The sequence below is a fragment of the Erinaceus europaeus genome, chromosome 13 (genome assembly GCF_950295315.1).
Source record: "Erinaceus europaeus chromosome 13, mEriEur2.1, whole genome shotgun sequence".
Taxonomy (NCBI): Eukaryota; Metazoa; Chordata; class Mammalia; order Eulipotyphla; family Erinaceidae; genus Erinaceus; species Erinaceus europaeus.
The window spans coordinates 36,798,372-37,086,729 of NC_080174.1; the positions used below are offsets into that span (position 1 = coordinate 36,798,372).

Sequence of the window (288,358 nt, forward strand, 5' to 3'; positions counted from 1 at the left end):
GGTTGCTTTAGGATTCCTTTGTTGTTCTTCTTCTAGGTCTTTAAGATGTGCAATCAGGCTGTTTATTTGTGCCTTTTCTTGTTTCCTAATGTGTGCTTGTATAGCTATGAACTTCTCTCTTAGGACTGCTTTAGCTGTGTCCCAAATATTTTGATAGCTTGTGTCTTCATTTTCATTGAACTCTCGAAACATTTTGATTTCTTCCTTGATTTCCTCTTTGACCCAGAAGTTGTTAAGAAGTGTACTGTTGAGCTTCCACATTTTGGGACTGTTACTAATCTTTTGTTGATTGTTAAGTGTCAGTTTAATTCCACTGTGGTCTGAGAAGATGCTTGGGATGATTTCAATGCTCTTGAATTGGCTGATGCTGTCTTTGTGGCCTAACATATGGTCTATCCTTGAGAATGATCCATGTGGATTTGAGTAAAATGTGTATTCCAGTTTCTTGGGATGAATGACTCTGAAAATGTCCAATAGTTCTAGTTTATCTATCTCTTCATTTAGCTCCCTTATGTCTTTACTGATTTTCTTCCTGGATGATCTGTCAAGTTGAGATAGTGGGGTATTGAAGTCCCCTACTATGATTGTGTTACTGTTAATATATTGCTGTAGCTCTTTCAGTAGAAGTTTGATGTATTTAGATGGCTTCTCATTGGGTGCATAGATATTAATAATTGTTAAGTCCTCTTGATTGACTGATCCTCTGAGCATTAAGTAGTGTCCATTCCTATCTTTTTTAATCTTATCTATTTTAAAGTCTATCATGTCAGATATGAGAATAGCTATTCCTGCCCTTTTTTGTGGGCCATTGGCTTGAATGATAGTTTTCCATCCTTTCACTTTAAGTCTGTGTTTGTCTTGTTGCGTTAGGTGTGTTTTCTGATCCATCTTCCTACTCTATGTCTTTTAATAGGTGAATTCAGGCCATTGACATTTATTGATATCAAAGATTGAAGATATTTTAACGCCATTCTTGTAGAGTTTTAGAGTGTTTTGATATATGTCCTATTTGTGGTGGTCTGGTTGTTTATAGGAGACCTTTCAGAACTTCTTTCAGGGCAGGCTTGGTGATGGTTGCTTCCTTCAACTGTTGCTTGTCTGAGAAGGTTTTGATGCCTCCATCTAGTCTGAATGACAATCTAGCAGGATATAGTATTCTTGGCTGAAGGCCTTTCTCATTGAGCACTCGATAGATATCTTGCCATTCTCTTCTGGCCTGTAGTGTTTGTATGGAGAAGTCTGCTGCTAATCTTATGGGTTTTCCTTTGTAGGTGACTCTTTGTTTTTCTCTTGCAGCCTTCAGCATCCTTTCTTTATCCTTATTCCTTTCCAATCTAAGTATGACATGTCTTGGTGTCTTTAGGTCTGGGTTAATTCTGTTTGGGACCCTCTGGGCTTCTTGAATCTTTATGTCTTTGGTGTTGTCTAGACTAGAGAAATTTTCAGCTATTATGGCCTGGAGAACGCTTTCTTCCTCCCCTTCTCTTTCTTCCTCTGGTAAGCCAATAATGCGTATATTGTTTCTTTTGAAGTCATCCCATAGGACTCTGTTGTTGTTTTCAGTATCTCTTAATCTCTTTTTGAGATCTCTTACTTCTTTTTTAGTTGTCTCTAATTCATCCTCAATCTTGCTAATTCTGTCTTCAGCCTCATAGATTCTATTCTCTCTGCCCTCTACTGCTTTCTGGAGTTCATCTATTTTGTTGCCCTGCTCTGATACTGTTTTAGCTTGTTCAGCTAGTTGCCTTCTTAGCTCAGTGATTTCAGCTTTCAGCTCTCTAATAACCATGAGATAATTAGAATTTTCTTCCATATTCTCATTTGTTGTTCCTGCATTTCTGATTACAATTTTTTCAAATTCTTTACTCACTCCTGTTATTATTTCCTTAGCTAATGTTTGGATGTTGAACTTGTTGTTTTGTGCTTCACCCTCTGGAGGACTTTTAGCTGGACTCTTGTCCTGGTTCGAGTCTCCAATATTTTTTCTTGTTGTTTTAACCATTTTTATAAGTTAACAGTTTTTTCAATCCCTGAGTTGGAGTTCAGTGGTGTAAAAGCCTTTTTTTTTTTTTTTCCCCTGTAGGCTATGGGAGCCTGAGGGCTTTTAAACTATCAATAAGCTTCTTAGCTTAATCACTGACTCCTGACCAAGAGATAAAGCAGGGTGTGGTAGAAATAATCCAGTGGTTATGCAAAGAGACTTTCACAGCCCCTCAGCTATGCCACTGAGGTATAGGTCTTCTCCTGAGTTTCCCGGCTAGATCTCTGTACCCTGGTGTCCCTCCCTCTTGCTGCTCCAGATTCTGAGGGTAGTAGCAATGGAGACTCAGAGTTGCACTTGGTGAGTCTCTGGGGAGTCCTTTCCTCCCCTCAGCTCTCCCCTTGTTGGTGGAGCAGACTGGAGGTGGTGTCTCCACTGACAAACTGTCGAACTGTTAGCAGTCACTTAATCTCTCCCCAGGCCCCTCTCTCCTCTCTGTCACCAGCCATGCGTGTTTGTACTCACGGGTGATTTACTGGGTTCCCGTGGTCATTCTAGTCCTGTCCTGCTTCGGTCCGGGTGGTCTCCTTTGGTATTCCTAGTTGATCTGGGAGAGGAGAGGAGAGGAGAGAAAGCGATCTGCTGCTCGTAGCTCCGCCTCCGGAAGTCGAATCCGAGAGGGTGCCTTTTCTAAATAAGTCAGTCATGGGGAAAAAAAGATTATCTAAGGCCCCAGGCCCAATGGAAAATATGGGCTGGGCCCCAGTTCCATTTTTGTCATAAAATTTGCTTTATGAAGTTGACAGTTACTTTCTTTTTAAAAATATTTATTTATTATTGGATAGAGACAGAGAGAAATTGAGGGGTAGGGGTAGATAGAGAGGGACACAGAAAGATACCTGCAGGTGGGGATCAGGGCTTGAACCTGGGTCCTTGTGCACTATAATGTGTATGCTTAGCCAGGTGCACCACCACCTGGCCCCCTTTGACAGTTACTTTCTCAGAGACTGGTCTACCAGGCCTATAATATAGAATTTGGGGAAAATCACTCAGACTTCTCACCTACTCTCATTTGTCAATTCTCTTTTCTACCCAAGCCTAATTATTTTGGCCATGGGGGATACAGAAGGAGATTCTGTATGAAGGTATGTTTCCACTCATCTACTTATCCAACCCTAAACATCAGTAAAATAGAGATATTAATTGAAGACCCATCTAACCAGGGAGGCAATGGTGAGACTGCTGAAGTGACAATAAAGAAGATGATGAGTAGAGGGGTGGTCAGTGGTGCACAGGGTTAAATGTACATAGTGGAAGTGTAAGGATTCTGTTTGAGACCTCGGCTCCCTTCCTGCAGGGGGTGAAGCAGGTCTGTAGGTGTCTGTCTTTCTCTCCCCCTGTCTTCCCCTCCGCTCTCAATTTCTCTCTCTCTGTCCTATCCAACAACATGAGCAGCAGCAGCAGTAATAGCAACAACAATGGAAGAAAGATGGCTCCCAGGAACAGTGGATTTGTGGTACAGGCAATGAGCACCAATGATAACCATGGAGGCAAAAAAAAAAAAAAAAAAAAGATGACGGGATCCATGAATTGCAGAGAAGCCTACTTCCTCAAAGTGTGGTCCATGACCACTATCAGCATCACCTTGTTACAGTGTTAGAAATGTAGATGCTAGGTTGGCAAAATAGCTCACTTGGATTTTGAGCTGCTTTGCCACATGCACAACCCAGCTTTGAACTCAGCTCCTACTGCATTGAAGAAAGCTTTGGTGCTGTGGTCTCTTACACTCTCCCTCTGCCTTTCTGTCTCTACATAGGAAAAAAAAAAGTTAATAAAAAGTCAACCTGGTCAACAACAAACAACATCAACAACAGTAATCACCACAACAATGCTACAACAACAAAGGGGGGGCAACAAAAGGGGGAAAAAGTCAACCTGGCTGTGGGTATGAACTGACCTGCCAACATCCATGTTCAGTGGAGGAACAATTACAGAAGCCAGACCTTCCACCTTCTGCACTCCATAAATAATTTTGGTTCATACTCTCAGAGGGATAAAGAATAGGGAAGTTTTCATTGGAGGGGGTGGGACATGGAACTCTGGTGGTGGGAACTGTATGCAATTATACACCTGCTATCTTAGAATATTGTCAATCATTATTAAAGCACTAATAAAAGATTTTTAAAAAGTCAGCCTGAAGTGACAAAGCTCTGGTGATGTATATAAAAAAAAGGAAAAGTAATGCAGACTTTCAAGTTCCACCCTGACACACCTGTGCAGATTATCTTTCAACTCTCAGTTATTCCTACACATACTTAATATGAATTGGAAAATGGGACTCCATGGATGGTGGAGAGGGGTTTTGGTTTGTTTCTTACACATAAAACAAGAAATAAAAATGTTCCGGGGGGGTTTTGGGTGGTGGCGCAGTGGGTTAAGCACACATGGCGCTAAGTGCACGGACCCGCGGAAGGATCCTGGTTCCAGCCTCTGGCTCCCCACCTGCCAGGGGGTGGGTCCGCTTCACAGGTGCTGAAGCAAGTCTGCAGATGTCTGTCTTCCCCTCTTCTCTTGATTTCACTCTGTCCTATCCAACAACGACAGCAACAACAAGGGCAACAAAAGGGAAAAAAATAGCCTCCAGGAGCAGTGGATTCATAGTACAGGCACCAATCCCCAGTGGTAATCCTGGAGGCAAAAAAAAAAAAAAAAAGAAAAAAAAATTAGTCCAGGAAGGTGACTCAGCAGTAGAGCATATACTTCACATGTAGAAGGTTTTGGTTTTGATCTTTCATGCCACATAAAAGTAAGAGGGACTCAGTGGTGGTGCATCTGGTTGAGTGCACATGTCACCATGTTCAAGGACCTGGATATAAGCCTGTAATCCCTACCTGCAGAAGGGAAGCTTCATCCCCTCTTAATTTCTCTCTGTTGCATCAAATAAATAAATAAATGTAAGTATGTGAATATAATGAGTTGGAGACAAGCTGGCGTGGGTAGTGACCTTAGCTACATGGTAGGGTCATCCTGGACTCTCCAGAACTCATGATGCTCACCTTGCACCCCTGAGGATTTCTAGGTTGAAACCTAGGTACAGTGGCTTAACAAATGTGCTTGGGGGGCTGGAAGAGAACTCATTTGGTCAAGTGCAACCTTAGAATGTTTGAGTTTGGTTCCTGTGTGTGTGTGTGTGTGTGTGTGTGTGTCTGAATCTCTCTCAAAAAAAAAAAAAAAAGAATGTTTGAGTCCTGGCACCACATGGGAACAACATGAATGGTGTTAGAGTTGCATGGATGGTGGAGCAGAACTATGTGTCACTTTTCTATGTTACTTCCTCTCTCTAAGGTGAAAAATGAAAAGAAAAATTTACCAGAGGTGGTTTCAAGTAATTGTGAGACCCAAGTCCCACATAAAACGAAAATAAAACAAAACAACTACCCAGAATAATGATCTCTGGGATTGGGACTCACACCAGTAGTTTCTTTCTTTTTTTAAAAAATTTATTTATTTATTGGGGAATTAATGTTTTACATTCAACAGTAAATACAATAGTTTGTACATGCATAACATTCCCCAGTTTCCCATTTAACAATACAACACCCACTATGTCATTTATCATCCTTCATGGACCTGTATTCTCCTCACCCACCCACCCCAGAGTCTTTTACTTGGGTGCAATATGCCAATTCCATTTCAGGTTCGACTTGTGTTTTCTTTTCTGGTCTTGTTTTTCAACTTCTGCCTGAGAGTGAGATCATCCCATATTCATCCTTCTGTTTCTGACTTATTTCACTCAACATGATTTTTTCAAGGTCCGTCCAAGATCGGCTGAAAATGGTGAAGTCACCATTTTTTACAGCTGAGTAGTATTCCATTGTGTATCTAGACCACAACTTGCTCAGCCACTCATCTGTTGTTGGACAACTGGGTTGCTTCCAGGTTTTGGCTATTACAAATTGTGCTGCCAAGAACATATGTGTACACAGATCTTTTTGGATGGATGTGTTGAGTTCCTTAGGATAGATCCCCAGGAGAGGAATTGCAGGGTCATAGGGTAGGTCCATTTCTAACCTTCTGAGAGTTCTCCAGACTGTTCTCCACAGAGGTTGGACCAATTGACATTCCCACCAGCAGTGCAGGAGGGTTCCTTTGACCCCACATCCTCTCTAGCATTTGCTGCTGTTACCTTTTCTGATGTGTGACATTCTCACAGGAGTGAAGTGATATCTCATTGTTGTCTTGATTTGCATTTCTCTGACAATCAGAGACTTGGAGCATTTTTTCATGTGTTTCTCGGCCTTTTGGATCTCTTCTGTGGTGAATATTCTTTCCAAGTCCTCCCCCCATTTTTGGAAGGGGTTATTTGTTGTCTTGTTGTTGAGTTTGGCAAGCTCTTTATATATGTTGGTTATTAAACTCTTGTCTGATGTATGGCATGTAAAGATCTTCTCCCATTCTGTGAGGGGTCTCTTGGTTTGGGTAGTGGTTTCTTTTGCTGTGAAGAAGCTTTTTAATTTGATGTAGTCCCATAGGTTTATACTTGCCTTAGTCTTCCTTGTAATTGGATTCATTTTATTGAAAATGTCTTTAAAATTTATGCGGAAAAAAGTTCTGCCAATATTTTCCTCTAAGTATCTGATAGTTTCTGGTCTAACATCCAAGTCCTTGATCCACTTGGAATTTACTTTTGTATTTGGTGAAATACAGTGATTCAGTTTCATTCTTCTGCATGTTTCAACCCATTGTTTCCAACACTATTTGTTGAAGAGACTCTGCTTTCCCCATGTAATAGTCTGGGCCCCTTTGTCGAAGATTAGATGTCCATACGTGTGGGGCCTCATTTCTGGGCTCTCAATTCTATTCTATTCCACTGGTCAGTGTGTCTGTTCATGTTCCAGTACCAAGCAGTTTTGATGACAATGGCCCTATAATACAGTTTGAGATCTGGGAGTGTGATGCCTCCGGTTCTGTTCTTTTTTCTCAAGATTGTTTTGGCAATTCTAGGTCTTTTCTGGTTCCAGATAAACATTTGTAGCATTTTTTCTATTCTCCTAAAAAATGTGCTTGGGATCTTGATGGGGATAGCATTAAATTTGTAGATGGCTCTGGGTAATATATTCATTTTGATGATGTTAATTCTTCCAATCCATGAACATGGAATATCTTTCCACTTCTTTGTGTCTTTTTCAATTTCTTTGAGTAGTGACTCATAATTTTCAGTATACAAGTCTTTCACTTCTTTGGTTAGGTTTACTCCTAGATATTTTATTGTTTTAGTTGCTGTAGAAAAAGGAACTGATTTCTGGATTTCAATTTCTTCTAACTTAGTGTTTGCATAGAGGAATGCCACTGACTTTTGAATGTTAATTTTATAGCCTGACACATTACTGTATTGCCTGATGATTTACAAAAGCTTCTTGCTGGATTCCTTAGGCTTTTCCATGTATACTATCATGTCATCTGCAAATAAGGAGAGTTTGACTTCTTCTCTTCCAATCTGTATGCCTTTAATTCCTTGCTCCTGCCTGATTGCTATGGCAAGAACTTCCAACACTATGTTGAATAGTAATGGTGATAGTGGGCAGCTCTGTCTAGTACCTGATCTGAGGGGAAATGCTTCCAGTTTTTCACCATTGAGTATGATGTTGGCTCTAGGTTTGCTATATATAGACTCCACTATCTTTTCCATCTATTCTCATTTTTTATAGTGTTTTGATCATAAAGGGATGTTGTATTTTGTCAAAGGCTTTCTCTGCATCTATTGATATGACCATGTGGTTTTTGGTCTTGCTTTTGTTGATGTGGTGGATCACATTGATTGATTTACGTATATTAAACCAACCTGCATGCCTGGAATAAATCCCACTTGGTCATGATGAACAATCTTTTTGATATACTGCTGTATCCGGTTGGCTAGAATTTTGTTCAATATTTTCGCATCTATGTTCATCAGAGATATTGGTCTGTAGTTTTCTTTTTTGGTTGTGTCCCTGTCTGCTTTTGGTATCAGGGTGATGTTGGCTTCATAGAAGCTGGCAGGGAGTATTCTAGTGTCTTCAATCTTCTGGAAGACTTTTAAAAGTAGAGGTATTAGTTCTTCTTTGAAGGTTTTGTAGAATTCATTTGTAAAACCATCTGGTCCAGGACTTTTATTTTTGGGAAGATTTTTGATAACTGTTTCAATTTCATTAGCTGTGATGGGCCTGTTCATGTTATCCACTTCCTCTTTACTTAGTTTTGGAAATTGGTAGGTATCTAGGAAATCATTTATTTCTTCCCAGTTCTCTAGCTTGGTGGCATATAGTTGTTCATAGAAGCCTCGCATGATATGTTGAATTTCTGCAGTGTCTGTTGTGATATCTCCTCTTTCATTTACTATCTGATTTATTTGGGTCTTCTCCCTTTTTTGTTTTGTGAGTCTGGCTAAAGGTTTGTCGATTTTGTTTACTCTTTCGAAGAACCAACATTTACTTTCATTGATCTTTTGTATGGTTTTCCTATTCTCAGTGTTATTTATTTCTGCCCTAACTTTAGTGATTTCTGTCCTTCTGGTTGCTTTAGGATTCCTTTGTTGTTCTTCTTCTAGGTCTTTAAGATGTGCAATCAGGCTGTTTATTTGTGCTTTTTCTTGTTTCCTAATGTGTGCTTGTATAGCTATGAACTTCCCTCTTAGTACTGCTTTAGCTGTGTCCCAAATATTTTGATAGCTTGTGTCTTCATTTTCATTGAACTCTCGAAACATTTTAATTTCTTCCTTGATTTCCTCTTTGACCCAGAAGTTGTTAAGAAGTGTACTGTTGAGCTTCCACATTTTGGGACTGTTACTAATCTTTTGTTGATTGTTAAGTGTCAGTTTAATTCCACTGTGGTCTGAGAAGATGCTTGGGATGATTTCAATGCTCTTGAATTGGCTGATGCTGTCTTTGTGGCCTAACATATGGTCTATCCTTGAGAATGATCCATGTGGATTTGAGTAAAATGTGTATTCTAGTTTCTTGGGATGAATGACTCTGAAAATGTCCAATAGTTCTAGTTTATCTATCTCTTCATTTAGCTCCCTTATGTCTTTATTGATTTTCTGCCTGGATGATCTGTCAATTTGAGAGAGTGGGGTGTTGAAGTCCCCTACTATGATTGTGTTACTGTTAATATATTGCTGTAGCTCTTTCAGTAGAAGTTTGATGTATTTAGATGGCTTCTCATTGGGTGCATAGATGTTAATAATTGTTAAGTCCTCTTGATTGACTGATCCTCTGAGCATTAAGTAGTGTCCATTCCTATCTTTTTTAATCTTATCTATTTTAAAGTCTATCCTGTCAGATATGAGAATAGCTGCTCCTGCCCTTTTTTTTTGGGCCATTGGCTTGTATGATAGTTTTCCATCCTTTCACTTTAAGTCTGTGTTTGTCTTGTTGAGTTAGGTGGGTTTCCTGTAGACAGCATATTGTTGGGTTGTGTTTTCTGATCCATCTTCCTACTCTGTGTCTTTTAATAGGTGAATTCAGGCCACTGACTTTTATTGACATCAAAGATTGAAGATATTTTAACGCCATTTTTGTATAATTTTAGAGTGTTTTGATATATGTCCTATTTGTGGTGGTCTGGTTGTTTATAGGAGACCTTTCAGAACTTCTTTCAGGGCAGGCTTGGTGATGGTTGATTCTTTCAACTGTTGCTTGTCTGAGAAGGTTTTGATGCCTCCATCTAGTCTGAATGACAGTCTAGCAGGATATAGTATTCTTGGCTGAAAGCCTTTCTCATTGAGCACTCGATAGGTATCTTGCCATTCTCTTCTTGCCTGTAGTGTTTGTATGGAGAAGTCTGCTGCTAATCTTATGGGTTTTCCTTTGTAGATGACTCTTTGTTTTTCTCTTGCAGCCTTCAGCATCCTTTCTTTATCCTTATTCCTTTCCATTCTAAGTATGATATGTCTTGGTATCTTTAAATCTGGGTTAATTCTGTTTGGGACCCTCTGGGCTTCTTGAATTTTTATGTCTTTGATGTTGTCTAGACTAGAGAAGTTTTCAGCTACTATGGCCTGGAAAATGCTTTCTTCCTCTCCGTCTCTTTCTTCCTCTGGTATGCCAATACTGCATATATTGTTTCTTTTGGAGTCATCCCATAGGACTCTGTTGTTGTTTTCAGCATCTCTTAATCTCTTTTTGAGATCTCTTACTTCTTTTTTAGTTGTCTCTAATTCATCCTCAGTCTTGCTAATTCTGTCTTCAGCCTCATTGATTCTATTCTCTCTGCCCTTTACTCTTTCTGGAGTTCATCTATTTTGTTTCCCTGCTCTGATACTGTTTTAGCTTGTTCAGCTAGTTGCATTCTTAGCTCAGCTATTTCAGCTTTCAGCTCTCTAATAACCATGAGATAATTAGTATTTTCTTCCATATTCTTATTTGTTGTTCCTCCATTTCTGATTGCTATTTTTTCAAATTCTTTACTCACTCCTGTTATTATTTCCTTAGCTAATGTTTGGATGTTGAACTCGTTATTTTGTGCTTCACCCTCTGGAGGACTTTTAGCTGGACTCTTGTCCTGGTTGGATTCTCCAATATTTTTTCTTGTTGTTTTAACCATTTTATATATTATGTTATGAGTTCCCTTTATCAGTACTTTTCAAATTATTGATCACTATTGCCTGGATTGACTTGTGTCTAAGTAAGTTAATTAAAGGGTTCACAGTGATGGAAGTTAACAGTTATTTCAATGCCTGAGTTGGAGCTCAGTGGTTTAAAAGCCTCTTTCTTTTTTTTTTTCTTCCCTGTAGGCTATGGGAGCCTGAGGGCTTTTAAACTATCAATAGGCTTCTTAGCTTAATCACTGACTCCTGACCAAGAGATAAAGCAGGTTGTGGCAGAGATAATCCAGTGGTTATGCAAAGAGACTTTCACAGCCCCTCAGCTATGCCACCGAGGTATAGGTCTTCTGAGTTTCCTGGTTAGATCTCTGTCTCCTGGTGTCCCCTCCTGTCACTGCTCCAGATTCGGTGATTTACTGGGTTCCTGTAGTCATTCTAGTTCTGTCTCTTTTTGGTCCCGGGTGGTCTCCTTTGGTATTCCTAGTTGATCTGGGAGAGGAGAGGAGAGGAGAGGAAGTGATCTGCTGCTCGTAGCTCCGCCTCCGGAAGTCCTCCACACCAGTAGTTTCTAAAAGCTCTCCAGGAAATTCCAATGCGCACCCATACCTAATGCCTAGAAGACACATTTTCCCCCCTGCCAGAGCTTTGCTGGGGCTTCATGCCTGTGCAGTTCCTCTGATCCAAGATAATTCTCCTCCTTGTCCTCCTTTTTTCTAGATAGGTAGTGAGAGATAAAAAGGAAGAGAGAGAGAAAGTATAAACACCACAGTACAGATCCACTGTTCACAGAACCTACTCCTGGTGTTGTGCATGATGCTTCTCTGTGGTGCTGAGTATGTTAACTCAGGTCCTGGGCATGGCGAAGTGTGTGCCCTACTGAGTGAGTTATCTCCTGACCCTTATTTTCTTTTTTGTACCACTAAAATCAATGGACTTTCTAGAATACTCATTGGAGGTCTTAGGAGCTGAATAGAAATTGTGGGGAGAGGGAAATAGTGGCATTAAAATCAAGTCATACGGGCAACCACATGGGACTGCAATAAGACAGGACTGGAACTACTTTGGGAATCCACCAAATCACCAGAGCATCCAGAGACCACAACTCTGCCCAGACCTCCAGCTCTACCCAATTAAGAAACTTCTCTAAAGAACAAGGAAGATCAAAGGTCACCTGAGACCGCAAAAAACGAGACTGGGATACTTTGGGAACACACCAAGTCGCAGGTGAGTGAAAACACGTGTGGCTTGTGGACAGAGAGGAGCCTAAGGAGAGATTCCTGGGGATAAAGCCCATATCTACTCCCAAGTGGTTGGTAACAGTCTGGCAGTTTGACAGTTGAGCCACCGTTAGTCTGTTATTCCAACAAAGAGACTGCTGAAGCAAGGAGAGGACTCCCCTAAGACTCACCAAATGCAACCATGAGTCTCCATTTGCTACTGCCCTCAGAGGCTGGAGCAGCAGGGGGGAGGCCCTGTGCTGACATTAGGAGGCAGAAAACTGACCAGGAAACTCAGGATAAGATCTACACCCCAGTGGTCTAGTGGTGGGGCTGTGTAGTGGGAGCCTTTCCACATTGTTCTCCTGATGAGAACATGGTGGATGATTGCCTCAGAACCTACAGACTACAAATGGGACTTGCTTAGAAATTCACAGGGCCCAGCAGTACTGCCTGGCTTGGCAGAGAAACTGAACTGAGCCTGGAACTTTGTATACTTGGCGTATGGGAGTTTCATTGCATAACCACTGTGCCATCTCTCCCCCACTCTGTTTTATCTCTTGGTCAGGAGTGAGTGAATAAGCTAAAAAACCTACTTATAGGTAAAAAGCCCTCAAGCTACCATATCCTACAGGGAAGAAAAAGAACAAAAGAGGCTTTAACAGCCATTGTTCTTCAACCCAGGGATTGAGATAACATTGAAACAACTGTATATTTCCACAACTGTGAACTCTTTAAGTACCTTAATTAGACACAACTCAATCCAGGCAAAAGTGATCAGTGGACTGAAAAGTACTGAGAGAAGAACCTCATGACATACTATAATAATGGTTAAACCAAGGAGAAATACTGGACAAATGAACCAGGACAGAATTCCAGCTCAAAGCCCCCCAAAGGTAGAAACAGAAGAATGAGATCAACATCCAAATGCTAGCTAAGGAATTAGTCACAGGAGTGAGGAAAGAGTTTGACAGAATTGTCATTATCAATACAGAAACACCAAAAGAGACTCTGAAAGAAAGCACTATGTCAAGTTAATTAGAGAGCTGAAAGCTGAAATAGCTGAGCTAAGAACACAACTAGCTGAAAAAATACAGTATCAGAAAAGGGTAACAAAATAGCTGAGCTATAGAAAACAGAGGGGAAAAAGAACAGAATAAATGAGGCAGAAAACAGAATTAGCAAGATTGAGGATGAATTAGAGAAAACTAAGAAAGAAAAGATCTCAAAAAGAGATTAAGAGATACTGAAAACAACAACAGAGACCTATGGTATGACTTCAAAAGAAATAATATACACATTATTGGCTTATCAGAGGAAGAAAGAGAGGGAGGGGAAGAAAGCATAATAGCTAAGAACTTCTCTAGTCTAGACAACATAAAAGACATAAAGGTTCAAGAAGCCCAGGTGGTCCCAAACAGAATTAACCCAGACTAAAAGACACCAAGACACATCATATTTAGAATAGAAAAGAATAAGGATGAAGAAAGGACCCTGAAGGCTGCAAGAGAAAACAAAGATTCACCTACAGAGGAAAACCCATATGATTAGCAGCAGACTTCTCCACACAAACACTACAGGCCAGAAAAGAATGGCAAGACATCTATTGAGTGCTCAATGAGAAAGTCTTTCAACCAAGACTACTGTACCTTGCTAGACTGTCATTCAGACTAGATGGAGGCATCAAAACCTTCTCAGACAAGCAACAGTTGAAAGAATCAACTATCACCAACTCTGCCCTGAAAGAAGTTCTGAAAGGTCTCCTATAAACAGTCAGCACCTTGAATATGCCATATATCAGAACACTGTAAAAATATACAATAATGGGCATTAAAATATCTTCAATCTATACTGTCAATGCCATGAATTCACCTATTAAAAGGTACAGAGTAGGAAGATGGATCAGAAAACACAACCCAACCATATGTTGTCTACAGGAATCCCACCTAACTCAACAAGACAAACACAAATTCAAAGTGAAAGGTTGGAAACCTACCATACAAGCCAAAGGACCACAAAAAAGGACAGGAACAGCTATGCTCATAACTGACATGATAGACCTTAAAATAAATAAAATTTAAAAATATAGGGATGGACATTACTTAGTGCTCAGAGGATTATTCAAGAGGTCTTAATGATTATCAACATCTATGTACCCAAGGAGAGGCCATCTAATTACATCAAATAACTGCTGAAAGAGTTACAGGAATATATTAACAGCAATACAGAAGTAGAAGGGGACTTAAACACCCCACTCTCTCAACTTGACAGATCATCCAGGCAGAAAATCAATAAAGAAACAAAGGAGCTAAATAAAGAGATAGATAAACTATAACTAACTATTGGACATTTTCAGAGTAAAAATGGTGATTTCACCATTTTCAGCCCATCTTGGATGGAGCTTGAAGAAGTCATGTCAAGTCAAATAAGTCAGAAACAGAAGGATGAATACGGGATGATTTCATTCACAGGCAGTTGAAAAACAAGATCAGAAGAGAAAACACTAAGCAAAACTTGGACTGGAGTTGGTGTATTGCACCAAGTTAAAAGACTCTGGAGTGGGTGGGTGGGTAGGGGAGAGTACAGGCCCTGGAAAAGGATGATAGAGGATTTAGTGGGAGGTTTTATTGCTATGTGGAAAACTGAGAAATGCTATGCACAAACTATCATATTTACTGTTGACTGTAAAACATTAATCCCCTAAGAAAGAAAGAAAAAAAAAAAGACTCTGAGTTGGGTAGCAGGGGGTGGGTTCAGGTCCTGGAATAGGATAACAGAGGACTCAGTGGGGGTTGTATTGTTGTGTGGAAAAATAAGAAATGTTATGCATGCATAAACCATTGTATTTACTGTCGACTGTAAAACATTAATCCCCCAATAAAGAAATTTAAAAAAATCAAGTCATACAATATTTCTAGTCCACTTCTATGTTAGATAACAAGCTAAAGCAAAGATTACTAGACATAAGCTCCTAGAAACATTCCTAAAATAGACTTCTTAGCTTCTTCCCACCCTAAGGTCCCTACTCCTACATTATGGTTCCTGTTTATTAAACATTTTTTCCTGCTTTCCATCTTACTGAATTTCAGCCACCATGTTGCAGGAATCATCCTGACTTTCCTGGGCAGATGGTCTCATCAATGCTTCCTGGAACCTCACCTTTCCAGAGCTCTACCCCACTAGGGAAAGATAAAAATAGTCTTGGGGGTATGGGTCAACCTGCCAATGCCCATGTCCAGTGGAGAAGCAAGCAGCTACAGAACTCAGAACTCCTACTGTCTGCACCCCAAAAAGAATTCTGGTCCATACTCCCAGAGGGGTAAACAGTAGGGAAGTTTCCAATGGAGAGGATGGGACATAGAACACTAGTGGTGGGAGCTGTATGGAATTATACCTCTATGATTTAAAAATCTTGTAAATCAATATTAAATTACCAAAAAAAAATTAAAATAAGTCATAAAAAGAAGTCTGGGGCTGGGCAATGGCACACCTGCTAAAGTGCATACATTACCATCCACAAGGACCCAGTTTCAAGAGCCCCTGGTTCCCACCTGCAGGGAGGAAATTTCATAAGAGGTGAAGGAGTGCTACAGGTCTCTCTCTCTCTTACTCCCTGCCTTCTTCTCTTCACGCCTCCATCTCTTTCTATCTCTCCTCCTTCTCAATTTCTGTCTGTCTTTTAAAGTTAAAAATAAAAGGAAAAGGAAAAAATGGCCAAAAGGAGTGGTTGATTCATAGTGCAGGCACTGAGCTCCAGTGATAACTTTGGTGGCAAGAAAAAAGAAAGAGAAAAAAAGCTAGCCCTGTGGCCATATAGGCAGTACAGTGGACTCTCAGTATGAGGTTCTAAGTTTGATCCCTAACATTGCATGTACCAGAATGATACTCTGGTTCTCTCTGTCTCATATTAATTAATTAATTAATATTATTATTATATTTATTTATTTTCACTTTTGTTGTTTTTATTGTTGTTGTAGTTGTTATTGATGTTGTCATTGTTAGATAGGATAGAGAGAAATGGAGAGAGGAGGGGAAGACCCAGAGAGGAGGAGAGAAAGATAGACACCTGCAGACCTACTTCACCACCAGTGAAGTGACTCCTTTGCAGGTGGGGAACCGGGGGCTCAAACTGGGATCCTTATGCCAGTCCTTGTGCTTTGCACTATGTGTGCTTAACTATTATTATTTTTTAAAGAAGCTGGCCTTTATGGAATATACCAGGTGCCAGATCCTGAACAATCAGCTTTACAAACACTCGGTAGTTTAGTCCTCATATTAACAAGTTGTCCCCATCTTACAGATGAAGACATAAAGAGGGTATGACTTATCTAAGGCTGTACAAGCAGTGACAGAACTGGGATTTGAACCACATTATCTGAATGTTTAACAACTATGCTGAGCCTAGTGGTCTTCAAACTGGGTTTTTTGGAATCCCAGGTTTCTTGGACTTAACTGAAAAGTTAATTGTGGAGATCTCTCCTACTCTTGGGATTTGCAGAAATGCCTTTGCCTGTTAGCCTGGAACATCTTGGATCATGTGGTGCTGTCCAGTCTTCCTGACAGATGTGTCCCCTTCCCCAGTGCTGGGACCTAATCCCTGTGGCGGATTAGTGCTGGGGGAATCAGGCACCACATCTGCCAATTCCTGGGGAGACTGACAGAAGCTTGCCCTGCAGAGTCTGGGGAGTCATTCTTCACAGAGACCCTGGAGGAGCTGGCCAGCCATGGTGGGACCTGAACTTGTCCCTCCTGAGCCTTTAGAAGAGGGTGAGTTGGGACTAATCACTACCCCTAGAGACTGGAAAGGGTCCAAGGCCTTGGGACTTGCAGTACTAAATTGAGGACAGATCCAGGCAGACTGGGACAGGGAATCATCCTTGCAGAGTTTTTGAGCCTGTTTTTCATGCTTTTGCTGTGGGGCCTCATAAAGAGAAAGGTTTATCCTGCCTTCTCTTCTATCCTCATGCTTCTTTTTTGTCTTCTAGTATTTATCTGTCCCCTCACCAGCTCTCTCTTTGCCTTTACATTTCTGCTTCTCCCCCTGACAGGGTCTCCTGAGCTACAGATCTGAGTCCTCAAGGAGCTGGAATCTTCCACTTCTTGGAAAGAATGAAAATCCAGGTGAGGGGCAGTCCCAAGAAGACTGGGGATTGACCAGGAGACCTTTGGTACATTAGGCATGAAAGTCCCTTTGCATAACCATTATGCTAACTCCTTTGTCTTTCTTTGAATATTTTCTTTTTTAAAATATTTAATCTTTATTTATTTGACAGCCAGAAATTGAGAGGGAAGGGGGAGACAGAGAAGGAGAGAGACAGAGAGACACCTACAGCACTGCTTCACCACTCGCAAAGCTTTCCTCCTACAAGTGGGGGCTAGGGGCTTGAACCCCAGTCCTTGTGCATTGTAACGTGCACTTAACCAGGTGCACTGCTACCTGGCCCCTGAATATTTTCTTTATATATATTATTTATTTAATTTCCTTTTTGTTGCCCTTTTTGTTTTATAGTTGTTGTGGTTATTATTGTCGTTGTTATTGATGTCATTGTTGCCAGATAGGACAGAAAGAAATGGAGAGAGGAGGGGAAGAAAGAGAGGGGGTTGAGAAAGACACCTGTAGACCTGCTTCACTGCTTGTGAAGCGACCCCCCTGAAGGTGAGGAGCCAGGGCCTCCAACTGGAATCCTTATGCTGGTCCTTGTGCTTTGCACCATGTGCGCTTAACCCACTGCACTAGCGCCCGACCCCTTGAGTACTTTCTTTTTTTTCTTTGTTTTTTTAATATTTATTTATTTTCCTTCCTCCTTCCCTTCCTCCCTTCCTTCCTCCCTCCCTCCCGCCCTTCCTTCCTTGCTTTCTTTTTTAAAGATTTTATTTATTCATTAATGAGAAAGATAAGAGGAGAGAGAGAGAGAAAGAACCAGACATCACTCTGGTACGTGTGCTACTGGGAATTGAACTCGGGACCTCATGCTTGAAAGTCCAATGCTTTATCTATTACTCCACCTCCTGGACCACTCCTTTTCTTTTTCATATCTCAAGGTCTCTGACTGTATGCTCCCTAGTTCAATCCCTGCTACCTGTTCAATAGAGACTTCTTCCTTTCCAGCTCTGAGGTTGAGGTCATGGCTACTTCAAAGCCCTCCCAGAGTTCATTGTGAATTATCTGTTTCTATCTTTCTCCCACAGGAATTACTGTAATGCTAACTGAGAATCAGTGAGCAACTTCCTAGGAACTTTGCTTATGTTTTCATCTACTTTCACTCACATTCTATCAGGTGTCAGAATGAAGGGCATTCTCATTATGCAAATGAGGAAACAGAGACCCCAGAGGTTAAACCATTTGTCTAAAGCTAGTAACTGGAACTGGAACTGAGTCTTGCTTCACCTAACCCAGATCCCTTATGTATACTATTCCATCACCCTGCTGGCTAATTTTGTGGGGGCAGGAGCACCAATTATTGGCCAAGGGTATGGTGCTTTCAGGGTATGCAACTCTATCTAGCACACTGCTGACTCTTGGGGATTGCTTCTGAGTCAACAATTGCACTAAGAGGCCTGTCCAGAGGGACAGTGAGAATAGTGGTGAGGGTCTTCTCATAGGCAGGTTATGTATATATGGGTGGGCTTTGGGAGAACTGGCCCTTTCCTGAGCCCTCTCCTTGCAGATGTCCTCCATCTGGGAAGGGGTACAGATTCCTAGAGGCTACTGCCAGCCAAAATAAGGCAGTTGGCAAGCAACTTAGAAGTTAAATACTGACCCACCTTCGTTTCTACTGGAATAAATCCTGAGATTGGAGAAGGGCATGAGATGAGATTAGGTGCCAGAGGAATTGTAAAAATGGTGGTGTAGAGACCCCAGTCACATGTTGGGATGGGGTGGTGCATACCTCAGATCTGAAAGCTCAGCTCCACCTGTTACCTCAGCAAGTCACTGAACATTTCATTTTTACCAGAAAACAAGACAATATTCTGGCCAAGAAATAAGTACCTGGTAAGGAAATTCAGCTTCCCTCCTGCCAGGGCTTCCTCTGGGGTCCTGCCCCAGTAGCTATTTGTACATGCTCAAAAGGGAGTACATTTCAACCACCCTAATACAGACCTGAGACAATGCCAAAGAGCACCCATTAACTCTCTGTGGCCAAAGCACAGTCTTGTATCTGTGTCCCTCTTCTGACATCCATCCTGGGTTCTTTAATGGCTTCATTAAACAAAAACAACTGAAGTGTGGTTTACATGTAATAAAAGTTACTCTTTTGGGGTATGGCAATAATAGCTCACTTGGATAGTGCACGGCAGTGTGTGCAACCCAGATTTAAGTCTGATCCTTAATGCACTGCAAGAAGTTTGGGCACTATGCTAACTTTCCCTCTATTATATCTGCCTCTTTGTATTGCTCTTTCTATCTAGAAAAAAAAAGTTGGACCACAGTGGTGAAGCTCTGAAGATGACAAAAAAAAAAAATCTATTCTTTGGGGCCGGGTGGTGGCAAACCTGGTTGAGCATGCATGTTACAGTGTGCAAGGACTTGGGCTTGAGTCCCTGGTCCCCACATTGTGAGTGGTGATGCAGTGCTGTGGTGCTTTTCTCTCTCTCTCTCTCTCCCTATCTCCCCCTTCTTTATTGATTTTTGGCTGTCTCTATCCAATAAATAAATAAAATTTAAAATATTTCTCTTTGTTGGATAGTTATGAAGAATATATACACTCCCATAGCCACCACCACAATCAAGATATAGAAGTTTTATTACTTATCCAAATTTCCTTCTGCCCTTTATAGTCTACTCACCCTTATCCCTATGATTGAGTCATTTCTTTTCCTTCTTTTCTAGTATTAAAAATATTTATTTTGGATAAAGATAAAGAGAAGTTGAGAGGGGAGGAGAGATAGAGGGAGGGGATAAAGAGACACCTGCAGCACTGCTTCTATGTTCATGAAGCTGTCTCTCTCCACGTGGGGATTGGATCTTGAACCTGGGTCCTTGCACACTGTAATGTGAGGTCAGTAAGACACACCATCCCCCACTTCTTCCTTCCTTCGTCCCTTCTTTGTTTCCTTCCTTCTTTCTTTCTTTCTCTCACCATGGCATTGCTCAGCTCCGGTTTATGGTGGTGGTACTAAAGATTGAACTTTGGAGTCTCAGGCATAAAAGACTTGCAGGACCAGAGTAAGGATCCCATTTCAAGCCCCTGGCTCCCCACCTGCAGGTGAGTCACTTCAAAAGTGGTGAAACAGGTCTGCAGGTGTCTTTCTCTCCCTCTCTCTGTCTTCCCCTCTTCTGTCCACTTCTTTCTGTCTTAGCCAATACAACGACAACAATAATAACTACAACAATAAAACAACAAGAGCAATAAAAGGGAATAAATAAATGTTTTTAAAAAGACTCTTGCATAACCACCATGCTATCTCCATAACCCTGAATTGCCTTCCTTTAAAAAATGCTATTATTTATTTATTTATTGGGTAGAGACAGAGAGAAACTGAAAGAGAAGGGGGAGACAGGGAGAAAGAAATAGACACCTACAGCACTGTGTCACCACTTGTGAACCTCACATTCTAGAGCTGGAAAATACTTTGAAAGCCTAATTCAATTTCCACAGATAAAAATTTACAAATAGTCCAGTCCTTTCCAACAACTAAAGAAGAAGAAGGAGAAGAAGAAGAAGAAGAAGAAGAAGAAGAAGAAGAAGAAGAAGAAGAAGAAGAAGAAGAAGAAGAAGAAGAAGAAGAAGGAGAAGAAGAAGAAAGAAGAAGAAGTAGCAGCTCAGTATGGGGGAGGAATTTGTCCAGATTGACTATTGATTTTGGAGGTAGGGCTGAGATCTGAATCCTAATCTCCCAATTTGTAGGACAATGTAAAGTTCAAAGCACAGTTTCTGAGAACCTCCTAGTGCCAGGCATTGTGGGCATATGAGCCAAGGGAGAATGAATCTGGGGATGGGGCCAATCACTACCTAGATGGGAGTCAAAGAAGCCAATAATAGCAGTCCACGCAAGTTACTATTACAAAGCATTAACAAGATGTGCATGGAAAAGAGAGGACCTCCATTCTTCCTGGGGACAATAAGAAGGCTTTAAGGGAAGAACACATATGTGTTAGGCAGAAAGGACTGAAAAGGGCATTCCCCAGAAGGAATGGCAGGTGCAAAGGCAAAGAGAACAAGGTAGTATGTGGGGACACATAGATAAGAGGACTAGGGGAGAAGCAAGAAATTGGCCAGAGAATTTACCCAGAACACAGGAAGCCTTCCTGGCTAGACTGTTTCCTGTTGGATGGCACCTGACACATGGTAAGTACTCAGCAAGTGAACAATTGTCATCATGGAAGAGTGTATGGATGAACTTAGAGGGGCACGTTAGAAATCTGTGAGTGTCGTTTCCTCTCCAGGCTTGCCGACAGCCCTGCCTGCCTAAAATGAAAAAGAAGTGGTTCTTCCCAGCTTCCTGTAGCTTCTTCTTCTTGTTTTCTGTGCTCATGACTGGCTGCTTTCTGTGGCAATATCACCTCCCCAAGCTGAAGACTGGTAAGTTTGGAAACACCTTTGAGTTTCTCCCCACTCACCAAAGGTCCCTGTGGACTTTAAATTGCCAGTGGAGGGTGCTGAAAGTGCAGAAGAAAGGCTAAGGTTTTCTTTTTTTTTTTAATTTTTATTTATTTTTATTTATTTTTATTTAATAAAGGATTAATTAACAAAACCATAGGGTAGGAGGGGTACAACTCCACACAATTCCCACCTCCCAATCTCCATATCCCACCCCCTCCCCCGATAGCTTTCCCATTCTCTATCCCTCTGGGAGCATGGACCCAGGGTCATTGAGGGTTGCAGAAGGTAGAAGGTCTGGCTTCTGTAATTGCTTCCTCGCTGAACATGGGCGTTGACTGGTCGGTCCATACTCCCAGTCTAAGGCTAAGGTTTTCACCCAGAAGCTGTAGACTGGTCTGACTTCAATTCAAACTGCACATCCTGGGGCTGGTGATGTGACCTCTCTGTACCTCTTATATAAAACAAGGATTCTAATGCCACTGGGGATTCCAGTTTGGGGGCAAAACTCAAGAGTTCCTCAAAAGCACACATTGTGAGGGCTGGGCAGTGGCGCATCCTGTTAAATGCACATAGTACAAAGCTCGGGGACCAGTACAAGGATCCCAGTTCCAGCCCCCTGGCTCTCCACCTGCAGGGGGGGTCACTTCAGAAGCAGTGGAGCAAGTCTGCAGGTGTCTATCCTTTTCTCCCCCTCGCTATCTTCCCCCACTTTTTTCAATTTCTCTCTGTCCTACCCAACAACAATAACAATAGAAAAAATGACTATCAGGAGCCATAGATTCATAGTGCAGGCACTGAGCCCCAGTGATAACCCTGGAGGCAAAAACAAACAAACAAACAAAACACACATGGTTTATCCTTTATCTCTGCCCCCACACTTGAGTCTCTAGATCCTTCCTGACTTTAAAGATTCTCCTCCAGAAGAGCCTAGTAAGAACACAGGTATTCACGACAGCAAATGATATATATATTTTTTTGCCTCCAGGGTTATTGCTGGGGCTCAGTGCCTGCACTATGAATCCACTTCTTCTGGAGGTTATTTGTTGCCCTTTTGTTGCCTTGTTGTTTATCGTTGTTGTTGTCATCGATGTCATTGTTGTTCAATAGGACAGAGAGATATGGAGAAGGAGAAGACAGAGAGAGGGAGAGAAAGATAGACACCTGCAGACCTGCTTCACTGCCTGTGAGGTAACCCCTCTGCAGGTGGGGAACCAAGGGCTCGAACTGAGATCTTTAGGCTGGTCCTTGCGCTTTGCTCCATGAGTGCTTAGCCCACTGCGCCACTGCCTGGCTCCCAGCACGTGCTTTTTCTTATAGTTTTTTATGTTGTGCTGATCAAGGTTTGGCAAATGAGCCACTACTATGGCCAATATCTACCAGGTTTATTTTCTTCCTCCCTCTCTTCCTCCTTCTTTCTCCCCTTCCCTTCTTCCTTCCCTTCCCCTTCTTTCCCTCCTTCCTTCCTTCCTTCCTTCCTTCCTTGAGTGAACAGTCCCTACGTGGGCAGGTCATCCTTTCTTTGGGAGCATGTTTCTCAAACTGTCAAACTACTAATTCATAGCAGAACAGTATTACTCTGAATACAAAAGTGAGTCATTATATTTAGGGAGTCCGGTGGTAGCGCAGCGGGTTAAGCACACATGGTGCAAAGCGCAAGGATCAGCATAAGGATCCTGGTTCAAGTCCCCAGCTCCCCACATGCAGGGGAATTGCTTCACAAATGGTGAAGCAGGTCTGCAGGTATCTATCTCTCCCCCTCTCTGTTTTCCCTTCCTCTCGCCATTTCTCTCTGTCCTATCCAAGAACGACAATAATAACTACAACAACAAAACAAGGACAACAAAAGGGAAAATAAATAAATAAATTTTAAAAAAGAAAAATTATATTTAAAAAGGCATATAAATTATAAGCTCATATCCTGAATAATTAAATTTGACAGACACAAAATTATTGGGCCAAACTGCTATAAAAATGTCTAAGCTGGGAGTTGGGTGGTAGTGCAGTGGGTTAAGTGCAGGTGGCACAAAGCTCAAGGACCAGCTTAAGGATCCCGGTTTGAGCCCCCAAATCCCCACCTGCAGGGGAGTCATTTCACTGACGGTGAAGCAGGTCTGCAGGTGTCTTTCTCTCACCCTCTCTGTCTTCCCCTCCTATCTCCAGTTCTCTCTGTCCTGTCCAACAATGACAACATCAGTAATAACCACATAATAACTACAACAATAAAACAACAAAGCCAAAAAGGGGAATAAACAAATAAATAATAATAACAATAATAAAATGTGAGGGCTGTTACTCTTAAAAAATGTCTTAGCTCTTTCAAAAATATTTAATTATCTTTATTTATTGGATAGAGACAGCCAGAAACTGAGAGGGAAGGGGGAGATAGAAAAAGGGAGAGAGACAGAGAGACACCTGCAGCCCTGCTTTACCACTTGCGAAGCTTTCCCCCTGCAGGTGGGGACCGGGGCTCGAATCCGGGTCCTTCCACACTGTGTGCTCAACCAGGTGCGTGCGCCACTACCCAGCCCCTCTTTCAAATTTTGTACTTCATTTGTCATGAATGGGAAACAAATAGCTTATGTACCAGTCCTGAGTCTGTAGACCCATGGACTTAGATCCTCACCCTTGGATGAGCACCACCTGAAAGGCTGGTGGAACTGAGGATTCCAGGTCTCATTCCATGTAACTACAACAACATATCTGCATTTTAAAGTTTCCAGGTGAGTTTGTTTGTGTGAACACATCAAAGTTAGAGACCCACAGCTGTAGGCACCATCTTGACCTGAGATGCCAGTTTGGGCAAAGTTTAGGCTCTGGCTGTGATCTCTCTACTCCAGTATTAAACCTATACCATCTAGTTGTTGAGAGAGCTTCCCTAGGGTTTTTCCATTCTCCTTTTGGGACTAGATCAGATATCATCTTTAAAAAGATGTGTTTATTTTTATGAGGGGGCGAGATAGAAAGAGGGATAGATAGATGAGAGGCCAGAGCATGGATCAGCTTTGGTAGGGGATCAAACCTGGACCTGTAAATCTTGTGTTCTAATCCACTGAACTATTTCCCTCTCCCCCTGTTGTTATCTAATACTGAGTAACAAGCCATATGCGACCTCACTGACTTTAAAAAGGGATTTATTATTTTTACATTTTTTTAAAGATTCATTTTTATATTTATGAGGACAGAGAGAAAAGAGGAGAGACGGGGAAGAGACAGTAAGAGGTAGAGAGAGAGAGAGAGGGAGAGGTAGAGAGAGAGAGAGAAAGAGGGAGAGAAGACACTGCTCTGACATATGCAGTGCTGGCAATCAGACTCAGGACTTGATGCCTGAGAGTTCAATGCTTCATCCACTGCATCATCTCCAGGGACACTATTTCTCATGATTCTGTGGGCTGGATGGTAGTTTTGCTACTGGTCTAACCTTAGAACTCTCAAATGAATACTAAGTAAGCCAACTTGGGACATATGGGCCCTTTGGACTCCTGCTTCGAGGTCTCTATCCCAGGCTTGTCCACCCTGGGCAATATCTCAAAGGAGCAAAGGACCATTCAGTACCTAGCTTTGGAGAACACCATCAATTTTACCTCCCTCTGTAGGAGTGGAGTTGGTGTGTGTGTGTGTGTGTGTGTGTGTGTGTATGTGTGTGTGTTAGAGGCAGGGGGAAGCAAGTCATAAAACTTGTTTCCACCACCCCCAGCCAGGTTCAAGAGGTGGGAGAGCTGAAAGTATTTGTGGTATGGTGAACCTCTCATTGAGTGACTTCTCTTGGTTCTGGCTAGTCTCAGGAAGCAGTGGAGGGTTTTGAGAAGGATGAAGCTCATAGGCTTGTGGTGGTGCTGGTATCCTCAACACTCCATACCACCCTTACAGGAAGAACCTGGGTGGCTTGGGGGCATTGTAGGGCATTAAAATCCTGTTCTACCAGCACCCAACCCATTTCCTCCCGTGGAGTTCCAACGAATCATAAACCTGAACCAAAGCAGAAGGGCACTTAAAGCTCCTGGTGCTTAGGTGCGCAGCTCTAGGGAGAGAAGAAATTGACCATTGTCATTTACCCCTGAGACAAAGTGAGACTCCAAGTTCATTTCTCCATCCAAATGTTGAATCATAAAGAAGGAAAGGTAAATGGATATTTCTGAGTCTGCCCCAAGGAGCTGGGACTTGTCTAAGTCTGCTGACCATAGGGAGGGAGTAAACTAGTTCTAGAGGAGGCTGCTGCCAACTGAACCGTGACCTTGCTGGTACTGTGAAAGCCAAGTGGCAGGTGGTAAGTGTGGGACTATCTCTTCTTTTCTGAGCATACACTTCTCTTTGTTACTTGGTGCCTATAGCTAGTCTCTGTCTCCTGATATCTCCTGGTGGGGCTGTTGCCCACAGGTAGGATGTTCCCAAGGCATGACTCTGACTTTTGCAGTTACCCTAACCATCTCTTTTATAATATCTTCTACAATGTTCCCTAGACTATTATACTAATTTCTGTCCTCCACTAACTATGTGATGTCCACTCCAGGTTCCTCAGGACCAGAGGTGACCTCTGCCCCTGTGAAGATGTGCCCCCAGCACCCTGAGCCTGTCCCCCTGGTACACCCTCTACCTGTGTTGAAGGAGGCCTTGGAAAAGGTTGGTGATGACCCAGAGGGGAACTGAAAGTGGGAGTTCTAACTCAGTGATGAAGGGAAAGGCTCTCTCTCCTCTCTCTCTCTCTCTCTCCGCATTTATCCACTCACCATACAGTTCTTGAGCACATACTTTATGTTAATCACCAGGAAGAAGATGCTGCCCATCTCTCAGAAAGATATAAATCTGAGAGTGAGAGCAGCTAAGAAAATAAGCATATCTCATGATAAGACCTAGGATAAGGAGAGTTTATGGGACTGTAGGCACATTTAGGAACTGACTCAGCCTTCCATCAGGAAGGCTTCCAGAGGAAGTGAACACACGAGAGATGTCCAGATGATGTGTACATGTATAGTGAGGGAGTTTGGAGAGAGAATGGTAAGCTCCAGATGGTATGAACAACAGTTGCAAAAGTCCAGAGGCAGTCCAAAGAACACACAGGGAACCATGAGGAAATTCAGTCTGGTGGGAACATTAGTGGGGAAGAAAGATGGGATAGGATGATATCATAGAAGCCACTGCAATATTATTAAACAAATAGGGGGCCAGCGGTAGCACAGCACGTTAAGCGCACATGGTACGAAGCACAAGGAGCAGTGTAAGGATCCCGGTCGAGGGCCCGGATCCCCACCTACAAGGGGTCACTTTACAAGTGGTGAAGCAGGTCTGCAGGTGTCTATCTCCCCCTCTCTGTCTTCCCCTCCTCTCTCGATTTCTCTCTGTCTTATCCAATAACAATAACAGCAATAACCACAATTATAATAATAACAACAATGATAAACAACATGGACAACAAAAGAGGAAAAATAGCTTCCAGGAGCAGTGGATTTGTAGTGCAGGCACCGAGCCCCAGCAATAACCCTGGAGGGAAAAATATTATTTAACAAATAACTCCCCCCAAACAACTTTTACCACTGCAGGATGGCTTAGCACTAGAGTGGTAGGATACTAGTCAGTTCTAGCTGTGCCAGTCAGACCCCATCTGCTTGGGTCACCCACCTTAGGAGACACACAGACAAATGAAACACGACCTGAAGTGTCTGAGCAGTGGTAAGGGGATTTGAAACTGCCATCTGAGAAACAAATAAAGGGAAGGAGGTTGTTGAATCCCTGTAAGAGAAGGTATGGGCAATGCACACAGACTCAATCATGCATGAACAGCTTCTGGGAAAGAAAAGGAGCAGAAAGTATATGTAGCTTCCAAGGGTTCGTAGTAATTAAAGAAAAATGAAGCATCTTTTGATGGAAATGTGGCATGTCATAGCTTATATGTCTGAAGGCTGGGTTCAATCTCCGATGCCAAGAACAAAACAACAATAACAAAAACAAAGGAATAATATCCTTATACAAACACCTCATGGATCCCTAGCTAAAGAAGAGTTAATGCAGTGGCCAATTGGGGAAGTCACTTCATAGATCAAAGACTTAAATTCCTCACTTATAAAATGGGGGGGGGGTGCATTGATTTACTAGGAGAATTAAGTGAGACATTGTGACAATTATTTTCTACTGTGGTAAACACTTATCTTCTAAGTGTTTAGAGCTAACTATTAACATCACCCCTGTATTGTACCACTGAAATTAATTGGAAGAGTCTTAGATCCTTCTTTCTTTATTATTATTATATTTTACCAGAATACTGCTCCACTCTGGCTCATGGTGACATAGGGGATTGAACTTGGGACTTTGGAGCCTCATGCATGAGTTTCTTTGCATAGCCATTATGCTATCTCCTCAGAACCTTCTTTAAAATAGTGAATTTGCCAATACTAGGAGTCTAGATTAGGCCCACTGAAGACTCTCAAGGGCATCAGATAAAGATTGTTAGATCAGTAGTTTAACTCCCACCATTTTTTCCCATTATTGTTGCCTTTGTTATTATTAGATAGGACAGAGATAAATTGAGAGAGGAGCATAAAACAGAGAGGGGGGAGAGAAAGATAGTTACTGCCAGTTCGCCACCTATAAAGTGATCCCCTGCAGATGGGGAGCCAGGGGCTTGAACTGGGGTCCTTGCACCGGTCCTTGAACTTTGTGCCATGTGCACTTAACCTTCTGCGCTACCGCTCGACCTCCCTTCTTTTGTATTTTGCCAAAGAAATACCCCCCCCCCCAATCTTCTAAGGAAGCTCAATTTTAGAGAGCTTTTCTGATTGCATCTGGCTGGGCCTTCCTCCCCACAGACATGGTTTGATCACTGGGGAGAATAGAGTGGAGAGGGCAGAGGGAAGTGTCATCTTCTATCTTCTGTGCAGAATGTGATGTAGGAAAGGGCAGACTATGCAGAACCATAGGTAGGGTGTATGGGTGGTGGGTTGGGAGGCTGTCTCTGGGCTTGCACTCTGAGCTACCCACTCGTTCTTCTCCAAGGTGGACAAGATGCTGCTCCAGGCTCTATCTGCTCCAGGCCTAGCTGCCATGTCTGCAGTTGTCATCCACAATGACACTGTGCTCTGGACGAGAAACTTTGGGAAGAAGAATGGCTCAGATCCAGCTTCTGGGCCCCCCAATGAATACACCTTGTACCGGTTAGATGGGCAGCTTCTGGGGGTCCTGTGGCTGGGGTTATGGATGAGAGGACAAGGGGACACCTAGGAGAGAAGGAGATAAGAAGACTTGAATAAAAATTGTGGTAAAGTGGGAAAGGTATTCCTTCTGGAGAATTCATGGCCTCCCAAACTAGAGAAGGCTCCATTATGTCCTATCTTTTTCCTCTCCCATGTGCCATAAAGAAACTGTAACCCCTGGGCCCACCCATGGATCCCTGTCACTTGGTAGCAGCAGTCCAGAGGGAAGCAACTTGAGACTTTCTGATGCTGGGTCCTCAGAGTTGGCACTGCAAAGTGTACACATTGCTCCCTCAGGTGTGATGAGGGCTATGGGGGTTCCATTCACATTGCACTAGCTGTGCGCTAGGCCTGAGGCCAACAATTACATTTGCTCTCACTTGCTGAACACTTCCTACCTTCCAGGTCAGTTTCCAAACACTTGACAGGCACAACTTCATCCAAGCCCTTCTGCCATTGTGAAATGGATCCATGAAACTGACTCTCAGGAAAGCTTGCCCATTCAGCCAGTGAGAGGCAGAGGTGTGATCCCAAGCCAGACATGCCCCAGGATGCAAAGTACCTTATGAAGGGCCTGCCATAGCTTGAGAGTGTCCTTTCAGCTCAGAGCCACCACCCATGGCAAGCCATCCCAAGGGCAGTTCTACAGAGGCTGGTAGGTTTCCATTGGAGAATAAGAGTAAGGGTGGATTTAGTGCTTCCCTAGAGTCCTAGAAATTTGGAGCCTGAGGCACAGAGTGAAGACTGAGGAGTCAACAGGATAGCCTCAGATTCCTTGTATTCCTCCACCCTTCACCAGGATCTCCAGCATCTCCAAGATTTTTCCTGTGCTCATGCTGTACCGCCTTTGGGAGGAGGGCATTGTGGCCTCTCTGGATGACCCCCTCGAGCAGTATGCCAGCACCTTCACCATTAATAACCCTCTGGGTATGGCATTGACCTCCCAACAACAGAGTCTGGTGGATGGACTGGAGGAGGTGGGTCCAGTCCCAAGGCCTTCACCTGTCACACTCCGAAGGATGGCCAGCCAGCTCTCAGGTGAGCGACTCAATATGGAGTAGTATAAGTCTCCTTACAGGCTGGTATATGTTTCCACACAACAGCCAGAACATCACTGATCAAATATATATCAGATTATGTCACTCCTTATTTGAAAACCCATGCAGCAGCTCCATCCCACACAGAGAAAACAAAAAAAAAAAAAAAAAAACTAAGTCCTTATAGTTACCTATAGCACTGACATCTCTCATCTTCAAAGTCTCTTTGTTCCTCTCCCCTGTGAAACACTGTTCCTGAAACAAACCAAGTGAGTCCTTCCTTAGGGCCTTATTGCACATGTTTTCTCTGTTTGATACGTCTTTCCTCATATAGCTGCGTGACTCTCTCCCTCACCACCTCCAACACTCACCTTCTCAGTGAGTCCCTCCTCTGACCACTGTGCATAAATTAACAATCTTCCTTTTCTCGACTACTTTTCTCCACAACATCTATATAAAAATTGGGCATACATAGTATTTATTTGATTATTGTCTGTCTCCTCCACTAGAATGCCAACTACACACAGCAAAAGGATAATTCTCTCCCTGCAGGGTTATCACTGGGGCTTGGTGCTGGCATTACTATCCATTGCTCCTATGACTATTTTTTTCTATTTTTGTTGTTGTTGGGTAGGACAGAGAGAAATTGAGAAAGAAGACAGAGATAGAGAGATGGAGAGAAGGATAGACACATGCAGACCTGCTTCACTGCTTGTAAAGCAACTCCCCTGCAGGTGGGGAGCTGGGGGCTGGAACTGGGATCCTTGTTTGGGCCCTTGTGCTTCATAATATGTACACTTAACCTGGTGTGCCACTGCCCAGCACTCTTTCTTTTTAATTTTAATTTTATTAGTGACTTAATGTTGATTTTCTAAATTATAAGAAAACAGAAGTATAATTCTGCATCATTCCTACCACCAGAATTCTGCATCTCCATTCTCTCTATTGAAAGCTACTGTAGTTCTCCCAAGGTCACAGATTTGGGTGACTGTCTCTCCCTATATATATTTACACTTTTTTTAAAAAAAATTATTTATAAAAAGGAAACATTGACAAAACTATAGGATAAGAGGGGTCCAACTTTGCACAGTTCCTACCACCAGATCTCTGTATCCCATCCCCTCCCCTGATAGCTTTCCTGTTCTTTAACCATTTGGGAGTATGAACCCAAGGTCATTGTGGGATGCAGAAGGTAGAAGGTCTGGCTTCTGTAATTGCTTCCCTACTGAACATGGGCGTTGACAGGTACTCCCAACGTGTCTCTGTCTTTCCCTAGTGGGGAAGGGCTCTGGGGAAGCAGAGCTCCAAGGCACATTGGTGGGGTTGTTTGTCTGGGGAAGTCTGGCTGCATCCTGCTAGCATCTGGAACCTGGTGGCTGAAAAGAGAGTTAACATACAAAGCCAAACAAATTGTTGAACAATCATGGACCTAAAGGCTGGAATAGTGCAGGTGAGGAGTTGGGGGGGTGGGTTCCTCCATTTTGCAGATAGCTAGTAGGCATACTTTAATTTTATTTCAAAGGACCTGTAGCTATACTAGTGATTATTTTTTTTTTTTGCTTGAGGCTGAAATCTGATATGTAGGTGGGTCCAAGTTATTGTCTGGGGAGATGATGTCATGGCTGGGAAAAGGGCCAGAAAGCTGGATCAGGGAAGAGAGTAGCTCCCTAATATGGGAAAGGGGTATAAGTATTGTTGACTGTAAACCCCATCAATTTGATGTGATCTGGGGCCCATAATTAGCTTAGGAGCCTGTGTGCCCTCTGTATCCCTGTAGATTTGAGCTCACATTCTGTGGTCATGAACAGGAACGTTCCATGCTGCCCCAGTATTGACCCATCTTCCTCAGGTGTAGCATAGAGTATGTTGTTCAGCCTCCCTTCGGAGGATGGAACATTTTCTACCATTGTTGATCCAAGTTGAGGGCAAGGTCCTATGGGGGACCACAAAGGGGTCTGTTGTGTTGTTCCTGATAGAAACGACCGGTAACAATGGAAAGAGGGATTTATTCCATTTCTAGGCCCATCATGTCTGTTTGGGAATCTCAGGACTCTCAGATTAGGGCCCCAGCTGGTGGAATGGCCTGATAGTGACTAAAGATTCATTGTTAAAGTATGCCAGTCTCTTGCCCTTATTCAGCTTTTGCAGTCCTTCCTTTGATAAGGTTAGCTTTGGAGTGAGTGAGAGAACTGTAATAGGAGGTAGGTGAGGAGGGTATTTAAGTCTAAGTGGACGCTATTTCATTATGAACTTGATACTGACTCACTAAAGACTACTGTGTATTTTTGCTTTCAGGTATATATTTTGCCTTAATTTATGGATATATGTGAACATGCTCTATCTAATGGGACCTGGCCTATATCTAGGTTTTGGGACTTTGTTAGGAAGTGAACTGCCTGGAATGGAATTAGAGAATACCATGAAAGGAAAGGTCTCACCTGAGTGATGAAGGTGAAGGGTTGGCATTCCATGCCTAACATCTCTGGACACAGTCTGAAGTGAAGCATGCTGAGATGGTACTTGTTGCATTGATTAGGTTGGAATTGGTGCATGCAATATCATTCGGTATGACTTGAGAGAAGCATGCAGGGAAGTGAACCCCACCCCAGAGATTCCAGGATTGGGAGAAACATAGGCTCCATCAAGGAAGCTGGGGATTCCTGTTGTCTTAGGGTTTAAGAAGACAATAGATAGTTATTTCAATAGTCATATTGTTTGGCACCTGGGTTAACTTTGAAAAATCCCTTTGTTAGGATTTGCTATATCATACACACCATCACCATATTTTATGTCCTTTGACATTATTTGCATATAGCTATGCCACTGGTTGCTTTTGTTCTCCCTGGACTAAGCTTTTAAGAGAGTCAATATATCAAAGACTCAGCCTATGTATTAAAAAGACTCAGTATGTTCTTTAAAAATTTTGAGACATTCAATCAGTTTTTCCCCTCTCATATTACTTAAATAGTGATTTATATGACTACGCATTAATAGGAGTGTACATAAACACCATTCCCACCACCAAAAGACTGTGTCCCATCCCATCCCCCCCCCCACCATGAAGCTGAACATCCACCCTCACCCTCCACCCAGGGTTTTTACTTTGGTGCCCTGCTATTTACCCATTTTTTCCCCATGGCCTCATCTTCTCCTCCTTTCCAAGTCACACTTACACTATTACTACTTTTGAATGTCTTTCCTTTTTTCTTCTTTGCTCTCTGGGTCCTGATGAAGTTGGAGTTCAGAGCCCTCTGTTGATCTTCCCCCTATCATTTTCACTGGGAGTATGGACCAAAATTCTTTTTTTTTTTTAATTTTTAAAATTATCTTTATTTATTGGATAGAGCTAGCTATAAATCAAGAGGGGAAAGGGAGATAGACACCAGCAGCCCTGCTTCACCGCTTGTGAAGTTTTCCCTCTGCAGGTGTGGACTGTGTGGACTGGAGGCTCGAACCCAGGTCCTTGCACATTGTAACATGTGCACTCAACCAGGTGTGACACCACGCAGGTCCCCAAAATTCTTTTAAAAAAATATTCATTTATTTATTTATTTTCCCTTTTGTTGTTCTTAGTTTTTTTTATTGTTGTTGTAGTTATTGTTGTTGTTGTTACTGATGTCATCATTGTTAGATAGGACAGAGAGAAATGGAGAGAGGAGGGGAAGACAGGGTGAGAGAAAGATAGACACCTGCAGATCTGCTTCACCACCTGTGAAGTGACTCCCCTGCAGGTGGGGAGTCAGGGGCTCGAACTGGGATTCTTAAGCTGGTCCTTTCGCTTTGTGTCATGTGCACTTAACCTGCTGCACTAACATCCAACTGCCCCCAAATTATTTTAGAAGTGCAGAAGGTGGGAGCTCTGCCTTATGTAATTCCTTCTCTGCTGGACATGGGTGTTGGCAGCCTGTTTCTATCTTTCCCTAATTGGGTAGAGCTGGAGAGGTTAAGTTCCAGGATACATTGGTGAGGTCATCTGAAGATCAATTCTCTTCACTGAGGAATCCCCAGTACCTAGAACTGTCTTTGGCACAAAATAGATGCTCAGAACTATTGTTAAGTGGATGAAGGGAAGGAAGTCTCACTCTGTGATCCTTCCAGTACATGATATATGCAATAGTCAGAAAATTTCAAGTGGTCAGAGTAGCTCATTCTACAAAACCTGTTTGACCTCTAATCTTAAAAAATTTATGGACTAAAAAATCTATAGTTGATCACTGGTCAATTAGGTGGATCAGTGGGTAGAGCACAGGGTTTGAATGCATGAGGTCTGGGTTTGAACCTTAGTGACACATATCTGAAAGTAGTGCTCTGGGCTCTCATGCTCACTTTCATTCTCTCTCATAAAATAAACATTTAAAAAGCTTTAAGAAATTATTATTTTTTAACCAGAGCACTGCTCAGTTCTGGTTTATGGTGGTGCAGGGGCTTGAACCTGAAACTTTGGAGCCTCTGACTTGAGAGTCTCTTTGCAGAACCATTATGCTATCTACCCCTGCCCAAGAAATTAATATTATTATTTTATTTTTTAATATTTTTAAATATTTATTTTCCCTTTTGTTGCCCTTGTTTTTTTATTGTTGTAGTTATTATTGATGCTGTTATTGATGTCATTGTTGTTAGATCGGACAGAGAGAAATGGAGAAAGGAGGGGAAGACAGAGGGGGGAGAGAAAGACACCTGCAGACCTGTTTCACCGCCTGTGAAGCAACTCCCCTGCAGGTGGGGAGCTAACCAGGATTCTTACATGATCCTTGTGCTTTGCGCCACGTGCATTTAACCCACCGTGTTACCGCTCGACTCCCACAAGAAATTATTTTAATGAGAGCAATGAAGAAAGAAAGATGATAGAGAGGTAGAACACTGCTCAGTTCTGGCTTATGGTGGTGCAAAGGATTGAACCTGGACTTTAGACCCTCAGGTATGAAAGTCTTTTGCATTTCCACTTTCTTGTTCCCTTGCCCAAGAAAAATTTTTATAGTTAATGATGACAATTTTTTTTTCAGTAGTTGCGATGACTAGGTACCACACTAAACATTTGATCTCTTTTAACTCTCCTATTCAGCCCTATGTTAAAGGAATTACTTCCCTCATGTTACTGGTGAGAAACTGGAGCTTAGAGAAGTTAAGAGACTTGTTCAATGAAACATAGACATTTTTACTATTTGTGATAGACTTTTAAATAACTTTTTCTAAGGCTGACTTTGTTATTATTTCTCACTTCATGGAAAGAGTGCATCCAGGACTCCCCACCCCACCTTCAGTTGGCCCAGCAAGTCTGACCACTTCTCCTCCCTAGGGTTGCCCAGAAGGCTTCGCTCAACTTCCCTGCTATGGAGGGGCAGCACCCAGGAGGCACTGCGCTTGCTCAAGGATGATGTGTTGGTGGTGGACCCAGGAACCAGGTGAGGAAGGCTCCCTAGTGCTCTTCCGAAATTAGGAACCTCCCCAGGAGACACACTGCCCTGGGAGAAAGCACTGCTACCTCAGCCTATGAGGCCATAGCCAGGAGAGTAACAGGTTTCATTGATTGCAGCTAAGAAGATTGAGGCTGGGGAAAAGGCAAAGCAAGAGCTGGGTGAGCTGAAACTTTTTTTTAGGAGTGTGTAGAAATATATATGTATATATATATATATACATATATATATATAATTTATAAAAAGGAAAAACTGACAAAACCATAGGATAAGAGGGGCACAAGGCCATACAATTTTCACCACCAGAAATTTGTATCTCATCCCCTCCCCTGATAGCATCCCTATTCTTTATCCCTCTGGAAGTATGGACCCAAGGTCATTATGGAGTGCAGAAGGTGGAAGGTCTGGCTTCTGTAATTGCTTCCCCACTGAACATGGGTATTGACTGGTCGATCCATACTTGCAGCCTGTCTCTCTCTTTCCCTACTGGGGAAGGGCTCTGGGGAAGCAGAGCTCCAGGACACATTGGTAGGGTTGTTCCAGGGAAGTCTGGTTGGCATCTTGCTAGCATCTGAAACTTGGTGGCTGAAAGGAGTTAACAGATAAAGCCATACAAATTACTGACTAATTGTGAACTTAAAGGCTGGAATAGTGCAGATGAAGAGTTGGGGTCTCCCTTTTGTAGATAGCTAGTAGGCATATTTTAGTTATATTCCAAAGGGCCCAGGACTATATTACTTTTTTTTCCCCCTAAGCCTGAAACCTGATATGTAGGTGGATCCAAGTTATTGTCTGGGGAGATGATGCAATGGCTGGAAAAAGGACCAGAAAACTGGATCAGGGAAGAGAGCAGCTCCCAAATATGCCAAAGATATATAAATATTGTTGACTGTAAACCTCATAGATTTTATCTGATCTGGGGCCCATATTCAACTTAGGAGCCTATGTGACCTCTACATCTCTGTAGATCTGAGCTCACATTCTGTGGTCATGAGTAGGAACATTCCAAGCTGCCCCAATATCTGGACCCATCTTCCTCAGGTGGAGTCTAGCCTCCCTTTGGAGGTGGAACATTCTCTACCATTGTTGATCCAAGTTGAGGGCAAGGTCCTATGGGGGCCCACAAAGGGGTCTATTGTGTTGTTCCTGATAGAAATGACTGGTAACAATGGAGAGAGGGATTTATTCCAGTTCTAGGCCCATCATGTCTGTTTGGGAATCTCAGGACTCCCTGACTAGGGCCCCAGCTGATGAAGTGGCCTGATAGTGACTAAAGATTCATCATTAAAGTCTCTTGATCTTATTCAGCTTTTGCAGTCCTTACTTTGATAAAGTTAGCTTTGGAGTGAGTGAGACAACTGTAATAGGAATTAGGTGAGGAGGGTATTTAAGTCTAAGTAGACACTATTTCATTATGAACTTTATACTGACTCACTGCAGAATATTATGTACTTCTGCTTTCAGGTATATATTTTGCTCTAATTTATGGATTCATGTGAACATATGCCCTAGCTTGTTGGACCTGGTCTATATCTAGGTTTTGGGACTTTGTTAGAAAGTGAACATCCTGGAATGGAATTTGAGAATACTATTAAAGGAAAGGTCTCACCCGAGTAATGAGGCTGAAGGGTTGACATTCCTTGCCTGACGTCTCTGGACAGTCTGAAGTGAAGGATGCTGAAGTGGTACTTGTTGCGTTGATTAGGTTGGGATCAGCAGATGCAGTATCATTTGGTATGAATTGAGAGAAGCATGCTGAAAAGTGAGCCCCACCCTAGAGGTTCCAGGACTGGGGGAAATATAGGCTCTATAGATGAAGCAGGAGGTTCCTACTGTCTTAGAGTTTAAGAAAGCAATAGATAGTTATTGCTGTAATCAAACTATTTGGCAATTGGGTTATATGTCTGAAACTTAACACTTAACTTGAGCACTTGGTCTGTGCCATAAAAGTGCGGAACAAATCCAATTAGGCTCCACTTTGTGGAGTTTACATTCTTGTGAGTGAACAGTGAACATTTTTATTTGTAAACAAATAAGCTGAGTATAGATTTTTCCAAGTGCCACGGTGGAAATAAATGGGGTACTGATGAGAAAGGAAGTGGAGAGTTTGGGTGGTCAGTGAATAGAGAAGCTCCACTTTGGGAGCAGTGGGATGTGAAGCTGGACAGCAAAACTTCCTGTCTCAGAGGCTTCTCTCCTGGCCTTGAAGTTTTTCAAAACTCTTCTGCTTGCCCAAATGGTCCACCTCACACACACTCTCCTCCTCTCTCTCTCTCTTTCTCTCTTTCTTCACCAAAGCATTTATCAGCTCTGGTTTATGGTGGTGTGGGTAACTGAACCTAGGATTTTGGAGCCTCAGGCATGAGAGTCTCTTTGAATAACCATTATGCTATCTATCCCCCCAGGCCCGGCCCTTTCTGGTGTGTGTGTGTGTGTGTGTGTGTGTGTGTGTGTGTGTGTGTGTGTGTGTGTTTAATACCTGAGTTAGTTGATATACCCCACTTCTCTTAAAGCAGGAAAGACCCCTGCAGTGTATGTGCACAGGCACCTCTGCTGGTTGAGTCCTTTTAGTTCAGACCCTAAGTTGCTGTGTGATCTTGGGAGAAACACACTTCCATCTAAGCACCCCACTTTCCTCCATCTGTGAAAGAGGGAGGTTGGGTTGGATGCCAGGAAAGTCTAGTAGGATCTGTGGATTTTCATCCATTCCTGTGCTATCCCGGAGGCACCAGTATAGCGACTCTGAAGTTGTTCTGGAAAGAAAAGAGATCACTTATTCGTGATTGGTGTCTCCCATGTTCTGGCAAAAGAGAGGGATGAAATCCTGCTTCCTATTTGCTACTCTGGAGGTGTGTGTTGATCATTCTCCGTACTCGGACCTTTGAGAACAAACTAAGATTCTAGTTTCCATTCAATGAAGTAAATCAGATTAAAGTATAAAGACCAACAAAATTTAAGATAAGTGAATCATTTTATTTGATTAAAAAAAAAACATAGGCAGAGAAGGAGAAAGTGAAAGAGGCCACAGGACCCAAACGTCTTCCAGTGCAATGCAGTGGGGTTGGGGTTTGAAGCTGGGTCTTTTTAAAAAAATCTTTTAAAAAATATTTATTTATTCCCTTTTGTTGCCCTTGTTGTATTGTTGTAGTTATTATTGTTGTTATTGATGCAGTCATTGTTGGATAGGACAGAGAGAAATGGAGAGAGGAGGGGAAGACAGAAAGGAGGAGAGAAAGATAGACACCTGCAGACTTGCTTCACCACTTGTGAGGCGACTCCCATGCAGGTGGGCAGCCAGGGGCTCCAACTGGCATCCTTATGCCAGTCCTTGCACTTCATGCCACAGTGCGCTTAACCTGCTGCGCTACAGCCCGACTCCCTGAAGCTGGGTCTTATACATGACAAAGCAGTGTATTATTCAAGGGAGCTAGTTCATGGCTCCAGAATTTTTCTTTAAAACAGAGACATAAATTGAGAGGGAGAGATACCTGTGCAGCACTGCTTCACCACTAATGAAGCTTCCCTTTGTAGATAGGTTCTTGCTTATTGTAATATGGGCACTCAACCAGGTGTGCCACCACCTGGCCCATCAAGATAAAAATTTTAGACCATGGGGGCCAGGTGGTAGTGCAGCAGATTAAGTTCACATGGTGTGAAACACAAGGACAGGAGCCAGGATCCCAGTTCAAGCTCCGGCTCCCCATCTTCATGGGGGTCGCTTCACAGGTGGTGAAGCAGGTCTGCAGGTGTCTTTCCTCCTCGGTATCTTCTCCTTCTCTCTCGAATTTTCTGTCCTATCCGACAACAACGATAGCAATAATAACAACAACGATAAATAACAAGGGCAACAAAAGGGGAAAAAAACTAGACCATGTCTCCAGGTGGTGCATTGTTGAGCCCAGCTCTCCCCCAACTTGTATGATACTAGGCAATTCTTTGTCCCTCTCCCCAGATGTAGAAAAGTGAATTGCGTTCAATGATCTCTGAAGTTTCTGCGGGTTTGGCCGTTTTGGGGGGGCGGTGCTGTGAAGTTCAACAAAAACAGTGGGCAGAATTTCAGAGTCTTGAGTAGCTGGGAAGGAGTTACTGTCAGGGGGTCTGGAAATGTTCACCCAAGGCAACAGTCCAGCTTCCACTGCTTGCAGGTGCCACTACAGCACGCTGGCCTTCTCGCTACTGGCGCACGTCCTGGCCGAGCACACGGCCCAGCGTGATTACCAGCGCTGGGTCTGGGACAACGTGCTGGAGCCGCTGGGCATGGTCGACACAGGCTTCGACCTCTCGCCGTCAGTGCGCGCCCGCCTGGCGGCCGGCTTCTATGGCAGCGGGCGGCCCGCGCCGCTCTATGACCTGGGCTGGTACCGCCCGTCCGGCCAGATGTACTCCACCGCCGCAGACATGGCCAAGCTGGCCGTGGCGCTGCTGGGCGGCGGGTCCCGGCGGCTGCTGCGGCCTGAAGCGGCCAAGACGCTGCTGGCGCCGCTGCGGGCCTGCCCCGGCTCTTACTTCGCCCGCGAGACCGGCACGCCGTGGGAGGTGCACGCGCAGCGGGGCTACCGCGTACTGCGCAAGGACGGCGAGCTGGACGGCTACGCCGCCACCTTCTCGCTGGTGCCTCCGCTGCGCCTCGGCCTGGTGCTGCTCCTGGCCGGGCTGCGGCCTCCCGGGCCCGATCTGGTGGCGCGGGCCTACGATGTGCTCCTACCCGCCCTGGAAAGGGCACTGCGGGAGGCCGAGCGCAGCCCCGCCCCGCCGCCCAGCGCGCGCCCCTTCGTTGGCTACTTCACCTTCGCCAACAAGACCTTCTACGAAGTGCGCGTCGGGCCGGCGGGCGAGCTGCGCCTGCGCCAGTTCGGGCCGCGCGTGGAGGCGCTGGTGCCGCCCGCCTTCCGCACGCTGACGCTGAGCCACGTGCGCGGCAGAGTCTTCCAGCTGCACGTGGCCCGCGAGTTTCCGTGTGCGCTGCCGCTGGGGGATGCCTGGCTCTCCCTGGAGGCCCAGCACGGGCAGCTCGTCAATTTCTACGCCCTGGACCGCCACGGAAGGTCGCCTGGCTTCGACGTGCCGGGCCTCAACACCTACCGGGTGCTGCGGCTGCCGCAGGAGCCCATGTTCAAGACACAATGACCCCGGGCTCAGCCCGGAGCCTCCCCTGGCCGGTCCTCTTCAGATCGGTGGTTGGAAGGTAAAGTTGCCACAGTCCTTGGCAGAGGAGGGCGGCGCTCTGCTGCTTAGTGATCCATGGACCATGCCAGGTGTGTAAATGTGCTTTTCAATGGAAAATTGTTTCTCACAGAAATGAAGGGAAACATTTAGCAATGTTAACAGCAGGTTAGCAGAGTATACTTTTGTGTCTGTTGAATCTAAAATCTAGTATGCACTTGTTTACTTTTTAAAAGTCAACTTTGCCTGACTTGCCTATCTTCCTCATTAATAAACAAAATATTTAGAACAATTTTAAAAAAGTGGTATGGGAGATGGCACAGTGGGTAAAAATCAACTTTATTCGGTTATGATTTATAGGAAAGATAAATGTTATCAGAATACAGATATGAAATTAACAGACCGGGGGTCGGGCGGTAGCGCAGCGGGTTAACTGCAGGTGGCGCAAAGTGCAATGACCGGCATAAGGATCCTGGTTCGAGCCCCCAGCTCCCGACCTGCAGGGGAGTTGCTTCACAGGTGGTGAAGCAGGTCTGCAGGTGTCTGTCTTTCTCTCCCCCCTCTATCCTTCCCTCGTTTCTCCATTTCTTTCTATCCTATCCGACAACGACGACATCAACAACAACTACAACAATACAACAACAAGGGCAACAACAGGGAATAAATAAATGTTAAAAAAAAGAAAAGAAATTAACAGACCATAATATCCGCCACCAAATTAAGATTAATAAAACTTCTCTCCTCCGGCTTTGCGGTCATTTCCCTCCCCTGCACCAGTCCAAGTAATGATTTCTATCACTATCAATTAGTTTTGCCCTAGAATTGGATATAAAGGAGCCATACCTTGTAGTCTTTTGTCTTTTTTGCTCAGTGTGATGAGGTTCATTTTTATCTTTGTGTGTGACAATAGCCTCCTCCCCATTTGCTGTATGATGTTGTTTGTATATATATCAAAATGTGTTTATCCACCTGCTGATGGATATTTGGGATGTTTTTAGATTATAGTATTGTGGAGAAGCATTCCTGTACAAGTCTTTATTGTTGTCACATGTGTGAATACATGTTTTAATTTCTCTTTGGTATAATCTAAGTGTGACAGTTTTTCAAAGCACTTGTATCACTTGATGTTTTCACCAGCAATATGCCAACACTTAGTACTGTCAGTCTTTTATTCTTAGAAGTATTTTATTATTTATTTGTTTTAATGAAAAAAGAGATGCCAGAGCACTGCTCAGCTCTGGCTTATGGGGATTGAACCTGGGACCTTAGAGCCTCAGGCATGAAAGTCTTTTGTATAATCATTTGCTATCTCCTCAGCTCTGTCACTCTTTTCAATTTTAAATCATGCAAGTGGTTGTGATATCTTCTCTCACTGTAGTTTTAAAAGTATTGTATTTATACACATTGTAAGATTTTTTTCTATGTGGTCTATATACACGATATTTGTCAGATGTATGGTTTTTGTTTTAGGAACAGAAATTCTAAACTTTTGAATTTTATGCCTGTTGCATTTATTTATTTATTTTAAACATTTTAAAATTATATTTTTAATATTTATTTATTTATTCCCTTGTGCTGCCCTTGTTTTATTGTTGTAGTTATTATGGTTGTTGTTATTGATGTCGTTGTTGGATAGGACAGAGAGAAATGGAGAGAGGAAGGGGAGGAGGTGGGGAGCTGGGGGCTGGAACCGGGATCTTTACACAGACCCTTATGCTTTGCGCCACCTGCGGTTAACCCGCTGTGCTACTGCCTGACTCCCTACCTGTTGCATTTAATACAAAATAGGGATTATTTGTGTATGTCCTTAAATTATTTTTTAAATTGAGATAATTGTAGTTTCACATGCAGATATAATAATCATTCACTGTCACTTTTGCTTCACTCTGTTTCTTCCAGTGGTGACATCTGGTATAATGATACCACAGGCAAGTTATCAGTACTATCAAGATGCAGAACATTTTAATCTGCACAGGAATCCCTCTTATCCTTTCCTAGTCACATCCACTTTCTTACCAAGCCTCCCCCTCCCCCTTGACCTTTACAGCCACCAGTCTGTGCTCCATTTTAGCAATTTCATTTCAGTTGGGAATAGATAGCATAAAGGTTATGCAAAGAGACTCATGCTTGAGGCTCTGAAGTCCCAGGTTCAGTCCCCTGCATCATTTAAGAAATCTTATTTACTTATTTATAGCTATTTTAGGAATTTTATATGAATGGAATTGTGTGATCTTTTGGTAGTTTTATTTCCATCAGCATAATTCTCTGGCAAGTCATTCGAGGTTTTGCAAGTATTTTGTTTCATTATAAAGTTTTCCTTTTTGTTTATAAATTTTCCTTCTTCCCTTTCTCCTCCTTCCCTCTCTCTCTTTCTTTCTTTCTGAAAGAAAGTGTAGTGTCTACATGGATGCACCAGGGTTTAATTCTTCACTTGGTGAAGGACATAGAGATTGTTTCCAGTTGTAGGTTATTATTTAATGAGGGTTCTGGTAACTTTTGCTAGCAGGTATTTGTGTGAGCATAAGTCTTTTATTTATTTATTTATTTACCTCCAGGGTTATTGCTGGGGCTCAGTGCCTACACCATGAATCCACTGCTCCTGGAGGCCATTTTTCCCCCTTTTGTTGCTAGTCTTCCAATCTATGAACATAATAAGCATCTCTGTGTACACTTTCTTTCATTAACATTTTGTAATTTTTCAGCATATGTCCTATTAGACTTAGTTTTTTTGTCTTGTTTTTACATTCTGAGCATTTGTAAATGGTTTATTTTAAATTTTAGTGTCCACACATTCTTTGCTAGAATATAGAAAAATAACTGATTTTTGCATGTTGATCCTGTATTCTGTGCTCAAGCTGTACTTACTTATTCATTCTAAGAGTGTGGGTTTGTGCTTTTGAGATTCTTTGGGATTTTCTGGATAGACAGTTGGTCTTCTGCAAAAAGGGAAGGCTTTGTTTTCTTCCTTTTAAATTTACATGCCTTTTCTTTTTTGTTTCTGTGATTAGAACTACTAGTATGATGCTGACTGAGAGTGGGGAGAATGTCTGATCTTACAAGGAAATCATTCAGCTTTTTTGCCTCAGAATACAATGCCAGCTGTAGGTCTTCTGCAGATGCTCTTTATCAAGTTGAGGAAATTCTACTCCTATTCTTAGTTTTATGAGAGTATATAAACACTTATAAATAGGTCTCAAATTTTCTGAAAACTTTCTATGTAATTTGATATCATATAATTTTTTTAAAAATTTTATTGTAATATTTATTTATTCCCTTTTGTTGCCCTTGTTTTGTTGTTGTAGTTATTACTGTTGTTGTTATTGATGTTGTCGTTGTTGGATAGGACAGAGAGAAATGGAGAGAGGAGGGGAAGACAGAGAGGTGGAGAGAAAGATAGACACCTGTGACTCCCCTGCAGGTGGGGAGTCGGGGGCTCGAACCAGGATCCTTACGCCGGTCCTTGTGCTTTGTGCCACCTGTGCTTAACCTACTGCACTAATGCCCGACTCCCAATATCATATAATTTTTTATCTTTATCCTATGATCATTGATTGATTTTATTTTCTTATATCCCTAGAATAAATAAATAAACTTGGTCATAGTGTGTACTTTTTATGTATTGATCAGTTAATGCTATTTTCTAACATTTTGTTAAGTATTTTTACTTATATACTTATGAGAGTTATTAGTCTGGTTTGTGTGTGTGTGTAATCACTGTTTAGTTTTAGTATCAGGGTAAAACTAGCTTCATAAGATAAACTGGGATAAACTATTATTTCCCCAATAGAGAAATAAAAATAAGATAAACTGGGAAACGCTCCATCTTCTTCTATTCAGCATTTCCTGAAACAACCTCTATCAATTGTTACTGATTCTTATTTAAACATTGGTATTGATTCTTCTTCAAATATTTGTATTTGCCAGTGAAACTATTTGGGTCTGGAATTTGTTTTGTTTTGGGGGGTAATTAATAAAATATTATGGGAATGGGTAGATACACCCATTATTATGGATACACCTGGTTGAGCACATATGCTACAATGCACAAGGATCCAGGTTCAAGACACCGGTCACTGTCTGCAGGCAGAAAGATTCATAAGCAATGAAACATTGCTACAGACATATCTTTCCCCCTCATTGTTTTTTCCCTCCAGGGTTATCCCTGGTGATTGATGCAGGCACTGTGAATCCACTGCTCCTGGAGGCTATCTTTTCCCATTTTTGTTGTTGTTGTTGGATAGGACAGAAAGAAATTGAGAGAGGAGGGGAAGACAGAGGGGGAGAGAAAGATAGACACCTGCAGACCTGCTTCACCACTTGCAAAGTGACTCCCCTATAAGTGGGGAGCCAGGACTTGAACTAGGGTCCGTGAGCCAGTCCTTGCACTTCATACTATTTGCGCTTAACCTGATGTGCTACCGCCTGGCCCCGTCTCTCTTGATTTCTTTCTGTCTCTATCCAATGAATAAATAGAATATTAAAAAAGAGGGAGTTGGGCGGTAGCGCAGAGGGTTAAGTGCACGTGGCGCAAAGCACAAGGACCGGCATAAGGATCCCTGTTCGAGCTCCTGGGTCCCCACCTCTAGGGGAGTCGCTTCACAGGTGGTGAAGCAGGTCTGCAGGTGTCTATCTTTCGCTCCCCCTCTCTGTCTTCGCCTCCTCTCTCCATTTCTCTCTGTCCTATCTGACAACAACGACATGACATCAATGACCACAATAATGTTAAACAAGGGCAACAAAAGGGAAAATAAATAAATATTAAAAAAATTCAAAAAAAAGAATATTAAAAAAGAAAATTAGTGACTGGGAGATAGCTTAATGGTTATGCAAAATACTTTGATGCCTGTGGTTTCAAGGTCACAGGTTCAATCCCCAGACCTCGCATAAGCCAGGGCTGAGCACTATTCTGGCTAAAAATAAAGGGGATGGGGAGGGAGTAACTATTAAGTCCAGGACACATTGGTAGTGTTGTCTGCCCAGGGAAGTCTGGTTGGCATCATGCCAGCATCTGGAACCTGGTGGTTGAAAAGAGAGTTAACATACAGAGCCAAACAAAATTGTTCACCAGTCATGGACCTAAAGGCTGGAATAGTGCAGGTGAGGAGTTGGGGGGGACCCTCCATTTTGTAGATAGCTAGTAGGCATATTTTAGTTAAATTCCAAAGGACCTGTGGCTATACTAGTTTTTTTTTTTTTTTTTCCTTTTTCCCCCTGAGCCTGAAATCTGATACATAGGTGGATCCAAGTTATTGTCTGGGGAGATGATGTCATGGCTGGGAAGAGGACCAGAAAGCTGGATCAGGGAAGAGAGCAGCTCCCAAATATGGGAAAGATGTGTAAATATTGTTGACCATAAACCCCATCAATTTGATGTGATCATATTCAACTTAGGAGCCTATGTGACCTCTGCATCCCTGTAGATCTGAGCTCACATTCTGTGGTCATGAGTAGGAACATTCCAAACTGCCCCAATATCAGGACCCATCTTCCTCAGGTGTAGCATAGAATATGTTGTCCATCCTCCCTTCAGAGGATGGAACATTCTCTATCATTGTTGATCCAAGTTGAGGGCAAGGTTCTATGGGGGCCCACAAAGGGGTCTATTGTGTTGTTCCTGATAGAAATGACTGGTAACAATGGAGAGAGGGATTTATTCGAGGTCTAGGCCCATCATGTCTGTTTGGGAATCTCAGGACTCCCCAACTAGGACCCCAGTTGATGGGGTGGCCTGATAGTGACTAAAGATTCATCAATAAAGTATGCCAGTCTCTTGAACTTATTCAGCTTTTGCAGTCCTTGCTTTGTTAAGGTTAGCTTTAGAGTGAGTGAGACAACTGTAATAGGAAGTAGGTGAGGAGTATATAATCTAAGTAGACACTATTTTATTATGAACTTTATACTGACTCACTGCAAAATATTGTGTACTTTTGCTTTCAGGTATATATTTTGCCCTAATTTATGGATACTTGTGAACATATGCTGTATCTCACGGGACATGGTCTATATCTAGGTTTTGGGACTTTGTTAGGAAGTGAATCTCCTGGAATGGAATTTGAGAATACTATGAAAGGAAAGGTCTCACCCGAGTAATGAGGGAGAAGGGTTGATATTTCATGCCTGACGTCTCTGGACACAGTCCGAAGTGAAGCATACTGAGGTGGTACTCATTGCATTGATTAGGTTGGGATCGGTGGTTGCAATATCATTTGGTATGAATTAAGAGAAGCATGCTGGAAAGTAGCCCCATCCTAGAGGTTCCAGGACTGGGGGAAATATAGGCTTTATTGAGGAAGCGGGAGGTTCCTGCTGTCTTTGGGTTTAAGAAGACAATAGATAATTATTGCTATAATCACATTATTTGACAGTTGGGTTAACTTTGAAATATCCCTTTGTTAGGATTTGCTGTATCATACACAACATCATCATAATTTATGTCCTTGATATTATTTGTATATAGCTGTGCCACTGGTTGCTTCTGTTCTCTCTGGTCTAAGCTTTTAAGAGAGTCAACATATCAAAGATTCAGCCTATGTATTAAAAAGACTTGGTATGTGCTTTAAAAAGTTTGACACATTCGTGGTCTGGGAGGTGGTGCAGTGGTAAAGCTTTGGACTCTCAAGCATGAGGTCCCGAGTTCGATCCCCGGCTGCACATGTGCCAGAGTGATGTCTGGTTCTTTCTCTCTCCTCCTATCTTTCTCATAAATAAATAAAATCTTTAAAAAAAAGTTTGAGACATTCAATTAATTTTTCCCTTCTCATTTTAATTAAATAGTGATTTATATGACTACAAATTAATAGGAGTGTACATAAACACCATTCCCACCACCAAAAGACTGTGTCCCATCCCATTCCCCTTCCCCCATCCTCCAGCCCCTTGAAGCTGAACATCCACCCTCACCCTCAACCCAGGGTTTTTACTTTGGTGCCCTACTCCAAGAATGTTGACTTTTTTTAGGTGTGTTATCCACTTTCCCTGCCCCCGATGTTTATGTCCTAATCTCCAGAATCTTTGAGTGTATGAGAGTACACAATAAAAGGAAACTAAGGTTGCAGTTGGAACTGGGTTGCTGATCAGCTGAGTTTGAATAGGGAGACTGGGCTGGATGGTGGTGCACCTGGTTAAGCTCACATACTACCATGCACAAGGACCCAGGTTTGAGCCCCTCTATCCACCTGCAGGGAGGATGCTTCATAAGTAGTGAAGCAGGTCTACAAGTGTCTCTCTTTCTCTCTCTCCTGTCTCAATTTCTCTCTGTCCTGTCCAATAAGTTAAGAAAAAAAAATGACTGCCATAATCGTAGATTTGTAGTGCTGGCCCTGAGCCCTAGTGATAACCCTGGGGGCAATAAACAAAATAATAACACTGGGAGATTACCTGTGTGGACTCAATGTGATCTGAAAGGGCTTTCAAAGTACAAGAGTAGACAGAGTTAGAGGGAGAAAAGAGGTGGGGAAGGACAGCAGAGACACAACATTACTGGTTTTGAAGATGGAGGAAGAAAGGCTGATGAGACAGTGGTTAATCAAAAAGACACATGCTTGATGTAAGAGGTCCCAGGTTCAATCTTTAGTACCATCTTAAGTCAGAACTGAGTGGTGCTCTGAACAAACAAACATAAAAATCAAACCAAGCCAAAACAAAACAAAAAAGAAAAAAAAAAACAGTGGCCAGGTATAGGCAGCATTTGGAAGCTTGAAAAGGCAAGGCAACATATTTCCCCTGGAACCTCCAGTAAGAACACAGTCCTGATGACACCTTTATTTTATCCAAATGGATGGTCTGGTGAGTTTAACCTACAGATCTGTAAGAGGGCAGATTTGTGTAGTGTAATTTGCTGAATTGATGGGAATTTGTTATAGTAGCAACGGCGAACACACAGCCACACATCAAAGGAGAGAGGACTGAGATCCTAGAGGGTTTAGCTACTCAGCTACTTGCTCACAAATAGAAGCTGTTTTGACTTCCTGAATTAATAGCCAGGCAGCTGTGGATGAGGCTTGCTTGCCTGACCCCCACCTTTCTGAGGGTGCCAGCAAATTTGATACTTCCTTTTTTGTGAACACAACACTCACCTTTCTTTCATTTTATGAATTCAGACATCCTTAGCTTTCTTAGATCTACAAGAGTTCTCTATTGTCATCTTATCACTAGTGCTATGTAACAGTCAGCATCTAAATCTGATCTTTAACACAGATAAAACTAGAATCACTCTGAAGGAGGTGGTGTTGGGAGATGAAGCTGGGCCCACAAGGCCTGCCCTGGACTTCTCTGGAAAGCCCCCAGGACAGCCCTTGAACTCCCAGTCAGCATTCTCCTTCCAGAAATAAGTAGTCAAAGGGCCTTACACAATCACCTCTCCCTCTTTTAACTCTCTTCAGATTCTCCTTGGGATACCTTCCCTATCACTTTATCTGAAGTCTATCACCCTCCTTAACAGCATCACAGACACCTGCTGATTTCCTTCCCAAGACTTACAACAAATTTCTTTTTTCTTTTTTTATATTTATTTATTTATTCCCTTTTGTTGCCCTTGTTTGTTTTTTTTTTATTATTATTGATGTTGTTGTTGTTGGATAGAACAGAGAGAAATGGAGATGCTGGGAAATTGTGCCGATGCAGTCACATCTGCCATGTTGTCCCCTCAGGCTACTGCTAGTTCCCACGAGAGTTGGGACATTCTCGGAGTGCCTGTTCAGCCATGTTGTGCCCTCAGGGCATTGTCTATATCCCCACGATATTTGGAGTGCTTTGGTTACTCCTCCCCCCTCCCATTCTCATGAGAGTTATTATCCTATCCTGGAGTGCTATGGTTACTCCTCCCCCTTCCCATTCTCGCAAAAGCTGCACCTATAAAAGCCTTTCCTCTTCCGCACCTCGTTCTCTTGCCAGCGCTTCACTCTGGTGTTCAGACGCAGGAAAGGTTACTGCGTGAGGCGGCCATTTTCGCTACCTCCACATGGCCCAATCTGCTTCTCTAGCACCCAACTCTGAGGTGCCAGCGCAAATAAAGATTTGTGTTTCCTCTTCGATCTGGACCCCTCCTCTCTCTCTTCTCCGCGGCCCACGCACAACAACATGGAGAGAGGAGGGGAAAACAGAGAGGAGGAGAGAAAGATAGACACCTGTAGCCCCGTTTCACTGCTTGTGAAGTGACTCCCCTGCAGGTGGGGAGCCGGGGGCTCTAACTGGGATGCTTTCACTGGTCCTTGCGCTTTGCGCCACCTGCGTTTAACCTGCTGCACTACCACCCGACTCCCTTATGACAAATTTCTAACTGAGACCCTGGACCTTTCCCATGGTAAGGAGCTGGAAGTACTAACCTCCCAACACAAAGCCTTGGCTTGAGTCTTCCCTGTGGAGTGCTCCTTACCTCCAGGAGGGAAATTCCAGTTGCTTTCTGCCCTACATTACCTACAGTGCCCTCCAAGTAATGTGCGTCTCCCAGACCTGTCCTAGTCACTCTGTCAGTGGCTTTTGATGACCACTGCCACTGACTAACCTTGGCCTGGGACATACTGAAGACGGACTGTTAGATAGCTTGACCATCATCCTGGCTCTGCTAATAATTGCTGGGAGGTCTTAGCAAGTTGCTTGCCCTTTCTGAACCTTGCTCATCTATTCAGCAAACTTGTTTTGATTGCATTTCCCACATGGGGCAGGCAGTATGCCAGACATTGGAATAATACCTGGGAGCAGGCAAGAAATGAAGTGACTTGTATAAGGTCCCAGGGTTATCAGTGACCAACACAGCTCTACAGGGTTCCACTGTTCTTTCTTCTACCGTTGTTCTCAGAAGTGTGCAGGAAAGGGGCTGTGAGACACTTTACTTGCTAGAGCTCACATGCTGCCACACACAAGGGCCCAGGTTCCAGGCCTCTGCCACCACATATGTAAAGGGAAGCCTCATGAACAGTGGAGCAGTGTGTTGTCTCTCCTCTGTTTCGCTCTCCCTCTGTAAATACTTTCTGTCTTAAAAAAAAAAAGTCCACCAGAAGTAATAGAATAATGCAGGTCCAAAGAACCAGTGAAAATCCTAGTGGAAAACAACAACACAAGAAGTATGAATGAAAGATGGATTTATTAGGCAGCCGTGTGTGTGTGCTGACTGAGTTTCCCTCATTGAGGCTGGAGGTTTCCTTGGTCTCAGAGGATTACTTCAGGCATTAGTGTTCCTAGAACAGTGTGAGAAAGAAATACTGGTATTCCTAGAGGACTGATTATGAAGAGAGGAGGAGGAGGGAGAAGAAAGTCTATATGCTGCATAAATTTATCTAGGGATACAGAAGGGATGGGGAAGAGAAGATGATGGACTTTTGTCAAGCAGACACTTAAAGATGTGGACAGTTACCATTATAGTTATTCAAAAGACTCTCATCTCTGAGGCTCCAAGGCCCTAGGTTCAATCCCCAGTACTACCATAAGCCAGAGATGAATAGTGCTCTGGCAGTAAATAAATAAGTAAATAAATAAATAAAATCTAAATAAGGGGCATATAAAATCTTAGAAACAGTTGGAAGAACTCAGTTCCAGAGTAAAACATGGCTAACTGTTACTCCAGCCAGGCCACATTGATCTTGACTACATTCAGTACACCAACAAATTGTGTTGGCATTAAACTATTTCCAGTATCTAATCATTTCTCTGCTCCTATCACCCTGTTCAAGTCACCTCCCTCTTTTTCCAGCGTCACTTTAGTGATTTATCTCCTCACTGTCTGCCTATATGACTAAGCTATTCAGATATTCCTGAGGGTGCTGTTGTCAGTGCATTTTTGTGGGTATGGTTAACATCTTCAGTCAGTTGGTTCAGTGTAAAGGATTGATACATCAATAATGCAGGTGGACTTCATTCATTTTGATAAGGGCTTTAAGAACAAAACTGAGGTTTCTTAGAGAAAGGAGAGAGGGAGAGGGCGAGGGAGAGGGAGAGAGAGAGAGAATGAAAATCTACCTCCATATTGCAGATGGTACTCCTGCCTGAACTTCTAGCTGTGTAGCCTGTCCTTTTAGATTTGTGCCCAAATCAAGTAAACTGGTGGCTATCTTTTCTGGAGACTGGTTCTTCCCCCCACCCCGCTCCTGCCCCATCATCCACCTCTGTTCCATTGTTCCACAGAACAGCTAGAGTAAATTAATTTTTATTAATTAATAACATTTTTATTAATTAATTGGTAAAGCTTGGTGCTTGCATGATGAATCCACTGCTCCCAGAGGGTATTTCCTCCTCCCTCCCTCTCTCCCTTTTTCTTTTGGATAAAGACAAATTAAAAGTGAGAGGGAAGGAGGAATATAGAAAGAAAGAGAAAGACAACAACAGCACTGCTCCACCACTTGGGAAGCTTCACAGTTGCGATGGGGACTGGGGCTTGAACCAGGATCCTTGTACATGGTAATGTGTGCACTCAACCAGAGGAATCACTGACTGACCCATACAATTAATAATAATAATTATTATTATTATTATTGATAGTAGTAGTATTTATGCTGGGGTTTTGCCAAGGTTTTGTGCCTATGTGATCCCTGGAGGATTCTCCCATCTTTCAATCATAGATATAGAGAGGGAGGGAGAGACAGAGATAATGAGAGACACAATAACACCTGTTCCACAGTCCCTGAGGCTTCCCCTAAGTAGAATTCTTCTGTGTAACATTATCTCTTTTTCCATCTATGTTTCTCACCCTCTTTTTAAGTTCCTTTATTTTTCCAATATTACATGTTTTCTTATATTTGTAGATAGAGGTGAAGAGAGACAGAGAGGGAGAGAGAGAGATGGAGAGGGAGTGGGAAAGGGAATGAAAGAGGGAGAGGGAGAGGGAGTGGGAGAGGGAGAGATAGTAAGGGCATGGGAAAGGGAGAGGGAGTGGAAAAGGGAAAGGGAGTGTGAGAGGGAGTGTGAGACAGACAGAGAGACAGAGAGAGACAGAGACAGAGAGAGAGAAATACCATGAAAGAGACCACATCCCTAAAGCTTTCTTTCAAGCTCATCCTCTACTTAAAAAAATGAAAAATATTAGGGCAGTGCAGGGGGAGTGTTCAGGCCCTGGACCATGATGGAGGAGGAGGACCTAGGTAGGGGGTTAAAGTGTTTTGAAGAAAACTGAGAAATGTTACACATGTACCAACTACTGTATTTTACTGTCCACTGTAAATCATTAATCCCACCAGTAAAGAAAAAAATGATTAAAAAATGAAAAAGAGTTTGTCAGGAGCAGAAGAATGTGTAGATGTGGAACCCCAGTGGGAACCAAAGCAAAGCAAAGCAAAACAACCCTGTATATCAGTTTTTTTATTTGTAAAATGTGAATAATGCCATCACTGTCCTGGGTCTTTAGAATAGTGCTATTCACAATATAGGCAGAGCTGGTTCCTGTCCAAGAATTATATGTGATTTGAGGCAAAAAAAGTCCCCAAACATTTCAGAGACATTTGTGGCATTGTGACATTGCCACATCTTTTAAGTGTGAGGTTGGGGATGCTGGTTTCAGGTGACAGTATGTAGGCAAGTTCAGATGTGCTGTACTCACAGACTGCATGTTGAATCCTCAACAGACTGGGAGTTAGAAACAAGCACATGAACCTGGTGTTTGCACCACAGGAGGTGTGAGATGTAGAGGGCTAAAGCAGGATGCTGCATGGGGAGCACTCAGATCCACACCTGACTTTGACTAAGTGTTCACAGGATGCTCTGTTCTCGTGCTGTGGGGATGAATGTATGTGCATGTGATTTGATCAGTGTGGGGGCTGAGTCTGAACACAATCGCCTGCATGTGCATGTATATGCATATGCACGAGTGTGAGGGTGTGTGGGCTTTGATGGCCTTTTATGTGGATGTGTGTCTGTTTCCAGCTAGTGCCACAGATGACTGTATAAATATGTGGGTACCTCTGGATAATAGGGGGCCCTTATGCATGTGTGAGTGTGTAGGGGTGAGGTGCTGGGCTGGGTAGGCTCTGGCATATATCCTGCTGCCTTGGGACCCCCGTCACCAGAGGATAAAGGAATCATAGCAGCAGCAGCAAAAGAACCTTTAATCTTCCTGTTGTGTCCTCTTAATGGCAGAGATTGGAGGAGAGAGGTCAGAGGGTCAGGATGTTCAAGGAAGATGTTGATTATTTACTTGTTTATTTAATCAGAGCACTGCTTAGCTCTGGCTGATGGTGATGCTATGGATTGAATTTGGGAACTCAGCACCAGAGGTGTAGAAGTCTTTTTTCATAATCATTATGCTGTCTCCCATGCCCTTCCCTTAAGGAAGACCTTGGACTTGTTTGTGGGACTCGTTGCTCTGTGCCTGCAGGGTGTGCATGGCCCTTCAGTCTCACTGTGGGCACTCCTCCACTCAGCTCCCACAAAACCTCATAAGAGTGACAAATCTGCTGCCTACATGCACAGACTGACAGAAGAGGTCAGTTGTTATTTTAATACAATAGCCTTTTTACATCAGCTTTAATAGCATAATTCACAGAACATGTCAATGCTGACTTTGTATCTTAGTATCTGCTGTCTCCTCTACTAGGAATACTTTACCCACACTCAGCTCCCGAGGAAAATCCCAGTCATGCTTTAGAAGCCTGATCAGCATTGCTGGAGGCTCCTTTCTGGTTTAGTTACACCCTTCCTGAAGCTGTAGACACATTGTTGTATACATTACTCTGAGTAAGACATGATATGTTGAATTTCTGCGGTGTCTGTTGTGATATCTACTCTTTCATTTACTATCTGATTTATTTGGGTCTTCTCCCTTTTTTGTTTTGTGAGTCTGGCTAAACGTTTGTCAATTTTGTTCACTCTTTTGAAGAACCAACATTTACTTTCGTTGATCTTTTGTATGGTTTTCTTATTATCAATGTTATTGATTTCTGCCCTAACTTTAGTGATTTCTGCCCTTCTGGTTGCTTTAGGGTTCCTTTGTTCTTCTTCTTCTAGGTCTTTAAGATTTGCAATCAGGCTGTTTATTTGTGCTTTTTCTTGTTTCCTAATGTGTGCTTGTATAGCTATGAACTTCCCTCTCAGTACAGCCTTAGCTGTGTCCCAAATATTTTGATAGCTTGTGTCTTCATTTTCATTGAACTCTCGAAACATTTTGATTTCTTCCTTGATTTCCTCTTTGACCCAGAGGTTGTTAAGAAGTGTCCTGTTGAGCTTCCACATTTTGGAACTATTACTAATCTTTTGTTGATTGTTAAGTGTTAGTTTAATTCCACTGTGGTCTGAGAAGATGCTTGGGATGATTTCAATGCTCTTGAATTGGCTGATGCTGTCTTTGTGCCTAACATATGGTCTATCCTTGAAAATGACACATGTGGATTTGAGCAAAATGTGTATTCCAGTTTCTTGGGATGAATGACTCTGAAAATGTCCAACAGTTCTAGTTTATCTGTTTCCTCATTTAGCTCCCTTATGTCTTTATTGATTTTCTGCCTGGATTATCTGTCAAGTTGAGAGAGTGGGGTGTTGAAGTCCCCTACTATGATTGTGTTGCTGTTAATATATTGCTGTAGCTCTTTCAGTAGATGTTTGATGTATTTAGATGGCTTCTAATTGGTTGCATAGATGTTAATAATTGTTAAGTCCTCTTGATTGACTGATCCTGAGCATTAAGTAGTGTCTATTCCTATATTTTTTAATCTTATCTATTTTAAAGTCTATCGTGTCAGATGTGAGAATAGCTGTTCCTGCCCTTTTTTGTGGGCCATTGGCTTGTATGATAGTTTTCCATCATTTCACTTAAAGTCTGTGTTTGTCTTGTTGAGTTAGGTGGGTTTCCTGTAGACAGCATATTGTTGGGTTGTATTTCCTAATCCATCTTCCTACTCTGTGTCTTTTAATAGGTGAATTCAGGCCATTGACATTTATTGATATCAAAGATTGAAGATATTTTAATGCCATTCTTATAGAGTTTTAGAGTGTTCTTATATATGTTTTATTTATGATGGTCTGACTGTTTATAGAAGACCTTTCAGAATTTCTTTTAGGGCAGGCTTGGTGATAGTTGATTCCTCCAACTGTTGCTGGTCTGAGAAGGTTTTGATGCCTCCATCTAGTCTGAATGACAGTCTAGCAGGATATAGTATTCTTGGTTGAAAGCCTTTCTCATTGAGAACTCGATAGATATCTTGCCATTTTCTTCTGGCCTGTAGTGTTTGTGTGGAGAAGCCTGCTGCTAATCTTATGGGTTTTCCTCTGTAGATGACTCTTTGTTTTTCTCTTGCATCCTTCAGGATCCTTTATCCTTATTCCTTTCCATTCTAAATATGATATGTCTTGGTGTCTTTAAGTCTGGGTTAATTCTGTTTGGGACTCTCTGGGCTTCTTGAATCTTTATGTCTTTGATGTAGACTAGAGAAGTTTTCAGCTATTATGAACTGAAGAATGCTTTCTTCTTCTCCCTCTCTTTCTTCCTCTGGTAAGCCAATAATGCGTATGTTGTTTCTTTTGAAGTCATCCCATAGGTCTCTGTTGTTGTTTTCAGCATCTCTTAATCTCTTTTTGAGATCTCTTACTTCTTTTTTAGTTGTCTCTAATTTGTCCTCAATCTTGCTAATTCTGTCTAGCCTCATTGATTCTATTCTCTCTGCCCTCTACTGCTTTCTGGAGTTCATCTATTTTGTTTCCCTGTTCTGATACTGTTTTAGTTTGTTCAACTAGTTGTGTTCTTAGCTCAGCTATTTCAGCTTTCAGCTCTCTAATAACCTTGAGATAGTGTTTTTTTCCAGAGTCTCATTTGTTGTTCCTGTATTTCTGATTACAATTCTTTCAAACTCTTTACTCACTCATGTGATTATTTCCTTAGCTAATGTTTGCATGTTGAACTCATTATTTTGTGATTCACCCTTTGGGGGGCTTTTAGCTGGACTGTTGTCCTTGTTAGTTTCTCCAATATTTCTTCTTGTTGGTTTATCCATTTTGTATATTATGTTATGAGTTCCCTCTCTTAGTACGTTTCAAATTACTGATCACTATTTCCTGGATTGACTTGTGTCTAAGTAAGGTAATTAAAGGGTTCACAGTGGTGGAAGTTAACAGTTGTTTCAATAGTATTTTAATCCCTGAGTTGGAGCTCAGTGGTTTAAAAGCCTCTTTTTTTTTTTTTTCTCTCTTCTCTGTAGGCTATGGGAGCCTAAGGGCTTCTAACTATAAGTAGGCTTCTTAACTTAATCACTGACTCCTAACCAAGAGATAAGGCAGGGTGTGGCAGAGATAGTCCGGTGGTTATGCAAAGAGACTTTCACAGCCCCACAGCTATGCCACCGAGGCATAAGTCTTCTCCTGAGTTTCCTGGTTAGATCTCTGTCCCCCGGTGTCCCTCCCTGCTGCTGCTCCAGATTTTGAGGGCAGTAGCAATGGAGACTCAGAGTTGCACTTGGTGAGTCTCCGGGGAGTCCTTTCTTTCCTCCCTTCAGCTATCCCCTTGTTGGTGGAACAGACTGGAGGTGTTGTCTCAACTGACAGACCGTTGGACTGTTACCAGCCACTTAATCTCTCCCTAGGCTCCTCTCTGTCACCAGCCACGTGTGTTTGCACTCACTGGTGATTTGGTGGGTTCCTGTAGTCATTCTAGTCCTGTCTTGTTTCAGTCCCAGGTGGTCTCCTTTGGTATTCCTAGTTGATCCGGGAGAGGAGAGGAGAGGAGAGGAGAGGAGAGGAGAGGAGAGGAGAGGAGAGGAGAGGAGAGGAGAGGAGAGGAGAGGAGAGAAACAGATCTGTTGCTGCTCGTAGCCCCGCCTAGGAAGTCCTGCATATCTCTTTTAATCCTCACTGCAGTCTAAGACTTAGTTGTTGCTGTCTGTCATATTCACAGATATGAAAATGGGGCTTCAGGCAGCTAATGCAATTTCTCTAAGGGCACTAGGTAATAAATGGGAGAGGCTGGAATCCAAACCCTAGAATTCCAGACAAAAAAGCTCAAACTCTTAAAATGTGAATGTTCTGATAATACTTTAGTGTTATGACTAGAGTTCAGTGCCCCACCTCAACAACTGAGGACAGATGTCCTCACCTCACTCCCAACCCCAATTCTTAGCCCTGGAAAACTAATCATGCTTCAGAACCCTGCTGAGGACCTCTCAGGGATCCCATATGTTCCTTGGGAACCTGAGCAGAAAACAAATAAACAAAAGCAACTCTGAGTCCGAGTGATAACTTTTACAATTCACATTTTATTTTGAAAAAAAAAAGTTCTGCTAAAAATACTCCTACAAAGGCATTGGAATAACAGGGTCAAGGTTGCTCATGGACATAGCTGGTGAGATTTCCTTGGTCACAGTAGTGGGTATCTATCTGGAAGAGCCAGGTCTAACCCCCAGCCATCAGAACCCTAGCCATATCACTCCTTGGTCTCCAACATTACCCCAACCCCATGTTTATGACCAGAGGATATGTAGGTTTTGTGAAACCCTAAATAAAGATAAGGGCTCTGACCTGCACTGCCCAGGCTGGGGAGGACTTCTGGGGGGTGGCAGTTCTGGCGTTTACTGCCTATGCCTCAGAAGCACCCCCGGGCAGAATTCCCCCCCACCCCACCCCCCACACCTAACTCTGGTCTGACAGTGGAGAAGGGTTGAGGGGTTCCTGATAGTAGCAGCCCAGCGGAATGATCACCAGGATGGATGCTAGGGGCAGAGACCCCTTTCTGGCTGTGTGGCCTGAGGAAGCCACCTTGCCCCATTTTGAGTCTCCTAGTCTTCAGAGTGGGGCTGGTATCTGTCCCTGTCTCAGAGCTGTGTGGGAGTTGAGCTAGACACTGTGTTTAAAAAGTTCAACACGGTGCCTGGCACGTTGTTGGCACTCAAAAAATAGCAGCTATGATTAAGATTTGGGCTGAGCAGGCTCAGAGAACACTTGCTCTTCTCCAGAGTCCAGAGTCTGGCTGATAGTGAGTGTCCCAGCCAGGCCTCCTCTGGGCCAGCCTCAGCTATTTGACTTCCTGTATTGGCCCACTGGAGGAGAAGTAGCCAGACCACTGAGCTTAGAGTACCCTGTGGTGCTTCCTTAGGCTGCCCCTAGGGCTCATAGTGGGAAATGTGAAGGGGTCCTTGGAATGTGGCAGTGGTTGTGTCATCAGGGAAGCTGCATCCTCAGTGTCACTCCTGGCTTAGGTTTGCACCAAGACCCTGTAGTTGCCTTATGTTTTAAAATTCAGTCTCTGGAGAGCAGCTTGCTTGGGGACAAATTCCCAGAGAAACTTCTGGTCTTGCAGCTTCTTCTAGAGTTGTGGGTGTCCCAGACTAGCCCCTTCCCACACAGAGCCATTTTCAGGAGCTTTTACATGATTCCTGAACTGAGCTCTGTAACCCCCAGCCTGTGGGGATTATGGCCTCAATTAAACCCAGGACTGCCAGTCCCCTGCAGCTGAGTAATCAGGGGTGTGGGCAGTTCTGTCACTTTACCAGGGAGATACATTCAGCATCACATTTAACAGGGGGATCCTGGGGTCTTTCCTAGGTTCATCTCTGATGCAGATTCAAAGGATGGAGCTGTTAGTATTCGTTTTGAGCAGTCTCCCTTCCCATCTCTTTCTTGTTTTCTCTTTGCACTTTGTCACTTCTAGGGCCTTTAGGTTTGGGGGCCATAAGTGAACAACAGAACTTGACATCTTAGGAATTAGCAGCATAGAAGTGCATAGTGATGGCATCTTAAAAATGTGGAATCCTCCCATTGCCATTATTGAATTCGAGGGTTTGGCAATTATAGAATCTTTCACCCATGGACTCCTGTAGGACTCCCAGGACTTAGGTGGTTCTCTTCCCCCTTCCTTTCACCCCCTTAGCCCCCTTAACTTCCTCTAGCAGGCCTGTTAGATTCTGAAAGAGATGAGATCTTCACTCCCCTCCTTCCTCCAAAGAAAACCCTTAGATTGGGTAGCAGGGTGGTGGTGGTGGGTGGGCATATGGGGTGTGTGTGTGTGTGTGTGTGTGTGTGTGTATGTGTGTGTGTGTGTGTGTGTGTGTGTGTGTGTGTGTGTAGCTCCAGGTATGCCTGGAAGTCTCCCCAAGCCCCTTTCCTTTGTCTGGCAGTCCACCTGGCCAGGTGTTGAGTGAACAGACCTGAGATGGTGGAGTTTCCATAGGGTGGCCTGGATGAGCTGGGCCCCTCTGAAGGATTAAGTTCCTGCTGCTTCTTGCTATATCAGCTTTCCTGAAGCAGCTTGCCTTCATGCTGTGAAGCTAAACTCAGACAGACTCTGGGCCTGGGGTGGGTGAGGGATATCTTTCCAATTTTCCTGAAAGCTTAGCTCAGCCTGAACACATTCCTAAGGGTCAGCCCTACCCTCACTTTGTGGGCCATAATCCATGTCTGAGTTTGGGTCATTTATTTGGTGATATCCTGCTTTTTCCTAATCCCTGTTTACATGAGACCCTTCCTCTGCAGCCATCAGGGCACAGTTTGTCACAAGGGATGTAAGGATCTCAGTATCTAGAGTAGTTCGTTAAAAATGGAGGCTCAGGACTGGGAGGTTGTTCACCCTGTGTACAAGTTATCATGCATAAAGTCCCAGTTTAATCCTGGCCATCATTTGGGAGCACCTGCATGTGGGAAGCTTCGTGAGTGGTAAAGGTATCTTTCCTTTTCTCTGTGTTTCCTTCTACCTCTCTTTTTCACCCTCTAAAGGAGTCCTTCAGATATGGTGGGACTGTGCAGGCACAGAGCTCCAGTGAAAACGCTGGAGGAAAAAAGACAAAAGAACTCTTAAGCCCAACCTGATTTGAGAGGTTGGGATGGAGCTTGGGAGCAGTAAGTAGCATGATAGATTCTGCTACAGGTGGGCAGTGGCAAAAACTTTTGAGAAATCCTGGGGAGAAAGGAGAAGCAAAGGCAAACAGCTTGGTTGCAGTCCATGGGACTTTTGGGACCATATTTCCTCACTAGTAGGAGGGATTATCATCTGTCAGCCAGCATCTTTCTTCCAATGCCAGTGGGACCAAGCTATGGTAGTGCGCAGTGACGAGTACCATGCTGTGAGCCTCTTGACATTATCCTCCAGCGGGATGTCCCTGAGTCTCCCTGCATCACAGAACCAAGGCTCAGCCACTTCTTGGACCCAACACCTTGACTGTGGTTTCCCTGGAGGGGAAAACTGGCCCACTCTGAGCCCATTCTCCCGCTTTTAGTTTTATGGCAAGAGCCATTTCTCAGGAGACTGGGTCAGGGCCACTAGGGTTGTGCATGCATGTGCGGTATTTCCCTAATATCCCATTGGGCTACCCTGGCATAATACTCCACTGGAGAGGACAGGCCCTCATAATCCTTCCAGCCTTATCTGGTTATCTCTCTAGGGCTGAGCAGGCTTCCTGAGCTCTGTATGCCCCCCATTCCCTGGTCAGTCCTGGGCCCTGTCCTTCCAGGAGCTCTGCTCACTGTTCCCTGTGGTTATGATTATGCATATCTGCTCAGCCTGGTCATGGCAGGCAGCTCTCTCAGTCCTCAGCAGTTCATCAAGAGGTCTGGAGGGTTATGGGGCAGGGAAAACTCATAATCAGGTAAAATAACATCCAGTCTTGCTGTTCTCAGCAACTGAAATGACTCTTTGGATTATCTGCACCAGTGAATAAGGATGGAAAGTTAAGCAGCAGGCTGTGGATTCTCCCAGAATAAAGGGCGGGGAGAGGGAGGCACTGATCCATGGGACACTTCCTCTGATATGGGGGTGATGGACCAAGATGGGGGGAGCTGAGAGGCACCCTGACCCCATCTGATAGTTGAGTTGACTTTTAGAGATCTGTGCTCACACTGACATACTTCTGCTTGAGAGCCAGCCAGATGTGGATAGTCATTCCCTTAAATCTCTCCTTCAATCACACCCCCCCCCACTTACCACTCCTCTGACTCATCTAGGGGGCTCCCACTGTTGGACCAGCCTCTGCATCTTTGGTAACACCAAACTGCTCACCTGGATTATCCTAACTTTCAGTTTCTCTCATTCTCAAAACAACCTCCTCCATGAAATTGGGAGGGGTGGCGAGATAGGGAGGGAAAGACACAGACATACTTGTAGTCCTGCTTCACCACTCATGAAACTTGCCCCCTTCAGGTGGGGACCAGGGGCTTGAACCTGGGTCTTTGCACACTGTAGTGTGTGCGCTTAACCCAATGTGCCACCACCTGACAGCCCCACCCACTTCAGCTTTCCCTTCTCTTGCCAACCAGCATCAGACACCAAGTGCTCTGTGTCAGCGGATGGAGTGTGGTGGAGCAAACATTGGGAGCAGCTAAGCCACAACTCTGTTCTGTTTCTTCCTGGCTTTGTAATTCTGAGCAAGCTTCTTTCCTTGTCTGAGCCTCAGTTTCCTCTGACACTTGGAAGGAAATAGCTCTTCCTCACAGGACTGCAGTGTGCTCAGTGCTTCTGCATACCTGGACCATTCAATCTAATACTTTTGTTTCACAGGTGGGAGACTGAGGCTAAAGGAGAGGAATTGGTGCCCCCAGACAAGCAAGGCTGCTACTCTGGTGACAGGGTGCATTTTCTCTAGTATTCCATGGCCTCCTAGAATGCATTTTGAATACACCCTGTGGTAAGGGTTTCCTAGTCATTGGTGCCCCCTTGGTACTACAGGGCTAAGGAGAGAGCCAAGAGTGACCAGTAGCCCAGCATTAGGGTGGCTGGTGGTCTGGGATCTGGATCCTTGCTGTGCTTCTACCAAGTATGAGGAAGAGCTGGGCACAGATGGGAGCTCCTACCCTTCGGGGATGAATCCCTGATCCAGAAGCATGTAAGGCTAGTGGCTACACACGAGAGGGTGGCAGAGAGCTTCCTGAGAATTGGCAGGATGAGAAGCAAACAGAAAGGATAGAGCTAGCTACCTGATGTCATATGAACAGGAGGTATTGCTAGTTATTAAACAGCCACTGCCTAGAGTCCCTTAAATATCTCTTGACTATCCCTGCCACCCTAGTGCCTACTCTAAACCCTTTCAGTCTAGCACTGAAGCTACCATATTCTGACTGGTCTGCTTCTGTCCTACTAGTTGATAGATATTATTAGAATGTCATCTCCTAGAAAGAGCTCTGTAGATCAAGAAAAATAACCCATTTGGAGGTCTTCCAGGGAGAGAGGAAGTGTATGGTGAGGGTCTCTGTCACCTAGCCTGGCCTGCACAGATCTACTCATCACACCCACTTAGAGCAGCTGGCCCCCATGTTCATAGTGCCCTGGCCCATGTTTCCAAGGCAGCTTTCTTTCCTCAAGCACCAACTGTGTGCAGAAGAGCCGGAAACACCCTAAACGCGGCTGGGCAGGTGGAGGCTGGCACTTGGGGTGGCTGAGCCAGGAAAGGATTAGTAACCAGGCAGCGGGAGGCTCAGAGCCATGTGCCCAGGCGAGAGGGCAATCACTGGAAGGTGCTTGGCAGAATGGCCTGCCACTACCCACTGAGAGGCCTGCAAGAGATGGTAGGGGGAGTTGCCCTAGTAATGAGGAGAGGTGAGCAACTGTCTGCACCCTGGAATGATCACAGTGACATCTCTCTGTTACTCTGAAGTGGAGATAGAGGGTCCTGGTGGCACCCTCACTCTGAGAACCAGGCACATGGGGCCCAGGGCCACTGTTATGGGCCCCAAAGGGCTGATAGGCAGATGTGCCGGCTGCTACACACCAGCCTAACTGCTTAGGACAGGAAACCATCTGACAGGATACACTGAGTGCCAGCCACCTGCAGGCCTCAGTATGATGGTGGGGGGGGGGAAGGAGGAGGGACAAGCTGGGGAGACCAAGTTAATCTACAGAGAGTGTCAGGGCTGTTCCTTCCAGAAGGTGACCTTGTGTGCTGGGGACAGCTGCCACCCGTGCTGGCCATCTTTGGGGCACAAAGGGCGGCTGGCTGCGCCATGGCTGGCTAGTTTGTGGGAAGCTTGCCAATGCCTCCCTGTAGTTTGTTCTGCTGTTCCCCTCAGGGTCTTGAGCTCCCCCTCTAATCACTTCCTTCCCCTTGTATCTCAGGCTCTGGAGAACAGGTGATGGATAACAGACCATTTCAAGATGGATGCTCAGCTGGCCAAGGGGTCTTTAGCCAGCCTGCATCTTTCCTACTGGCCATTCCCCCCCAAGGATAATGGGATCAGAGCTGAGATGTGGTGGCCCTGCCTCCTCCTCTGTCATAAGTCTTGGCATCTACTGCACATGCACCTCCCCACACACAAAGGATTCAACAGTCTTTGCACAGATTAGAGTTGAGCAAGAAAAAGTGTGCATGCTTGTGGCTTAGATGGGGGTCCATGGGTGGCATGGGTCCCCCACACTCCCACTATTACAGTTCACCTGATACCCCCTGGCCCACCCCCTGGTCCAGGAGGGCTGTGTATGTCCCTGTTGACTCACTGCTCCCGATGCACCCTGCTGTGGTTCACTCTGGTGCTCAAGGGACTCATTGCCAGGTTCTGAGCCAATTCTAACTCATTTTTTTTTGTTGTCTGTGCTTTTGACAAGTTAAAACCAACAAGGCCATGAGAACCTCCAGATTGTTCCATTGTGTTTTCTCAGCCTTGCTCTTCTAGAACCCCAAGGAAGAAAGAGCCCCTTTGGAGACTGTCTTGGGTCACTAGACATGTCCCCAAGGGTGCCAGCGTCTCTCTTTGAACTTACAGAGAATTCCTTTTTAAAATAACTAAAGCATTTTATTTCCATTCGGTTCACTAATGGATTGTTCTGCTCAGGTGCTTGCCTTTGCTCACAAGAGGAAGCCTGTGGTCAGGTCTCTTGGCTAGTTGTCCTTTCATGGCCTGGGCAATTGCCTGGTGGAGTAGTGGAGGTGGGAGAGGGAGAGAAATCACACCCTTTCTCTCTAGGGGAAGGAAGAGCATGCCTGCACACATCTCTGAGGGGGGCACTCTGGAGGGCTGGGATATCACAGTGAATGATCTGGCTCCTGGCCTCTGGTTTAGATTCCCAGAGTTGAAACTGGCCTCTAGCCCCTCATGGGCACTCAGGAACCCCAATGAGGCCTATTTGCCTGGAACGTACTGGATAAATTAGGGCAGATGGAGAGTGAAGAAGGCAAAAAGCCCCTTGATTCTGCAGCCTGAGAGCCCACTTCCTTTTCAATCTGTTGCTTTCACAGTCTTGGGGTGGGTGTTCCTCCATCTCACACACACACACACACACACACACACACACACACACACACACACCCCCCGCTCAATTCTCACCCAGTTTCTGAATGGTCCAATGGCCCTGTAGCAAGCTTTGATGAGGCCTGGCAGCAGGTGGAAACTATGCAGGAGAAGGAAAAAGGGATGGGGGTGTCAATGGAAATCATATAAAAAAATCCAGAAATGTGCATATAAAATCTCGCCCTTGGTGTATTGCCTAAGTCAGTAAGCAGAAAGCACCTTCTTCCTGGAGAAGGATCAAGTTCTCAAAAGGTAGGAAATGTCAAAGTGTCACTTCATTGTCATAAAAATAAGTCAGCAAATGAACCCCCAAACCAAATCCACCCGGACTAAATAACCCCAAGTCCACGAATCGCTGTAAACAAACCCAGATGCATGATCAATTCTTCTCAGTGGCAGTCGAAGCTGATGGCAGTCACTGCAGCATAAATCCTCTGGGTGGGGGCTGGTGTAAGTGGGTGCCCAGGTGGGTCAGGGCTGCCAGGCTGTGCATGTGATAATAGATGTGGAACTGCAGATCAGGGTCAGCCAGCCTCAGGAGGGCTAATGGTGTCCCCATGATCCCTCACCCAAGAGAACAGAAGCTTCCTCTCAGCCCTGGGAGTTGACAGGAGAAGCATATCTCTTGAATTGGAGTGTCCAAAAAAATTCTCCAAAGACAGAATGCTGCTTCTGTTTGCCCAGTGGCAGAAGGAATAGATCTTTCCCAGAGAGCTTCCTGGGGTGGCTGCCTGTCTATTTGTGTTTCCATCCATCTGCTTGGCACCTGACTGCTGAGCGAGACCTGAAAGAGCAGCCTGGAGACAGGAGAGAAGGGTGGCCTTGTCTCTCCCCTTCACCTTGGTTTTGTTTGTTTTGTTTTCCTGAAGCTGTTTCTTGGCTCTGGCCTGGTCACCTTCCCAGAGGGAATTGGAGAGAAACTGCTTCTGGCCTTTGATTGGACATGTTGCATGGATCTCCCAAGCCCTTTTTGATTTTTCCTCAAAAACAATGATCACTTTCCTTATGAGAATCCTCTTTGAAAAATATTCCTTGTATTTCCCACCCCCTCCCAGGATCTATTTTCTTTTGTCCCTGTTCCCTTCCCCCCCCATCATCTGAGGTGCACGTGTTCTTAGTGACATCCCGAGGTTGGAGCACTGCATGGTTCTTCCTGTTGCCCATGGCCTCCTAGCAGGTGGTTGACCCTGTGGTGGATGGACAACCGGGTGCTGTCATGTGGACAGGAGGGGTGGGCTGGAGGAAGAGGTGAGCCAAGGCAGGTGAATGTCAAACCTCTACAGACTGGATCTGGTTCATTTGTGCCCGCATCACCTGGATACTATTCAGAATCTTTTTCTGGTGGCCAGCCAAGGTGACCCCAACCCGGAGAATGTCCCTTTGGGAGAGAGAAAGACGTAGGTTAGGGACATGGGGTGGAAGGGGCTTTGTGTCTGTGGGTTAAGGATATCATGCCAGGGTGAGCTCTCCCTGGACTTCTTTGGAGGGTGGTGCCTGTTAAAGGGAACAAGGAAGGGGGTGAGGAGCACAGGGCAGCAGATGACTGTGAAGCTGCAATGAGTGACTATGGGGTGGAAGGAGTACTTGACTGTGAGTCAAGATGCCTGAGTATGCTTTCTCCTCTGTACTGGGAAAGGGAAATGCAACACATTATCAGTCACTTGCTTTATGTCTCCTCCATGTTCCTCCCAACTTCCAGTTGACAGGAGAGAGAAAACTGGACTGGGCAAGCTTCTGTAGTTTGCCCAAGGTCATATAACCAGTAGGTGGCTGACAGACCTAGGTGTCAGTGTATAGATGCGACTCCAAAGTCTACCCTCTTGCCCTTTGGTTCCCTGTCTGCCAGGATGCTGTTTATTCCTCCCCTTAGGAGGGCCCTGTATGGTGGGATGGGTGAAGAGGTGGTAGGTGAGGCACCCAGGCTCTTACTCCATCATCATCTGTGACACGACATCGAAGGAGGTGAAGCCAGCGTTGGCAAAGCTTTCCTTGTACTGTCCCATCTTGATGGCTTCCAGCCACTCATCCACTGTATTAAAACTGGTGTAGTCGGGGATCGTGCGGTCCAGCAGTGGCAGGTTGATTCTGGGGATTGAGGGGAGGGTGACAGAGATGGTCAGGACTCTATGCTAGCTTGGGGGGGGGGGTTGCAGGGTAAGCATAGGCTTCCCTGTACCTGTGTGTCCCATTTGTGTGAATATGGCAAACATACATGAATATTTCTGTGAGTGTGGGCATGAGTATCAATGCATAGATAACGTATCTAGCATAAAATGTACGAGTATTTGAGAGCAAGTGTGTGTGCAGGACTTGAAGCTGGGGCTTCCTGGGAAGTGTGGGAAGGCCTCTGTAGGGAATGCTGGGAGGCTGGAGCACAGTGGTGAGATAGACTCTTCTTTGAGCTTCTTGCTTTTAGGAGGAGGAATTTTAGCTGAATTAATGGTGCTGATCATTTAGTGTTTTCCTCCAGCAATCCCACTCTCAGCCCTGGCTTTCCTGTAGGAGGCTGATCTTGTGAATTGCATCTCTGAAGCTGGTTGTACTGAGTCCAGACAGAGCTGGTGGTGCTAATGGGAATGTCCCTCTAGTCAAGACCCTCATGAGGTTCACAGTGATTTTATCTGGAGAGAGAGAGAGGAGTGAGTGACTTGAGGTCATGGTAAAGAGCAACAGGTAGAGGTAAACACAAAGATCTATTGACCACAAGAACTTGACAGGTGAAGGACCTGGGCCCAGAGAGTTTGGACACAGCCAGCCCTGGAGCCCAAGGACAGGAGGCTGGATGACCCCTTAGGATCCTTGTGTAGGTGAGAACCTTAAGGAGTGAGTATATGGGGCAGGAGAGGGACCTGTGGCAGTCATCCTCCAAGGTGGTGATAGCTGCAGGCCTGATGGAGTGCCCTGGGAGAAGGCAGCATTGGTGTCTCTGGAGCTACAGCTTGTCTTACTGATGTGGGGCATGTGTGTGTTTGTGGGAGTGTCAGAATGTACTTCTGAATGTGTATGTGAGATTGTCCGTGTGAGCTTAAGAACCAACATTTGTATTTAACTGTGTATATGTAGGACTGTGCTAGGGAGGCTGCAAATGCAAGTTAGCGGCACCAGGTTTGAGAATGGGGTCATCTAGGGAGGAAACAGTGATGATTATATCTGTCCACCAGACAGGATTCTGATAAGTTTTCATAAATATTGCCTTTTTTTTTTTTGCCACCAGGGTTGTTGTTAAGGCTCGATGCCTGCACTATGAATCCATCACTCCCAGTGGCCATTTTCCCCTTTTTATTTTTCATTTGATAATATGGAGAGAAACTGAGAGGGAAGAGGGACAGAGAGAGAGAGAGAGAGAGAGAGAGAGAGAGGAAGGGGGGAGATAGACACTGCAGACATGCTTCACTGCTTGCGAAGCTTTCCTCTATAGGTGGGAAGTGGGGTTTTGAACCTGGGTCCTTGCACACGGTAACATGTATGCTTAACTGGGTGCACTACTGCCTAGCCCCCAAATGTTGTCTTTTTTTAAATTTTAATTATTTATTTATTGGATAGAGACAGTCAGAAATTGAGAGGGAAGGGGGAGAGGGAGAGAGATAGAGAGACACCTGCAGCCTTGCTTCACCACTCACAAAGCTTTCCCCCTACAGGTGGGGATCAAGGGCTTGAACTTGGGTCCTTGTGCACTGTAACATGTATGCTCAACTAGGTGTGCCACCACCTGGCCCTCCAAATATTGTCTTTTTAAATCATGCTTTCAGCAGTGTTTCCTATCACCTAGAGTGCACCTCCTCCCCTTGACAGCCTGTGACTGAGCTCTCCTGTACTCCAAGGCTACACAAATGCTTGCCATCCCTGATTCCCCATTACAGTGGAGAACATCTTCAGAAGTGTGGGAAACTGTGATGGGAGGGTTTCCAGAGAAGATGGGTAGGGAGGAGCCATGTCAGAAGGGTGTGTGTATGTTGCGGGGGGTGGTCAGGCCTGGGGTGGGAGCATACCCGGAGGAGAGGGGCGCCATGGCTTTCAGACTGTTGGGGTTGCGTATCATCTTATCTAGTGTGTTGACAATCTGGCTGAACTTGGGCCGGTGGTTTCGATCCTTCTGCCAGCAGTCCAGCATAAGCTGGTGGAGGGCACTCGGGCAGTCCATGGGTGGTGGGAGCCGGTAGTCCTGCTCAATGGCATTGATTACCTGGGGACAACAAAGGGTGTAGTGGGTCTGGGTGGGTGATGCAAGAACATCTCTTCTCTGGCCTGCCCCAACTTGCCCCCAGTGCATTCCAGGGCAGCCCTATTTGGTTGCTTCCTTGAGATAGCCCACCACATTTGGCCTCAATCAGGAAGTTGAATACCTACCCTATCCTCTCAATCTTGGGAAATCCAGCACCCTGAGCTGGCCGTGGGCCACTCCATCAGCTCCTCCCTTCTTTCTGCCTCTGAGCTTATTCTTGGCAATTATAGCCCTGAGAACTCCTTTCTCTGGCTTTTGACCCCAAGGTGACCACATCATCAGCTTCAGTTCCCTTGGATCTACAGGTGAAAGATACTATCTTTGTCAGGTACTACAGCATGACCTTGAACGTGGCTGGTACACCCTTGCCACCAGCCTCAGCTGTCTTCTCTGTCAAGGAATGGAGCTCAAGGACCTGTCTCAAATATGTCATGACTGTTTGTATGCTTCACATTGGTTTGGTCTCACTCCCCCCACCTCCAGGAGACTGTGGTTTAGTCTTTGCCTTTTTGTGCTTCTCCTTTCTCCCCGCCCCCTATACGATGTACTTCCTGAGTTCCTGCGGCTGCTGCCAGAGGAAAAAGATGCAGGACAGAACTTATGGTGATTAGATTAGATTAGTTTTTTGAACCGTTTGCTCGTGAATAAAGAAATACTGCTTCTCTGCTCAGCCGTGTGTCCCTGGTCTCAGTCTCCCACCCGTGAAGGTAGCCCGGCATACTGGCACCCCGAACCTTGATGACATATGGCACACCAATGTGGGAGCTGACCTGCCTATCCCCCAGATAAGTGAAGACTTTGGCTACCTATCCACTATGAGCTGCTTTTCTGCTTCTGAAGAGGCTTCCAAAGACCTCTGCCCTTTCTTCATGAAACTGTTTCTCTGTTTCTGGAACATTTCGTTCTGGGCCACACTCTGGTTTCTGTCTGCCACCCGTCTGCAGGAGCCGGCTTGCCGCCGCGTGGTGCGGGGCATTCGGCACGGGCTCCCTCCATGCTGCTCGGCCGGCTGCTGGGAGCAGGGCGGCAGACATGGCAGGCAGGGCTGCGCTTTCTGCACGGCTGGCCCACCCACCCTCCTGCTATGAAGTCTGGGCAGATCCCAGACCACCCGGAGACCGCGGGCTCCATGCTGGGACTGGGCCCCCTGGCCGAGATCCCCAGCTTGGCTCTGAAGGCAGAGGAGCTAGAATACGCAGAGATTCGTGCAGTGATGGCAACCTGCAATTCCTGGAAGTAGAGCTATGCGGGAGGCCACCTCCAGATGGCGCACCCCCTGAACGGCTGGGACAGTGCAGATCTAAACTCGTGTTTAAAATGACATGTCTTGGGAGTCGGGCTGTAGTGCAGCGGGTTAAGCGCAGGTGGCACAAAGCACAAGAACCGGCATAAGGATCCCGGTTTGAACCCCGGCTCCCCACCTGCAGGGGAGTTGCTTCACAGGCGGTGAAGCAGGTCTGCAGGTGTCTATCTTTCTCTCCCCCTCTCTGTCTTCCCCTCCTCTCTCCATTTCTCTCTGTCCTATCCAGCGGCAACAATAATAATAACTACAACAATAAAACAAGAAGGGCAACAAAAGGGAATAAATAAATAAAATTTAAAAAAAGAAAGAAAACCTTAAGTTAAAAAAAAATGACATGTCTTCGCAACAAAAGTTTTTCTCCTTGTGTATTGAAGACCATGTTTATGTGTGTGTTTGAAGTTTGGTAAACATTAACTTTAAGGTTAGAAATGTAACTTTAAGGCTACATTCTTACCAGGCAAAGTTAAATGAAAAAGGTTTTCGACATAATTCTCATAAAGGTAAAATTAACTTACATTTAAAGTCTGAGGTAAAAATTAGTTAAAAATCAATATATTTTAACTAAGTTGGTCTAAAAAACCTGTGCACATCTAGGGTGTGTCTCCATCTCAAATGGGTGTAACAAAAGGTTAAATAAGACGTTATTGATATGTAAAGCTCTCAAATACCTTCTCATTTAGAGTTAGAACCAGCCCAGGCATAAGACAGATTGCACAATGGTTATGCTAATGATTCTCATGCCTGAGGCTCTAGCAGTGGTTCTTTGCCTTACCACATTTTATTGCACTTAAATTGGTTAAGGAGCCTTAAAATAAAATGAAAAAGACCTTCCAAATTTATACAGATACCTAAACCAATTATAATCATCGGGTTATCAATTGTGTTAAACTTCTAACCTGCTACAAGTTTTGTTTCATAAGTAAGTGAATTACAGCTGTCAAGTTCTCTACAGAAGAGCAGAATTCTAGCGGCTGACCTTCCTCATGCAATGTTTCATCCCCCTTGCAATTCTTCTGTGGACACCTGCTTTGAACTGGCACTTCTATCGGACTTACTGGTACACAACTCTACAGTAGCTTTCCTTTATGCTGCTGGGTTTCTCAAAGACTGACTACAGCCAGCTGCCTTGGGACTCTATAGGCCATACCCCCCCATGCTAGGTAATGCCCACAGAGGCAGGAAATGCCCATCAAGGCAAGAAAAGCCCACAGAGGCAAAAAGGTCCTTTAGCTTGATAAAGCCTTGCCTACAGAGGCAAGAAATGCTCCCCTCAGGCCTTCCCTTGGCAGCACACTGGTACTTATTGCTCGCTTACTTGTTCCTCCATGTTTGTGCCAGTTTCTTTTTTTTTTTAAAAATGCCTGTGCGATATAGATTTCTGTTCATCCCACACTCCTGATACTATGGTCAATTAGTTAAAAAGAAAAGGGGGAATTGTATGCTTCACATTGGTTTGGTCTCACTCCCCCCACCTCCGGGTGAATGTGGTTTAGTCTTTGCCTTTTCGCGCTTCTCCCTTCTCCCCACCCCCTATCCGATGTACTTCCTGAGTTCCTGCTGCTGCCGCCGGAGGAAAAAGATGCAGGACAGAACTTGTGGTGATTAGATTAGATTAGTTTTTTGAACCGTTTGCTCGTGAATAAAGAAATACTGCTTCTCTGCTCAGCCGTGTGTCCCTGGTCTCAGTCTCCCGTCTGCAAAGCTAGCCCGGCATACTGGCGCCCCGAACCTTGACAACACATGACACCAGAGCTTGATTCACCATCAGTTTGACTGTGATTCACCTACCCTGCTCAAGATGTTTTCAAGTCCTACCTGTTCTGTATTGTTGGAAATAAAAATTTCTTGCAAAACTTCATGAATGGTGAAGCAGTGCAGCAGGTGTCTATCTCCCGCTCTTATTTCCCCCTTCCCTCTCAATTTCTGTCTCTATCCAATAATGAATAAATAAAAATATTTTAAAAATTCCTTGCATTGACTTTTCAAATGCTGTTACTGAACTATGTCAACTTTTCTGACTAGCTTTCCTCTTCAGTGCTCCCCAACATGACACTTCAATTACCCACCTCTGTGCTTTTGTACTGGACTTCTATAGGAAGCTTTCATGTCTCTAAGGCCCACTATGGGAGTCTTAGCTGTTCTGAAGGCTTCTTGGTTGCCCACACTACTTTTACCTCAGTATCTACTAGGCTTGACATGCCAGTTCCAATTTAGCAACTGCTCATACAAGTTCTTGGATTTTAGAATAATCATCTTGTCCCCAACTAGGTGGTCAGTGACTGGTGACAGATAAATTTTCATTCAGGGTTGACCAGAAAGTGAATGCATCCTGAAGAACTGCTGATTTGTGAGTAGGTGGGCTTCTCCTATTCTTGACCCTCTGGAGCATCGAGAATCCTGTGTAGAATCTTTAAACATTGGCCTGGGAACTTTTCTGGTCCAGGATTTCTGACTTCTTGCTCCTGCTTCATGGCAGATTGGCAAAGGACCAAGGATTTCCCCCCCTCCCATCTGGCTTTCCTGAGAAGCTCTCTTCACCCTCTTAGAGACTTACATCTTGGTTGGTCATGTCCCAGTAGGGCCGTTCTCCATAGGACATCACCTCCCACATGACGATACCATAGCTCCATACATCACTGGCTGAGGTGAACTTCCGGTACTGGATGGCTTCTGGGGCTGTCCAGCGGATAGGGATCTTCCCACCCTGGTGAACAGAATGAAGAGGATCGTTGGGTCATAGATATGGCCTCTGCTCTTAATACCATGCCCCCATTCTGTGCACTGTGCTGTACCAATCACATGAAGAACCTTACTGATCCTTAGTCTTATCATGCTGCTTTAGATAGCTGGGCAATTGTGCATGCTGTTGCCTTTGCAGGAGTACCTTTATCTACTCTGCTGTCTAGAAATATCCTTCTCATCCTTTAAGACCTTCTGGAAGACTGCCCCTAAGTCTCAAAAGAGTTGTTTACTCTTCATCATTCTATAATTATGCCTTTACTTCTCTATCAAGGTGGCACTTCGTACACAGACAGGACTCTTTCCTTCATGCCTGACTTACTTGTGCCTTACTTATATTTTTATTCTCCTCTCCTTTCCTCTCCTCTCCTCTCCTCTCCTCTCCTTTTCTTTCCTTTCCTTTCCTTTCCCCTTCTTTTGTTTTCTTTTTTTCTTCTTTCTTCCCTTGCCACCAGGGTTGTTGCCAGGGCCAGGTGCCTGCAGGGAAACTCCACCACTCCTCATGGCCATTTATTTCCCTTTCTTTTTGATAGGGCGGAGAGAAATTGAGAAGGGAGTAGAATATAGAGAGGGAGCACACGTGCACTAGAGAGAGAGAGAAAGAGAGAGGGGAAGAGAGCCACCTGCAGACTTGCTTTATCATTTGTGAAGTGTCCCATCTGCAAGTGGAGAGCAGAGACTTGAAGCTGGGCCCTTGTACCTGGTAACCTGTGGGCTCAACTTGGTTTGTCACTGCCAAACCAAACCAAACCAAACTATCCTTCAACAACCCCAGATGTTTTTAGGAGAGAGTCCTCAACTTGGACATTCAAGGGCCTACACTATTTGGCCCTGTTTATTTCTTCAACATTATTGCTCACAACTTGTTCTTGATACCTGTATTCCTGTCATACCTTGTGGCCCTTCAGCTTCCAGTTCAGATGCCATCCACTCTAGAAAACTCTCTTCTGCCTTCCCAAGCCTGTGTCAGGACTCAGTGCCTTGTCATTCTTTATTCCTGTATTCCTGATCTGCCACCTGCTTATGAGCTCTCATAGGGCAGAAACCATGGCTCATGACTGCATATCTCAGGGTTCTGCATAATGCTTGGTAAGATAGCTGCTAATACAAATGCATTTCAGGGACAGATGGGTAACTGTGCCCAGTCTCCTAGCACCATGGCACCAGTGCTCTCTGCTTTCATCTTACCAGTGCACTGGTGTAGGTGGGGTCTGAGGTATCGTCCTCCAGAAAGCGTGAGAGCCCAAAGTCAGACACCTTGCAGACCAGGTTGCTGTTGACAAGGATGTTGCGGGCGGCCAGGTCTCGGTGCACATAGTTCATATCTGCCAGGTACTTCATGCCGGCCGCAATGCCTCGAAGCATGCCCACTAGCTGAATGACTGTGAACTGCCCATCGTTTTGCTTGGAGGTAAGCAGAGAAAAAAGTAAGTAGAAAGGCAGAATTCTGAGCTCTGAATGAGGAAGACAGCATAATGGTTATGCAGAAAAACAGCAGTAGTAGCAGCAACAATAGAACTCCAAACCCAAATGGGAAAGCAGAGTAGGGCCTTGGTCCCTGTCCCCCCAGCAGTGGTCTCCAGTGGGAACAACCCAGATGCTCAGGAGAACCTTAGGCCCATTAGAGGCCAGTTCTGGGGGTGGTGGAGAGACTGTGGGATAGGGAACAGTCACAGCTGGTTCTCATCCTTGTTGAATATGCAGCCGTGGATAAATTGCCTCGTCTCTCAGAGTTTCACTTCCTAACCTGTGGTTTTAACAGGAATGAGTAGCACCTACTTCGCTGGGATATTTGAGGTAAATGAGAAAGTAGCTGGCACACACTATGTACTTAACTTGTTGATTGGCAACTAGTCTATTGGCATTCTTCTGAATCCTAGTCAGTGCTTTTTATCAGCTGACCCTGATCTGCTCGGTGGGAGTTGGCAGTTGTAAACTTTTCTGTTGGACTTGTGCTCTGAACTGCTTCCCCAGAACTCCCAAGGATAAATAAATAGTAGGGAGAACAAGCTTCATATCACCGATTCCCTGTATAACATAGGGAAAACCAAAATCTGGTAAAAAGGGGTCAGAAGACCCGGCTTTCACCTTGACCCTCTGCATGGCTGTGGGCAAACTCTACTTCTCTGTGAGCCTCTTCTTTCTCATGTGCATGATGAGAGGTGCACAGAGGGTGGAGCCATGGGTGATGCACGTGGTAAAGCATACATGCTACAATGTGGAAGGGCTTGGGTTCAAGACCTTGGTCCCCCCCGTAGGGGGGAAGCTTCACAAATAGTGAAGCAGTGCTGCAGTGCTACAAGTCTCTTTCTCTCCCTATTTCTGTCTTCCCTCTCACTTTCTCTGTCCAAAAAACGAATAAAATAAAATAACAACAAAAGCACAGAGGATGACATATTTCAGTTCATATGACAGCTCTGATAAGACATGCTTTCCTGAGTAGAGGAGGATTTTGAGCTTCTGGCTTTACTCAGCAATGCCCTTCATGGGTAAGGGAATGGAAAGTGGTAGCACATAAACCACTCCTGACCTAGATCTTGCTTTAAGGTCCCTTTCAGATCTAAAGGTATAAAACTGTGTATAAAGGTATAAAGCTCTAAAGGTATAAAACCCCTTCTTTTCCTGACCTTCCAGTGGTTCTCTTGGCTTCCCTTACCCGGAGGAAGGAGTCTAGGGAGCCATTCTCCATGAACTCAGTGATGATCATCACAGGGGTACTCTTGGTGACAACACCTTCAAGGTGGATGACATTGGGATGGTCAAACTGGCCCATGATGGAGGCTTCACTCAGGAAGTCCCGGCGCTGCTTCTCAGTGTAGCCTGATTTGAGTGTCTTGATGGCTACAAAGATCTCTCTCTTGCCTGGCAGCTTCAGGTGGCCACTGCATACTTCACCAAACTCTCCTGGGACAGACACATCAAGAGAGGCAGGTGTCACTGGCCTGGTGGAAATGCCACTTCCTTGTTCCTTATTACTTTTGTTCTGGTTGTCACAGGAGTTACTTTTTATTAGTGATTTAATACTGACTTATAAAATTGTAAGATAATAGGGGTATAATTACATAATGTTCCTACTACTCCATTGGAAACTGATCACAGATATGGGTTAAGTTTATATCTCTATCTCTATATTTATAACAATTTTTCCCCACTTTTCTACATTCTACATTTTTTTTTTTTTTTACATATAGTCTATGCCTTCCTTTCTAAGTCACACCTACACCGATTACTACTTCTGAGTGTCCTTCCTTTTTTCCTCTTCTCTCTGATAAGGGAAACAGTGCCTGGCTTCCTCTTTCATATCTGCTTCCTTTTCTGTGATGGTACAGAAACAAGATTCCCTCACAGGAGATCTTCACAATTGTCAACAGATCCTTGAAGGCACAGAACACATTTATAGAATGTTAGGGCCCCCTAAATCCCAGCCACTTTGGGGAGTATGACTAAGTGTTTTGTAGCTGTCTCAGGCTGGGACAGAGTGAAGATGTTGATTAGCCTTTGGAGGTGGGTAGAGGGACCTGGGGTAAGTAGCAGGAAGGATGAAGCGCTGAGTGCACAGAACTAGCTTCTAGACTTAGCCTAATCTCTGACCTGATGTGCAAGCCACCTCCCAGTCCTGCGCTTCATTTATGAGTCTCCTCAGTCTCCTCATTTATGAGGTGGTTTTACTGGACACAACCTTTGGGGGTCCATCTGCCTTTGGCATTCTGAGCCTCCAGTTCTTGGAGGGTTATTTAAAACCCCTGTCCCACATCCTTCTTTTCGGGAAAACACATTGGGGAGGTCTCCCCACCCCCTACCTGAGGCTATGGTATCTGTGGGGACACCAGTCACCTACCTGCTCCAATCACCTGCTCAATTTTGACACAGGAAATGTCAATTTCCTTGGCAAACTCCCGTACTGCCTCATTGGGGTCCTCATAGGTGAAAGGGTCAATGTAGATCTTCATACCTGGGGTTACTGGGGGAAAAGACCAGGCTCAGTCACATGCATAGACATAAGATGTAGACAAATGGAAAGCAGGAGTCAGTGCCTTCAAGGAGGGAAATATTATTCCGTGTGGTCCCTGTAAGAACTGGGCAGCCCCCTAGAGGTCACCTGACCTCTCTCGACCCAGGTGAGCAGATGAGCATTGATATGAGTAGAGAGGAAGAACAGAGTGCAGTGGGTTAACAACTAGGGTCCAGCACTTGTTTCAACTCTGATTGGGAATAGCTTTTCAGAGCAGTTAAGACTGTCAGCAATGTCTGCTATGGTTGACGGCATAAAAAGGTGAAGGAGAGATAGGTTTGCCATTTGTGTGATAAGAGAATCAGGGGCTGCAAAGTAAAGGAAGAGGAAGTCAAGGGAAGGAGGGAGGGAGAGAGAGAGAGAGATAGAGATCAGGCCATGCTACCTACCAGGTTTTCACTAAGAGGTTCTCCTAGATTTTTGAGACCTAATCCTCTCCTCTTGGGAGCCATTCCAGGCTGCCTTTACCTTCCCAAACTGTCCCCACAATCTAGCTGTTTTACTCGCCAAGGTCTGAGTACTCCAAGCTTCTGGGCTCTCTTTTTTGGTTTCTCACTAGTCAAGTCTTAAATTTTTCTGGATCTCAAATTCCTTGCCTGATGTGGATTTTTGTTTTTTGATGCAGAAAGAAAAGGAGGTAGTTTGGATGTCAAAGACCCAATGCTAACCCCTGAACTGACTGAGTTGCCAACAGTTTTTGTTTGTTTGTTTGTTTGTTTTACTTTCTTGGGGAATTAATGTTTTACATTCAACAGTAAATACAATAGTTTTCCAGTTCAGGTTCTACTTGTGTTTTCTCTTCTGATCTTATTTTTCAACTTCTGCCTAAGAGTGAGATCATCCCATATTTATCCGTCTGTTTCTGACTTATTTCATTTAACTTATTTTATTTAACATTTAACATTTTTCAAGGTCCATCCAAGGTAGGCTGAAAACGGTGAGCCAACAGTGTTTTGAAGGATAGGAAAGATGATCCATTCTCCATTTCCCTTTCCATATAACTAGCTGCCCACTGCTCTGACCCCTCTCTGGCCTTCTCCTAGCCCAGGCTTCCCTCTGGCTTCTCAGCTCCTTGCTCACACTTCCTTAACTATTCCAGGAGCTGTGACTTTGTCATCAGCAGCTTTGGGAACTAGGAGCTGGAGTCTCTGGGCCACAGTGGGACTTGGCTGGCTGGTGAATGGGGCCATTAACCCCACTCAGCTGCATGACCTTGGACATGTTAGCTGACCACTCTCAGCCTCTATTTCAGACATTCTAGGAATCTAGGAGTTGGAATCTCTAAGGGGTTAGCAAACTGACCCCTGCCTGTTTTGTTATAAAGATTTATTGGAATACAGCCATGCACATTCCTTTACCCATGGCTGCTTCCATGCTATAGCTACAACTGCTGAGTTGAGTAGTTTGAACACACTGTATGGCCAGCAAAGCCTAAAACAGTTACTAAGTGGGCCTTTACAGAAATATCTGCCCACTGCTGCTCTAACATAATGGCTTTATTTTGGATTATTTATGTGGTTATCTTTCTAGCACTTTAGGTCAGGGTTATTTAATTTGGATCTAAGAATTACTTAGCAATGCCAGAATGGATATTGGGAGTCTCCTGAGATGGAACCTAGTTATTATTTTTCTTGAGAGAAAGATTTTTTAAAAAGATTTTATTTATTTATGAGAAAGATAGGAGGAGAGAGAAAGAATCAGACAGCACTCTGGCACATGCGCTGCTGGGGATAGAACTCAGGACCTCATGTCTGAGAGTCCAAAGCCCTATCACTGTGCCACCTCCTGGACCACAGAGAAAGATTTTTTTGCTAACATTTTATATATTTTATTTTATTTTATTTTATTAGAGAGAGAGAGAGGGAGAGAGAGAGAGAGCGAGCCCAGAGCACTGCTTGACTTATGGTGATATTAGAGATTGAAACTGTAGCATAGGAACTTCAGGGACAAAAGCTTTTTGCATAACTATTAATGCTATCTGCCCAGTCTGGACTCTATTTACCACTATTGCCTGTCGGCATCAGAAAGTAACTCATGTTCCTTAAAGTCAGTCTACAATTAATAGAAACAGACATGGTTGAGAATCAGAGTTCTCCAAAATTCAACCTGAGTCTAAATTTTTCTGTCTTAAAATTATATATACCAATATACATGGCTATTTGTTCACAGAATCCAAGACTTTTTTTTTTTTTTTTTTAAACCAGAGCACTGCTCAGCTCTGGTTTATGGTGGTGCAGTAGGTTGAACCTGGGACTTTGGAGCCTCAGGCATGAGAATCTCTTTGCATAAGCATTATGCTATCTACCTCCACCCAGGATCCAAAACTTTGAGCAACATCTCAAGGGGTTGGAGACCCCTCCTACCCCAAAAGAAGTTAAGAATAATCATTCTAGACTATGGAAGTCTGGCAGGAGGGTGTGGGAGCACTTGATCTTATTCCTCCTCCCTCCTCCAAGAGGTTGCAGAGAGCTCTGCACACAACACAGACGCAATGCCTGCAGAGCAGAGCAAAATCCAAATGATGGAGGATAATAATAGCAGCTGCCACTCAGTGAGCCCTTTGTCTCTGCCTGACACTATTCTAGGCTCTTTATATGCATTATTGTCTCTGCGGGAAGACTCTTAGAGGAAGGGATCATTATTCTCACTCCATGCGTGAAGAAACTGTAGCTTAGAGAGGCTAAGTAGTCTGCCTAAGGCACACAGCTAGCTAATAGTACTAGCTAGGGTTTGAACTCAGGTCTCTCAGACTTGAACTAAAGGCTGGAGATCCTCTTGATTACTGTGGCCATGCCTCCTGTATAGAAGTCCCCCAGGTCTGGATTATTTCTCCTGCTTTCCCAAGTCAGCACTCCTCAGAGCTGGGGTGTTTAATTTGGGGGTATTTAGTTGACCCAACTAATAGTTCCTTTTTTAAAAAAAGTTTTATTTATTCCCTTTTTTTGCCGTTGTTTTTTTTTATTGCTATAGTTATTTCTTTAAATATTTACTTATTTTCCCTTCTTGTTGCCCTTGTTTTTTTTATTGTTGTTATAGTTATTACTGTTGTTGTTCTTGATGACATAGTTGTTGGATAGGACAGAGAAAAATGGAGAGAGGAGGGGAAGATAGGCAGGGGGAGAGAAAGATAGACACCTGCAGACCTGCTTCACTGCCTGTGAAGTGACTCCCCTGCAGATGGGGAGTCAGGGGCTCGAACTGGGATCCTTATGCTGGTCCTTGCGCTTTGTACCACGTGCACTTAACCCGCTGCGCTACCACCTGACTACCTAATGGTTCCTTGTATGCTCAGATTCATCCTGGTTTGTGGTTCTTGGGAAGTAGCTTTCAGTCTTATTCCAAACAGAACTGGGGACAGGTAGGAGTGGGTCAGCTCAAAAACTCAGCAGAAGCAGAGCAGGAGTTCAAAGCCCATTAGGGCACCACTCCTGGTAGTGGTAGACCTCTTCCATGGGTGCTGCAGCCTGTGCTCCCATCTGGGCCTGGAGGATCACTCAGGAGGCTTGGAAGATCAGAAGCAAGTCTCTTCACCTGGTACTCCAACTCTCCTTAACTTCTCACTGCTCCTTTTGGTGGCAGCAGAAAGGATTTGTTTACCCAGAGGTCCCAGGTACACCTCATAAATTCCCTTTCTGTGTCCAAATCAAATGTCACCTCCTCTGTGATGTCTCCCTTGATCCCTCTGGTAAAGGGAAACCCATGATTCCTTCTCTGACTCCCTCAGCCCTGTCTCTACATGTGTCAAGGTCCAGATATGCCTACCCACAGCTCCTGCCAACCTTTTCTGTAATATTCTGCTGCCTCTTTTACCCTGTTCTCCAGGAAAACAGAGGTGGTTTCTGTCTTGTTCATACTTGCTGGGAGAATGATAGCACTGCTCTAGCTCCAGGGATTTGTGAACCCCATGTTATGTGTCCTTCCTCTAGAGTATTTTCTCTGGAGGACATATGTGAAGGAGGTATATAGCAGATGTTTCACAAATACTCACTGAATGTATGGCTCTGCTTTTCTGTGGCTCTTTGGTTTCACCTTACCATTAATAACCCTGTTCTGGCACTTCATAGCTACTGATCCAATTAATCTTTTAAAAAAATATATTTTATTTACTTATTAATGAGAAAGATAGGAGGAGAGGGAGAATGAACCAGATATCACTGGCACATGTGCTGCTGAGAATTGAACTCAGGACTTCATGCTTGAGAGTCCAGTGCTTTATCCACTGTGCCACCTCCTGGACCACCCAATTAATCTTAATGACCCAACCAAGCAGATGTTATTATTAGCTGTATATTATTCAATTTTTGAGGTTTGACCATCTCTCACCTACAGAAGCGGCCATTTCATTTAGCCCAATCCAATACTTGCATTTTCAAATGAGAAAATGGGACAAGAAAGGTTAAAGGACCTTTAAGAAGTGGGGTTTGAATTCTGGATACACTTATCACTGCTGGGATACCAGTTCCTATCAGGTGTTTCCCCAACCTTTCTTTGAGAATAAAAGGTGTTTTGGGGGCCAGGAGGTGGTGTACCTCGTTAAGTGCACACATTACAGTGTGTAAGGACCCAAGTTCAAGCCCCCTGGTTCCCACCTGCAGGGGGAAAGCTTCATAAGTTTTGAAGCAAGGCTACAGGTGTCTCTGTCTCTTTCTCTCTCTATGTCCCCCTTTCCTTCTCAGTTTTTCTGTTTCTATCTAATAAATAATAATAAAAATAATTTAACAAAGAGGCGAATTTCTAGTAAGACTAAAGCCTTTATAAAACCTGGGTCCTCAGAAGGGAGTGTGCTGAACTGATGCCAACTAAGGATCTCTGCAGGTAGTCTTCAGAAAATACTGGGGTGCTGTTTAGATTACTTAAGTCTATATAAGGGCCACCAATTATAGTACTGAGCCCAGATGGGAAGTTCAGGTTAAGGGAGAAGTCAGGTAGAGAAAACTGCTGTTGAATTGTGCATTTGCCAGTAACATTGGTCATAAATAAACTGCTTTCTAAATTCAGCTCCAGTATTAATTACCATTAATCCAGCTGTGTGTGTGTGTGTGTGTGTATGTATCCTTTTGCAAGTTACTTAACCTCTCTGTGTCTCACACTTTTTCATCTACAAAATGGAACATTATAAGCAGCACCTACCATAGTGGTCTATAAGGCTTAATAATTTTTTTTAAAGGCTTCAGTCCCCACCTGCAAGGGGGGAGCCTTCATGACTTGTAGCAGTGCTGCAGGTATCTCTTTACCCTTCTCCTTTCAATTTCTTTCTGTCCTAACAAATACAATAAAAATAAAGCAAAATAAAAAAAGATTATTAAAACAAATGAATTTTATTTGATTTTTGTCAGAGCCCTGCTCTGCTCTGGCTTCTGGTGATAGCAGGGATTGAACCTGGGACCACAGGGCCACAGGCATTTAAGTCACTTTATGTAGCCAGTATGCTACCTCAATCTGCATAAGTAAGAATGTTTTTAAAAGAAAATTCCAAATGGATCAAAGACTTGGATGTTAGTCCAGAAATTATCAAATGCTTAGAGGAAAATATTGGTAGCATTCTTTTTCATCTAAATTTTATAGGCATCTTCAATGATACAAATTTAATTGCAAGGAAGACCAAAACAAAAATAAAGCAATGGAACTACATCAAATTAAAAATCTTCTGCACAGCAAAATAAACCATCACCCAAACAAAGAGACCCTTTACAGAATGAGAGAACATCTTTACATGCCATACATCAGACAAGAGGCTAATAATCAAACTATATAAAGAGCTTACCAAACTCAGCAACAATAAAACAAATGACCCCATCCAAAAATGGGGAGATGATATGAACAGAATATTTACCAAAGATATTCAGAAAGGCCACCAAACATATGAAAAAAATGCTCCAAGTCATTGATTATCAGAGAAATGCAAATAAAGACAATAATGAGATACCATTTCACTCCTGTGAAAATGTCATACATCAGAAATGACAGCAACAACAAATGCTGGAGAGGTTGTGGGGGTAAAAGAAACCTCCTGCACTGCTGATGGGAATGCCAATTGGTGCAACCACTGTGGAGAGCAGTCTGGAGAACTTTCAAAAGGCTAGAAATGGACCTACCCTATGATTTGGCATTCCCTCTCCTGGGGATATATTCTTAAGGAGTCAAACACACCCATCCAAAACAGATCTGAGTACACCTACATTCACAGCAGCACAATTTATAATGGCAAAAGCCTAGAAGCAACTTAGGTGTCCAACAACAGAAGACTGGCTGAGTACATTGTGGTATATACACTACTCAGTTATTAAAAATGGTGAATTCACCTTTTTTTACCTTATCTTGGATGGAGCTTGAAAGAATCATGTTAAGTGAGATAAGCCAGAAAGAGAAGGATGAATATGGAATGATCCCACTCTTAGAAGTTGAAAAATAAGAAGAGAAGGGAAAACACTAAGCAGAACTTGGACTGGATTTTGTGTATTGCATAAAAATAAAGGACTCTGGGGTGGGGGAGTGGGGACTGTTCAGGTCCTGGAACATGATGGTGGACGAGGACTCAAGTGGGGGGTGGTGGTGGTTATAATGTTATATGGAAAACAGAAATATTACACATATACCAACTCCTGTTTTACTGTTGACTGTAAACCATTAATCCCTCCAATAAAGAAAAAGTATTTTTTAAAGGACTTGATAATGTACTTGGCAAAAAGATCACTAAATGAAATCACTACCATAAAAAGAAGAGCTGGTTACTATTATGTATTATTTTTATTATTTCACTTTTTTAATTTATTTATATTTAATTATTTAATTTTTTAGAGACTTTATTTATTAATTAGAAAGATAGGAGGAGAGAGAAAGAATCAGACATCACTCTGGTACGTGCTGCCAGGGACTGAACTCAGGACCTCATGCTTGAGAGTTCAATGCTTTATCCACTGTACCACCTCCCAGACCACTTATTTATTTATTCTTGGATAGAGACAAAGAGAAATTGAGAGGGGAGGGGAAGATAGAAAGGGAGAGAGATTACAGAAGCCAGACCTTGAACCTTCTGCATCCCACAGTGATCTTGGGTCCATACTCCCAGAGGGGTAAAGAATAGAAAAGCTATAAGGGGAGGGTATGGGATACGGAGGTCTGGTGGTGGAACTGTGCGAAGTTGTACCCCTCTTATCCTATGGTTTTGTCAATGTTTCCTTTTTATAAATAAAAAAAATTTTAAAAAGGGAGAGAGACAGAGAGATACTTGCAGCCCTGCTTCACTGCTGGTGAAGCATCCCTTCTGCAGGTGGGGACAAGGGCTCAAACCCAGGTCCTTGCACACTGGAATGTGAGCGCTTAACCACATGCATCACTGCCTTATCCCTTATGTATTATTTTAAAATATTCATAAGTTTAACCCTCAGGATTGAAATAAACACCAGTTTTATGACTTTCCAAAGAACAAAGCCAAGGCTCAAGGTTTGATGACTTCCTCAAGGTTTCTGAGCTGGCCAGTGGCAGAGGAGGGAAGAGGCTCCAGGTCAGTCTCTGGCTCCATGCCAAGCATAATAGGCCTGGGTCCCACTCTGCACCTACTGAATCATGGACAATGTGAACTGTGCGGGTGACTCTAAGCTACTCACACACACCTCTGGACTGCTGCTACCTCTTTTGTCCTGGTGACACAGGCTTGCTGGTGGCTATGGGATCATAAAGCTGGCGATGCTGGGTGGTGGTGGTGGGGAATCAACCAAAACTGAAGTCCCATTCAGATGTAGGGGGTAGGAGCTTGAGTTTTAGAATGTGTTTCTCTAGCAAATCCAGGGTATATTTTAAAATGAAACCCCCCATTGTCACCTGTTTCCTTGTTACTGATTCACGCTTGAAAATAGTGATGCTCCCAAATGACTCCAGGTGACAGAGTGAGCAAGCTTGCCTATTTTATCTCAGTGGGGTGTAGATCACTTAGAGTGTGGTCTCTGTTGTGTCTTAACCACCGAGCAGTTGAGAGTTTGTGTACTGGAGCCAGACACCCTGGGCCCAGACCCCAGCTCCTTCCCTGAGTAGCTGAGTGACCTCTCTGTGCCTCCCACTCCAAATGGGAAATGAGAGAGCTGAGTGAAGACATACACGTAAAGCATTGGAACAGCTTTTGGCACCCAGAACACACTCAATATGTGTAGCTCTGTCTATGATCATGCTTTTGTTACCTGGAGGGAGAAGTGGGGCTGACAGAATTTATGGCTTTTATTTTTAACATGCAGGTGTTTTTGTTTTTATTTCTGTGTAGTTAAATCTGTCTGCTTTTTTCTTATGATCTTTTCATTGCTTTTACCCTTAAGAAGCCTTTTTCTACCTACCTCTTGGTTAAATTGTTGCCTAAATTATCTTTGGAAATTGTAATGGTTTAATTATTTTTATATTTTATGTCTAATATGACTTTTTAAGCCTGGGAACTTTTACTTCAAATTAAGTCTTACTTATAGGCTTAATATCTAGAGCCCCTGTCTGTCTTTCTTGCACATTTTCCATACTCAATCCTGGAGTAAATCTAGTGCTTTCAAAATATGTCAGGCTCCAGTGACCTCAGGGCTACCACCTGGGTTACCCACTATCACCTCTTCCCTGGTTTATTCCAGCATTGACCTGGGTCTTCCTGCTTCTGTCCTTGCCTAGTACAGAAGTTTCCTACAGTCCATTCTCTACATGGGAACCAAAGAAGTCCTGTCAAAGCTGTTAACTTAAAGGACTGGGTGGTGATTGCACATATTACCATGCATCCAGGTTCAAGCCCAAAGTTCCCACTTGTGGGGTGGGGGAGGAGCTTCACTAGTGGTGAAACTGATCTATAGGTGTCGATTTTTCTCTCTCTCTATCTCCACTTTCTGTCCTAGACCAATAAAAAAACACCCCAAAACAAAATTATTACTCAGTGAATGGTATGCTTTTGCTAAGACCCTTCTAGATCCCCCCTTTCACTCAGTGAAAATCAAGGCCCACCTGTATTGTGACCCTCACAATACATCTTTCTCACAATACATCATCCTCAATATAGTCCTACTTTTCTCTCCATCAGCTCTGGTTATACTGACCTCTTGGCTTGTTCCTGAAACTTTGTTCCAGCCTCAAGACCTTTGCACAGACTGTTCTCTATGCCTGAAATGCTTTCTCCTCAGGTATCTCCAGGCAACTCAACTCCTCCCACCCCCAACTCCTTTCTTACTCTGTTCAAATGGAGCCCTCTCAATAAGCTCCACCCTAATTCTCTTATTTAAAACTGCAACTTTGATCCTGTCAATTCCTTCTATTACCCTAGTATATTTTGCCTCTTTTTCATAGCACTTTCATCTTCTCAGATGCCATATGTCTTACTTATTTTTATGTATATCTTTTATGTCTCTTTTAAAATATTTATTTTATAGAGACAAGAGAAACTGAAAGGAAAAGGAAGATAGAGAGGGAGATAGAAAGGCAGATTCATGCAGCACTGCTTTGCTGCTAATGCAGCCTTACCCGCAGCCGCAGCCAGTGGGGCCTGGGGATTTGAACCCCGGTCCTTTCACATTGTAACATGCACACATTATCAGGTGTGCATGCCACCACCCAGCCCACCTCTGCTTCACACTATCCATTCCATAGAGCCACTGGGTTGGATAGGCTGCTTTGCCTTGCCATACTTGAGGCTCACATTTGAACCCTGGCACTGCACAAGAATGCTATCGCACCTAAGGTGCTACAATGTCTCTCCTTTTCTCTATATATGAATGAAAATGTTGTTCAGGGAATGGTGTAATTACAAGACCCTGAGAGAACACACACACACACACACACACACACACACGGGCAAGAACTTGTTTGTGATAAAGCTTGAGTCACACAGATGAAGAGGAGGAGGGAAAGTGTTCCAGGTGGAGGAACAGTAGAACCTGAGAGGGGAGAGTGAGCTTGGCTCCTTCAGGGAATGGCTTGCTGGCGCGAAGGAAGGCTGAAGAGGACTTTGGGGCCTGAGAGTGAAGAGCCAAGAATGCCAACCCTCAGGGGTGTACTTACTGTGGCCACTGGTGTAATGTTGCAGCTTGTCTGTGTACTCCGAGTCGGCACGCTCAAACCCCCGTCTTCTGAAACAAAAACAAGGGCTGGAGCCACCTGGAGGCACCCAGGGACTGGGAGCCATAACAGGTGATAGGGAAAGGCCATACCCAAGACAGAGGGCTCCTTACCAATCCTTTGCCTAGCAGCCCCATCCTTCCTGGTCCCACTAATTGCTTCCTTTCTCTCCTGCTTCAAGTTCAGGCACACCATTTTCCTTGTCCCCTCCTGAGGCAAACCCTTTCCAAAGAGCTGTTATCTCCCACCCATGGCCCCAGACACTCCAGGGGATTTTGTCCATCTGACCTCAAGAACCAATGTATTCCTAGATAAAGGAAGAGAGTCTCTGTATGATACTGTTAGAAGTCAGGGAGTTAGTCTCACCTTTTGCCTTTGCATATGCTGGTCAGTCCATGGGATGACTTTCCCTTACCCTGCCCACAAAGTGTTCTGTCCACCCCTCCAGCTGTCCTAGCCAGGAACCTTTGCTTGGACTCCTCAGTTACTCATCTGACACTCCGTTTATGGCCCTGTTCCCCCCCCCCCCCCCCCCCCCCGATCCTGCTCAGCTCTGGTTTATGGTGGTGTCTGGGACTGAATCTGGGACCTTTTGTTTCTCAGGTGTGAAAGTCCATTTGCATAACCGTATGCTCTTTCTCCAACTTTACTGCCCTATTTTTGAAGGTGCCTTAAACAGTGAAATGGATTATTTCTACTCCCTTCCCACTAGTCCTTTAGCACCCAGCATCAACAAACAACAAACAAACAACAAATAACAAGCACACACAACAACAACAGAATACTGTTCTGGAAAGGCTGACTGGAAGCACAGGATGATAGGCCTGAAGGGGTTGGGGGATGATCACCCACCTGTTACACACGATGGCAATGACAACCACGGCAATGAGGAAGACCAGGCTGGCCACTGAGGAACCTATGATGAGTGGCAGCTTCTCCTGGATGCTTGTCTGGTATTCAGCTGAGGAGAAAGAACAGTGCAGAGTTCTCACCCTAATGCTTCTCACAGCCCCCATGGGATGTGTTTCCTGGGCTCCCCAGCTTCTGTTCCTGCTCCAGATAGCACCTGTTATGTGTCCTGAAAGATTATGGGGTATCATTTGCTTTCAGGCCATGAACTGCCCCCAAAATCAATCTCTCACCCCTAACATGGACACAATACTTACACCTCAATGTTGACATGGAAATCACCAGTGTAAATCACAAGGTGATATACGAAGAGGCTGCTAAAGGCATAGATTCTGAGGCCAGACTCCTGAGTTCAAATCCCAATGATTCCACTTACCACCTGTGTGATCTCTGCTATAGAAACTTACCTCTCTGTGGCTCATTTTCTTCATTTGTAAAATGGGGAGAAAAATAGTTCCTATTTAATAGAATTGTTGTGGAATGCACTCAGAACAACTTGTGCCACATAGTCTCAGTAAACATGAACTGTACTATTACTAAGTGTGTTCTGTGTCTGTCACTGTGCTAAGTATGTTCTGTGTTTTGTTTCATGCTCACAGCAGTCTTCTGATGCATTTAGCACCTTTGATTATGCCATTTTACAGATGAGGAAACTCAGGCTTGGTGAGGTCCTGACTTTTTAAAAAAATTTCTTTATTGGGGAATTAATGTTTTACATTCAACAGTAAATACAACAGTTTGTACATGCATAAAATCCCCCAGTTTTCCATATAACAATACAACCCCCACTGTCCTCTGTCATCCTTCTTGGATCTGTATTATCCCCTACCCACCCACCCCAGAGTCTTTTACTTTGGTGTAATACACCAATTCCAGTTCAGGTTCTACTTGTGTTTTCTATTCTGATCTTGTTTTTCAACTTCTGCCTGAGAATGAGATATTCACCCTTTTGTTTCTGACTTATTTCACTTAACATAATTTTTTTCAAGGTCGTTCCAACATTAGCTGAAAACAGTGAAGTCACGATTTTTTATAGCTGAATAGTATTCCATTGCATATATATCTACCACAACTTGCTCAGCCACTCATCTGTTGTTGGACACCTGGGTTGCTTCCAGGTTTGGCTATTACAAATTGTGATGCCAAGAACATATGTGTACACAGGTCTTTTTTGGATGGGTGTGTTAGGTTCCTTAGAATATATCCCCAGGAGAGGAATTGCAGGTTCATAGGGTAGGTCCATTTCTAGCCTTCTGAGAGTTCTCCAGACTGTTCTCCACAGAGGTTGGACCAATTGACATTCCCACCAGCAGTGTAGGAGGGTTCCTTTGACCCCACACCCTCTCCAGCATTTGCTGCTGCTACCTTTTCTGATGTATGACATTCTCACAGGAGTGAAGTGATATCTCATTGTTGTCTTTATTTGCATTTCTCTGACAATCAATGACTTGGAGCATTTTTTCATGTGTTTCTCGGCCTTTTGGATCTCTTCTGTGGTGAATATTCTGTCCATGTCCTCCCACCATTTTTGGATGGGGTTATTTGTTGTCTTGTTGAGATTTGCAAGTTCTTTATATATTCTGGTTATTAGCCTCTTGTCTGATGTATGGCATGTAAAGATCTCCTCCTATTCTGTGAGGGGACTCTTGGTTTGGGTAGTAGTTTCTTTAGCTGTGAAGAAGCTTTTTAATTTGATGTAGTCCCATAGGTTTATGCTTATCTTGGTCTTTTCTGTAATTGGATTCATTTCATTGAAGATGTCTTTAAAATTTATGCAGAAAAGAGTTCTGCCAATATTTTCCTCTAAGTATCTGATAGTTTCTGGTCTAACATCAAAGTCCTTGAACCACTTGGAATTTACTTTTGTATTTGGTGAAATATAGTGGTTCAGTTTCATTCTTCTGCATGTTTCAACCAACTTTTTTCCAACACCATTTGTTGAAGAGATTCTGCTTTCCCCATTTAATAGTCTGGGCACCTTTGTCAAAGATTAGATGTCCATAGGTGTGGTGGCTTACTGCTGGGATCTCAATTCTATTCCACTGGTCAGTATATCTAGTCATGTTCCAGTACCAAGCAGTTTTGATGACAATGGCCCTATAATACAATTTGAGATCTGGCAGTGTGATGCCTCCAGTTCTTTTCTTTTTTCTCAAGATTGTTTTGGCAATTCTAGGTCTTTTCTGGTTCCAGATAAACATTTGTAGCATTTTTTCTATTCTCCTAAAAATGTACTTGGGATCTTGATGGGGATAGCATTAAATTTGTATATAGCTCTGGGTAGTATACTCATTTTGATGATGTTAATTCTTCCAATCCATGAACATGGAATATCTTTCCACTTCTTTGTATCTTTTTCAATTTCTTTGAGTAGTGACTCATAATTTTCAGTATACAAGTCTTTCACTTCTTTGGTTAGGTTTACTCTTAGATATTTTATTATTTTTGTTGCTATAGTAAAAGGAATTGATTTCTGGATTTCAATTTCTTCTAGCTTAGTGTTTGCATAGAGGAATGCCACTGACTTTTGAATGTTAATTTTGTAGCCTGACACCTTACTGTATTGCCTGATGATATCCAAAAATTCTTGCTGGATTCCTTAGGTTTTTCTATGTATACTATCATGTCATCTGCAAATAAGGAGATTTTGACTTCTTCTCTTCCAATCTGTATCCCTTTAATTCCTTGCTCCTGCCTGATTGCTGTGGCAAGAACTTCCAACACTATGTTGAATAGTAATGGTGATAGTGGGCATCCCTGTCTAGTACCTGATCTGGGTGGAAATGCTTCCAGATTTTCACCATTGAGTATGATGTTGGCTGTAGGTTTGCTATATATAGACTCCACTATCTTCAGGAATTTTCCATCTATTCTCATTTTTTGTAGTGTTTTGATCATAAAGGGATGTTGTATTTTGTCAAAGGCTTTCTCTGCATCTATTGATATGACCATGTGGTTTTTGGTCTTGCTTTTGTTGATGTGGTGGATCACATTGATTGATATACGTATATTAAACCAAACTTGCATGCCTGGGATAAACCCCACTTGGTCATGATGAACAATCTTTTTGATATACTGCTGTATCCGGTTGGCTAGAATTTTGTTCAATATTTTTGCATTTATGTTCATCAGAGATATTGGTCTGTAGTTTTCTTTTTTGGTTGTGTCCCTGTCTGCTTTTGGTATCAGAGTGATGTTGGCTTCATAGTAGCTGGGAGGGAGTATTCCAGTGTCTTCAATCTTCTGGAAGACTTTTAAAAGTAGAGGTATTAGTTCTTCTTTGAAGGTTTTGTAGAATTCATTTGTAAAACCATCTGGTCCAGGACTTTTATTTTTGGGGAGATTTTTGATAACTGTTTCAATTTCATTAGCTGTGATGAGCCTGTTCGTGTTATCCACTTCCTCTTTACTTAGTTTTGGAAGTTGGTAGGTATCTAGGAAATCGTCCATTTCTTCCAGGTTCTCTAGCTTGGTGGCGTATAGTTGTTCATAGAAGCCTCATATGATATGTTGAATTTGCGGTGTCTGTTGTGATATCTCCTCTTTCATTTACTATCCGATTTATTTGGGTCTTTTCCCTTTTTTGTTTTGTGAGTCTGTCTAAAGGTTTGTCTATTTTGTTTACTTTTTTGAAGAAGCAACATTTACTTTCGTTGATCTTTTGTATGGTTTTCTTATTCTCATGTTATTGATTTCTGCCCTAACTTTAGTGATTTCTGCCCTTCTGGTTGCTTTAGGATTCCTTTGTTGTTCTTCTTCTAAGATGTGCAATCAGGCTGTTTATTTGTGCTTTTTCTTGTTTCCTAATGTGTGCTTGTATAGCTATGAACTTCCCTCTTAGTACTGCTTTAGCTGTGTCCCAAATATTTTGATAGCTTGTGTCTTCATTTTCATTGAACTCTCGAAACATTTTGATTTCTTCCCTTATTTCCTCTTTGACCCAGAGGTTGTTAAGAAGTGTACTGTTGAGCTTCCAGATTTTGGGACTGTTACTAATCTTTTGTTGATTGTTAAGTGTTAGTTTAATTCCACTGTGGTCTGAGAAGATGCTTGGGATGATTTTTTGAATTGGCTGATGCTGTCTTTGTGGCCTAACATATGGTTTATCCTTGAGAATGACCCATGTAGATTTGAGTAAAATGTGAATTCCAGTTTCTTGGGATGAATCACTCTGAAAATGTCCGTTCTAGTTTATCTATCTCTTCATTTAGCTCCCTTATGTCTATATTGATTTTCTGCCTGGATTATCTGTCAAGTTGAGAGAGTGGGGTGTTGAAGTCCCCTACTATGACTGTGTTGCTGTTAATATATTGCTGTAGCTCTTTAGTAGAAGTTTGATGTTTTTAGATGGCTTCTCATTGGTTGCATAGATGTTAATAATTGTTAAGTCCTCTTGATTGACTGATCCTCTGAGCATTAAGTAGTGTCCATTCCTATCTTTTTTAATCTTATCTATTTCAAAGTCTATCGTGTCAGATGTGAGAATAGCTGTTCCTGCCCTTTTTTGTGGGCCATTGGCTTGTATGATAGTTTTCCATCCTTTCACTTTAAGTCTGTGTTTGTCTTGTTGAGTTAGGTGGGTTTCCTGTAGACAGCATATCATTGGGTTCTTGTAGAGTTTTAGAGTGTTTTGATATATGTCCTATTTGTGGTTGTCTGATTGTTTATAGGAGACCTTTCAGAACTTCTTTTAGGGCAGGCTTGGTGATAGTTGATTCCTCCAACTGTTGCTTGTCTGAGAAGGTTTTGATGCCTCCATCTAGTCTGAATGACAGTCTAGCAGGATATAGTATTCTTGGTTGAAAGCCTTTCTCATTGAGTACTCGATAGATAGCTTGCCATTCTCTTCTGGCCTGTAGTGTTTGTATGGAGAAGTCTCCTGCTAATCTTATGGGTTTTCCTTTTTTTATTTTCAATGGTATTGATTTCTACCCTAACTTTAATGATTTCTGCCCTTCTGGTTGCTTTAGGGTTCCTTTGTTCTTCTTCTAGGTCTTTAAGATGTGCAATCAGGATGTTTATTTGTGCTTTTTCTTGTTTCCTAATGTGCTTTATGTCTATGAACTTCCCTCTCAGTACTGCCTTAGCTGTGTCCCAAATATTTTGATAATTTGTGTCTTCATTTTCATTGAACTCTCGAAACATTTTGATTTCTTCCTTGATTTCCTCTTTGACGCAGTGTTGTTGTGCGCCACGGAGGAGAGAGAGAGGAGGTCTGGAGCGAAGAGGGAACACAAATCTTTATTTGCCCTGGCACCTCAGAGTTGGGTGCTAGAGAAGCAGGTTGGCCCACGTGGAGGTAGTGAAAATGGCCGCCTTACACAGTAACCTTTCCTGCGTCTGAACACCGAAGTGGAGTGCTGGCAAGAGAGCGAGGTGCGGAAGAAGGGCTTTTATAGGAGCAGGTTTCGCAAGAATGGGAAGGGGGAGGAGTAACCATAGCACTCCAGGATAGGATAATAACTCTCGTGAGAATGGGAAGGGGGAGGAGTGACCAAAGCACTCCAAATATTGAGGGGAAATAGACAATGCCCTGAGGGCACAATATGGCGAAACAGGCACTCGAGAATGTCCCAACTCTCGAGGGAACTAGCATTAGCCTGAGGGGACAATATGGCAGATGTGATTGCATCTGTACAATATCCCAGCATCTCCCCCTTTCCTTTTATCTAATGCCCAGGGCAACTGTGTGTAAAGTCTATGAACTACTCAGGGTCAGTCTATGAAAAACCAGCAACGTGAAGGGAAGGAAGCTGCTGTAATTGTCTATAAAGTGTCCAAAGGGTATACCAGCAAGTCCGATAGAAGTCTCAGTCCAAAGTAGGTGACTAGGGAGAGAAATGGCAGGGGATGAAATGCTGCATGAGGAAGGTCAGCCTCTGGAATTCTGCTTTTCTGTAGAGAGTGAGCTGGAACCGCCAAAACGTGTCAAAGCAGAAGCAGGAAAATGGCGCCCACATGGACCTGACCTGCGCATCTCTCAGATAAGTGAAGACAGTTTTTCTACCTATGTACTATGGCCTTCTCTTCTGCTTGTGAAGAGATCTCCAAAGGCCTCTGCCCTTTCTTCATGAGACTGTTTCGCTGTTTCTGGAACATTTATCTCTGGACCACTCTGTGGTTTCTGCCCAACGCCAGCCTGCAGGAGCCCAATGCCAGCACGCATGAGCCGGCTTTCTGCCATGTGGCGCGGGACATTGGGCGTGGGCTCCCTCCACACTGCTTGGCCACTGGGAGCAGGGCACCAGACATGGCAGGGCCATGGGGCAGGGCCGCAGCGGCCTATCATGGCCACTCCGGGGCACCTAGGCGTGCGCCTTCTGCATGGCTGGCCCGCCCGCCCTCCTGTTATGAAGTCTGGGCAGATCCCGGGCCACCCGGAGACCGCAGGCTCCCTGCTGAAACTGGGCCTCCTGGCCGAGATCCTCAGCTCGGGTCTGAAGGCAGACGAGCTAGAATACGCAGAGAATCGTGCAGAGATCGCAACCTACAATTCCTGAAGCTGAAGTTGCCCAAGAGACCACTGCTGGACAACACACTCCCCAAACGGCTAAGACAGTACAGTTCTAAATTCGTGTTTAAAATGACATGTCTTCGCAACAAAGGTTTCTCTCCTTGTGTATTAAAGACCATGTTTACGTGTGTGTTTAAAGTTTGGTAACATTAACTTTAAGGTTAAAAATATAACTTTAAGGCTATATTCTTACCAGACAGAGTTAAATGAAAAAGGTTTTCAACGTAATTCTCATAAAGATAAAATTAACTTACATTTAAAGTCTGAGGTAAAAATTAGTTTAAATATCAATATATTTTAACTAAGTTGGTCAAAAAAAAAAACCTGCGCACACCTAGGGTGTGTCTCCATCTTGAATGGGTGTAACAAAAGGTTAAAAAGACATTGTTGATATGTAAAAGTCTCAGATTCCTTCTCAGTTAGAAATGTTAGGTTGCTATGGTTATGCTAATAATTCTCATGCCTAGGCTTTTTTCTTTCTATGGTTCATGTTTGCCTTTCCACATTTTATTGTTTGAACTTTAAATAGCCTTGGAATCATGCTGGAAGGGACTTCCAATTGTGATAGTGTTATCAATTGTGGTAAACTTCTAACCTGCTACAAGTTTTGTTTCATAGTAAGTGAATTGCAGCTGTCAAGTTCTCTACAGAAAAGCAGAATTCCGATGGCTGATATTCCCCATTGAGACAGACATACAACAGTTCACCCCTGGCAATTCTTCGGTGGACATCTGCTTTGTACTTCTGTCGGGCTCACTGGTACACCTCGGACACTTTGCACAAAACTAGCAGCTTCCCTTATGCTGCTGGGTTTCTCAAAGACTGACTACAGCCATGCCTTGGGACTCTAGGCCTCACCCTCCCCCTATGCTAGAAAATGCCCGTCGAGGCAAATAACGCCCCCCAGAGGCAGGAAATGTTTTTTTTAAGCTGATAAAATTTTGCCCACAGAGGCAAAAAATGGCCCCCTCAGGCCTTCCTTGGGAGCACACTGGTTCTTGTTACTCGCTTACATGTTTCTCCATGTTTGTGCCAGTTTCTTTTTTGAAAATTCCTGTACGATATAGGTTTCTGTTCACCCCACACCCCTGATACTGTGGTCATTTAGTTAAAAACAGAAGGGGGAATTGTTGGTGTGTTTCATATTGGTTTGCTCCCCTTCCCCCTGACCTCTGAGAGAATTGGTTTGGCCCTTGCTAGTTTTGCACCCCGCTTTCTCCCTGCCTCCTATGCTAAGGACGTGCAGAGTCCCAGCAGCAGCGGCGGAGGGAGAATGATGGGGAAGCACATGGTGTGGTGATTTTCCCGTTCATGAATAAAGATTAAACTGCAGCTTCTCAGCCCAGCCGTATGTCCCCGAGTCTCTGTCTTTGTCTACCGCTGTGAAGCTAGCCCGGCCTGCTGGAGCCCCGAACTTAACAACAACCCAGAAGTTGTTAAGAAGTGTACTGCTGAGCTTCCACATTTTGGGACTATTACTGATCTTTTGTTGATTGTTAAGTGTTAGTTTAATTCCACTGTGGTCTGAGAAGATACTTGGGATGATTTCAATGCTCTTGAATTGGCTGATGCTGTCTATGTGGCCTAAAATATGGGCTATCCTTGAGAATGACCCATGTGGACTTGAGTAGAATATGTATTCCACTTTCTTGGGATGAGTGACTCTGAAAATGTCCAATAGTTCTAGTTTATCTGTCTCTTCATTTAGCTCCCTTATGTCTTTATTGATTTTCTGCCTGGATGATCTGTCAAGTTGAGAGAGTGGGGTGTTGAAGTCCCCTACTATGACTGTGTTGCTGTTAATATATTGCTGTAGCTCTTTCAGTAGATGTTTGATGTATTTAGATGGCTTCTCATTGGGTGCATAGATGTTAATAATTGTTAAGTCCTCTTGACTGACTGATCCTCTGAGCATTAAGTAGTGTCTATTCCTATCCTTTTTAATATTCTCTATTTTAAAGTTTATCATCTCAGATGTGAGAATAGCTATTTCTGCCCTTTTGGTGGGCCATTGGCTTGTATGATAGTTTTCCATCCTTTCACTTTAAGTCTGTGTTTGTCTTGTTGAGTTAGGTGAGGTTCTGACTTAACTGAGGTCACACAGTTTGGAAGAGGCCCCAGGCCAGTATCTGAATCCAGGTCTGTTTGAGCCCAGATCTTAAATGCAAATGTACAAAATGCATCTAGAGTCACTAAGTATTATATTATTAATTTTTTTGGCACTAAGGTTGTTTATGAGGCTCAGTGCCTACATGATAAGTTGCCAGTTTTACCTGCCTTTCTTCCTTTTTATTATGATAGAGACAGAGAGAAATAGGGTGAGAGCAGGTGACCAAGGGAGAGAAAAAGAGAGATACCTACAACCTGTTCTATTGCTTGTGAAGCTTCCCCTCAGCAGGTGGGGGGCCAGGGACTGGAACCCAGGAACTTCACATAGTAACTTGTATGCTTTACTAGTTGTGCCATCACCTGGCTCCCAATGCCATCAATACTATCATTGTTTGAAATTTTTTCATTTTCCCTTCTCAGTGGCCTCTTTCCCCAAAAAAAGACCTTATTGAAGAAGGGATTATGTCAGCTCCAGTATTTAACATCTGTAGGAGCCAGGTACAGAGCAGGGCCCCAGCACACATTTGTTGAACTAATCAAGAAAGAACCAAGTCTAGTGACACTCATTCATCATGCCAAAGTACTTAGGTGAAAAATACTGACCATGAGGAAGGGTGGATATTACAAGGGAGATGAATAAGGAAAGATTTTTGAGATAAGACAAGAATTTACAGACCCAGGAGTCTCTGAAATGTTGAACCAGACAAAGGCCTAGGCCCACACCCAGTGGCTGAAACAGATGCTGAGAAAGCATGCCAGAGTCCAGTTATAAGTAAAGTAGCCATGGAGCTTTGTTGGCTGGCAAAAAGGATTCTAGATTCATAACAACAAAAACTAAGATTATAACTTCTATTGGGTGAGTTCTAACAATGTGTGGGACCTAGTCCTGTATATAGTTTGGTTTTGTGCATTTGTTCCCTATCCTTACATTGGTTTGATAATGATGAGTTGTTATTATTCCCACTTACAGATGAAAAATTGAGGCTCAGAAATTTATATAATGTGAGTTCCTTACACATGCATATGGCTAATTTATCAGTCAAGCATTAGATGTCAGTTTTTAACTATGCTGCCCCACAAAGGCCATTAGAGGAGAAAAGTTACTTAGAGATCATGTGGTCTCAGCATGGGAAATAAATGGCAAAGAAGCTGGAGCTTCCCAATCTCTTGCTCAGGGCAGACATTACTAATCCATCCTAGAACTTCTTCCTGAAGAAACCAGATGTGACTTCAGAGCTCTTTTCAATCCAAACTATAAGCCATTGGAGTATATGGATAAAATGTTTGCTTTCTCAAAGTGAATACAATATTCACCTTCTAGATGAGAAACATTTGAGCCATGGGACCAGTGTGCCTTGCTCAGAGTGGCTCTGCAAGTTAAGGCTGAGTTCCCAGGTGTCCTGGGGCAGGAATTAGCCTACCTGACATGATGGTCACAGAAACAGCTATTCCTTCTGCATCACAGAAACAGCTCCTCAGTAGATGGCTATGCAGACTATATAGTGCACAAAGATTTCCAACCAGGTGGAGGAGGTGAGGTTATCTAGTAACTTGTCTGATTTGCATCGAGACTCTTTATAAGAATGGTGGCCCTTGAATTTGTTCTGACTGTGAAGTGAGTACTCTCTACCTACCCTTTGGATGTTGCTCACCTTCTGTCATGGTCTGGAAGTACATCTTGCCGCTATAGCGCCCGTAGCCTGCTACGGTGCGAGCCCGCACCTGGAAGACATAGATGGCGCCGGCTTTGAGGCCCTGTACTGTGGCTGTATTGGTGGGACTTTTTATGGCTGTGGCATTGTACTCACTGAGCTCCTGCCAAAGAACAAAGAAGACAATTAGTGAGGTTGTGGCCCATATCAGGCCCAGGCCCACTGCCCCCCCTCCTGCCAGTTGGAGTGCATTTGGCCACTGCCTAGCATCGGAATTCTCTTAGTTCTTCACTCTCTTCCTGTAGCAGAATGATATACCCACATCTCTGCATGTAATTTTGCAACACTTCTCATAAAAGGAGGAAGAGGAGAATTCTCTGTTTTATGGATGCTGAATTTGTGTATGTAACCTTTTTCTCATTCTCTCTTTCTCTCCCCTTCTCTCTTATGAGACAGGGTCTCAGACATGCATGATTTCACTGTTCCTAGGGCTGCATTTTTATTCAGATAGGCAGAGAAAGGGAGAAACAACACCATAGCTGCCTCTCCCCTTCCCCCAAAATATTTCCAAGCATTACTGGGACTTGTGCATGGCAAAGCAGGTGCCCTACCCAGTGAGCTATTCCTCTAAACCTCTACATGACTTTCTTTGGCTAGTGGTATACTCCATTAGTTTCTTCTTTATTTCCTTCCTTCCTTCCTTTCTTTCTTGGTTATTGGATAGACAGAGATAGAAATTGAGAAGGGAGGTGGAGATAGGGAAAGAGACAGAGAGAAGACTGCAGCCCTGGTTCACCTCTTGTGAGGCTTTCCCCCCTATAGGTGGGGACCAGGGACTTGAACCTGGGTCCTTACTCACTGTAATGTGTGTACTTAACCAGGTGTGCCATCACCTGGCCCTACTGTTTCTTTTTAAAAATAACTATTGGGGGGCCAGGTAGTGGCACACCTGGTTAAGCACAAGTTACCATGTGCAAGGACCCGGGTTCAAGCCCCCAGTCCCTATCTGCAGGGGGAAAGCTTTATGAATGGTGAAGCAGGTCTGTCTCAATTTCTGACTCTCTATCCAATAAATAAAGATAGTAAAAAATTTTTAAAAATATCTGAATTTGATAAAAGGTACATTTATTTATTTTTAAATATTTACCTATTCATGAGAAAGAGGGAGAGAGAACCAAAGCATCACTCTAGCAGATGTGATGACAAGGATCAAATTCAGGACCTTATGCTGAGGGCTCAATGTTTTATCATCTGTGCTATCTCCCAGGCTGCCAGTGGTATATTCTAAAGGACATGAAACCAGCAAAGACTTTACTTGTACTTGGGGATTGAACTTGGCTTCTTTTGCTTCAGTCATCTGCCATGAGAGGGGGTGCTTAACCTGGGTAAAAACTGGTTTCAGAATGAGACACATGTGGAGAAGATCCCAGTCTACTGTCCTAGGCTAACACAGAACCATATAAGTTGACCCAGAGACACAAACCAATGAAAAGCCCTAAGCAAAATAGGCCTTCTTTTTCGTAAGCCATTGGATTTGAAGGACTTTTTTTTTGCAGTACCATCTCCATAATAGCTGACTGGTACACACAAATAGAATTGTCACTGTAAACTCTGAGGGTGGACTGTGAATTCTTGGTGAGAGGAGGAGAGGACCCACTTTATTCACTTTTTGTAACTCCACCTTCCCTGGACACTCTGTCTTTGAAAGCATTGGTACCTCACTCAGAACCCTTATCTGTTTAGCAGTTCCCTACTCCAGTAGTTAAAAACTCAGCACAAGTGCAAACTCTGCTGGGAAGATTACCTAGTCAGGGTTACAGCTTCACTGTCTCCTTTCCTACCTATTATTCTGATATGTATGTCTTCTTTAAGTAAGACTTATGTGTTCTCTAAGGATAGAGACCCTGTCTTGTTCACCTCCAGGGCCTCTAGGCTTGGCACACAGTAGTTTCCCACTAGCTACTGACCTAAGGATTAAGTGAGTGTTCAGAATTTAGTGGGGATAGATGGCATAATGGTTATGCAAAGAAACTCTCATGCCTAAGGCTTCAAAGTCCCAGGTTCAATCCCCCACACCACAATAAGCCAGAACTGAGCACTACTCTGATTAAGAAAAAAAGCATAGGGAATGATGATCTTTTGGGGGTCAGGTGGTGGTGCACCTGGTTGAGCATACATGTTACAGTGTGTAAGGACCCAGGCTCAAGTCTCTGGTCCCCACCTGCAGGGGAAAGCTTTGAAAGTGGTGAAACAGTGCTGCAGGTGTCTCTCTCCCTCAATATCTTCCATTTCTTTCTTGATTTATGGCTGTCTTTATCCAGTAAGTAAATAAAGATAATAATTTTTAAAAATCAGAATTTATTCCAATACTAGAAAGCTGGAATGTAGGGTTTGCCACTAGGTGGCGCTATCTAACATAGGATCTGCTTAGGCTTAAAAAGGGAATTGAGTCTGGGTGAGTGTGGACTAAGTTGTAAATTCCTGACTGAATGAGGAAGAAGGGTAATGGCTGATGGCACTGGGACCACAAGACAACAAGAGACCAACCCAAATTGATCCCTTCTGTGAAGCCAGGCAAAGAACAGGTCAAGGAATTTGAAATTACTTCAAATAAACTCTTTCATTTACTTTCATTGCAGCCTTGGGAAAGAGATTACATTTTCCTGTGCCTGCTTTCTGTTTTAGAAAAAGGGACAATAAATGGCTACCTTTCAAGGTAGTTGTAAAGATAAAACTTGGGCTGGCAGTGTCTGGCATATGAGAGATACTCTGGAGCCATTGATTTCCAAACTCCTGTCACCCCTCTCTGGAGACCCCTTATCTAAATAAGGATAAAGCGCCAAAGAAAGGTTATGAGAAGAAAACCAATATGAAACTCACTAGTTCTGAGTTTGAGTCCTTACTCAGAGACTAAGGGTAATGAGGTACTGGGTGCATTTTCTTCTGAAATCTGAAACAATTCTAACATTTATTTAATGCAGTGCTGGTTATCAGACCCAATGGGTATGCCTCCACCTATTGTACATTGAGCCTCCTCCCTGGTCCAATTTTCACTTTATATATATATATATATATATATATATATATATATATATATATATATATATATATATGTGTGTGTGTGTGTTTGAGAGAGAGAGGGAGAGGGAGAAGAGAAAAAGAGCAACATCAAAGCACTGCTCTACCATCCATATAGTGCCATCTGTCTCAATCCTGGTGCTTTCATGTAGTGACAGGGATTGAACCCAGGGATGGGCATATGGAAGGTATGTGCATTACCTGCTGAGCCACCTGCCTGCCCCATGAGTACATATCTTAAGTTTTTTTTTTTTTTAAATCCCTGAAGTGGGTAACATCTCAATAGACCATACAGGGTGATTCTAGAGATTCAACAGAACAACATGGGTGAAGCTTTTTAGCATAGTCTCTAGCACATATAAGCACAGCACTTTATAAATGTTGGCTATAGGACTGGGTGGTGATGCACCTGGCTGAGTACGTATGTTACAATGTGCAAGGACCTGGGTTCAAGCCCCTGGTCCCCACCTGCAGGGGGAAAGCTTTGTGAATGCTAAAGCAGTTAGGTGCTATCTCTCTCCCTCTCTATCACTCCCTTCCCTTTTAATTTATGGCTGTCCCTATCCAATGAATAAATAAAGATAATTTAAAAAATAAATGTTAGCTATCACTATTGTCATCATCAGCACAAGGTAGAAGAAGTCCTCAGCAAGGTTCATTAAATGAATGAATGATGTGAACTAGAGAGTGAACCCACTGTGCCATGTGGCTACTACTCCAAGTGCACTGGGCAACGACATGGAAACGGCCTGGATTTTCACACCAAGCCACTCCCCTGCCCCCACCTTTGCTCCCTCTGCCTGGAATGTCCTTCCTGCTAGATGCAAATTTTTGCTGAATAAACACATAAATTAACGTGCCCTTCGAGGACCCATCTGCCAGAGGTGGCCTCAGGAATAACTCTTCTCCATGAGCTCTTGATAAACAGAGCAGGAACCTGTATGCTTTGTGACATCTGCCAAAAGAGTCCACCTCCTGAGGACACTGGAACTGGTGGAAGCGTCAGCCCTGGCTTGGCTAATGCCATTGTTAGTGGCATCCAGAAGCCTTTCAGCAAAGTGGTTGTCAGCTCTGGGCTCCAGGAAGGCTGGGAATCCCAATGGAGCTGGGGAAAGTCCAAAGGGAGCACATGCTCCAAAAATGCTCTTTCGGAAGAGGGAAGAGAGGAGTGGGAAAGAGAGTAGGGATGGGTCCCCATATAGACCTCAAGCTCAGTCTCTCACTTCCTACCTAGAAAGATCTGGAGCACTCATTAAAGAAATCAATCACAGGCACCAGGAGGAATCTGAAGTGTAGGTAAGAGTCAGTGGACTTGTCAGATATAACTATCCCCACAGACAGGCAGCCTGGCTGTCTCTCCCCATGGCAGGCTGACTCAGGAAGGCAGAGGTGGTGGCTGGCATATCACAGCTTTGCTTGAGATGTCAGGAAAAGAAATGGGCCTCAGTACCTCTCCTCTTCTGCTGCCACCACTCAGACTCTTTCATCAACGCCCTTTTCTTTCTCCCCTCTATGCCGGCTGCTCTCCCAGATTCTATCCTCTGATTCTATTTGCTACTCTGCATATTCCTGTCTGTGCTTGGTGAGACTTTCCTGCCCTTGCAGGTACCACACCTACACCTGGCCCAGGAAAAGGTACCAGTCCCCACTGGGAGTCTTTCTTCATATTAACTTGGTCCCCCAAGTTTCAAAATATTGGTTGAAGCTGTCAGCTTCTTGCTGCCTCTTGCCCCCACATCTTCGATTCTATGCCACCATAACTTCTCACATGGTGTCTCATGAGAGCCCTGCACAGGGTCTATTGTGTCCCTGGGGCCCCTTATGGCCTGTTCTCTACATAGATCTTTAAAGTAATGTGAGTCATGTGGTCCTGGAGTTGGTGCTATGGCAGAAACACTGGATTCTTAAGCATGTACTCCTGAGATCTCTGGCAGCACATGTGTCAGAGTGGTGTCTGGTTCTCTTTCTTTATCCTATATATTCCACTAGTAAATAAACAAATTATTTTTAAAAAGTAATGTGAGTTGAATCACATCATTCTAGGACCTTTCAGTGGCTTTCCATTACATTTGAACTTAAATTCAGACACTATAACCCAGCCCTGCCTCTCTCTTCAACTGTCTCCCCTGCTTATTTCTCTGTTCATATTCCTCTTGCCACACCTGCCCTTTCTGTTCCCTGAATGCAGGCTGTGCATTCCTGCCTCAGGGGTTTTGCACATCTTGTTTCTGCCATTTGGAGTAATTTTTCTCTCATCATTTGTCCATCTAGTAAATTTTCTGCATTTCTTAAGGCTCAGCTCAAATATCACCTGGATAAAGACTTCCTCTCAGCCATGAGTGCCACCTTGGTTCTCCATGGCGCCTTAGTGGGCACTTCTGTGACTTGTATCATATTTTATCTCGTGGCTATTTATGTTAGAACCACTCTTTTCCTGGGCAGTGAAGTCCCTGAGCCTTCTGGGCATGTCTAGTTGCTCTAAGTACTTCCAATACCCAGCTCAGGGCCCAACTGAAAGTTGGGAGACAGTAAATGATGAATGAATCAGGGTCCATCCCCTGCTGGCAGATGCCTAGTTTCTTCTCTGCACCCATGCCCTGCTGGAGAGACTTAACAGAGTAGGGCCATGTCTCATCACAGTCTCAACTCAGTTCTGCTCCTTACTCCAGCTACTTTTGCCTGAAACTCTCCACCAGAGCCAGCTCCTGTAGACCTCTGAATAATCCTCCTGGGAGAAGTCCAAGAGGCTCGTGGCAGCCAGAAGACATGCAAGAGCATAGCTTCAAATCCTTACTCTGTCACTTAGCAATAATCTGTCTGTGCCTCACTTTCTGCTGCCATCCTCTGGAGCATATAGCACTGCTGTGATGATTGATCAGACGAAGGAGGTGGTGCCTGCACCTAATGAGTGCTAACAAAATGTGGGCAGGTGGTGGCCTATGGTCCTGCACTCTGGGGAGGGACCGGGGGATGCCTGGGCAGCAGCAGAAAGTAGGACAAGCTATCTCCCAGTTCATCTCCCTGGCAGACTCGCCTGCCTCTCCCCATCTTGGAGGAAGTGGGTCGTAGGCAAGACCCGCGCCGGGATTCCTCATTTCCGCTCTCGTCTTTGGGGACAAACACTTTTAGTTTCATTTAATCATAAAGCTTCTTAATTAGGTTTTTTTTCTTTCTAAATTCCAGGTTGCTAAACTGTCCCTGCCGGAGGGGGTGGAAGTGTTGGCTCCTGCAGGGCCTGGAGTCTTTCAGCCCCAGGAACAGCTGGTCCAGCTACCAGGAGTGCCTGGCTCCTTCAAGGCCCCCCTAGGGCCCAGTGAGGGGTGAAGCTGCTTCCCTTCCAACATCCCTGGATCCACAGAATACCTCCTGTGTGCCAGGTGGGGGAAACAGCAGATATAAATTAGCAAGGGCTGACTATTTAGCTCCAAGGGGATTGGTAAATACCTAATTACTCAGCAACATTAAAAAAACATAGTTGTGTGGTCTGGAAGGTGGCACAGTGGTAAAGCACTGGGTTTGCAAGCATGAGGTCTTGAATTTGATCCCTGCACAGCATATGCCAGAGTGATGTTCTGGCTCTCAGACTCTCTTGTGAGACAATTAAGTTAATCTTTTTAAAAATTACAGTTATTTTGAAAAGACATCTTTTAAAAAATAAGTATTTTTTTACCTTTTCTTTAGAGTTAAAAATTTTTTTTTTTAAAAATTATCTTTACTTATTAGATAGAGACAGCCAGAAATTGAGAGGGAAGGGGGAGATATAGAGGGAGAGAGAAAGACAGACAGACACCTGCAACACTGCTTTACCACTTGCAAAGCTTTCTCCCTGGTTCCTTGTACATTGTAACATGTGCACTTAACCAGGTGCATCACACCAAGCCCTTCATTTTTTTAATCTTTAAAAGATTAAAACATCTTTAAGAAACTTCCCGTGCTGCATTGGCGAAAGCTTCAGTGCTGTGGCATCTTTCCTTCTGTCTCTTTATTTATATCTTTCTGTCTGAAAAAAGTTGGCCTGGAGAGGTGAAGCCTCCATTATGAAAAAAAAAGTCTTTAAAAAAAAAAGTATGGGGGCTGGGTGGTAGCGCACCAGGTTAAGTGCACATGGTGTGAAGCTCAAGGTCTGGCATAAGGATCCTGCTTCAAGCCCCTGGCTCCCCACCTGCAGGGGGGTTGCTTCACAAGTGGTGAAGCAGGTCTGCAGGTGTCTACCTTTCTCTTCTCCTTTCTGTCTTGCCCTCTTCTCTCGATTTCTCTCTGTCCTAGCCAATAACAACAAACAACAGCAATAACAACAACAACAATAAGGGTAACAAAAATGGGAAAAAATGGCCTCCAGGAGCAGTGGATTCATAGTAAAGGCACCAAGCCCCACTGATAACCCTGGAGGCAAAAAAAAATAACTGTGATAATGGTTAAAATAACTGTGGTAACTGTGATAATACTATGGAGTATGAAGATAAGCTATGGGGAGCAGGTAAAATTGGGGACCTGCCCTGATCTGGGATATGAGGGGACACTTCTCTGAAGAGGTGAGATTTGAAAGGATGAATTGGAAGCAAGCATGTGCAGGTGAGGGTTGGTCTAGAGGAAATCCATCCATCCACCACCCATCTATCCATTCATCTTTCTTTCATCACTGGCTCCATCACTCACTTCTCTCTCTCACATTCATTCTTTCTTCTCATCCATTGCCTCCTATGGAGACCTGGACACTCACATGTGAGGCACAGCCCACGGGAATAAATGCTCAGTCTGGGAAGAGGAGACATTTGGTCTAAAGGTTCTAATGGGCAGAGCTGAGGGGAGGGCAGAGAGAGAAGTGTGGGTGGCTGAGGAGGTACGAGAAACAGAAGACCTGAAGAGTATTTGGGGGGCATTCTGGGGAGTGGACTGCAGTAGCCGGGGGGGGAAACCTGTGACAAGGGATCACTTATTCATTTGACTGATAATTATCAAGCCAGCCCTGGGTACTGGGAGGAAGGTGGTGCACAGAACAGACATAGCCCTGGCCTCTTGCATGCACTGCCTAGAGCATGAACGAGGGCTAATGATTAGACCCCAGCTAAAGCTAGACAGTTGCTTAATGAGCCCCGGAGATGCCAGAACTGGCTGACCTAGCAATGGAAGTGGAAGTGCCAGGATGGCTGTCAGGAAGATGCCCTGCAGGACTCACAGAGGCTCTCTTCCCCACAGTCTTTAGGGAGCACTCTTCCCTTCACACTGTCTTCCCAGTGGACTGTCCTTAACAAAAGCACTTCCTACAGTAATTTACATCTTAGTCTAAAGGGAAACCTTTCCTAGGGGACCTCCTCATTGTGGCTGTTTGGAGCCTCTGAGAGCAGGTAAGAAAAGGTCAATGGAGAGTTTCCTGGACCTTCCTTCCAGCTGCTTTGTTCTCTTTCCCAGCGTGCAGGCCATATATTCAGGTCTGTGATCCTTGCTTATTGACTAGCAAGGCAGGAGATGCAGAGAGAGAGAAAGCACGTCTTACTGTGTTCAGGGGCATGCACTTTGCTAGGAGCTGCACTGGCCTTTCCTATGCCTCTGCATAGCCTCTGTGAGAGATGGTCTCATTTTCACTCCCAGAGTGGAAAATGAGGTGCAGAGAAAGAAAGAATCTGCCCGAGGTCACACAGCTGGCTATGGATGGAACTAGGATTTGAACCCTTGGCTTCTCCTAGTTTTGTCTCACTTTTACTATACCCATTAGCATTGGGTCCCTGGGTCCTAGAGGTCCCTCAGGGGAGCAGCAAGTGCCTGATTAAAAAGCATAAAGGGGGGAGCTAGGCGGTGGCACAGTGGATTAAGTGCACATAGCAGAAAGTGCATGGACTGTTATCAGGATCCCAGTTCAAGCCCCCGGCTCCCCAGCTGCAGGGGAGTCGCTTCACATGGTGAAGCAGGTCTGCAGGTGTCTAACTTTCTCTCTCCCTCTCTGTCTTCCCTTCCTCTTTCCATTTCTCTCTGTCCTATACAACAATGACAGCAATAACAACAACGATAAACAAGGGCAACAAAAGTTAAAAAAAAAAAGTTAAAAAGTTAAAAGAAAAAACAAAAAGGGAAATTGTCTCCAACCCAGACAAAAGGTACTCAGATCAATGAAGCAAGTGCTTCTGCTGCAATCAGAGTCACACTGGGAAGACATTTCCCTCTTAAGCCTGCATGGGAGTTTTGGGGCTGTTTCCCATTTCTGCTTCAGAATGAGTAAATTAATTAATAATTACTTCTTAATGAATGCAGCTTCACTCCCCCCAAAGTCAGGTTTTTTTTTTTTTATTATTATGCCATCAGGCCCACTGAGGCCAGATGAGAACTGGAATCAAGATGTGGAAGTCTTGGTGGGGAAACGGCTATCACCATTGTCTTATCAAGATTGTTGGCCTGATGCCCTAGAATAGAAAATCAAGACTCAGAGAGATGAAGGCACCTGCTTGAGGCCACACAGTGAGAAGGAGATGTATTTGGTCATTACTTCTGTCTTCCATAGATTCCTAGGTCTCAGCCAGGAAGGTGGACCTCAGGAGGCAGGGTGGGAAGAATACTTGGGAGCACAGATACCTTCTCATAGTACTGAAGCTCATAGTCCAGGATTACACCATTGGGCTGGTCAGGCTGAGACCAAGACAGGGTGATGCTGTCCACAGTGCGGCTCACCTGGTGCATGATGGACACAGCCGATGGAGCTGAAAGAGAGGCCAGAGGTTAGGGGTCAGACAGGCATGAGAAGGGGCAGCTAGCTGCTGGGTCATGCTTAGAGATGCCCAGAGAGAGAGAGAGAGCTGTGGGACCAGAGAGGGAAGGCATCTGACTGAGGTCATACAGCCAGCCTGGGGGATAGGGGATGGTGAGGAGGTGGCAGGGTGCAGAGGGTCTCATGCAGGCTCATGGGTGCTGATCTCAAGGAGTAGTTTCAGATTTCAGCCACCAACTTCAGCCATCCCTGGGGAACCTTGAGCCACAAGTCAGGAGACTCACTGACTGACCCCTTCTGCAGTGTGGTCTGGAGTGAGGTTGGCAAAATGTCATTCTTTCTTTCTTTTTAAGATAGAAACAGAGAGAGAAAGAGGGATGGAGGAAGGGAAAGAAGGAAAGAGGGAGAAAGGAAAAGGGAGGGAGGGAGGGAGGGAGACAGAGAGAGACAGAGAGAGAGAGAGAGAGAGAGAGCTGAAGCTTGCTTCAATGCAGTGGGGCTTGAACCTGGGCAAACATAGCAAAGCAGCACACTATCCAAGTGAGCTATTTTTCCAGCCCTAAATGTTATTCATTCTTTCTTGGACCAGAGGACATAATGACCGAAGAAACTGTGATGAGGGAGAGGAAGGAAGGGGAAGTAGAGAAGGTGAAGAGGTCTTTAATTCTGTCAACAAATTTTCAGTATGTGCCAACTATGTGCCAGTGAATAATAGTGAATAAAACTGCCTCCTCCATAAATACATAAAAATTAACCCATAGCTACAGCTTGGTGCTATTATTTTTTGAGCTAAGTCTCTCATGCATAGGCAATTCTACCTACTGGACTGCTTTTTCATTCACATGGAGAGACAGAGACAGAGAGGGAGAGAGCATAGCACTGGGGCTTCCCCTGGTGCTATAGCATCTCACATAAGATGGTGGGGGATCCAATTGGGGCTGATTGCGTGCAAAGCATGCCCCTACCTGGTGAGCTATCTCTCTTACTCCTAGTAATTTCTTAAAATGTGAAAAATAACATTACCATATGCTCCAGAAATCTCACTTCAAACTGTATATTCCAATGAACTGAAAATAGGCTTCCAAAACAAATACATGTGCACTCATGTTTTATAGCAGTACCATTCACAGCAGCCCTAAAGTGGGAGCACCCCAAATGCCCATCAATAACTGAGAGGATAAACACATCATGACACACACACACACACACACACACACACACACACACGGATATTGTTTGGAATGTGATAATAAAAGAATGAAGCACTCACTTAAGCAAAATATGGAACAATTTCAAGAATATACTATGTGAAAAGACAAGTTAAAGGGTCACACATTCATTTTAAAAAAGTTTTTATAGACACCAGGGTTATCACTGGGCTTGGTGCCAGCACTACAAATCTATCACTCCCAATGGCCATTTTTACCTTCCTATTTTTATTATATAGGAAAGATAGAAATTTGTTTCTTTTTTATTTCTTTATTGGGGAATTATGTTTTACATTCAACAGTAAATACAATAGTTTGTACATGCATAACTTTCCCCAGTTTCCCATATAACAATACAACCCCCACTAGGTCCTCTGTCATCCTTCTTTGATCTGTATTCTCCCCACCCACCCACCCCCACCCCAGAGTCTTTTACTTTCCTTGTCAGAAAGATAGAAATTGAGATAGGAGGGGGAGACAGAGAGGGAGAGAGAAAGGGAGACACCTGCAGATCTGCTTCACTGCTTGTGAAGCTTCCACCCTGATGGCAGGGAACAGGGGCTTGAACTTGGGTACTTGCATATGGAAATGTGTGCACTTGACTGGGTGTGCCACCACCCAGCCATGGGTCACACATTCTATAACTTCATTTATATTCAGGATAGGTAAATCCACAGATGGTTGCCATGGGCTTAGAAATGGGGAATGTTAGATATGGGGATTTCTTCTATGGGGATGGACATGTTTTGGCACCAGATGGAGGTGGTAATTGTATGGCATTGTGAGTGTCTAATGCCACTGACTGTATACATTAAAATAACTATGTGTTGTGCTGTGAATTTCACGGCAGTAGAATCTGCCCACTGATCCAAGAGTGCTGTAGTGTCCTTGCAGAAGATGGTTCCATGTAGAAGGTCAGAAGTCTGGGTAGTGTTCAGTGTTAGAAGGACTCCCAGAAACAATTTAGTCCCATTCCCTTATTTTCCAGAAGTGGAAATAAGTCCAGAGAGGGGCCATAAGCTGCCCAGGGTCATAGGGTAGGATCACAGCATATAGTCCTATTCTTTATTCCTTGCATCAAAATGCATGCTGGCTTGAGTTCTTGCCCCCTTCTTAAATGGAACAACCTGTGTAAAGCACCTAGTATTATGTATCACTCATGGTCTTGTGCCTTTTGCCTATGTTTTCTGAGCTGTGGGTGAGGGGAATGCATTAGCCCATGGATAAATGAAGACACTGAACCATGCTTGGGGATTTCTTGAGTCCTTACAGCCCATGAGAAGGGTGCCAGGACTTGAATCCAGGCCTGCCCTTCTCCAGAGCAGTGTTCATCCCATGAGTTGAATTGGTCAGGGCTGGACTCCCAATCCCCCTTTTCTGTAGGCATCAGGTTCTTATATTCCAGAAGGAGCTAGGGACTCACCAGGGTGAAGGGAGCACCCCAGAGTTTCTCTGGCAGGTCTGTGACAAGCACACTAATGCAGGGGTCACCAATGTGGCTGGCACTTTCACTCACCACCAGATCCTGTTTTGCAGGGACTTGGCACAGATATGAGTATAGACCAGGGACTAGTAGGAGTTCATGGGGAACCTGAAACTTGGTCATACTCCTGTTTCCATTCCTTTCTTCCCAGGGTAGGGGTGGGGAGTGGCCTGATGATCAGATGACCCAGACTGTACTCTCTGGATTACTGCTGTTCATGTGACTTCTGCCCAGGGGCCACTTCGGCCAACTCCATGTTACTTCCCCTATCCCTGACCTCCCTCCTATCCTGCAGGCACAACTGGGGAATAGGGTGCCCCATGCTCCCTGTCTGTCCCTCCCAGCCAGGAGGTGGGTCAGCTCACTGGCCAGTGCAGGCCTGATTAAGTCTGGGATTCTCTCCAGCATCCCAAGGAGCTATGGAAAATTGGCACAAGATACTCCAGATGGTGTGACAGTGCTTGCAAGAAGGATTTGGATCTGGGTCTAGGCATGCCTGAGAGAACCCTGCCCCTTCTACAGCCTAGGGAGTCCACCTCAGTTCAGTTCCTTGCCCTGCCTCTTAGGTGACCCAGAACCCTGCAATGTTCTCATTAGTCAAATAGTTCCTTTGTTCAAAAATCAATTGTTCCCTCCCAAGGGAACCAATTTGAGGGAGGGCCCCAGTAACCACATTTTAATGAGCACCTTCAAAATACTGGGCACTGTGCTCTCTGCATTAAATGCCCTGCATTAAACTATTTAATCTTGCAACAACATATGAAGCTAACATGCTTGAGTCCATTTTGCAGATGGGAAAGCAGAGAATCAGACTAAAGTGCTTTGCTTGAGACAGCAAGATAGTATGTGGCAGAAACAACGAATTGTCACCTAGCGACAGGCAGCTCTGCTTCTCATGCTCCATGAAATCACCTGAAGGATTTTTAGAACTGTTCATATAATTATAACAGGAAAACTAACCTAACCCTTGCTGAGTCCTAATTCTGGTAAACTGCTCCAGGTCTTTGTACCTGTTAACACAGCAGTAAAGAATTCTTACAACCGCTCTATAACTATGATGCTCTTTTTTTTTTTTTTTTTTTTTTTAGCATAGATATGGAGATGGCAGAGAGACACAGAAAGAGAGCACTGAAGCTTCTTTCAATGTGGTGGAGGTCGGGCTCAAACCTGGATTGTGGACAAGACAAAGCAGTGCACTGACCAAGTGAACAATTTCACTCAGTTCAACTACAATGCTGTAAACACTCCCAGTTAGATCAGGAGACTGAGGCTTGGGACTGTTTGGTTACCTCGCTCAGTGGACATGCAGCAAAACCACAGAGGACATGGACTTAAAGCATAGCACAGCACTGGGCACTGGGCACTGTGCAGTCAACCAGGTTCTGCTCACCCGAAATTAACAAGGACAATTGCAGTGTCCTGTGGAGGGGTGGTCAAATGCACTTGATAGCTTGCTTCATCAACTGTGAAATCAGCCTTAGGTAACAGACCTCAGAGGGCCTCAGTGAGGAGGGAATGGGAGAAATTGCACTGAACACTCAGCAGGCTTGCTGGCATTTGGTCAGTGCTGTGAGTGATCACAGTGTCCCTGGGCACATACCATGTGCACTGAGCAGCTAACCCTGCTTCTCAGCAACAACGTGGGATGGGGAGTTAGTAGCTGCTCAGAGAGGCAGGGTGGTTTCCCTAACATGACAGGGGCCTGGAGTTATCTGCTCACAACTATGCTCTCTACTGGCTCTCTCAGTGGCCTCTTAGGTCCATGGAGCATCAGACAACACTAATCCCACAAAGAGGGATAAGGGATGCTCTTATTAAGCCCCACTATCTGCATTCACCTTGTGCTGCATCTTTAGAACCACAGAACCCAGCCAGGCCCAGAGAGGTGGCCCAGTTTATGGCTGGGAACCACTCCTACACAGTCTGAAGTTTTAAAAAGATATAGTTATTGTTATGAGAGAGAGAATGACAGAGGACCAGAGTACTGCTCAGCATTGGCACAAGGTGATGCTGAGGACTGAACCAGCAGCCTCTGGGGCCTCATGCATGCAAGTTACTACTCTAATTGTTGGAACTATTACCTTGGAGTCTGTCTGTCTGTCTGTCTGTCTGTCTGTCTATCTATCTATCTATTGTAGAGTTGTAGAGACAGACAGGTGGAGAGAGGATGTTGACAGTTCTCTAGATGCCACATATGAGTGAAACCACCTGGTAGTTGTCTTTCATCTCTTTACTTAGCAAAATAATTTACATTTCTAGTCCCATCCATTTTGTCCCAAAGGACAAAATATTGCATTTTTTTTTCTGATAATGCAGGGTTTTTTTTTCTCTAGCAATGCTCTACCACTGTGAAGCTCCCCCTCTGTGAGCACTTTCATGTGATGGCCAGAGGTTCAAACCTGGGTCCTCATGCATGGTAATATGTGTGCTCTACCAGCTGAACCAATACCCAGTCTCTTGTACATGCATCAGAACACCACACTGTAAGTGTTTCATTTATTATGTGCCTTAGGCCTGGTAGGTGGTATAGTGGCAGAGCTTTGGACAATGTAAGCATGAGGTCCCTAGTGTGATCCCTGGCACTTCATGTGTCAGAGTGCTGCTCTAGCCTTGCTCCCTTCCTCTGATCTCACTGGATTCCACGAATTGAATAAAAATCTTAAATTTAAACTGTGCATCACAGGTCAACAATATCAATAAAACTGGGAACAAACATTTCCATTTAGAATCACTATGATGCCGGCCTGATGCTTGTTGGTAGGGCTCACAGCCTCATGGGAGAAAGCAGATTTGCTTCAATTCAGTGACTTCTTCCACCAGGCTGGGCACCTCATTAAGTAATGGAGAAGCCATGAGACTAGAACTCAATGTGTGGCTCTGGGGTCCAAGTCTCCAGTGGGGCTTAGCCAAGATGGTCCAGTTCTGTGGGGGGCAATGCAGCCCCCTTCAAATCTGCCCCTGTAATGGCTGCACTTTTCACATTGAAGCCAGACACAGGGAAAAACCAGAAGGTTTTGTGTGCACTCAGTTCTTTTTTAAAAATGTTTTAAAAATATTTATGTATTCATTTTCCCTTTTTGTTGCCCTTGTTGTTTTATTGTTGTAGTTATTATTGTTGTTGTTATTGATGTCATCATTGTTGGATAGGACAGAGAGAAATGGAGAGAGGAGGGGAAGACAGAGAGGACAAGAGAAAGATAGACACCTGCAGACCTGCTTCACTGCCTGTGAAGTGACTCCCTTGCAGGTGGGCAGCTGGGGGCTTGAACTGGGATCCTTCCACCAGTCCTTGTGCTTTGCACCACCTGCACTTAACCGCTGTACTACTGCCCAACTCCCATGCACACAGTTCTGAGGACCTCTCCCACTCCCAGACTGTGATTCAACAGGCCTGAAGCGATGCCCCAGAAGCTGCAATTCTAATAATATCCCAGGTAGTGTGGATGCTGCTCTTTGGGAGCCATAGTTTCAGGAGCAGTGGGTATGGAGCCAGAGCAGGGAAGGGACTTACCCAAGGTCACACAGGCAGAGGTGGGGCTGAGACCAGAGGCCAGACCAGCTAAGTCCTGCCTTAGTAGATTGCCCACACATCACATTGTCTTCCACTCAAGTCTGCCCCTATTACCAGCCCAGGCAGAGGGCTGAGGCTGCTGGGGCCAGAACCTTGAGGAGTTTGCCCTGGTCTGAGGGCATTGAGAACCATGAGCCAACAAAAAGAGGAAGCCCATACAGCTAATTACCACCGTTAATGCCACACCATTTTCCCAAATGTTCTGTGTTGGTTAATGCATACAACACTCATACTAACCCTAGAGGCTGGTGTCATCCTTATGCTGGTTGTATAAAAGAGGGAGTAGAGGCACTGAGCTACGAAGCACCTAGCCCAGAGTCACACAGCTGGCAAGCAAGGAAGTCAAGATCTGAACCCATCCAACTCCAAGAGATCCTCCCCCTCCCATTGGCTGACCAGAAAGGGTTAGAGACTGGTGGACTTCAGAGGGCCTCTGAGGACAGCCTGGTTGGGTTCCCATCCTGCTGCTCTGCCTGGCTCCTGCTGACTCACCTCTCCCATCAGCTGCCCTGGCTCTGGAGCTCAGCTGTTGGTGGAGGCAGACCCCACGCAGCCATGGGGGTCTGGACCCGGTGGGCTTAGCTGGCAGGCTTGAGTTACAGACAGCTAACCCCATGCTGATCCGATAAACCCAGTAACCCTGGGTGTGGCAAGGAGGTGGCATTTGCTGGGAAGATGATCAAGGCGGGCCAGTGGGGGCCAAGCAGGGCTGGCCTTTCTCCTGGAATCCAGGGGGATTAACTGCAGAGAACAGGGAACAGCTGGATGCTCTCTGGATCCTTCTGCTGCCTGCTGCCCACCCTGGGGTGTCAGGTTTCTCTATAAGCTGGCCTTCAGGGAATTCTGGTATTTTCAATTACCAGTCGGGCATGATGGCAGGGGGATGGGGTCACTGGCACCTTGTGACCCCTGTGAGGAGATGGAGCTTCAGGGAGTAAGCACAAAATAGGCTTATGGTTGAGAGGGGAGGGGAGGCTGGCCTGGAGGGCCTGCTTGGCTGGAGCAAGTGGTCAGAGGCCCTGCTGCCCCCCAGCAAACCTGGGAAGCATGCAGTCCCTTACTGTCAAGAGTGAGGACAGTAGCCTCCCTTTGCATGCTCGGTCCCCCTGCAGGGTAGGAAGCTACGAAGGAGATGGTCCCTAAGGGCTTCAGTAACTAAAATCCCTTGGTCACTTCAGGAGGGCAGGTGCTTGGGCTTAGTTTCCTCTCCGTAGTCCTGAGCTCTGAGGAAGGAAGAAGATCCCCATATTTGGCCTCTACCCTTCAGCTTCATGACCTTGGGTGAGAGGCAGAGAGAAGTTACCCAGGTACAGAGCAGTCTGAGGCCCTATCCCAAGCCCCAGGGACTCACGCTTGAAGCCTCTGTGACATACCACCCCACCACAGTCTTCAGTGCTTCCTATTGCACCCAAAATAAAACACAGGTTCTTTAAAGACCATCTGCTCCAGGTCTGCCCTCTGGTTTTCTAGTAACCCAGCCATTCCTCTGTCGACATCTTGGCCCCACACTTTAGACATTTGTCTGGACCCCTCTTCTCCCAGATCTTCCATGGCCAACTCCTCCTTTTCACACAGTCTCTTAAGTCCTAAGGGAGGGCCACCCTGACCACTTTCTTCAGTCATCCACCTCCTCACACTCTTTTCCCTTGCTTCACAGGAGAGCTATTATCTCCCCATACTCAATTCTTTATCCTTGGTACCTGGGACAGAGAGTGACTCAGAATAGGCATTCAATTGTTTCTTAGGTTTTGTGGAAACTATGGTACTTATGGGGAGGGGGGATAGAACTATGCTCCTATGATCTCAGAGTCTTGTAAACTATTACTAAAATCTAAAATACAGTAAAATATATATTTATTGGAGGAAGGGAGGAAAAGAGGAATGAGGAAAAAAGGGATGGGCAGACTCTGTGGCCTTCTCTGCCCCCTTTAGAAACCAGGCTAAGTCCTTGGATGTTGGGGGCTGAGTCCTAGAGCAATAGCCCAGGCAGCATGCAGAGGACTCTATTAACAACTCAGTCTCCCTTAACCTGTTGCTCCCTCAACCTGGATTTTGCTGACCAACAAGTGCCATAGTCTTTTTTAAAAAAATATTTATTTATTTATCCCCTTTTGTTGCCCTTGTTTTTTATTGTTGTAGTTACAGGACAGAGAGAAATGGAGAGAGAGGGAAGACAGAGACGGGGAGAGAAAGATAGACACCTGCAGACCTGCTTCACCACTTGTGAAGCGACTCCCCTGCAGGTGGGGAGCTGGGGACTCCAACAAGGATCCTTAACACTGGTCCTTGTGCTTTGTGCCACCTGCGCTTAACCCACTGCACTACCACCCAACTCCTATGGCACAGTGTTTATGATGGTATCTTACACTCCAGGGTCTATAGTGGGGCTACTTTACCCATATTCACACAACTGTCTTTTGCTCTCTTCTCCTCTCCTCTCCTCTCCTCTCCTCTCCTCTCCTCTCCTCTCCTCTCCTCTCCTCTCCTCTCCTCTCCTCTCCTCTCCCCTCCCCTCCCCTCCCCTCCCCCTCCCCTCCCCCTCCCCCTTCCCCTCCTCTCCTTCTCTCCCTCTTCCCCTTTCCCTTCCTTCTTCTCTCCTTTTTCCTTCTTTTCTCCCCCCCCCTTCTTTCTTTTTTAGAGCAATACTCAGCTCTGGCTTATGGTGGTAATTAAACCTGGGACCTCAGTGCCTCAGGCATGATAGTCTTTTTGCATAACAATTATGCTGTCTCCCAGGCCACACAGCGTTTCCTTAAACCTGTAGTAGTATAGCTGACTTTCCACCCAGTTTCTAAGGTCCTGACCACAACTCTCATAACAGAATTCTCACAAATAAAGCTCCCTCAGAAGATGGATCTTTTTTCAGAGGATCAAGGAGCTAAGAGAGTGATGTGGGGATTGTGGATAGGAAAAACCAAGAACTGGTGCTAGGGTGGCCCAAGAAAGTTTGAGAAACTGTTCTAGAACCCTGTTTATGGGATTCACATCTTTATTTGAGGCTTGGAGAAATCCTTCAAGCTGACAGACTCAGTCACATAATGGCTATGGATGGTCTTTTGGAAATAGCAATCTGTGGAACACATTTTTGAACAAACAAAACAAATAAACAAACAACTAACCCAAAACAAACAGATCCAAGAGGGTCAGAGAGATAGCTCACTGGGTAGAATAGGGCATGTGCCATGAAATTTGTGAGGTTCAGGTTTAAACCCTGGTGCCATATGTTAAGTGCTATGGCACCAGAGAAAGCTCTGGTGCAGTGGTGTCTCTTTCTCTTTTTCTTTCCTCTATCTGAACTGAAAGGCATTCTTGAGAGGGATGAAGACAGACCCCTGGCTTCACAAAAAATCACCACCACCAAAAAAAACTTTGATCCAGAAAATGCTGCTATAATTATTTTTCCTTGAGCCCAAGAGAAGCTCCCCTCTGGGTGGTAATTAGCTGTCCTTTAGTATGATCAGTCTTCTACTGATTTAGTGTAGGTTTAGCTGCACCTACTGGGTGCCACACAATCAATGTGAGGGTCAACCATTTCTATTTTATATACATGGGAAGTGAAGATTAAATCAAGTCTTTTCCCCAAGATTGCTCAGTTCTCAGGTGGAAGGGCTAGGATCAGGACCCAGGTTTACCTGACTCTACAGCCAAGGACATTTTGCTCCCTGCTTAGCTGGTCTTCCCTATCAACAGGACTTGAACAGGCCCTGAGCCAGTAGTCTGTAGGGCTGGCTGGATCTCATCTGTGACTGCCCACTGGGACTCAGTCCTACTTCAGACCTGCACTAGTAAGGCAGGAAGAGAACGAGCATGAAATCAGGTGACCTAGGCAAACTACCTCACCTCTTTGCCTGAGTGTCTCCCTGGTAGAATGGGACAAAGGTGGGGATGCTGGGGTACTAAAGGAAGATCTACATGGAAAATTAGCCAGAACTTGGTGTGTGGTCAGCACTGCTTAGACTTTCAAACAGCATCATGAATAGCCAAGTGCTCTTGAGACAGGCTGGTGATGGAGGAAGGGAGCAGAAGCAGTCATCAGGGTTCAGATCCTAGCTCTCTATGGCCAGACAAGTATGGCCTCAGCAAGCCCTCTGAAGTCTAGGTTCCTCATCCTAATACCTACCAAATCTCTCTCTCTCCCCCCCCTCTCTCCCTCCCTCCCTCTCTCTCTCTCTATATCTATCTATCTATCTATCTATATATATATATAGATAGATATAGATATATAGATATAGATCCTAGTTCTTACCTAGGCACATTGTCCCCAAATAAAACCTTGTTTTCCAAAACTCTCTGGCAGTTAGAAGTGGCCATGTGACAATGTACTTGAGAATGAGAGATAAGTTGAAATAATCAGTGGGACTTCTAGGAAATGTCCCTAAAAGGGAAAGATCCAACCCTTCTTGCTCTACATTTTTTTCCCTCTATATTATCCTATACTAGCACATGGATGTGATAACTAGAATGCTTGTAGCTATTTTGATCTATAAGAATAGGAAATTATGGTTTGGGGAAACAGCATAATGGTTATACAAAAGACTTTCATGCCTGAGGCACCAAAGGTCCCTACCATAAGCCAGAGCTTAGTAGTGCTCTGGACTTTCTTCTTTCCTTCCTTCCTTCCTTCCTTCCTTCCTTCCTTCCTTCCTTCCTTCCTTCCTTCCTTCCTTCCTCTCTGTATCTCTCTCATTAAAATAAAATGTTTTTTAAAAAGGATAAAATACGAGATGAGGAGCCTGGAATCCTGATGATTCCATAGAATTTCCTGAATTCTTATCTTCTGACATCACAAACAACAACAAAATCAAACCCCTTTGTCTAGCCACCAAAGTAAACCAACTGTATCAGTTGTCTTTGTATAGGTATATTCTGCCCTCTATTTTGTATAGTCCCTTCTTTCTTTGAGTCTGGACTTGGTCGTGTGACTTACTTTGGCTAGTGGGATATGGGCAAACACAATTGAAGCAGAGACTTGAAAAAGTGCTTGCATATCTGGTGGTTTTCTTGGTTCCCTGTGCCAGTCACAAGAACATGCCCACCAATCTGCAGAAGGCCAAGATGTACGGAAAAGGGTTATTGTCCCATTACCCTAGTTGGACCCACTCTTGAATAGCTAAAAGCAATCACTCAATAAAACACTGACAGAGGGGTTTAAAATCAACAATATTTATACCCCTTTTCCATATTAGGGAGCTACTCTCTTCCCCGATCCAGCTTTCTGGTCCTTTTTCCAGCTATGATATCATCTCCCCAGACAATAATTTGGATCCACTGGCATATCAGATTTCAGGCTAAGAGGCAAAAAGAAAAAGGAAAACAAACAAACAAACAAACTAGTATAGCCACAGGCCCTTTGGAATTTAACTAAAATATGCCTACTAGCTATCTACAAAATGGAGGACCCCTAACTCTTCATCTGCACTATTCCAGCCTTTAGGTCCATGATTGGTCAACAATTTGTTTGGCTTTGTATGTTAACTCTCTTGTCAACCACCTTGTTCCAGATGCTATCATGATGCCGACCAGAATTCCCTGGACAGACAGCCCCACCAATGTGTCCTGAAGCTCTGCTTCCCCAGAGCCCTTCCCCAGTAGGGAAAGAGAGAGACAGGCTGGGAATATGGATCAACCTGTCAACGCCCATGTTCAGTGAGGAAGCAATTACAGAAGCCAGACCTACAACCTTCTGTATCCCACAATGACCTTGGGTCCATACTCCCAGAAGGTTAAAAAATAGGAAAGCTATCAGGGGAAGGGGTTGGGATACAGAGTTCTTGTGGTGGGAGTTGTGTGAAGTTGTACACCTCTTATTCTATGGTTTTGTCAATGTTTCCTTTTTATAAATAAAAAATTTAAAAAAATAAAATGATGACTTTGTAACTGCCAAAAATTTCCTCTATAGCATTTACTAAATTAGGAATTTAGATTTGGCACACCTCTTACTGTCATTCACTTACTGTCTGTTTCCTTGCTACTCTAGGTATGCTCTTCAGAAAGTAGGTGACTATAGCAGTAGTGGGGTCTTGGTAGAAATGTAAACTCTCAGTCTTAACTCCAGAACCATTAAAACAGAACCTGCATGCTAGTGAGACTCTCAGTTTATCCCTGACACTTTTGATAGGTTCCTTTGGTCTTATTAGAAATATGAAATAAAGCTAAAGGTGTTGGGGAGAAGGTGGTAAAGAAGGCAGGCAAATAAAAGCAGTACCAACATTGTCTCAAGGTTGATGGGGGAAAGATATCCAAAAAAAAAAAAACCAAAAAACGGAGTAGGGCAGTAGCACAGTGGGGTAAGCGCAGGTGGCACAAAGCACAAGGACCAATTTAAGGATCCTTGTTCAAGCCCCCAGTTCCCCACTTGCAGGGGAGTTGCTTCACAGGAGGTGAAACAGGTCTGCAGATGTCTTTCTCTCCCCCTCTCTGTCTTGCTTTCCTCTCTCAATTTCTCTCTGTCCTATCCAAGAACACAACATCAATAACAACAACAATAATAACTACAACAATAAAACAAGGGCAACAAAAGGGAATAAATAACTAAATATTTAAAAAATACCAAAAAAAAAAAAAAAAAACACTGGCAGAATTTTTAAAAAGCCACTGGATGACTGACCTGGAATGAATCAAGCAGAAATATATATGTCCCCTGCCAAGATCAGAGAAACCATACAGTGGACACAGAGACATGTCTTTCTTATTTTCATGCCATTGGCTTTGCAATCGATTGTTAGATAGCATTAATGCAGCAGTGGCTGTCTATTCCTTTTCTTCCTGTTACATGCATTCAGGCCCAGCCTACACTAATACTCTAGGCTGGTCAAGTTTTTCCTGCAGAATATTTAAGAGGTTCAAAGAGGATCAGGTGTACACTGAGCTCCACCCAGGAAAAAAGAGCTCTCTTTCCTTCTCTTCATTTCCCCAGGCACTGACCTCTCTGGGGGGCTTGCTTGCTCCTCCTCTCTGTGATCCTCTTTGTCCCCAGGCAGGAAAGTAGGTGAGCACACACTCATGACAGTTGCAGACTCAGAGTCACTGTGTGTCTGCCTACAGGAGGGCAGGAGGATCAGAGGAGGATGCAGGTGGCAGGAAGGGCTTTGCAAAGCTGAAAGTCTTTTTACCAGACAATTGTGTGGGGTGCTGTTATGGACAGAGGTTGTGACACCTGGCTGGGGTTTGGGGGACCAGCTCTGTCATGGTCCTGCTGTGTGATGCTGGGCAAACACTCAGGAATGTCTCTGCACCTCACTTTTCCTCTCTAAAAGGAAATGCTTTCTCTGGGTGGATTTAAAGGCTCCTGCAAATGACAGTGTACTTAATTTTGACTTGTACCTTTTGGGACAGGCAGAATAATAGCCCCCAAGGACGTCTTATGTTCTAATCCCTGGAATCTGTGAATATGTTGCCTAGCTCTGCAAAAGGGACTTTGCAGATGTGCTTAAAGTGATGGCCAGAGATGGGGAGATTATCTCGGATTATGCAGGTAGGCCCAATTTAATCACTTGAGTCCTTAAAAGAAGGGGACATTTCCCAGTTGAAAGCCAGAGACCAAAGAGCTTCTGTGTGAGGATTCAGTGCCCTGCTGCTGCTTCTGAGATGCAGAAGGCCACATGCAGGAACCAGAGAAGCCTCTGGGCATCAAGGGCAGTTTCCAGCTGGCAGTCAGCAAGGAAATGGAGACTTACCCTCCACATGGAAATGAATTCTGCTAGCACTTTAGTGAACAAGAAAATGGATCCTCCTTTAAGTCCATGAGAAATAAAAACAACCCTACCAGCACTTTGGTCTTGGCCTGTGGTCCAGGCTAGACTTCTGGCCTAGGGAACTGTAAGGCAAGGAAGGACTCGGTGTCATTTGAAATTGTTGACTTAGTAGTGTTATGTTATAGTGGCAATGTGAGACTAATATGTCTTCATTTGAAGTCTAGTTGCTGTGTATTGTTTACCTCCATGCTGAGTATTTTATTGACATTAGAGCCAATCTGACAACCATTTGGCCAAGTGGGAATGCCAGATAAATGCCCATTTTGAAGGTAAGGGTACTGAAGTCTGGAGAAGGGGAGGGTCTCCTTGACAGTCTGGTCACACAGCTCATAAAGGGCAATGCTGGGTGAGAGCTGAGTTTCAGGTCTAGCTCCATAGTGCCTCCCAACTGCTCCCCTAGCCCCCTACCCGGACATGATGATGTGATAAACTTCGTAACTGGTCAACCTACTTTTCAGTATGGGTGGCCCAGAGGCTGATCTAATCCAGACAGGCTGTGGTAGTGACAACCCCATGTTCAAGCCAGTCCCCACCTCTGCTGAAGACAGAGACCTGGCCAATGCTGAACCCTGAGAATATAGCAAGCTCAGTCACTCAGGCTCTGCCACCAAGTGCTGGTGAACCAGGGCAACTCATGCAACTCACTTGATTCTCTTAGTGCCTTGTTCCTTTACCTAAAGACACAGCATCATAGGACATACCCAGAGCAGGGTGATGAAGGCTTATCCCCAGGGACATGCAGTGCCTGCACATAGTAAGCACTTGATAGATGGGAGCCATTATGATGATTAGAGTGAACAGAATGGTGTCCACTTTTAGAGTGATGCCTGCACCAGCCAACCTGGGAGGCACTTTGAGAATATGAGTTGAAGGCTTACAACTGTCCTGAAGGAGTTGGATGACAGTACCCATAGGGACAATGCAATCAGATAGGCTTGATCCAGTCTTCCTGTCTATCTGATTCTGAAGGCCAGACCCTTTGCAGCATCTCCAGTACCAGTCAGGGGTATGGTCTCTGGGCATTGGCTTGGGGGTGAGGGTGTGTGCACTGCAGGCTGGCAGTGCGACCAACTGTGCTAGATGCAGCTCCAATGGTGAGCCCCTACATTACTGAAATGTACACCCCTCTCCCAGGTCTGCACAGTTGTCTCTGCATTGTCTGAGACATCTTGGGTCTCAGCTTAAATGCCGCATCCTCAGAGAGGCTCCTCATTCTGCCTGTGTCCCACCTCTGCCAAGGTTTGCTTCCTCATCCTTCGAGCAGGGCTATGTAGTCTAGCCCAGCCTCCTTTCTCCAGGAACCCTGGGAAGACTCATGAATCTGGGGCAGTGAGACTTCTGGGATGGTGGAGTGTGGTTCAAAGGCAGCATGACGGCTTTATGAAGTCAGAAGACAGTGCTGGTCCCGCTGAATGCCAAGAGATTGCAAGCAAAGCCCAAACTCTTGCCCCAAAGAAATACTTTTTCCTTTTAAGGCAATGAGCTAGATATTTACATACTGAATTTTAGGGTCTGATTAAAAGCTACCAGTAAAACATTTGTCTGGAAATCAAGTTGACTGCCTTGTTTTCCAGCCTTATCATACTTCTCCACATTCCACCTCACTCCACGTTTCTTTGGATCCTACTGCAAATATTCACTGAGCAGTCACTGTGGCATGCCCTTGTCTCAAAGCTGGGAAAATATGGTGAGGAAAAGCAGATCCATTGTGCACCCCTGATGGGTGGTGATGGTGGGGGATATGGGAAGGAAGTGATTTTAACACAAAGCTAAAATCTCAACCATGGGAACTTGAGGGCCATGGCACTAGGGTTGTGTGACCAAGTTTAGGAAGGCCAATAAAGATGAGTTAAGGTCTGAAGGAAGTACCAAGGATGGGGGTGGAGTACTCATTGCAGGCAGAGGGAACAGCATGTACAAAAACCTTGTAGCAAAGGAGTCTGGAGCTTAGGCATAGCAGAAAGGAGAACCAATTCAGTCATCTCAAATTTTTTTTCTCATGTGGGACATCTCCCTCTCTGCATGATTCACTTTTCCATTCTTCAAAGGCAAACTTAAAAGCTTTCTTTTGACCTGGTGGGGTTTGAATTGTTATGTGGAAAACTGAGAAATATTACACATGTACAAACTATTATATTTTATTTTACTGTTGACTGTAAACCATTAATTTCTCAATAAACAAATTTTAAAAAGCCTCCTCTTCTAGGAAGCCTTTCAAAATATTATCCAATTCTCAAGATAAAAATGATCTCTCTTGCCTTTGAACTCCTGTGCCTCCTTTACCCCTCCTTCCTGCCTTCGTAATCAGACCATACATCCTCTAGGGCAGAAATGGTGTTTTCTCCTGTATAGACATAATCAGGATCTTGGGTTTAATCCAAGTTGTGACTAGTTAGTACTAGGGTTTTGTGTCAGTGACTCTACAGGGCTTTTATATAGCTCACCTAGTAGAGCATAAGCCTTACCATGTATGAGGATCTGGGTTTGAGCCCTGGGATCACATGGCAGTACCATGGATGGCACTAGCAGAAATCCCACAGAAGGAGTGGTGCTTTAGAGTCCACCATTCCCGCCTATATCTATAGCTATATCTATATCTGAAATAAAAATAATGAAAATAAAAATGGCCTGAGAACCGTGGAATCCTATATGTGTGAGACCTAATGTGCCAAAAGAAAAAGAAGGAAGGAGGGAGGGAAGTGAGGAAGGGAAGAAGAAAGGAAGAAAAGAAGGCAGGAAGGAAGGAAGGGAGAGGGAAGTGACTCTCCCTCTGTGTGTGAGTTTCCTCATCTGGTGTTGGATAGTATGCCAGCTCCCCCTGGCTTCTGCTTAACCATATGCCTATATAGGGATAGATTTAATCCCATTCAAAGCTTTGGTCTATTTACATAAATCACTTTTACATTTACATAAAGCACCACACTCCCTCCAGGGCATTGGTGGTTTAGTGGTAGAATTCTCACCTGCTCCACCCCCTCTCCTTGTCATACCCTGATCCTCTCCTTGTCACACCCTGATTTTCACCAGTCACTTTTCGCTCCACCCTCTCTATATCACATCCTGTTTCCACCCTACTTGGAGAGTATAAAAACAGCTGCTCTTCTGATTAAAGACACTTGGAAATTGCTTTCTGGCTCCGAGAGTTCCAGAGTGTATCTCCTGCGAAGTTAGTGCGGCACGAGTTCCTGATCCCTCTCCCACGCAGCAGCCTAGATGGGCTCCAGTTGAGTTCTCTCCAACCCAGAGAGCACTAGCTCGGGAAGAAGTACCCTCAGGCTATCCTGGCAATCTGGCAGAGAAGGGTGATGTGGTTTGTGTAGTGCAGTGTGGCTCCACAGCCGTAGGCTGAGCTCAGAGTATCTGAGAAAGGTGGGCTTGTTAAAAGACTCAGAACAAAGAATGGGTGGCTATATCCAGAAAACTTCAGGGCCTTGAGGGATTAGAGAGGCTTAGAGTAACTCAGAGTTCCCCAAATTTGTCTGATCTTAAGAAACACTCAGGTAACTTAGTGAAAATGCAGATTTTCAGTGCCCACACTTGGGGTTCTGATTCAGTAAGTTTGGACTCCTGTCTCAGTGGGGACAAGGGATTTGTATTCTTCAGAAAAAAGTCAAAACCTCATATAATTCTGATGCACAGCTGGGTGGGGGAAATTGACATTGAGAGGGAGGAAGTGATTCTGACAAATCTGATAGACCCAGTTCTTCCTCTCTTGTAACAGGACTACGTCCCCATACTTTTGCTAAGTAACCTTGCAGGGCCTATTGACTGTGGACAGCCATGCCACATGCAGATGCTTTAAGGATTGTATGTGGCATTGCTTGGTTCCCAGCTGTGCTCCTAACATTCACCACAAAGACACAGAAACTTGAATGGCTTCTTAGGAAAATAGGAGAATGAGGAGACATGGGACAGATGAAATCCAACCCACATTCTGGAGACCTGCCCCGCACCAAGAGATTGGTGCTAATTAACTAAACCCTAGTTGACCCACTCAAGAAACTGAGTTTTGCGGTAGTTTTGTTATGCAGCATTGCTGCAGTAATAGCTGACTTAGGTCATATAGCCAATGGGTAGCAAGCTGGGATTGCAGACTCTGGTCCCTGCTTCTAAGCCAGTGCTCACTGCTCATTGCATCTCTCTGTCAGTCCTAAGTGTTCCCCTTATATTGTCCTTGCTGGAAGTCCCATCTCTGCTCTGGGAATTTCTGGCTCCACCCTAGCAATCTGGACGTCACTGCCTGCAGTGAATTAGTCAAAGCTTCTTGAGTGGGCAGTTCTACCTCCAGGGTTCCCAAAAGGGTTCAGGGGTCTCTCCTCCCAGCCAGGGAAGGGCTTCTAGAGCCCCTGTGGGATTTTCAGTTCCTCCCAGTTGGAAAGAATTCCCTTTCCTCCCTCCCTGTTGGGAACCTAGACTTCTCTACCTCAGAGTTTTGTCAAACTAGAGACTCCCATCTGAGGTTTTGCAGTTTGCTAGATGGCTTTGCCAACAGCTGCTGGCCTTTGAACACTCTGGCTCTCTTAGATTGCCTGCCTGAGTCAGCTCCATCTGCACCCCAATCTAAGTGGGGCTCCACTGAACCTATGACCCTGCATGAACTGTAGGCACACACTCACAAAGAGGCCTGCTCAGCCACAATAACACCACCACAAAAATTCACAAGCAAAACCACGCTCCCCAGATATAAGCACCTAGACCTATTCAGATGCTCAAATGCAAGCCCACATGTGTCTCTCCCAGCCCTCAGGTCTAGACACAGGCACCTGCATGTATGCATGTGTGAATAAGGAGCCACCTACCCCAACCATGTGCAATCCCAAATATGGCCACCCAAATGCATATAACAACCTCAGACATTCTCAGTCACACAGCCTGGACTTTGCCTAAGCACTGGAGTCTGTTAGATCTACTTGATCCCTGCCTCTCCCTCTTCCAAACTGTGTGACTCAGCATCCCTAAATGTTATCTGTGAAATGAGGACAAAGATGCCACCTATTCAAGGAGGCTAGGAGATATGTTGGGGTAATGCATGGGAAAAACCCTTCAGCCACATAGAATTGGCTGCCCCCTCTCTCTCCATGTTATTGTCACCCCCTTCTCAAATTCCACTTCTTGTTATTATGCTCCTTATTCTACTGGGTTTTCAAATGGAAGGTAAAATGCTGTGTTCTCCAGGAAGTCTTCCTGGACCTCCACTTCTGGATCTCCTGGTTACTTAGTTTGTGGACACCACCTGGCATCATTCACTTTCTCTTCTGGAGCCTGACCTCTTGAAGCTCTTCCTCAGATATGACCATGCTTATAGAAGGGGTTCGGCAAGGATTGTTGGGTGAATAACTAAGGGGCACATTCACAGCAAGAGCTATAAAGTTAAATTCTTAGGGACCATAAGATGCTTAAAAATTTCATGGTGTGGGGAGAGGTAAGCCTGTGGGGGAGGGGGATCCTGTGGGGAAGGGGGGTCCTCAGGTGACCCTGAGGACAGCAGTCTTCATGGGAAGTGTCTTATGTGGAGTGGACAGAAGAGGGAGTGAGGTGATGATGTCAGTGAATTACTTCCCAACTTTTTTTTTCCTTGAAGGAAAGCCAGATAGGTGAGGAAGGGCAAATGGAATTGCAGAAAGGGATGATTAAAGGTGAATGAACATAAGGAGATGAGTTTGGCCAGAGTTAGGCTAGAGTGGGCTGACGCTGCAGAGAAACCTTTATGGAAACTGTGATGTTCACTGAAGTTTGTCTTTTTTTCTTTTTGGATAGAGACAGAGAGAAATTAAGAGGGAAGAGAGTGCTAGATAAGGGGGAAGAGAAAGAGGGACACCTGTAGTACTGCTTCACCAATTGTGAAGCTTCCCTCAACAGATGGGGACCAGAGGCTTGAACCTGGGTCGTTGGACATATGCATTCAACCAAGTGTGCCACTGCCTGCTCCCTCCTCATCCAATTCTGTCTTCTCACCATGGTGGAGGTGGTGAGCTGGTAAGGCCTCATAATAAAGTTCTCTCCAATACCACATGCATAGGAGGGATGAGTGGCACTTCTACCCCATTGCCACCCTGGGTTTGTTTTCTGTTGCCCATCCCAGCACACAGGCATGTGCCGTGGGAGGGGCAGGGTGGTAGAAACCTGAGACTCTGAATCTCCAAGTGGATCAGAGCTACCCCCACAAACCATACCCATTAGAGAAAAGGCACTTCTGTGTTCAGAAACCCACTGAACACTGGGCCATTTTGTTACACCAACTTCATTTTTATCTCCAGTGACACACGCTTAACAAATGACAGCAATTATACTGTAAATGCCACTACAATGAAGAGGTAGCATTTAACTCTCTCAGGTGGTTGGCTCATAGGAGCAGCCTTTGAAAAGGGGAAAGCACCCCACAGATGTGAGGAAGTCTTGAAGGAGGGTTGGCAGGACACCCACCCAACTGATGGTGACCTCTCAGCCTTGGTTTGAAGTGCTTACCTGCTTGATTGGTAGTGATGTTCACGGAGGCGAACTGAGGCGAAAAGGGGCTCTGGTCAGTGACACCATTCACAGCTTGAATCTCAAAGGTGTATTGGGTGTGGGCCAGCAGGTCGCTGATGTAGATGCGTGGCTCAGTCAGGCCCAGCTGGCGGGGCGCATAATGCACGTTGTCTCCACAGCGGGTGCAGGCCCCCCGGCCTGAGCCACAGCTCTTGCAGATGATGTTGTAGACCAGGTCCTCTCGGCCACCAGAGTCTCGAGGTGGTGTCCACTCTAACATGAGTGATGTCTCATTGACGCTAGAGATCACAGCCTGGGGGGCTGAGGGGATAGCTAGGGAGAAAGGGGGGGGCCTGTTAGTGTGGGCTTTGGGGGACACTCTTAGGAAATCCCTCTATGCCCACTGCCCTGCCTCTAGCCCATGTCTCCAAAAGGTTTCCTCCAAATGATTTCTCCCCTTTTACCACCAGACAGGTATTTCTAGAAAACCTCTAGATGGGCTGGGGGGGGGGCAGTATGCCTGATATACCTGTTAGAGCTTACTTGTTACCATGCCTGAGGATCTGGGTTCAAATCCCAGCACCCTACCTGCAGAGGGGAAGCTGTATGAGCTGTGGAATAGTGTTGTAGGTGTCTCATTTTATCTCTATTTCTCACCTGCTATAAAAAAAATAGCCACCAGATTGGCTGGAGTCATGCAGGCACTGAACCCCAACCACAAACCTGGTGGCAAAAAACCAAAACTAAAAACAAAGTAGAATGTAGTTTATTCAGCTTCACGTCTGCTTAAACATCTTCTCCCTAGGCTTCATCCTCCGTGGTATGTTTATTCCTTATAAGAGAACCCAGCTTTATTCAGGATGGCAGTATGCCCAGCTAGACAACTATATTTCCCAGCCTCCTATGGTTGAGTGCTTGTCCTAATACATAGCAGAAGTTGTTAGATGGACTACAGTCTTCCTGCAACTCTTTGTCTTTTTCCTTCTTTCTGCTGACTAGAATGTGTGTGATGGCCAGGGCTTCGGCAGCAATGTATGATGAGTGAACCAAAGGACAAAAATCTAATGCTATGAGTGGCAGAGCCAAAGGAAAAGCCATATTCCAGAGAGTTTCACAGGTTGACAATACTGTCCCAGGACTGCCATTTGGGGGCATCTTAATGTCTTGCAGAGGATACATGCTTATGGTTTAAGCCACTGGGTTGATGCTCCGTGACTTGCACTTGAGTGCCACTCCTGTCCAGTTTAGCTGTGAACTGGAAGCCACTTTTTCCCTTTTTTTTTTCCTTCTAATTTTATTAGTGACTGAATATTGATCTACAAAACTGCCAGGAGCCATTTCTCTGCTTTGATAGATGATTAGCTTTGAAACAATGGAAGCCCTCGAGACAAGTTTCATTTCCCCCTGGGCAAGCCATTTCCCCCTCAGGTAGACCATTTATCAGAAACAGTGACACAACACATAGTTGTGGTAGCAAACATGATTTCATCCATTGTATGTTGCAAGGAACATTCCCCCTTTGAAGATTGCTCCCCCTCCTCCTCCTCTAGCACTTCCCCCCTCCTTCCCCAAAGCCTTATAATGCCTGTGTTCACAATAAAATTTAGAGCTTGATCAGAAACTTGACTTGCTCTCGTTCTTCGCGTCTCTTGTCCCTATCATTTCAGGTCTCATTGGGTTGCTAGCCCCTGCTCACCGCCCTGCTGGCCGGGGCACAAAACTACAAGATAACAGGGGTACAACTTCATACTGTTCATACCACCAGAGCATTATATCCTTGTTCCCTCCCCTGGAAACCACAGTAGCTCCTCCAAGGCTGCAGACATGAGCAGACTATTATTATATTTATTTATTCCCTTTTGTTGCCCTTGTTGTTTTATTGTTGTAGTTATTATTGTTGTTATTGATGTCATTGTTATTGGATAGGACAGAGAGAAATGGAGAGAGGAGGGGAAGACAGAGAGGACAAGAGAAAGATAGACACCTGCAGACCTGCTTCACCACTTGTGAAGCGACTCCCCTGCAGGTGGGGAGTCGGGGGATCGAACTGGGATCCTTATGCAGGTCCTTGCACTTTGTGCCACCTGCGCTTAACCTGCGGCACTACCACCTGACTCCCCAGACTATTATTCTGTAACTGTCTGTCTATAATTTTATATAGTTGCCAATTTTCTTCCATGTCCTTGCCCTCTCCTTCCTTCCAAGTCACATCCACACCCACCACTACCTCCTAATGTCTCTCCTTCCCTCCTCCCCTTTCTCTGGGTCCTGACAGAACTGGAGTTCAGAGCACTTTTGTCATCTGCCCCCAACGTTTTTCTCCCTCTGGGAGTATGGACCAAAATTCTTTATGGGGAGCAGAAGGTGGGGGTTCTGGCTTCTGTAGTTGCTTCTCCACTGGACAGGGGCCTTGGCAGGTCAATCCATATCCCCAGCCTGTTTCTATCTTTCCCTAGTGTGGTAGGGCTCTGGAGAGGTGAGGTTCCAGGACACATTGGTGAGGTCCTCTTCCCAGGGAAGTCAGGATGGACTCATGATAGTGGCTGTAACTTGGTGAGTCACTCTTTCCTTAGTAAACCTGGACCTGTGGTCTGCGCAGCTGCTACCAGTTAAGAAACCTGGGCAGCCTCACCTGCTGCAGACACTACCACCTGTGTTAGCTCTTCTTATGTCTCCTGGACTCTGTGCCTTTGTGAATCATATCTTGACTCATCTGCCATGTGACTTAGCAGAAAGGGGTAGCGAGCCAGATATCAGGTCTGTGGAAGCCACATGTTGGCAGCATGACCACTACAAGGTCTTTTCCAATGTTACTTTTCATCCAGGAAAGGCTGTTTATAGAGAGATTCTCCTCCTCCTTTTTTTTTTTTTTTTTTTTTGTCACTAGGGCTTCTGCTGGGGTTTCTTGCCTGTACAATTCTACCACTCCCAGCAGACTTTAATTTTTTTATTTTTAGATAGAGGGAGAGACACCACAGCACTGCTCCACTGCTCTTGAAGTTTTTTTCCCCTTTGCACGATGCTTCCATGAGGTGGCTCAATCCCAGGCCCTCTACTGGGTGAGCTACCACTGACCACTCTCTAAACTTTTTTTAAAAAAAGTTTAAAGACACAGGACTCAGTCAAGTGTTACACAGGAGGGGCCCTGGACGTACTTGTGCAGGGCATGTCCAGGGGGTCCAGATCTGCTCTATAGTAGCCGTTGCGACAGACACAGTTGGTGGCCCCTTCTGAAGTAGTCCGGCTATTGATGGGACAGTGGGTGCAGGCTTCGTCTCCTTGGTTGGCCTTGAAGGTTCCAGATGGGCAACCTGAGGGAAGACAAGGACAGTCACTTGAGAAACAGACAGATGGGCACAGGGCATGGAAAGACCATGCAGTGTCCTGGAGGGACCACACAGCGTAATGAAGAGTGAGCCATGTAACCTCACTGAGGGACTATATAGCATCATGGGGGTGGGGTCCTGGCGAGCCCCAATATTTGAAGTTCCTGGGGGCCCCTATACTCCAGTGTGACTTTCCTAACTGTTCAAAAGGCTCAGGCTAACTTGTTTCCAGTCCCTGAAGCTGTCTGTGGGTTCATCTTGGGACCCAGGAAGTTTTCCCTCACCTGTCACAGCTTCTGGAATCAATCCTGACTCAGTCCACAGAAGTCTGGGCCATGCTTGCAGTCTAGTCTTGCTCACCAATGGCTGGTTGGGCCCTAACTCCTGTAACTATGTTCTTGATAGAGATAGTTCAAGTCCTTACTTAAGGTAGTTGGTAGGTTCCCGGGAAAGCAAATTTATGTGAGACTATGTATACTGAAAGCAAATACTAGAAGAAACTTGATCCTTCTAGTGCTGGCCAAGATTTTGCCCCTCATCAATAGTATGATTTGAGACTTTTTATAGTAGAGAAATTATAGCATAACACAAAAAGGCATGTGCATAGAGGTAATGTAAAAGAGTAGGAGGGAACACCAGCTTTGGAAGCAGATGGAACTTAGTCCTTGCTTGGTCCTTGGTCCTTGAGTCCTTGCTTGGTCTTTTACTGGCTGTGTATCCTTAGATAAGTAGCTTAACTATTTTGAGGCTCAGTTTACTAATTATAATTTTTTTAGATAGAGATAGAGAAGGCAGAGAATAAAGGAGATCATAGTACCAGAGTTTTTTAGTGAGGTGGGAACTGGGCTTAAACCTAGGTTGTGTACATGGTGAAGCAATGCACTTAAGTGAGCTATTTTGCCAGCCTTAGCTTCTTCATTTGTAAAATTGTGACTCTAAGGCCCATTATGAGTGTTTGGTATAAACATGTAAGGAACATGGCATAATGCCTCACACAGATTAGGTACCCCAAGAAGAGTAGTCAGTGTTTGACCAATTTATTCAATATTAAAATAAAGGGGGCCTGTAGTACTAGGGATAACCTGATGAGGGCAGTGTTTGCACTTGATGGGGATTTGGCCATCTATTTTCTCCCAGGAGCTTTTGGGGGTGAGTGGGTGTAGTGTCTGCTTTTGGGGGGGGGAGACCCTGATGACTTATATCTAATTTCTGTAGCTCAGAGTTTAGGTGCCAGAAGAAATTATCACTCCTGTGTGGTCAGTGAGCATCCTTCTTCTTGAACTTGGCCTAGGGATCAGGAGATTAGACCTGCCCCTTTTTACTCTTAGTATCTTTGTCTGCTATGACAGGGTGGGTTAGGTGGGGACTGGAGTTAATAATAACAGTAACTCTGCTGTGGTGCCTTGACGGCAAGGGGAAAGTTAGAGTGCAGTCAGGGATAAACTGAGACAGAATGTCCAAAGTCTAAGAACTCTTTCCCAGATCACATTACTTTCTTTTGACAATTCCACCTCTCAGAGCATCAGTTACCTTATTAGTGAATGGCTAGTACAAATTTCCCTAAATCATTTCTCCCAGTGCCCATCTTTAAAACTGACCTTCCAAGCCCAAATTTTAGTAAATTGCCCCCTCTAGTCTTTCAGCTTGCTCCAGGCATGAGACCCTATCCCAGTGGGTGCTTATATCATCTGAGTTCAGAAAGTCTGACTTCCCAGCCATAGTCATTCATCTTGGGCTTCTTTACACACATTCTAACCCCCACCCCCCTGCACTGAGGACTGGAGCTATGTCTGACTCAACAATGTTTCCCTGGCGCCTAGCAGAGAACCTAGCTCTGAACAAGTGCTTCATACATACTTCTAGAGGCTGCCTGCTTAAATACAAAGAACTGGACTTTTGAAAACATGCAGCTTGGGTAAATTACTCAAGGAGCTTCTTCAGCAACAAAATAGAGACAATACTATCTCCCTTGTAATGAAGATTACATTAGTTAATTTTGACAAGGATGCCCAGAACAATTACTGACAGTATTAAGCTGTGTGTAGTTCAAATAGACTTATATTAGGTAGGTGATCTTAGAGAAGTTGTTTAACCTCTCCGAGTTGCAATTTCCTCATTGGTAAGAGAGTATCTACCCCTTAACTTTAAGGTCATGGGGACTGCATTATTATTCTTAAAGATTTTATTTATTTATTCATGAGAAGATAGGAGGAGAAAGAACCAGACATCACTCTGGCACATGTGCTGCCGGGGATTGAACTCAGGACCTCATGCTTGAGAGTCCAAAGCCTTATCACTGCACCACCTCCCAGACCACGGGGACTGCATTCTATTAGAAGTTTCCAGCAAAGGTTAGGATTTCTGGAGAAAGCATGTTTTTGTTAGTAAATTAAGGATGTTAGAGAATGGCAGACCCCTGAGCCTACCTTGCCTTATTTTTGGAGAGAGCTTCTAGATGGTGGTCTTACTCAATAGTCACCCTGGAGGATGCCACCCTCACCACCCCATGGGGATTTCAGAGAAGAACCAGATTCAACTCAGCCATTTAGGAGCTTCCAGACAAGAGGGAACAAGGACCTTGACACAGTTAAGCAGACTAGAGTGACACCAAATGGTATGACAACAAGGGTTGTTAGGAATTGTGGGGGCTGGGTGGTGGTACAACTGGTTGAGCACACAAGTTACCATAAGAAAGGGCCTGGGTTTAAGCTCCCTCTCCCACCTGCAGGGGAAGTTTCATTAGTGGTGAAGCAGGTCTGCAGATAACTCTTTTTCTTTCAATTTGAAAAACAAAAAGAAAAGAAAAAATGGCCACAGGAAGCAGTGGATTAACTGTGCAAGCACCAAGCCCAGTGATAACACTAGTGGCAAAAACAAACAAACAAACAAAAAAACTCACCAAACTGAGTGTGTGTGTGTTTGTGTATGTGCGTGTGCGTGTGTGTGTGTGTGTGTGATCTTTTATGGCTTCCAATGTACAGGTGGGGGAAACCAGGGCACAAGAGTGTAAATTAAGTACTTATTAAGTTCTGGCACTATTCTAAGGACTTAAATGTGCACGACAGTGGCAGTGTAATGTCCTGGATTTCCAGATGGGTGTGTGGAGGTAGAGAGGTGAAGTGATATCCCAAGGCTGTGGGCTTCCCATGGAACTGGGGATTCTGTCTCAGATCGTGGAATCCCAGAGGTCATATCTATAGGCACTATATATGCTGTCTTTAGGCAGATTTTACTGCCTGTGGCCTTTGAGTGCTGCCAGGGATTGGAAACTCCCATTCTGGGTGTCTACATAGGCCTTTCTCCACTCTGCTGTGCTGGCTCAGGGGGCCTTCCCACCATCTTGGCACTGTCCCATTCAAACATACAACTGCAATCCGGATGTGAATTGAGTAGTCAATGTAGCCTCAGTTTCCTTCATTACAGACTCGGGCAGTGAAGACATGAGGCTCCTACGAGGGTCTGGGGTCATCTGATTTATTTCAAAAGGTTTGGGTCCCAAGATCGGGCTCCTCTTGGCTTCCTCCTGGGCAAGAGCCTGCTCAGCTTAGCCTGCTTTTTCCATCTGGCAATTCCCGGGGGCCGGCTGGTGGGTGGCTACCCATGCTTCCCACTGTGCCCGTGCCAGCCCCTCCATCTGGACCACCGTCCTGGCTGCCCTCTCTGGTCACCATGTCTTGGCCCCTTCTCTAGCTTCTCGGCTGCCTCCCCTCATTAGATGTGCTGTTTGGACAGTCCTTGAGTCTCTCACTGGCAACGGTTTCTATATTGATTGGTATCATGCTTCCTAAAATCCACTCTTGCTACTTGGGATTACACCAACCCACTCTTATACCTGCCTGTGCCCCCCCCCCCAACCAACCCCCTTCTTCTTCTAGCGTTTGCCCTTCTTCCGTAGCCAGTCAACAGCGTCAGGTTGAGCCTGATGTAAAGTTTCAAGACCTCCTTTGAATCTGGAGAGGTGGCAGTCGTTGACTATGTGGGTCATAGTCTGTCTGTAGCCGCAGGGGCAATTCGGGTCGTCTCTGGCTCCCCAGCGATGGAACATAGCAGCGCACCGGCCATGGCCTGTTCGATAGCGATTGAGGAGGGCCCAATCATAACGTGCTAGGTCAAAGCCGGGTTGACACTTGCAGGGGTCTGTGATGAGGTGTTTGTTCTTTACCTCAGCTGACTGCCAACTCTGTTTCCAAGAGTCTGGAACAGAGAAGTTCAGTGTAGGCATAGGGGACCAGATTGGGTGACGAGACGTCAAGCGTTGGACAGGGTGGGCGAAGATATCCGCGTATATTGGCAGGTCTGGTCGAGCGTAGACGTGGGAAATGAACTTAGATGATGCCGCATCCTGACGAATATCTGGCGGGGCGATGTTGCTAAGAACTGGCAGCCATGGAACCGGGGTGGAACGGATGGTTCTAGAAATTATCCTCATGGAGGAATATAATTTGGAATCGACCAAGTGGACATGGGGGCTACGGAACCATACTGGGGCACAGTATTCTGCAGTGGAATAGCATAATGCCAGAGATGATGATCATAGTGTGGAAGCGCTCGCGCCCCATGAGGAGCTGGCCAGTCTTGCAATGATGTTATTTCTCGCGCACACCTTTGCTGCAGATTTTATGAGATGTTTGTGAAATGACAGAGTGCGATCGAGAGTAACGCCAAGATAGACTGGCTGGGCTTCATGCCGGATTCTCGTATCGCCAAGCTGCACATTAAGCTCACGCGAGGCCGAGGCATGGTGTAGATGGAAAACAGATGATACCGTTTTTGCAGTGCTAGGGATTAGTCGCCATTTTTTACAGTAATCAGATATCAGAGACATGTCTTTCGTGAGTGTTTCCTCGAGGATGTCGAACTTGGATGCCTGAGTTGCACAGCAGATGTCATCGGCGTAGATGAACTTCCTTGAAGAGTTTCTGGGAGGTCATTGATGTAAATATTAAATAGCGTAGGAGCCAGTACAGACCCCCAAAACTCAGAATCAATGCACAGACAGGTCTCTGTCATTTTCTTCTAGCTTCTTGTCACTTTTTTCCTTCCAGTCTTTGGTTATCAAGAATGTCATCACATCAGGCCTTTATTATTATTATCATCATCATCATCTTTATTTATTTATTGGATAGACAACCAGAAATTGAGAGGGAGAGAGAGAGAGACATTTGCAACACTGCTACACCACTCACAAAGCTTTCCCCTTGCAGGTGGAAATCAGGGCCTTGAACCTGGGTCCTTGTGTATTGTAATATGTATGCTCAGCCAGGTGCACCACAGCAAAGCCCCACTTCAGAGTTATTTTTTAAAAAGATTTATTTATTAGACAGAGAGAGAGGAAGAGAGATGGAGAGAGAGAGATGGAGAGAGAGAGAGAACCAGAGCATCATTCTAGCATATGCGATCCCAGGGATCAAACCTTGAACCTCATGCTTGAGAGTCCAGTGCTTTAACCACTGTGCACCCCCCTGCCCCAGGCTACACCTCAGGGCCGTTGGCCTTGTTGTACTTGCTGCTTGGAATGACTTCCCTGCCCTTTCCACGGGAGACCTATATAATTCAATTCCACTCCCCAGCTACATATTAGCTGTTTGCAGTTCCCATGTGCCCTGGCTGCATATGCATGGGTCCCTTTGCCTGAATGCCCTTTCTCATTACTTTGCCCCCTTGGACAGGTGAGTCTGATATATGTACCTCTGGGAGACTGCCCTAATCACCCTTGGTCATCCTCTGACAGGCAACTTCTGAGTTGCTCCCCTGTAGCACAACAGACATGGGCTCTGTAGGAGAGCATCTGGCAAAGGTCTATCTAGACAGTTCTTGTGTTTGCCAATTTCTGTGGTATATGCCCCCATAAGAGCAAACTTCAAGCTTCCAATTAAAAAAATGTTTTATTTATTTGTTTTCATGTGGGTGAGGGATAGACCAGAACACTACTTAACTCTGGCATATAGTTGTGCTGGGGATTGAACTAGGGGACTTTGGGGCCTCTGGCATGAAAACCTAGTGCACTATCTCCCTAGCCTTTGAAATAATTGATCATTGAGTTGGGAAGAAATATTCACAGCTGGTTCAAACCAGCTTGATCATCAGTGAACTAACCAATTTGTGACTTATCTATGTGCTGTTCTAATGGTTGGTTTTGTGTATATTTATTTGTATTGTTTTTGTGTGTGTGCTGTTGCTGTGAGCAACAATTAAAATATTTTATTTTTGGGTAGATATAGGTATTGAGAGGGAAGGAGAGATAGAGAGAGGTAGAGAGAAAGAGAAAGAGAGACTTGTAGCAGTGCTTCATTGCTTGTGAATCTTCCTTCACGCAGGTGAGAGAATTGGGAGCTTGAGCTTATGTCCTTGCACAATGTAACATGCACACTCTACTGGGTCTGCTACCATTTGGCTCCATGCTTATATCTTTAATCCAGCACTTGGTACATAGTAGGTGCTCAGTCAATTCAGTCTGCTGATGAGGCAGGCATGTCTCCGCAGATGGCAGGGAATAATTTCAGGGCAGTGGCCACGAGGCTTGATAGGGTTAATAAATATGTAAAGCACTTATTATTACATACAGTTATACCAATGTTACCTACTATTAGTCAACATGTATGGACAATAGTAATAATTTCATTTGTTATGTACTTTCCAGGTGCCAGACCTAGTGTAAGTGCTTTACGTATGTCTTCTTCACTAAGTTCACATGACTCCCCCTAAGGTAGGTGTCATTGCTACCCCCATTTTCCAGAAGAAGCTGGGGGCTCAGGGGAGGCAACGTGACTGTCCAAGACCACAGAGTTGCCAAGTGGCCAAGCTGAGGTTGGACTTCAAGTACTTGTGGTTATGAAGATGTCATGCTACATACAACTGGACATAGAGATCATGGCTACATATCAAGGCCAGGGCTTACTAAGGTTACTTATTTTAGCAAGGCAGAGGCAAAGTCTGGGCCCCAAAACCTGGACTTGGGGCCAGAGCAACCAGCTGATACCTGCCTTGTGCAGATGCAGAGAGCCCTTGGCCAGGCAACACAAGCAGGGATGGCAGCCAGCCTGAGAGAGAGGGAGGATTACAGGGAAGCAGATTTTCTCTCCGCCTGCCCCCTGGGCTCCGGGGATAGGTGATAATTGACCAAGTGAGCCCAGAGTAGGATCAAGGCAGGGCTCCATCTGGACCTGGCATGGCAGGACAGATTATTGGCATTGTGTGATCCTTGAAGCCTCACTGGCTGGTCTGCTGCTCTTACTCCACCCCCACCCCACCCCCAACCCCAGACCCTGGTTTATTCCTCAAAACAATGGATGCATCAGTGGAGCCAAATGCTCAGGTTCAGTGTGCTAGCTTCTGTGGGTGGGGAAGGAGCTGTCTTCCTGGGGGTGCTAAGGACTAGCATGCTCTGTGGTTCTGAGTAGAGCTGGACATTCAGCTATCTCACCTGCTAAAGTGTATACTTTGCCATGTGTGAGGATCTGGGTTTGAACCCCTGGCCACCACATAGGAGCATCTGCACAGAGGAAACTTCACAAGCATGCTGTGGTGCTGTGGTGTCTTTTATTCTGTCTCTATCCATCTCTGTCACTCGAACTCTATCTTAAAAAAAAAATGAACCCACTGGGAATAATGGAACTATTTACAAACAAAGCCCCAGCAAAAACTAGTAGGAAGGGAGTCGGGTGGTAGCACAGCGAGTTAAGTGCAGGTGGTGCAAAGCACAAGGACTGCGTAAGGATCCCTATTCAAACCCCTGGCTCTGCACCTGCAGAGGGGTTGCTTCACAAGTGGTGAAGCAGGTCTGCAGGTGTCTGTCTTTCTCTCCTCCACTATGTATCCCCTTCTCTCTTCATTTCTCTCTGTCCTATCCAACAACAACAACAATAATAACTACAACAATAAAACAACAAGGGCAACAAAAGGGAATAAATAAATATTTTAAAAAAAAAGAAATGGAGATGCTACAAAAAATGTAGTAGAAAAAAAAAAGGTTCACCACTAGAATCTAGCTCCTATGTTCAAAAACCTAGCAGATGGTCAGATGATCTTAAAGTTGGGTATGGACTGAATCCCAGGTCTACTTCTTATAAGTTGTCTAACTCCTCTGTACTTCAGTTTCCTTGTTTGTGTAAATGGGAAGAATGATAGTACTGACCCTTAAGTCTGTTGGGAAGATTGAGTTAACTTGAAGAAGCACCTGGAACATTGCCTACTTGTTCACATGAAGTGTTCGGTCTTAGAGTCATTCATTCTTGGTTTACTGAGGACTAAGCCCTGGAGATACAGAGACTAAGAATGTATGATCTCTGTCCTCAGGAGTGCAGATCCAGTTGGGGAGATGGGGAGCACGGATTTATACAAAAGGTGTAAGGACTCATACCTTTTTTTAAAAAATGTTTTTTTAAATAGAGCCAGGGCCTCCATTAAAACTGTAATGGCATGGGGAGTTGGGCAGTAGTGCAGCAGGTTGAGCGCAGGTGGTGCAAAGCGCAAGGATCGGTGTAAGGATCCTGGTTCGAGCCCCCGGCTCCCCACCTGCAGGGGGCTCACTTCATAGGCAGTGAAGTAGGTCTGCAAGTGTCTTATCTTTCTCTCCCCCTCTCTGTCTTCCCCTCCTCTCTCCATTTCTCTCTGTCCTATCCAACAACAACAACGACAACAATAATAACTACAACAATAAAACAACAGGGCAACAAAAGGGAATAAATAAATATTTTTTAAAAATGTAATGGCATGCCCCATTTCAGTTCCCCCATGTTAATTTGTTTTTCATTCAGATAGAGAAGCAGAGAGAGAAGGAGAGACACAACAGTACTAAAGCTTCTCCTAATGCCATGGCACTCCCACGTGGTGCTGGGATTTAGCTGGGGCTGCTCATAGCAAGGGACATATGCTACCAGGTGAGCCATCTCTCTGGTCTCTGCCACGCTCCCTTTAGTCAGGCTCCTCTACTGGCTGCTGGGGTCTGAGGGGCAGTGCAGTGGGCTCAGGCTCAGCTGTGTCATACCTGTAGAGCAACTGGTTGGGTTTTCTGCCTTGGGCTCTACAGGAAGTTTTGGGTTTGGGTTGGGGGCAGGGGTGGATGGGTGGGTGGGGGTGAGACAGGGGACTGGCTGCCCCTGTAGCCCCATCCCAAACTCTATGAGCCTGGGCAACTTCCTGTCCACTCTCAGCGTGGCTGAGACCATTTCCATGCTTCTTCAAGCAGTGGAAGTCTGGCTGCAAACCTGTTCAGGCACCCAGTTCAGAACCCTATGTTCCTCTGGAATGGTGGGAAACCTGATTTGCATATGTCCAGGGGTTCATGCTGTGCAGATGGCAAAGCTGGACTTGTGGCTCTTGTGGTTGAGGGAATGAGGTATGGGGGGGTGTCCCTCATGCAAAGTGGCTTTTGCATTTTGCAAGCTTTCTGCTTTTGGTGCTGAGGTTGGGCCAGTGGAGTTGCTCCCCTGGGATTTGGTTGGGCAGGGTGCCCAGCCCTCTGTGCCCAGGGGGCAAAGCCATAATGGAAGCAGGCAGCCAGCTCCTATGCTGGGGCAGAAGAGTGTCCAACCACTGTGTTCTTAGGAGGTGTCTAGTGTTGGCCAAGAGCTTCCCTATCCCTGAACTCACTCCACAGCCACACACACCCACCCAGCCACCATGTTCACCCTATTACACCATTTTAGAGTTAAGAAAACTGAGGCCCACAGAAAAGAAGTGCTTCATTCAGAACTGGTACTTAAGTCATATTTTTCCTAAACACTCTTCTCCTAACCTTGGTCTTTCCACTTGATAAGGGCTCCCCTTCTACTCTTTCTATCCTCAGCAAGGGGTGCCCTGGCTGGTGAGGTTAGATCCAAGGGATGCCCCTATGTCTAACCCCCCACCTCCCATGTGGTAGCTCCTACTGGGACTGCCTAAGGGATGTCGGTCACTCTGCCCCTCTCCCCCTCCTCCAAAGCCCAGGCTTCCCCCAGTGTGCCCCTGCTGGGACCTGGGCTCTGTGGATCCTTGCCAGCAGCTGGCAGGACTACAGAAATCAGAAGACAGTGGCAGGAACTGTGTTAACATGCTTCCTGTTTGCCTAAGCCTGCCCAGGTAAGCCTCTACATGGGCCATCTGTTGAGTCCTTCCTCTGCTCAAGATCTTTCAGTGGCTCCCTCCTACTAGTGGTGAGTCCAGTCTACTGAAGTCTCCCTCTATGGCCTGTCTCACCAGCCTTAGCTCCCACCATTTTCCCAGCCACACCTGGGCTTCAGAATTAGTTGGCAACTTCTCGTTCACCCAGAAGCTGTGCTTGGACTCACCTGCTCAGGAATTTCCCTCTAAGTGAGAGACCCAGTTCTAGTTTGACTAGCTCCATTCTGTCTTTTGAATATCAGCTCTAGCCTGAATCTCTTTTTGGTCCTTTCTCCTAAGCTATCATCGTCTACTGGGGCTGGTCCCTCTCCCCTGGGCTCTTGGGATATTGGTACTTCATCTTGGACACTGCTATTTGCCTTCTGTACCTGACTGTGAGCAAGCACCCCAAAATACCAGGCACCTCAGCCCCGGTATCTGACTGAGACATGATGGACAGAAGGCCTCAGGAAGTGTTTGTTGCACACTGCCAGGCTGGAGTAGTGGCTCTGCCTGTGGACTCTGAAACAGACAGGAAGTGTTTGTTGACTGAATGATGGTGGATTTATTTGAAATGTGGAATCTTATGCTTAAAGTCACTTAGCTTGTTTTCAAACTGGATATTTAACTCCAGGTCTCTCGGCACCATGCATAAACAAACAAACAAACAAACATGTCAGAGTCCTTCAAAGCCTCCTACCATTATCCTTCTTGACCTGTGGCTAACATCTCTCCACCACCCATCTGCCTACCCCTGCTCATCTGTGAGTGCCAAGAAGGTGGCCACCACACCTATCTGCTCACTTCTGGGCACAGAGCTATAACAGTTGGCTTAATAGCTCTAAGACCAGAGCAACCAGAACTTTCACCACTACTGTGCTTCCTTCTAAGTTGGGGGAAATGTGTATGTGTGTGTTGGGAGGTCAGAGCTCACCACCTCCTGGGGAAACCAACCCCGAACTGCCCAAACAACAAAAGCTTGGCTCAGCCATTTGAACCCCTCCCTATTCAAGGGGTCCTGTGTCTGGCCCCGAGCCCCTGCTCTGACCTGCCTTACTTCATATCATCCCCACTGTAGGGACTAAGAGCTCCAGCCCGCCCAGCAGGCAGCCCCATTCCTCCAATTTCCTCCCAATTAATCAAGCTCTTAACTTTTTAATTATCTGCCTGCAGGGTGACTCCCCACTCTGGTGAAGCAATTAAGGACATTTCCATGTGTTGTGTGGCTGCCTGCAGGCAGTTCTGACCAGACCCTGATGGAGGAGGTGAGCAAAAGGTAGGGCAGGGTGGTGACAGGGTGGAGTGGACAGGAATCCCCCTGGGCCATGGGGTTGCTGGGGAGGCTATCTTGGGGTCCTGAATAGAGCCATTCCAGAGATCTGAGGCCACATTGTCCAGTGCAATATATCACATTCATTCAAAAATCCTGTGTCTGCACTTGGCTAGTTCTGCAGCTCTCAAAACAGTCCCCATATTCCAGGCCTTGGGCTAGGTGCTTTATAATCCTTTTGCATCCCCACCTTGGTCTTGGGAGTAGGAAATACGGTGATCTCTTTTACAGATGAGGAAACAGAGGCTTAAAAATGTTACACTGTTCTAGAGATGCAGCTGAGATCTAAGGCCTGCTCTGATCCAGATCGTCTCATATACTGTTCTGTCCTGTTCTATTCTATTCTATTCTATTCTATTCTATTCTATTCTATTCTATTCTATTCTATTCTATTCTATTCTATTCTATTCTATTCTATTCTATTCTATTCTCCCTACCCTACCCTACCCTACCCTACCCTACCCTACCCTACCCTACCCCCTACCCCCTACCCCCACTTCAACTTCATTTCTCAAAGCCAACATTTTCAGACAGAAAGAGAAACAGGGGCTGGGCAATAACACATTTGGTTCAGTGCACATGTTACCATGTGCAAGGACCTGGGTTCAAGCCCCTGGTCCCCACCTGCAGGAGGAAAGCTTCACAAGTGAACAGTGCTCCAGGTCTCTTGGTCTCCCCCCACCCCTCTCATCCTCTCTATTTCCCTTTCCTTAATTTCTCTCTGTCCTATCAAATTAAAGTTAAAATATATTTTGAAAAGAAATAGAGAAACAGAGATAGAGAGATGGAGGGAGAGAGGGAAAGATGCCACAGCACTGAAACTTCTAACCTGAGCTGTGCATGTAACAAAGCAGGTATATATAATCCAGATGATCTATCTTGCTGGCCCTATTCTATTTTGTCTTTAAGGATCAGCCTGGTCTGTCAGAGTGCCAGGGGCTCTGAGGGAGTGAGGTAGGTCAGGGATGCCTCTGGAGGAAATGCTGGGTGAGCTTGGCTCTACCAACATGAACACAGGGACAAGTGTTCTCCATGTGAGGGCAGTTAGTGAGAGAAAGCTTTGTAGGCAGAGGCACAGAGGTGTGAAATGGTGTGGTCTGTGCATGGAGAAACATACATAGTTTAGAGCTGCTGGTGCATGAAGTTCAAGGCTGAGTGAGGCAGACAATGTGGCCAAAGAGGCAAATGGGGAATGGGTCATTGGCATTCAGATGGAACCTCATGAGCTTTTGGTGCAAGCTCCTCATTTTTGGCTATACAAGGCATGATTCAGGGACAGAGACTTGCATGAAGTTACAGCAAGTCAGTGGAAGGTGAAGCTGGGGCTGTAGGTCAGGAGTACTGAGATCAAAGAATGAGGGGCAAAGGAAATCTAGCTGTTAGAGCCCTCCAGTAGCCTCCTCACTGGTTTCTTCACTTAACATCTTACCCGCCCACCTCCCCACTTTCCTCTGGCCACAATCTTTTCTCATGCCAGAGGGTTCCTGGTAGGCAGGAATTAGTTCCTGTTGCTCTACTGCCCAAAGCCTCCTTTATTTCTCTGGTTAGATTTGCTACTGAGCATTTTATTCTTTTGATGGAAATTGTATCCCCTTTCTCCAAATTCAGCTCCCACTACTTTTTTTTCCTGTCTACTGCATTCTAGCCACAGTGGCCTCCTGGCTCTCCCAGGGCATACCAGATCTCCACTGGCCTCAGGGCCTTTGTATACTGTTTCCTCTGCCACTTCTTCACTATGTCCCTCTCTGAACCTTACCTCCCTCATTTATAATTGGGGTTAATGCCATACACCCAACCTCTCTCTTCAGAGTCACACAGGATCCTAGTGAGAAAATAGGGAATAGACAGAGCTCCAAAAATGTCCCTGCTCTAGCTCTAGATCACCACAGCAACAGGGCTTGTATAGATCCTCACTGGATCCTTGAGAAACCATCCTTTGACAAACAGTGGGCTCTAAGTCCCTGGTCCTCTGGCTAGATTGACACACCAGAGCCTTTTAGCCTGTAATCCTGAGGTATCACAGATGCTGGGAAAGCAAGTGTTAAATAATAATTACGATATGCTCCTAGGGGAAGCCGGATGTGTTTGAAAGCTTGATACATCTGGCAGGGCCAGGCTGGGTCCCTAGTACATCTGGTTGCTGTATTGACAGGTGGTTTAGTGGGTCACAAAGGCAGGGCCTGGCAGGCTCTGTCTTGATGCCACCACGGATGAAGTGGGTGGGATGGGATGGAGGAGTGATGACCAGATGGCATCCCCCAATTTGCCCACAGGACATAGATCCCTCCGTGGAAAGTGTCCCCTCCCCCCATTTCAAGACATCCACTGTGCTTTGGTGGCAGTTCTCTGAGAGTCTAATGGAAGCACCCAGAAGTTGGGTTGTCTGATTCCAACATCCCTGCATCATTTTGTCAGTGCTAGGAGCCCCTGCTGGGACTTGGGAAGTCTGGGAAAGCCCCCTCCCCTTGCCAGCCAGGGGGGTGCATTTTCAGGGTCACCTCCTGTAGCACTTCCCCTTCTATGGGATCCAGAAATGTGGTCATCAGTTCCACCTGAGGGAGCACCACCCCCTCCACCCTGGGGCTGAGGTTGGCCTCTTCCCACTTGCTCCAAAAAAAAAAATTGCCATGGTCATTAATAAAGGACACAATTAGCTGTCAGCAGAGAACATGTCTGGAATTTTTTACCTGCTCTGTAAGCTCAGTTAAGGCAACAAACCCCTGGGCTCTCCAGGGAAGCAGCTGCCACACACCTTTCGGGGGCCCCATTCTCCAGGGCCCAGGGCAGGAGGGGACCTGTGATTTTTCCAGAGCAGCTTCCACAGGCCTGGACCTGTGCAGGGCAGGTTTTTTTTTTTTTTCCCTTCCAGGCCAGTGGAGAAAGTGACAGAGTACGAGAGATTTCCTGGCAGAATCTGTCCCCCCCCAAAAAAAAAAAAAAAAAAAAAGCAGTACAACTCACTACAATGTTTTCTCCCTGTCTATGTCAGTTCTGAGGCTTTTAGCACTTAAGAGGACAGGCTTTCATTTTATACCTACTTTTACATTTTAATTTTTATGGTTGGGGAAACAAGCCCAGGGAGGGGAAGTGATTTTGTTTATATTTGGGGGGAATAAATATATCTTTTTTGTTGTTGTTCTGTATGGATCTCCTAACTTGCTTCACATAATTAGAATTTGTAACCAAAGCCCCAAAGAATGCTTCTGAAGTTCTTGATGGTGATTCTCCACTCACTACCTGACTTTATGCTGGGCCAGGGGACAGTGGCAAACGAGGGATATGTATTCCTTGTACTCATGGAGCTGAGGGTCTAGAAAAAAAGTGAGAAAGGAACCATGGCCAAATAATTATTATAATGTACACTCCCTGTGATGAAGAGGACAATTTGGGTTGAAGTAGAGCCACTAGGGGCAGGGGGAGGCCATTTTAGGGAATATGCTTGTGAACTCCTTCCTGAGAAGATGGACTTTAAGGAGCACTATCTGGAGGGAAAAGATAGTTGCAAAAGTGGTAAAAGCTAGATGCCCAGGTTACTCCTCAGTGTAATGATTGGTAAAAGCAGGAGAAGATTAGGCACCTAGTGTCCCCTTTCTTGGCTTACCTGTGCCCAGGAAGATATTTTCTTGGGGGTTTGTCATCCCTCTTCTGAAGATGAGAAACTGAGGATCAGAGCACTGACATGCCCTCCCCAAGGTGGGATGCTAATTTCTGGCTCTTTGCTTCATTTCTCCTTCTGGGTGCTTTCCAGAACTGCTGTTTCCCCCAGCTACTCCAAGGTTGGTGTGCCCAAGCCTGGGTGATCAGTGACATGAATGATAATGAAAATTCCACTCACGAAGTCCTGGGCATGTGGTGCCTCAGGGAGAAGGGATTAGGAAACACAAACAGGGAGAGGGGAAGCTCACCCACATTCATACTGAGGCTACCAAGTTGAGGGGCTGCACTCTCTCTCCCTCCTAGGGGTACAGAGATCATCCTCCTCCTCCTGATGGCTTCTGGGGAGCAGGAATGGGCCTCAGCTAACCTAAGTCATAAATCAAATGCACAAGATGTGGCTTGGCAGCCATCCCAGTGAAAAAGATCAGGGGGTTTGAGTTGACCACAAGCCAAAACTGGCTGAAGAAGTCAATGTGGTCTTGAGCTGTAAGAGTAGAAATGGAGTGACAGCCCAGCATCTTCCCTGCTGCTCAGGCAGGGTCAGTTTTGAGCCCCATATTTTAAGGAGATCCAGTAAGTAACATTGGAGAAGGCATCTTAGGCCCCCAGCCTGTTTTTCATCTGCAGTCATGTCTGAGTGGTGCTGGAGGGGCTGGGTGTGGGCTCTTGGGTACAGACTCACGTTCTTGTGCACACTGTGGTGTTCTGGAGATCCACTTGCCTTGCAGCATTGTTAAGTCTGGATCCCTGCAATGCATGAGTGCTTGGCTTAATCTTGCTCAGCTATTTTTTTAAGATTCATTTGATTTTTATTTTGAATAAAGACAGAGTGAAATTGAGAGAAAAGAGGAAGAGAGAGATATTGAGAGAGACTGAGACCTGTAGCACTACTCCACCACTCATGAAGCTTCCCCTACTACAAGTGGGGACCAGAGGCTTGAACTTGGTTCCTTGAGCATTGTAACATGTGTGCCTTAATGGGAGTACTTGCACCTGGTTTGCTAGATTTATTTATTTATTTATTTATTTATTTATTTATTTATTTATTTATCAACCTACGAGGAAGGAGAAAGAGAGAAACAGAGCATCATTCTAGCACAAGCAATTTGATTTAAGAATCAAATTCAGGATCTCATACTCCCAAGTCCAACATTATAACTAATATTGCTCACTTTCTGTGTCCAGGTCCTACCCTCCTGGATGTTGGGGATTTGAGATCAGTTGTGTGATTCCCTAGGGTCAGTCATTGATTTCAGAGCAGACTTCTTTTATAATACTATTTTTTAAAAGTCTAATAAGTTTTTTCTTCTCTAAGTAATGATCTGTGTCTAGCTCTGTGTTGGGTATTAGGCAACACAGTGGATTAAGACACGCTCTCTGACCTTGGCACCCATTGCCTAGAAGGGGAGACTGGAATGACTGGATAGGGGTATTGAGGGAGGCTTTCCAGAGGAGCAGCCATTCAAATTGGGCATTAAAGATTCAACAGGTTTCTGCCAGGGCCAGAGGAGACAAGGCTGTTTTGAGTAGATGAGCAGTGTGCCGAAGGTGGGGCGGGGGTGGGGGGGGGAAGTAGGGTGGAGTAGTTGAAACATGAAATGTGTGTGTGTGTGTGTGGGGGGAAGCTAGCATCCAAGGAAGGAAGGGGCTTCATTGTGATAGGCTCTGGAGTCCTGGTATGGAGTTGCAACTTTTTTCTCTAAGAGCAAGGAAGCCAGTGGCAGGGCCTGGTGAGCCTGCTGGTCTCAGCTGGCCCACTGTCCAGGATCAGTGCTGTCTCTGTTTTCTCTCTATGTCCTTTACAGATCTTGAGCCCTAGTTCTTCCATCATTAACAGTGGACTGAGATACTTACAACTATTCTCAACTGCAGCCACCACCTCCACTGAACTCCTTACTCAGTGTGCCAGGCTCAGGGATTCATGTAATTTATAGGGTGCCATGCATTGCAGTGGTTAGGGGCACAGGCTCTGGAATCAGAACCCATCTATCTGGCTTTGACCCCTTGTGCATTTTCTACTGCTTAGTTACTCAACTTCTTTTTGTGTCTTGGTTTCCTCAATGGAAAGTGGTTTTTCAGTAGGACTTGCCTTCTAAAGATTCAGAGTTCTTTCTTTCCCTTCCTCCCTCCCTCCTTTTCTTTCTTTCTTTCTTTCTTTCTTTCTTTCTTTCTTTCTTTCTTTCTTTCTTTCTTTCTCTCTTTCTTTCTTTCTTTCTTTCCCTTCAGGTTTACATTTGGGGCTCAGTGCCCACACTATGAATCCACTGCTCCTGGAGGCAACTTATCTATATATCTCTATCTATATACTATTGGATAGGACAGAGAGAAATTGGGTAAGGAGGGGGAGACAGAGAAGGAGAGAGAAAAGACACCAACAAAGCTGCTTCACCTCTCATGAAGTGTACCCCCTGCAGATGAGGAGCAGGGGCCTGTACCTAGATTCTTTTTTAATTTTATTTAAAATTTTTAAAAAATTTCTTTATTGGGGGATTAATGTTTTACACTCGACAGTAAATACAATAGTTTATACATAGCATTTCTCAGTTTTCCACATAACAATACAACCCCAGCTAGGTTCTCTGTCATCCTTTTTGGACCTGTACTCTGGAACCGGATTCTTGTACAGGTCCTTGTGCTTAGTACTATGTGTGCTTAATTGGGTGTGCCACCACCTGGCCCCTAAGATTCAGTTAATTGTGTAGAGCATGAAGTGTTCCTCAGCAATCCTTACAACAATCCTCTAAGCTGAGTCATATTTACAACATTCCCATCTATAGAGATGGCCCCACAGCCATTGTCACAACTAGGAGGGAAATAGTGGACATTATACCTGAGGCCACAGGCAGGATCCTGGCTTACTCTTATCTTCAGGTCTCTCCAAGCTTATGTGTATGTGAGATGGGATGAGATGCAAAGCTCAGAGAACTCCTAGTTTCATGGGGAAGTTGCCCAGGTAAACTGGTAGTCTCTAAACTGCAGCCACTGCCAGCACATGCTTAGGGGGAGGGAGGTTCTGGGCATGCAAGCCCAAAGAAGGGGACCTTGAGATTGTTGTTTCCTGCCTTGAAAAAGGATGAAGGACAAGACAAAAACATGAAAGGCAGGAGGGCAAGGCCTAGGCTTCAGTGAGCTGCACAGGTGCACAGTGAAGGTGAACACCTATAGCTGGACACTCCAAACTGTGAGTGTGAGTTGAAGAAGGGAGGCTAGTCAGGCCAGCACAGAGGACAGCAATGGGACTGCAGCACAGACCAGTGGACAGCATGTAGTTGCCTTCTGCCATGGCCTGTAGAGCAAGTAGCTCTGCTGATGGCCTGGCAGCCAACTGACCCATGGTCATCAGGGAAGAAGCCCACACAGTCCCTGGACTGGAACATTCTTGATCAGAAAGTTCCCTCTGACAGAGCAAAGACACAGGCATCTCAGTGTCCATGGCAGGGCTTCTGTGAGCCTGATTCTAATTTCTAGGGATATATGGTTTTAAAAAGATCATTTTAGGAGCCATGTGATAGCACACTTGGTTGAGTGCACACATTTCTATGTGCGAGGACTCAGGTTCAAGTCCCTAGTCCCCACCTGCAAGGGGAAACTTCACAAGCAGTGAGACAGTGCTTCTCCTTCTCTATAACCCCCATTTCTGTCACTATTCAAAATAAATAAAAACTTTAAGAAAGATAAAAATAAATTTAAAAATAGTTTTAAAGCATTGGACTCTCAAATGTAAGGTCCTGAGTTCAATCGCCAGTGGCTTATGTACCGGAGTGATGCTTTGATTCTCTTTCTCTCCTTCTATCTCTCTCATTAATAAATCAATAAAATCTTTTAAAAAAATAATTGTAAACACACTCTTATCCCCAGAACTTACTTCAGTTGCACACTTTTCCAGTTTTAAAGGGTCAATATTTATGTATGTATGTATGTATTTAATAATGAGAGTGAGAGGGAGAGAACCAGATTACCACTCTGACACATATGATGCCAATGACTGAATACAGGACTTCATGCTTGCAAGTCCAATGCTTTATCTACTGTGCTACCTTTAAAGGGTGAAAAGTTGAACATGGTGAGCCAATGTTAAATATGAGTGTGAGTCTTTAAAGGGTGAAAAGTTGAACATGGTGAGCCAATGGCAAGATTTGAAAAGTAAGGGATCTTTGGCCAGCAGCAAGGACCCTTTATGCTCAGATTTCCCAGACACACTCATTTTATAGCGATCACACCTTTAAATGACGCCTCCACCTTCTCCTAAATGTCTCCTTTATTTGAGCAGTGTATTTATGGGCCCCAGGGCTGCTGTTCCCAGCTTGTCCTTTGGTTTTGTAAAAAAGGTGGAAACTCAGAGAGACATCAAAGCAGAGGACATGGCAAACCTCTAATCTCATAAACTCTTCTCTTATCTCAGTCCTTATAAAAACAGGGAGACCTGGTTGTTTCTAAAATCAGCTCTGAAAGCTCATAAACTTGACAAGCTCTTAGTTCTAGCACCCACAGGGAAGGGCTCTAATCCTTGAGAAAACTGGAGATAAAGAGTTCTGTTCTGATGAACGGTGGCTTGCAGAGAAGACCCATGCTGTCACCAAGTGAAGGCTGAGAGCACAGCTTCCTTTCTCTGGCCTCATCACAACCCTGTCTGAGAGAGTCTTTGATTACAAGCAAGGCCAGAATTACTATTTTAACATTTATCATTTTCTGGTAAATTCTAAGTTCACACTTAGAGCTTACTTTGGATCAGGCACCATTTTAAAAGGTTGATATGGATTAATTCATGTAATCTCAAATTAGCCTATACGTATCCTCACTGGCTGAAGCTATAGGTAGAGAGGTAAGTCATTTGCCCAGCCCTGTCTCAGCAAGTGGTGGGGTAGGGACTGAGCTGACACAGAAGCCACATGCTTGCTGTCACCCACTGTCAGGTTGGGTTGGGGGGACTCAGCTCAGCTCTGTCATCTCACAGCCTCTCAAGAGCATCATGCTGAGCCACTGGCCTTGTTCCACAGCAACAAGGCTGAGGCTCGAAGTGTTCTTGTGGCCTGGCTGAATGTGCACAGTGGGCGGGGAGGGTGGGGTGGTGGCAGAGCTAGGATTCCCTTCAGTTTCCTGGGGCAGTGTCTGCCATTCTGTAGGGGACTGGATTCCTGAAGGCCTGAGCTGCAGTGGAACTCAACCTCCATATCAGAACAGACCAAGAACTCTAAGGAGCTGTGCTTAGATAGGCCTCAAGGCTCAGAATCTGGTGGTTCTAGCCTTCATTTACTCCACTGGGCTTGGAGCCCCTTCCTAAACCTGAGGACTTGACAGTCTGCCCAGTTTTGTCTTCTCAGAGGCAACACAGAGCAGTGGTTGTTGCCAGAGCTGAGCTCAGCTTTATTTCCCATCTGAACAACATATATGTAAATGACCTAACCTCTCTATACCTTAGTTTTGCCATCTGCAAACTACATTATAATGCTACATTCCCCCTGAAGTTGTTGAAAAAGATTTTTTTTGTTATTATTGACAAGATTTTTAACACACATGAAACATTTAGCATACTGTCATGTGTTTCATAAATGCTCAGTGCCAGATAGGACTTGTTACTGTGCCCCCTTCCCTAGGGCCATGTCCTGCACACTAGACTCTGCTGCCAAACTGGAAGGACCCCACCCACCCCCAATTTCTCTGAGCACCTGCCAGCCCTGTCTCTGCAGAGAACCCAGTGCTCTGGGTTCCTACTCTAGCCCCAGATCTTCCAGGCATAACTGTCTGAGTCTCCATTCTCTTGTCTGCAAAAGAGAGGTACTATGTTAATAATACAGGGGGTAAGAGTAGGGACATAGCCAGGCATGACACTGAAACAGTTGCTTGAACCCCTGAGGACTCAGTTTCCTCAACTCCAAAATGGGGGCCTTATAGAGTTGTATATTATAGGGACAAAATGAGCTCACAGCAAGATGCCATGTGCCCACAGGGGCTCATTAAGTGTCTGTTAGCAGTACTCATTTCTCCTGGTAAGGGTCATTCATTCAATAGAACCTGCAGCCCTACTATGTGGCAGACATGGTTCTAGCTGTACTAGGTGATGGAAAAACAGCAAATGAGAGAGATTAGGTTCTTATTTATACAGCTTACAATCAAATAAGCAGACAATAGATGGAAATAAAATATATAGAGTGATACGATAGAGGGGCAAGGGAGATAGCATAATAGTTATGCAAAAAAAGGTTTTCAGGTCTGAGGTTCCAAAGTTCCAGGTTTAATCCTCCATATCATCATCATAAGCCAGAGCTGAGAAGAACTATGGGAAAAAAGATACGCTAAAGGATGTTGGTGGAAAGGGGGACTATTCTAGTTGGGGTGGTAAGGGAGGGCTTCTCTGAGGAGGTGGCATGGGAGATGAGACCTAAAGGTGGAGAAGGAGCTGAGTGCAGGGAAGAAAATTATTGGCAGGACGAATAAGTGACTCAGTGTGTGTGAGATATGCAAGGGGCCTGAGTGCCTGGCAGAGGGATAGAGTAGGTGGAGAGGAAGGAGCCTGGGGGCACCACAGAGAAGGAGATAGGTTCTAAATGCAGTGGGAAGCAACATGGCAGGGCTGAAGGAGGCCTGTGACAAGGACAGGTGTGTGCACTGGTGGAGCAGGGACTGCAGTGGGAGCAAGGTGGCTGATCAGGGTCCAGGCAAAAGTGGTGGGGAATGGAGCGGGAGGTGATGGTGAGGATATGGAGAGGTGGCCAGAGTGAATGAGAGCTCCAGAGAAGCTGCTGTACCTTCTGCTTCTGTGTGGGAGTGGAAGTGTTTCCTTCAGAGCCCCTCACTATCTCAGCAGCCCCTTCTCCCCCAGGACACTCAATCAGTGAGCTGACTGCCCACAGAGAGCCAGTAATTAGGCTTCTGGGACAGGTGCCCAGGGGGCTGGCAGAGTTGCCTCTCTGGGCCACATGGGGCCTGTGGCCATGCTGCTCTTGGCAAAACGTTGAAAGGGAAGAGTGCTCCTCCTGACTGCTTCCTGCTCCATTTTCAGAATTGTCCTGTGGCCCTTCCCCAAGCTGCCTATAGGCTTCATAGGAAGCTTGCTGCCCATCTCCGCATGTGTCCAATCACTGTGGTCTGTCCTTTGCCCTGGCCATGTCTTATTCCAGAGGAACTCCACGGATGACCTTTGCCAGGGAATCAAATGCTGCACTGTGTATGCTGGCATGAATTAGCAGAGGACCCCTTCTGGAGATGCCAGCCTTTTTGGAGGGCATTGTGGGTATTGTGATGGACTGGGGAGGGGTGGCTCTGGGGTTTACAGTACAATATGTACTCAGCAAATATTGGTTAGATGAGTAAGCTCACCTGGTCATTGTGAGACACTTTCAGAAGAACAAGGCTTATAATCTCAGTTAAATATGAGTGTGAGGCCAGTGAAACAGCTGCTTCAATAGTACACTGCTTTGCCATGTACATGACCCTGATTCAAGCCTGGTTTCCACCCAGTGAAGAAAGTTTCTGTGCTGAAGTTCTCTCTCTCTCTCTCTCTCTCTCTCTCTCTAAAACTATATTTATTTGACAGAGACAGCCGGAAATTGAGAGGAAGGGGGATATAGAGAGGGAAAGAGAGTATATACCTTCAGCCCTACTTCACCACTTGTGAAATTCTGCAGGTAGGGACTGGTGGCTTGAGCCCAGGTCTTTGTGCATTATAGCATGTATGTTCAGAAAGGTGTGCTGCCACTTGGCCCCCCTCTCTCTCTCCCTGTATAAATAAATAAATAGATAAATAAATGATAAATGTTGATCGTGGGGTTAAACAAAGTGAAAATTCATGCCCAGGGCTACATAGAGCCCACACTCGTCCCTGGGTCTTTTGGTTCCTGGCCCAGGACTCAGCCCTTCATTGGTTGTACACATATATCCGGACAGATAATTCTCCTTATGTCAGTCAACAATGGTCTCAGCCACCAGCAACACTGCAGTTTGAATCCATAACATATCTACATATTCATATTGTGCTTGAGCTTCACAAGGACTCCAGTGAGAATGAGGTCACCATTGTCCTTAGCCAGCAGACTGGGACAGCTGGGACAACCATAGTCACCACTATTCTGCAGAAACTTTACTTTTCATGTTCTTTTAAATATTTATTTATTTATTTATTCATTCCCTTTTGTTGCCTTTGTTGTAGTTATTATTGTTGTTGTTACTGATGTCGTTGTTGTTGGATAGGACAGAGAGAAATGGAGAGAGGAAGAGAAGACAGAGAGGGGTAGAGAAAGACAGACACCTGCAGATCTGCTTCACTGCCTGTGAAGCGACTCTCTTGCAGGTGGGGAGCCGGGGGCTCGAACTGGGATCCCTAAGCTGGTCCTATGCTTAACCCACTGCACTACTGCCGACTCCCCCTTTTCATGTATTTAAGGCCACACTTTAAGGACTTGAAATTTCATTTGTAAATACATGGATTTTTACAAAAAGCTATAAACTCTTGAACAGAAAAAAAAAAGTAGATTCCAAGGATTTCCTGACACAGAGATCAAATTAGGAAGAACATTTTTTACAGTAGCAAAAAGAGCTTATTATAAGATAACAAATTGGAAGTTCTCAACTGACTACCATTTTACTACCATTATACATTTGTTTGTTCATTCATTACACAGACACTGACTAAGAACCTACTATTCAGCTTAAATGTCCATCATTGGATAACTGGCTAAACAAGTTATGGGATATACATTCCATGGAATACTACTCTGCAATAAAAAAGATTTTATTGTGTCCTTTGGGGAAAATGGACAGAACTGCTTAGAGAAACTAATAAAAAGATGAAAGACAGTTTGATTTATATGTGAAATCTAGAGATCTGATTTACATGAACTTGCCAAAAAATTTCAAATAAAACAGAAGCAAGCAAATTGATTGTAAGACTTAAGAGAACTATAGTGGTTATCTTTGGGAGGTAGGAGGGTGGGGATACAGAACTTTGGTGATGGGTGTGGTGTAGAACTATAAATTGTAATCTTACAATCTTATAACAAACTATTAATAACAAATAAAAATTTCTAAAAAGAACCTGTTATATGGCAGGTAACTTCTTGGGGGCAGAAAGGTGCTAAATACAATCCCTGACCTGGGTAATTATTACTGAGTAGTACAGTTGCCTCTCCACTACTTCTTAAATGGTTAAGTGTGTGTGGCTTCAGGAGTCAGACCTATCCTGGCATGTGGCATTGGATGACTTACATTACCTTTCTGCATCTCAGTTTCTTCAAGTGAGAAATGGGGACTATAATAATTATAACCACATAATTATTACCATTGTAGGGGTTAAATGAATTAACATGCATAAAGTGTTCTGAATGATGTGTCTGCAGAGTAAATGCTTAGCTCTGTTATTCCATGTTCTTTTGTGTTCTTAAGGGTGTGCAGGCTTTCCATTCAAGGTCTTCCTGTCCTGATGAAAACGACTGGGTTTTATTTTCTAATAATTATGCCCCAGGCTCCCTCCTCTTTTAAAGTACCCTGGCAGGGAATAGGCAGAATTCATTTGTCAGAAGCTAACTTTACATTAGTGCTCAAGTAGTCAACATAATTCCTTCAATACTCACTCCTTTTTGAATGCCAGACACTGTTCTAGGGGCTGTAACTATATCACTTTATTTAATGCCTGTGACATCTCTGTGAGGTTTGCAGTTTACCTTATTTTTCAAAGAAGGAAAAAAACTTAGGCAATAATCATCAGTCAGTTCATCCATCCATCCATCCATCCATCCATCCATCCATCCATCCATCCATCCATCCATCCATCCACCCCATCAAGATTTGCTATGTAGCTAATATGAGCTAGGTACACACTATACTAGGGCCTTGCTGAAGTCCCAGTTAGTAACAAATGGAGCTCCAGACCCTACCCTATCAGGGCTTCTGGTATAGCTAGGGAGGACTGACCCACATTAAGTAATGAGCAGTATTAGGACAGCCTAAAGCAAACAAGTGCAGGGTGTGATGAGTGAGTCAAATAGAGGCCTAATGCGGTATATCATTGGGGTTCATTCCAAAGTGGAAAGCCAGTCTAGAACATTCTCCCTCTCTACTCCACCCCCAAGCCACTCCTCTCAAGTTCCATCTTTGTCAACACTGTATATTCCACTCATCAGGGCCAATGGTCCCTTTTTAAAAAACATTTTTTTTATTATCTTTATTTATTGGATAGAGACACCCAGAAATTGAGAGGGAAGGGGGAGATGGACAGAGAGACACCTGCAGCCCTGCTTCACCACTCGTGAAGCTTTCCCCCTGCAGGTGGGGACTAGGAGCTTGAACCCAGGTCCTTGCACAAACCAGGTCCTTGCACAAACCACTGCCCAACCCCCAATGGTCCCTTCTATGATGCTTTCTTGTCATCTCACAGTGCTTAAGATGAAGCTAGTGTATGAGAAGCCCATTTCATAGTGGATCTCATGTTTGTTAACTGTATTCTGGTTGAATGATACTTGCTAAGTTACCTCAGGGAGGGCTTCTTTGATCACCACCCAGCCCCCAACCCAGTCCATGAACTCAGGTTGCTTTCTTCTCTTGAGCTCCCACAGTAATTTGTTTGTATCTTTTCATGTAACAATGATTTTTCCCATTTGGTTTTCTTACTGACTAGACCAAGTGACTGCAACCAGGCTATATCCATCTCTGAGTCTAAAACTGGGTAAATACCAGGAACTCCATTGAAGTTGCCTGAAAAAGAGAGGCATAGTAGGTAAGAAAACCCAGTTCTAAGTCTCAGCATCGACTTGTCCAAATCATCTTGGACTAGTTCAAGGTTATGATTTAGGTTTGTATGTAAATTGTTTCATCTTGCTCTCCAACTTCAATATGTTATTTGGTGAGAAGAATCCTAAAGTAGCTTTGAGTTTAGTGAGATGAGTACTGATTGATTTGCAATGTCTGCCTTAGATTCAAAAGTGACAGTGGGTGCTCCTGATTTCTGATAACCTAGGAAAGTAATTTTCCTCCTTTTGTCCCACCTGCAAAATTGTAAGACTCAATATGTCTGAGCTCCACATCCTCTTTTAGTATGTCTTGAAGGTAGGTGGTGGGGGAAGGGATAGGAAATCTATGGTGGCCCAATCCAGGGTCTACAGTACAATAGGTACTCAGCAAATGCTGGTTGGATGAGTAATCTCAACTGGTCATTGTGAGACACTTTCAGAAGAACAAGGCTTATAATCTCAGTTAAATATGAGTGTGAGGCCAGTGAAACAGCTGCTTCAATAGTATACTGCTTTGCCATGTGCATGACCCTGGTTCAAGCCTGGCCTCCACCCACTGGAGGAAGTTTCTGTGCTTTGGTTTCTCTCTCTCTGCCTATATAAATAAATAAATAAATAAATAAATAAATATTGATAATGGGGTGGAAGAAAGTGAAAATTCATGTACACTCGTCCCTGGGTCTTTTGGTTCCTGGCCCAGGACTCACCCCTTCGTTGGTTGTACACATATATCTGGACAGATAATTCTCTTTATGTCAGTCAATAATGGTCCCAGTCATCAGCAGCACTGCTCTTTGAATCCATAACATATCTGCACATTCATACTGTCCTTGAGCTTCACAAGGACTCTAGTGATAATGAGGTCACCATTGTCCTTAGCCAGCAGATTGGGACACTGATGCTCAGAGAGGCCAGGGGATTTTCTGGGGTCTCACAGAGTCAGGACCTAAGTTCATACCTTCTCCTTCTAAACCCTATGATCTATTGACCCCCTCACCAACCAAAGTCTATGCTCCACTGTGCTTCCACTTTCCTCACAACCAACCTTGCTTTTCAGGAAAGATGAAAAGGCTGAGACATAAAGGGGATGTAACAGGAGCCAAGAACCCCCTTCTCTCATGTCCCATGAGGCCAACCTCCATCTTGGTCTGCTTTTCAAGGAAGGGGCCTGAAAAAGGAGAGAAGGGGTCATAAGACCTGAGCAGCAGGGTGTCAGCTGGAGGTTGGGCCTCCTAGGTCTTCCCCTTGACCTCAGCCTGGGCTCATGCCAGCTGGGTAAACATGGGCCAGCCTCCTTCCAGATTTGAAGGGGAGGCATTCCTGACTCTCTCAGACTGCCTGTCTGTCACTACAGATTCAGGGGAGGAGATGGGGAAGGTTCCGGTAAAGGGCTAACCAGGAGAGCCACACAGAAGGGCTTCTTTCTCCCCTGCTCCTGGTTTCAACTTATTCTAAATACTCTGCAATTCTGGGGCTGGTCTCTTGTGACTCAGTTTTCCCACACATAAAATGGAAGTAGGGACCATTCCCTTAGGACTAGGGGTGCTCATTTTTGTTGTTGTTGTTGTTTTTCTCCTACCTGCACCCTTTTTTCAGAGGCCCCTATATCTCCAAAAGAGTGGCTCCTTTAAATTTTTGATTCTGTAAATGTCACATCACCCCCAACTCATGCTGCTGCCATCCAGGGAAAGTAGGTGTCTCTGTGTGTACAGGAATCATTCCAGTGAGTCTTTCTTAATTTTTAATTATCTTTATTTATTAATTGGATAGAGTTAACTAGAAATTGAGAGGGAAGGGGGTGGCAGAGATGGGAGAGAGACAGAGAGACACCTGCCATAATGCTTCACTACTCAAAAAGCTTTCCCCATACAGGTGGGGACTGGGGGCTTGAACCTAGGTCTTTGTGCATTGTGACATGTGTACTCAACCATATGTGTCACCACCTGGTCTCTCCAGTGAGTCTTTTGTTCCTGTCTGTGGAAATGGTTTTTGACAAAGTTTTGGGGATCCTAGGTCCCCCACATAATGAGAGTGGGAAATCCATATGCTGTCTTCATGCTTTCTTGCTAACACCTTTGTGTTGAGGACAGTTAGCCCCTGCTGGTTGGTGCTTTTTTCTTTTTCCTTTTTTTGAAGGACTGTGCTTTGCTTACCCAACTGTCAGCTTGGCCATTCCCCTTCTGCCACAGAGTTAAAGCCATCTCACACGTCTCATCCTCTGCCATGCCTCCCCTGGGCTTGTTCCAGACTTGTAAAATTGCAAGAGCTCTTTCCTCTAGCTCCAGGATATTGCATCTCTGAAAAGATGAACTGCTTTTTGCTGCTCATTGATGCTGGAGCTGTTGATTTTAAGTGGCAGGGCTTAGTCTTACTCTTCTCAATCTCCTGGTGCCCAGTAAAGAGTCTAGAACAGAGTAGGTAACCAACATGGGTTTATTTATAGGACAGAAGAAATAACCACCCTTGGGTTCATGCCATAGAAGGTCCAGGGGGACAACAGATCTCTGGGATCCAATCATTTTCTTGAAACATACAGAAAAGGTGAGACAAAACAGGAACACAGCACAAAAGACTCTAGTTTAAACTACCTGGTGGGAACTGAGGCTGTAGGGTACATGAGGATTTCCAGAAGGTCAAATTTAATTGATAGCTAACTGTTAAGAACTCAGCAATCATTAGCCATCAAGCACTTCCCTCCTCCCCATCCTCACTTATTGAATAAAAAGCTTCCACTGTACAATATTTCAGGGATCTACATACCACTGAGGCATCTCTCACAAAACCACATTCCCTTCAAACAATGAAAAAATGAGGACAACAAGCAAGAGGCCCTCAACTCCTTATCTGGTTCATCTTAGCACCCTGAATGCCTGGTGCAGAGTAGACCTCAGCTGAGCCTGGGGAATGAGTGGCTGACCCCCTACCTCGAGCATGAGCTGAGCTCTCAGCATGCCTCCCCTTGGACACACAAACTCTGTGGAGTATAGACGATCAGAAAGCTTCAGGGAAATCAAAAGCAGCTACTCAGGAAAGGCCGGGGTCCTGCTGGGGAGGCTGCACTGCAGGGCTGCTAGGCCCCCGGGCTGGTGATTCATGTCTCGTTGCTGTGGGAGCACAGGCCGGGTCTGAGCTGAATTTATAAGACCTTCTCTGTTTTATCTCACAGATGTTTCTGGGATGGATGTGTCAAGGAAAGAAAAAAAAAGGGAAAGAAAAAGGCTGAAGTTGAAAAATTCCAACTCAGCACATGTCCTCCAGCCCTTGGAGACGTGACAAGGGATTGAAACGCCTTTTCTCCTCATTTGCCCAGGATCTCAGGAGAAAGCTAAATTGCATCCCTGTCAGGGCTGTTCTGGGCACCTGCTATCTATGAAGACGACCTCCTCATTAGCCCACCTTTCCTTTGGAAGTGAGCTCGAAACAACTGCATGAGGGGTCTGTGTGGGAATGTGTGAGGTGTCACACTTCTTGCTGGGTATCAGGAACCTGCCTCTTTGAGTGCCTACTGGGTGCCAGGCATTGCAACCTATCATCAGCTCATTTTATCCTCTGACCCAATTAAGTCAATTATCTCCCATATTCTAGTTCTAGCATACATGCATGCTTATTTGTGTGCTTGACAAATTGTACTCTTATGTATACCTCCATCCCTGCATAATCTTTGTATGTGTGTGTGCTTATAAATGTATATGGGTACCCTCATGCTATGTCTTTATTTATAATAGCCCATTCACAGAGCTCACTCTGTGTGAGATGCTTTACTTCTACTACAATTCTTCATGTTAACACTAACCCTGGCAAGGTAAGTGGTATTTTCTTTCTTTTTTTAAAAAAATCATTCTTTTGGGAGCCAGGCAGTGGCGCAGCGGGTTAAGTGTACATGGCGGAAAATGCAGGGACCAGCATCAGGATCCTGGTTGGAGCCCCTGGCTCCCCCCCTGCAGAGTTGCTTCACAGGCGGTGAAGCAGGTCTGCAGGTGTCTATCTTTCTCTTCCCCTCTCTGTCTTCCTCTCTTCTCTCCATTTCTCTCTGTCCTATCCAACAATGATGACAGCAATAACAACAACAATAACAACAATGATGACGATTAACAACAAAGGAAACAAAAAGGAAAATATTAAAAAATTTTAAAAATCATTCTTCTAAAAGATTTAAAAAATTAATTTATTATTGGGTAGAGACAGAGAGAAATTGAGAAGGGAGGGGGAGATATAGAGAGAAAGACACAGAAAGACACTTGCATCTCTGCTTCACCATTTGTGGAATTTTCTCCTTGCAGGTGGGGACAAAGGGCTTGAACCTGGTTCCTTGTGCACTGTGATGTGTATTTAACCAGGTATGTCATGCTTGGCCCCCTGGTAAATGGCATTTTCTACATCAAAGGTTGGTGAACTGTGTGATCCATAGGAAAAAATCCAGCTCACTACATTTTTTAAAAAGATTTATTTTTATGATATAAGAGGAAGGGGATGGAGAGAGACAGATACAAGAGTACTGTTTAGCTCTAGCTCTAGCTTATGGTGTTACTAAGAATTGAACCTGGAATCTCTAGTGTCTCAGGGATAGAAACCCTTGCTCTCATACGTTGAGCTCTTCCGGCTCCTACCACTTGTCTTTGAAAATAAAGTTATATTGGAACACAGCCATCCCCGTTCACTTATATATCATCTATAGGGACTTTGATGCTACTATGGCAGAGTGAATTGGACATTAACTTGCCAGATTTGTACAATGTTCTTACTACTGGTTTATATTTTTCACATGAGAAAACTGGTGGGCATTTAACTTTTCACAGCCATGCACCAGGTAAATGTTTCATTAGCTAAATATCTGGCACCACACTGGACACTTTCCTACTTGTGGGTGTCTTTTGTATTAAATATGGTCTAAAATTTAAATGTTACATGTGTTCTAAAAGTCTAAAATTTAGTGTCTACATAAATAATCAGTTTCTGAGAAAGTATGTTGAAATACGTAAGAATGTGGGTTTCACAATTTGCAAGCATGACTTCACTTCTTTTAAAACTGTTTTGAGACTGCATGCTCTCAGTGCATGCATTACTGTATCTTCCAGGTGAAGTATTCATTTTGTCATTAAGTAATGACCCTCTCTATTCCTCCAAATGCTCTTTTTCCTAAGGTCTTTCCCCCCTCTGGTATTAATATTGTGACTAGTTTTATTGTAGGAAATATTTGCTAATAGATAATTTTCTATCTCTTTATTAATCCCCTTGTACATCATGTTTTCCCCTCATAAACAGAGCTGGATTTTCTCTCCTCACCAACTAAGAATCTTTGTTTTTAACAGTTTTTAACTGTTTTTTAATCTTTGTTTTTAACAGTTGAGTTGTATTCATTTTCACTTACTGCCACTAGTAATACATGTGACCTACATGTACACTATCTTACAGGATGTGCCTTATTTTATTTTATTTTTGCCTCCAGGGTTATCGTTGGGACTCAGTGCCTGCACTATGAATCCACTGCTACTGGAGGCCATTTTTATTTTATTTTTTTTTGGATAGGACAGAGAGAGGGGAGGGGGAGACAGAGAAGGAGAAGAAAGATAGACACCTGCAGACCTTCTTCACCACCTGTGAAGCGACCCCCCTGAAGGTGGGGAGCTGGGGGCTTGAACTGGGATCCTTACGCCGGTCCCTATGCTTCATTGTATGTGCGCTTAGCCAGGCTGCACTACTTCCCGGACCTTAGTATGTGTTTTATTTATCAATAATTTTAAACTTTTATTTATTCTTAATTTAAAAACTTTTCTACTTTCTTGCCTTCTGAGGAACTGACTGAATACTTTTTATGGCTTTTTATTTCTTCTACTGGTTCAGAAGTCATACATTCTAGTCTTCTGTGGCTATTCATACATTTTTTAACAGGCACATTGTCATCCAAGTAAAAAATTAATTAAGATTCCCATATATCACCCAATATTCATGTTTTAATTCCAGTTTTGTTTCTTCTGCTTTCTACTTTATAGCTATATTTTCATTCTACCTACCATTTTAAAAAAAAATTCCCCTAAATTAAACAAAAGGTTACTCAGAAATTTCCTTTCACCCCAAGTTTGTATCACTACCATGCCTAAAGTTCTCTGGGTTTCTATGAGTGTGGGGAGATAAGCAATTTTTTTCTGCTCAATCTACCATGTTCCAAAAAGTTTGCCTTTTTTGTGCACATGTGTTTTCACACACCCACCCGCCCACCCACCCATGTGTGCATTACTATGTCCATGCACAACTGCACTTGTATATGAGATGTGGGAGAGCTGTAGTTATGAACAAAACATCATTCTGAGGGAGTCGGGCGGTAGCGCAGTGGGTTAAGCACAGGTGGCGCAAAGCACAAGGACCGGCGTAAGGATCCCGGTTCGAGCCCCGGCTCCCCACCTGCAGGGGAGTCGTTTCACAGGTGGTGAAGCAGGTCTGCAGGTGTCTATCTTTCTCTCCCCCCTCTGTCTTCCCCTCCTCTCTCCATTTCTCTCTGTCCTATCCAACAACGACGACATCAATAACAACAACAATAATAACTACAACAACAATAAAAAGATAAGGGCAACAAAAGGGAAAATAAATAAATAAATAAATAAAATTAAAAACAAAACAAAACAAAAACATCATTCTGTCCTTTCATTTCTATCGAGAATATTGGTTGGGTCCTCAGAGGCTTAGGTGAGGATGCATAACAATTGTGGTAATAGTTTATGGATGTTTTAACAGAAGAAGTCCAAAAGGCTATAGGATAACAGAAGAGGGTTACTTAACTGGGCTGTGTAATCAGTAAAGCAAGGGTGACTTCTTGGAGGAAGAGGCACCCGACATGAATCATAACAGGAACAAGGAGTGATGGGGCTGGGTGGTGGCATGTCAGGTTAAGTTCACACATTACCTACCATGTGCAAGGACATGGGTTCAATCTCCTGTTCCTCACCTGCAGGGCAAAGCTTCATGAAACAGTGCTCAGGTATCTATCTCTATTTCCCTTTTTCCTTTCAACTTCTATCTCTATCCAAAATGAATAAGCAAACAAACAAACAAACAAACAAATAATTTTAAAAGGAGTGACTTGGCTGTAGTGGTCCCACCATGATGCCACTAAGACTGCAGCCCAGCTCAGAGGTTTAAAGCTGTGTGATTCTGAGCACAGGTTCTCTTAACATGTCTAATAAGATTCCTCACATACTTAGAAGAACTTTTGTGAGTCTTCAATGAGAATATGGGAGTGAATATACCCAGTAAACTGAGATAGAGGGTCAAGATTTTAAAATTATGATCATGGAGCTGGGGAGACAGTATAATGGTTACGAAAAAGACTTTCATGCATAAGGCTCTGAGGTCACAGGTTCAATACTCAGCACCACAACAAGCCAGAATTGTGTTGAGGTGATAAATAAATAAAATTATGGTCATGATAACACTCACCATTTCTTGAGTGCCTGCAATATATACAGAATCACTACTCTGCTCAGCAACTGGAAGAGGTGACATTGGCAGGTTCTTACTACTGAGCAGGTCCCAAAGATCAGAGAGGTGATGTGACTTATCCAAGGTCACACACCAGGGGCAGGATAGGAAGGAGGACTCAGGATCTGTGCTTTGATGGCTCTGCTCCCACTGCTGCACTGGAGCCTGGATTCTCTTGTTCTTATTTTTGGCTTTCCATCTCTCTCCCCACTCCTTGCTCAAAGAGCCAAGGTCCTCAGAGTCCCTCCTAGACTGTAGGAGAGGAAATCAGTACCATTGGCTGCTCCAGTTGGGGCCTGGGGAAGCCCAAATCTTTTTCTCCCCTGTCCCCCTCCCTCTCGGGGCTCCCTCTGCAGGCTTATGTGGGGCAGAGAATCAGGTTAATGGAATCCTGGCTGCCTCTGGCTGGGGTGGGGGTTGGGTGGCTAGCCCCCCTTTGGAACCATCATGGTCAGCCCTCTGTCTCCTGAGAGAGTCCTGGATTCTCTCTCTCTCTCTGAGTGTGTACATTTCACACCTTCCAAGGGGAGTCCATGCCAGTGTTTCCTAGAAATAGCTAACTTAGGTATATTTGATTTTAATTTTCATTTTGGAAATTCCTTTTTAATTATTCTAGCAATTTTTGATGTCTGTGCTAACAGAGTGGTATAGAGTTAAGCTCTGGATTTAGAAGGCCCTGGATCACTACCTTGATTTGTTTGACAAAAAAGGCTTTACTTTTTTCACTTGCATAATGAAAATAGTAGTGGGTTTGCTCATAAGAACTGTTTGGTTTATTTATTTGGTTTATCTATTTTTTCCTGTATTGGGGGATTAATGTTTTATCTGTTTTTAAGATGTATTTATTTATTAATGAGAGAGAAGGAGAGAGAGGGAAGGAGAGAGTATTATTCTCACATACTTGATGCTGGTGCTCAGACACAGGATTTCATGTTTGAGAGTCTAATATTTTATCCACTGTGCCACTTCCTGGGTCACAAAACTGTTGGGTTTAAATGAGATGATTAATGCAAAGGTCTTAGTAGGTTGTTAAGATTTCAATAAAGATTTGTTGACTAGGTAGATATTACTCCAAAGAAGGTTTGAAAAGGTGGGAATTAGCAGGGGCAGTCACTCCTACCCCAAATTCAAGTTTATGCCCAGTGCTCTCTGACAATAATCCTTGCCAGAACACCTACTGTGTGCAAAATACTCCATGTGGCATTTTCTAGAGATTGTTTCACTTAGTGCCCATCACTGTCCTGCAGCAGAGACTACCCCTCAGCAGAACCAGTGCTTTGTCCCAGCAGGCTGGGCAGACCACCAAAGTGGGCCTGAGAAGGCCAGGTTGGTGTCTACTGAGCTGGTGTGCAGAACCCTGGGTCTTCCATCTGTCTTGTCATCTCAGGTTCAGACTTTGGACTTGACACTTCTTGGCCCATGGTGATCTCTGGCCCTCCTTGCTCAACTAACTCCTATGTTTAGGCAACCAAGCAACTGGCCATTCCACCTCTGAAATGTCTGCTGTAGTTTTCAGATCTTAGTGGCCTGCCTGTAAAGTACAGTGGACTAAATGTTTCTTGTTGACATTTAAAAAAAGTTTTATTGTTTGTTTTTTTATAGTTGGGGAAATGGCTTAGTGAGCAGAGCATGGGACTCACATGCATGAGATCCTGAGGGAGCTTGTGTTCAGGATCACACAGCTTTTGGTCAGGGCAATGATTATCACATTGGGGCCACCCTAGCCAAGTCCTCCTGTCAGGTTTCGGGTCAGGAACCTCTCCTTCTAAGAAGTCTCCCTTCACTATACTGACTACACTTTACTGACTAGTTAAGTACTCCTTTTTTTTTTTTTTTTTTAATTTTTTGGACTTCTTCTTTTAGGATATCCACAGATTGTTATCACAGTTGTTAGGTATCACTATTCCAGGGTGATGCTCTGAGTTGTTGCTCAGTAAGTAAGTAAGTAAATAAATAAATAAATAAACAAATCAAATAGAACTGCAGAGACTGCTGGTGAATAAGAACGAATCATGAGGTCTCTTCAGTGCCTGGGCTCCCCCCCTTGCCCTCCTCTAGGAGGTGTGGTATCTACTGCCAGGATCTCCGGACAAAGGCTCACCAGCCAGCACCCCTTGGCACAACCCCGAGATTCCCCCCTGCAGCCCTTTCTCTGTGCTTTTGGAGCCCAGTGCAGGGTTGGCTCACTATCCTTGCAAAGGAATCTACAGTTTCTCATTTCTAAAGGAAGGAAAAGCAAGTCGTGAGCTCTAGTCCTTCCTCCCCACTAGTCAACATAGGCATCAGCATAAATCTGCACAGTATTTACTACTCATCAACCCCACCCAGCCTTCTTAGCACTCAGTGTGGGGCACTCAGTGTCCCTGCCCAGATCCTCACCCTACTTCTCCTGTCCTGCTTTGGCATCTTTCATGTCATCTGAGCAAAGGCCCCTTAATATTCCTGAACCTGCCCACATGCTGGGTTTTTGTGCTTTCTATCCCTTCTGATCGGAAAATGACTGGATGAATGAGTGAAGTACTGATGGTGGGAGGTGTTTGGTAGAAACAAGTGTGGTCATCTGCCTTAGGCTGTAGGGCTTGGGGCGGCTGGGGGAAGGTCTCTGGAAACCATGCACCCATAGCTGCTCACACCCTGGCTAGGAATCTGGGTGTGGTGGGTGGGCTCTGAGACTGCAGCCATCCAGCCCACACACTGCAAGTTGATCCAGTAGCCCCAGAGACAAAAGCTAACAAAGGGAGAAGCATTGCCTGAGCTTCTCCACTCGGGGTCTGTGTTGGGGGTAGGGAGAGGCCAAGGTCTAGGTGACTGCTCCCTTCTTCCCACCCCCCTGTAGAGCCTTCCACTTCTGCCTGGGGCTCCTCCTTCCCAGCCCTGCAAGTTCCTGCGCTGCTGTGGAATACACTAGTCAACCTCCTGTGCTTTGCATGAGGTCTGGCATAGGCATTCTTCCAGCTCTCTTGAATTCTAACACCTGAAAATGGAACTATTCTCATATTGAGGCTGCCCTTCTACCATGGCAGTCTGTGACGCCTGCCTCTGCATTTGCCATGACTATCCCTTGTGCATCTGCTGCAATTGGCTTTAGTTCCATGGCTGTTATATCCTAAAGTTGCTGCTTGTAAGCCCAAAATTTTAATATTCTGTGGTTGTAAAATTCTATAATTCCACGATTACAGTCTTTGCGTGTCTGCAATATTCTAAAACTCTTGTTTTGTGTCTTCTAGTGATTCTGTCATTCCATAATTCTATAATTATAACCTTTCTAGGCCTCTAACATTTCTTTTTCAGATAGAGAGGCAAAGAAAGAGAGAGTGAAAGAACACAACACAGAAACTTTCTTCAGTGTGGTGTGGGCTGGACTCAAACCTGGGTTGTACACCTGGCAAAGCAGTACACTACCCAAGTGATCTATTTTGCTGTAGGCCTCTAACATCCTAGTATTCTAGCTTGCCTATGATTTTAACTCTGTGACTCTGGAAAGTAGTGATTGTCCCATCCTGATTTTAATAATCTCCACTTGCCAGTCTCTGGCTATTGGAGATTCAGAAAGATTCAGAATACCAAGAAAGATCTCCTGCTTTCATTTAGGGTCTGAATCCCTGGCCTCTTACCAGAGTCAACTAAATGTCATCAGTGCTGATGAAGACTTAAGACTTCCCAGAGCTGGGAGCAGCAGGGCTGGTGGTGGGAGTGGCAGGACATTCTGAAGGTTTGGATGCCTTAGCTGCCTGCCCTGCTCTATTGCTGGGAGGGTCATGTGCACTTTCTCATGAGCCCCAAATCGGAGATGGCTATTACATCAGATTCTATGAGTCTCAATGAATTAGAGAGCCCAGTGGGATTCTTGTCCCAGCTGCTGTCATGATCGCCAGGAGTGGGTTCAACCTAGATGGGACAGAACAGGTGTAGCTGAAATCTACCCAGTGAGTTGGGGCTAAGACAGGGTTACCTGCTTCTGCTTTGAAACAATGGCCTGTGCTTGGAAGTCATTGAAAAAGACCTTCATTTCCTTACTCTGTGGTGTGTGTGTGTGTGTGTGTGTGTGTGTGTAGGATCAACAACTGGCCCTTATAAACTGGTAACTGGGCTGGGTCTGTGTGAGCCATTCTGTCCACATGTGAGGGGTGCCAGGGTTTGCAACTGTCATCAGCTCACTATGTCAAGTTCTTGCCATATTCTAGGCCCCATAAAGCAAGTATTATCATTACCTATTTCCCAGATAAGAAAATTGAGACTTCAAGAGATGCAATCTGAAGTCTGCAGCTGGTTAGGGGTGGAGTGGCAGCAGCAATCCGGCTTGATGCTCAGCAAAGCCATGCAATGGCTCCAGTGTAATACGCAAGGCAAGGAGGCGCTGGTCTATCTAGAATGTGGCTCAGGCTGTGTGTCCATCCACCAGTCTAGGGACTGGGATAAGTTTCCTTCATCTATCTCTGTGAGCCAGGCATGGGGAAAGGTGGGCTGAGGGGGTAGGAGGCAAAGGACCCAGAGATGTAAGCAGACTAGTTCCTGGCCTTGGGTACAAAGGAAAGAGGGAAACCTAGCTGGAGTGCAGCACATGCTCTAGGGCTCCAATGTCCAACTGATACTTTTTTTTTTTTAAGTCAGAACACTTATGGCTTATGAAAGTGGTGGGGATTAAACCTGGGACCTCAGAGCTTCAGGCATGAAAGTCTTATTGCATACCCATTATGCTGTCTTTCAGATCCCTGATACAGTCTTCTGCAGGAGCAGGGGGCAGGGAGGGAGCTCTCTTGAGGTGGTTTGATTTAGGATCATGGAGGTATCACAATGATTGTACACTAGACATTTCATGTCTGAGGTTGGAGATTCTAGGTTCAATCTCCAGCACTATCATAGCAGAGCTGAGTACTACTCTATACTCCCCCATCAAAATTAGTTTAAAGAAATGAATACAAAGTTTTTTCTTTTTAAGTATTGGTCTGATCTAGATCTGGGAAAAGGTATAAGGTTTCTATGAGGCAGGCATAAAAGTAGAGAAAGGTGAGCTTTCTTCTTATTTTATAAGACTTTATGTAGGTGTGTGTGTGTGTGTGTGTGTGTGTGTGTGTGTGTGTGTGTGTGTGTGTGGTTTGTTGGGGACTTCTGAATTCCACACTAATTTATTGAGAATTTCAGGAAAAACTGGTTTGACTCTGCTGGACTGAAAATAAAGATCAACTGGAGGTCAAAGGCAGGAGGAGGGGGCCTGTAGAGCAGCCAGGGAAAGAGTTCACCTCAATTTACAAACCCTCCGGGTCAGACCTGTGTCAGGTCCTGGGGACACGGGTACAGGCCAGAAATGGGTCCTGTGTTGAGAGGTGAAACCCTAAGGGTGAGTGTGGGGGGACTGGCAGGCTTGACAGAGCTTCTCTGAGCAGGGCACGGCCCACATTCTTCACAGAGAAACCCTGGAGACTCCTGACACCAGGTGCCAGGAGGGGAACAAGGCTGCCTCCCCATTGTAAGAGACCAATGCAGAACTATGTTGTTTTCAAAGTGGATGGCCTGAGGAGATAGCATGATGGTTCTGCAAAAAGCCTTTCATGCCTGAGGTACCAAAGGTCCCAGGTTCAAGCCCCTGCACCACCATCAGCCAGAACTAAGCAGGACTCTGGTAATAAATAAACAAACGAAGTGGGAAAAAATCTATTGATATTTTATCTCTGTACCTGTACCTACATGTAATTTGTTGTTTCCAGGGCTTCATGACTCTAGGTTGGCCTTTTCAAACATAAAGAGTGCAACACAGACTCAGACAGAGAGGAAGAAACATCACAACATCAGATATTTTCTTTTGGGTCTGTCAATGGGAGGTATGGCTGTAAGAATCAGCATAAAAATTGGGGGCTGGGTGTTGGCACATCTGGTTGAGCACACATGTTACTATGCACAAGGACCCAGGTTTGAGCCCCTGGTCCCCACTTGCAGGGGGGAAATCTTTGCAAGTGGTGAAGCAGAGCTTTAGGTGTCTCTCTTCCTCTTTCTCTCTCTCCCCTTTCTTTTTTGATTTCAGACTGAATCAAATAAAGATAATAAAAATGTTTTGAAAAGAATCAGCATTAAAATCTAAATACAAAGTGGCCAGGAAGGTGGTGCAGTGGTAGTATATTGGAATCTCAAGAATGAGGTCCCTTTGTGCCTGAGTGATGCTCTAGTTCTCCTTCTCATCTCTCTCTCTCATAAATAAAGAAATCACATATATAATCTAAACACAGAAATGTTAACTTCTTTTAGATTTCCTGGACCTGAAAGCACATGGGGACTCCCTAACCCCAGGGTTTACAGATTCAGTTTGAGATATGGCCTCAAAAAGAGTTAATGCTACAGTAAAACTTTATGCCAAGGCCACTGGGGAGGGAGTCGTGCCCACTGTTTTTAAAGGGCATGGCTGCTTCTGGAAGCCCGCTGAGCCTTATGGATCTTGGCAGGATCCCACTATGTGAGTGACACAATAGCTATCATAGCCCTTCTGTCTCCTGTCCCCTCATTTCACTTCACTCTCCCCATACCAACAGCCCATTATGCTACAGTCCTGCTCAAAACCATACTGTGGCTTCCCAGTATCCTCTGGGACATAGCTAAACTCCTTAGCTGGCACACATGCCTCTGAGAGAACCTTCTTATTCCTCAAGCCTCTGCTCTCATCCTTCCCCAGCATGATTAGCTTCCAGCTATGAAGAGGTGGTAAGAAGTCCTGACTCAGCTTCAGGGCTCTCCTGTCTGACTTCTCTGTCACCAGCCAGCTTCCCCGCAGATGATCCTCATCTGTCTCAGTCTCTTGGCAGATGCTTTTCTGGCTCCTAACACAGGCCAATGTGTTTGTTTCCCACTTGCAGCAGGATCTTGTAAGCAAGGCAGCTGCATCCTCCCCAGTGATGCCTGCTTTGCCTTGCAAAATGTAGAGGCCTCACCTCACCACCAGCATAGCCCTAGCACCCAGCTCCCCTTAGAACACCTGTTCCAGATTGGGGGTGTACTAAGTCAGCAGCACATCTACTCTGCAAACCTGGCTGGAGCTTGAGGGGTCTCTTCCAACTTAAGGATGGGAGTCACAGACAGAAGCTTGAACAGTTGAGAGATTTGGAGATACTAACAGCTGGGACTAGGATCTGTGTTCTGACAAAAGCTCTAGGTCTTTTGTTTTACTTTCTCTCCATTCCTTCCTCTGTCCCCCTTCCTTCCTTTTTCTTTCTTTCCTTCCCTTCTTTTTCCTTTTCCCTTCTCTCTCTCTTTCCCTCCCTCCCTTTCTTTCTCCAACAGAGTTTTCAGTGAAACTTCATACCTACATGATTCCATCATTTATTTATTTATTTATTTCTCTCCCTCTTTCTCTTTCTTTCTTTCCTCTCAATAGAGGGTGAGAGACAGAGAGGAGGAGACACCACAGCACCACTCCACTGCTCAATACTCTTCTCCTTTGTATGTTACTCTTTTGTGGTGCTGGGGCCTCAAACCCACGTCCTCACACATGGTAAATTGTGTCCTTTGCCAGGTGAGCTATCTGATGCCCCCCTCCCCAACCCAGGGCCTTTCTCGCTCACATTAGTCCTCCCCACTCCTGACTACAGGGAGGTTGTTTCAGTGTTTGCTCTGCCAGACTATGAGGGAGTCAGACATACAGGTTGTCCTTGAAAAATGGCAGAAGCAGGATTGCTACCCTTGGATAATTACACCGTTTGACAGGGGCTTAGAGAAGTCAAGTCCTTTCTCTAATGTCACTTAGGTACTAGAACTAGTGTGTGAATCTGAGTCTTTTTGAGCTGAGAGTCCATGTCCAGAAGGCAAGGTTCATGAAGTTCATGAAGCTGCTTGAGAGTGAGCTGCAGGGACACACTATGCTCTTGACTAATGGAATTTCTGGGACAACTGGCTACCTGAGAACACTACCTGGAGAGGGGGGTAAAGAGTGCCCCATCTCCATGTTTTCTGTTCCCAGAAATAGGGAGGAGCCAGAAGCCAGACTCTCTGGTACCCACTCTGCCCAACTCTAGGCTGCCAGGTTATGCCCTTAAGAGCCTGGCTGTGGCCATTCCCACCTACTCTGGCCACAGGCACCATGGGACAGAATGCTCACAGGGCTTCAATCCTGGACAGAGCTGAAAATTAAATTAAAACCACAGTAGGGATAGTTAATTAAAGTAGATTAGCACGAGACTAATTAGGGACACTGACACTGGAACCATCACGCTCCAAGATGTTAATTAGCTGTTCATTAATGTCAGCTCCCTGTTTAAGAGAGAAATATGAACAACTCCTCTCCAGGGCTTCACCCTGAAGTTGAGTAAACAGTGGTGGCTATTCACTGGCAGCCCCAGCCTTCACCTAGCCTGCCTCCCTCTCTCTGCCCCTGGTATCTGTCCACTTGCTTTGTCTCCTTCCTACATTAGTTTCTGAGTATTGGTACTGCCAAAGAGACCATGGGTTCATGGGAAGGAAGAACTCAGCTGGGACTAGCACATGGAGGCTTTGGACGAAAGGTGGCTTAGCTACTCTGTAAGCCAGCCTTGTAAACAGTGAATCCAGTCCTTGCTTCTTTGTTTTCCCTCCCTCTCATCTACTAATTTATCCACCCAAATCATCTACACTCTAGTTTCTCCATTCAAATATTCTGTAGCTTCCATACATACAAACACACACATTTTGTGAATAATTTCCCTCTACCGGTTAGTTCATCCAGCCTTTACTCTATCCCTCTAACTGTTCATCATGTCATCCATCCAGATATCACATAACCCCCATGCACATACAGAAAAATTAGTGTACAATCCTAATCCATCTGTCTATTCATCCATGCATCTATCCATTTGGTCACTCTCTTCTCCCCTCCTCCCCTTTCTTCATTCATCTAACCACACACCTGCCTATTGATTCACAAATCTGATCTATGTGCATTCTTCACGTTCACTTAATCTATTGATGCTTTTATAGGAGGTCTACTTATTTATCCAAATTTCCCAAATGTCTGTCCTTGCCTTTGCTGATCCATTTAGCTACTCACTAATCTATCCACAGATCAAACTTTCTTTCCACTATTTCACTCATATGTCCAATGATCTTAATACATCTTCTGGGTCTTTACACACAGAAGCTACTCATTAACAATCACTCATTCATCTAAACACTGATTCTTTTACCTACTAATCACCCATCTGTCCATTCCTCTCATCCACACTTATTAAATACCTACTATGTGGCACTATACCAGAGGGAGAATGTAAGAAAAAACTTAGATGGTAAAATACCTATTCCAGTCTCATTTTATAGATAAGAAAGCCAGTCTAGAGAGAGGAACTTACCTTGCCTAAGATCATGCACCACATTACTTATGCATCATAAATAATTATTGTATTGTATATTTACTGCATCGCTTAAGGAAACAGTGAAAGGCACAGTTCCTAACTATGAGAGAGAACATCACAGTATAGAGCAGTGTTTATCAAGAGAAATCTGATGAAAGTTAATACTGCCACTCCCCAAACACTCATACATGCACACAGAAAACACCATGTGGACAATTCTAGTGACCTTATAAACCTCCATAAGGTCCATCTTTACTACTCACGTTAGGATCTACAGTAATGGTTGGAGAGACACATAGAACTGATAGATGTCATATCTGGTGCTCCAGTACAGAAATGGGGAGGGGCCAGTGAAGGCTTCCTGGAGGAGGCAATACCCAAGTTGAATTGTGAAGGATAGGCAGGCTTAGCTGAATGGAGGTTAGCTAACATCTTTTTACATTTTTCACTGTGTATGCAAAATCACATCTATTGCAGTAATTGGTATAATGTAAAAGCCTAATACAGATTATTCTTTTCCTCCCAGCATCACCTAAGGACCTTGTTTTTTTTGTTCTCTTTTATCTGATACCAGTTCCCCTACAAGTTCTGCCTTTGTTGGCTCATATGCCAAGGAATATATGGTTGTATTGGTACTAGTGCTACATTTGAAAGTGACCCTTTGCTTCTGAATGTCTTATAAAGTAAGAGCAGAAAAGACCTTTAAGATCTTCAAAACAGAATACTAATGGTCCAAAGACAGATAACTTTGGTAAAGACTAGGGGACAGAACCCACCACTCAACCTAAGGCCCAGGAAAGGGAGACAGGAGTATGGAAAGGTGAGAAGAACAATTCAAGAGCCAGAATAAAGACCCCAGAATTTTGAAAGCATAGAGGAAAATATCTGTGTTGTGTCACTAACTCAACCTTCTGAATCTGTCTTTGCCCCAGTTTTCCATTCAATCCTGGATAAGTCATTTCCCCTCTCCAGGCTTCAGGCTTCTGTTCTGGGATACCAGGAAGTAGGACTGGCGACCTCACAGGCTGTACTCTAAAACTGTGATTATTCTAGAAAGCTGTTTAGAGTGATGCTAATGGATGTCACTGGTGATTGTCCCAATAGATGATTTCTGCTCTTTCCTAATAGCTCCTGATGTTTAGCTGGTCACACAGCCTCCTCGAGTCTGTATTTCCTACTTGTCTAGCAGCTGGGTATAATTTAGTTCTGGCCATAGGGATTTCCTAAAAATGACAGCTGCAATGTCTGGTAAGTGCCCTTAAAAGAAATATGCATATATATATCTTTACTCTTTCCTTTTTTCTACTGGCTGGACTATAGGTGTTATAGTTGTAGTTCTGTCAGCCAATTCAGACCATGAGACTATGACAGTGGTGCCACGTTGTTTATGATCATGGAACCACCATATCAGCCTTGAACTATCCTCTCTGGACTTCATTTACAGAGGGATTAATAAACTACCATTTTGTTTGTCACTGATACTTTGGTCTTCTCTCATTCATACTACAAACTGAAATAAATTTAGTTATAAAATTAAGTTAAAATATCAGATTTGGGAGTCAGGCAGTTAGCACTTTGGGTTAAGTGTGGGTGGCACAAAGCACAAGGATCCTGATTCAAGTCCCCAGCTTCCCACCTGCAGAGGAGTCGCTTCACAAGCGGTGAAGCAGGTCTGCAGGTGTCTATTTTTCTCTCCCCCTCTGTTGTCCCCTCCTTTCTCCATTTCTCTCTGTCCTATCCAACAACAACAACAGTAATAACAACATCAATAAAACAAGGGCAACAAAAGGGAATAAATAAATATTTTAAAAATATATCCGATTCATAAATTCTTAGAATTTGAAGAAGGTTCTATAGCTAACAATTTGATTTCATATATCTCTTAACATCTGAGCCTCAGTTTCCCTGCTTATGAAATGGTTACAATAATCATGTATATTTAGCATAGCCCCAAAGAGGAAATAAAATATAAAGCCTAGTGCTTTTTTCCACAGTAAAGGTTCAATAAGTAATAGCTGCTAATGTGATTATATTACTGTTATCATCAGACAGCCACTTCCCTAGGGGCACTATGCAAACTGTGACCCCTGGAGCTCTCTGGCTTTTAGGAACACCACCATCACTTTATTTATTATTATTATTATTATTATTTTATTTGGAAAATAGTTTATTTTTTAAAATTTTGTTAGTGATTTAATATCAATTTACAAAATTACATGTCAACAGGGCTATAACTCCACTCCATTCCCACCACCAGGGTCCTGAATCTTCAGTCTCCCCATTGAAAGCCACTGCAGTTTCCCTAAGGTTGCAGGCATGGGCTAACCAGCATCTCTACAACTATCTGTCTGCATTTGTACATAATTGCCCCCCTTTTCTTCCTGATCCAATCTTCTCTTCACCTCCCAGCCAAAAAAATGGAATGCTTCACGAATTTGTGTGTCATCCTTGCTCAGGGGCCATGCTAATATTCTCTGTATTATTCCAATTTTAGTATATGTGCTGCTGAAGCGAGCACCCACCATCACTTTATATGTGACACATTGGGAAGGTATATGTACAAGTGGGAAGACAAAGGCTTTGATGTCAGAAAGAGCTGGGTTTAGAGCCTCACTTTAGCATTGATTTGTTGTGTGATCTTAGCTAAGCCTGGCCACCTTCCTAAGCTGGTCTCCTCTTTCCTCCTCTTTTCCTGGGGATGGGGATGCACAGCACATCATGGGAGTGAGGCTTCCACCTGGTTACCTCAGGAAGGCTGTGTGTATGTATGTGGTGGGGAGCGGTTGCCAGAGAAATGCCAGAGAAATGGGAGCTGCATCTGTGGCTTCATAAGTGTCTGCTGAATGGGAGATATGTGAGTGGTGGGGGCATGACCATCTCTTGCCTCAGCTCTTTTGGAGAGTATAGTCATGCCATCATTTATCTTTTAGCCTAACTGGCCCTATGGGGGTGGTTAGAATGTGGAGAGGAAAACCAAAGCTCCATTAAAACAAAAAACAAAACAAAACAAACAAACTCCCTCCCAAAACCCACCAATCAATTTGCAGCAATCCAAATAAAAGCCATTAAATGTGGCTTCCCTATTGGAGATACCCAGGGGCCTCTTACCTACCAGGATCCCAGGAAATTGATTGGCAATTACTGACACTAATGGAGAACAGAGAGGCTTGGTGGTTTCCCTATCACTCTCTGGGGACAGCGATGGCACGTCAAGATCTGTCAGGCTGAGTTGGTCCTGGGGGTGGTTGAGACCCCAGACCTGGCCAGAGATGGACAGCCAGCTGGGTTGAGCCCCCTGGGGATCCTCACCCCTTTACTTATTTATAGTTTCACTTGACTCATGGTGAGTTAATGGTCCTGCTGGGGCTGTGCAGATGGTGGGTCCCATGGTGAGAGCATGGGTGGGGGTGGGGGGCACAACCAGAGAGGTTTCCAGGCCTGCCCTTCGACCTGGACCTGGTGTGGCATAAGGAGGCCTCAGTCTCCCACAGGAATTCTGGGGCAGAAAGAGAAAAGGGGTCACCAAAGAGATCAAAGCAGAGGATGTAAAGGTGGTAGCTGGGAAAAGAGGTTAGAGAGATAATGCAAAGACACGAAGGTCAGAACATCCATATCCAGTGGAGAAGCAGTTACAGAAGCTAGAACTTATTCCTTCTGCATCCTAAAAAGAATTTTGGCCAATACTCCCAGAAGGGGAAAATATTAGGGTAAGATGATGTGAGGGCTCTGAACCCCAATCCCACCAGGGCCTGATTTGTAACCAGGAATATTTTATTTTTATTTTATACCATCACTGAGAGGGAAAAGAATCTGGAAAACACCAGAGGAAGTCAGGCACTGTTTCTGCTATCTGAGAGAGAAGAGGAAAAAGGAAGGACACTCGGAAGTACTAATAGCTGTAGGTGTGGTTTAGAAAGGAAGTGAAGGCAGGGCCATAGAGGTAAATGAACATGATATATATATATTTCAGCACATATCTATGACCTTGAGAGAACTATGACAGTTTCTACTGGAGGGAGATGGGGGCACAGAACTTTGGTAGTGGGAATGGTGTGGAATTATACCTACTATTTTATAATTCTGTGAATCACTGTTATATCACTAAAAATTATTAGGGGAAGAAAAGAATCTAGAGCCAGGAGATAGAGAGAAAGATGTTCTAGGAGACCAAGCTGTGAAACCAGAGAGCTGGTAGGGCCCTGAGGAATTATTTAGTGCAATCTTGCCTTTAAAAATGTTTATTTATTTACTTTACAAAATTACCTATGATCCAGCAATACCACTCTTAGGCATTTATCCAAAGGACTTGTAGACACTAATTTGAAGGGACATATGCACACCTATGATCATAGCTGCATTATTCACAATAGCCAAAGAGTGGAAGCAGCCCAAATGACCACTGACAAGTGACTGGCTAAAGAAGTTATGGGATATGTGCTCAATGGAATACTATTCTGCAATCAAAAAGATGATATTGTGTCCTTTGGGACAAAATGGATGAAACTGGAGGTGATTATGCTTAGTAAAATAAGTAAAGAGGTGAAAGAAAACTATTGGAAAGTTTCACTCATATGTGGGATGTACAGAGTTGAAACACATGAACCTTAAAAAAAGAAAGAAGGAAAGAAAGAAAGAAAAGGAAAAGAAAACTTAAAAATAAAACAAAGCAAGTATTTTCTAAGACCTTGTGAGAACTATGGTGGCTATCACTGGGAGGGTGGGGACACAGAACTTTGGTGGTAGGTATTGTAAACCACTGTTCATCACAAATAAAACATGTCTTTAAAATGCTTGTTTTGGGGGCTGGGTGGTGGCGTACCTGGTTAAGTGCATACATTACAGTGTGTAAAGACCCAGGTTCAAGCCCCTGGTCCTGTTTTGGGGGCCGGGTGGTGGCGTACCTGGTTAAGTGCACACATTACAGTGTGTAAGGACCCAGGTTCAAGCCCCTGGTCCCCACCTGCAGGGGAAAGCTTCACAAGTGGTGAAGTAGAGCTGTAGGTATCTCTGTGTCTCTCTTCCTATTTCCCTCTCCCCTCTCAATTTCTCTCTGTCTCTATCCAATAATAAATAAATATTTTTTAAATGCTTATTTTTATGAGAGAGCAGAGAATCACTTAGGTCTGGCTTATGGTGGTACTAGGGATTGAACCTGGGATCTTTAGGGTTTCAGGCATCCAAATCATGTTTTTTAACATGTTGAGCTACTTTTCTGGCCCTAGTCATGTGCGTGCATGTGTGTGCATGTGCATGCGTACATATATTTATAGATCCTTGGGAACAAAGGCACAGGGAAGGGAGGACTTAGACCTGAACTGCAGGGCATGGTCCTGGGGAAGCTGGGATAGTGATCTAGGAGGTGAGGTTTACCCTGGCCTGGAGAACCTAGAGAGAGGATGGTTGGGGGGGGGGGCACATTCACTTTCACTTACTGTGGCCACTTCCAAGCCCAATCAAGTGGGCAGAGAGACATGCAATTATATTATGCCAGTTCTGAGAGACAGATGTTGTGATGGGGTGTAGGACAGCAGAATGACCAACTACTTCATCTTGGGGGATGGTGGTTAAGGAAGGATTCCTGGAGGAGGTGACATAGATATTGCAACCCAAAGGGTATGTGGGTAATAAATAAATGAGGATGGAAGAAAAAAAAGATGGAGATTTTAGGCTAGAAGAATAGCATGTTGAAAGGCTTAGCAGGACCCAGCATGGCCAAGCTATACAGATGATGGGAGGCTGAGTGGTGTTCAGTGGAGAGGGGACAGGGAACAGAAAGTGACAGGTCTACCCTGTAGGATGGAAAGGAGTTTGCGGCTTATTCTGTGTGGAGTCAGGTTGTGACTGAGGTAGACACATAACATGATCAGATTACTGCCATTTACAAAAGTGCTTCTGTATGCCTAGAATGGGCTTCCTAGCTTCTTTCTACCCTAAGATCCCTATTCTCATCTGCTCTGCTCCTACTTCTTGTTTCCTGTTCATTAATCATTTTGTCCCAATTTGTATCTTGCTGCCTTTCAGCCACCAAGCTGCAGACACTTTCATGAGTCCATCTTGACTTCCCTGAACAGACAACCTCACCAATGTGTCGTGGAACCTCATTGCTTCAGAGCCCTGTCCCACTAGGGAAAAACAGAAGCAGGGTGGGAGTATGGATGGACCTACTAATGTCCATATCCAGCAGAGAAGCAATTACAGAAGCCAGAACTCCTACTTTCTGCATTCCCAAAATAATTTTGATCTATACTCCCAGAAGGGGAGAAATAGTAGGGAGAAGATGGCCAGAGGGCTCCAACTCCATGAGGAACTGGAGAGAGAGGGAAAAGGGAAAGGACATTTGGATATAGTAATAGGTTAATGTGTGGCTTGGAAAGGAAGAGAAAATGGGACCTTTAAAAATAAAAAAAAGGCCAAATATATACAAATATAGACAGATGTAGAATTAATCCATATCTGCAACCTTGGGAAAACTGCTATAGCTTAAAATGGAGGGACTGAGGATCCAGAACTCAAGTGGTGGGAACAGTGTGAAGTCGTACCCGTTATCTTGTAATTTTTGTAAATCAATATTAAATCACTAATTAAAAATAATAACAACAATAATAAAGATGGTTTTGGAACTTCCAGGAGAGGATGGTAGGTAGGAGCAGTCAAAAAGGCTACTGTATACATCCCACAAAAACATAAGAAGGTAGGGAGGTGGTGAGGCCTGATGGAGAGGCTACTAAGATATCCAGGAGGAAAGGTGGACAGTGTTTGGTGACTGGCTGCATAACAGTCTGGGTGTGAGGGAGAACTGGAGGATGACTTAGGGTAGCACTGATGAAGCAGGCAGCAAGTGGTGGCCAATTGTTCTGGGTTTGAGGGATGGAGGAGCACACTGAATGTGGATTGACCAAGAATGTGGATGGACCATGTGATTTGGTGAAAGGGGAAAAGGAAGTGATACACCAAAGGTCAGAAGGGGTTAGGCCACAAAATTAGGAAACATTCAGTTAGATTTATAACTCCAAGGTCCACACATTATTTACCACCTGAGATTTCCTTTGGGGATAGTGATGGGATGGACCCTTTAAATACAAGATACTCCATAGCATGTACCCAGAACACCTATCTTACCACCCAGTCTCACCCCAGAGACATGGAGCTGGGGTTTTCCCTGCTTTACCTATGAGGTATGGCAAAAGCCTTACCAATCCATCCTTGACTAGGGGCATGGCAGATGAGTTATGAAGCTGGCTTAAGGGTTAAGATCTTGGAGAAATTCAATCAGCCAGGGTTTTCTCCCATGCCCAGAGTGACCATAGGGTCAGACCCGTTTAGCCTGCCTACTCTGAGCTCTGAGCTCCATCATAATGAGGCTGAGCTCAGGAACCTGCTGGGTAGGGGCATCCCTTCACTTGCCATGGAGCCACAGCATGCTCCAAGCCTAGGAAATGCAGCTCAGGAGCTAAAGCCCAGTCCCCAGAGCCCAGGAAGGTGAAGATGCCCTTAAGTCGGTACTGAGTGGGAAGGAGTTTGTGCGTATATGTGGTCTGAGTTCTCCATAAAAATAAAAAGGCTGGGGAGTCCGGTGGTAACACAGCGGGTTAAGTGCAGGTGGTGCAAAGCACAAGGACTGGTGTATGGATCCCGATTCGAGCCCCCGGCTCCCCACCTGCAGGGGAGTTGCTTCACAAGCAGTGAAGCAGGTCTGCAGGTGTCTTTCTCTCCCCCTCTGTCTTCCCCTCCTTTCCCCATTTCTCTCTGTCCTATCCAACAACGACTGATGACAATAGTAACTACAATGGCAACAAAAGGGAATAAGTAAATAAATAAATATTTTTTAAAAATAAACAGAAAGGCTACAGAATATTCTTGTAGCCTCATAGGATGACACAGATAGGTGTGGGTCCCACCCCTGACTGGGATGTTTCTAGCTGTGTGACTCTGTGCACATCACTCTCTGCATTACATTTCATCTGTAAAATAAGGATAATACCAGTACCTACCTGTCTGATAGCGTGGTTGTGAAGAGCCAATGAGTTAACACATCTTAAAAATAAGCATCAGTGGACTGACTAGGACACAGAGTAGTGACTAAAGAACTGAACTTTTATGCATGAGGGCCTGAGTTTGATCTATGGTATTGCACATGCCAAAGGGATACTCTGGTTCTCTTTCTATCATAAATGAATGAATAAATAAATATATATTTTTAAAAACTAGCAAACTTAGAAGAGTGCATGGCACAACAATGTGGCCTGGGATGTCCATGTCACAGGTGGCCACATCAATTCCATTTCACTGTGATCTGGCCTGGCTTGACCCTGTGGAGAGTGCAGGCTTGCTCTATTCTTGGCCCAGTCTTACCCATGGGGGCTGGCTGTGGCATCAAACGAGGCTGCCTGTCTACTGTAGAATCGATCTTCCCATCTCCTAGGAAGGCAGAATGCATTTAATACATCTATGCTGCCAGAGGGCCACCCCAACTGGGAGCCAGCCTGCCTGCTTGCAACTCTGCAAGTGGGTCAGAGAGTTGCAGAAAAGTAAAAGTTTGCAGATGGGCTTGGGGATGGTCTGGGGCTCCAGTGGATGAAAAGCCACATCACTGCTCTTGTGGGAGCCTTGACCTGAGGTCCTGGTGTGGCAACTGAATGACCTCAGGAAAAATCACTCAGTCACTACCAGCCTCACTTATTGACTGTGTATGTATTTTGTTCCGATATATCACCTCATGTGATCCTAACAACAGCCCTGGGAGTTGGCCAGGGCATGATTCATTATTTCCACTTTATAGAGGGGGGAAACAGACTCAAGGGCTCAACCACAAGCTTGTCCAAAGTTACACTGCAGATAAGAGGTCCATCCAGGTCTTGCATCTGACTCCACACCCAAGTCTACCTCATATAGGTGCTGTGGGGAGAGACTAGGTAGCAAGAGACTTAGTCCAACAGGTGAAAGACCTGGAGAGTAGATTATACCACTCTAGTCAGTGACATGAGAGAAGCCATGAAGTTAAAGGAGAAGGAACTGGGTTGTTGGGGACATACAGTAGCATCTCTGTGTGTGCACTACAGAGTGGCAACAGGGAATCTCGAAAAATGGAATGTTGTGAACAGAGGCCTAGAGGGAAGCAAGGGTAAATTAGAGATATTACGTGCAGGCAGGTGTGGAATAGGGTGATTAGACCAATGATAATGACTTAAGGGAGGAAATCAGGGTGTCAGTGGGTTACAAAGAGGGCAAACAACAGAACTTTCTATGGAGAAATGGATAGGTATGGTCTTCTGGTCAACCTGGGCCTTCTACCGAGCTCATAACTCATGATAGAACACAACAGGATTGAGTCTTAGGGTTGGGAAGTTTGATTTACAAGGGCCAGCAGGCTTTTTTGGTAAAGTACCTGTTTAAATCATTTGCTTTTGTAAATTTTGAGTTTGAACTCATTTTTAAAAAATTGAGTCATGGTAATTTTAAAATACATATTTAGGGCCTGCAGAATGAGTGGGTTTGGTCCCATTTTACAGATGGAGGAGAAGAGGCCTGAGAAGTTGTCTTTGGCCTCAGGTCACACAGTCTGTGAGTGGTAAAGCTGGATTCTATCTGTCCTCCTGCTGCCTGCACCCACATGCCTTCTGCTCCTCCAAACAGCAGATGCCCCAGTGGACTCAAGACAGCTTTGCAGGCTGCATCCTTGGAGAGTGAGCTGGGAGTTCAGTCTGACAGCAGCGCCACCTCCAGCTCTCTCCCCCCCAGTACTGCTTCTCACCCAGGACCCCTACACAGCCTTGGGGACCTCAGCTCAGGATGTCAGATCCCTCTGGAAACTATGAACAACAGCTTTTGCAAATGCAAAAGGTTCCAGATTCTGGAACCTTTAAATAGTTTCTTAGAGCCTTCCAAACAGTTTCCAGGACTGACAAATTGCTTCCAAAATGTTCAAATGCCTTTGGAATCTTTGAACAGCCCCAGAGACTTGGACCAAAATTTAGAGCCAAGAAGGGCCCTCAGCCAGTGCAGGACTCAGACCGCCTTCCCAGCCCACAAGCCCTCCTCCAAAGGCAGGGGTGGGGTGGAGTGGGGGTGGCTGCATCCTGACCTGGGCCTCCAGCCGACCTGATCTTACTTCAGGTCTGACTGAGAAGCCTTATGGTGGTCTAGAATGAACACTGGACTCAGGGTGTGTGGGGGTGGGGTGGGGAGGGGAATCAGACTTCCTCTGTCCTTTACCTTGATGGTTGACTCCAGGCAAATCTTCTTTGGGTCTCAGACCCCCAGCTCTGCTGCTTGGTTTTAACTGGTCCAGATTCCAAGTGTTGAAGAAAGGCATTGCTTTGCTGGTAGAGAGCAGGCACATGGGGGGGGGGGGTAGGGCAAGAGAGAAGCCCCCAACCTGGAGGGCTCCCCTGTCAATGAAATGGACCTGACCTTTTCACTTCAAATGTCTCTCAGGAACAGCCTCGGTGGGTGCCCCACCCAGTGTGGTGCCGGCCCCAGCACCTGGCAGCCTTCTCGCGTGGCCACAGAGGGCGACCGGTTTCAGCCACCCAGAGCCGTCTCCATGGTGACGAGCATAGAGCCGAGCTAGGCTTTTGAAGAATACTCATAAAGGCGCAAACTTAGCCCAGATGAGCAGGAGTGCATTTGTGAAACACAATGTCTCAGGCCAGCCCTGCGCCTCGTAAAGCACAACTACCAATGGCCTGGGCTGAGGCTTTCAGGCTGTCTGGCATGAAGCTCCGGCTTATTCCCAGTATCCTTGGCCCTACCTCAGCCCAGCCTCCCTGTCTTGGTAGCCTCGGGGATAGAGCTAGTAAGTTGGAGTTGGCTTCTTGGCAGACTGACCTTGAGCAAATGCATTCACCTCATGTAGCTTTAGTGCCTTCATCTGTAGAGTGGGGAAGTTAGGAAGGGCACGGTACAAAGTAGATGTCAGTTACCCTCTATCTACCCCCACCCCCCTTCCCAAGCTGTTGTTTATTTTTAGCATCACCCTTGCAAAGATACACAGGACTATCTCTTCCTGGCAATGCCAGGGCCCCTTCCTTCTGTCCCTACTGCACCGTGTGCCTGCCTGCCTTGAAGCACGCATCACTTGGAACATTTATACTTATGTGCAGATTAACTTGAGTCATTGACACTGCTGCCCTACTATTTCCACTTCAAGGTTGGCCTTCAATAGGGTCCTCAGGAAATCACTGAGCAAGTAAGTAAGCACAGTTACCATGGCTTCTGAACCTCAGACCTAAAGTATGGTCTGGGGGGTTGGCAGGGGCTTATTACAGGGGAGGGAGAAGCCAGGGAAGAGTGGAGCAAAACAGTGGGGATAGACATGAAGACCAGTCACAGTGCCCTGGGAGATTCTGTACAGGTGGCTCTGGATATGACAATTCCCTGACTTCTCCTACGGCAGCCCCCACTCTCAGGGGAGGAGCTGCATTTCAGAGGGGTGGCCACTTGCTGAGGCCTTAGGCCTGGTGAGCAGCTACACCAGCATCCATGCACTTCATCTAGGAACATCTGGGTATGCCCCCTACCTCTTGAAGTATCCTGTTGCCTGCCTCCAGCTGCCCTCCCATCACTCCTCTTCTGATTCCCTCCACTGCATCCACCTTAAATTCAGCTTCACGGTCAACCTTCAGCAGAATGGGCCCATCATGTCCCTGTGGGGAGCCAGGCTACATTCTCACACAGCTCTCAAGCCATTCTAACTGTCACTATTCGAAGCCCAACTTCACCCCATTTTTTTTATTGTTCATTCCACTCCCAATATCTCTCTCATTTTCCTTTTTATAGCTTCATGGTGGGCTCCAAATTGCCTGGAATGCCCCACGCAGAACAACACACTTCAGCAGGCAATGACTAATTTAAATGAAAGGCCCAGAGTTTGAACTCTAGTTGGGTTGCTCATAAGCTGTGTAACCTTTGACAAGTTGTTGAACTTCTCTGAACCTGGATTTCCTCACCTAGAAAATGGGAGAAGACCTGCCATGGCAGGTTGTTTCAAAGCTGAATTGGTCTGATGGATGTGGATGTGCTTTGTAAATAAAAAAGTGTACAGTAGGTGGTGGACTTTAAAGAATTACACTGGGTTACAACACAAGCCAAAACATAAGTGCATAATATAGTATACCTAATTATAATGGATTGCAAACAGTCAATTAAAAGATACTGGGTATTAGCCACCAGCTAGGAGCTTGTGGATAACAGAGGAAAGACGATGCAAACTTACGTTCTTGTCCCCAGTGAGTGTGGTCTTTTGCCATTAATTTATTCCTTTTCTAGCTGTCACTCTCTCAGTCTCTCCATCTACCAATCCATTAATCTGAACATTCTCCCCTCATCAAATTCCTGCTGGCACTGTTTTTTTGTTTGTTTGTTTGTTTTTAAGATAGAGACGAGAGAGAGAGAGACCGACCGACCGACCATAGCAGGGAAGCTTCCTTCAGTGCAGTGGAGGCTAGGCTTGAACCTGGGTCATGCACATGGCAAAGCAGCATACTATTCAAGTGGGCTATTTCACCAGCCCTCCTGCTAGCATTGGCAGTCTCAAATGAGGGGAGCAGCAACACTTCAGTGCTGCCATGATGAAATCAACACCAGATAGTGTTCATGCAGCTCTAGAAATACCAGTCTGTCCCCTGCCCTCTTTGAGTCCATCTTATAGATGAGGACACTGAGGCTCAGAGAGATGAGTCCAGGCTCCAGCACCAGGCTCTATTTGTCTTAGTGCCACATTCTTCCCTGAAGTCCTCTCCTGCCTCCACGTCACCTCTGAGTGCCAACATCACACCCTACCCCCTCAGGGGTTTCTAGGGGCTCAACATTTCCATCTTCACCTTTTCCTTATTAAGTTTCTTACAAATGTGTTCCATAATTTCTGACATTACTGACATTACTACTGCCACTCTGAGGGGAAGCCTTATGGAGAATTGCTAAGGGCCCCCAGCAACTGTGCCCCTCCACACAGGGCTGTCCCTTTCTCTTGGCACTGAATAAAAACACTGAGATCTGCTATTATTTTACACTCCTCCAATAACCTGCATTTTACAGTGAATTCCTGGGTCCAGGCAGTGGAGCAGGGCTGAGGCTGATGTCTTGGTCCTTCCTGACCCCTCAGGCTCATTCCCCTTCATTTCCTGGGCAGTTTTACCCTCCACTCTCATTGCCCAGACAGGGATATTCTCAGTCACTTCTACCCAGGCTACATATGAGGACAGGCTGGCTTGAGAGAGACTGGATGAGACACAGAGAGAAGGGAAAGGTGAATTTCTGGTCTGGATATCTCCAGTGTATCAGGGCTCACTCTATGGTCCTCATCATAAGGAAGCCAGAGGTCAAATGGAGAAACTGAGTTTACAAGGATGGGAACAGAACTTGACCCTTAGGGCTCTCCTTAGTAAGAAGTGCTCAGAGTACAGGGTGGCTGGGCCTTTCCATAGACCTACAGCTTCAGAAAGAGGATTAGGGGCTGAGTGACTCTCACACATACTTGGGACTAATAACCATTTATTTAGTGGTTATGCAAAAGACTTTTATGCCTGAGGCTCTGAGGCCCTAGGTTCAATTCCCAGTACCACTGTAATAAGCCAGAGCTGAGCAGCAGTGCTCTGTTCTTTCTCTTTATGTATGCCTTTCTCTGTATCTGTCATTAAAAAGTAAATAAAATATTTTTTAAAAAAGAATCACTTATCTCTACAATCTCATAGTCATATAATGAGAAAAGGCTCAGAGAGGTCATAAGACTCACTCAGGTGGTCTGGGAGGTGGTGCAGTAGATAAAGCAATGGACTCTCAAGCATGTGGTCCTGAGTTTGATCCATAGCAGTACAAGTACCAGAGTGGTGTCTGGTTCTTTCTCTCTCTCTCCCGTTCTCACTAATAAAATCTTAAAAAAACAAACAAACAAACAAAAAACCTCACTCAGCATCTCACAGGTAATGGAATGTCAAGCTTTAACCAGACCTCATTTCTTTATTTTATTTTATTTTGTTTTTTGCCACCAGGGTTATTTCTGGGGCTCAATGCCAGCGCTACAAACCCACCTCCCCAATGGCCATTTTTTCCCTTTTTTTGCCTCCAGGATTATTACTGGGGCTCAGTGCCAGCACTATGAATCCACTGCTCCTGGCAGCCATTTTTTTTTCTATTTTATTAACTAGGACAGAGAGAAATTGAGAGAAGAAGGGTAGATAGAGAGGGGGAAAAGAAGGATAGACACCTGCAGAGCTGCTTCACCACTTGTGAAGCATTCCTTCTGCAGGTGGGAAGTGGGGGCTCAAACTTGGGTTCTTGTTTGGGTCTTTGAACATTGTACTATGTTTGCTTAACAGGGTAAGCCACTAGCCAGGCCCCAACCTCACTTCTTCTGACTTCCCACTTAAGGTTCTTGTTACCTTACCCAAAGGCAGAGAATAGGACATTTTAATAAAAGGCCACTTAGAGGCCACAGTAAGTCTACCAGTGGGCTGGTTTGGAGATGGAGGCGCTAGAGCCCCTGCCTCAATATATCCCTCTTTGCTGTGTTAGGATATCTGAAGGGCCCCTGTTTGAGATTTTTCTCAGCCATAGGTAGGATGGTAGGGACTCAGTGACATCTCAGAGGAGATTAGTTTACAGGGATACCGAGGCTAGATGGGGTTGCGACAGGGAGACAAAGAGGTTAGAAGACACACTTGTGGCCTCAACAACTATGCTGGGGTTGGCTGTCATGGGAAGTCCCATAATTCTCTGTCCCCATCCCTGCTCATGGGACACTCTAAAGGGAGACTTTGCAGAGAGTTCAGGGACATATAGACATGGGGACACAGGAGCCTGATATTTAGTCTCTTCACTGACTCTCGAGACTAAAGCAGAGAGAAATGACCTGCTCCAGGTCACAGAGGGAATAATGGCCACACCCAGGGGGTGGGGGAGGGCAGGAGAATTTGTAACTCCTAGAATACAGCAGGGAGGAGGCGGTTCAATGCCCAAACAGTCAGTGTACTCCTGCCCTTCTGGGGGATACCAGGAGGCTCAGGGAGCTGTGGAAAGGGACAGAGGACTGGACAGCCATGTGGGGCTGAAGCCCTTCTAGCCTAGGACGGCTGGTAATAACTGGGCTCCTGTCTGCAGCCCGTGAGCTTCTTCTCCTGGGCCAGCCCAACTGTGGGCAAAGAGCCACCCAGTCCAACATGTCTATCCAGGCCTTCTATCTTTTGTCTATCTTTCTTCTATCATTTGTCCCAACTGTCCTCTCTGTAATTCCTACCCCTCTCCAACAATTTCAACCAACACCAGACTGAACTATAGGCCTCATTCCTAGTGTAGGAAGGACTGCAGTGTATAAGCTGAGCACACACCTCCTGAATGTCCTCTGACTCATATTCATTTGGTAAAGTACTATTCAGCCTTCAAAACCCCCCAAATTTGTCTCCTTTCTTTAGAATCAATTCCAGCTGGTCAGACCTTGGGCTCATGTGTCCTACTTCTAACTTGGGCACTTTCCAGGGTAGGGAAGGGGCTTCATATTCTTACTCTTTTCTATATCTGGTACAGAGGAGGTTCACAGTGTTCAATGGGTCTCTCCTGATGATATCTCATCCTGGGGACCTAGCATAGTGGTAGTGGGCAGGAGGCCCATCCAGTGGCAGGAGGCAGATACCTATAGTCATACAGACCTGGATTCAAATTCTAGGTCCCTTGTATGACCTGGGAAATGTCTCTTAAACTTGCTGGGCCTCAGTCTCCTCATCTATAAAATCAGAATAACTATGTTGACCTTGCAAAAAACAAACAAACAAAAAGGTGAGGGTTCCACAAGGTAGCCCAGGTAAGAAACCTGACACATAATATGTACTAATTAAATAAATGAATCTATATTAACATATCACAGACTAATAAGAAATGGCTACAGACTTCAGTTCCCGAGAAACCTGTCATCAGGCAGCAAGCCCATCCTAGAAAGACCTCTCTGCACCTCAGCCTAAGCTCCACTTCATTGTCTTGCACTGAGGGTGCTGAGTAAATACTCCAGGCCAGCTGGTGCCTGGAAACCGCCAATTGCTGGGGAGCAGCTCGTTAATTTTCCCGTCTCTGTACACAGAGTACGTTGCTTCTGCAACTCATCTTGGGAAATTGAGTGGAGCGGGTCAGACTGGGGCCAGGGGTCGCAGGAAGTGGGGGTGGGGGTGCCAGGGGACTTGAAAGGACCTGCAGAGGCACCACTGGGAAGCTGTCCAGGCGGGAGGAAACGGGCCCTGAGCTGCCGAAAGGAAGATGGATCCCAGGCCTGGCCTGGCCTGGCCCTGCCTGCATTGACTTGGCTTTCTAGACTCTGTGTTGGGGTAGTGGTGGTGGGCAGCAAGGGCCTCATAGTGAGGTTGGACACACACCAGCCCTCAGGGTGGCCTGCTCTGGAGGCCAAAAGTTCCTCAAAATACAGCATAATGTGGCAGGGGTGTTGAGAGAGCAACTCTGGAGCAAGGCACCTTGGGTTTGAATCTTGGCCCTGAAAATTAGTGATTTGTGCTCTAGGGTGTGTTGCATAACCACTTAGTGCCTCAGCTTCCTCTTCTGAAAGGTGAAAAGATGACCCTGTTGGAACGGCAGTGTGGAACTCTGTGTATTAAGAGCTTAGAAGTGTGTCTAGTGTGTGGACATCACTCAGTAAATGCTAAGTGATTACTATGAGCTCTTCCTCTCCATTATCCTATTTCGAAGCTTTCATCTGCAAATCCTGAGCCTGGTCTGTGGTGACAACATACATTTCACCACACACACCAGCTCCAAGGAGTCTGCATGGAGCCCTTCTGGACAGGGTGAAAGAGTGTGATGATGGATTTGTGATGTCTGCCCTGGGCCCAGGAAGGGAGAGTGACAGCTTACAGACCCCTCATATGCCATCACAGGGCTATTTCCCTTACTTGGCAGGCATTTATGGAGCTCCTGCTGCAAGCCAGACACAGGGTAGACTGATGCAGAGGCGAGCAAAAGCAGACATTGCAGTCCCACTGGAGTCAGGAGGACAGTGGTGGGGACCATCCTCACCATGAATCTCAGCACTGCATACAGAGGGCGTCACAGCTGTCCCCTTCCAGTCTGGGCTTGTTGTGTGGTCTAGTTGCTCAGCCTGCCTGGGACTCTGTCCATCCCTCCTCTACCCCGCCCCCAATACCTTGGACACACCACATTTCTGCTGGTGCTACTCATTTACCTTCTCTGAAACTTGCTTTCATTTTATAGCTTTGGCCTTCACCTAGAATCCTCTTGCCCACTATCCGCTTTGGAGGAATATTCGCTCCTCAGGGACAAGTTAAATGTTCTCACATCTTCCTGCGGACAGTCACTATCTCCTCTGTGTTGTCAAAGAACCCTCTGAAACAGCTCACTTGGATAGGATGCTGCTTTGCCATGTGTGTGACCCAGGTTTGAGCCCAGCCTCCACTATACTGAAAGAAGTTTGGGTGCTGTTCTCTCTCCCTCTCTCTCTCTCTCTCTTCCAGTCACACACACCATCTCCCTCTTTGCCTTCTTTGTCTCAAAACAAAAACAAAACCCTGCAGAGTGCACTGTCACTAAGCAGGAGTTGCCGGAGGGTACAATAATGTCTATGCCCACTTCTGCATCCAGGGGTGAACAGAAAGTGCCTGACAGGGGTCAGGCAGTGGTGCAGTGGGTTAAGCGCATATGGCGCCAAGCGCAAGGATCAGCATAGGGATCCCGGTTCGAGCCCCTGGCTCCCCACCTGCAGGGGAGTTGCTTCACAGGCGGTGAAGCAGGTCTGCAGGTATCTCTCTTTCTCTCCCCATCTCTGTCTTCCCCTCCTCTCTCCATTTCTCTCTGTCCTATCCAACAACCATCACATCAATAACAACAACAATAATAACCACAACAACAAAGAAACAACAAGGGCAACAAAAGGGAAAAAATGGCCTCCAGGAGCAGTGGATTCATGGTGCAGGCACTAAGCCCCAACTAAACCCTGGAGGAAAAAGAAAAAAAAAAAAGAAAGTTCCTGACACATGGCACTGACTCCATCTATAGAGCTAGACCAGGTACCCTTTCAGTCACTAAGAGGTTGGGTCCTAGGATGCTTAGATCCAGCTACTATGCCCAAATCAGAAGACCTGACCTTGTACACTGGCTGTGCTGCTTCCCAGTCACTCTATATTAGGTGGCCAAGTCACTCTGAGCCTTGAAATTTTTTTTTATAAAATAAAGATACCCCAGAATTTTATTGCACAGAGTCCGGTCAGCAGGGACCTAACATACAGCAGGTGAAAAATACTAGTCATTTCTCCCTCTTCCTTCCTTTTAGGTGGTACTCAGGGTTAGTGTCTGTGTTCTGCAGTGACCAGGTCAGGTACAAAGTCCTAGGAGAAACTATATGGGCAGTTCACATTTTTAAAGGAGAAACTATGAAACAGAAGGGGGAAAGGAAGTGGCAGTACCCTCTAAATTAGCCCAAGTTAGTTGGGTATTACAGGTGGCTCTATGAATAATGCCCACCCCTCAGCCCAGGCCACTTCAGGGTCCCTTGCTCTCTGAACTTGCCCACCCTGCTGGGAAGTGCTGCCACCCCTCCCTGGAACACAGGCACTGCCTCTTGGTGCTGCAGCCTGAGTGTTGATAATAAAGGTACCTCTGTGTGTCTCTGGGGAACTGGGGCTGGGGGCGGCAGTGGGTGTGTGTGTGGGGGTGGCACTCACAAAGCTTCCGCAGCTGTGTGTTTGCAAACAGGGTAGCTGAGCTGTGCAGAGGGGCTGAAAGCACTAATTGTCTTTAATTAAAGGAGGTTGGAGGCAGCGCAGGCTTTGACAAAAGCGATTTCCAGCCTGTTAGCAGCTTCAGCCTGCACAGGGGCTGGGCCGCCCAGGCGCGCCCCAGGCTTTGTCCCTGTGGGCCCTGGCCCCGTGGAGGGCACAACCAACACCTGCCTGGTGGGGGTGGGGATAGGGACCAACCACACATGATAGGACCAGAGCAGACTGAGAGAGCTGGGCTCCCGGAGCCTGGGGAGAGGGAGATGTGCTGGTGGTGAAGCCCCTCTCTCACTCACTCACTCATTCACACACTCATCAAGCATCACTGAACACTTGCTATGTGCCAGGCCAGTGCCAGGACTGTAATGGTCCCTGAATTTCAAGGGCTTCCATGTCAGAGGCTGCATGGTGCAGTGACTGTGAGCACAAATGGGCACTGCATGGCCTGGATTTGACTGACCCAGGCTCTATCAATTCCTAGCTATGAGAACTTGACCACATTACTGTCTCCTCTCTGTCTCAGCTTTCCCATCTGAAAAGGCTTTCTGAGGACTCATTAAAAACTCCCCTGGTGTACTTTGTGGATATCAGTGGTCATGATTTTATCCCTTCATTTTATTCACATTGAAGCCTGACTGGAGTCCCCAGAGGCATTTGTGCAGTGAGAAAACCCCTCCTGTTCTAGAGGCTAGCTGGGTTCCAGTCTCTATGCTGCCTGTCACTTATCATGCAGTTTCCCTGCCTTAGTTTCCCCACCTTTACAAGGGGAGCCAGGCAGGATGCTGTGTGTGATGGAGGGTTCTGCAGGAGGGGGTGGGCTCAGCTCTCTCCAGTGTCCTGGGAATCGACTTCTCTGAAGAGCCAGACTTGCAGGGCTCTTGCTCCTGCTGCATACAAATGGGCTCAGCCTCCCACCCCAGCCCCTTCAGCTCCCTCATTCTTTTGTCTTCTCTCTCACCAAGCTCACTCTCAGGAGTCCTCAGACACATCTGCAAGCCCACCGCCCCAGGCAGGCACGTGGATCTCTCTCTCTCCTCCCGTCCTCTCTCTCTCTCACACACACACACACACACATGTGCATGCACCTGCCTGATTCTCACCTTCTCCCCCACCCCCACCAGTTAGAATCACAGTCTCCACCCCCATCCCACCCCACGCTCCAAGGCTTGCTGACCACAGGGTCCGGGGTGGGTGGAGGGGTTCACAGCTGGCTGAGCTGGGTGGTTGCATGGAGGCAGAGAGAAGAAGCAGAGAGCACCAGAATCCTGGGCCAGACTCTTCAGGCAGTGGGAGGGGAGGTCAGCTCCTGAAAAGGAGGGCCCTAGTCAGGTCACCAGGGGAGGGGCATGCCTGGAATTTCCACTGTGGGCAGCACTGTGGGAGGTGGGGAGACATTTACCCAAATGCCCACTCTGGGCCCAACATTCCTTGTTTCAGCTATTCAGAGGCCTTGAGGGGGAAACTGAGGCTCAAGAGAAAATGGATGTGATATAAAGCTGGGGTGATGCTAAGACACATGCATCCCTCTGCCCTTTGGAGCACCTTTTCTAAAGTTCTTTTCGAATCTCAGTAAAATCTCAGTAGTTCCAGCTACTGAGGGGAGGCTCATCTCATCTCTGCAGCAGATGTCAAACCAAACCTGTAGTACTCCAGCTTTGGCAGGAAGGATAGGGGCAGCCTGCCCATACTCCAGACTTCCTCAATAGCTAACCAACCATTAAGTTGGTTGGGCTGGACACTGAACCTCCAGCAATGACTCCTGCTGGGATTTCAACCTAATATCACTCAGGTCTGAGGTCCCAAATGTACTTGAACCTCACAATGACTGTAACATCTGACCCCTAGTCTGCCTTCATATACCAACCTTCATATACCAACCTTCGAGACAGATGGGCTCTGACTGTGGCTCTGCTGGCTCCCTAGAATCTGTGGAGGGTGGATTCTCCTAGTCACCTGTTTCCCATGGGCTGTGAGACCTTGAAGCAAAGACTTCTACTTCTCTTTTTCTTTCCATAGTCCATAAGCACCTGCTATCTGTTGAGCAGAAGATGAACCTCTCTGCTGCTTGAGCTCACCTGAGTCTAAGTCCTTCCAGACAGATGGATGTGTTCTCATTCTGCAGAAAAGAAAGCTGAGACCCTGTGATCAGGGCACAGAGTTGCATGAATCCAGAGCCCCACCTGCTTTTCTCCTAGGCCTCTCCTGGTCTGGGTGTGGGGATGGGGTGGCTCGGGATAAGAGACTGCCTAACCTGGGGGCATGATTCCACCACTTCGTCAGTGAGGGAATGGGATAGCTTTCCAGTATGTGTGTGCACATGCTGCTCCCTGAGGTGGGAGAGGTGTTTTTGGTTCCTGGCTTCACTCCTTGTATCTGTGTTGAGGAGAGAGGCTTACTCTCGAGTCATAGCTCACCCACCACTTCTGGAGTGTTCAGGTGCCAGACAAGTAAGTGGTCCCCTTAAGTTTTGAGGGAAGAAGGATGAATGTAAGGGGTAAATAGTGTGTGTGTGTGTGTGTGTGTGTGTGTGTGTGTATAGAGCACACACCTGAGGCACACTCACCACAAAGAAGAGAGAGGAAGTGAGATGGAGAGAATGAGAGAGGTCAGAGGGTGTAGTGTGAAGAGACAGAGAACATGACTGGGTTAAGACAGAGATGCCTGGAGACATGAAGAACAGAGAGGAGGCCTGGCAAGATATCTCAAACCTGGACAGTGTACCTGCTTTGCCATGCACATGACATAGGTTTGCCCAATGCACTGGGGAGGCACAGGTGCTATATTATCTCCATCTCCCCCCACCCCGTCTCTCTATCTGAGTTATTCCAGAGTTCTGAAGACCTGGTGATGAATAAGAAGAAGGAGAAGAGGAAAAAAGACTAAAGGAGGGAATGTATAAGGAGGACAGGGGAGAGAGGCAATGGGAGGGAAGATTCCAGATTCAGGGAGGGAGGAGCAGTCAAGATCAGAGAGTACTGGGTGAGCAGGAATGTGGTGGGTGCACTCCCAGACTGATGGGAGGAGCTGGTAGGATCAGGGCTGTGCCTAGATCCTGACAGGAGCTGGCAGGGGAGATGCAGCACTGGGCGTTGGGGGGATGCAGAGAGGCTGCAGGGAGAGAGTGAGGTCCCTGGAAGGGGCTGTGTGTGCTGCAGGTTGTGTGAGTAGGCAGGGATGTGTGAGTGAGTAGGTTGTGTGAGCATGCTTGGTTTTGGGGTGTGAGTGTATTTTTGCAGGCCCTGGCAGGTAAAGAGTAGATGGGGATTCTTTTCTTGCTTTCCTGTGACCACACCCCCCCACTTTGTATTCATCAGAACTAAGCTAAAAGATTAATTCCTGTTTAATGTGTTCTTCACCAGCAGAATGGCGGTTATTACAGATCTTTTTCAAGAAGAACTGATTGAATGGTTTTATCCATGCATCCATCCATCTGTCCATCCACCCATCCATCCATCCATCCATCCATCCATCCATCCATCCATCCATCCATGCTTTCATCCACTCACCATTCACACACTGAGTACCTACTATGTGTCAGGAATTATGCTGGCTCCACCAATTAACAGGCTCTGAGTCTGAGCCTTTGCCTTTCTGAATCCCTTAATTTTTTTTTTTTTAATCTCTGGTTCTCTGTGCCTGCATGATGAATCTACCTCTCCCAGTGACCTTTTTTTATAGGACAGAGAGAATTTGAGAGGGGAGAGTAAGCTACAGAGAGGGAGAGACAGGTTCCTGCAGCACTTGCTTCACTGCTCATGAAGTTTCCTGCCTGCAGGTGGGGAGCAGGGGCATGACCCTGGGTCCTTGCACATTGGTAGTGTTTCTTGCTCTCTTTACTTTGGGACCCCCTTAACTTGAGTTGTACCTCAAGGTGCGTCTTAGAGAAGGTGTTGAGCATTTAGAGGCTGCCAACTCTGCCAGGATCAAGAGGAGATCATGGTTGTACAGCCCCACTGGGGATGCTGAGTGGGAAGTGGGTTAGCCCTGCCTAGCCCAGGAGACTGTGGTGTGAACATGGGGGTGGGTGGGCAGGTACCTCAGCCTGGGGGACCCCAGACCTGCTCTATTTCTCAGTCTAGAAATATCCAGGACCAACTGATACTGCACCTGCTCATCCCAACCTAATCAATGCAACCAGTACCACCTTAGCACATTTCACTTTGGACTGCATCCAGAGGTTTCAGGCATGGAATGTGAACCCACCAGCTTCATCACTCTGGTGAGCCTTTTCCTAGCTCATAGGAATCCTTAAATTAATTTTGGATGGTACACTTCTTTTTTTTTTTTTAATGTTTCTGCTTATTTATTTATCCTTCTGTTGCCCTTGTTTTTTATTGTTGTTGTAGTTATTATTGCTGTTGTTACTGATGTCATATTGTTAGGACAGAGAGAAATGGAGAGAGGAGGGGAAGACAGAGGGGGAGAGAAAGATAGACACCTGCAGACCTGCTTCACTGCCTGTGAAGCGACTCCCTTGCAGGTGGGGAGCCGGGGACTCGAACCAGGATCCTTACTCTGGTCCTTACATTTTGCACCACTTGCGCTTAACCCACTGCACTACCACCCGACTCCTGGTGGTACACTTTTTTTTTTTTTAAGATGTCAAGATTCAAAAGGCCATTCTTTTCTTTTTTTTTTTTTAGATGTCAAGCTTCAAAAGGCCTTTATTTTCTTTTTCTTTTCTTAATTTTTTAAAAGTGTGCCTGTGCAATTTTTCTTTTTCTTTTTTTTATTTCTTTATTGGGGAATAATGTTTTACATTCAACAGTAAATACAATAGTTTGCACATGTATAACATTCCCCAGTTTCCCATATTACAATACAACCCCCACTAGGTCCTCTATCATCCTTCATGAACCTGTACTCTCTCCACCCACCCCACCCCAGAGTCTTTTATTTTGGTGCGATATGTCAAATCCAGTTCTGGTTCTACCTGTGTTTTCTCTTCTGATCTTGTTTTTCAACTTCTGCCTGAGAGTGAGATCATCCCATATCCATCCTTCTGTTTCTGACTTATTTCACTTAACATGAATTTTTCAAGGTCCATCCAAGATCAGCTGAAAACGGTGAAGTCACTATTTTTTATAGCTGAGTGGTATTCCATTGTGTATCTAGACCACAACTTGCTCAGCCACTCATCTGTTGTTGGACACCTGGGTTGCTTCCAGGTTTTGGCTATTACAAATTGTGCTGCCAAGAACATATGTGTACACAGATCTTTTTTGGATGGATGTGTTGGGTTCCTTGGGATATATCCCCAGAAGAAGAATTGCAGGATCACAGGGTAGGTCCATTTCTAGCCTTCTAAGAATTCTCCAGACTGTTCTCCACAGAGGTTGGACCAATTGACATTCCCACCAGCAGTGTAGGAGGGTTCCTTTGACCCCACACACTCTCCAGCATTTGCTGCTGTTACCTTTTCTGATGTATGACATTCTCACAGGAGTGAAGTGATATCTCATTGTTGTCTTGATTTGCATTTCTCTGACAATCAGAGACTTGGAGCATTTTTTCATGTGCTTCTCGGCCTTTTTGATCTCTTCTGTGGTGAATATTCTGTCCAACTCCTCCACCCATTTTTGGATGGGGTTATTTGTTGTCTTGTTGTTGAGTTTGTCAAGCTCTTTATATATATTGGTTATTAAACTCTTATCTGATGTATGGCATGTAAAGATCTTCTCCCATTGTGTGAGGGGTCTCTTAGTTAGGGTAGTGGTTTCTTTTGCTGTGAAGAAGCTTTTTAATTTGATGTAGTCCCATAGGTTTATACTTGCCTTAGTCTTCTTTGTAATTGGATTCCTTTCACTGAAGATGTCTTTAAAATTTATGCGGAAAAGAGTTCCGCCAATATCTTCCTCTAAGTATCTGATAGTTTCTGATCTAACATCCAAGTCCTTGAACCACTTGGAATTTACTTTTGTATTTGGTGAAATACAGTGATTCAGTTTCATTCTTCTGCAAGTTTCAACCCATTGTTTCCAACACCATTTGTTGAAGAGACTCTGCTTTCCCCATTTAATAGTCTGGGCACCTTTGTCAAAGATTACATGTCCATAGGGTGTGGGGCCTCACTTCTGGGCTCTCAATTCTATTCCACTGGGCAGTGTGTCTATTCATGTCCCAGTACCAAGCAGTTTTGATGACAACGGCCCTATAATAAAGTTTGAAATCTGGGAGTGTGATGCCTCCGGTTCTGTTCTTTTTTCTCAAGATTGTTTTGGCAATTATAGGTCTTTTCTGGTTCCAGATAAACATTTGTAGCATTTGTTCTATTCTCCTAAAAAATGTGCTTGGGATCTTGATGGGGACAGCATTACATTTGTAGATGGCTCTGGGTAGTATATTCATTTTGATGATGTTAATTCTTCCAACCCATGAATATGGAATATCTTTCCACTTCTTTGTGTCTCTTTCAATTTCATTGAGTAGTGACTCATAATTTTCAGTATACAAGTCTTTCACTTCTTTGGTTAGATTTACTCCTAGATATTTTATTGTTTTTGTTGCTATAGTAAAAGGAATTGATTTCTGGATTTCAATTTCTTCTAACTTAGTGTTTGCATAGAGGAATGCCACTGACTTTTGAATGTTAATTTTATAGCCTGACACCTTACTGTATTGCCTGATGATTTCCAAAAGCTTCTTGCTGGATTCCTGAGGTTTTTCCATGTATACTATCACATCAATCTGCAAATAAGGAGGTTTTGACTTCTTCTCTTCCAATATGTATCCCTTTAATTCCTTGCTCCTGCCTGATTACTACGGCAAGAGCTTCCAACACTATGTTGAATAGTAATAGTGATAGTGGGTAGCCCTCTCTCGTACCTGATCTGAGTGGAAATGCTTCCAGTTTTTCACCATTAAGTATGATGTTAGCTGTAGGTTTACTATATATAGACTCCACTATCTTCAGGAATTTTCCATCTATTCCTATTTTCTGTAGTGTTTTTTTTATTTTTTTATTTTTATTTATTTATTCCCTTTTGTTGCCCTTTTTTTTATTGTTGTAGTTATTATTGTTGTTGTCATTGTTGGATAGGACAGAGAGAAATGGAAAGAGGAGGGGAAGACAGAGGAGGACGAGAGAAAGATAGACACCTGCAGACCTGCTTCACCGCCTGTGAAGCGACTCCCCTGCAGGTGGGGAGCCGGGGTTCAAACAAGGATCCTTATGCTGGTCCTTGTGCTTTGCGCCACCTGCGCTTAACCCGCTGCGCTACAGCCCGACTCCCTTCTGTAGTGTTTTGATCATAAAGGGATGTTGTATTTTGTCAAAGGCTTTCTCTGCATCTATTGACATGACCATATGGTTTTTGGTCTTGCTTTTGTTGATGTGGTGGATCACATTGATTGATTTACATATATTAAACCAACCTTGCATGCCTGGGATAAACCCCACTTGGTCATGATGAACAATCTTTTTGATATACTGCTGTATCCGGTTGGCTAGAATTTTGTTCAATATTTTTGCATCTATGTTCATCAGAGATATTGGTCTGTAGTTTTTTTTTTGGTTGTGTCCCTGTTTGCTTTTGGTATCAGAGTGATGTTGGCTTCATAGAAGCTGGCAGGGAGTATTCCAGTGTCTTCAATCTCCTGGAAGACTTTTAAAAGTAGAGGTATTAGTTCTTCTTTGAAGGTTTTGTAGAATTCATTTGTAAAACCATCTGGTCCAGGACTTTTATTTTTGGGGATATTTTTGATAACTGTTTCAATTTCATTGGCTGTGATGAGCCTGTTCATGTTATCCACTTCCTCTTTACTTAGTTTTGGAAGTTGGTAGGTATCTAGGAAATTATCCATTTCTTCCAGATTCTTTAGCTTGGTGGCATATAGTTGTTCATAGAACCTTCGCATGATATGCTGAATTTCTGTAGTGTCTGTGTGATAACTCCTTTTTCATTTAGTATCCGATTTATTTGGGTCTTTTCCCTATTTTTTTTTTGAGTCTGGCTAAAGGTTTGTCGATTTTGTTTACTCTTTCGAAGAACCAACATTTACTTTCGTTGATCTTTTGTATGGTTTTCTTATTCTCAATGTTATTTATTTCCACCCTAACTTTAGTGATTTCTGTCCTGGTTGCTTTAGGGTTCCTTTGTTGTTCTTCTAGGTCTTTAAGATGTGCAATCAGGCTGTTTATTTGTGCTTTTTCTTGTTTCCTAATGTGTGCTTGTATAGCTATGAACTTCCCTCTTAGTACTTCCTTAGCTGTGTCCCAAATATTTTGATAGCATGTGTCTTCATTTTCATTGCATTCTCGAAACATTTTGATTTCTTCCTTGATTTCCTCTTTGACCCAGAGGGTGCTAAGAAGTGTACTGTTGAGCTTCCACATTTTGGGACTGTTACTAATCTTTTGTTGATTGTTAAGTGTTAGTTTAATTCCACTGTGGTCTGAGAAGATGCTTGGGATGATTTCAATGCTCTTGAATTTGCTGATGCTGTCTTTGTGGCCTGACATATGGTCTATCCTTGAGAATGACCCATGTGGATTTGAGCAAAATGTGTATTCCAGTTTCTTGGGATGAATGACTCTGAAAATGTCCAACAGTTCTAGTTTATCTATCTCTTCATTTAACTCCCTTATATCTTTATTGTTTTTCTGCCTGGATGATCTGTCAAGTTGCGAGAGTGGGGTGTTGAAGTCCCCTACTATGACTGTGTTGCTGTTAATATATTGCTGTAGCTCTTTCAGTAGAAGTTTGATGTATTTAGATGGCTTCTCATTTGGTGCATAGATGTTAATAATTTTTAAGTCCTCTTGATTGACTGATCCTCTGAGCATTAAGTAGTGTCCATTCCTATCTTTTTTAATCTTATCTATTTTAAAGTTTATTGCATCAGATATGAGAATAGCTGTTCCTGCCCTTTTTAGTGGGCCATTGGCTTGTATGATAGTTTTCCATCCTTTCACTTTAAGTCTGTGTTTGTCTTGTTGAGTTAGGTGGGTTTCCTGTAGACAGCATATTGTTGGGTTGTATTTTCTGATCCATCTTCCTACTCTGTGTCTTTTATTATGTGAATTCAGGCCATTGACATTTATTGATATCAAGGATTGAAGATATTTTAACACAATTCTTGTAGAGTTTAAGGGTGTTCTGATATATGTCTTATTTATGATGGTCTGACTGTTTATAGGAGACCTTTCAGAACTTCTTTCAGGGAAGGCTTAGTGATAGTTGATTCCTTCAACTGTTGCTTGTCTGAGAAGGTTTTCATGCCTCCATCTAGTTTGAATGACAGTCTAGCAGGATACAGTATTCTTGGTTGAAAGCCTTTCTCATTGAGCACTTGATAAATATCTTGCCATTCTCTTCTGGCCTATAGTGTTTGTGTTGAGAAGTCTGCTGCTAATCTTACGGGTTTTCCTCTGTAGATGACTCTTTGTTTTTCTCTTGCAGCCTTCAGGATCCTTTCTTTATCCTTATTCCTTTCCATTCTAAGTATGATATGTCTTGGTGTCTTTAGGTCTGGGTTAATTCTGTTTGGGACCCTCTGGGCTTCTTGAATCTTTATGTCTTTGATGTTGTTTAGACTAGAGAAGTTTTCAGCTATTATGGCCTGGAGAATGCTTTCTTACTCTCTTTCTCTTTCTTCCTCTGGTATGACAATAATGCGTATATTGTTTCTTTTGAAGGCATCCCATAGGTCTCTGTTGTTGTTTTCAGCATCTATTAATCTCTTTTTGAGATCTCTTACTTCTTTTTTAGTTGTCTCTAATTCATCCTCGATCTTGCTAATTCTGTCTTCAGCCTCATTGATTCTATTCTCTCTGCCCTTTACTCTTTTCTGGAGTTCATCTATTTTGTTGCCCTGTTCTGATACTGTTTTAGCTTGTTCAGCTAGTTGCGTTCTTAGCTCAGCGATTTCAGCTTTCAGCTCTCTAATAACCATGAGATAATTAGTATTTTCTTCCATAGTCTCATTTGTTGTTCCTGTATTTCTGATTACAATTTTTTCAAATTCTTTACTCACTCTTGTGATTATTTCCTTAGCTACTGTTTGGATGTTGAACTCATTATTTTGTGCTCCACCCTCTGGGGGACTTTTAGCTGTACTCTTGTCCTGGTTCATTTCTCCAATATTTCTTCTTGTTGTTTTAACCATTTTATATATTATGTTATGAGTTCCCTCTCTCAGTACTTTTCAAATTACTGATCACTATTGCCTGGATTGACTTGTGTCTAAGTAAGTTAATTAAAGGGTTCATAGTGGTGGAAGTTAACAGTTGTTTCAATAGTATTTTAATCCCTGAATTGGAGCTCAATGGTTTAAAAGTCTCTTTTTCTTTTCTTCTCTGTAGGCTATGGGAGCCTGAGGGCTTTTAAACTATAAATAGGCTTCTTAGCTTAATCACTGACTCCTGACCAAGAGATAAAGCAGGGCGTAGCAAAGATAAGCCAGTGGTTATGCAAAGAGACTTTCACAGCCCCTCAGCTATGCCACTGAGCTATAGGTCTTCTCCTGAGTTTCCTGGTTAGATCTCTGTCCCCTGGTGTCCCTCCCTATCGCTGCTTCTGATTCTGAGAGCAGTAGCAATGGAGACTCAGAGTTGCATTTGGTGAGTCTCTGGGGAGTCCTCTCCTCCCTTCAGCTGTCCCCTTGTTGGTGGAGCAGACTGGAGGTGATGCCTCAACTGATAAACTGCTGGACTGTTAGCAGTCACTTAATCTCTCCCTATGCTCCTCTCTGTCACCAGCCACACATGTTTGTACTCACCGGTGATTTAGTGGGTTCCTGTGGTCATTCTAGTCCTGTCTTGTTTTGGTCCCAGGTGGTCTCCTTTGGTATTCCTAGTTGATCTGGGAGATGGTGGTACACTTCTTAAGAAACCTTAAAACCTAGATATAGCGGGTCGGGCGGTGGTGCAGTGGGTTAAGCACAAGTGGCGCAAAGCACAAGGACCGGTGTAAGGATTCCATTTTGAGCCCCTGGCTCCCCACCTGCAGGGGAGTTGCTTCACAAGCAGTGAAGCAGGTCTGCAGGTGTCTATTTTTCTCTCCCCCTCTGTCTTCCCCTCCTCTCTCCATTTCTCTGTGTCCTATCCAACAAGGAACAACATCAACAATGATAATAATAATAACCACAACGAGGCTACAACAACAAGGGCAACAAAAGGGGGAAAAGATGGCCTCCAGGAGTGGTGGATTCATGGTGCAGGCACCGAGCCCAGCAATAACCCTGAAGGAAAAAAAAACAAAAAAACCTCAATATAGATCAGGGTCCATGTGATGGGGCATAAGTACATATATTCAGAAATTGGGGGAAAATATACCTTAAAGTAAAAGTGCACAATAATTTGCAGTGAGCCAATAAATGTAGCAAGCAAGCAGAATGACCTAAAAAGACATCATAAAGTACCTAATGAAATAGTTTCTACTTAGACCTAGATACCCTCCTTACCTACCTTCTATTGCATGTCCCTCAATCACTCCAAAGATAAACTTGTCAAAGTAAGGACTGCAAAAGCTGAATAAGGGCAAGAGATTGGCATACTTTAATGAGGACTCTTTAGTCACTATCAGGCCACCCCATCACCTGGGGCCCTAGTCAGGGAGTCCTGGGATTCCCACACAGGCATGATGGGCCTAGACCTCTAACAGATCCCTCTCACCACTGTTATTAGTCATCTCCATCAGGAACAACATAATGGACCCTCCTGTGGGCCCCTATTGGATTAACAAGGGTAGGGAATGTTACATTCTTTAATAAAAGGAGGTTGGATAGCATACTCTGCCTATCACCTGAGGATGAAGGGTCCTGAAATTGGTGTAGCTTGGAATGTTCCTAGCTGTGACCATGGGATGTGAGCTCAGACCTACAGGGATGCAGACATTACATAGGCTCCTGTGCTGAATATGGACCCCAGATCAGATTGATGGGGTTTGCAGTTAACAATATTTATATATACTTTTCCCATATTTGGGAGCTATTCTCTTCTCTGATTGAGTCTTCTGGTCCTTTTTCCAACTACGAAACTACCACCCCCAGACAATAGCTTAGGTCACCTGCACATTAGATGTCAGGCACAGGCAAAAACTAGTTGGGTCATGGGCCCCTTGTTATATACCTAAAATAGACCTAATAACTTTTTCCAAAGCAGAGACCTTAAATCTCCAACTGCAATATTCTTGCTTTTAGGTTCATGATTAGTCAACAATTTGCTCTGCTTTCTGACTTAACGTTTTCAGCCACCAGGATCCAGATGCTACCATGATGCCAACCAAACTTCCTTGGGCAGACAGACCCACCAATGTGTCTTGGAGCCCTACCTCCCCAGATCCCTGCCCCACTAGGGAAAGAGAGAGACAGGCTGGGAGTATGGATCAACCTGTCAATGCCCATGTTCAGCGGGGAAGCAATTACAGAAACCAGACCTTCTACCTTCTGCACTCCATAATGACCCTGGGTCCATGCTTCCAGAGGGTTAAAGAATAGGAAAGCTATCAGGGAAGAGAATGGGATATGGAGTTCTGGTGGCTGGAATTGTGTGTAGTTGTACCCCCTCTTATCCTATGGTCTTGTTAGTGTTTCCATTTTATAAATAAAAACTTTATATATATAAAAAAGAAATATCCAGGACCTCCTAAAGTTATTCCCATTTATTTCTCAGGGCTAAGCTCAGGAATGCCTCTGTGATTCCTAGAAAGGGTTTGGTTTCATTCCCACCCCCCTCCCTGCCCAGTACCCTTTATAAGTCTTAACAGTCCTCAGCTCCCCCCACCACACACACACACACACACACACACACACACACACGGGGGGGGGGGGAGGGAAGGATAGGGGGAGAGAGAAAGACCCCACCCTGTGTGCATCAGAATCTCCTTGTCACTCTCCACTGGAGGCCAAGACCACATCAGATGGCTCTCCATGCTCAGACCCAGTCTGAGACCCAGCACACTGGAGGCTCGGGGCATTTCTGCAGGGGTTGGGGCATTTGCTAACCTCTGAGTTGAGGTTCAGGTCACATTCATATGGATGTCATGGAAATGGGGCTGCTGCTTTCCCTGAAGACCCAAACTCTACATCTTCGGATACCATTTCCCTTCTTAGGGAAGGGACATGGGGACCCAGGAGGCTGAGATGGGGGCAGGGTGATATAAGGGGAGGAGAGCAGGTGAGCCTGGCTAATGCCTGGTCTATGCTTCAGCTTCATTCTCTGCAAGCCAGGAGGCAGCTTTGTAGTGGTCATTAGGATGGGCACAACCTTGGCCTCAGCCAGGAGGCCACAGTGAAGAGTGGCTTGTGGCAGGAAGTCCTTTAGATACCAGGGCTGTCCAATCCCCACTCCTTGGTTTCTTTCACCACAATCAGATATAAATCATTTTGCAAATAAGACCTAAGCCTCCTCCTGGGAGAATCCAGTATCTGCCCACAGTAAGCAGGCCTGACCTTAGCTGCTGGTTCTGTTTCAGTCTGCCCTTAGATCTAGATGCTCCAAACCACCTCAGATTCGAAACCAAAAGCCCCTCACAGACCCTCATCTCCTCAGGTCCTCCCCTCCACCCCTGCACTGCCCCCAGACTAAGGCCAGGCGGCTCCCTCCTCACCAAGGTCAGCCTGTTCCTTTCTATCCCTTCTTCTCCAAGCTGGATTCTGCACTGGGGTTGGGGAGTGCCTTCACTCTCCACTGGGATGTGGCATTCACCAGCATCACTCCTGGTCCCATCTGTGGAGCACCCCACCCCCAGCAGCTAATCCCCACAAAGCCCAGCACAGGGCCCAGCATGACAAGCAGCCCACTGCCTGCAGCTCCAGCGGGCGTGCTCAGAGGGGCAGAGGCAGGATTCGGTGCGGCTGTCACTCTCTCTGTCTGCTCCTCTAATTGGATTCTCAACACGCAGAGGTCAGCAAAAATGTTAGAGAGAGGAGAATCAAAGGGAAGGGGCATCTGGGAGATAAAGAGAGGCATTCTTCCAGGGCCACAAAGACTGGAGCAGGAGAGGAGGGAGAGAACCCTGATGAGAGGGGGCTGCCCATCTGAGGGGGTGCTGGTGGTGGTAGTAGCAGTGGAGGCTGAAGGACCTGCTTTTCTCAACTGTGGTGCCTCCCCTCCTCTGTTAGTGCCTCAAGCTAGTTCCTTCAAGGATCATCCTCATGCCCTGGCCCCTAGGAAGCCTTGACTTGTGGCTGTGGGATGGCTCAGGAGTCAACCAGGGTTCCCATCCTGGCTTGCCATCTGCTGTCCCTGTTTGGGCAAGTCCTTGCAGGCCTTTGGTCCCTCCTCTGCTGAGTGAGGATAACACTGAGGACATGGTCAGGACAGAAAACGCTGTGAGGTTAGTGCTTGGAGCACAGGGATGACACACAGTAGGAGTGCCCAGTCTATTCTTGCTCCTTCCTTCTAGAAGCACTACAGCTGCTCTGCTGGCCTAGCCCTGCTGTAGGGTACTGTATTGATATAAGCTTCTCTTCCCAGGAAGAAGGTGAAAGTGCTGTGTAAACATAACACCCCAGACAGATGTGCGAGGAATGACAATCCCAGCCAGGAAGAGGCCTCCCCAGCCCATCCCCACTGCAACCTGGGGCTCTGGGAAGGGCAAAGAGATACCTGAAGCCACAAGCAAAGCCTGAACCAGGAGCTGACCCCAGGGCTGTGCTCTCACTGCACCTCTCCAGGGCCTCCTGAACTTCCTGAGAGTGACAGGCAGATAGTGGATGACACATGGATAGTGAGTATAGATTTCCAAACACAACCAGTGGGGGAGGTGGGTAGAGCTTTGCTGCAAAACAGGGCCCAATTTGCTTTTAGATATTAGAACCACTGACTGCTTCATGAAAGAGACACGAAGCAGATCTCAAAGGGGATTTCTAAGAGGCAGAAAATCGATGGCCCTGACATTCTGGCCCCTAGATTGTGTGTGTATGTATGCTCGCATGCTAGACACACACTTCTACATACACACACATTCTTCTCCCCACCCCCCAGCTGATCCAGTGGCTGTCATTCACACAGTGCTCACAACTACCCTTTCAAAGTACAGCAATATCTCACTTAATACAATATTTGCAGACTAGGAAGAGAGTACAGTGTTAGCAAACAGGATTTGCAAGGGAGAAGTCCCAAATTATATGCCCACCATCACCGATAGCCATAGCTGAGCAGTGTTCTAGTCAAAACAACAACAAAAATATAATGTATGCATGTACCCATGAACACATATACTCCTGACTGATCTCCATGTGGCTGGGTGTGCACACCTACATACCTGATCCAGAACACACACCTCCAAGGACATAGACAGGGATGTATAAGCATGTCATAAGACATATGTTCCTTTACATGCACTGCTCTGTCCTTCTGGCACATATGTCAGACAGGCACAGGGCTACTCCAATACAAGGCCAGTAATGACTTTAAAAATTCATTTGGGCTGGTGGAGTAGCTCACTTGGATAGTGTGCTGATTTGTTATGTGTGAGACCCAGGTTCAAGCCTGGTCCCTGTAGCATTAAAGGAAGCTTTGGTTCTATGGTCTCTTTACTGTCTGTCTGTCTTCTCTCTATCTATCTAAAATGATAAAAACAAAATTATATGAAATTTTAAAATTCATTTACTTATTAATACAAGAGAGAAAGAGAGAGCCAGAGGATTACTCTGGCACATGCAATGATGGGGACTGAACCAGGGACCTCATGCTTTTTAGCCTAATGCTCTAGCCACCTCCAGGCTGCAAAGGCAGTAATGACTTACAGCCAGCCCAAGGAGATTTGCATGGCTAAAGACATCGGTGCACATCATCCCTGAAATACATGCTTTTATGTCTAGAGACACACAAGGATGCTAGGCCAGTGGGCACAGTTGCACAGTTAGGCACACTGCCCACCAGGCCTAGCACACTCACACCTGGAGAATGGGACCACATACACTTACCTGTCAGGGGTACACTGCACTAACCCAGCACATGCATGCTGCAGCAGGGTATGTCAGGGGAAGGTGGTCCAGGGCCAAGGTTTCCAGGAATATGGATGTGGGGTTCCCAGGCCCCATGGCTTGTCCTACCAGTGCAAAGAGTCTAGCAGCCACTCTTAGGGAAGAAATGAAATTTGAGTCCATTTTTCTGGATTGATTCAGGATAATCTGAGACACATTCCTGGGTGGGCCTGGGCCTTGCTGAGAACATAGGGACAGAAGTATGTAAGAGCTCTGACTGGACCCCAAGCTCCAGTCTTTCTCTGGCTCATGATCCATGATACAGCAGGGAATACGGGGGCTTTATTTGCTATGTGGTCCAGAGTGAGTCAGTGCTCTCTCTGAGCCTAAACCTCAGATCTCATCTTTTAAAAAAATTTTTTATTTTAAATAAAATTTATTTATTTATTTATTTATTTATTTTTACCAGAGTACTGATCAGTTGTTACTTATGGTAGTGTCAGGGATTGAACCTGGGACCTCAGAATGTCAAGCATGAAAGTCATTTGCATAACAACTATGTTGTCTCCTAGTCCTAAACCTCAGTTTCCTCATCTGAAAAAGATGGTAACAATTCTGAGTGTTTATTTGCTTGTCTGCTTATCTGTTTATTGGCAGTGTTTCAGCCTTGTTCATGTGTGATTTCAGTGCTCCCAGTCCTTCCTGTGGTGTGGCACTCTCATGTGGAGCTTGGGTTGCATACACATTACCCAGTGAATTATCTCCACCTCAACACTCAGAATGAAGAAGGCAAGTTCCAGACTAAATTAGCACTGACCACATGTGCTAGGTGCTGTGCCCAACACTTTATTTTCCTTATCTCATTAGTCCTCACAACTTTCCCTTTATCTTCCAATTTATTATTACACCCACTTTACAGATAAGGAGATCAAGGCTGTGGGAAGTGAGTCACCTATCTAGAGTAACAAATGCTGGAGCCAGTATTTGAACTAGGTAACTGGCTCTAACCTACCTAATAAATCTTACTCACAGGTGGGTGGAGGGTGGTAGGCATTATACTTATGTCACAGAAGGTCACAGCTACCTGCTGGTCCATATATATAACATGTATATATAATTTTAATGAGGGAGAGAGTGGGAGGCGTTATACAGAAAGAGAGAGAGAGAGAGAGAGGAAAAGAGAAAGTGTGTGTGAGAGAGAGAGAGTGAGAGAGATCCCATAGCATTACTAGACTTAGGGAGAATGGTGAAGAGAGATGGATCTCCAGATCCAGGAAGGGGTGTTCTCAGGGATGAGAGGGACATCAGCCCAGTGTCCTTGTAGATTGAATCTGGGACTTTGGAGCTTTGGGCATGAAAGTATTTTTGCATAACCATTATGCTACCTTTCCCCACCTACTGGCCTATTGACATGCATGTGAGGAACAAGCAGAACAGAACCAGAGGCTGTTAGCATCATGGAAGAGTCATTCTGCAATGGTGAAACTGAGCTCTAGGGCTTGGGGGTGGGAAGTGTTCTGCTAGGGTCCAGAAGGGATGGAGTGAAAATCTGAGCCCAAGCAGCCTATGTCTGTGAATAGTTCCTGTGCTGCTCAACAAAAGCATCCTGTCTTGTGTTCTAAGAGGTGGTGCAGTGGCTAAAGCATTGGACCCTCAAGTGTGAGGTCCTGAACTCAATGCTCAGCATCACATGTGCCAGAGTGATGCTCTGGTTCATTTTCTCTTATAAATAAGTGTTTTTTAAAGCATCCAGTCTGGTTAAAACAATGTTGTTCCACAAGTATGTATTAGCCACCTGCTATGAAACCAGATGTGTTTATAACTGAGATGGGATTACTAACCACCCAGTCCTACACACCTAGACACATACCCACAGTATTTTTTTCTAGGTCTGCAAGGGCACTGGGCTGATATCCCTCTCATCCCTGAGAAAACCCCTTCCTGGAGCTAGAGATCCACCTCTTCTCTCCATCCTCCCTAACTTCGCTAATCCGTCCCCAAGCCCTGCGAGTCTAAGACTGTTGGTCTCATACAATAAAGGGTAAATGGAGGCTCAGGGAAAGGACCCTATAAGGCTCTTTGTCTGCATAGACGTAGGTACACAGAAGGCTTCCACAAACTCCTGGTGAAGAAATGGGTCCTGTGGTGGCACAGTGGATAAAACATCGGACTCTCAAGCATGAGTTCCTGAGTTCAATACCCAGCAGCACATGTACCAGAGTGATGTCTGGTTCTTTCTCTCTCTCCTCATTCTTTCTCATTAATAAATAATTAAAATCTTTGAGAGAGAGAGAGAGAGAGAAATGGGTCCCTTGGCAGCCTATTTGCAGAGAACACAAATACTATTGGATCAGTATAGGCAAGGGAGTAGGGGCTGAAGTTACATCTATTAATGTGAAAACAGGAGTAAGCTGAAAATTGCATGGCTTGGGAGGTGGTGCAGTTACACAAAAGATTGGACTCTGAAGCATGAGATCTTAAGTTTGACCCCTGTCAGAGTGATGATTTGATTTTTCTCTTTTTCCTCTTTCATTAATACATAATAAATAATACATTAATAAATAACTCTTAGAAAGAAAAGACCAAGCTGGGCAGGGAGGAAACTTCACAAGCAGTGAAGTGATGCTGCAGGTATCTGTATCTCACCCTCTCTACCCTCCCCACTTCCCTCCCAATTTCTATTTCTATAATAAATAAATAAATAAACCAAAAACCTGAAAAGTACACTTTATGAGGCCCCTGTCTCCAAGACAAAAGTGTAACTTCACTGAAAATGCTGAGTATCTGGAGTAAGACTCCTCCACCAGGGACTAGATGCTTCCGCCCAAACCACAGACCAACTTGTTGGAAGAATCTTGGCCATGTGAGTCCCTTAGGCATTCAGCAGAGGTGGCAGGAGGAACCTCCAGCCTCTCCAAGGGCCTTTGTATCATTCCTTGCATCAGGGGTGGGAGGTTAGTGTCTGAGACTGAGGTGAATGGGGCTCAGAAACGATATTCACTCAATGTCTTCCTGAGCTAGGCACTGCCCTAGAAACTGGAAATGAGGAAGATAAAAGACACAGAAATGTTGGCCCTTGAGAACCTGCCTGTTGGCTAAGGAAGACAGAAAGTAAAGGCACAAACAAATGACTATGCAACACTTCACATGGAGAGAAATAAAGCAGGGAAGGGGGCAGGCTTTATGCACACACGTTTGGGAATGTGTATGTGTGTGCTCAAGTGGGAGGGCACAGTTTGCCAAGTGCCAGGCCCATATCTGAGTACTTGGTACACCACATGGGAGTGCTACAGCACTGGGGGAAGCTTTGTGCTGTGGTGTGTCTCATTAAGAAAAAAATCAAATAGGGAATGAGCAGTGGTGTACCTAAGTGAGTGCACATTTTACTATATTCAAGGACCCAGGTTTATGTCCCAGGCCCCCATTTGCTAAGGGAAAGCTTCACAAATAGTGAAGCGGTGTTGCAGTACTCTCTCTTTCTTCTCTCTCTCTCCCTCCCCCCCTTCAATTTCAATCTCTCTCTGTCTCTATCCAATTAATAAATTAAAAAAAACTTTAGGGCCTCAATTTAAAAAGAAAGATAAAAATCAAATAAAAATTTGAAATTGAAGGGGGTGGATAGTGGATAGTGGTTCACCCTGTATAGTGCACACATTACCATGTGCAAGGAATCAGGTTAAAGCTCCCAGCCCATACTGTAGAGCTGACGCTTCATGACTGGAAGAGCAGTGCTGCAGAAGTCTCTACTTTTCTATTCTCTCTCACTGTTTCTCACCCTCTATCAAAAAATTATATATATTATATAAGAACTGGAACTTCAGAAACAAGGCCCAAGAAAAACTAGAGATGGCATTTGAGGTTACAAGCCTAGATGGAATTGCCCAGAGAGGAGGATAAAGAGAAGACCAAGGACTCAGTACCAGGCCTTCAAGCTAGAGAAGTGGCTACAAAAACAACCGTACCAGGCCCTTCAAGCTAGAGAAGTGGCTACAAAAATAACAGGGACACCAGGAGATAGTGCAGTGGCAGAAGACACGGTGACTACTTTGTGAAATGCTGAGACCTGGAAACTGATCACTGGATTGGTGACGTGGACACCAGCAGTGGCCTTGGTTACAGCAATGTTAGTGGAATAATGGGGCAGAGGCCTGATATGAATGGGTTCAAGGTGGTGTCAGGACAAGAATCAGCAGCAAGAAGGGGATATGGCCAAGAGGGTTAGAGAGCATCAGAATCAAATGGAGCATGTGACCTGATGCCATCTGACCTTCGTAGCAGTGAGCTTTGGGTGGCTCAATGAAGTGCTGAGTCTTTGTTTCCTCATCAGAAGGATGGCGAAAATAGCCTCTTTACTCCATAGGGCTATTGACACTCAAAATGAGGCAAGGGTTGTGAAGAATTTTCCTAAGAATGAAACACTATACGTCCGTATACTCCAGTGGGCAAACAGCAAGTTCTGGCTTTAATTTCCAGGTTCACTCCCATTCTCAATGTGATTTAAAGTTTTGGGGGTTTTACTTAGCCTCCACCTCCTCTTCCATTAAGGCAGGAATAACACCTGTAACCTCACTTCTGGGGATTGTAAGGATGCAGGGAAGTATTCGATACCATGCCTAGAGCATGAGGCCTGGCCCCTCTTGGCATTCAACCATGTGTCCACGTCTTCCCCGGGCTCCTGTTTGTTAGTTACAGCTGGATGCAAGCAGAAGGTAGAGTGCTAGAGGGGAGAACCTTGTATTTGAGTGCTGGGTTGTTGGACAGATCATTTCATTTAGTGTCTCTGGCCTGGTTTTCATAACCATGAAGGTAGTGATCAGTAGTCCCAGCTCCCTTGTTCAGGGACTAAGGGCAGCAGAGAGGGCAAGAGACAAAACACTTGAGCCATGTTATTGAAAGAGTAGTGACTGTGCTTGTGACCTTCTTCTTGGCCTGTTGGTTGGCTGGGCAGGTAGGTTACCATGACCAGAAAATGAATAGTCTAGAGAGGAAAGTTTTTGGTGCACCTGGTTGAGTACATATGTTACTATGCACAAGGACCTAGGTTTAAGCCCCTGGTCCTCATCTGCGTGGGGAGACAGGGGTGGTGGGGGAAGCTCCATGAGCCATGAAGCAGTGTTGCAGCTCTTTCTCTTTCCCTCTCTCTCTCTTCCCCACCTCTCAATTTCTCTTCGTTCTATCAGAATGAAGGGTTGGGAGAAGAAGGAAAAAAAAAAAAAGAAATGGATAATCCAGAGCACTGGGTTCCAGTTTGGATCTGTCCCCAAAGTGCAATATGACCTTAGGAAAATTGTGCCCCCACTTGGTTCCAGCTTGCCTTGTCTCTTAAAATGGTGATAACAACCTTAACATTGCTTCTTCCATGTGGGTATCATTTGGATAAAAGTATGTCATAGGGTGAGATCAAATGCTACATGTAAGCAGCTTCTAATCTTTGCTGGAACAAGGCAGAGTGTAAGTAAATAAATACATATGTAAGACATTATAACTACAAATGGCATTTTCCCCCTAAGCTATGAAAAAAAAAGGCTGTGAGTATGTGAATAATTCTCATTAGGACTTGAGGATGCCTGAGTTCTGATTCCAGCTCTGTATTTGATGAGGTGAATGAACCTGGGCCAATCTGTCTCTCCAGGCTATTCCAAAGCCTGGGTAGAGGTCCATGGTGGTTTTAGAGTTATGCCAATGAGGTATTAACAATATGATATTCTTCCCACTCCACCCCTTCCACACACATCCCAAAGCAGTCTGGGGTGGGGGTAAAGGGACTCCGGCTTGGCCAAGCAGATCTCAGCAAGTCTGTTACCTGCCGTGTAGCCTTGGGCTACTTATTCCTTTCTCCTCGCTGAGCCTCAAGTTTCCCCCTTCAGGTTAAAGTTTATACCTGGAGGCTAAGAGTAGGGGAAAACAGGGAGAAGCAGAGAGATGGGGGCAGAGAACAAAAGGTCCCAGGGAGGGGGTGCCCTTGCAGGGTGGGGTGGAGGCCAGGGCAGGGCCTGTGGGGCCCAAGCCAGCTGCCACAGAGCAATGAAAATCTCTTAACCACACAGAATTGTTAACGGCTCCCAAATCCTGTTGTACCACAGGCTTAGAAAGGCTTAAACTGTTAAATGCATAAACTTCCTCAATAAATGGGCCTCTCTCACCAGATCCCGAAGCTCAGCCAGATGAAAAGGCAGTGGCTGGAGGGAGGAGAACTTTCCCAGCTGTTTATGGCACTGCTGGAGTGTTCTGGAGGCAGCCTGAGATCAAGCCATACAAAACCTGGTGGCTTCAGGGTTGCCAGAACCAGTGTTGGGCTAAGAAGATTGCACTGGAGCTCCAGAGCAGGTGGCCTGGGTTCAAACGCTACCCCTCCCTGTGCCACCTGGTTAAGCAGTTTATCCTTTCAGAGGCTCTGTTTCCTCTTCTGTAAAAAGGAGATGGAGATAACTGTCCCCAAGACAGTTAGTGAGACTGAGTCAGAAGCTCCTTGCTCCATGGGCAAAGTGGAGATATAGATGGCTCAAGAGGTAGCATAGTGGATAAAGTGTTGGACTCTCTTACATGAGGTCCCAAGTTCAATCCCCAACATCACATGTGCTAGAATGATGCTCTGGTTCTCTCTCATAAGTAGAAATGGAGGTATAGAGTACACACTGGCCTCTGCCACCTACTGGTATTTCATTTCCCAATCTGATAGGTAAATGTTGGGCGGTGGCGGTGAGTCTTTGCTCTCTGACCAGATGTGAGCCAAGGCTGGATGGGTTTACTTCCTGGAGGCTTTGCACTCCCTAGGCAGAAGGAGATGGTGGCCGCAAGAGGTACGTCAACCCTGAACCTTTGCCCTGATGCTGGGCACCCTCTTGCTGTACATATCTCCATATGAAAGCATCATGTCCTTAAAGGTCCAGTCATGGACCCCAAAGCCTTTTGGTTGCCTCATGGGGGAAAGCCTCCTTTTCTTTTTGAAGTCCCACAGTCCTGCTTTTCAGTCCCTGACTGTTCATTTGTCAAAGTGCTTGCACTTCCGCCCTCTGTGGGGCTCCTCTGCAATTTGGGAGGTGGACCGGGCAGAGTACACTGTACTGTAAGTAAGCTGTACTATCAAATTGCAGAAAGTGGTGTCCACATGCATCTCTGCTGCTTACTGGCTGTGTGGCCATAAGCAACTTGTTAGCCCTTTCTGGACCTCAGTCTCATCATTTGTCTCGAAAGTTTACATCAGGCTCAACCTGACACTGTTGAATGGCTACGGAAGAAGGGCAAACGCTAGAAGAAGATTTGTGACATGCAGACCATCAAATCAACAGAAGATTCAATAAAATAAAGGAGCAGATCATATAACACTGTGCTGTGTGCACAAGGGGCAACTCCCCTCCCCTTACTCTCACACCCACCCTGCCTCTCTCCAAGACTCAGAAACTTTTTACTCAACCCTTGGACAGTGTGGCATTAAAGCTATGGCAATTCCTCTTCCCCATTTCTTCACCCATGATCAAGAACCTTTCTTAAGCACATCTCCAAATAGGGTTTAAGAAAAATAGCAGTATTACTTCTTATTTCTGACCATCTTTTTTTTTTTTTTCTAGACCAATTCCTGCCCAAGTTGCTTGCCATCCTCTAAAATCCCAGGAAAATGATTCCTCCTCCAGAAAGCCTTCCAGACTTCCCATTCCTTTCCTCCCCTCCAATATTCTCTACTTGGCCTCAAGGCTGGAGTGACAGATGGAACACTCTCATCTGACCTAGACTGGGTGTTCCTGGGGGCAAGAAGGACCTTCATCATCTCTGAAGCCTACACAACTGGTACCAGGACTAGCACACAATAGCATCCATTCCTAAGTTTTATTTTATATGGATTAGCTTCTTGACCATCTATAAAGGCCCAAGAAGTAAAAAATAAACATATAAATATATAAATAAACAAACTACCAATAACAACAACAAAAAACCCAGAAGTGACGTTTAATGTATGTCCTAATGGTAGGCTGGCTGGCTGGCTGGCTGGCTGGCTGGACAGGTAGATCAGTGGCTGGTTGGATGGACCCTCTGAGAACATATAAGAAACAGGAAGAGAGGGAGTCGGTAGTGCAGTAGGTTATGCACATGGCGTGAAGCACAAGGACCGGCGTAAGGATCCTGGTTCAAGCCCCCCGCTCCCCACTTGCAGGGAAGTCGCTTCACAAGCAGTGAAGCAGATCTACAGGTGTCTATCTTTATCTTCCCCTGTTTTCCCCTACTCTCTCCATTTCTCTCTGTCCTATCTAACAACGACACCAATAACAACAACAGTAAAAAATAAGGGCAACAAAAGGGAAGATAAATAAATAAACAAATCTAAAAATTAAAAAACAATCAAATAAAAAGAAATAGGAAGAGGGTTAAAGAGGTGATTTCCAACTTTTAAAAGCAGATACCTAAGCAGCTTGAGTGCACTGTCCAGGGAGGGTCACCATCCAGTCCCCTTCCTGAAAGCCTGGACTCTGGTCTCAGTCCTGATATGAGCCTGGAGGCCTGGAAATCTGGGAGAGGTGGCTATCAGCCCTCCCCCAGCTGGGTGTCCCCACCCTGTCCTTGAAGAGAAGCAGCTGAACTCTGTGCGGGGGTCTGGGCCTCTCCTCTTAACCAGTATTCTAGTCCTCACACCCTATCCCCAGCCAGCACAGGCCCTGCCAGTTGGCAGGCTTCAACCCCTCACCCTGAGACTGACCACAGCCCCATCTCCCTTACGACTCTAGACTTGTCAGGCACATCTGAGCCACTGAGTCAGTCTCTGTAGGAAGGGTTGGAGTGGAGATCAGGGTGGAAAGAATATTGCCCCAACGGTGGCCCAGGATTCAACTCTGAAGCCCAGAGAAGATCCCTAGCCTCTGGTCCCCCTGCTCCATTGGCTGGGGTAACACAAACTTCTGAGAGTGAAACAGAAAATAAAACTATAGGCATAAAACCCCATGCTGGTGAGTATGCTGGGAAACAGACATGTAGGAAGGCTGTTAGCAGGAAGGCAACTCAGCCCAGCCTTCCTGCAGAAGAATTTGGCCATGTGTTTGGCCACGTGTATCCAATGCTCTAAACAAACAACATCAACAACAACAAAATTCTTTGAACATACTCTTTGAACCCCTAATTCTATGCTCACAAATGTGTCCTATGCAAATACCAGAGGCAGAGCAAAATGACCATGGGACAACAAAGTTCATACCAGTATTTAAGATAGTGAAAACCTTCAAATAATTCATATGCTGATCAACTGAAGGCTGGTAAATAAATTAGGGCACCTTTATGCTTATGGAATTCTAACTGCTTCCCCAAAATGATGCTGTAATTCTCACATGACATGGGAAGCAATCTAGAACCCTTTTGTGTTCCTAACAGGAATCCATATTTCTTTAAACTATCAATATGTACAAATACATTTAGAAAGAGCTACTCCAGACAGTTAGCAGTGGCAATTTCTGGGTGATTTAAATGTTCTTCTTTAGCTTGTGTATATAGATCTTACAAATGGCTACAGCTTTTGTGATAAAAAAGAAAAAACTTCCCTCAAAATAGAATAAATGAGCAAAATAAACAAAAATGTCATAGGCAAAAGACACTCTACAAAAATCTTTATTCTTATTTTGATGATACCTCTGGGCATTTCCTCACTTACTCTGTGCAGGGATCATCTACTTCTTGTTTGCAGAGGAATAAACAAAGGCTGGGAGAGCCAGTTACCTGCTCAAGGTCACACGGCTAATGTGAGGCAGAGCTAGCTTTCAAGCCAGAGGTCTGAGGCCAAGGTGAAGGAGAGGCCATGGAAGAGGGAGAGAGCAGGGTTTGGGGCTGCCTGGCAGGGCAGGGTGGGAGAGTGGGAGCAGCAGAGAAAAGTCCAGCCACTAGGAATTATGAGTTGAAATTAGCTGAGCAACATGTGCATGCAACTGTCCCTCCCTCCTCCTCCACTCCCCACCTCTGGCTCCCAGCCCCTCTCCCTGTCCAAGTTAAATACTAAAATCCCATTACGACCTGATAGTATCGCAGTGATTACACTCACTATGGAACTGCCTTCCGATCTTGAATAGATGTGGCTTTGCTACTGAAAGGAAGGCAGTCTTCCCTCCCCTTTCCCCACCTAGGGGGCTGGGATGGTGGGCAGGAGCAAGGAGGGACTGAGGTAGGAAAGGAGAGACCAAGGGAAATCACTTTGGAGAAACTGAGGCAGAGGCACACTGACAAGACCATACACATCTGGAAAGAGTCAAGGAAAAGGGCTTGAGGGCCGGTGTGAGAACAGCTGCCGAAGAGAAGGAATTTCAGGGTCATCCTCTTGTTACCCCAGCAAATCAGTGTGACTATAATCCTGGGGAGGTAGGGGACTTGGGTAGGGGAAGAAGACAGAGTTTTTCTGAGAGTCCCAGGATCTGTATGGCCATTGCCAACCTGGATGAGGTGCTTCATAAGCAGTGAAGAGATGAATGATCAGGGCAAAGTCATGGTCTAGTCTCTCACTGAGTAGGGTACATAATCCTCCTCCCAAATGTGCCCTATATTATCACACCATAAGGTTCCTCTACCAGTACTTCCTTCTCTTCTCCCTTCTACCTTTCCTCACCTACCCACTCAGAGTAGAAATTGAGAGGGCAACAAATGGTCCCTCTTGCTCACTTGTGTGCTCCCCAGCTCTGGTCTGTACCAGGCTCATAGAGGGGATCAGATTTGTGCTTGGGAGAGGGCTCAATGGCACACAGAGGGCATCAAACCAAATTTGGCAGATGGTTGATTGGATTCTCCAGGTGCCCCCCCCCCCACTGCTGTGTTGTGCACACAGTAGGCACCACAGGAAGTTGGCCTGATTGAATCAGTTTAGTCACAGTTTTGTGACCCACTCAGTGAACTGAGAACTGCCAACTCCTTCACTAGCCACCACTCAGGCTTGGCTGCCACCCTGCCCCTCCCTCTTGCCATGAAGATTCACCTATTTCCCATCTGCCAAGAAGACTTTCTCCAGCCTACTCACTAGTGCTGGGAATAACAAAGCTGTAAATTGCTCCCTATTAAATTATGTTTCAGTACTAAATGGATCTTTTTAAACCATACCCTCTAAGACTATCCATAGATGTTCCCTCCTGACCCTTAGGGTAGGTGCTCCCTAGGGTGGAGGTGAGGCTGAGCTTGTGGTCATAGTCTGGCTTTCAATCCTGCTCCATCTGGCAAAGAATGTGCTCTCACATCATGTACCTGAGTTAATGGGCCTGTTACAGAAGCATTGGGGCTACTTCTCTTAAAATGTTGATTCTTGACCCCCTCTAAGAGACACTGAACCAGAGACTTGGGGTGGGGAGAGGAGGTTGTGCCAAGCCAAGGAACCTGCATTTGAATAAACCTCCAAGTGTGTTCTCTGGTCCAGTGAAGGTTGAGAATCCCTGGGCTGAAGGAAAAGAAAACACTTTGCCAACCACTCAGATGTGAGCTGTAATCACCATTCCTACACATCCTGGGCCAGCAGGGCCAGTGCCTGCAGGGCTTGGGCTGGAGCAGCCCCACATCTGGGTGGCTGCAACACAAGCCATGGCAGCAGCTGGTGTCCTTCTGGCTCCCTGAGCTCATTAATCACATGCTGACTGGCTTCCACTCATACCCAGTGGGCTGAGTTTTGGGGTAGCCTAGAGGGTGGGGGGCAGATATGGGGAGTGAGAGGGATCCTGGGATAGACACATCCCTCCCCAGAATTACTTCCAACCCCTCCCCCTATTTGCAAGAACAAGTCTGAACTTGGATATCCTGCTTGTCATAGGCAATCTCTACAGTATCCCAGGGACCCTGCCTCCTGGTATTTACACCTTGTCTAATTTTCTCGCTGGGGCCTGGGTTGAATTTGATAAGTTATTCTTAATGAAGAGAATGTGGCAGAAGTGGTAAGATGTCACTTCTGAGATGAGGTTATAAAAAAAATGTGACTATGCAGCTGTTAAGAACAATAAACCCACCTAATCTGACCCATCTTGGATAGAGCGAGAAGGAATTATGTTAAGTGAGATAAGTCAGAAAGACAAAGTGTACGGGATGATCCCACTTATAAACAGAAGTCGAGAAAGAACAGAAAGGGAAACTCAAAGCAGAATCTGACTGAGTTTGAAGTAGGGCACCAAAGTAAAAATCTCTGGATGGAGGATGAGGGTGAAGATGGGGGGGGGGTGCACAGACCTTTGGTGGTGGGGATGGTATTAATATACACTCCTATTCACTTACAATCTCACAAATAATTATTTGATTAATACGAGAGGGGAAAATGGATTGAATGTCGTAAACTTTTTGATGCACAGACCATAGGCTGAGTTCCTTCAATCTAAGCACTTAAGACTTCAAATTGGAAATAAGATTGAATTTTAACAGTAGGATTAAACTGTTAATACATTTCTAATAATGATTTGTACTGTGAAATATTGTCTCCAAAAGGCTTAGACCAGGGAGAACAGAAGCAACTAGTGACATTACTTTATAAGGTACAGTAATATTTAAATAGCATAAAAGGTCATAAATTATGGTGAGGCATATCCTAACAATGGGATTTTTCAAAGTTAACCCAACTGCCAAGTGATTTGGTTATAGCTATAACTATCTATTGCCTTTTTAAACCCTAAGATAGCAGGAACTTTCCCCTTTCTCTATAAAACCCATGTTTCTCCCAGTCCTCAAACCTCTAGGGTAAGGCTCACTTTCCTGCATGCTTCTCCCAGTTCATACCAATTGATCTCAACCTAATCAGCGCAACCAGTACCACCTCAGCATGTCAGGTGTGGAAGGTCAACTCTTCAGCTTCTCTGGTGAGATTGCTCCTAATTCACAGGACTCCTTAACTCCATTTCAAGTGGCACACTTCTTAACAAAACCTCAAAATCTAGATATAGAACCAGGGCCCATGAGATAGGGCATATGTACATGTATACATAAGTTAGGGGAAAATATATACCTTGAAGAAAAGTGCACAATAATTTGCAGTGAGTCAAAAAATGCAGCAAGAAAGTAGAAAGAACTAAAAATGCACCTTAAAGTACCTAATGAAATAGTTTCTACTTAGACCTAGATACCCTCAGCACCTACCTCCTATTACATGTCCCCCAATCACTCCAAAGCTAACCTTGACAAAGTAAGGACTACAAAAGCTGAACAGGGGCAAGAGACTGGCATACTTAAACAATGACTCTTTAGTCACAACCAGGCCACCCCATCACCTGGGGCCATAGTCAGGGAGCCTTGGGGTTTCCACGCAGACATGATGGGCCTAGACCTCTAACAGATCCCTCTCACCACTGTCACTGGTCATCTCCATTAGGAACAACATAATGGACCCCTTTGTGGGCCCCTATAGGACCTTTCCCTCAATGTGTATCAATAATGGTAGGATGTTCCACTCTCTGAAAGGAGGTTGGACAACATACTCTACCTACTACCCAAGGAAGATGGGTCCTGAAATTAGTGCTGCCTGGAATATTCCTGTACCACAGAATGGGAGCCCAGACCTGCAGGGATGCAGAGGTTACATAGGCTCCTGTGCTGAATATGAACCCCAGATCAGATTGATGGGGTTTAAAGTTAACAATATTTATATACTTTTCCCATATTTGGGAGCTACTCTCTTCCCTGATGCAGCTTTCTTGTCCTTTTCCAACTATGAAACCATCTCCCCAGACAATAAGCTAGGTCCACCTGCATATTAGATGTCAGGCTCAGGCAAAAATCTAGTAAAAGCATGGGCCCTCTGGAATATACCTAAAACAGACCTATTAGCTTTTTCTAAAACAGAGACCCCAAATCTTCATCTGCAATATTCATGCTTTTAGGTTCACAATTAGTCAACAATTTGTTCTGCATTATATCTTGCTTGAGAGTCCACTGCTTTATCCATTGCATCCACCATCTCCCAGACCAAATTATTATATTTTGTATAATATTATATTATATATAGTATTATTATATATTATTATATATATAATATATAGTATTATTATTATTATTAATAATATATATTATTATATATTATATTATATAATATATTAAATATTATATAATAATTATATTATTATATAATATATTATATTATTATATAATATATAATATATTATATATATTATATTATATATATTATATTATATATATTATATTATATATTATATTATTATATATTATATTATTATATTATATTATATTATATATTATATTATATAATATATAATTATATTATATAATATATTATATAATATATTATAATATATTATAATATTATTATATTATATATTATTATATATTATTAATTATTATTAATAATATATAATATTAATATATATTATTATATATAATATATAGTATTATTATAATACTATATTATATATAGTATTATATCTTAGCTCCTTTTCAGCCACCAGGATCCAGATGATACCATGATGCCAACCCGATTTCCTTGGGCAGAGGACCCCACCAGATGTCTTAGAGCCCTGCCTCCTCAGATCCCTACCCCACTAGGGAAAGAGAGAGACAGGATGGGACTATGGACTGACCTGCCAACAGCCACGTTCAGTGGAAAAGTAGTTACAGAAGCCAGACCTTCCACCTTCTGCACTCCACAATGATCCTGAGTCCATACTTCCAGAGGGATAAAGAATAGGGAAGCTATCAAGAGAGGGGATTGGATATGGAGCTCTGGGGATGGGCAATGTGTAGAAATGTACCCTTCTTATCCTATGGTCTTGTCAATGTTTTCATTTTACAAATTAAAAAAAAACCTGTGACTTGTATCATGGGTGTCTTCTTTCTTGGCTCATTTGCTCTGGAGGAAGTCACTATATATGTGAAGCCCATGTGGCAAGGGACTGAGGTTTGAAAACAACCCTGTTAGTGAAAGAGGAGGCAGATCCCTCCCCAGTTGATGAACTTCAGCTCCCTGACAGCCTGACTGTAACCTTAGAGACACTGAGTGAGAGGCACCCACCTGAGTATGCCTAGATTCCTGGTCCATATAAACTTTGAGATAATATTGATACATTCCCTTTGAAGATGCTAAACTTGGGGGGGGGGTTGTCATGCAGCAACAGATGACTAATCTACCTACTTACTGAGGCACACTTGCAGCAAAAGTTCTTTCAACAATCTTTCACAAGCCCTTAGCCACAGACAACCACTAGGTGTGAGATAGAGTCCCCAAACAGTTCACTGGCCTCTAATAGAACCACAGGGATTCACACTCCCAGGTCTGTATTGAGGCAGTTCTAACCTTCAGAAGGCCTGGTCTACCTAGTCAACATACCCTACTCTCAAGATTTACTTCAATGTCATGTCTATAGTCAAGCTTTCCCCCTTTTTCTGTGCCCTCTGTAACTTGAACATATCCTATTCGAGCCAGTCTGTCATATTCCATCCTTGTTCACTTACAGTCTGTCTCCTCCACTAGATAAGTAGTAACTAGAGGGAGTCAGATGGTAGTGCTGCAGGTTAAGCACACGTGGCATGAAGCACAAGGACTGGGGTAAGGATCCTGATTCGAGCCCCCTGCTCCCCACCTGCAGGGGAGTCACTTCACAAGTGGTGAAGCAGGTCTGCAGGTGTCTATCTTTCTCTCCCCCTCTGTCTTCCCCTCCTCTCTCCATTTCTCTCTGTCCTATCTAGCAACCATGACATAAATAATGACAACAATAATAACTATAACAACAATTAAAAAATAAGGGCAACAAAATGGAAAATAAATAAATATATATAAAAAAATTAATAAGGGAGTCAGGGCTACGGAGCAGCAGCGGCTCTGTTTCTCTTCTCTCCTCTGCTGGATCAACTAGGAATACCAAAGGAGATCATCTGGGACCGCAACAAGACAGGACTAGAATGACTTCAGGAACCCACCAAATCACCGGTGAGTGCAAATACGTGTGGCTCATGGACAGAGAGGAGCCTAGGGAGAAATTAAGTGGCTGGTAACAGTCTGGCAGTTTACCAGTTGAGACACCACCTCCAGTCTGTTTCAGCACCATCACCAACAAAAAAAATGGCTGAACGGAGGATATGACTCCCCTAAGATTTACCAAATGCAGCTTTGAGTCTCCATTGCTACTGCCCTCAGAAGCTGGAGCAGCGACAGGGAGGCTCTGTGCTGATACCAGGGGACAGAGAACTAACCAGGAAACTCAGGAGAAGATCTATACCTTGGTGGCCTAGCTAGGTGGGCTGTGAGAGTCTCTTTGCATAACCTCTGGATTATCTCTGCTCCACCCTGCTTTATATCTTGGTCAAGAGTGAGGGATTAAGCTAAGAAGCCTACTTATGGATTAAAAGTCCTCAGGCTCCCATAGCCTACAGGGAAGGAAAAAAAAGAGGCTTTTAAACTACTGTGCTTCAAATCAGGAATTAAAATAATATTGAAACAACTGTCAATTTCCACAACTGTGAACCCTTTAATTACCTTACTTAGACACAAGTCAATCCAGGCAAGAGTTACCAGTAATTTGAAAAGTACTGAGAGAGGGATGTCATAACATGCTATATAGAATGGTTAAACAAACAAGAAGAAATACTGGAGAAATGAACCAGGACAGGAGTCCAGCTAAAAGCACCCAAAAGTCGAAGCAGAAAATAATGAGGTCAACATCCAAATACTAATTAAGGAAATAGTCACAGGAGTGAGTAAAGAGTATGAAAGAATTGTCATCAGAAATGCAGAAACAACAAATGAGACCCTGGAAGAAAACACTAACTATCTCAAGGTTATTAGAGAGCTGAAAGCTGAAATAGCTGAGCTAAGAACACAACTAGCTGAACAAGCTAAAACAGTATCAGAACAGGGTAACAAAATAGATAAACTCCAGAAAACAGTAGAGGAGAGAGAGAATAGAATAAATGAGGCTGAAGACAGAGTTAGCAAGATCGAGGATGAATTAGAGACAACTAAAAAAGAAGTAAAAGATCCCAGGAGTCAGGTGGTTACACAGCGGGCTAAGTGCACATGGCACAAACCACAAGAACCAGTATAAGGAACCCGGTTCAAACCCCTAGCTCCCCATCTGCAGCAGGTTGCTTCACAGGTGGTGAAGCAGGTCTGCAGGTATCTATCTTTCTCTCCCACACTCTGTCTTCCCCATCTCTCTCCATTTCTCTCTGTCCTATCCAACAATGATGACATCAATAACAACAATAATAACTACAACAATAAAAAAGGAAGTAAGAGATCTCAAAAAGAGATTAAGAGATACTGAAAACAACAACAGAGACCTATGGGATGACTTCAAAAGAAATAATTTATGCATTATTGGCTTACCAGAGGAAGAAAGAGAGGGAGGGGAAGAAAGAATTCTTCAGGACATAATGGGTGAAAACTTCTCTAGTCTAGACAGGATAAAAGACATAAAGGTACAAGAAGCGCAGAAGGTACCAAGCAATTGACCCAGACTTAAAGAAACGAAGACACACCATATTTAGAATGAAAAGGAATAAGGATAAAGAAAGGACCCTGAAGGCTGCAAGAGAAAAACAAAGAGTCACCTACAGAGGAAAACCCATAAGATTAGCAGCAGACTTCTCCACACAAACACTACAGGCCAGAAGAAAATGGCAAGATACCTATTGAGTGCTAAGTGAGTAAGGCTTTCAACCAAGACAACTGTATCCTGCTAGACTGTCATTCAGACTAGATGGAGGGATAAAAGCCTTCTTAGAAAAGCAACAGTTGAAGGAATCAACTATCACCAAGCCTGCCCTAAAAGTTCTGAAAGGTCTCCTATAAAAAGTCAGACCACCATAAATATGCCATATATGAGAACACTAAAAATTTACAAGAATGGTGTTAAAATATCTTCAATCTTTAATATCAATAAATATCAATGGCCTGAATTTACCTATTCAAAAGCATAGAGTAGGATGATGGGTCAGAAAACCCAACTCAACAATATGCTGTCTACAGGAAACCCACTTAACAAGACAAACACGGACTCAGAGTGAAAGGATGAAAAACTATCATACAAGCCAATGGCCCACAAAAAAGGGCAGGAACAGCTATTCTCAAATCTGACACAATAGACTTAAAAGTAAATAAAATTTAAAAAGATAGGGACAGATATTACTTAATGCTCAGAGGATCAGTCAATCAAGAGGACTTAACAGTTATTAACATCTATGCACCCAATGAGAAGCCATCTAAATATATCAAACATCTACTGAAAGAGCTACAGCAATATATTAACAGCAACACAGTCATAGTAGGGGACTTCAGCACTCACTCTCTCAACTTGACAGATCATCCAGGCAGAAAATCCATAAAGAAATGAGGAAGCTAAAGGAGGACTAAAGGTAAACTAGAACTATTGGACATTTTCAGAGTCATTCACCCCAAGAAACTGGAATACACATTCTACTCAAAGCCACATGTGCCATTCTCAAGGATAAACAATATGTTAGGCCACATAGACAGCATCAGCAAATTCAAGAGCATTGAAATCATCCCAAGCATCTTCTCAGACCATAGTGGAATTAAACTAACACTTAACAATCAACAAAAGATTAGTAACAGTCCCAAAATGTGGAAGGTCAACAGTACACTCCTTAACAACTACTTGGTCAAAGAGGAAATAAAGGAAGAAATGAAAATGTTCAATGAAAATGAAGACACAAGCTATGAAAATATTTGAGTCACAGCTAAGGCAGTACTGAGAGTCGGGACGTTCATAGCCATATAAGCACACATTAGGAAAGAAGAAAAAGCACAAATAAACAGCCTGATTGCACATCTTAAAGACCTGGAAGAAGAAGAACAAAGGAACCCTAAAGCAACCAGAAGTGCAGAAATATCTAAAGTTAGGGCAGAAATAAATAATATTGAAAATAAGAAAACCATACAAAAGATCAACGACAGTAAATGTTGTTTCTTCGAAAGAGTAAACAAAATCGACAAACCTTTAGCCAGATTAACAAAACCAAAAAGGGGAAAGACCCAAATAAATCAGATACTAAATGAAAGAGGAGATATCACAACAGACACTGCAGAATTTCAACATATCATATGAGGCTTCTATGAACAACTATATGCCACCAAGCTAGAGAACCTGGAAGAAATGGTCAATTTCCCAGATACCTACAAACTTCCATAATTAAATAAAGATGAAAGAGATAATATGAATAGGCCCATCACAGCTAATGAACTTGAAACAGTTATCAAAAACCTTCCCAAGAATAAAAATCCTGGACCATATGGTTTTATAAATGAATTCTACAAAACCTTCATAGAAAAACTAATACCTCTACTTTTAAAAGTCTTCCAGAATATTGAAGACACTGGAATACTCCCTGCCAGCTTTTATGAAGCCAACACCACTCTGATACCAAAAGCAGACAGGGACACAACCAAAAAAGAAAACTACAGACCAATATCTCTGATGAACATAGATGCTAAAATATTGAACAAAATTCTAGCCAACTGGAAACAGCAATATATTAAAGATTGTTCATCATGATCAAGTGGGGTTTATCCCAGGGATAGACGTAAATCAATCAACATGATCCACCACATCAATAAAAGCAGGACCAAAAATCACATGGTCATATCACTAGATATGCAGAGAAAGCATTTGACAAAACCTAACATCCCTTTATGATCAAAACACTACAAAAAAGGGAATAGATGGAAAATTCCTGAAGATAGTGGAGTTTATATATAGAAAACCTACAGCCAAAATCATACTCATATGGTGAAAAACTGGAAGCATTTCCACTCAGAACAGGTACTAGACAGGGCTGCCCACTATCACCATTATTATTCAACATAGTGTCAGAAGTTCTTGACATAGCAATCAGGCAGGAGCAAGGAATTAAAAGGATACAGCTTGGAAGAGAAGAAGTCAAACTCTCCCTATTTGCAGATGACATGATAGTATACATAGAAAAACCTAAGGAATCCAGCAAGAAGCTTTTGGAAATCATCAGGCAATACAGTAAGGTGTCAGGCTATAAAATTAACATTCAAAAGTCAGTGGCATTCCTCTATGCAAACACTAAGTTAGAAGAAGTTGATAGCGGGTTAAGTGCAGGTGGCACAAAGTGCAAGGACTGGAGTAAGGATCCTAGTTCGAGCCCCCAACTCCCCACCTGCAGGGGAGTCGCTTCACAGGCAGTGAAGCAAGTCTGCAGGTGTCTGTCTTTCTCTCCCCCACTCTGTCTTCCCCTCCTCTCCATTTCTCTGTGTCCTATCTAACAATGACAACGATAATAACTACAACAATAAAACAACAAGGGCAATCCAGAAATCAATTCATTTTACTATAGAAGCAAAAACAATACAACATCTAGGAATAAACCTAACCAAAGAAGTAAAAGACTTGTATATTGAAAATTATGAGTCACTACTCAACGAAATAGAAAAAGACACAAAGAAGTGGAAAGATATTCCATGTTCATGGGTGTTGTGACCCCAACAGGAGTTTGGGACTATTAGGATACAAATCACGTCACCCTGAGGAGGTACTTCAGAAAAGGGAATGTACAAAGCAAGAGACTTTGAAAACATCGCTCTCTTTGGCTGCTGCTTCTTCTCCTGGTCAGAAGCATCTCGGCAGTGGAGGTGCACCAGGTATATGCCATGGCTACTTCTCCTGGGAAATGAACACATGTGACTCTGCTAGCCAGTAAGCTTTTAGACCCCTCTACAGCCATGAGCAACCTTCACCAGAGCTGATTAATTGTTTATCTTATGGGACTAAACCTTTGATAACTGTACTCAGACTTTATGGACCTAGTATACTCTTAACCCTTGATAATAAGTGCTTATTTTGCCTTTTACCTGTTTCACCCTAATAAACCTTGTATTGCTTAAACCAGTTCCCAGTTCCCCACTGTGAATCCTTTTATGTGCATCCCCCAACCAAAACCCCTTATAAATTAAATTACAACACATGGATTGGAAGAATTAACATCATCAAAATGAATATACTACCCAGAGTTATATACAAATTGAATGCTATCCCCATCAAGATCCCAACCACATTTTTTTTTTGGCGGATAGAACAAATGCTACAAATGTTTATCTGGAACCAGAAAAGACCTAGACGTGCCAAAACAATCTTGAGAAAAAAACAGAATCAGAGGCATCACACTCCCAGATCTCAAGTTGTATTATATGGCCATTGTCATCAAAACTGCTTGGTACTGGAACATGAATAGACATACTGACCAGTGGAATAGAATTGAAAGCCCAGATGTATGCTCCCACACCTATGGACATCTAATCTTTGACAAAGGTGCCTAGACTATTAAATGGGGAAAGCAGAGTCTCTTCAACAAATGTTGTTGGAAAAAGTTGGTTGAAACATGCAGAAGAATGAAACTGAACCACTATATTTCACCAAATACAAAAGTAAATTCCAAGTGGATCAAGGACTTGAATCTTAGATTAGAAACCATCAGGTACTCTTTTCTGCATAAATTTTAAAGACATCTTCAGTGAAACAAATCCAGTTACAAAGACAACCAAGATAAGCATAAACCTATGGGACTACATCAAATTAAAAAACTTCTGCACAGCAAAAGAAACCACTACCCGAACAAAGAGACCCCTCACAGAATGGGAGAAGATCTTTACATGCCATACATCAGACAAGAGGCTAATAAGCAAAATTTATAAAGAGCTTGCCAAATTCAACAACAAGAAAACAAATAATCCTATCCAAAAATGGGGGGAGGGCATGAACAGAATATTCACCACAGAAGAGATCCAAAAGACCGAGAAGCACATGAAAAAATGCTCCAAGTCATTGATTGTCAAAGAAATGCAAATACAGACAACAATGAGATATCACCTCACTCCTGTGAGAATGTCATACATCAGAAAAGGTAACAACAACAAATGCTGGAGAGGTTGTGAGGTCAAAGGAACCCTCCTACACTGCTGGTGGGAATGTCAATTGGTCCAACCTCTGTGGAGAACAGTCTGGAGAACTCTCAGAAGGCTAGAAATGCACCTAACCTATGATCCTGCAATTCCTCTCCTGGGGATATATCCTAAGGAACCCAGAAAACCCATTCAAAAATATCTTTGTACACCTATGTTCTTGGCAGGACAGTCTGTAATAGCCAAAACCTGGAAGCAACCCAGGTGTCCAACAACAGATGAGTGGCTGAGCAAGTTGTGGTCTAGATACACAATGGAATACTATTCAGCTGTAAAATATGGTGAATTCACCTTCTTCACCTCATCTTGGATGGACCTTGAAAAATTCATGTTAAGTGAAATAAGTCAGAAACAGAGGATGAATATGGGATGATCTCACTCTCAGGCAGAAGTTGAAAAACAAGATCAGAAGAGAAAACACAAGTAGAACCTGAACTGGAATTGGCATATTGCACCAAAGTAAAAGACTCTGGGGTGGTGGGAGGAGAATGCAGGTCCAAAAAGGATGACAGAGAACTTAGGGGGGGTTGTACTGTTATAAGGAAAACTGGAAAATGTTATGCATGTACAAACTATTATATTTACTGTTGAATGTAAAACATTAATTCCCCAATAAAATTTTTTTTTTAAATTAATAAGAGTAACAGGAGGCAGGGACACTGTTGGCCTCATCTCTGTCTTGCCTGATGCTTTGTGAGAGGTTTGACATTGGGCGGGGCAGGTGTGGGAGAGTTTGGATGAGTAAACAATGTGCAACAAATGACTAACTTTGCCCCCAACCCCATCCCTAGGCTTTGGGTAAGTCACTTCCACTCTCTGAGTCTCCATGCTCTAGCCACCAACTGTGAGTATGAAGGGAGATGTGGTGGGACATATGTCTTGTTCTTTGTCCTTTTGCTTCCCTTAGATTCTCTAGGCCATCTCTCAGTTCCCCTGAAAGTAGGCTATACATGTTCACACCGTGATATAGACAACCAAAGATGTCATCTTCTTTACAAAATCAACATTTTCTCCAAACATCTCCAATTATTTTCTTCAACAAGCTCCTTCATCCTTCCCTTTGCATTACATGGGTTAGTAAGTAAGTACTTAGTAAGTAAGTAAGTTCTCAGCACATCACTCAAATGATATTCAGGAGCTGGGTTCACAGTAAGACTGACTACACATCCTGCCTTTGTATTAGAAGTGACCATGGGCTTTGCTTTGATCACTGAATGTGCATAAGACAGATAGGGGTTGGAGCCAGTGTGCACCTTGCCATTCATTCTTCTACCCTGATCATCACAACACCCTTCATGGTAGCTCCTCCATCCACTTGGCTCTCAGAGGGAGGGATCCTAAGCTGATCCACGATGATTATGTAGTACTGAGAGAAATAAACTTTTATTATTCTGTCATTCAGTATGACTTCTACTGACTGATATAGCAAAGCCTCAATAAATGTTGACTTATGTTATCTGCTGTGAAATAAACATTTTTACAAAAAGGAAACTATATAATTTTGATGAATGACATAAAACACTACTTATCATCATTAATATTCATATAATGGTTACCTTGGATAGTGCACTACTTTGCCAACTGTGTGACCCAGGTTTGAGCCCAGCCCCCACTACATCAAATGAGGCTTTAATGCTGTGGTCTATTGCACTCTCTCAGTCTGTCTCTGCCTCTTTACTTCTCTGTCCCTATCTAAAAAAAAAAAAAAAAAGAGGTGGGGTGGGGTTTGGGTAACCGTGGCATACATGGTTAAGCACACATGGTACTATGTGCAAGGAACCGTGCAATGACCCTGGTTCAAGCCCCTGCTCTCCACCTGCATCAGGTATATTTCACAAGTGGTGAAGCAGGTCTCCAGATATCTATCTTTCTCTCTCCTACTCTCTACCTCTCTACTCTCAATTTCTCTCTATCCTATCAAATAAAATAGAAAGAAAAAAAAAGGAAAAAATGGCTGCTGGGATCAATAGATTTGTAGTGCTGATATCGAGCCCCAACATTAACTCTGGTGGCAAAAAAAAAAAGGTAAAAACTAATATTCATATAGAAGTTCCAATGAAATGTTTATCTTCATGCTAAATCAAATACAATTTATTTTGCTTTGGCTGGACTCTTTTTTTTTCCCCTGGGTACAGGGTGAGAGACATATATATACATATATATATATATATATATATATATATATATATATATATATATATATGAGAGAGAGAAAGAAGAGAGATGTAATAGCACTATTTTACTGTTTGTGAAGTTTTCCCTCTGTACAAGTGCTCCCCTGTGGAAGCAGGAGATTTGAATCAAGGTCCTTGTGTATGGTAAAGTGTGTGCTCTACTGGCTGAGTTATCTCCCAGTCTCATGAAATACAATTTTGGGGGGGCTTCCAGGGTTATCACTGGTTCTCTGTACCTGCACAATTCTTCTGCTTCTGGCAGGTTCCTTTTTTTTTTTATAGTGACGGAGGGAGAGACAGAGAAAGAATAGACACTATAGCACCCCTCTACTGTTTGTGAAGCTTTCCCTTCGCATGGCATTCCCATATGATTACGAGGGGCTCAAATTTGGGTCCTCACAAATGGTAAAGTGTGTGCTCTATCAGCTGAGCTATATCCCAGCCCCACAAAATATAATTTCTGTATATATGTTTTATATAATCCCTGTAATGCACATCCATACCACTACTGAAATTCTCTTCAAACACTGTCCTCTAAAATGTGGGAAAAGGGCTATGGATTTGAAGATCCAGCTCCAGGGTACTCCCTTGTAGCACCCTTGCCTGGCCTAGCTTTGCCGCTAGGACCAACTCTTTGCACCACATGGCCCCTTACCTCGGCAGATGGTGCCGTTCTCCACGGCCTCGAAGCCAGCCTTGCACATGCAGCGTCCGATGGGCACTAGCCACTCACCATCCCCATTGCAGTAAAGTTTGATGGGCACATCCACCTCCTCAGCATTGGCAATGCAGCTGCCCCGAGCGGCCACCAGAGATGTGCTCTCGGCCCCTGACAGTGTCTCCTGAAAGATGGCACCGTTCTGGATGACTCGAGGGCACTTGCGGTAAAAGACACGCACTGCAATGAGGGACATGCAGCCACCATAGTCCTGGAAGGCCAGGTAGAAGCCATTGCGGGACACAGGTCCGAAGCTGCGCACTTCAGTGTTGATCTTCATGACCCGGCCACCCAGGTCCACCTGGGAGAAGCTCTCATCAGCTGCAATGGTATCCACTTTCACCCATGGGTTCTCCATCCAGTTGGGGAAAGTTTTGGTGGCCGAGTCATAGTCAGCCTCATAGTAATAGAGGTTGAAGGTCTCCTTGCAGGATCCTGGCACACTGGGGATGCTGCTGCAGTCACGCACTGAGAACTTCATCTCTACATGGATGCGGTGGGCACCGCGGCGCCGGATGAACTTGGTCCGTAGCCAGTTGTTCTGGCTTGATTCAAACACATTGCACACCTGGTATGTGCGGATCGTGTTCATGTTCTCGTCATAGCCACTCACCTCTTCCCACTGTGGGAGAAATGACAATCAGGTGGGGCAGACAGGAGTTCAGGGCCTGGGAATGCCCTGTCGGGGGCTGGGGGGTGGGAGAGTAGAGATCCTGTCTAAGGGAACCCTCCTGGGGTAGACAGGCCTCCTAGCATCATGGGCTTCTTTGTTTAATAGGAGAGTCATAGCTTCCACATTAGGGATCTCCCAGGCTGATGATAGAGACATGATCACTGTTATCAGAGAGCTCCAATATGGGATATGTATGTGGGGTGGGGCTTGGGGGAGCATGGCTTTGGTCCAGAGGAGGAATTCTACATTCGCTATTCCCCTAGTTGATATGGGAGATGTGACCCTTACTGGGGGCTCACTGATCTGATAAAGGAGACATAGCCCTGGAAGCTCTTACCTGGAGGAGAATATAGGAAAAGGCCCACCCAAAGAAAATTCCCTCTGCTAGGAAGAAACAGAACTTTGTGCACAGCCTGGTGGTTGAGGCAGAACTTGTGCCCTATCTTACCAACCAGAGACACACATCCAGTCCTGCCCTAGGGATTCTGAGTCTGCTGGAGGAAGGTCTACTTATATTATGGAAAAGATGGTCTCTCTCATGAGAACAGTTCTGCTCTGGACTTCATCTGTAAGGGAATAGTATACCCTTCATGCCTGAGGTAAATCTCATGCCAAGCCAAGAGTTCCTTCCTAAGCCTGGTTGTTTGGCCAGAATCTGGGGAAGTTGGGAATAGGAGGACACAGTCTCCTTGTAATCTCTTCAAAGGCCAAGCTTGCTCATGCTCTCCTCTAGTACTGTCTCTTCACTGCCCATCTTTCTGGAACCTCTTGCAGCAGAAAGGTTCCTTCCGGCTGCCTCATTTTTGTATTCACTGACTCTGCTTGGGGTCCTTGGGATTTGGGCTGGTGTAGGGTTCTCTTGGGCTTTTTGGTCTAATCACCTTAGTTGAGCTTGCTTAGGTAGCTACTCATTCCCTCCTTCTCTTGAGTCACATTGGTGTTGAGCTAGCTTCTCCTGCACTAGCTACAAAACGGATGGGCTCCAAGGAGCCAAGAGCAGAGCAGCTCTGCTATCAGTGAAGGGCCAGGAGCTGAGTGTTCTAACATGGTCTCAATTCCTTTGTCGTGCTACACACACACACACTCTCTCCCTCTCTCTCTCTCTCTCTCTCTCTCTCTCTTACACACACACACACACACACACACACACATCCTTATAGTCTGCCTCATTTTACATAAGAGGAAGTGGAAACTAGTGAAGTGAAGTAGCAAGTCTCAGGTCACAGACTCAAGTTCATGTATCTGCTTAACCATATGTGTGTTGGGAGGAGCCCTGGGTTGTAACCTCAGCTCTATTAACTTAATATGTGGTCTTGGGCCAGTTGCTTACACTCTCTGGAACTCTATTACTTCAAATGTCAAATGTAAGTATGACAAGAGATGGGACATATCACCCTCAAGTGTCTGCTCTTTGTCTTTCTGCCTCCATTACATTCTCTGGGTCAATGCTGCACATGGTAGAGCAGTTCTGCACAAGTGGCTGCTGGTCCAGGGCAGGCTGGTGCTGGAAAATGTAAGTGTGTGTGGGGAAGGTCAATCTGGAGACCTCAGACCCAGCCTCTACTTTAATGGTGACTCTCAAGCTCCCTACATTGCATTTGATTTTTTTTTTTTTTTTGGTGGCACCATGTGACAAAGTCAGCCCCTTGTTACAACCACTGTTCTTCAGAACTTAATTAGAGCACTTAATTAGAGCACTCTGCCTTTCTCCCCTCTCTCTAATTAACATGCGGAGGCCCTGCAGCCCAAACACCCCAAATAATTGCGTCCGGGGGCCCTGCAGCCCATCCTGGCCTCATTACTGGCAGGGTGGAGCTGTGGGCTCAGTCGCCTTCGCAGATGGAAAATTGGTGACAAGAAAGAGCCACAGAAAAAGGCCTGACCCTGAGGCCCTATCTATTGAGAGCACAGGCCTGGGGGGAGGGGGGCTGCAGCTCCCTGGAACAGTAGCAGAGTCCCAGCAGCAGAGCTAGGATGGTGGGAGGAGGGAAGGAGTGGCTATGGGAGCCCAGAGGCCTCCCCAGAGACAAGAGAGATGAGCAGAGAATGATATTAAAACTGATGATGACGATGATGGTAGTTATTAGAAGCAATTCATTATTGGGAGCCCACTCTGTGACAGGCTCCATGCTGGACACGTGGCAGGAAAGCCTCCCAGTTATCCCAAGAGAAGATAGAGTATCACCATTTTATAGGTGAGGAAATGAACACCCAAAATCACATAGGTGGAAGGTAGTAGAACCAGAAGAGAATGTCAGAAGTGTCTAACCCCATAGTCTGTATACAAGTCCTGGGCTGGTTGTGAGCAGGTGGGGTGGGAAAAAGGAATCTCACATTATGCAGGATCTTGCTCATGGGGGAGCTGACAGCCCACGTGGGTTCATGCCATCATTGGGCCCCAGGAAGTATGGTTAAAGAGCTCAGGAGGGAGGACCCAGAAAATTTGGTCACAGCCCTAGAGACAAACCTGAGCCCCGTCACTGACGAAGTATAGTGTCCCTGGCAGATGGCTATAGCTCTCCGAGCCTCAGTCTCCTTGTTTAGGAAATGGAGGTGATTTCTCCCTATAGGACTGGAGGTGATGGAGGTATAAGTGCAGTACTGGCACTACCTGGGTGCTCAGGAAATGATAATTCTCTTTACTCGTATGTGTAATGGGGGGGGGGCACTACATTTCATTTTCAGCCCAGCCTCCTCTTGAAGATTCCATGGGATCAAGGCTGAAAGCATCTGTCATGTTGTCATGGTAACCAGTGTTCCATCAATGGCAGGGGATATGAAGGGTGGGTAATGAAAGGCCTGGCTCTGGGCTCTGAATAAGGGAGAGGGGTTGGGATATAAGGGGACAGCCAGTGAAACCTGGGGGGCCCAGGCAGGGTTAAGGGGTCAGTGACTCACCCCTGAAGGAGGATGCACAATCCAGCCTAGCTCTGCAGTGGCAGTGGTAGAATCCATCAGAGTTTCTGTGAGAAAAGAAAAGAGTCATTGCCAGTCCTACTACAGGATATTGTCAGTCATGCCAGATGCCACCCCTCACAACAGCTTCAGCTATTTCCATTGCTCCAATCATTGGGCTACAACCCTACTACTTTTTTTCTTATTTATTTTTTAATTTTGTGTTATGACAGAAGCATTGAAAGGAAAGGGAGGGAGGAAGGGAAGAAAAGTGAGTGGGATGCAGCACTGCTTCACCACTTTGAAGCTTCCCCTTCTGCAGGTAGGGACCAAGAGCTTGAACCTGGGTCCTTGTGTACTGTAACATCTGTGTTATACTGGGTGTGCCATTCCCCCCACCCCCTTCTGCTAAGGTCTTGCATCTAATTCCACTACCTACCATTCCCATGTCACAGCCAGTCATCTGATTCCATTCCTCTAGGTCCAGCTCCAGCCCTCCCTCCCATAGTCATGCCACACCTTGTGGGCCAGTCATGTCCCACCAAATTAGGTACTTATTCCCCCCTCCTTTTCTGGCAGGAAAGGGGCTTAATCTGGGGTGTAACCCAGATGAATTTAAGAATTCATAACAAAAGACTGAAATTATATATAGAATTTAGGGGTGTGTGTACACTATCAGGCTTGTGTCAAGTTCTCACAAGTAGAACATGGGTCTTAGCTCTTCTGTCTCAGCTGAGCCCTCTCAGTGGTGCCACCTTGCCCTCTGGCTCCCACATTCCCTAGGAACCTGGAGTTTGTGCCTAGGGCAGACATCACCAATTAACTCCCACATTCTGCAATGACACAGTGCTCTAGGAAGTGAATATGTGCCATTTGATCAGCTACCCCTGATCCAGTCCAACAGCCTCATTTTTCAGACAGGGCAACTAAGACCCAAACTTCCTAGTGACCGAGTGAGAGCTATGGGTCTCCTGCCTCCTAGACTATAGACACTTAATTTGATGATTTGGGCTAGATGAACTGAGGAAGAGGAGAGTGGAGCAGTGTGCTCGTGTTCAGGAGTCTGCAAAGGTTGACACAGAACTGAACTAGGGTAAGGGAGGTGGGGATGGAGGGCAGGGATGGGAGGAAGCATTTGGCCAGGGATAACCTTAGTCAGACCTGGCAAAAGAGGATGCAGGAGTGTTACTATGATAGCCTGTGTCTTGTGTTTGTAGTCCCTGTGTCCTTCTGCAAGGGGCAGGTACCTGGGGAGGGGCTATTCGTGATGGTGGTATCTGGTACCAAGGGCATCTTTTTGATGGCAAATTGGAGGGAAGTTCTATTGTCTTGCTTTGGAGTTGAAAAAAAAAGGGGGGTTCCTTTTCACACTTGGAATGCTACAGATTTTTTTCTTCCTGGAGAGAACAAGGGTTGAACTTTTAACCTGTTTTCTCTCACTGGCCTCAGTCAGAGACGCCAAGCCGGGCTCTCTGCCTGGGCTGAGGAACAGCTGCTGGGAGGGAGCCTCATGGAGCAGGGGAGAGCAGAGACTCTGCTTGGGACAAGAGAGAGGTTGGGTGGGGGGAGGCAAGCCAGCCAAGCAGGTGGCCCCACCCTTTGGCTGGATTCCTGGGCTGACCCAGAGGCCAAGCACTAGAGGATTCCACAGCCCAGAGGAGGGGCTGTTATCTGACATCCTCATTGTAGGAATGGAAACTCAGGCCCAGAGAGGGCAAATGACTTGCCAAAAGTCACATGCTGAAAGCTGGTGCTCAAACCTCAGGTTCCCAAGAAACTGAGGAATGGGATGGGGGGAGGCTCTCCACAGACTCCCTCTACCTCTCACCACATCTGGAACTAACAGTGGGAGGACCTCAGGAGGGTTGGAAGTCAAGGGGCTGGCTGACTCACAGATAGGAAGGGGCCAAGAGGGGAGTGTAAAGAGCTATTCCAAAAATCAACAAAGGGAGAGAACTCATGTCCAAAGAGACAGAGATTGTTGATTATTATCAATAGTTCAGCAAAAAAAAAAAAAAAGTTGATATTGCTTTGTTTCACATAGAGGAAAACTGAGCTTCCAAAAGTGAGGCAATTGTGCAGGGTCATACACCACTTTCACTGATAAGCTGTGCTCTAGGTATAGTCTTCCTGAATGCACACTGCACTCAACACAGACTAGCTCTTCAGCCAAAGAGATCCCACCAACAATACAGCCTGTGCACATGCTAGTGCTCTGCTCCACAAGGATAACATTCACCACTAGAGCCACTTGCACATATAATCTATATAATCATTAGTTTCTCAACCAGTTGATTCTTTTCCTCTTCAAATATGGTTTTTATTTTATTTTATTTTTTCATTACGGATACAGGCAGAGAGAAATTGAGAGGGAAGGAGGAGATTGAGAGGGGGAAAGAGAGATACCTACAGTATTGCTTCACTACTTGTGAAGCTTCCCCCCTCTGCCTCCCATAGGAAAGGGAGTGGGGGCTTGAACCTGGGTCCTTGCACATTGTATCATATGCATTCAACCAGGGATGCCAGTACTCTGCCACTACATTTTCTTTTTAAAAGAGTTATTTATGAGACAAAGAAAGAGAACCAGAATATTACTCTGCCATACACCTTTGCCAGGAACCAAACTTTGGACCTTAGGCTTACATGCTTTAAGTTCTTCCACTGTGTCATCTCCCAGTCCATTTAAGTACATTTTAAAGAAGAAAATGTGGCTATTGCTATAAATGGAAAACCAGTCTCACTTGCCATAAACAGAAAGAGAATAAACACCAGTCTGTTACAATTAAAAATGTTCATCTGCAAACTAACAGTGTTTCATTTTCCACATTTTAGGTTCCATGAAGATGCTTCTAAAGTGCTGGAAATGTCCCCATCCTTGTCCCCACTGTGACAGTGATAGTCCCTCATGTGGGAGAAGCTGTTGTGACTGTATACAGATAATTAATCACTGCATGATGTGGCAAAGACAGCAACAGAGATGTTCATAGGTACTGTGGGTTATGGGGCTGGAAGGAGGGGAGGGAAATGCCAACTAAAGGGAATGACTCTAGAATAGAAGCCTCAGGATTGATTTAGGAGGGAGATAATGGAGGGCGAGAGGGACATACAGTGGCATGGCATGGCTTGTGAGAACTGAAATTGAGTGAAGGTATGGCAGGGAATGGAGAGGGCTGAGGGTTCAGATAGGACAGGGACTGCCCAGGAATGGCCAGTAGTCTTTCAGTGGGCCATACTCACCTACCCATACCCTTGCCACTTGCCTGGTATCCCCCAGTCCCATACCACCAAACACTGCTTGTTCATCTCTAGGCATGTGTACCTCAGCTAGCCCCAGGGAAATGTCCAGTTCCCAAGCCATGGATACTGTGACTATGTAAAAACATCCCAAGTGGGGGGCTGGATGGTGCTGCACCTAGTTGAGTGTACATGGTACAATGTACAAGGACATTGTTTCAAGCCCTTGGTCACCACTTGCAGAGTTTTAAGCCCTTGGTCACCACCTGCAGAAAGGGAAACTTCACTAGTGATGAAGCAGTGCTGCAGGTCTCTCTCCCTCTCTATGTTCCCCTTCCCTTCTGATATCTCTCTGCCTATATCCAATAAATAAAATATTTTAAAAAATAACAATAAATAATGGGGTCGGGCGGTAGCGCAGCGGGTTAAGCGCATGTGATGCAAAGCGCAAGGACCGGTATAAGAATCCCGGTTCAAGCCCCTGGCTCCCTACCTGCAGGGGAGTCGCTTCACAGGCGGTGAAGCAGGTCTGCAGGTGTCTATCTTTCTCTCCACCTCTCTGTCTTCCCCTCCTCTCTCCATTTCTCTCTGTCATATCCAACAACAAATGACATCAACAACAACAATAATAACCACAACAAGGCTACAACAAGGGCAACAAAAAGGGGGAAAAAAAAGGCCTCTAGGAGCAGTGGATTCATGGTGCAGGCACCGAGCCACAGCAATAACCCTGGAGGAAAAGAAAATAACAATAAACAGGGGTCATGCGGTGGCACACTTAGTTAAATGCACATAGTACTAAGTGCAAGGACCTGCCAAGGAACTGGTTTGAGTCCCCATCTCCTCACCTGCATGGGGGATGCTTCACTAGTGGCTTCACAAGGTCTGCAGGTGTCTATTTTTCGCTTTCTCTTTCCATCTCCTCCTCCCTCTCAATTTCTCTCTGTCCTACCCAATAAAATGGAAAAATGGCCTCCAAGAGCAGTGGATTCATAGTGCCAGCACCAAGCCCCAGTGATAACCCTGGAGGAAAAAAAGACATACATACATGCATCCCAAGGGCCAAGGAGGTAGGTCAGTGGTAGTGCATATGTCTTCTTTGCATGGGGTTTGATAGTTACTACCACATGGAAGCCTCAGGGACAGAGACAAGTGGAACTTCATAGATGAAAAAGTATTGCTTTGATGTCTCTCCTCCTTCATAAAAATATTAAAAGTTGGATCAAGGAGGTGACTCAGCTGCACAGTGCATGCACAGGGCCCCAGATTTCATCCCTGAACCACATTAAAATAGCAATCCCAGAGACTAGGAGATAGCTTACCCAGAGGACCACACATTTTGCCAAGTGTAAAGATCTGGCTTTGAACTCCTAGCCACCACATGGGAGCATGGGGGAAGCTCACAAGTAGTGAAGCAGTTGTGTTAACTCTCTTTTTCTCTCTGCCTCTTCCTGTATACAAAAAGAAAGAAAGAAAGAAAGAAAGAAAGAAAGAAAGAAAGAAAGAAAGGAAGGAAAGAGTCCCTTGGGAGTGATGGAATTGCATAGGCACAGAGATCCAGCGATAACCATAGAAGCCAAAACAAAAACCAAAAATCCTATCCCAGTAGACAGATGAGGAAACTGAGACTGCATGGACAGATTCTTAACATCCAGATAAAATCTGGTACTAGCCACCCACCAGAGTGCCTTCCTTGGTGGGAAAACAGGATTTGGATCAAGGGAATGATTTTGGTGTGTTCCCCACTGTGCCTGCACCCCCTCTCCTTCCTGGAGTCTGCACAGAAGAAAGTAATCAGGAGACCCTGATTGCACAGGCTGGGGAGGCCCACTGGCCCCTCTGGCTATGTGTGAAAGTGCAGTATGCATTTCAGAAATATTTGTGCTAAAAGGAGAGACACACTGAAGTCGTTAGCGCTGGGCTGACAGGAGGGTGGCTGCTTAGCACTCTGGCAGATGCTACCACCACCACTCCATTTTCAGGCTGGAATGGGTGGTCATTCTCTGCCAGGTGGTCCAACCTCCTGTCCCGTTTTCTCTGTCTGACCCCTTTTAGGTCACAGTTCTCTGTGGCTGTAGACACTGCCTTTGTTTTTGAATGTTCCCAAGACACGTTTGGAAACTTCCTGAAGCACCACTTGTGGGACAGGCATCAAGCTGTACACCTGGCTAATAAAAAGCACCTCTGACAGATGTGGAAACTGAGGCCAGAGAAGGGAAGCACACTTTTCAAGGGCTCAATGGAAGGCCTAGGACTTGAACCACATCTGCTGTAGCCCACGTGTGTGTGTGTGTGTGTGTGTGTGTGTGTGTGTGTGTGTGTGTGTGTTTTAAATGCTATAGCCTTGAATCACAGAGAACGCAAAACAGAACCATGGGGAATTTTTGTATATGTTTATTCTCACTCTCTGTGTGGGCCTATGTGGAAGGGAAAGTGGTGTGGGGAAGGGGGAGGCACAGACTGCAGGCTAGAGCCCTGATACTAGTGGATGACTACAGACAAACCTGTACTCCAGTCTGGACCTTGACTTCCCCACCTATAAAATGGGTCATGTGAGACTTCAGTGACCACATAATGGTTAGTCCTGTTGGTCTAAGTCTCTGGGGGGGTCTTTGTCCCAAGGGAGCAATGTACCTCAGCACTGAGAACTGGCTTTGGCACAAGGCAGATATATCTACCCCCCACACAGCAGCTGGGTGAGATTTCTAAAATCCATGTGTAACCATGTCTTAAGCGAGCTTAATGCCATTCAGAGCTCTGTTGGGAGCAGGATAAAGTCCTTTCTCTTTAACAGTGCATTCAAGGCCCCTGCTGACCGGGCCAGCTAATTACCTTCCAGCCAAGCTCTCTCACACCCCTCATGCCTGGCCATCTTGAATCTCCCTCCACTTGAGGGAGGCACTCTGCTCATATGCCTGGAATGTAGGGCCCTTCCAGCTGTGCTAGCCTGGCTCGTGTCACTTTCAGTACTGACTTCAAAGTCTCCTCCTTGCAGCTGTCCCTGAATTCTCCTGGCTTAAGTAACAGGATCATGGGTATTCTCATGATGCTTACCTAATGTATGCTAGGCCCTGTGCTGGGCACTGGAGGTGTAAACACAGACCAGCAAGTCCTTCCTATCAGGAGTCTTCAGACTAGTGCCTGGCATGTGAACTTTGCACAGAGGCAGAGGGAAATGGCAGATCCAGGCTGGGAGTCAGGAAATGCAGGGGACACAGGGATTAGCTTTGACCAGAGAATTAGCAAAGGTGGCTCTGAGGAGGTGGCATTGGAGCTTGGAGAAGAAGGGCCTGTTTCAGAGATGCCACAGCAGAATCAAAGGCAGAGAGGAGGGTGGTTTAGACAATCACAAGACCTGACAGTGGTGTGCTTTGGTGTAAGAGCTTGGCATGTGCTCTCTCATTTCACAGCAACCATTTGTAAAGTAGATACTTGAGGATCTCCCTTTACAGATGGAAAATTAGACTCAGAAGAGGTTGTTCAAGGTTCAGGGTTGGCTGGGAGTGGTGGAGCTGCAGTTGCACTGTACCAAAGCTCAGGTCTGTAACTGCTGTACCATGCTGGGGTGTCTGTCTCATGTGGTGGAAACAAATGCTTCATTGATATGGAAGTCCAAGATGGGGCCAGAACACATAGGCATCACATGCATAGTTTACATGAAGGCAATAGCGAGCATGAAGGCAATGGGGAGGTATGGAGGATTCTTGGGGAGGGCAGTGATGTGATTTGTCCTGAATATGAATGGATACCTAGTAGCCACTGCTCCTTAAGAATTTCTGTCTCAGCTGCCAGGAACCCACAGTCCAGGCAGCAAAACTTGGGCCTTCCCAGTAGCACTGGCTCTCCGTCTGGGGTTAACAGGACTGAGGTGACTTGAACTCAGATTTGTCCACCATACTATAGTTAGAATGCTAGCCACAGTCTGGTTTATATTGTCATTGGTTGGGAGTTGGAGCCTTCTGTCCATGGCCCAGATTAGAAATTCTAAGAGGGGATATCAGCCAGGAATCAGGAAGCAAAGCTCAGAGCTGCTGATAAGCTGTTGACTTGGGAAACTGTCACTCCTCCTCTCTGAGCCTGTTCCCTTATCTGTAAAACATGGGTCACAAATCTGTGCCCTGTGGACTTCCCAGGCTTGTTGTGAGGATGCTAGGAGGTGCAGAGTTTCCTTACGTGAGAAGGCATGAGTGAAAACCACCAATTACTCATAGAGGATGATGGATAGGTACCTCATCTGTGATCCCTCACTGAGACCTCACATCAAAATTTTTGGGGAAACTGAGAGGCTATGAAAGAACAAGGACTCCCCTGATGCCACTCAGCCATAAGGGGCAAGTCTCCCCCGAGACCACCAGGCTATATGCCTTGCTAATGGGAAAGGGAGGGAAATCTCAGCTTCAGATACCCTATCTTGAGAGCTAGACCCCTGAACTTTTAAGTCTACATCTGCTGCAAGGCTGCCCCTGCTATCCATCCCCACCATATGGGTCAGGAAACCGAGTCTAGAGAGGCTAGGAGAGAGTCACTCAAAGCCATACTCACAGCCAGAAAGAAGCTAGATTTGAACCCAAATCTCCCCAGCTGGGTTTCCCAATGCCTCTCCTCCAAAAGCCAGATGAGCACCCACAGAGTGGTTGGTGGCAATGCCAGAGCAGCCCTGGGCCAGTTCTGGGAAGCCTCGGGATTTGCAAAGCTGAAAGCTGCCAGCAGGTAGAGTGTTGTTTTTTCCAGGGAAAGGGGACCCAGCTAATGTAAAATCCTTCTGCCCCAGTTCTGGAAGTACATGCCCCTCCTTGTCCTCTTGCCTCTCAGAGGTCTGGCTCTTCCTCAGTTGCCTGTCTGGAGTCTGCGTGTGTTTTCTCAGGCCCTGGTGGAGGAGTCCTCAGGACGCTCACACCGTGGGCTCCTCCGCTTCATCCTCCGCCTGCCCGCCACTGGCCTGGGCATCCGCCAGCACCACCTGCCCGGCTGAAACCCAATCCTCTGGCCAGCCGGGCTGTTCGCTAACAGCGAGCCGCATTGTGCAGCCGCAACTTCAGGGAGTTTGGATTCGCTGCTTGGGGACCCACTTAACCTCTGCAAAGGACAGGATGATGGATGGGGGTCCAGAAAGAGGTTGCAGGGGTAGGTGGGTGAGGGGGGTGGTGGTAAGCGAACACCAGGGCTTGCTGAGGAAGGGAGAGAAGGGAGGCTGGGAGGGACCCAGCCCTGCCTGCATAAGAGCTCCACTTATGCAGGTAATCCACAAGACAACCCTGAGGGATGCCTGTTCTTGGTCCCATTTTACAAGTAAGGAAACTGAAGCTCTGAGAGGTAAGGCAACTTGGCCAAGGTCACATAGCAACTCAGAAACTGAACCTGGGCCTGTTGCCCTCAAGCCTTCCTGAAGTACCAGGCCTTTCCTCCCAGCCAGCACAAACTGAATAATAGTCAGTCTTTTGAAAGCCTTTCACTTAAGTGAATCTGCAGACCCTTTGTGCCTATTCAATAAGTAATAAAAATGTGTGGATGTCACTCACTGACATTGGGCATCTGGGTTGCATGCAAATTCAGGCTATTATGAACTGTGCTGCTGTGAATATAGGTGTGGATAGGTCTCTTTGGAGAGAAGTCTTAGTTTACTTCGGATAAATACCCAGAAAAGAAATTTCTGGGCCAAATGGGTGGGGTGGGTAGTAAGAGAACACAGGGGCTTGCTGAGTCAGGGAGAGAAGGGGGGCTAGGAGGGACCCAGCCCTCCCTGCATAAAAGCCCCAACAACCCTGAGGGGCCACATTCTGAGAAATTTTCACACAACAGAATACTACTTAGCTGTTAAAAATCAAGTCATCTCAGGGGTCGGGCTGTAGGGCAGCAGGTTAAGTGCACATGGTGCAAAACTTGAGGACCGGCCTAAGGATCCCAGTTCGAGCCCTTGGCTCCCCACCTGCTTGGGGGAGGTCACTTCATAAGCAGTGAAGCAGGTCTGCAGGTGTCTATCTCTCGCCACCTCTGTCTCCCCTCCTTTCTCCATTTCTCTCTGTCCTATCCAGCAACAACAACATCAATAATAACAATAATAAATACAACAGTGATAAAAACAACAAGGGCAACAAAAAAGGAAAACTAATAAAATATTTTTTAAAAAATCAAGTCATCTCTTGCCTCATTTTGGATAAAACTTGAAGGAATCCTGCTAAGTGAGGTAGAACAAAAAGAGGTCAAATAATGGATGATCTTACATATAGGCGGAATTTAAGAAACAAGGTCAGAAAAGAAAAGCACAAAGCAAAATTTGGACTATATTCAGTGCATTGCACCAAAGTAAAGGACTTTGGGAAAAGGGAGGGGGGAAGGTGGGGTTCAGGAGTCTTTGAAGTCCTGGTGCATGATGGTAGAAAAGGATCTAAGTTGGGGTAACATAGTGTTTGCATACACCTATCACGCGGAGATGAGAAATTCTATCTATGTATCCACAACTGTGCTGTAATCCATTAAGCTCCTAATAAAATGATTAGAAAAAAATTGAGGACGGCAGTTAGCATGACTGAACAGCTAGTGTGTGTGCCAGACACTACGTGCTTTTCCACTGGTAAGAGCCTAATAGCGACTGATGAGGCAGGAGCCATCATCACAGCTGTTTCACTCAGAAAGACAGTCACATGGTAAGGCAGGGGAGAGCCAAGTTCCCCCTGCCTCTGCTGCCCCCACCCCAGGGCTAATAGAGGCAAGAGACCTAGACCTTGTATAGACAGTTGCTTACAAACCCAGATGTTTATAAGCACCCCTGCTAAGTGGCTGCTAAATATTCTGCATCACCCCTCTGCCCACTGGAGAGTGCTTGTGCTCTACAGTTGGGTCTCCAAGGCATTGTCTCTTCTCCCTATTGACACCACCTCCCTGCTGGTTTGCCTGGGACACTCCAACACATCTTCTAAAACTCATATTCAGTATCACCTTCTCTGACAGGCTTTTCTTGGTGACTGACACTGTAGCCCTGCCCTATGACTATTTATTCTTTTCACAGGGTAGTGGAAAATGAACCCAGTGGCATGATATTTCTTCTGCCTCTTTGAGAGTAATCCATGGAGTTTCCTTGGAGCTGCCCTTGTGGTGCATGGTAAGGTGGGCTCTCTACCTGCTGAGCCACCTACTGGGTCCACATGACTCTGTTTTACTTAGCCTGCATGAATTGTGAGCACCTTCTGAACAAGGTTGAGTCTAGCTCACTTTGGAAGCCCTAGACCTCACAGTTAAAGTTACTCTGATGAAATGCCCCCACCCCCAGCCTATCCAGACGTCAAATACCCTTTCCTACTTATGCCATCACTCTGGATGTCTGAATGTTTCCTCCAGAAAATATGGCCACTGTTAACAAGATGACTTCATACAGTATATAATTCAAAGTGCTTACTATAATCACTGTGTAATTACTAATATGCATGAGTTGTCATGCATATTATCTACCCCCTTTGATGACAATATTCTATGAGTTAAAAGTATTATTGTCCTGATTTACCCATCTACCCATCATCCACCTGCCCAGACATCTAGCATCCCACTTAGGTATCCATTCAAAATAATACATTTTCCCATTTCCTTTTCTCCCTTCCTTCTTTTTTCCCTATAGATGAGGGGAAATGAACTTCAGGGAGGTTAAACAACCTGCCTAAGGTCACATAAACTAGTCTAAGTGATGGATCCAGGAACTGAAGCAGGTCTTGCTTTAACCTTTCTGTGAATGTGGCCTCTTATTTTATCACTTTATTTTAAACTGTCCCAGTTGCATGTGGGTTTAATATTCTAAGTCACCTCAAATCCTTTTGGATGTGAATAGAGTGTAAATTACAAATCGATAAGACACAGGCCACTGTAAGTCCATGTCAGCGTCTGTGTGGATGGAGTCAATTAGCAAGCCTGCTGCAGGACCTGCTGGGACTGGATCTATTTGCCTAATTGGCATGGGTTTTTCCCCACTGAAGAACAATTAACTCAAATCCCAGAATCCAGACCACCCCTCTGCTTCTGGGCAAGATGTCAGGCACTTAGCAACATGGAGTTTTACTGTTCATTCATTCACCAATTGACTCACACACCCACTCATCCATCTAGCTTTCTTGTTATATAATCCTTGTAATAATCCATGAAAAAAATAATAATTCCTGCCTACCTACCCTGCTTACCCACCCACATATCCATCTATTTCCATCTGTCCACCCACCACCTGTTTAATTGCCCAACAATTCACCCACCTACCCACTCATCAAGCTCTCCACCCATTCTCAAATCCATCCATCCATCCATCCATCCATCCATCCATCCATCCATCCATCCATCCATCCATCCATCCATCCATCCATCCAAAAAATTACCCAACCCAAGCAACTCTTCATGAAATTGTTCCGCCTTCTTGCCATTTGCTCCTCCATTCATCTATCTGCTCATTCATCCACTCTCACACTTACCTCACCCACTATATCCACTTATCCTCCCAATAATCCACTACCCACAACTCCCCCACATATCTAGTATCCCACTTGGGCATCCATGTATCCATGAATCCATCCATCCATTCATCCATCCTCCCAATGAACCAATCTCTCTCCCTTCCTCCCATATTTCCTTTATTTCCATTTGTCTACTCACCTGACCATTTACCTGTCCACAAATTCATGTCACTTACTGATATAAGCATCAGTTACCAATCTACCTATTCACACTTCCCAGCCAGCCAGCCTGTGTTCATAGAGCAAACACACCTACTTTATGTCCAGACTATGCTGAGTACCTGAGAATAAAAAATAGATACTGTTGCTCTCTTTAAGAAAACAAGTTGATTATGAACAACTTCTAAAACCTAATGGCCCTAACTACCCAAATCCCAAAGACTCTCTAGATGGCATTACTACCCCTTTTTAAGCAGGCATTATAACTTCTATCCTGCTGCCTTTGAGTCTGGTTCCTAACTATCTCCCATTTCACTGAGATACCCTCTTCCTGGAGACTGGCAGTCTCCATCACATCAGATATGGGCATAACTGAGGCTTACCCACCCATAGAGAAGCCAGGTTCAAACTCAACCTTCATGACCTTTTATTGTACTTCCAGGATGTGCAGGCAGGGTAGAGGTCATAAACAGAAACAACCTCTTAGCAGGGGAGGGTCCTTAACCCTAACTTGGGGGGGGGGTCAGAGGAGGCTTTCTAAATGAACGACACCTGGCCTAAACTCCAAATATTGAGTAGGACACAGATGGGTTGGAAGAAAAGAAAGAAGAAATTAGGAGGAGAAAGAGTGTTTTGGGCAGAAGGAACAGCTTGTGCAAAGGCTGGGAGGAGATAATGAGCACAGCCCCTGCAGGGAGCTACACAAATGAGAGAGAGAACTCCAGATGCCACCAAGTGCCCCAAAATGCCAGCAAAATGGCTAAGACCTTCCTGAGGGCAGCAGAGAGAATTTGGAGGAGAGTGATCCAGTTTGGACATCACCCCATCTTCTTATGACTCTGGTTTATTGTATAGATGAAGCAATTGTACCTAGCATAGGGATCAGAGAGGTGCAGAGGGCTGCTCTAGGCCACACAGCTGGTCAAGGGTAAAATAGAGATTCTATCCCAGAGCTGATGGCCCTGAAATTGATTGCTCATTTCAAGAGCAGTTGCGGCCTCAGAGGAGAAGTTTCCAGAATGCCTGCCTTCCTGCTATGTTAACACCCCCCTTCAGCTCTGCCTTTGGGGCCCTGGGCAGCCAGGGTGCAGTGAAAGAACCCCTTGGGCACTATCTCTGCTCAGTGGCCTGCTTGCTCTCATTCCCTTCTTGGGCTCATTTGCGAACTGCACCCAGCATCTCGGCAGCTGAGCAGGCAAAGCTCAGCTGGGAAGGTTCTCATGTGTTGATGTTTAACAGGAGGGTCTCCCCACAATCTCAGCATTGTTTCATACAGGAGCCTCTAAGTCTTCATCATCAGGTACTGTTCACTCACCCACTGTCCTCCAGACAACCAGAGAGGCAATACCAGACAGAGACTGAGACACAAGAGCTTCTGGATGGGCTCAGAAGGACTAATGATAACAGGAGGGCCTGAGAAGGAACAGAGGTTGGAATGAGCAGGGCCCTGTGAGAGGATTAAACATCCCAAACCACATGCAGGGAGTAGAGAACAGCTTGGAAGTGAGGGAATACCACCCCACCATCAACATCTCCACCCATTGCCATGGCAACTGTTTAATGAGTATCCAGCATCACAGGATTCATCCAAGCCTCCCTAGACCCATGGAGGGGTGCACCTCTGTCCATTTTGCAGATAAGCAAACTGAGGCACAATGAAGATGCACCAGTGAGCCATAATACACTGGAAGCAGGTGGGGATGGCAGCTTTTGAGGCTGGACTGTGACACCCAAACTTCTCTCATGACCCCAGGGAGACTCTGGGGAGTCTCTCAGGTGAGGATGGAGGCTTGTGCTGGGGTTGGGAAAGGGATTTCCAGATCCAAGGATGACATCATAGGAATGGGGCTCATACATGGCCTAATCAATCAGAGACTGTCACCAGGGAGAGGTGGGCAGGGGGTCAGGCTGTGTGGCACCCAGTCCTGAGCTCTTCCTACAGCTATGGGAGTCTCTGCAGTCCAAGGGCCACAGGGAGGCAACAGTATCTACTTCCAAGGGGGGCAGAGTCACATCTCCTACAATGGATGTTTCTGGGCTCATAAGAGAACATTCCATGAGGTCATAGAAAGCTTCTCAGGAGGGGTGGGCCGCTCTCTCCTTACCTGTGAATTTACAGGCCTCCAGTCTAGCACTGTCCCAGAAACTGACCAGGTACTGACAGGCAAAGCAGAGATGCTCCTTCCCTGGCCCTGAGGGGACAATCTAGCCAGGTCTGACATGCAAGACTGGCCCTGGCCTCACTGTCCAGCCACACATTTCTTTACCCCAGGGGGCTAGCCTGTTCATTAGTGGAGCTCATGCTTCTCACCTTCCACTGGTCATAACCTTGCCCAGAACATTGGCTGCATGATATGCTGACAGAACAGCACAAGTAGGACTCCTGGCAGGAAAGAGTTCTTTAAAGATGCTAGGCTCCCCTCTTGCTAATGTTTGAACTTCTTCCTCTGCCCTGGATGTCTATCTTCTTCAACTGGTAAAGTCCTCTTTACTCTTCATAGGTAATAATGCCATTTGGCCCCCATTTAACAAATGAATAAGTTGAGGCTCAGCAGAGATCAGTGGCTTGCCTGGGGCCACTTGGGCATTGGTGGCATCACTGAGATTCTAAGTGCTGTCTGTGGCCTCCCATGGCCTCCCATCAAAGCCCAGAGAGCCCCCTTCCCCCGCCTCCCTGTGCTGGGTCTAGTAGGGAGCACTAACTTGGCCTTATTTAAAGTTCCAATTATCTGTCCCATTTCCCACTGGTTACAGCTGAACTCTCTGGGGAGGGCGAAGACCCTGGCAGAGCAAGGAGTTTTGAAGCAATACTCTCTGAGCCTGCAAGTGAATGATGGGGGTCGGGGGCAGATGCCTCTGCCTCTGCCCCTGCCCCTACCCCAAGGAGCTGGTCAAATCTGCAAGGGTGCAGGCCAGAAGGTGCATCTTGGGGTTAGAGGGTGCTCCTGGTTATGACCTTTAGAGTGTCTGAGGGGTCCCATTGGCCTGAGGAATAACGGTATTAGACACAGGCCAGAGAAGATCACTGAGGGGAGAAGGGGCAGCTGGGGAAGGGGTGGGGGGGTGAACATAAGAGTATCAGTGCTCAGAAACATGGACTTGAGGTTTCAATGGGCCAGTGATTCCTGAAGCCTTGGAAAGGGTCAAAGTGCATTGGGAACCCTGATTTAAAGGTAAAAAACACAGAGTGAAATGTCAGGGCTAAGGCCTAATGATGGCTAGCTGAACACAGGAGTTTGCAGACAGGTACCTATATCCCCAATTTCAACACATTACCTCATTGAGCACCTACTATGTTCCTGTCAGGGCCACAGCCCCTGTTTAAGGGAAGCCCATAGAGTGGTGAGTGTGATGCCTGAGCTAGCAGCCCCCAGGGGTCACCATCAGAGTGAGGATACATGGCCAGTGGGGAGGAAGTCTGGAAGTGAGCCCAGGTGTTGGATGCAAATGGCTAGGAAGCAGTGTGTCCCCTGGTGTATCCTGGGAGCTGAAAGAGTGGGCTCAGCAGTGGGATCTATACCGGAACCTCTCTTCCTAACCCAGTGACTGAAGGGATGTCATTTCCTTCCTGTTGTGTGCTATGGGGTGGGAACATTAGCACAGACCATGCAGGTGGTGTCAATGAGATCATGCATGAGAAGTGCTTAGCCCAGAACTTGGCTATAGTAGTTGCTCAGTAAAATGCTGATTGTTGCAATTATAAACTCAAATTTTGAAACAACTTGGTACAATGCAGTAATTTATATGCTATTATCATCAGCCAGGTTTCTCTGGTCAAGGGTAAAGCAGACTCTAGCTTTTCCAACATGGTAGACAGGAAAAATTATCCAATCCCCAGATGCCATGTGCTAATCCCTAGAACTTGTGAATTACAATTTATGTAGCAAAAGGACTTTTGAAAATGGGCTGAAACGAAAGTCCTTGAGATGGGGAGGTTATCCAAGTGGGCCCAAATGACACCACAAGGATCACTATAAGGAAGAAGCAAGTGGGTTATAGAGAGAGGTGTGAAGATGGAGCAGAGGTTACAGTGGTGCATGCTGAAGAAGAATGGGAGGAGCCATAAACCAAGGAATGCTGACAGACTCTAAAACCTGGGAAGGCAAGGAGCATTTCCCCGCCTAGAGACTCTGCTGAGAGTGTATTCCCAGTGACAAACTGATTTCAGTCCGGTGAAACACATGCCAGACTTCTGCCCTCCAAAACCACAAAATAATAAATCTATGATGCTTTAAGTCAGTTTGTGGTAATTTGTTACAATAACAATTAGACAAAATTGTATAATCCTTAATAGAGGAAGTGGTTTTCTCCTGCTTGTGTTCCATCCAAGAAAGTAGTGGTGCTCACAAGCACGGTCTTGTAGTTCAGTTTAGCACTCTCACTGAGGAGGAACCCAGTCTCTGCAGATAGTGGGCAGTGGTAGGAGGTTGAGGGCCTCACAGTCGTGGTGGAAGAGAACCCTCCCTTCCAGCATTCTCCAACCTGCTTTCTCATATGCATGCTCAGGAGAGATGTGGGGTGGTGGCAAGGGAGATGCTGAGCCTATGTAACTAGGCTCTCACAGGCCCAGTAATAGCTTTTTTTTTGATATTCTGGGTGCAAAGCAGGGTGAATGTGACTACTCTCAGTTTACAACCCACTTAGTGCTTATAGTGTGTCATGCTTTGCCCAGGGCTAATATTCCCCAAGCCTGGGAATTATTAGCAGAATTATTATTATTATTATTATTATTATTATTGATAGAACAGAGAGGCAGAGATAGAGATAGGTATAGTGATAGGTATAGAGACAGACCACAGCACTGAAGCTTCCTTCAGTGAGGTGGAGGCTAGGTTTGAGTCTGAGTCATTCATGCACATGGCAAAGCAGCACAGTATTCAAGTGAGCTATTTCTTTAGCCCCAACTCTCTCTTTTTTTTTTTTTAATGCAAGCTGAGGCACTTTACTACCATTGTTTTGACAAGGGACAGGAGATCTGATAATTTCTGCTAATTTTCTGCTAATTTCCCTTTGGTCTCTTCTGTTCTCCATCCCATCATAGTCGGCCAAGAGAGTGTGCAATAAGAAACTAGCCAAAGAAAACAAAAGCTCTTTGTGCCAAATCACAAAGGCAGACAAGAGGGCAAGATGAATCTGGAAGGATTAAATCTCCTCCCTTATTCACAGATGTAGATGTTTGATTGGTTGAGATAAGCAGATGCAGTATCAAATGGTATGGGTCAAGAGAAGTGTGCCTCTCCATTTTACAGATGAAGAAACTGAGGCTCAGAAAAGTGAAACAAATTGTCCAAGGCTATCCAGCCAAACATGAACTGGCTTCTACCTACCATGCTGGGTATGCCTGGCAATCCCTGTCATTCCAATCTTAGGTGGATAGGCCCTTTGGGCTGTGGACGTTTGTTGTGGACTAGACAGTGGGACCTGAGTCTACTTCCTGCCACAGCATGTTCTGTACCATAGGAAGATTCATCTCATCCCTGGTCTGCCTCACAGGGAGCATGGTGACTAAGGTCACAGGTGGAAAAGCTGCCCCTTTGGAAAAGGGAGGTGCTCTGAGGAGTGCGGAACCAGAACTCCTTGCTGTGAGCAGTCAGGCCTGTACAAGGCTTGCTTCCACTCCTATTAGCTCAGTCAGCTCAGCTTCCAAAATTGCACCAGTGCAGCCCCATTTGACAGAAACTTCTGACAGTGGGGACCATAACAGCAGCAAAGAAACAGCTTGCAACACCAAGCAAAGAACTTGATGTTATCTGGGTTTGTCCTTTCACACATACCCCAGGGGCCTGATCATACTCATCTACACCACCATCATTATCACTATCACAAGGATGATATTCCTGAATCATCCTGTTTACACCAGCACACTGTGGCTTTTCAGGAGGAAGGAGTTTCCCTGGATCACATCATTGGAAAGGACCAGAAATCCTCTCATGCTAGGCCTATGTAGTACCTTCATCCTATAGTGGGAAATGGCCCCAGAAAGGTTTCTGGCTTCCACAGACAGCCCCCCTCACCCCAAGTGAACTCACGAGTGAGCTGAGAAGCCAAGCCTCCAATCCTCCAGGCAAGCTACCCCCTCTCTCTTCCAAAGGGCATCCTTGGGGGGTGGGGTCTTCAGATAGGGGTCCTGAGGGTCTAAGGTAGGACCCAAAGTCTGGCCAGTGAGAGGGGATTGAAGCTTTAAATCCATCTTCTCTAACTTCAAGTGGCACCCTGGACACTTGAGGCTAGGAGACAGGAAGCCTGTGTTGGGGCTCCCCAAGGGCTCTGGGACCACTGCCTGCACTCCAGTCCCTCCTGGGAGAGGCTCACCTCAGATGACTCTGGGTGATGCCTGTGCCAGGCTGGGGGAGGGTGGCGGGCTGGGCGACTTTGCCACAGCAGGCCTCAGAGCCCTGCATGGAATCCCAATTGAGCTATTTTTAATGTGCTTCAATTTTCATTTTCTTTTATTGGAAAACACAGATGGTGACTTGTTGCCCCTCACACACACTGAGCAGGGCACTGGCAGAGAGAGGGAGAGATGTGCAGCAATATACATGCATGCCCCTCCCACTCCTGGGTACCAGAGCCAGTCAACAAATCCTGTACCCACTCCAGACCTCCATCTCCCCAGCAGTAAAATGGGGGTGGCAGAGTTGCCCCCACCCCTGGTCCTTGCTGTTCCCCATCTATGAAGGTCTGGCCCAGAGCAGAGGAGGAGGTGCCACCCAGACTCAGACAGAAAGGGCCCATAGCTAGGAAGGTGGTAAGATAGCTTAGTGGGTAGTGCATCTGTATTGCCATGTGCATGACCCCTGTTCAAGTCCTGCCCCAATCATACTAGAGGAAGCTTCAGAACACAGTATCTATCCCTGTCTCTGTCTCTGATGATTTTGGGGAGTGATCTTACAAGTAGCTACACTTCCTGATTCTCCTATTTCCATTTTACAGTTGAAAAAACTGAGACCCAAAAGTACAAATGCCCTGACAAGAACCCAGCATCTGGAGAGGAGCCAAGTTAGGCCAGTGACCTGGGTGAGTGTGAACACAGCTCCTACTCTCTCCTTTCAAATTTGCTCCTATCCAGATGCTATGTTATTTATTTTTCTCATTAGCAGAGCAATACATGCTCATTAAAGACAATTTGGAAAATGCAGAAAAGTCAGAAGGAAATAGAAAGTACAAAATAATAATCATCTCTCCCCAGCACCACTCTACCCCACATGACAGCCAACATTCTGGTGTGTTCTTTCCACTCTGCTTCTTTGCATAATCTATGATGCTTTTAACACTGGTGGTGGCTGGGGTAGCATCTGGCTGTGCATGACAATGGATTGGAAGCTTTTTTAAAAATAAAAAACAGGCCCTGCTCTTAGTAAAACCATAGGCTCTGGAGACAGAATCACCTAGCTCAACTACAGGCTGAGTTGTGTGGCCCTGGGTAAGTGAATTCACCTCTCTGAGTTGCAGTTGACTCATCTGGAAAATGGGGCTCTCTTTTGCAGGGCTGTGGAAAGGGTGAGAGGTGAAGGCCAAACAGGATCTCATAGTCACCAAGGCATTGCTGGCCTCCCGAGGACAGAGAAAGCCACCATTACAAAAGCCACATTTTGGGCCTACAGAGAAGAGGCTGGGCAGAGAGAAAACAGAGCTATGGTATGGGAAGAATCTGGGGGACCTGTAGTGAACCTAAGGGGAGAGAGAGAGAGAGAGAGAGAGAGAGAGAGGCCAGGGCTGGGGAGATATCCTAGCATTAGAGCACGAGACTTGCATATCTGAGGCCTCAAATTTCCTGGTTAAATCCACAGCTCCACCATAAGTCATGACTGAGCTGTATCCTGGTTTTCCATATATATTCCTTATATTCCCTGTATTCTCTTATTTCTTTCTCCCTTCTCTCTCTGTTCTGTTATAGAAAAAGAGAAGGAGAGAGGGAGAGGGAGAGAGATAGAGAGTGGGAGGGAGAGGGACAGGGAGAGGGAGGGAGAGGGAGAGGGAGAGGGAGAGAGGGGGGAGATTATAGCTTCCTTTAATGCAATAGGGGTTGGGTTTGAACCTGGGTCAAACAAATGGCAAAGTAGTACACTATCATATATAATTTATTTGTAAGAGAGAAGCAGACCATCACAGTGGCACATGTGATGCTTGTATTAAACTCAGTACCTCATGCTTGAAAGTTCAACATTCCATCTTCTGCACCACTGCCTGGGCTTCAATGAATATATATATATATATATATGTATGTATGTATGTATGTATGTATGTATGTATGTATGTATAAAATGATGAGAGCTGAGAGCCCCAGTCAATATTTGTTGAAGTCCTGATTTTTATTTCCCAAGAGTATATTTTCCCAAACACAGCTCAGACCCTACCACTTCAAGGATGATAGTGGCTACTCTCTACCTAAAGGAAAAGGTACAAAAGAGACTAGTGATAATCTCCACCATTATTTTCTGAGTACCTACTATGTGCCAGTCTTCAGGAATGAGTGTTCTGCCATTCACTTTCCTCGTTGTTACCTGCCAACTCATACACCAGACACCAGGCACTCCTGTCCCTAAAATCCAGACCGCCAGTGCCACACCCAGAATTAACCTTAGCCAAAAGTCTCCCCAGACCACCCACCTGCCAAAGTTCTGTTCAGCCTTCAGGGTCCGACTCAAAGATAGCCTCCTGGCCTCCATTAACTCTTCCCCCCTTTACTCTTAGTGGACCTGTTTCCGAGTGCCTCACTCCAGCCCCACCAAACCATGGCATCTCATAGCACAGAGCTGGCTTAGGCTCTACTGTCTGAATACACCATGCATGAACTCCTCTAGGTCTCAGTTTTCTTCACTGTAAAATGATAAAGATGTACTCTCTGACCTGCCTCAGAGGTTTGTCATCTACATCAAAGCAGATGAGGACACACTGTGAAAACCATAAAGAAAATAACAGGGAAAGGTGGTGGGGGGGGGCGGGTTTGCTTGTGTGGGATCTGTGGCAGATCTTGAACACACTCTGATTTTGGCTGGGCCCCAAAGTCTACCTCTGTGGGTCAGGCAAGTATGGCAGTTGGTGAGGGGTCCATTCAGAGGGTGCTACATCCAGGAAGGTGAGCTGCTAATTGCCCCTGAAGAGAACAACATTTCCCACACCTCTGCTCAAGTATGTCACAAAGCAGAGCCTGATAGAGGTGGGGTGTGGGAGAGGTAGGAACTACTCTGAATTCTCTTCCCAAAGGCTCAAAGGGTTAGGATAGCTAGAGGCAGAACCTTGGACGGCATGAGTGTTATAGACAAGGCCATGAGTGGGGTCTCTTCAAAAATGACAGCAATGAGGCTGCGGGTGGGTGGGGGCATATGGTAGAGCATACATAACAGTGTGCAAGGATCAAGGTTCAAGCCTCTTGTCCCTACCTGCAGGAGGGAAGATTCATGAATGGTGAAGCAGTGCAGCAACTGTCTTTTTCTCTCTCCCTCTTTATCTCTCCCTTCCCTCTCAATTTCTCTTTGTCTCTATCTCGGGAAATTGTGAGGATGTGGTAGATCCTGGCAGGGCTTGACCTGAGGAGTTTGTCTATCTTGTCAGTCTCTCTCTCTCTACTGAGAGTTTGAGCAAGGAGGGACAGGAGTAACCCCAAAGGTTTGCCCCGTGTTATCAGACTCCCTGCCTCACAAAGTACCCTGCATTCCTGATACTGTGGCCATTAGATAAAAACAAAAGGGGAGATGTAGGGATATTGTGAGGCTGTGGTTGAGCTTGGCAGGCCTTGACTTGAGGAGACATCCATCCTCTCTCATCCTGCATTCCTGATATTATGGCTTATCTACATAATCATTGTTTTGCCTGAAAGATCCCCACCCATTCCATTCCTTTGATCTATCTTCTTTCTACCCTCAAGACCTTCCCTGCCTCCAGGGTATCATTAAGCCTACCAGTTAAAACCCTTGCAACAGTTGCTAAGGAAGTTCCTACCTTCCCAGCCCCCTTTTGCCTTTCTCAGCTCCTTTCCTAGCCATTTCCATTTCTGACTTGCCACTTCTGGGTCCGACCTTTAAAAGCCTGGGCTCTCTGATCAATAAAGAATTGAGTTGCCTTGCCACCATGAGTTTGTTCCTGAGTCATCTCCCTCATGTTGCTGAGTGAGTAGCAACCCAGGCTGGCTCCAATCGCATTCTCTCCCAGGAATAGGCACCCCCACGCTAGCCCAGCATCTCTATAGGGAAAAAAAGGCAGAAAAGGGGAAATAAAGAAGGAAAGGAAGAAAAAGAAAGGAAGGAAGGAAGAAGGAAGGGAAGAAGGAAGGGAGGAAGGAAAGAAGGGGAAGAAAGAGGAAGAAGAAGAAGAGGAAGAGGAAGGAGAGGGAGGAGAAAGAAGGAGAAAGAAGGAGAAGAAAGAGGATGAAGAAGGAGGAGGAGGAGAAGGAGGAAGAGAGGGAGAGAGAGAGGGAGAGGGTGGGGGAGAGGGAGAGGGAGAGGGAGAGGGAGAGGGAAAAGAAGGAGAAGGAGAAGGAGAAGGAGGAGAAGAATCCACTGGCAGGAGCTGTGGATTCATAGTGCTGGCACTGAGCCCTACAATAACCCTGGTGGTATAATAATAATAACAACAACAACAACAATATGACGGCAATTATCTTAAGCACAGTGCTTCACATTTGGAAGGCACTTTCCCCTTTACAGTTTAATGCCTTTCTTACAACATTCATTCATCCAACAGACTTTTACTTAGCTAATTGCTGTCCTTCTTCTGAAGGAAGGAATTTAATCCCCACGAAAAAAGAGGTAAAGAAGGGGGTGGAACAAGAAGGACACTGGATAAACCACTTTAAGTATAATAAAGGGTAAGGGGTATCACAACTGAGAGGTGATAGGGGGAACACAGAAAACAAGTAAGTCTTAGAGCCCCCATTCGACAGATGAAATAACTAGTTACAAGAAGTCAAGGCCGTGGCTTAATCTCTGAGATGGATTTTTTTTTTTCTTTCCTTCTTTCTTTCAGGATTCCGTATGGCAGGGACAGGAGTGACCTAAGACAATAACCAGCAGGAAAATGCCCCAAGCACAAGGAGCAAATGCAAAGACTCTGAGTGAAGAGTATCCATGAACTAACTTAATTTTCTGGCAGCTTCATTGGTGGACAGATACCATGGCGTCCTGCTTTGCAGTGTTCAGAGCCCCACTGGAAGTAACCTATGCCAATGAGTGAAGCTGCATGAATTCCCCTGGCTGATGAGGTTACTGACTGAGGACTGCCTAGTGCCCTTACGAGGTGCTACCAGTCTTTCTGCTATTGTCCAATGCTCAGGAAGCCCCTCTACCCTCTTGGAGGAACTATCTGTCTTTGGTTGTCCCTTCGCACACCCCTTCCTCAACCTCTGCCTTTCTAGGCATCATGCTCTTTAGAGGTCATCTCCCAGCATTGGGAATCCCCTTGCCTAGAAAATGACACGTTACACACAGGTGTCATCCTGCAACGTGAGTATGGTCTGCTTCTTTTTTTTTTTAATTATTTTTTAAAAATATTTATTTATTTATTTATTCCCTTTTTTTGGCCCTTATTGTTTTATTGTTGTAGTTATTATTGTTGTTGTTATTGATGACGTTGTTGTTGGATAGGACAGAGAGAAATGGAAGAGAGAGGGGGGAGAGAAAGACAGACACTTGCAGACCTGCTTCACCACTTGTGAAGCGACTTCCCTGCAGGTGGGGAGCCAGGGGTTTGAACCCAGATCCTTACGCTGGTCCTTGTGCTTTGCACCACATGTGCTTAACCCGCTGCGCTACCACCCAACTCCCACATGGTCTGCTTCTTAATGACATCAGGCTCCTTGATATACAGGGGGAAAAAAACTGAGCCTCAGAAAAATGATAAACTTTGCCCAGTTCTCACAGCTGATAACTGAAAGATCAAGGATTGGGTGCATAGCTGGCTCTGGACTCTGCTCTTAGCTTCCCTTCTAGAATGTTCTTGGTTCTCTTTCCCAACTAATAAAAACATCCCTCCCTCTCCAAGGGCCACCACCTTTGGGGGACCCTCTTTGGGAGTCACCCAGCACACCTCAGTGTTCCCTTGAGCCTATCTGTTCTTGCCTTGCCTGTGAAATAATGCCTGGGGGTCAGCAGGGTGTCCACTGGGAAGTGGGGTATCTCAACAATAAGAAAATGACCCTCTGCACCCTCTGGCCCCATCCCCCTACTACCCATGAATAAAGAGCCCTTCTTTCTCTCTCTAGCGGGAATTCTACAAACATAATTTTTAAATGAAAAAAGCATAAGTTTATTATAAAACACTGAAGCAATGTAAAAGGGCATAACTAAAAAGTCAAAGCTCTTTCCCCAGGGGTAGTCAAAACGAGAGATCATCTAGACATTTCACTGTGCATGAACGTACACGGAGAGGCATAAATGCATATTTATCCCCTGGAAAGTCACAAGTGGAGTCACATTCCACATACTGTTTTGAAACCTGCTTTTGACACAGACTTCTTCTGAGCCTCCTACAGAAGCTCCCAGTGCTTTCTCTTTGCTAGCAGTTGGATCATCTAGTGTGGGCTTCACACTCTTCAGTGTGTACCTGCTTCCTGCTCACCCCTCAGGGTGTCAGTGAGGATAAACTGAGGCAGGAGGTGGCACATTTCAGCCTGGCCAGGGACAGGTGCCTAGGAAGAATGAGCAGAGTGGCACTGGGCCAGCTGGGCTCCAAGATGGAGTCAGGGTCAGAACATGTCCCTGGCTAGAGAACATCCTCCTGCTCTCCCTCTTTCCACACTCCCCTCACCCTAGCTGCTTCCTCACACCTCATAAATCTGAAGTTGGCCAGACCTGCTCACTCGGCCAAGACGCCCTCTGGAGACTCCCGATAAAGCCCCAAACAGGCAAAGGGATAGAGTGGTGGGTCACTCAGGCCTATTCAGCACCCCTGGCTGTGGGCTTGACCTGGAGGGGCCTGGCCCTAGGTTCATGGGGGGAGTCTGACTAAGCATTTCTCAGGGGACCATTTTAGTTCAGCCACACAGATGAGCTTCCTGCCTCCTCTCTAGAACATCCCTGCTGCCCATCCATCCTGAAACCGCAGCCTCCTAGGCCTTTTCTGCACACCCCTTTTATCATGTCACTCCCTGCTCATGGCTTGCTGGTGGCTCCCCAGTGCCTGTGGGAGAAAGTGTAAGCTTATTCCCTTGGAATTCCTGAGCCAGCCTGACATACCCCACTCCCCAGTCCTCTGCGTTCATGGCTCCTCCCATTGTACAGCCCCCCACTCCCACCCTTTTCCACTCTGCTGGATACCACTTAGGAACACCCCTGCAGCTAGAGACAGAATGTGGGCTACACTCCTAGACACATAGTGGTGGACCCTGCACATGCTACTTACATCCTCAGAGTTCTATTTTCTCAGCAAAGAACTACCTTTCTAAAGTGTTCGTAGGATTTCACAAGTTGAATTCTGTCCAGTATTAGGCCCTTAATACGGACACAATAAATGCCTGTCTTCTCTTTCTCTTTGCCTATAAATACTATAGTAGCAGCAAACATACAGAGAGCTTGTACCAGGCTAAGTTAGATGCATTTACAAAGGCTGGAGTGATAGTGCAGCTGGTTACACCACTAACTTGTATGTGTAAGGGTCCAGAGGCCCTAGATTCATGCCTCAGCATCACCTTATTCCAGAGCTAAGCAGTGATCTGGCCCTCTCTCCCTTTCTCTCTCTCTCTCTACTCCTCTTCTCTCATAGCCAACCAATAAAATTAACGAATAAGCAAATATATTTTTTTGTGGCTGGGGAAATAGCTTAGCTAGTTGAGCATAGGCTTTGTATGCCTCTGGCTCCCAGTTATATCTCCAACACTGCATGTCCTAGAGTCTTACCTTGGCTTCTTTCTCTTTCTTCACTGTGGAATCCTATTTCACATAAAATAAATCAAAGGAAATCATTTATACATTACCTTATTTAATCTTAAGCCTTCTGTTAGATAGGTACTGCTTTATCCCCATTTTACAGATGAAGAAACTGAGGTATTAGTTCTGTTCCAGGTCATCTGATGCCAGGGGAAGATTGAAAATAAGACTCCTATGCACCTAGCTCCCCTGGGAAGCCTTCTGGAAGCCAGAGAACTGGCTCCCTTTTTGGTTCTTTGTCATCCATCTAAAAATTAGACTTTATGACTTCCCTTGAAGTCACTGGGAATTCCCTTCCCACGGCCTCCTAAAAATATGTTCTGGTTTTCACTTAAAAAAAAAAAAACAACAACTAGGAGTCGGGCAGTAGCGCAGTGGGTTAAGCGCACATGGTGCAAAGCACAAGGATGGGTGTAGAGATCCCGGTTCAAGCCCTCTGCTCCCCACCTGCAGGGGAGTTGCTTCACAGGCAGTGAAGCAGGTCTGCAGGTGTCTATCTTTCTCCCTCTCTGTTTTCCCCTCCTCTTTCCGTTTCTCTCTGTCCTATCTAAGAACGACGGCATCAATAACAACAATAACTACAACAACAATGAAAAACAAGGACAACAAAAGGGAAAATAAATTTTAAAAATTTAAAAAAAAACTATAAACAAGCCTGTAGAAGCAAATGAAAATGGACTGGGGAAGGCAGGTCAGTGCCATGAGAGATCTGAGTTTCCACACATCTGTCCCCTCAGCAGGCTTGTGCTTTCATGGGGCAAGACTGCAAAGGATTCCATGGAGCCTCGTGTCACATCTAGAATATCGTACAAAAAGAATCTTTCCCTCATTTCAATGCTTTTCAATCCTCTTCCCCTCAAAGAGAAACCCACCGTGGGGTGTCTGAGCCATACTGGTCCTTTTCAGCAAAGACAGGGCATGTTGGTGGGCCTGGAGTACAGGTCCTGTGTGGGACAGTCTTTGGAACTCCAGCTTTTACACTGCCTGGAAGCCTTTTGCTCCTCCTGCCTCTTCCTTCTCACACACAGCCTACAGAAAGTGATGCCCCCCTCACAGTCCTTGCTGGTAAGCTAGTGACTGAGGTCAGGCCCCACACTCCACACAAAGTCCTAGAGAGGTGGGGCAGTGACTAGCCATTTAACACACCTGGATGTGATGTGGCTATGCCCCTCAGGCATCTCCACATGCAGTTTTGTGTCCCCACTCACTGCAGGAGCTGGGCTGAGAGTGAGCATCGGCCAGAGCGGCCTGGCTTCTGCTGTATTTATAGTCACACTCACCTCCTGCTTGTGTCAAGAAATCTTGGTGTTTATTTATGGCAGGGAGATGGACTTTCCTCCTTAATACATTTGCGCCAGTAAATATGAAAGTGAGTCACTTCAAGAACAGCAGTGAGAATGCGGCCGGAGGTGGTAGAAATTGAGACTGGCAACTGGGACCTGATAGGCTTGGCTTGGCAGGAAGTGTTCTTATTAAGCAACCCCCCCATGGGTTGAAAGTGCTTCCTAACTGCTCCTTCTCTCTCCTGGGGGGAACACAGTGGCTCTTCTCTCTCTAGGACATCTCTTAAGGGGTCTGCAGATGCCCTGACAGGCAGAATGCTCAGCCCCAGGATTTAGGGAGTCTGCAGTAGCCTGAATCCATAAATCACCCTAATCTATGTCTTGGGCCCATATAAGAGTAAAATAGGGTTGGGATGCATGCTTTCAATCCTTTTGCAGGTACCCCCATCCTTGCACCCTGTAAGATGTGGCCAAGGTTTGGGGAAGGCCCCCCTCACCACATCTGGAGCTCATTATTCTGAGAAGCTGGAGAGGCTACGGATATAAATGGGTCCAGCAAGGGTTTAGATAAATATGGGGATGATAGATCCGAGCCAGGTTACTGAGGGGAAGTGAAAGGATATTCGAGGAAGATCCTTAACCTTGTCAGACTCCCCGACAAACGGTCCCAGGGGGGCCATCTACTCAGCAGCCTCATCTGCCTCTCCCCCACACAAAGCCTGAGGGGCTGAGGCAGAGTAGGCTCCCTCAGTGAGCCCTGGCTGCCCTCTCTTTCTCTCTCTCCTCTCTCTTAGCTCAGGCTTTCAGGGCAATGTCCCCTGGCCACCCAGTCTGGTTGGAGTGCCTGGGCTTCCTCTGCCAGAATATGAGACTGAGAGACTTGTGTGACTACCCAAACCAGGAGAACCTGTGGGAGGGTGCACAGTCATCCTATCACAGTAAGAAGAGCCAATGACCATGGGCCAGGATGTGTGCCAGGTGGCTCACATGCCTTGATTCACTCCCTTCCCCAACCACTTGGTATGACCAGTCCTCTAACCATCCCCATTTTACACACAAGGTACCTAAAGCTCAGAGAGATGAAGTGTTTTGGCAGGGTTGCACAGTCAGAAAGGGAGTTGGGGGTGGGTATCAGGCTGCAAACCCTGGTTGCTAGATTTTCTTTCATACCATGATGCCTGACCCAGTAGGGACTGAAAAAAAAAAAGATTGTTGACTGGAAGAATAAATAGGAAATAAAATAGTGTAGGGATCAGATGGTGGCACACCTAGCTGAACGCACACACTACCTTGCACAAGGACTCGGGTTCAAGCCCTGATCCTCACTTTCCAGGGGGAAAGCTTCACAAGTGGTGAAGCAGGATTGCAGGTGTCTCTCCCTCTTTATCTTCTTCTCTCCCTTCAATTTCTGCCTCATCAAAAACCAAAACACTTATTATATAAGTCTAGATTTCTTTATTTATTTTCCTTTACCAAAGTACTGCTCAGCTTTGGCTTATGGGGACTGAACCTGGGACCTTGGAGCCTCAGACATGAGAAAATATTTTGCATAACCAACCTAGAAACTCCATCAGGCCCCTTTCAAAGGTTCTTACAGGAAAGAGGGTTTGAATTCCCTCATATGTCCTGTCTAGATGGTAGTTTTCAAGTCTTGCAGTGATGTTCTTGTCTCCACAAGGCATCAAGGGTTGTAAATAACATTCACAGATGCTCAGAGACAGAGTACTCAAATATTACAAAGAATATACAACACATTTAAGACTTACAATAGCCCTGCATGGGAGGCTTCAGTGGTCAGCTGGGGAAACTGAAGTCATGAGAGGAGAGACAACTCACCCAAGGCTGCAGGAATTGATGATCAGTCATAACTTGAAGCCTGTCCTTGGGGCCACTGACCACAGGTAGAATTCCAAACCACTGCTTGGTTTTGAGAATGGCTGCTCCCCAACTTGGGACCTTGGTTTTCTCTATATATAATGAGACAATGACCCCAACTCATTTCCCTTTTCACTGAAGTCAGATATCTCATCAGGACAGAAGTGACTGCTGTAGCTCGGTGACTCCACAGAACAATGACACCCATGTCTGCCTTTCAGCAGGCATACCTTCCTTCATGCCTGTGCTCTCCCAGCAAATTGTTCATGACCTGCTGTCCCTTGCTGTATACATGGGGACATCAGGTTCAGAAGCCCTGAGCATTGTTCTGAAGGGGATGATGTAGCAGAACCAGAATATGAATCCATCTTAGCTCATGTCTCTGCATGGCACAAGTGTGGAACCTTCTGGAAAAGTATGAAGGTGGGGAAGGCTGAGGACAGAATTCCCCACTCTGGCTGCAACAAGACCTAGCAGAGAATGTAAGGGAAATGTGACAGGCAGAAGTCAGTGCAGTGGTGGCCAAAATGCTGTCTTGGGCTTAGGCCTCAGGGTGAGGGCCTGCCTGTGCTGAGAACATTGGAGATAATGGGGATCCTGTTACAACACCCAGACAAGTAAGCACAACTCAGCACTCTTGCCACCTGCCACCCCATTGACACTAACTGTAGGAAGCAAAAGGGTGTGAACCACAGGTGAGAGTTGGACTCCCAGACTCACTTGCTGTATGGCCTTGGGCCAACCTAAATGTTTTAAGCTTTCCATCTGACAAATGGAGGGCTTGGGCTACACTGGAATTTCTCAAATATCAGTCATCCCAATATTATTTTGAGGATTTTTGTCTTGGGGCTCCACTCCTCAGAACAGCCTCCCCCTACTCCTCTACCCCCTCCCATCCCCATAAAGAAAGAGGGAGATAGACTGAAGGAAAGTTTCTCCAGTAAGATGGGGGCCAGCTTTTAACATGGGTCACTCACATGGCAAAGCAGCATACCACCCACATCACTGGTCCTGTTTTAGGAATAGGGCTGGATTCATGTAACTGCTTGAGCAACAACACTTTATTTTTGAATTGACTTACCTATTCTTTCTGAAGTAAATTAAACAGTAAAGGGAAAATTAGGCTACTGAAAGTCAACAATGATTCCTCTTACCAAAGCAATCTGGCAAGGTGATTAAAAACACCAGACTCTAGACTAGGCAGTAGTGCAACAGGTAAAGTACACAAGTAATCATGCTCAAGGACCCAAATTTAAGTCCTTGGTCCCCACATGCAGGAAGGAAGCTTTATGAATGGTAGAGCAGTGCTACAGGTGCCTCTCTTTCTTTTTTCCTCTCTACCCCCTTCCTGCCCTATTTCTCTCTCTCTCTATTATAATTTTAAGGGGGTGAGGCTAGGGAGACAGTATATTGGCTATGCAAAAAGACTTTCATGCCTGAGACTCTGAGGTCCTGGGTTCAATCCCTAGCACCATCATAAGACAGACTGAGCAGTACTCTGGTCCATCTCTATTTCTCTCATTAAAAAAATGAAAATGTGGCCACTGGGAGCAGTGAATTCACTGTGCAGGCACCAAATCCCAGAAATAACCCTGGTGGGATAAGAAAAAGAAGGAAGAGGAGGAGATGGAGGAGGAAGAGAGAAAGGAGAAGGAGAAGACAATGACAATGACTAGGCTCTAGCTGGAGAGAAGTGGTTCATTGGGCAAAGCCAAGGTCTTGCATGTTTGAGATCTAGAGTTCTTCCTAGGCTGGAAGAGAGTGGAGCACTGGTCTGTTTCAGCTTCTCACTTCAAAAGAAAAATCAGTAAGTGAAAAAGAAGGAGGAATAGGAGGAGGAGTAGGAAGAGGAGAAGGAGGGAGGGGGAGGAGGAAAAGAAGGGGAGGAGGAAAAAGGAGAAGGAGGGAGAAGTAGAGAAGAAAGAGGAGGAGGAGGAAAAAGGAAGAGACAGGAGGAGGAGAACTTGGGCTCTGGAACCAGCTGTCTGAGTTCCATCCTAAAGGGAGACACTGTGTGATGTCAGGCAAGTTGCTTAAATTCTCTGTGCCTCAATAACAGTGCTTATAGTTATGAGGATAAATGGAGTTAATGTTTGCAAAGCCCTGGCACTTAGTAAGTGCTGTATCGGTGTTTGTCAAATTCAAATACATAAACAAATGATGCACAAAGAGAGCAAGATGATGTCCTGACATTCCAGTTCCCTAACAGGGTTTGAGCCTGAGGCTTGCTTTTCCCCACTGAAAAGGGAGATTAGGGGCTGTCAGGGAGGTGTTAGAGACATGTTGGCAGGAAACAGAGACTTTCTCTGTGAGTAATCAGCAGGAGTGGAAGAGAAAGGCTGGGGAACTTTCTTACTGTGTGATTCAGTGCTATTTAATGCCATTTCCTTGTGTCCTCCAACCCCCACCCCAACGCTAACCCCAACCTCTGGTTTGCTCTGCTGGTAAATACAGTCTGGAAGTGAAGAGCTAGGACTCCAGGAAGAGAGCAACTGCTGATAGCACAAAGTGTCAGGGCCAGGGCCTTGCTCATGCCTCTCCTGTCCCTGGCCTGTTGAAGACCCTCCAACTACCACAACCACCACTTGCCCAGGGCTTTCAGTCAGCTGCAGTTCAAACCATCCCACTCCCCCACTCTGTTTCTTCTCATGGGAAGATGGTATTCCAGAAGTCGAAGGTAATGATTCTGGACCTTAAATTCCATTTCTGACTTGCCTTGGGCAATGCACATCACTGACCTGTTTCATTTCTTCATCTGCCAAGTAAGGGCAAAACTACCTAACCCAAAGGGATGTGTATGAGTGTGTGTGTGTGTGTGTGGGGGGGGGGTTTGACAAGATAACTCAGGTTAAGGGCTTAACACTAAGAGCTCTGGACATACAGTGAAATTTCAAAAGTGATAGTTATAAATAAGTGCCAAATTTGAGGAAAAGCCCTTTGTCAAGCCATGTGACTTGAGTACAGTAGTTGAAGTGTTTTGAGCATTCATTATCTCCTCATACCTATCCTTCTGTCTGTCTGTTCTATGTGGGTGGAATGTAGCTAACTCATACAGTACAGTGCAGGGCTAAAGCCCACTGGAGGTCCAGCTGAGTGAATGTTAGTTGAAGGAAATGAGTGCAGGTGAACTTCAGCCACTGTGAGGATGGAGAGGAGATGGTGTGCTTCCCTTCTCCATCCTGGGCCCTGTGTCCTAAGCTTCCCTCAAAGCTTTCCCTTTCCTCAAAGCAGAACAGGGAGGGGCTACTTTTCTCAGTTGGAAGCTGAAGATTTGCCAGACCTGTGACATTAGACAACCAAGAAACACCTTCTGCTCTCCCAGGAGAACTGAACATCTTGGTGTGACTCCCCTTGCCTGCCCCCAGATCCCTGCTGGATGTTTATGGCATGCCCAGCCCCAGGCTAAGCAGCATGTGGTGTGGATGGTGGAGGTCACAAAGGAAATTCACACCCTTCTTTCTACCCTCTGTTCTTTCTTTTCCTCTTTTCTTTTCTTTTCTTTTCTTTTCTTTTCTTTTCTTTTCTTTTCTTTTTCAATATGTACTGGTGACCAGCAAGGTCATGGGGTACAAAGAAATGGGGCAGGCCCTGATGTTAACACAGTGGTGGCCTATTCTGCTGGTTTGATTTTCTTTAATTTGTTTTGAAAATTTTACATGTATTTATTTGGGTAAAGCAGAGATAAATCAAGACGGGAGTGAGAAGATAGAGAGGGAGAAAGACAAAGAGACACCTGCAGCACTGCTTCACCACTTGTGAAGCTTTCCCCCTTGCAGGTGGGGGCCAGGGGGATTGAACCTGGGTCCTTGTGCATCGTAGCATGTGCACTCAGTCTGGTGTACCACCATCTGGCCCCCGGTTGGATTTTCCATAAAATACAATAGACTTCACTGTTTCTAGAAAGAATTGGAGGGAACTTTGTAATATAGATCTACATTACAGTTTTGTATAATTGTATAATCTACATTGTCATACTATAATCTATATCTCACTTACATTTATGTAAAAAGAGCATCTAAGGGAAAGAAAATTGATCCATGTGTCTGGGATAAGATAATAACTGTAATCAGGGAAGAATGCTCACTCTGAGCTTCCCAGCAGCCAAAGTGATCAGGAAACTGATTGAAAGGGTAAGATGAAGGTAAATAAAAGAATAATGAAGGCTAATTGAGGGCTTACTAGGTTGGGCATTAAGAGATAGTAGAAACATACTAAATACTCACAGTAACCCAGACAAATTATTTGTCTCATTTGACAGATAAGGACATGAAGGCAAGAGAGGATAAATGACTTGCTCAAGTGGTAAGCAAATAGTGGAGCCAGAATTTGAACCAAGAAATTTGACTGTAAGCACTTAGCCACCAAGCTATTCTGCCAGGCTTTTTACCTGTGTTTTCTCATTGACTACATGAGTGTTGTCTTTCTGTATCAGATGATGTAACTGGACACAGAGGTGACATGACTTGCACGCGCCAGCACATGAGTAGCAGAGCAAGGCCTGTCCTACCTGCCTTCCCCTCTAGCAGACTGGCTTAACTCCACGACATGACAGTTCTAGAGTAGAAAGCCATTGCCAAAAGGAAAAAAGAGTTGGTTCCAGGTGACAAGACAGGTCACACCTGAGTCCCCAAGCATCTGCAGAACTCTAAGGACTTGACCACAAGCTGCTTCTGCTGGCAGAGGGCCCAGTGACTAGGGGTCTGGCAATGCCAGCTCACAGGCTACATACCACATAAAGGTGTTTGCTTGGCTCTGGGGTGGGGGATGAATCATCTCAAAGCCCTTATTTGTGGATGCATGAAGGTGTCAACATACAGAATCTGGGGAAACCCAAGTCTCTTTCCATCAGTTATACCAGGATGACAAAGAGTCCTGGTCAGGACAAAGGACCCAGAGTTATATGCTTTGACACAGTCTGACTTTGCCCAGGGGTCACTGCCCAGGACTAAGTTGTATCACTCAGTAAAAACATGCAGCACAGTGACTGGCATGTAGAAAATGCTCCATCAAGTTCATTGTTAAGACAATTAATCTGGCTTGGGCCTCTCTGTGGTCTATATTAGCCCTGGCAATGACGAACAGACACAAGTTGTCTCCCTGAGTCGCCCATCCAGAGATCAAAATCATCAAGTGGCAGTTCTCTCTGCTCACAACTCCACCTGGGTTTCTGGTCTGAAGCAGCTGGTGTAGAAGCCTCCTTTCAACTCCTGCACTGCCTGCTTTACTGGGTATATAAGCTATAGATGCCAGTCCTCCTTTCTGGGTCTCTGTTTCCCTTCTATAAAAGGAAAGGTTGGATCGACCTTCTCGTGGTGCATCCCGTGAGTACCCATTCATTGGGGAAACTGATGATCCTTCCTAGCCGACTGAATCCACATAGATCCCAGTCACTTTCAAAGCCAGCAACAAGCAGCTCCTGACAACTTTCAACCTGACGCTGTTGACTGGCTATGGAAGAAGGGCAAACGCTAAAAGAAGAGGAGGAAAGGTTTGGAGTGAAAGCCTTACCAGCTCTATCACTTCATCTTTTATTTTATCTGACTTAGCAACACTTCCCAGGAAGGGAGGTGGAGCAAGAGTCTTAACCCCCTTCTAGAAACAAGAAAGCAACATATGGACCAATGGAACAGGATAGAGAGCCCAGAACTAAACCCACGCATGTACAGGCACATTATATACAATAAAGAAGCCAGAACTGCTCAATGAGGAAAAGAAAGTTGCTTTTAACAAATGGTATTGGGTGGACTGGACAACCATATGCAAAAAAATGAAACAAAACCACCATCTAACACCACACACCAAAATTAACTCAAAAAGGATCAAAGATATGGATATCAGACCTGAAACTACAAAATACACAGAAGAATACAATGGTGAAACATTTCAGGACCTTAAAGACATATTTGGAAAATCCACCCCATGGGCAAGGGAAACCAAAACAAAAATGAGCAAATGGGAATATATCAAATTGAATATTTCTACACATCAAAAGAAACTTTCATAAATATAAACAGGAAATCTGGCAAATGGGAAAAGATATTTTCACACTACACTTCAGACAAGCTATTGATATCAAACAAATATAAAGAACTCATACAGCTCAACAAAATGAAAAAGAACAACCCAATTTAAAAAAAAAAAAGTGAGCAGGAGCTATGAATTGATGGTTCTCTAAAGAAGAGATACACATGGCCCACAGACATATTCAGAAATGCTCCAATTCACTCATCACTAAAGAAATTCAAATGAAAATCACATTGAGAATCTACCTCACCCCAGTGAGAATGGGCTCCATCCATCAATAAAACAAGAGAAGATAATTGTTGGAGAGGATGTGGAGAGAGAACTCTACTACTACACTGCTGGTGGGAATGTAAATTGATGCAGACATTATGGAGAACAGTATGGAAAATCCTTAAACAAATACAAATATAAATGGGAATACCTTATGATTTAATAATTCCATTACTAGACATATACTTAAAAGATATAATAGCACTGATTCAAAGGGATATATGCACCCCCATGTTCACAGTGGCTTTATTCACAATAGCAAAAACTTGGTAACAACCAAAATGCCCTTCAACTGGATAAAAAAGCTATGGGGCATATGTTCCATGGAGTATTTATTATTTAGCAATAAAAAGATGACATTGTGTCCTTTAGGATAAAGGACATGGAATTGGAGAAAATGCTTAGTGAAGAGCAAGTAAGAAGGTGAAGAACAACTACAGAATAGTTTCATTCATATGTAGAATATGGAGAATTGAACATATGAATGTGAAAAAACTGTCAACTTATATCTAAGACTGTGGGAAAACTATAGTGGTTATCTATGGGATGGAGACACAGACATTTGGTGATGGGAATGGTGAAAATAAAAAGACTACTGTATAAACCATTACTCAATAAAACTGTAAAGTTAAGAAATAAAAACAAAGACTTGAATCCTAAACTGTCTAGCTTTTAAGTCTTCTCTTTTAACCTCTATACAGTCTTCTGATCCTGTACTGAAGAATCAAATTATGCGGCCCCCGACTTCACTTATCCTTAGAGTATTTGATTATTTGAACTTTGACCTTTCTTTTTTTTCCATTTACTTAAATTTTTTATTTATAAAAAGGAAACACTGGGGGTCGGGTGGTGGCACAGTGGGTTAAGCGCACGTGGCACAAAGCGCAGGGACCGGTGTAAGGATCCCGGTTCGAGCCCCCGGCTCCCCACCTGCAGTGGAATCGCTTCACGGGCGGTGAAGCAGGTATGCAGGTGTCTGTCTTTCTCTCCCCCTCTCTCTCTGTCTTCCCCTCCTCTCTCCATTTCTCTCTGTCCTATCCAACAACAAAGCAACATCAACAATGGCAGTAATAACCGCAACGAGGCTGCAACAACTAGGGCAACAAAAAGGGGGGAAAAATGGCTTCCAGGAGTGGTGGATTCATGGTGCAGGCACCGAGCCCAGCAATAACCCTGGAGGGAAAAAAAAAAAAAAAAGGAAACACTGACAAAACCATAGGATAAGAGGGGTACAATTCCACACAATTCCCACGACCAGAACTCCTTATCCCATCCCCTCCCTTGATAGCTTTCCTATTCTTTAACTCTCTGGGAGTATGGACCCAATGATCTTTCATTTTAAGGAAAAAATTGCTAACCCTGGTCTTCAAATTACTTTGTTTCTCTACCCCACAATAATCTTATAACTAGCATTCTATGTTTTTTTCTATTCACTCTGTCAATATTCATAGACAAAATAGGTTAACAGGTGAGGAGGTATGGGCTTGCTCTTGTGATCCTCTGTGACTTATTCTCCATTTATGATTCATATTCAAATAAAATATCACTCCCCACCTGCAGGGGAGTCACTTCACAGGCAGTGAAGCAGGTCTGCAGTTGTCTATCTTTCTTTCCCCCCTGTCTTCCCCTCCTCTCTCCATTTCCCTCTGTCCTATCCAACAACGACAACATCAATAATAACCACAACTATAAAAACAATAAGAGCAACAAAAAGGAAATAAAAATAAAATAAATAAATAAATAAATAAAATATCACCAAAAGACTCATGTCTGCAACTTCAGGGCCCGATGTGGCTTACATGGTTACCATCTTTTAGGAAGGAAGCAAACCATGTAGCACTGACTACCAGGGTCTCTTGTCCTTTATTAGTTAAGTACAAGGTACATCGAAGGATTTCAAAAACAATTTAAATTAACAAGAAATACAATGAACAAATGGTGTTTAAGGGGAATAACATAGGCTAGGAAAATCTGCATAAGGCATTACCACTATGTCTCTTCTAGACTAATATTTTAAGTTTTCTCTTCCCCTCATTCACATCAGGCATAAAAAAAATTAAAATAATTTTTTTAAAGGGAAAGAAATCAAGGCTGAGAAGTGAAGGGATTTGCGCCTGGAGGCTGTGCTAGCTCAGGAGGACACAGTAGGGAGTGTGTGGACACAGCCTCAAACAGAGCAGGGTTTGGAATCCAGCTTTTCCTTAGCAGAAAGCCATTTAACACCTCCTTGACCTGAATTCTCCTACCAGTGGTTGGGAATAGGAGGAGAGTGGCCAGAGGGTTTAGCCTGGTGCCTGGCTCACATGGAGGCTTGCTGTCCTTCTTCACGAAAGGCCAATTGCCCCATCTCATCTCTCCCCTGCAGAAAACTCTAAAATAGCTTCTTGTTATTCCAAATATGAGAATATAGAATTGACCAAGGAACTACAAGTCTCTTCGGCTGGTCTTACCCCATCCTCTCTCTTCTGTCTCTCAGTTCCAGCCACTCTAGGTTTTTTTAGCCAACAGTCATGCCCCTCCCTGCTGGATCTTTGCACAAGCTGTCCCCTCTACCTAGCGTGTCCTCTCTTATCATGGAGCCAGGTCAGCCTCTCCTCATCTTTCTTTTCTTTTTTTTTTTTTTAATTATCTTTATTAATTGGATAGAGACAACCAGAAATCAAGAAGGGAAGGGATGATAGGGAGAGAGACAGAGAGACACCTGAAACACTGCTTCACCACTCGCAAAGCTTTTCGCCCTGCAGGTGGGAACTGGGGGCTTGCACCTGGGTTCTTGTGCATTATAACATGTGTGTTCAACCAGGTGCACCACTACCCAGCTCCTCTCCTCGTCTTTCAAGATGTCCTAGTTGTCTCTTCCTCCAGGGAGCCTTCCTGGGCCTCCTACCAGGTCCACTCTTCCCTTATAAATTCTGGAGTAGTTGTCTGAGATGCACCATGTCTGGGGCTTTCTCTGAGGACTGTGTGCTCTGCCACTAGGCTCTAAGTACCTTGAGGGCAGGCCTCTTGTTCATCTCATGGCCCCACCTCTGCCCCTCCCCTAGGGCACTATGCACAGTGGATGTTCAATATTCATTGAGCTGTGTTATCAGAGCAGAGCCAATCTCTACCAAACCTTGGTGGCATATAGAAAGTTGGGGCCAGTCCTACCATGTACCTACCTTGCAGACTGATTGCTGGAGTGTGGAAAGGCATGGGGAAGCATGCTTTGAAAGCTAAGTTGGAGATTATCACAGAAACCAAATGATTTTCAGAAATACCAGCCATAGCTATGGGCAGAGGCTGGGCCCACCTGTGCTCATTACAGCCAGCCCACTTGGGGACTGACCTGAACATTGCTGAGCAGTGACCAATGCCCCCACTGTCAGGTCCCTGAACAGATCAGGACGGTCTCATTAAATTCTCATGGTCTGATGACACAGGGAATTCCACCCTCATTTAGAGAGCAAGGAAACTGACAGAGAGGTAAAGTCTTTTGGTATTATTTGGGGGCTTTAGTGGAGGTATAATGTATTGGGATATCAGAAATGTCATAATATATTTTTGTATACAAAAGGAAAAATATGTCATTAAAGTATACAATCTTCAGGTATACAACTCAGTAAGTTCCACAAATGTACATATCAAGCAACACTTACCACCTAGAAAATTCCTTGTGTCCCCTCTCCATCAGTTCCTACCCCACATGCAATTACTAACTTGATTTCTTTTTTTTAATTTCTTATTGGGCAATTAATGTTTTACATTCAACAGTAAATACAATAGTTTATACATGCATAACATTTCCCAGTTTTCCACATAACAATACAACCCACACTAGGTCCTCTGTCATCCTTCTTGGATCTGTATTCTCCCCACCCACCCACCCCAGAGTCTTTTACTTTGGTGCGATATGTCAAATCCATTTCAGGTTCTACTTGTGTTTTCTTTTCTGATCTTGTTTTTCAACTTCTTCCTGAGAGTGAGATCATCCCATACTCATCCTTCTGTTTCTGACTTATTTCACATAACATGAATTTTTTTTTCCCTCCAGGGTTATTGCTGGGCTCGGTGCCTGCACCATGAATCCACCACTCCTTGGAGGCCATTTTCCCCCTTTTGTTGCCCTTGTTGTTGTAGCCTCGTTGTGGTTATTATTATTGCCATTGTTGATGTTGCTCATTGTTGGATAGGATAGAGAGAAATGGAGAGAGGAGGGGAAGACAGAGAGGGGGAGAGAAAGATAGACACCTGCAGACCTGCTTCACCGCTTGTCAAGTGACTCCCCTGAAGGTGGGGAGCCGGGGGCTTGAATCGGGATCCTTACGCCAGTCCCTGTGCTTTGCGCCACATGCACTTAACCCACTGCACCACGGCCCGACATGAATTTTTCAAGGTCCATCCAAGATCAGCTGAAAACGGTGAAGTTGCCATTTTTATAGTTCAGTAGTATTCCATTGCATATATTTACCACAACTTGCTCAGCCACTCATCTGTTGTTGTACACCTGGGTTGCTTCCAGATCTTGGCTATTACAAATTGTGATGCCAAGAACATATGTGTACACAGGTCTTTTTGGATGGGTGTGCTGGGTTCCTTAGGATATATCCCCAGAAGAAGAATTGCAGGGTCACAGGGTAGGTCCATTTCTAGCCTTCTAAGAGTTCTCCAGACTGTTCTCCACAGAGGTTGGACCAATTGACATTCCCACCAGCAGTGTAGGAGGGTTCCTTTGACCCCACACCCTCTCCAGCATTTGCTGCTGTTACCTTTTCTGATGTATGACATTCTCACAGGAGTGAAGTGATATCTCATTGTTGTCTTGATTTGCATTTCTCTGACAATCAGAGACTTGGGGAGCATTTTTTCATGTGTTTCTTTGCCTTTTTGATCTTTTCTGTGGTGAATATTCTGTCCATGTCCTCCCCCCCATTTTTGGATGGAGTTATTTGATGTCTTGTTGTAGAGATTTGCAAGTTCTTTATATATTCTGGTAATTAGCCTCTTGTCTGATATATGGCATGTAAAGATCTCCCATTCTGTGAGAGGTCTCTTGCTCTGGGTAGTAGTTTCTTTTGCTGTGTAGAAGCTTTTTAAATTGATGTAGTCCCATAGGTTTATGCTTGCCTTAGTCTTCTTTGTAATTGGATTCGTTTCATTGAAGATGTCTTTAAACTTTATGCGGAAAAGAGTTCTGCCAATATTTTCCTCTAAGTATCTGATAGTTTGTGGTCTAACATCCAAGTCCTTGATCCACTTGGAATTTACTTTTGTATTTGGTGAAATATAGTGGTTCAGTTTCATTCTTCTGCATGTTTCAACCAACTTTTTCCAACACCATTTGTTGAAGAGACTCTGCTTTCCCCATTTAATAGTCTGGGCACCTTTGTCAAAGATTAGATGTCTATAGGTGTGGCGGCTTACATCTGGGCTCTCAATTCTATTCCACTGGTCAGTATATCTATTCATGTTCCAGTACCAAGCAGTTTTGATGACAATGGCCATATAATACAATTTGAGATCTGGCAGTGTGATGCCTCCAGTTCTGTTCTTTCTTCTCAAGATTGTTTTGGCAATTCTAGGTCTTTTCTGGTTCCAGATAAATATTTGTAGCATTTGTTCTATTCTCCTAAAAAAAAAATGTGGTTGGAATCTTGATGGGGATAGCATTAAATCTGTATATAGCTCTGGGTAGTATACTCATTTTGATGATGTTAATTCTTCCAACCCAGGAACATGGAATGTCTACTTCTTTGTGTCTTTTTCAATTTCCTTGAGTAGTGACTCATAATTTTCAGTATACAAGTCTTTCAACTTCTTTGGTTAGGTTTACTCCTAGATATTTTATTGTTTTTGTTGCTATAGTAAAAGGAATTGATTTCTGGATTTCAATTTCTTCTAGCTTAGTGTTTGCATAGAGGAATGCCACTGACTTTTGAATGTTAATTTTATAGCCTGACACCTTACTGTATTGCCTGATGATATCCAAAAGCTTCTTGCTGGATTCCTTAGGTTTTCCTATGTATACTATCATGTCATCTGCATATAGGGAGAGTTTGACTTCTACTCTTCCAATCTGTATCCCTTTAATTCCTTGCTCCTGCCTGATTGCTATGGCAAGAACTTCCAACACTATGTTGAATAGTAATGGTGATAGTGGGCAGCCCTATCTAGAACCTGATCTGAGTGGAAATGCTTCCAGTTTTTCACCATTGAGTATGATGTTAGCTGTAGGTATGTTATATATAGACTCCACTATCTTCAGGAATTTTCCATCTATTTCCATTTTTTGTAGTGTTTTGATCATAAAGGCATGTTGAATATTGTCAAAGGCTTTCTCTGTATCTATTGCTATGACTATGTGGTTTTGGTCTTGCTTTTGTTGATGTGGTAGATCACATTGATTGATTTACATATATTAAACCAACCTTGCATGCCTGGGATAAACCCCACTTGGTCATGATGAACACCTTTTTTATATACTGCTGTATCCAGTTGGCTAGAATTTTGTTCAATATTTTCACATCTATGTTCATCAGAGATATTTGTCAGTAGTTTTCATTTTTGGTTGTGTCCCTGTCTGTTTTTGGTATCAAAGTGATGTTGGCTTTATAGAAGCTGGAAGGGAGTATTCCAGTGTCTTCAATCTTCTGGAAGACTTTTAAAAGTAGAGGTATTAACTCTTCCTTGAAGGTTTTGTATAATTCATTTGTAAAACCATCTGGTCCAGGACTTTTATTTTTGGGAAGATTTTTGATAACTATTTCAATTTCATTAGCTGTGATGGGCCTGTTCATGTTATCTACTTCCTCTTTACTTAGTTTTGGAAGTTGGTAGGTATCTAGGAAATCATCCATTTCTTCCAAGTTCTCTAGCTTGGTGGCATATAGTTGCTCATAGAACTAACTTGATTTCTATCATTGATTAGCTTTGCCTGTTTCTGAAGTTCTTCTAAATGGAGCCACCCACTAAATATTTGGTGTCTGGCTTCTTTTTTTCTATTATTGTCACTGGGACTTCACTGCTCTCTGAGATGAATTTTTCAGATGGAAAAAGACAGACACAAAGAAGGAAAGATACCACAGCACCAAAGCTTTCTCCAGTGTGGTGGGGCAGGACTTGAACCTGGGTCATGCAAACATAATAAAGTAGGTACACTACTTAGGTGACCTGTCTTGCCAGCCCCCAGTCTCTGACTTCTTTTACTCAACATAATGATTTTTAGATTTATCCATGTTAATATTATCAGCCTTTTGCCCATTTTTATTGCTGTGTGTTATTTCACTGAGGAAAACATATCACAATTTATTTTATCTAGTCTTTATCTGGTGAGCATGGGGGGGGTCGTTTGAGGCTAGTCTGAACAAAACATCTATAAACATTCTAGCACAGTAGCCATTTTTAAAAACATGTGTGCTCACTTCTTAGCATATACTAAGTAGGGAATAGAATCACTAAGCCATGGGACATATATCTGTTTAGCTTTATTAAAAACTGCAAAACTCTTTTCCAAAGGAGTTATAAGATTGATTTTACTCACATCATTGCCCCAATATGTTTCCTAGGGAAATATTGATGTAGTTTTATTATTTTGAATAAAGGTGATTATGTTTATAACAAAATGTGATTTGATTATTTTTGAGACTGTTGGATAATAGCCATAAGAAGCAAAATTTACAAATAGATTGTAAACCCTTTGTTAGACCTTCTGTGTGCAATTTGGGATTCAGATAAATGTAAACTTCCTGACTCACAGCTTGAGGGTCTAGTCCAGATAAAGATATCTTTACCATTTATGGAGGCATAGACAGAAGCCTACTACCCTGCCAGGCACTGCACCAACCCATAGCTATTTTTGTCCTCTTTGATTCTCCCAGATGTATTGGGAAGCAGAAATGGTATTCCATTTTGCAGATGAAGAAACTGAGGTTCAGAGAGGCAATGTGCTTTGGACTGGGTGTCACAAGAAGCAAGAACACATGAAAGGGTGGCTTCCTGATGTTGGAGGTCAGTAGCTTCTAAGGACACAAGGGGGGGGGACTGGGTATTATTACTAAGCCCAGCATTAAAGTGACCATGAATGGTCAGCGTGCCCTCTAAAAGTCTGGGGTCTAGCATAGAGTCTGTGCTCTGAAAGGTTTATCTGTTACTGCATAAACATTTGAGTGGAGTTGGTGTCAAATGGGAATGAACAAGAAGCACAGGGTAAACCTGGGGTTTGCATAGCTCTACCCAGAAAGACATCAAAGTGCTTGAAGTAGAGATTCAATAAACTATGTTGCTCTTCTGATGTGACTGGCTCCAGGAATGGGGAATACAGTGTGGAGCTCTAGCTCTCATAACCCACTAGGCCTACTGACATTCCCTCCGTTACTCCCAGCTGGCCCTGTGCCTACCCCAATGCAGAAAGATCTGCCTGTCTCCAGACTGTCTCTCATCCTAGGCACCTCCTAGAGAAGCCAGGCAGTGTCCAGGTCTGAAATTCTGTGACCTGGTCAGTCCATGAGCCTTGTGAGGCCACTGTAGACCCTGGGCTAACAGGGACCAAAAGGTGGTATGCACAGATCCCAAAAGCAGAGACCCCAAGTCCGGACCTGGCTTGGTCCCCACTGGTCCACTCACTCATGTAACAGAGTAGGTCTGCAAGGAAAATCAAGTCATGCAGAGTTATGGGAAGAAGATGATGAATCTTGGTGGCTCATACAAGTTCCATTCTGATTCTCCCACTTGTCCACCAAAAGCAGGGCTTTCACTACATTGAGCTTTGGTTTCCTTCTCTCTAAGGCTGGTAGAAGAACCACCTCAGAGATGGGCTGGGGAGGCAATGAGCCCAAAGTGAGCACATTTTCAGCTGTCATGCAGGTTTGTTCTTGTTGTTGTTGTTCTTATGCTGAGCTGCCGCCAATGTGAAAAACTGATCCGGTTTTCTTGCTGGGAAGAAAACCAGGCTGTCAGAGTGAGTACATCCTGCCTTCCCTGAGGGAAACTTCTAGATTTCATTCCAAATCTCCAAATAGGAGGAGCATATGGACCACACAGTCCATTCAGTCACTCAACAAGTATTTAAGGGCCTACTGTGTGCCAGGAGTTATTCTAAGTGTCAGGCAATGAGTGCTTAACATGAAACTAGGGTATCTGGTATCCGCCAGGGCTATAAGCCCACGGCTGGGGGTTAGGCTGGGGGGAATCCCCTTATCTCTCAAGAAGAGACAAGATGGTTTGGGATTTAGATAAGGAGGAAACTGGGGGGGAGCAGGCTGGGGAAAAGGCTGCCAGGTGTTGGAGGGGAGGGAAAACAGACTGCTTCAGGAATGAAGCTTGAAGGAACTTTACTTAGGAGGATAAAGTGGACTCTGTAGGTGTCAGATTAGGGAGACAAGTCCCAGAAGCCCCAGGGTGAGAGAGGAGATGTCTCCTATTGTGAAGTTGAAGGGGAAGCCCCAGAAGGGGATCAGATGGAGTAAGAGGCTGCAGAGAGGGGGCCTCTAAAGCTAGTCCCAACCCCAGTGGCCATGTTTAGCTTGAACCTTTGGTCCATACAGCAATACCTCCTACCAGTGAAGCAATGTCATTATTACTGAGTCTGTGAGGGTGGGGAACCCCCTCCACCACAGGGATGGCTGGGCACATGGGGAGCAAAGAATGGCAGGGGAGGGCAGGGTATCAGCTTTTGTCAAGGGAAGACTTGGTCATAACAAGAAGGCTCACACTTATGGGAGGTGGGAGGGACTTACTGAACCCAAAACCAAGCTGAGAATTGTATATGCACCTTCCCACAATCAGAGAAACGTGGTTCTTTTCTGCTCCCTGCCTTACCAGAGGCTCCAAGAGCTGAAGGGCCACACTCCTGTGTGAGTGGAAGGGTCAGCACACTGCTGGAGTGCCCTAAACTGATGGCATCCTAGGTTAAGAAGGGTGGGGCTCTGGAAGAGACAGGATGGATGGAGAAGGTCATTCCACATGGAAGGAACAGCAGTAGCAAAGGGAACAGAGAGTGTGCTGGGTAGCAGGCTGTAGGGAGATATAGTGATTCTCACCTGAGCACTGTGCATCCCATTTGGCATTTAGAAATGTGGAGAACATCAACAAGACACAAAAAAGACAAGTGTCAGTGAGGTTATGAGGAAAGGTTATGCACTGCTGATGGGAATGCAAACTAATAAGGCCCTTTGGGAAAACAATATGGAGAGTTTCATAACAGCCAATGAGTGGAAGCAGTCTAAAGGCCTAGCTATGGATGGTTGGACAAAGAAGTGATAGAACATATATTCAATGAAATACTACTCTGCAATTTAAAATGATGTCATTGCAATTTGGGGGACAGAATGGATGGAACACAGTTTACCACGCACAGGGCCTGGATTTGAGTCTTGGCAACACTTGGGAGTACCATGTATGAATAGATGCTATGGTGTCTACCTTTCTCTCTGCCTCTCCCTTTCTGTCTTAACTTTTAAAAGAAAGACTCTACTGGGAGCTCTTTTTTGGCACACCAAAAAAAAAGTTAGACAAATCATAACATTCTCCCCCCAACGTAGAAGACTGACACCCCAATGACCACAGTTGAAGAAACTTAAAATCAGGTCAAATGATGAGGATATCACCCAAATGGAAAGATGCCTGCAGCACTGGTACCACTGAAAAAGATCTCAGGGTCACTGGGGACCTCAAGTTGAGTAAAAGGAAGCAACAAAAGGCTCAGGCAAATCATTTGGGCCTGAAGCTTCAAAACCAGGGTTTATTTAGATAATCCCTCCCCAGGCCTCCCTGCCTCAGCGCCTGGTTTCTCTAAGGATTTATTTTGTGAAAATGTCTCTCTCAACAAGTAAGTTATCCTACCCTGAGCCGATGAGGGAATTCTTCCCTGCTTTCAAAACCACAAACCCTGGGCAGCCCTTCTGCAGCCCAGCACAACTTTCTGCAGCATCAGGTTATGAATCACTCATCAAATCCAAGTTCCATTCCAGGCTGGGCTAAGAGTGTGGGGGGAGGAGATGAGGACTCCACTCCCTGCTCCAGGATGCTGTGCTGTGTAGCTGGGTCCAGCTTTTCTTGATTCTGTGCCCCATCCACATACCTGCACCATCTGCATGTGACATATGAAATGCCCAGACTGGACTAGGTCTGACCTGCTATGCCAGGCCCTCAACATATATGAGGTCTCAGATTAAGCAATTGACCATTTCAGAAGTGAACTCAGAGAGGAAGTGATGTGTTGAAAGGGAAAGTAGTAGAACTAAGACCAGAAGCTCCAGGAATCCAGCTGCAAAACTTTAAACATGCCCAATCATGATTGTTCATTACCAATGCCCAGGGGTGTATCTATAGCCTGCCAGACAGGAGGACCCCAAGACTGTAGGGCCAACCTTCTGAGTACTATGGGGGCATGTCAGACCTAGTACTACTCCATCACAGCTTCAGAACACCCTCTTTCTCTCTGCCATCTTCAAGTTTTATCCCTCCTGGATGCTTCCATACTAGAACTCTGGCACAGAGTAGGTCTTTTGTAGGTATCTGTTGAACATAGTGAATAAGTGATCAATTTGACTAGCTACAGCATAGACACATGATAAATAGCTACTAAATGAATAAATGAATGGATCCATGGATACAATGCACTCCTGGAACAGAGGGAAGAGCAATTGGGAGCTCTACACACACACACACACACACACATACACACACACACACACACACACACACACACACTGTACATTTGAATTCTCAAGGAAATTGTTTTGTTCCTGTGAGCCTTAGTTTGCTTATCTACAATATGGGGATAACAACAGTATCTACCACATAGTTATCAAGATCCAGTGGAGCAGACTGGGAGGTGGTACAGTGGATATAAAATGCCAGACTCTCAAGCATAAGATCAAAAGTTCAGTCCCCAGCTATATAAAAAAACTCAACAGAATAAGGTAAGAGCAGAGCTTGGTACAGCATCTGATATCTGGGCAAGTTCAGAGCTAGAAACTGTTACTATTATGACCATCTTTATTATTAATAAATGATGCATGAGGGCTCAGGACCAAGACCTTTTCCTGGCTTTGGAAAGATCATCAATACACATGGAAAGAGTCAGACATATTTAATAATAAGAAAATAATAAAGGAAAAAGAGGAAGGGAAGCTAAGACTCTCAAGTGAATAAAGCCATCTGTGCTTCTGTATAAATCATCCCCAAAGAGGGGGCTGAGCCAGGCTGGACCCAAGAATGCTTCCAGCCCCAAACTGGAGGCTTCTCATCTCTGAGATGAGCTGGTGTTTTTCACCCTTAAGCAGTTTTATTAGGTTCTGCCTCAAGGAAGGGCATGAGCTGGAAGACCTCTTCAAGGCCAGTCAATAAAAGAGCCACCTTGCTTTGGCCCAAGATCCAGCTTCAGTCTTATTCAAGGATCTACCTAGTTTTAGATGCTTTGGGAACAGCTTGTGCATTATCATCACTTCCTCGCACTTCCAAGGTCTTGTGGGGGTGTCACAGTGAGTTGTAAAAGCTTCTAGGATAGAGAAAGAAGTTATTTTTATGGGCAGATAGAGTATTCATTCATTTCCTCATTCATAAAATCACAGACCCTGTACTAGGCATTGGCGGCCCATTGATGACCAAGATAATAGTGTCTGCATATCCCAGTAGTGGGGGAGGCTGATGGAGATTACACTAGTTCTAGCTTGGTGTTCTAAGGTAATCTATTCAAGGGTTATTGATAAAGAACTAAGACTGACTACAAAGGTGTACTACTAAGGAGGGACTGTTCGAGTTGGGCTGTGAAAGATGAGTAGGAGTTCACTAGACAGAGAAGTGAAACAAGGGCATTCATTCTAGGGAGCAGCTTTGGTCTAAACAAAGATCTGGGGTGAAAGAGCTTATGATAAAGGCTGAGGAGACAGCATAATGGTTATGCAAAAAGACTCATGCCCGAGGTACCAAATGCCTCAGCATGCCCAGCACCACCATAATAAGCCATAGCTGAGCAGTACTCTGTAATAATAATAACAACAATAGCAACAATAATAATAGAGTCTATGATGCATGTATAGGAATCATAGAGCTTGTGGCTAGGACTGAGAAAGATGGGCAGGGAGGACCAAGTTACCCAGCCCTACCCCTGATTTTTTAGTCAAAGAGCCTAAATGATGAGCAGAGGAGTAAGACAGTGAGCCTAGGGTCACTGAGATGGTTCAGAAAAACAAGGGAAAGGCCTTAAGGTCAGATAGTGGCAGCAGAGACAGAAAGAGTTGAGGGCAGGTGGGATTCCATGGAGAAAGAGAGGCCCAGATGGAAAGCATTCCACTTGGTTCTGGCCTAGCACTTTCTAATCGGAAATCTAAGCAGTCAAAGCTGTGGAGACTTGACCGAGATTCCTATAGAGGCCACTGGCTGTATGGATAGATATCGTGTGGCCTCTGTGTGTGTGGCAGGGGAGAAGGGATCTCAAGTTCTTGGCTGTGTTCCCCCTTCAGAATCTGCCTAGAGAGTCATTGCCAAGGTGGCAGTAGAAGTTTCTGAGCCCAAACAATCACCCCACCCCTCACTGCCCCAGCTCTGATAGGGAGGTGGTGGTGGTGCTGGGGCCCAGCCCTGTGTCTTCATCCAGGGACTTCCATTATCCTCTGAGGCCGGTGACCCCCTGCTACCACCCCACAGGGAGCTGGGAAGAAAAGCTCCTCTGACAAGAAAGCCCCATTCCAGGCTGGGCCCGGGGTCCGGGTAGCGCCTTTATTTGAGGTGACCCTGCCACAGCGTCAGCCGCACAAATGTGGTGGGCTGCCACAGCTGCCCCCACCCCCAGAGGGCCTCCCCCTGGGGCCTATGGGAACCAGATTGTGGCCTGCAGGCCCCATTGATGCTCTCAGCCCCCTTCCCACCCCCAAGGGATCATGCTTTGGCCAGCATAGAGACCAAGGCGGGTGGGGGGTGGGGGGTAGCTAAATAGAGCCTCTGCTTATACACTGGGAAGGGGGGCCTGGGGGGGAGAACCTCTTTGTCCAGCCTCCAGAATTATTTGGGAAGAAAGTGGAAGGGAAGAGGCTTTTGTGCCTCTGGGCCCAGCCCCCAGCGCCTCACTCCTCACAACAACCAAGCAAAAGGGGCCTCCTTGTCCCCAGTCTTTCCTCAGACCAGCCTGCTCCATTCCTCACACAGGGACCCCCTCTAGGTACAGGAGAAGGAGGCCTGGCCCCACCTAGCTTTCTGCAGATACCCATGTGTCCACCCCCTTTAGGACTGACACTGAACATTCCCTCCCTATCACCCCCTACTTGGGCTCTTTGTACTATATCATCCTCCTCATTTATTCTGCTGATGGAGAGCTGTGGTTCAGAGAGGGAAAGCGACCCCTCTAAGCTCTAATGTCACAGAGCATGTGAGTGGCTGAGCCAGGATTTGAACCCAGGTTCATACACCTCTTCACAACCATGCAGACTCCCAGGATGCTCTGCTCATGAGGACCAGCAGGTGTGTGGGGGGGAGGGGGGCTGTGCCCAAAGTACAGTCCAGGAGTCTTATCTGAGTTATCAAGCCCTGCCTCCTCTCTCAGGATGGTAGTTCCCAGGTGAGACCTGCTTAAATTGCAGATTTTCCAGTCATACAGTAGAGAAAGAGGGGTGCTCCCTGAGGCCCTCAAATGAGATCCCTAAGACCCATACTAGGAATTCCAGTCCTCCAACCCTTTTTCTATCTGTGGGTCCTGGGGGAGGCCACATTCCTTCTCACAAAGGCAAAGACTAACTATGCACTTTGGACTTTCTCAAGGTCCCTGGTTCTCCATGAGAGCCTCTGGAGAGTGTTGGAATACTCTACATCCTGGACAGAGATAGCAAAACTGTGTTACAGAACTGTGATACAGAGTGTGGCAAAGCTGTCAAATCCCTGTCAAAGCCACCATCTCCTAACTTCCCTACCTTGCAGGGATATAATGAGAAGTCAACGAAGCAGTGAGTATAAAACAACAAGACACCAGGGTCAGGCAATGATGCACCCAGCTGAACACACACAACACCATATTCAAGGACCCAGTTCAAGTTCCCGGTCCCCACCTACAGGGAGAAGCTTCATGAGCAATGAAGCAGCCTGCAGGTCTCTTTCTTTCTCCTTCTCTATGTCCTCCTCTGCTCTCAATTTCTCTCTGTTTTATCAAAATAAAATAAACAAAAAAAATATCCACCAGTAGGAGTGGATTCATCATTCAGGTCCTAAGCCCCAGAAGTAACCCTAGTGTTTATTTCAAAACAAAAAAACAAGCAATCAAATAAATAAATAAATACATTAGACACCTTGCTGGCCACTAAAATGGATGTCAGTCAAATGGCGCCACCATCAGCATCACTAGGACCATGGAGCAATACAATACAAGCTTCAGTCCATGAGTCCTTGACTTGTATACAAAGGTCTATGTATCTACAGTCTTCTGGGAGGTGGGGAGTTTAGGAGCCTTGTTGATTCTTCGAGGGTCTTAAATGACATCATAGAAGAACCACAACAAAAGAATACTGGTGTTCTTTGAGCTTTCTTTTGAAATGTTTGTGTCCCTGGGCCTCTGTTTTTCCACCTGAAGACTTGGGAGCCCTGCTGTGCCTACCTCCCACACTATGGAGGTGAAATTCCCCTGCAAAAAAAAAGCAGGGCTCTGTGTGAGTGAGCTGGCCCAACTAAGGAGGCAGCCTGGGGAGGCTTCCCGGGGGTATTCAGAGCAGAGGGGTGTGGAGATGCTCTCTGACCTATACTTTCATTGTTTGGAAGCCAGGGGGCCAAGAATCAGGATTCCTGGGTTCATCTATTGGTATTCCTGGGTTCATCTGTACCCAAACAAGAATGGCCATCCTGATTCAGCGGTTGTAAGCATGGGCTTTGGAGTCAGATGCTGTGGGTTTGAATCCCAGCTCTGACATTTGCTGGCTGTGTGACTTTGGCAAGTCATTAAGCCTCTCAAAGATTCAGTTTTCTTATCTTAAAAACAGAGATAATAATAGTCCTGCCTCTCAGTGGTAGAATCAACAAAACAATGTGATTTGCATAGAGTAAGGCTGCAGCATATGCTAATCACTATTATGTGAGACTACTTTGTAAAGTCAGCACTGCCTTAATATTTCTTGTTGCTCATATCATCACTCATCACTGTGGGATCACTAACAAGACCCTCTGGGTCTTGGTCTCCCCATGTGAAAATGAGACAGATAAAAGGCAGTTGACAAGGGGAATAAGCAGAAAATCTGAGTGAGTCTGGGCTTGAAAAAGTCCATTTGCACAAATTCTTTTACCTCCCTGAGCCTTAGTTTCCTCATCTGCATTATAGGTACATTTATCTGCATAACAGACATTGACTGGGACAGATGCT

At 44.9% G+C, this 288,358-nt stretch overlaps 2 protein-coding genes and 1 non-coding gene across 4 annotated transcripts; 1 reads left to right on the forward strand and 2 right to left on the reverse strand.

The window, feature by feature from the left end:
- Window positions 1-21,173: 21,173 nt before the first annotated feature.
- Window positions 21,174-41,261, forward strand: LACTBL1 (lactamase beta like 1). Its single transcript, XM_007535241.2, has 6 exons — window positions 21,174-21,306; window positions 25,835-25,944; window positions 28,312-28,469; window positions 29,308-29,546; window positions 34,842-34,947; window positions 39,105-41,261. Exons 1-6 carry the CDS (start codon window positions 21,198-21,200, stop codon window positions 40,084-40,086), a joined length of 1,704 nt encoding a protein of 567 aa, XP_007535303.2. The 5' UTR covers window positions 21,174-21,197; the 3' UTR covers window positions 40,087-41,261.
- Window positions 41,262-57,261: 16,000 nt separating this feature from the next.
- EPHB2 (EPH receptor B2) lies at window positions 57,262-236,931 on the reverse strand. Of its 2 annotated transcripts, none has more exons than XM_060205521.1 (16): window positions 236,854-236,931; window positions 233,220-233,904; window positions 131,179-131,334; window positions 128,021-128,356; window positions 107,407-107,531; window positions 97,765-97,927; window positions 87,433-87,541; window positions 86,524-86,588; window positions 76,336-76,458; window positions 75,154-75,401; window positions 73,686-73,901; window positions 72,313-72,462; window positions 68,223-68,416; window positions 66,163-66,318; window positions 64,244-65,611; window positions 57,262-64,204 (listed from the first exon to the last, which is right to left on the reverse strand). In XM_060205521.1, the coding sequence occupies exons 1-15, from the start codon at window positions 236,908-236,910 to the stop codon at window positions 65,503-65,505; spliced, it is 2,892 nt and encodes a 963-aa protein (XP_060061504.1). In that variant the 5' UTR covers window positions 236,911-236,931; the 3' UTR covers window positions 57,262-64,204; window positions 64,244-65,502. The 2 variants fall into 2 exon arrangements, with proteins under 2 accessions (XP_060061504.1, XP_060061503.1); XM_060205520.1 differs by having other exon boundaries at window positions 86,524-86,591; window positions 236,854-236,920.
- Window positions 176,327-176,433, reverse strand: LOC132532486 (U6 spliceosomal RNA). The gene has a single exon (XR_009544440.1). It is a non-coding gene; the product is annotated as a U6 spliceosomal RNA (small nuclear RNA).
- Window positions 236,932-288,358: the final 51,427 nt, after the last annotated feature.

What these genes read in the sequence shown, in the direction of transcription:
- LACTBL1 (XM_007535241.2), top strand. Translation starts at nt 21,198, where the DNA reads ATGAAAAAGAAGTGGTTCTTCCCAGCTTCCTGTAGCTTCTTCTTCTTG. An exon ending in CCTCCCCAAGCTGAAGACTG is followed by an intron (nt 21,307 to 25,834) that starts GTAAGTTTGGAA and finishes TGTCCACTCCAG; the next exon opens with GTTCCTCAGGACCAGAGGTG. An exon ending in GATGGCCAGCCAGCTCTCAG is followed by an intron (nt 29,547 to 34,841) that starts GTGAGCGACTCA and finishes TCTCCTCCCTAG; the next exon opens with GGTTGCCCAGAAGGCTTCGC.
- EPHB2 (XM_060205520.1), bottom strand. Translation starts at nt 236,910, where the DNA reads ATGGATTCTACCACTGCCACTGCAGAGCTAGGCTGGATTGTGCATCCT. An exon ending in TTGTGCATCCTCCTTCAGGG is followed by an intron (nt 233,905 to 236,853) that starts GTGAGTCACTGA and finishes TTTCTCCCACAG; the next exon opens with TGGGAAGAGGTGAGTGGCTA. An exon ending in GTGTCACAGATGATGATGGA is followed by an intron (nt 65,612 to 66,162) that starts GTAAGAGCCTGG and finishes TCTCTCCCAAAG; the next exon opens with GGACATTCTCCGGGTTGGGG.